Raw genomic sequence first — 202,638 nt, forward strand, 5'->3', positions numbered from 1 at the left:
CTCTCATAAGGTAAGTTTTCCATTCCTCAGATCATCCTAGTAGCCCTTCTCTGCAGCTGTTCCAGTTTGAATTTTTCTTTCTTAGACACGGAAGGCCAGAATTGCACACAGTATACCAGATGAGATCTCGACAGTGCCTTGTGTAATGGTAACAACACTTCCCTATCTCCACTGGAAATACCTCACCTGATGCATCCTAGGACCACAGATGCTGGAACAATTTGTATAGTGGGGATGCTGAGAGCCACTGAACCAAATTTAAACCCTGTATATGATGGAAACTACTTCAATGGAGAGGATGCAGCAGCACCTATGCCTACGGCTGCATTAACCTTTTTCACGATCGCATCTCATTGGCGGCTCATAGTCATCCTGCAAACAACCAATACACCCAAGTCTTTCTCCTCCTCTGTCACTTTCAGCTAAATCCCCAGCTTATAGCAAAAATTCTTGTTGTTAGTCCTAAGTGCATGACCTTGCACTTTGCACTATTTAATTTCATCCCATTTCTATTACTCCAGTTTTCAAGATCGTCCAGATCTTCTTGTGTGGTATTCCAGTCCTCCTCTCTAGCCTAATTCTCTCACTACAAGTGCCCCAAACCCCTAGTTTAAAGTCATGCTTCTTGACTGCCTTCTTTTTCATGACCTTCGATATTCAATTAAAGCAAAGTTACAAGGACTCAAAAACAATGCAAAATACACCGGAGCATGAAAAGCTTGTCATAACGTTTGCTTGGAGTCCTAGCAAAAATAACTGCATATACAAATGAGGAAGATGCTGTTAACATTGGAAATTCTAAATAGTAACACATATGCAGGAATTGCTTTGGCGAAACCCTTTGCACTCTTATTTCTTTTCATTTGCAAGAAGGTTGTTGTGGTTTTGCTTATTTTGTGTGTATCTAGGTCTATGTTGGGGTTTTCAAAAGCAGCATAAGGGAATCAGATACCTAAATCCCATTTAATTCAATGAGGTCTGAATACTTCATTCCTTAGGTGAATATCTAATTCCCTTATGCCCTTTACAAGTCCCAGCCCTAATGAACTATAGTAGAATATAAAACAATAACATTGTACAGTAGCAGTACTGCATATGATTACATTAATAATTCAAATATACAAAAGCAAACATAAGACGTGCCAACAAAAATAACAAATTACTTGTTTGGACAAGGTGAGCAGCAGTCTAGAGAGGGTTAAGGGATCCCTGCCTACCACACAGCTGGAGGCAACAAGAGAAAAAAACCTCTGGGGCTTGTAGCCAGCAACTAAAAGTTGCTTTATTTTATGTCTTTTGTGTTCAAACAATAAATGGTGCCCTGAGCCAAGGGCCTTAAAGGGAGTTGGGTGTGGTGTTCCCTTCCCTTCCCAGGCCAGTGATTCAGTCCCCTCTCCCAGCTTACACCTGGTTTTTGTTAAATACCTAGGCTCAGTTTTAACATTTCCTTAATAATTATTGATACTAAAACACGCGGTTTACTTTACTGGGCCATCACACATTACTCTGCAGTAGGTGCAAGTGTCTGCAGTGTTTTAAGCTTACTTGTGGCAGATGACAGGGATGCTGGAACAATTTTCAGAGCAGGGGTGCCGACAACCATAGAACTAAACTGGAAGTCCTGTATATAATGGAAACCACTTCAAGCCAGGGGGTGCAGCAGCACCCCCAGTGCCCCTAATTCCAGCACGTATGGTAGATCATCAGTTGATGCTAATGGATTTATCACTTTTCTAACCCATATAGATTGACACGTACAGAAATGCAAAAATCACCCCCTAAAAATTACTCTACCCCACTAATATCTGATGTGTACTGAAAGTGTTCCAGAATACTGTGATAGCGCTTCGGCAGTATCAAGAGAAGCAGGCATGTAAGATATACACAGAGAGGGGTTGGGCTTCCTGGTACACATAGATAAAATGCTCTGTGCATTGCCCAAGGAACACTTTATCAATTTCCAGACAGCTAGTAAAAGCTCCCTAATTCTTGCTGGTGATTTTTCCAGCCATGTGAACTGCAGGTTTTTATTACAGAAAATAAATACTCTTTCTTTTTTTTTAAATCATCCCTACTTCAACCAGATCTATCTGCAATTTTTAAAGCCCAACTAGAGAACAGGCAAACAGAGAAGTTGCTATTCTAGTTTGATGTGATTTTTTTTATGTTACGGGGCACTTTCAGACTAGGTCATGTAATACTGAACAATAATATCAATCATGCTTAGTTCAGTTCTAAGGAGCCTCCATGGCTGCGGGTTCAAAAAGTCTCCATGGATGAAATTCCCCGCTGTGCAGAGGTCCAGTATTATACAACCCATAAATTCTACTAACTCCCAATTTTGAGGCTTTAAGAGGTACACTGGCCTTTTATCTGGCCCTCTGCATGGGGGGTGGGGGTGGGGAGGGGAAGATTTCATTCCATGAGCTTTTTGCTGCCAGGAAGGCTAATGCTATGTCTTCAAGGAAAAATTTTAAAATAATCACCTCCTTTAGCTATCAGGGAACACTGTGTTCCATGTCACCTCTCAAAGCAGTGTCCCCGGCCTGCCCAGCCCAGCTGTCTATCTGTGCTCTTTACACTGTCATCAAAGGGATTTGAATTTAGCATGCTGCCAGTGTGCCCATGTCATCATTCTCTTGGCTGGAGTCATAGAGGAGCATTCTGCCAATCTGGGAAACAAGCTACAGTCAGACCTCTTAAACATACTGCATAGCTGCTGACAGTGTCCAACATATCCAAAGGAATGTGGTGCAGTGGACTGTGGGTAAAGAAGAGCTTATTTGCATAAACTCCACCCCTTCTAAATTAGCTCTGCAACTTTCAGAAGCTTACTGCCACTTAAAAGATTGAGGTTTTAATTGGCTTTTCAGGCAGGCTGACCTTGGCTGTCAAAGAGCCAGGATCTGTGTGCGGATGGCTGTGGATAACATTTAATGAATCAAAGCCCTTAGGAAGTGCCCTTTAAAGAAAGGCCTTTTTAATTAGAAAAGGCTTCTCTCCACGGTAATGCCCAACTTATGAAAACAAGGCAGATATGCTGGCACATGTGAGAGTTGACTTTATTATATTAATATCTGCCTACCTACCACAGGGTGTTATGTGGCATTAACAGCAAGATTCCATTTTGCAGCTACATTCTGTTCAGCAGCTGGGCAGAAAGAAGCAAACATAACAAACCGATCCCGTCTACCAAAGCAAAGCCTGGGACACGCAAACTTTACGCAGAAGTTGCTATTATTGTCCACTCTGAACATCACATTCCACTGGCACGTTTCAATTGACATTGGCTGCTCATTATTATCAAGTTTCATATCGCACTAAACACTTGCTACACTTGACAGGAAAGCACAAGCAAGATAAGACTTTCCAATGAGTAACTTTAATATCCATGGCAATGCCTGCCTTGGGCCTGTGTGCCCCTGCTATGCCACAAAGGCAATTTAACTCCAATCCTGCAAAGTGATGAATCCCTCCTGCAGCATTCTCAGCACCCTGTTTTCATTGACCTGCTCAGCACCTTACAGGACTGGGCCCTTTGTGAGTACTTGTAGTTGCTGCATTATGGCCCTTTGTGAACACAGGAGTAGCTATAGAGTGACATGCATGAGGAAATAACCTCTCTCTACAAACATACATCAATACTGTACACACCCGAAAGTGTAAATATCTTGATAGAAGGTTCAATCAATATTTTCCCAACATTTATACGACAGAACATAAGTGCCCGATAGCAAATTATTTAACATATTGTCCTTTCAGGACTTTCCTACAGATAAAGAAAGCATCTACCTTTCTGCACATTACCCCTGAAACATTATTCATGTTAGCAAAGGATCATTTGCATTTACAGCTTTAAGGCTAGAACTTAAGTGGTCATTTTTGACCTAATGAAGGCTGACATTGTCTAAAGCCATACCTAGAAGGAGTAGTAACAGCGTTTTGTTAGAATGAGTAAATACAAAGGAATGTTCGTCCTCAAAATACCCTAGGTACAAACAAAATCGGGCATTTATCAAGGAGAGACTGGAGCAGGATTACATTTTTGATGATCTCTCAGCCCCTCTCATAATAAATTGATGATTAATCTGATGATATATTTGCAGTGATCTTCAGGCCAGTGTTTAAGAAAGGGAAAAGAATCCCACCCTAACAAATACGCATCAATATCCATGCAATTACAAAGTGATAATTTAATTCAAGTGTCTTGAACATTGAAGGAAAAAAGAAAGATCTGATTATACAAATAATTGAGGTAATTAGTTTACCTGTAGAGATATTTCAGGTGTGATGCTTAAATGTATCACTTACTCTAACTATCATTGGTTTAAAAGATGAATTTAGGGGTCCTTCACTGTAACTTTCTGCTATGTATTTTGCTTGTGCTGCTGTTCTAGTGCAGTCCTGGAGTTCTGCTTCTCTGTCATTTGTTTGGTCAGACCCTGACCTCCTGGCTTTTCCTTCAGCAGCAACATTTTCATCCTTTGCTAAATCATTTGATGATAGTTTACGGTACTTCTCAAAGCCAAGCTGGGTTTTCCTCAGTTCTACAGTATTTTTATCATGTTTGGATACATCATTTGATGGGGGTAATTTTTGGTAGTTATCAATGTCATGCCAAGTATTCTCCTCTAATGTTGAATCACTTCGATGCATCATGAGATCACTTGGCAATGAAGCTTGATACTTCTCAAAGTCACACAAACTATTTTTCTTTCCTGAACTATTAGTTTCATGCTTCTCCAGTTTACTTGAGGAGGGTAACTGGTATTTCTCAGCTTTGCGATGTGGATTTTTCTTTTCTGTAGTACTAATTTCATGCTTCCTAAAATCATTTGATATTGGTGTTCGTTGCTTCTTCTCTACTGCAGTATTTTTTCCATGCGTCACCAATTTATTTGATGAGGCTAATTGGTACTTCTCAGAGCTATGATGTTTATTCTTCTCTTCCACAGTGTTAGTTTCATGCTTTCTAAAATCATCTGATTTTGGTATTTGTTGCTTCTTCTCTACTGTGGTATTTTTTCCATGCTTGACCAATTTATTTGATGAGGTTAACTGGCACTTCTCAGAACTATAATGTTTATTCTTCTCTTCCACAGTTTCAGTTTCATGCGTCACAAAATCATCCAACAATGGTGTTTGTTGTTGCTTCTCTACCGTAACATTATTGTCATGCTTCACCAATGAACTTGATGATGGTTTTTTATTCTTCTTAGTGTTACACAAGGTATCTCTCTCTACTGCAGCTTTCTTTCCATGCTTCTGTAGTGCATTTCTTGAGAGTAACTGGTACTCTTCAAAATTTTGATGGGTACTCTTCTCTTGAACAGTTTTGTTTTCATGCTTCCCTGTACTTCTTGATGATGGCTTTTGGTAATTCTTAAAGTTACTCTGGATATTTCTTGCCTCCGCAGCATTATTTTCATGTTTCATTGATTCACGGGATGAGAACAGTTGGTATTTCTCAGTATTACAACAGGTGTTTTCATCTTCTGTTGTATTATATTCATTTTCCACTAAATCTCTTGATGGCATTTGGTATTTGATGTTACACAAGGTATTTCTCAGTCCTGGAGTGTTAATTTTATTCTTTGATGAGAGTAATTGGCATGTCTCAAAACTAGAAGAATTCTCTTTTGCATTATTATCCTCATGCTTCATAAAATCACCCGATGTTGGTATTTGGCACATCTCAGAGTTACACAAGGTATTTCTCTCTGCTGCAATAGCTTTCTTCTCTACCATCGTATCATTTTCATGCTTCAAGCCATCATCTGATGACAGCATTTGGTACTCTTCATATTTATGTAAGCTATTTCTCTCACTTGCACTATTATTTTCATGTGTCACCATTTCATTTAAGGAAGGAAACTGGTTTTTCTCAAAGTTCTCATCTCTCATCTCATTTTTATAATTCAGAGTATCATTTGAAGTTGGCAGTTGGTTCTGCTCCAGATTACGCCAGGGTCTTGTTTTTACCACAGTATTATTTTCATGCTTCTCTGATTCATTTGGCAAGGGTAGTCGGTACTTTTCCCAGTTAATCAAGGGACTTATCTCTTCTGCAGTATTATTTTCACACTTCCCCAGTTCATTTGGTGAGAGTAACTGATTCTTCTCAAAAACATGAAGGATATTCTTCTCTTTGGCTGTATTATTTTCATGGTTTGTGACATCACTTGATGATGGTAGTGTCTGATAATTCTCACCGTTATACATAGCATTCTTTGCTATAATATCATCTTTATGCTTTGCTGACTCATTTGAAGAAGGTATTTGATACTTATCAGAATTATGACAAGCCTTCTTATCTTCTACACTATCAGTTTCATCTTTCACCAAATCTTTTGATGATGTGATCTGGGGCTTTTCAATAGCATGCCAGATTCTTTGTTCTGTAGCATTGCTTTTGTGCTTTGTTAAATAATTTGATGATCGACATGTCTCAGAATTAGGCCAGGGATTCTCTTCTGCAATGTCACTTTCATGCTTCATGAAATACTTTGATGGCATTTGATAAGTCTCCAGATGACACAAGGTACTCCTTTCCCTGGCAGTATTGTTTTCCTGACTTGCCATTTCATTTGATGAGGATAATTGGTCCTTTCCAAAATTCTCTTCTGGAATATAACACCTGTGCTTCACTAAATAACTTGACAATGAACTTTGGTCCTTTTCAGTATCAGAGCAGATATGCTTTTCTTCTACAATACCACCTTTTTCCTTCTTTGAATCATTTGATGAGTGTACTTGGTATGTCTGATTCATAGTCAGATTTGATACATTAGTGCTGAAATTATCAATGTTATTTTGTGGGCTGAGCATTTGATGTGCTTGTGATTCCTGGTTTATTTGTTCACTTTGCATTTGACAATCAGACAGCTTGTTTGGGTTTATCGCTGGCTCCTCGTCTTGCTTAGCTGTGACTTTGCAATCATTTTTTCTAGAACTAGGAAATATTTCCTGTTTATAGTGAAATTTCTCTCTTTTTACAGCTGCTTTTGAATGTTTGCCTTTAAAATATGATGCATTTTCTTGCCTTGGCATGAGTGGTGGCATTTTGTCAGGAACTGGTATTTTGACAGTTAACTGCAGGTCATCATTTGGAGGCACTACATTCTGCGATGCCTGAGCTACTGGGGAGCAAAACGATGGAATATTTTTCAATAGTTTCTCCTCCGGGAAACATTTTTGGCTTGCAAAGAGAGGATCCTTTTCTGACTCTGAGAACTCTATTTCTGTCTCCTTTGAACTGCACGCATTCACTGTTATTTTAGGAATCTCAACCTCTTTAATATCCTGGGGACTATGTGCACTGGATCCTTCAGCTACACCAGAAAAAGGCGAGTTAGTAGATGGATTGTCTTCACTAACATTTTGAGCAGCTTTATTATTTCCTAATGAAGATGTATCAAATCCAGCTACTATGCTATTCCCCATGTGAGATAGGCTGGGTTTAGATAAAGTAGGAATGCAGTCTGCAAGGGCTTTATTTTTACAGAAAGTAGAAGAGCTGTCTTGATTAGGAAGAAAATCAGGTCCTTGGTTTGTGGAATCTATTTTAGTCTCAGCACTATCCTTGTCGTCACTCATGACCTTGAGCATGACACATTGTACAGTTTGCATCTGTCCTTTGTACTCTCTGTCTTGTGCCCTATTTTCTGGCATTTCATTCTTACCAGGCTTAAGATCATGTTTGCTGTCAGAGTCACTCATCTCTCCCATTTGAGTGCCATGATCAAAAGGCTGATTACTATCAGTGTTGTTGGTCAACCAGCTCCAAGGATGGCTAATTTCAGTCACAACACTGAATCTAGGCATTGGAGCAGTCGTACACACTAAACACTGGGACTGAGGGCTATTTAGAACCGTGGCTGTCACAGTGTGAAGCACTGTGACCTTTGGTTTGTGAATAGCTATTCTATTTGGGACCTTTGTATTATTTTTCTCACCTTTGTGCAACAGCAATGTTTTCACCTCTGTGGCTGAACAAACAGAACTAGCTTGTTCAAACTTTTCCTTCAGTTTGGAGAGAACAGAATTCTTGCTGATTATTTTTGGCAAATTACTGCTTGGCTCTTTCTTTTTCCAGACAGAAACTTTCTCCTTAGTTTCTTTCTCCTCTGCAGCTAAAAATTTCTTCAGAATGTTTTTCACTGTATTTTTCCCACTCAGGCCATTCCACTTGACCCGCTCATTGGGCATTATCTGTTTGTTCTCTTCTGGTGCTTGACCACTTCCTTTTTTCTCCTTATTTTTGTCTGATTTGTTAACAGGGGCATTTAGACAGCCCCTGTTTGCCCACTGCTTTTCTTTAATGATTAGTTTGCCAACTTCTCGTGTCTTCTTTATGTAAGGTTCACGATTGTTGTTCATGAACTTGGACTGCAAAAGCTGGAATCTTGTGGGGCGCTTGCTGTTGTTTGTACTTTGGCAGTCAGGATTACAAATCACCTTGTTTCCTTTGCCTTCTGCCCATTTTGCCTTCTTCCTCGGCATCTGTGGATCGCAGGCCATGAGGTCTGTGATGTAAAGCAGCAGGCTGCTGAGGACAGCAAAAGCCCCTGGTTCTGTTGCCATCCTGTTTAGCTTCTTCTTCAGCACCATGGGATCTATCAGCAGCTTATCATCGCAAAACTTTGTACATTTAGTGCTGCATAAAACAAAATGAATGCTCTTTTGAAGTCATCAGTATTGCCTCTACTTCCTTACTCTGTATTACTTTTATTTTATTTATTAACAGATCCATTCTTTTATAACAGAAATCTTCTAAAACTTGTTTTACAACTTAAATCAAGACAAACTTAGTATTATACACAGATAGACAATTAGAAATTGGTCTGTGGAAGTCCCTACAGCTGTACTGACAAGACCCAAGACCAGTCACTTTCGTCTAATCTTATTCTTTTTAATTACATGTATAGTGCATTAAACAGAATACCTTAACCTACAGTTCTTAACTGGGTCATAGTTAGTTGCCTGTTAACAGCATGCAAAATATTTTAGAAGCCTTATGAAGCATCTTATGGGGTGTGTGTGTGTATGCAGGTTTTTAATAACAATCCTACATTGTGCAGCCTGCAATTTCTCCCGTGTTTTGTGACAATTGTTTTGTGACAATTGGACAGTAACTGGCAAATGTTCATGAGAATAAACAACACTAACAATGGTGAACAAAGCTCATCTGTGCCATTCCTGACTCTCTTTAAGTACTATTGTCCCCTGATATGCAAATGTTACCAAACATTTCCACTCCTGATAAACAAGAAAGAAGATGAGAACACACTCAGTATGGAAATACAGCTGTGCCTCTGGCTTAACATAAAAACAAAACCTGAAGGCTGAAAAGTGTAGATCAGCCACAGACTCAGGTTTCACTGTAGATACAATTTAAAAATTAGCAGGAACCTTTCCAGTTAACGAGGGGTCTAATCTAATCTGGGACATTTGGCACGTGGGAAATGCCCCCTTAAATCTATTTTCCAAAAGGATCACACCAATGACCAGTAGGACAGAACCAGAGATAGAGCACTTTATGTAATGACAGCCATGGCAATGTCGCTTGACTACTGCCCCCTTTCAGTATTTAGCCTGGAGCAGGAACTCTGGCATGCTGTCTCTACAGTTCAGTTTGGAGAATTAAGCCTTCAGAGAGTCGAGGACTTAAAAAAATGGTGCTGATTGGTTACTAAATAAAATACAGAACTTAGTGCAAAAGCTGCAGAGTGAAGTCAATAACATAAGACAGTGCTTTGGAAAAAACCGCAAGAAGTGTCAGCTTTCTAGCACCCATGAAAAAATGGATTACTTCACTGTGCAGTAAAATAGTGTTGTGAATGGAGTCCAGCCAACATGCCAGGCGAAGATTCGGAGTATTCATTTTTATGTCCTCTTCATTTATGAGCAGAAGTGGGACAACAAATTCTGTAAACTAAACCTGATGTACACGTATAAGGTGCATAAATAGAATGAAGAGAAGTTGCAAAACTGTTCACATTTTATGTAGTATCAATCTTCAAAACTGTATTCTTATAGGGCCAGATCCTGCCACTTTTACTGACAGCAGGTTTGTACACCATTGATTTCAATGGATGGGAAATTAAAACCAAACCTATGCTGTGATTTTAATGGGGCTACCTGCAGAGTAAAGGTACTGCTCATTGTCAAAAAGGGTGGCAAAATCTGGCTTTCAGGTGGCTACATTTCAAGTATACAGAAGAGAAGGCACTTAAAAATTACATACAACAGCATGGGTTCTATTTATAATGACCTTCTGGGTATTTTAAAAGACCAAAACAGATTTTGACAACTGGCTGATGTCTGTATAACAAACAACTAGACTCTGGGTTTCAACTGTGAATGACTACATTTCACCATAGCACAGGTGCCCTCCCCATACACAGTACATGGTAACACAGATTAAATACCCCTTCACGTAAGCAGTAACACACACAAGGACAGAAATATAATGAAGCCAGTTCTGATGTCATATTGAGAGTTCCATTTGTTACAACTGGTGTTTATTTCAGAAGGATGCCCTCACTGGCTATCATTGGATTGCAGTTCCCCCTCCTATTATGGAGAAGGGCATTTAAGGCAGGAGGAGATTAAGTAAAGTCACTCTTTTAAAAGGATATTTTTTTGGATTGCAATGGGCAGAGAAAGCCAAATGTTCAATGTATTTCAGTCAAGAGTTCTGATGGATTTATAATTTTGAAAACTCTTTTATCATGACATTTGAGCTGATTGTTACCAGTTTAATTTGAATTTTTTTTGTGAGAATTAAGAAAAAAAAGAAAAACTCAAGAAAAACTTGCTCTAGCTCTGCCCTATTTTTCTGTCTATCTGACCTCTGACTGCAAGCTTGCCAGGGTAGGGGCTGTTCCTTATTCTCTCTAAAAAGTGCCTACCATACTGTGGACATTCCCATAAACATACAATAAAGTATGGGCTAACCTGGCTTCCACTAGCATCAAAAGCAAAAACCCAATTGACTGCAATCGGAACAGAATCAGACCCTCTTGTTATTGGTTTGGAGTTCGTTAAAATAGCATTAATCAATCAGTTGAGGACTACGACACAATGATCATTAGGTGGTAAAAGAAACAGTAGTGAACTCTATTGAGGGTTTACCCAGAAGTCAAATCAATAGGATGTATTTTAGGGTGTTTTCATTAGGGTGCATTTTCAGAAATATTACACTGTTTTATAGGTACACAAAATAATGTTGTGTATGTCCTATGTCAGAATGTCTGGTCTATAGTCATCAGCTAGTAACAGAAGATGAACAAGAGATACTCTACCTATTCTGGTCATCTGAAGTTTTTCCAAGATGATCTCACCCACAAACGAGCATTACAATGCATTTGTGAAAAAGTCTGCTCTCTTGGATGACCATGTACCATGAAATATAAATCCTGGGTTCGCGATATGAAGTTATTTCTCTAAAATAAACACAGTTGTGTGGGGACATGGGGGAATGCTGATACTTTTGTCACAGCATTAAAACCCCCCAATACATTTCCTAAGGGAGCGTCTACTGCATGAAGTCCTGCAGGGAAATCTTGACCACATTGAATGGGAGTTTTGACCTTGATTCCAATGGGGGTCAAGATTTCATCCCTAATATTATCCCAACTACTGTCCTTCACACCTTGGACTATAACCACCTGTCATTACAGCTGAGAGGAACTGGGCAGAATGGTCCCTTAGGGCTGTTGTGCATAGTGGGAGGCTGTTAACACCATTTCATAAACAGTCAGAGAGTTCTCTGTTGAGAAGTGGAAGGCACTACCCCAGGCTATGAGCTAGGTCAGGGAATGAGGTAATAGCATTCTGGAACTGGAACCTGGAACTCCCCTCAGGAATGGAGGTCGTTCATAACTCTGAACAAAACGCCCTGGTTGTTCTTTCAAAAGTTTACAACTGAACATTGACTTAATACAGCTTTACTATGCTGAAGAAAAATGCTGCTTTCCCTTTATTTATTTTTGTAGTAGTTTATGTTTAACACAGTACTGTACTGTGTTGTGTGTGTGTGTCTGCTGCTGCCTGATTGCATACTTCCGGTTCCAAATGAGGTGTGTGGTTGACTGGTCAGTTCGTAACTCTGGTAGTTGTAACTCTGAGGTTCTACTGTACCTGGCTTCTCTTCCCTCCCCCCAAAAGCCATTTTTAAAAAGTATGCTGCCATCCGCCTTAGGAGATCTAGATAAGCTGTTTTCTGGATATTTTTATCCTAACTACATGATTTTAAATGTCAGAATGGGTTGATCACATATATGTCCAGGTGATCTAAGACCAGTTTCAAAAGATCTTGTTCGTTTGCTTATTTTAAATGAACTCCCTTCACCCCACCCACTCAGCAATAATATATTTTCAAGAGGCGAGCAGGCAATGTACTTATTTATGCGTAGTTGTTTGCAGTGGTGTTATAGCTATGTTGGTCCCAGGACATGAAAGACACAAGGTGGGTGAAGTAGTAGTTTTTATTGGACCAACTTGTGTTAGTGAGCTTTCGAGCTACACAGAGCTCTTCTTCAGGTCTGGGAAAGGTACTCAGAATGTTGCAGCTAAATACAAGGTGAAACAAACTGCTAAGCATAAGGAGTTAACACATTGCAAGAAACCATTCAAAATGAAGTGGGCAATTAACACCTCTGCAGTCATAGGACAAAGGTGAGTTAGTAGTTTACAGAGTGTCCTAATAAGATATATACTTCATGGGTCAGTATATTATTTATGCCTGTATCCGTAATTTTCACTCCATGCATCTGAAGAAGTGGGGTTTTTTTACCCACGAAAGCTTATGCCCAAATAAATCTGTTAGTCTTTAAGTTGCCACCACACTCCTTGTTGTTTTTGTGGATACAGACTAACACAGCTACCTCTCTGGTACAAGCCATACACTAGTATCTCTATTGTATCCATGATTTCTGGTGTCTATCAGAGTTATGAATTTAAGCTCCCAGGCTCACCTCTTGAAGGTATTGTGCCAGTTTCCTTTGGGGACGTAGACTGAGAGGTCACATATGGCGCTATTATTTTGGGACAAGCGTTTGCTCCTGGGTGATGTTTTTGTCTTTTATAATTTTTCTATATGAGTTCATTGGAGAGTGTAGTGATTGTCTTGTTTCACCCTTATAGTGATTGCTAGAGCATTTGATGCACTAGATGAGGTATACCACATGTTGCCATAGGTACTTGTAGTACCCATGGATCTTGAAAGGGGTCCTGTGAGGGATATTGAACACTGTAGCAGTGGAAATATGGCTGCAGGTTTTGCATCTGTTCTGGCAGGGTGTGGTGCTGCATTGAGTTGGTGTGTCCTGGTCTGTGGGGAGCTTGTTTCTGATGATGAGTTTGGCAAAGTTGGGCGTTGTTTGAAGGCCAGAAAAGAGGTTTGGTAAAGATTTTTCTCAAGATGTGGTCCCTATCAAGTTTGGGTTGTAATTGTTTGATGTTACCTCATATGGCTTCCAGCGTGGGGTGATAGGTGACAACTAGGGGTGTGTGGTCAGTGGACTTTTTTACTGTATTGAAGCAGGTTCTCTCGGGAGATTAGAATGACCCATTCCATGATGCAATCTAGTTCTCTGGTGGAGTGTCCTTATTTGGTGAAGGTGGTTTTACGTGTGTTAAAGTGTATATCGTGGACTTTCTCCTCAGAGCATATTCTGTGGTATTTGAGTGCCTGGCTGTGGATACCAGATTTCTTGGTGTGATTGGGGTGGTTGCTGGATCTGTGCTGGTAAGTGTGCTGATGTGAGGGTTTCTTGTATATAGTTGTCTGTAAGGTTTCTTGCAACATGAGTTAACTCCTTATGCTTAACTATCTGTTCCACCTTGTCGTTAGCTGTGACACACTGATTACCTTTCCCAGACCTGAAGAAGAGCTCTGTGTAAACTCGAAAGCTTTTCTCTTTCACCAACAGAAGCTGGTCCAGTAATAGATATTACCTCCCCCACCTTGTCTCTCTTACGTATTCACAGGCACTTCTGTGACACTCATCACTGTACTATGTGAGTGCCAAAAGCCTGATACACTAGCAGGCTGAAATGCAATCTAATCCCAGTGACTGGGTTAGCCCAGTAAAAGCCTTTGTAGCAGACACTGTCATGTCACAGACCTGAGGACAGTCAGACCCTATGCCTATGGGGCAGGGGAAATGTGTTCAGCACCTGAGCAGGAAGAGCTGCTGGAGGTAGGGCGGGGAGAGGGAGCTCATACAAATGCGTTTACTAACCCTCTGAACAACCCCTGGAGCCTGGCCCCTTCTCGCCTCTGTGCTGGGATTGGGGGGTTTCTGGAGCCCTAGGCCAGCAGTAGTGCCTATGGGGTCCTGCCGAGGGAGGGTAGTTTCCAGCAAACATACACTTTAGAGGCTTGGGGAGCTCTCCTTTTTACCATCAGTAGGTGGGTGGTGGGCGTTGCCCTTCTTAGTGCTCTTCAACCCACACTAAGCCCAGTCTCGTTGGCTGGCATGCACTGGGAGCACCATGGTTTGCCAGCGCTGCAAGGGAAGGCTTGTGTTAACAACAACAACAACAGTGTGTCCAGGGGTTGTTAACAACAACAACATCAGAACTTTTATGAAATATTCATGGTAGATTTCGTAAAAACCTTTTGTAAAAAGAAACAAAACAAACGCTTGGCCCTCAACTACTTGGGTTTCTGTTTAGGCATTATTGTTTCAATGTGTCTCAGAGAGGACTAGCTGAGCAGGGAGTGCAGAACAGGGGCAGTGCAGGTTTCCCCCATGCCACCTTGCTGACATGGCAGGACTGCAGGGGTACAAATGGTTTCATTGTCTCGAAGAGGCACTCAGCTTTTAAGAGGCCAAGTAATGCTGCATGAGACAGTGTGAAACTGTCATCTCAACTAAAGAAGGCAAGTAAACAAGTATTTCCCACTACACATTCCATTCTTCCCCCCACTACACAGTAGGCAGCCCCAGCCATTCTTGCCAGGGTCATCAAGCGAGGACTACAACACCTCCAGCCTGGGCAGCCAATCAAAACAAGCTGTTTCACTATGAGCCGCATGACGCGTCACCCCATTGACCCACATAAAGCTCCCACTGCCTGGCTAAAGGCGGCTATAGGTAGGGGAGAGAGAACACCTGGCAGGAGCTATGCTGCTTCTCATGCCCACTTGCCCCTCTTAGAAAGCGTTTCCTGCCTGCTCACACAGCAATGTTCAGACAGACAGGCCTGGCCATATGGTTTGTAACTGCTACATGTGGTTTAAGTTCTGATAAATTAGGATATTTGCATCCTATTTGCACTAGCCGGTTGTATTTTCTTTTCTCTACATTGGGTAATGTTAAGTTATTGTCTGGTCATGAGTACTCAGTGAGTTGGCTCTTGTTTCAGCACCTTTTTCTTGGTGTTAGCAAGTTTTAATACATTGAGTGAAGAGAGGGTTCAACAGTAACACTGGTTCAAAGTTTGTTGGGAAAGGTAGTTGGTGTTTGGTTACTGGGAAATGAAGGTTAGTCTGTACCACAAGATAAACCCACTTATAGAAGTTTCCAGGAGTTGACTATCAGCAGCTCTAACTTATTGTTAGTTGAATCTTGGCTTGAGTCAGACGGCCATGACAGGGGAGCAAAAAGGTTTTTTTGGTCTTTTAGTCTTGGGACCACACGTAGTATTTTGAGGTCACCCGGCTTTGCATGTAATTTGGTTCAAGGAATAGCCTACAGTAAGGGAAGGCAACAACTGTGTTCCTTTGCGGTAGTGATTACTCTTATTAATGCTGACATTTAAACTTTGTTACGTCTTTAATAAAGTGGTGGTCAATGGCCTATTTTCCCCTATAACTATGGAAACAATGCTTTGCTAGCATTTGCCAACTTTATAGCTTCTGTCGATCTGAACCATCTTTGCAAAATTAGATTCACTTTTCTGTCCGTGAAATTAAGTTTGGATCCTTCTCCATCATGAATGCAAGGTAAGATGAATAACGGGATAGCTGTGATACATTCTAGAAGAACAATATGGACAATTGTTAACTTTAAAAACACAGCAACCATATGTTTAGTTCAACCTTTCAAAGTCTAATGATGAGGCATGCAGTCTTTGTGGAATGATGATTTCTTTTCCGCTGGAGCTTTTTCCTGGGTAAAGGAAAAGTTAGATGTACAAAAGAAAATCGTACCTTATGAGAGCTACATTCTTCTCTCTTCTTAATTGCTGAATTTATTATGGGAAATGTTAGAGGCATCATAAACTAGAAAGAATGTTTTCAGAAAGTCTTGATGTTTTCTTATATAAAGTCATAAGTTACAAACAAATATCCTTCTTTGTTTAAACTTTAACATATGCTCAAAATGAGAAAGCAGCAGATAGCAAAGATGCAAAGAGAGAGCATGCTAAAACAAGAACTCAACATTGTTCTTTGTGTAGCCCACATTTTAAGAAAAAGATTGGTGTGTGGCCCATCTCCCGTACTAACCACAGCAACATGGATCACCTGCTCCCCTTTCTGTCATATAACATCCCAATGGCAATTGCTTATATGGAAAAGCAATAGGAAAGTATTTATGTATTTTTAGCTGCCTTTTTAAATGCAAGTCAGCAGGTGGAAATAGAGAGGCGAAAACAGGACCATGTGACCAGTCAGCTCTCTGCGGACCATTAGAATGTTCTCTGTGGACCACAGTTTAAGAATCTTTGTGCTAAAACATGGAATTAATCACATGGGGCTAGATTCTGCTCTCAATTACTCCAGAATTAATACTGGTATAATTCCACTAATGGAAGTTATTCCAGATTTATGCCAGTATTACAGATCAGAATATGATTCAGTAAGTTCTACTATTAGTTTTATTCACATCAGATACTAATTTTTAACCTGGCCATATAGTTAGTTGGTTTTCTGTTTTAAAAGCCGAAGTAACTGTTTTCTCTCCAGGCCTCTTTGTGAGAGAAATCTCAGTCACACGAAACACATTGTAGCCTGGCTGGTGACGTACTACAGCTCTTTAATGGCCTCAGACAAAAATTCTGATTCTGATACAGCAACATATAAGTACGATCTAAAAATGAAGAAATGATGCTTATGAAGAGCATGAGATTAATTTATTTACAAATATTTCAGCCAGTTGACTTGTTAAAAGAGTTTTGAAGAGTCTAGAGTGAAAAAAAAACATACTAATGCAGAAATGTTAAACGCAATGATGCTTTGCTGTACCTTGGAAGTGTTGCTAGTGTTGGCCTTTCCTTTCTGGAAGCTTCTCACATAACAATACATATACACCATAGTGCTGACAAAGGGTTAACATTTCATTAATGAATAATCTGTGACACAGTAGAGCTGCAAATATTACAGAGGCATTAGATGTGAGGCGGAGGACAGAGGGAGGTGGAAGAGTTGTTAAAAGTTTAAAATCTACAGGGAATGGAACATCCTCACAAAAGGATCATACTATTAGTTCAGAAGAAAAGCATTCGTTTTGAAAATTAATTATATATGTGTGCAAGAGACTACTGATGATAGCTTTTTAGGGGTGGCATTAGTAAGGTAGGCAGAATTTTGATAATAAGAGGGTTTTAGTTATTTATCTATTTTTTATTTAAAATAATCTCACTGACCTGGATTGTACTTTAAGAGCAAGTTTGATACTCAAAAATCCCTGTATCTATGAAAAACTGAACATTTACAGTGTCCAGTTACTCTTGAATGACTCAGCTAACTGCACTTATACACATTCCACATAGCCTTTTAGAACTAACCCTCACCAGCCTAGAACCGCGTTATTATAATTAGTCAGTTATCTACAGTGTTTGACAGAGTCTTTATAGAAAGAGAAAAATGGCAGAAACTGCTTTACTTTTCCTCTGTGGATCGTCGGTAAAGAGACTCGCCCAAGTATTCTAGCCTCTCCCTCTGTTCAAGATCCTGGTACAAGCCTTTGGGAACCTTGTTCAGGCCGTAAAGCAATCCATACAAGCAGCCGGCAATAGATCCAGTGGCTGCGCTCTCACCTGTAAAATTAAACACAACCGTGTGCAGTTCTGTTGTTGTGAAAAATGCACTCTCCTTTGCAGATATATCACTACACAGAGAAGGAAGCTTTAAGCCACTGCAGGAGAGATTTTTACTTATATGTGGTGTGCCAAAGAGACTCTCAGAATGGAAGCTCTAGGGAGTTCACCAACCAACTGGAATTTCAAGCCTCCACCTTTGCCAGCAGTAATGGGTCAGACTGCATAATGTACTCCTGGGGAAATTCTGCCCAAAAAGTTAAAAATTCTGCACATAATATTTTAAAATTCTGCATATTTTATTTGTTAAAATAATGCAAAATAATCAGGCTGGTTTCAATTATTTTGGTAATTTATTTAAACTACAATACAATGGATGGAGTTCGGGTGTAGGGAGCATTGGAGGAAATCCCCAAACCCCCTCTGTCTAATAGTAATGTAGCGAGTATTGACCCTTTACTTCTAGTTATTAGTCAACAAATATATGCAGCCATATGCTCAGTGTTACATCATAGGCAACGGAAGAGCAAGCAAGGGCTGGGTATTCAAACTCACAATTTATATTGGCTACTGACCATCTCCAAAAAGGTCAGTAGCAATCAGTTCATGGAGCACATTTTGCTAGGAAATTTTAAAAATTTAGACCAGTTCTACTCTCTAAAACACCATAAGCATTTATAAGGCCACACTGTCCTTTACAGTAAGGATCCTTTACACCACTCTGGCAATGTAAAGGAGCCTTAACATTTTTACACCTGTTTCACAGTCTTGGGGGAATTCACTAAGAACAATCGGAACAATTCATTAAGCAGGCAGGTTGCTACATTCTGCTCTGCCTGACGGGATAGAGCCTGCCCCATGCCTACCTCCTCAGAAACACGCCAAAGCCCTGCCCCTCCATGCCAAGCATGCTGCAATAGTGAGTGAAAGGGATAGAGTGTCTCTCTCTCTCTCATACACACTGCCCAGACTGCCCAGCCCCCCAGTGGTGATTTACATCTCTACCGGAAGCTCCGGGAGGCCAAACCAACCTGTCTGCACTGCCGGGGAGGGGCACGTGACTGCTCTTGTGCCTTCCCTTTGCTTCCCCATCAGAAATAATTTTTCTGCAGGGAAGCAAAGAAATTTGCGGGGGCCGTGAATTCTGTGCATGCGCAGTGGTGCAGAATTCCCTCAGGAGTAATAATGCTGCGTCTGAGAAGGAAGAGCTCTTCTCTTCATCTTCAGGGCTGGTCGGCAGACCGCTGCAAGAAAGTTTACAAAAGCAGGTAGGCCATGCTGCTCCCTGTTGCTTATGTGTTTCTTGCCTATTGGCAAAAAGAGTAAGAGCTTGTCTTCACTGCTGTGGTAGCACTAGCTATAATTCAAGTTTTGCCCCTACCCCAACTTCCATCCACATACACAAATCTCTAGATTAAGTTAAGTGGTGCTTTAAACTCCAGCTAGCTCGCCCCCTCCGGGGGCATGGGTTGAAGCTTCAGTGCTGCTGACCCTTGAGCTAATAATGCAGTGGGTATGCTGCAGCTTAAATGGCAACTACTCATCAGCTGTTAAATCAGTCACTCTGCTAATCAAACCATGCTGCGTGGCTCAGATGTTATTTCGCAGTGTAGCTGCTCTCACTGAGCTAGGCTAGCTCACGTGGAGTAACGCGTGTGTACTAACTCACACTAACAGCTGCAGTGAAGACCAGCCTTAACCATGAATTTAATATGTACTGACACATTCATTGTGATACCAAATGAACACTTGGGTTGGCCCCAATATTCCATTTCGTGCAGATGTCGTGGGGCAGAATCCCTGCCTTGCTTTGTGTGCTAAGTGGCACAAAGGGATTGGAAACCTGTCGCTCCCTTGCTATGGATACCCCCTCCACAGGGGAGTCTCCAGCAGGCAACAAGCTAACAGTACTGTCTCCTGCTGCTGTAGAGAGTGTACAAAAAAACCTAGTATTTTCTTCCCGTGCTCCCTCTGCTACCGCTACCTCTACCTCACTGATTACATTGGTTCACAAGCAAGGAAACCTGTGTGCCATTAGAATCATGCTGGGAGGGCAACAAGTCCATTTGCCAAATGGACAAAAGTCAATTCAGTAAGCAGCAATGCTGTCCGGCTGCTTAAAGGGCAGCACATTGCATCATTTTGATTAGAAGGGACTTTTCGTGGGGCATCTAGCTAATGCGCTGCCTCACAAATACAGGATCAGCAGATTTTATTTTACAATTATTATTAAATGGTGAAAGCAACAATCTTTACATTTAAAAGGTAATAGTTAATCCAATGAAAACAATATATTTGATATTGTTTCAGAGAAAGAGAATGTGGTTAACGCAAATAAAAAGCAATGATATCAGCTGCTCATCTGATCAAATAAGAGAGCCATTGGCTGGGGAGGAGCCAGGGGACAGAGAAAAGCCAGGTCCTCCAACCCCGAAGTCCCTGACTTACTGCTCTTTTCCTTTTGGGAGGAAGCTTCCGCAACAAAACATCCCCCTTCTCTTAAATGGCTCTCAGGGTGCAACAAACCATCGCGGTTAACCCAGTGCTAGAAAGGAAGAGTAGCTACAGAAGAAACCACTAGATTGCAAGATCTTTAGGGCAGGGAAAGTATCTTATTACTGTAATTAATCATTTAAAATCACATAATGGCTGCGTGTATGTATCCATGGTATCTTGTGTTGAGATCCCATTAACTCTCCCAAAGCTAAGTCGGGGTGGGTTGGGTCAGCAGCACAGACAGAGGGTCTCCATGGAATGCCTAGGTTGATTGTTGATGGCATCCTCCTGCTGGGTGAATCTGCAGTGTTGGTGATTCAGCATGAGGGTAGGGGGCAGGGCACAGTGATGTTGAAGGAGCTATCTTTGGCATGAGTTGCAACACAAAGATATTAACCACTTGTGTCCCTTAAAGAATACATGGTGTTTTTTATAAGAGTAAGGATGTTAAACCAGTGTCCCAGACAAACTACTGCTTAAGTAATTACATACTACCTGCCTGAAAACTCCCTGCAGTTTTAATTGCATTCAGTATTCTTTTTCCTCCCCCATCTTATGCCCTTGTGTTGTTTTCCTGTGTGTGGTTCTATAGCAGCCATCCCAGACAGAGGTTGCTGTATATAAGTGGTCGTAAAGTGAACCGTATACATGGATATCCTTAATTTACTTCACAAGCATGTTGTGAGGCTTAATTCACTAATGTTTGTAAAGCACTTTCCGAGTCCTGAATGGCAGGTGCTATTGACATAACAACAACACTGATCATGTGACATTGATAAGGAATCAATAATAGGCAATATGGCAGATTTGACTTAGTCGGGAGCTTTACTGCCGAGATGTCTTTTTCAACAGAAGTGAAATTTGTGACTTAAAGGTTGCATCTCATACAATAATGACCATTTTGCCATTTAAACTCTAGGGGATTCAAACACTCGATATTATAAAGGAACAACAGGATTACTCACCCCCATGGAACATTGCTCGGTTGCAAAGTTCTGTCCAGTCACCACCACATCCTAAAAGAGCATCATATGCAATCATGGGAGCATCATGGCCTCTTCTTCCACCCCGGCCTTCAGAACTCCACCTCCTGTAAGTCTAAAAGAATAGCTGTCGAGTTGGTCGCAAAGTGTTGCAAGTGCTCACCACTTTTCACATGCAGGGTGATATACTGTTAGACGCTTTTACCCTGAGATGGTTGGTAAGGATCTGCATTCAGGGGAAGCTCACTTCTATGTATTTGTGACATTTCGTATGGAGCAACGGAGGAGCGTCTCTGATCTTCCCATTTACAAATGCAACCACAATATTAATTTGAGTTGATATTTTTTCAAAGCCTCCTAACACTGACAAATTCTCTGGTTCCTCTGCTGAATAGTCCCCCCAGAAGCAGCCCTGACTCTCAGGGACAGACAGAGGCTTTAATGCCAACAGTCATGTAGGCCAGAAGGAAACAAAATACTTGTAACTACTCTGCAGGCTGGATCAGGAGCAAAGGTCTCTAGGATTCAAGTGAGCCAGGAATTTCAAGAAGCTCATCAAGTCAGAGTCTCATTTCACATCTTAAAAGTTCACACTCATAGAAATTAGAGGTGGAAAAGACTTATTAGGTTGTCTTGGTCTCCTCTCAGACAATGAGGAATTGTTTTCCATTCCCCCAACCACATATTCTCAAATGTTTTGTCCTGCCCAGTTTTAAATATGTCTTTACTGTGTCCTCTTCCACATTTGTTCAAATGTCTCCACTTCTAGATATTTTATTTCAAATCATTCTTTCTCACCTTGTCCTGCCAGGCTTCCCTTCCTCTCAAAGACTGCTCTAAACAACAATAGTGAAAATGATCTTCAAATACAAGAGGCAGAATACTTCCTCAGCAACAAAAACCCTGGGCATTGTGCACTGGCCCATCAAACAGGCCCTAAAATAGGTACATCCAGACTTTACCTTTTTTACCTGCCCCAATTTCCAAACCACACCCAAAGTGCATGTGTTATGCTTAAAGCAAAAACATTATTTTGATTAAAGATTGGCCTGCAAGCCTGTTTTTTAACCCCTTAACATATAAAATACAATATAGCAATTTGAGTTGTACCTCCTTCAACTAGGGCTGAATTTGGCCTTGAGCTTCTTGACACATGAGGCCTTTCCTTGCGTTTCAGTCTATTCCCTTTATGGTTTACTGAGGACTGTGTTGGAACTGCAAGCTGTCGTGTTAAGAGCCGTGTGTGTGTATTTGTCTGTCTGTCTCTAGTCCCATGTGCAGACTAGTGGGCTCTGTAGCAAAGTGTGGGAGCATTCAGCAGGGTCAGTGTGCAAACCGCCAGCTAGAGTAAGGTGAGATGAGCTGTATCTCTCTGCTTAGGGAGCAGCCAGTTTTGTTTCTCTCTGTTTTGGAGTTCTTGTGTGTTCTGAGAAATAAAGTAGTGTCACATTGCAGCCTTCCAGCAGGACTATTATACATTTTATCTAACTTCTCTGTTTGTATGCTATGAAAATAACTTTCAGTTAAGCTTTATATATTTATATACTGTGCACCCACACATATACCAAAGTGGGAGGGGTATCCAGCTAGACTGTAGCATCACTTTCTCCTTACTTTCATGTTTGCAAACAATAGGCAGTGCCTACCTGCTTCTGCTGTCATCTTACACAAGTAGACTGTAAGGCCTTAAAGAAAAGGAGTACTTGTGGCACCTTAGAGACTAACCAATTTATTTGAGCATGAGCTTTTGTGAGCTACAGCTCACTTCTTCGGATGCATACTGTGGAAATTGCAGAAGACATTATATACACAGACACAATGAAACAATACCTCCTCCCACCCCACTCTCCTGCTGGTAATGGCTTATCTAAAGTGATCATCAAGTTGGGCCATCTCCAGTTCTGCATCCCTTATTCATGTGAAGTAGCATTGATTTACACATAAAGTCCCATTGGGATTACTTGCATCAGTGCTATTCTGGATCAGGGCTGCAGACATATGTCTCAAGTATCCTTTACTTTGAGAGTTGTCACTCATTTTACTCCTGACGATGCCTCCAGATTTGGTGTTTCCAAGCTTTGTTGAAAATTGTTTATCTCAGAAATAAAGAATCTTGAAACTCAGGCTATAGAAAGTTATTGACACTCAAGGAATGAAACTCCAACATTTTAAGCTTCTTGTATGAACGCTTTTTCAGTCGCCCTCATTTTGGGTCTTTATCACACATTGCTTCCAACATTTGAGTCCATAGCTTGAGAGCGATGATTGAAGAATCAAGTCTTAAAATGCGAGTGAGCTGCAGTGTCTGTCTATCTGTGCAGTTTACTTAACACACAGTTGAAGAATCAAACTCATATTTACTGCAAGATGATTTGTTCTGATTGTGCCCACTGCCTGCTTCTTGTCCATAAAGTCAGGCAGAGTTAACTTATCTTTCATTGCCCCAAATTTCTGGGTATCTAGACGTGGCAGCCAATTTTATAGAAACTACTGTATATTCCTTGTTAATCTGAAGAGTATTTATTTTTACAAATGAAAATGGTCTTTTCAAATATATTCCAATATATAAAATCTGGCTATGTCTGCCTAATATTAAAAGCTTCTGCAGTTTTTGTTTCAGAGTAACAGCCATGTTAGTCTGTATTCGCAAAAAGAAAAGGAGTACTTGTGGCACCTTAGAGACTAACCAATTTATTTGAGCATAAGCTTTCGTGAGCTACAGCTCACTTCATCGGATGCATACTGTGGAAAGTGTAGAAGATCTTTTTATACACACAAAGCATGAAAAAATACCTCCCCCAACCCCATCCTCTTGCTGGTAATAGCTTATCTAAAGTGATCACTCTCCTTACAATGTGTATGATCGTCAAGTTGGGCCATTTCCAGTACTATTCCAGGTTTTCTCTCTCCCCTTCCCCCCCCGGATTTGTGCTGGAAATGACCCAACTTGATGATCATACACATTGTAAGGAGAGTGATCACTTTAGATAAGCTATTACCAGCAGGAGAGTGGGGTGGGGGGAGGTATTTTTTCATGCTTTGTGTGTATAAAAAGATCTTCTACACTTTCCACAGTATGCATCCGATGAAGTGAGCTGTAGCTCACGAAAGCTTATGCTCAAATAAATTGGTTAGTCTCTAAGGTGCCACAAGTACTCCTTTTCTTTTTGCAGTTTTTGTGTGCATGCTTAAATGGGGGCTTTGCATGGACTGGAGATGCACACATGATTTTAGAGACCTGTTTGAAAATTTAGCCCCAGACATTTCTCTTTATTGTTGCAATACAGAAGGAGTTCCACGCGCAACTGACAAACTGAAAGGAATGCAGGGAAAAGCTCCAAAGAGGATCAAAGTGCAGTTCTACTTTGAAAAGAGGCTGTGAAAGTGGCACAGTGGGGGTTCCATGTATTTCCCACTCAGGGAATGCAGATCCAATGTGCTCAGTTTACAAGTAAAAAGATGTAGTTTCCAACTGTCAGTCCTGCAGAAAGCCAAGGCGCTGCAAGTCAAGCAAGGGTCTTTCCTTCCTGTGCATCATCAATAACTAAAGCTCACCCTGCCAAAGTGGTCACACAGGTGTAAGTAGAATTTGGTCTTGTCAACTGTCTAAATGGCCATCTTGATTATCACTACAAAAGTTTTTTTTCCTGCTGATATAGCTCATAATTAATTAGCCTCTTACTCCACTTTTTCATGTTCTCTGTATGTCTATATATATCTTCTTACTCTGTGTTCCATTCTATGCATCCGATGAAGTGAGCTGTAGCCCACGAAAGCTTATGCTCAAATAAATTTGTTAGTCTCTAAGGTGCCATAAGTACTCCTGTCCTTGTAACTGGAATTTAGTCAACTATTCTGTTGATAATGAATGAGGAGGAACGTTATTCAGCTCAGCCTCCCATATAGTAGTTGTATTTACACTAGTAGGAGGAAAAACTAGTAAAAACTTATTGTCACTAAAGTGAGAAAATATGACTGAATACACACAGGGAACAGAGCTGTTAAGTGAGCAGGTGCCGTCTTATTATCTACTAATGAATCTACTATTCATTATCATCCATGGGTGCCCTTTATCATATTTCAGAGCATGGAAAAGTTTACAGAGCGCCCCATGTTAGTCACTTTTCAGAACAGAACTATGCTCCAAGGGACTGGAAGAACTGATATATGGCGAAAGTTGAAAAGAATTTCATATTTATTGCCAGGCTGCTAAGTAAATTGGAAACATGAGAACTATCTTCAAATACTGGAAAGTCATAAACACCAAGGAAGAAGAGGAATTTATTTAGCTTGGTTCAAGAAGCAATAACTAAAAGTAATGGGATTAAATTAAAAACAGTGTAGACTACAAAATAACGTACCCTGGGAAGTGATGAAACACCATCTCTTGAGTTACTTAAAACAAGACTGGACAAAACCAGTGTAGGAATCGACTCTGTATTGATCAGGGAATGGACTAGGATGGGGATTTTCAAAGAGCCTTGAGAGAGTTATGTGCCAAACTCCCATGGGAATTTCTATGAGAGCTGGTCACCCATTTCCTTTAGGGACCCTTGAAAATTCCAGGCTAGATCTCTGAGTAGGTCTTTTCCATCTTTAATAGCCATGATTCATTGCAATTTACTTCTCAATTTCACCCCTTCTCTATATGTTTAAACATCTGGCCAGTTTGCTTTCCTGCTTATTGTATTTCTCCCTGTAATGGTTTATACTGTCTTTAAAGAAAAGAGAAATCATGCTGGGGGATGGGAGAGCAGGGTCCAGGCTACTCTGTTCCCCTTTTGTCCTGATTCCTCTTTTCCTTAAAGTGCCAGTATATGCTGTTTCACTCCCATTCCATGACTATCGCTTAGAACCTTATTCCTGATTCAATTGTAACCATTTCTTGTACTAACTCACATATTAAGTAAAGATGGAATAATTTTTCCTGTTAGTAAATAAGCAAAAAACCTTTTCAGAAGAACCCCCATCCTATGGGGCAGAAAAGACATTTAACAACCATCTCAGATTATCTCTCTGGAAATGTGTCTATTAGTAATGAGATTTTCTGAGCTCTTCTTGAAGTTACATTTACAGATTTTTACCTTTTCTCTCTCCTCAGCATCATAATTATCAGGAAAGACGGGTTTATTCTGATTATCTTCAGTGATTTCTCTCTCCTCCAAATAAAACTGCCATTTGGCTTCAAAGTAAAACCAGTGCTCCTGATACTCTGAATGCAAAACAAACTAATGGTGTAATATTTCATCTTGACAAGACTTTCAGGTGCACTTAAATAGCTTTTAAAGAAAGAACAAAACAGGGTTTTCCCAGTAAAACTTTGTATTCTACAGGAATATAACTTTAACAATTCACACACTCAAGCAGGATCAAACTGCATGTTCTATTTGATTATATCAGTGGAACAGGTAACAGAAAGGCAGGAAAAATTAACTTGAAAAGAAAGAAAGAAAATTTAAAATGGTAAGAACTGTAGAATTATCTTAAAAACATCCAACAAACTAGAAATACAACATGATATGACATTGAGACAGTGCAACCTTCCTCTGAAACACTATAAAGAAAAAAGATAAATGTGAATTACACGGGAGAAAAATTAGTCTGTGCCTTTGTTTGCTGGTGTTCCTTTATAGCAAATCACGAATACCTAAAACGTTTATTTTTGTTTGCTTGAGTTTCTTTAAAATGAAATAATTGGGTGGGAGGTGGGAATGTGCTTTTTTACCTTAGAAATATGAGGACTGTCAAGGCTTACCTTCCCTGGTTTTGCTGGGGGACTCAGAGGTGTGGAATAGAGAGCTTTTCTCCCAATTGTTTGAATTAAACAGGTGTTGAAGATACCAAACAAAATACAAAATCTTTTACACAGCCTGAATATAAATCACTTTCCATCTCAATTATTCAGATTTTATATGTATGATTTCTCTAGTGTCATGAACCTACTAGTTCTTCAGTCATCCATAGAATCTTCCATGAAAAACTGGGTAAACAAAGACCAGAACTTGCACTACAAACAAAACAGGAGGAGAAAACCTTCAGCCCATCTTTATATATCACCTACTTTTTGCTCTGGTCAGTGAGAAAACACAGTGAGTCTTGAAAACTGCAAACACATGCTTAACTTTCTGCGTATGAGTAGCCCCATTATCTTCAATGGGACTACTGATGTCCTTGATTCAGCAAAGCACTTAAGTGTCTGCTTACCTTTTAAGCAAGTGCTTAAATCCAGTCCTATTAACTAAAACACTTAAACATGCAATTAAGTCTTATTGATATCAGTGGGCGTACTGTACTCATGTGTAAAGTCAAGCACATGCATATTTATTCGCAGGATTGCGACCGTGAGCGGAAAGGTGGAAAAAAGGGATAGGAGGCAAAGATGACTAGAATTAAGAATTCAAAAAGCAGGGAGATGGAGAAAGCCATGAAACAAGCCATTGGAAAGTTGGCACTTCAGTATAGGAGTATGACTGCAGGTGTGTTCAGCATCACTGCTGCTCCAAATTAAATACGAACCAAGTCTGACCTTCTGTTTTTTAATACCTTCCCTTTCAACCATGGTGACAATCAGGGTACAGACTTCCCAGGGGGAGACCAGAGGGTCGGAACCCAAACCAATAAGCAACTGAATCAAATGACTGTATATGATGTTATTGTATTATGAAAGTGTATCAAGTAAGATATCATATACAAACTGATGACATGCTGGTCATGAATATCCCTGTGTGATGTATGTACCAATGGTGTGTAAAGAGATAAGTACATGCTCTGGAAATATGTTCCTAAAATATGTTGTGGAGAGAGTTGATAAGCAAGCCTGCCTTAGACAAAGGAATGTGGCTTTACATGTCTGGATCAAGCTTTGTAAGCCAGAGGACAATGAAAGTACATTTACATGTAAGATAAACAAAGCCACCCAGCTAACTAGCGGAAAACAGCCTAGTGAGCACACTGGGAAACAGAGTCTGCACCCCTAGGAATTTTTCCTGGCTCTTGAGGTAAAGACATTGGACTTTGGGGAAATATAAAAGGAGCACAAAAAGACATTCTAGTTATCCATCACTTAGGGAACAAAGAGGACAGCACCCTAAGATTCTGTGAAAGTGGGGTCCTCTGACCTGGAGGGCTAGAGTTGCTGGTAACCTGATTTAAGTGAGAAAATTGGTTAGGCAAAGATAACCTGCTAAAATTAAGTTTTAATCACTAGAAAGCATGTTTTATTTTGTTTTGTTTGCAACCACACCTGCCTCCCTTTTCTCTTGCTTAGTATCACCTAAATCTCTGTTCTTTATTTATAAACGTATTCTTAATTTTACTATAAACCATCTCAGTGCTGTTATTTTGAAGTAGAGTGAGTGCTTGGTGAACTTAACAGGCTGGTGTGTGCACTGTCTCTTTGGAGGCAGCAAACTTAGTAATTTCTGTAAGCGTCCAGTGAGAGGGACTGGACGGTGCAGAGAGACGTCTTGGGGGGAAGTTGGGAACTGGGGTTCACTGATTGTTACCTGCAAGGCAAGGTTCAGACTGGCAGAGTCCTGAGGAGTTTGCTGGTGAGGAAGAGAGACTGGTGTGGCAGGGAGCTGACACACAATCTGATCTCCAGCAAAGCTCACTCTTGCTGAGGCAAGAGGGGTAACACAGTGGCTTCCGGCTCTAGGTTCCTTGAGGACAGTGTCACAAACACTCAGACCTGACAGAAAATTAGCAACTGTGCACACATAGTAGTCACTTTTCTAAATGAAGCAATTTGGTTGTTTCTTTTTCTTTTCTTTTTTTCCTCTTCCAAAAAGGCTAAGCAAGTGCTCCTCGTTAGGGATTAATATCCTGAAAACACTTCATTTTCATATATCAAAAAACAAAAGCTGTTTTTGTATACTCTGGTATTTTCTACACGCTGGTATCTCTCCCACCCCGCACTTCCCAGCAGAGGGGGTGAAAGTATAATGATAGTAGAGACTACAGCACTCCTGATGCTGCAGCAGTTGCCACAGATCGCTGGGGGGCAGGAGGGAATCCAACCCGCCCATAGAGTTCCCTTGCACCCACACCAGGACCCAGGGTTGCTGCAAAGGGCAGGATTTTGCCAAGGTGCAGGACCTGGAGGAGTCCAACACAGAGAGGGTCCTGCTGGCGTTTGCTGACACTGGTGGTGTCATGTCGAACATACCATGAGGTACTTTCATTCTGTTACAGGAAGCCCAAGCAGCAGTTGATTAGTATCTTAAAAGAAATTCTATGTTTGAAAAAGCAGAGTGAAAATGTCTACCTACCCCTTAAAAAACAGGAGAGTATTTTAAGAGAAAAATAGTCCTGGTTTAAATAAACCACCACACACAATTGATTTGATCATCATGTGATTTTAAAACTGGCCTAAAAACTCAAAAGACCTAGCAATTATCTCTTCTTTTCTGTTGCACTCATCAGCATAGTACCCTGGTGCTAAAAACATAAATGATTCTCCTCCCCTGCCCCCTTCGCAACACTGCTGTAAGGTAGGGAAGTATTATTATCCCCATTTTACAGATGGAAGACGTGAGGAACAAAGAAGTTTAGTGATTTTCCTAGTCCGATGGAAAATCTGTAGCAAAGCCAGAAATTAAACCCAGACCTCCCAGAGTCCTGGGCCTGAACCACAAAACCATCCTTCCTGTCTTTCGGCCCAATTTTTCAACCCTTACGGGTGTTGAGTACTTACTTGCATGCCCCGAGTAGTCATACTGAAGTCAATGGAGTACACATGAGAGTAAGTGTAACTTAGTGAGAGCAACAGACCTTTCGTGATTAAATGGGTCTCATTGTCTTGTGACTGAAACAAAAAAAGGCTTCTCAGAAATGGTTTTCTAAAAATGTAGGGCTCTGTTCAGCAGAAATTCTCTTCAGTGCATCTCAGCAGCCAAGGGACTCGCGCCTGAGGTGGGAGATTTTTTTCCCCTTCCAAAATAGCCCCAAGCTCCACAATGCCATTATTATACAAAGCATTCTTCAGGAGTCCCACATATCTTTACACATCTGTGGGTTCACCCTGGTGGAGTGACAAGACCCTTCTGTAAGGTCAGTCAAAGAGAGACCTCTATATACTAATCCTGCACCTGCTGCTGTTAGGTCTAGTCTATAAAAAAAACAACAACAACAACCTTAGAGCAGAAGAGGCTACAGTAAAAGAATTCAGTGTGTTCCAGAAAAGCTTCTTGTTTGTCCACAATTTTTTGAGCTGCAACTTTATCTCGCAAATAAATGTTAGTTCTTGGGCGCTCCAAGTAAAGATTTATATGTAGTCTAATCATTCCCCAGCGTTCCCCAGCCCCTGTAACCTTTTAGAACAGATGGAAAAAACATTTCATAGGTAACTCTTTTACATCAAAGTGACTTTGGAAGTGTATTAAGTTAAATCAAATTAAGGACCCTTTAATTCTGAGCAAAAGCATCTACATAGGAATTTAATTTGGTTTAACTAATCCACTTTAAATTCACTCATTGAGCTACTTACAATTAACTTTCCCAAGCGTCCTCCTGTAGACAAGCTCCTATAGACATTTGTTCACATTAGGACAACAATACTACAATACGGTGATCCTAGGCAAACAGGCACTAAAAAGCTGTTATGTATAAGATGCATTAACATTATTTATCTCAGGAGTCCTGTTTCACTCAGCTGTTTTGAACAATGAATACAACAGAACATATCCCAAATGTTTGCACGGAATAGCAACAGCCAGATTTGAACATGCAGACAAAGGATGAATTAACTGTTCTCTAAATATATGCATCTCCAACTGCGTTATGGCTTCCACTGGCAAAATGAGGAGTGTCTATTGAATTTCTAATGGAAAAAGTTGTACTGATCACTTGGGTCTCTTCTACTGTACCATTTGATGGAATGCAGCTGAAACAGCTTAAATCTCAGCATACATGCTTTGCAAATGATTTGCTGACCAACATTCTTCCTACCCTGTAATGACATCGGAAGACTCCCTACAAAATAAATCTGTGCAGTTTAGCATTATCATTATTGTTTTGTCTGTTTATATAGTGCCATTAGTGTGCTAGGCAACTTGCAAGCCATATGAAAACAAGGTCCCTACCCTGAACAGCTTGCAATCTAATGTGCAGACAATGTGGAAAGACAACATGTAAGTACAGGAGATGATGTGAACTAACAAAAGTGGCGCAACTGAGCAGTGAAGTTTAATGGGTGTCTTTATAGGTGATTGGTTTTTTAAAAAAATAGTTTTAGTTTAGGAGTGTTACCTGCCATGTGTCGAATGGTCTTTTTGCAATACTCTTCAGCCATTGGGACCACCTTCATCATTTCCCTTCCCCACTGCACAAGTGGTTTTCCTTGTATTGCATATGATACAAATAGAGATGTACAAAAGGACCCTAAAAAGCCTAGAATTAACATATAATATTAATAATTACTAACATGTGATCTAGATTTCTACTGTAATAGTAATAATAAAGACATCTTTAGCATAGCCTCAGTAAAATCATTACTAGCTGTGTCATATCTTTAGGATGGTTTAACAAATCCATCTGACCTATGTCTTTCTGTTTAACAGGCTGACACTTGGTCTGTCAGGACTCTTGGCTGAAGCATGTTGCTCACTGGATGACGACTTATTTGACATATCAGGGAGATTCTGGTGTCAATGGTACAACATGACAGCAAATAATGCAGACATCCAAAATAAATATCATGTGTTCATATGATACTTAAAAATCTTTTAACTCAAGTCACATGGAACAACTGACATGGAACAAGTAATTCAGTTATACTCGAAATCACTTTGTTTACAAAATCATTCAGCTTGCAGACTGATTACGATTTTAGATGTAATACTGTTTCTTGCTCATTTTACTCTGAGTAACTAAGTCATTTCTTCATAGACATTGTGCATGCTACCATGTTCTGTACTTCAGGTTTCTTCCTATTTTGTTTTGGGATCTAACTGCCCTCAATAGGAAGCTGTGCAAGTAGTCTATGGTGTATATCTGCAGGTTGCGGATCATGGAATTTCACTGTGTTCAAGATAATATTTTCTTTTAAGAGACACTCGCAATGTTGGCTGAGTGAGAAAATTACTTGCTTGTTTTCTTATATCTACTTGTGAAATTTTTGAGCTTTTTTTCAAACACAGCCAAAAATACTGAGTGCAAACTTTAAAATAAAGCTAAGAAACCAGCTCGGTAATTGTAGACACTAAAGCCCCAATGCAAAGCACTGGAACATGTGCTTAACTTCAAGCATATGAGTCAATGGTACTGCTCACATGTTTAAAGTTAAGCACTGGCCTAAGTGTCTTGCTGGATCAGGGCCTTATTCCTTATAGGAACATCCCCACCATTTTGGCCATTCAATCTTTTTAGCACCTAAAGGTGTCAGACTAAGCCATAATTCTGCTTCTCCCCACAGAATGCATTTTCCTGAGAGCATGGTCAAAGAGCAAAGGTGCAATAAGAAGCATGCCACTCACTGGTGCGGATTGTGTGTTTGTTAAAGACGTGGTCAACATGAAACATCCAAATAAAACAGTACAAAATGCAACTAGTTGCATTAAGTTAGGAATACAATCATAAAGCCCTCATATGTGATTTGATTTGATATTTTGTTGGCGGCACTAGATTTATTAAATATGAAACTGTGCTGTAGGGGAAAAGTTTGCTGATAGAGTAATGCTGGTCTTCAAGGAATTGTCAGGAGTGAAAATTGTCAGGAGTATTTTACGAAGTTACATCTCCAAATGAAACCATTACACCTGCTCCATGTCATAGTTCATTGTGTGTTTCTCTACTAATGTTTAAGTGGCACAGAAATATAAAAAGAACCTTCAGAACACAAACAAATGACATATTTGGATTTCTTCCTAAAACGTGGATTTGGAAACATCTTGATATCCAATTTGCTCTCTTCACATCTATAGCTAACATAATCTGATGGGGTAAGGCCCCATAACAGAAAAACAGTATCTTCTGAAGGATAAACTTACGTGTTCACAGCATCATCTGGATAAAAGTGAAATTGTTACACAGTAATTTGAGCAGGATAGTAACATGCAAATTCTTCAGTCATTACAAGTGATGTTTAAGGGGGTTTTCCACCCTACAGCTGGAGTTGCTATGTATTGAACAAATACCTCATGGATGGCATGGCTCAAGTCAGAACCTAGGGGTCTCCAGATACGGCAGTAGTTGAACCAAGTGAGCTAACAGGAGCTGTGCTAGTCTGTTCTAAATTGATTATTAGTCATACATATCACAGGCAAATAATTTTATTTCAGTGGATGTTACCTGTAGGGTGATTATGAGTCATTCGTCCACATTCAATGCTCACTTCAATAAGAGTTTCTAGCCTCTCAGGCTTCCAGTATTTCATCCCTAAACACATGGCTTTTGTAGCAGCTCCAAATCCAGAACCTACGTTAAAAAATGTTACAGGCTTTAAAAAGGAAATAATTAAAATGTAGAATGCCATTGGAATCTTCTAATCTCATGAAGACATTTAGATGCTTGGGTATAGGGAATCCCTCACCTCAATTAAATTGTGCTCTGCTCTCAAGATTTTAAAAAAATCCTTCTTGAAATATACAGATCTGCATTTTTTAGAATAGTTTGGCAAAACACAAGATGGAGCAGTGGGGGCAAAAAACTTAACTGGCTTCAAGACCGAGCTTGATAAGTTATGGAAGGGATGGTATGATGAGACTGCCTACAATGGTATGTAGTTGATCTGTGACTGTTAACAGCAAATATTTCCAATGGCTAGTGATGGGACACTAGATAGATTGGGCTCTGAGTTACTACAGAGAATTCTTTCGTAGGTGTCTGATTGGTGCATCTTCTCAGGGTCTAACTGGTGGTTCTAACCTGGTTCTAACCTCATCTGAAAGATTAATCTCATCACCAGACTTTCCGTCCCCCACTGCCTCTGGCTGGGCTGGCGCCCCAGGAAAGCCCAAGACCCTCCAGCCCTCAGCACTGGCCAGGAGGAGCCGAGCCCTGGTGCACAATGCATCCTAAAGGGCGTAGCCACTTCTTGCCCATGCTGTAGCCGGGAGACAGGAGGCAGCTGGGTTATATCGGTGGTCAGCAGCAGCCTGGAGGTGTTAGCTGCCTCTCAACACTGTGCGGGCAGGAAGAGACAAGCTACTTTCAGCCACAGGAGAGCAGGGAGGGAGGGAAGAGATGAGCTCTGCAAAGACGTGGGCCAGGTCATCCCTTCTCCCCACCTCCCCAGTGGCTGGAAGCAGCTCCCATCCTTTCCCTCCCACACAGTGCCAAAAGGCTGCCGCTGGCCACATTCTGGTGTGAACCCTAGCAGAAATCTGGAGAGGGGAGGCATGTGACCCTGCTTGCCCCATCCATGTGTTGCCTTGGGAAGATGCAGCGCCAGTTATCAGGAGAGGCGGGTCCATCCTGGGGGCCCAGCCAGGCATGGAGCATGGAGAGTGCCAGGCAGGAAGGGTTGGGTTGGTCAGTCACTCCTCTCATGTGAGAGAGGTGTACGGGAGTGTGTGTGTGTCACCTCTCCCTGTGTGAACCCTAAAGCCTTAGGGGTAAGAAGATAAATAAAAAGAATCCAACTACGCTGTATTTATTTTAACAGGGGCTCAGTCAACTTGATGTTAATTTGAACGTTTGTACTGCATAGTTGTGATTGATTGCCATTGAACTCGCTTGAATACAAGTAATTTTACCAGGTGTCCCATATTCAGCATAGGGAAATATGATCACCCTATCTATCTATCTCAACTGCAAGCTCAACAATTTGTCTTTTTCAATGGGATCATTAAAAATATCAAAAACTAGAGAAACAAAAATGGAAACATGGTGGAAAATATTCTTTAAAATAAACATGAAATTCAGTGACAAAAATCTGGACCCAGAAGCATACGGCCGAGAATAAAGTTTCTTTAAATAGATGTTAAGCAGGCCAGAGTTGATTTACAAAAGGACATAGTGCCCTACAAAAGGAATTTCTTGCATATCACTTGCCATTTTTGGACAAACCTAGCATTGTTACAGTACTAATATCTTATTTGTGGCGGGGAAAAATAATCTATTTCTAGATATTTAACTTTAAAATAAATGTGTTATTAACAATCAATATATAACAGATAGAAAATACTGTACCCTTTTCATTAAATGGTGTGTGCCAAGCTAGGAGATAGTTATCTGGTTTTAACTGTGAGCAACCTTCAATGGTAGCGGGGTCTGACCATTTCCCTGGAAGTTTGTCAATAATCTCAACATAGCGTTTTACCAAGTCACGATACAGGTCTTCTAAACACCAGTAATCTGTTCAGAATAAAGAATAAAGGACCATTATAAGTGGTAAAAGAAGAGGGGAATCATGCAACCCAATCATGCATTTTTCAAATATTACTATTTTTCATTTCTAATTTATGTGAAGATTTGTTAAACATAAATGAATACAAACCCGTTTATACAAACCATTAAAACAGTCCTGGAGAGGGTACATCTGCATCTCCGTACAAATTGCAATAAATAATATAAACAAGCAAAAGCAGAAAACACTAAAGAGACATATTTTCATTTAGTTAGTTAGTTATTATTTTAATTCCCTCCAGTGACTGTTGCTTCAGGGCCCATTTAGGACCTCATTGAACAAGGTACTTAAACATGTGCCTCACTTTAAGGCCGTGAGAAGTCCCTTTGACTTTAATGTGGCTATTCAAGTGCTTAAAATTATGTACATGCTTTAATACCTTGACAAACCAGAGCCTCTGAGTTTATATGTGGACACTAGTCCAGTTCAAGACTGAATTACCCTGTTTAAAAAATTGCCACTCACTAGTTTTCAATTCTACTGGTTCATGCGTAATTAAGCACAGGGGCAAATTAGTGGTTTTTAATATATTTTTATTAATTGTAAATTTTATATAATTATTGATCATTTATTTAGATTTGCAGACTTTTCAGTGCAGAGGTCCATGTCTTCCTATATTTCTTCAGTGTCCAACACAATGAACTCTTGATCCTCGGTGGGTGTTACCATGATATAAATTATGATGATGAGGATGGTTAATAATAATAGTAAATCTCTGTACTCTTTGTGATTTTCTTAGCAAATGCAGGGGGCGGCCCTAGACTAGCTGCCAGCAACTGGTGCCGTAGGTGAATCATGAAATCGGTGTCCCCCCACCCCCAAAGGCAGATCTAGGCTCAGGTTTTTGGTAAACTGGGAAACATTTTGCCCCTTTTTTCCTTTTAATGTTTTTTAAGCATTTTTTTTAAACATTGGCTTAATTATTCGGTTTGTCCGTCTGTCCAACCAATGTTTCTGAGATCAGATAAAATAGAGACACAAAATTTTCAGAATAGATTTGTACACAACAGCTAGATGATATTTCAATCCGATTTCAAATAGAAATGCATTAAAATGTTAATTATAATTTTTTATTACAAATCCAAAACCATCCATTATGCTATCCTGCTTTAACTGCCATTACCACCACATCCAATATAGAAAGAAATAAGAAAACTCTTCAATGAACTTTAACCTGTATTTACAAAACACTCCGAATAAAAAATGCTCTGGGCTCTTAAAACGTGACTTTTCTTGGTTTAAGTTTTGAAAATTCAGTCACTAGTTCTTTTAGATCCAATTTTCCAGCTATTTCATGCTCTATTGACATTGTGGCAAGTCCAACAAGTCTCTCTTGCACCGTTGTTGAACGCAGATATGTTTTTATCAATTTTAACTTGAGAAGCTACGTTCCCCACTAGCTATGGAAACTGGCAAAGTTAAAAGGATGTGTAGAGCTATAAAAATGTTTGGAAAATTGTCTGTGAGTTTATTTTCACAAACAAACTTCAGTACTTCTTCGGGACTGGAATGTGTCTTAAGTCGTCTTGTAAAAGCCTGAAGCTTACTACACAAATCTGTAGCATCAATGTCTTTTGAATTTTCATGAGTCAATGCCAACTCCAGTTTTATACAAAATTCTCTTATCTGTTTTGCTGTTTTCTTTTGCAAGCTGTGGATATCATACAGACAGCCAAATACTGACTGCTGCATCTGTTGAAATCTTTCGTCAACCGAGTAAATAGCAGTATCAAGGACTGTGAAGTAGAAATTCACTTTGAACCTTTGTTTTGGGTTCTGAATGGGTGTGTCTCGTCCTTCATATGAAAACTGCTGTTTCTTTTGCCGAATGCAAACTGGCTCTGGTTCAAATTCTGTTGGAAAGTCTATTTCTTCAGCAAGCTCAAGAGAATCTACCAGTGTTCTTTCGAACCCTTCATCACTTCTGAATTCCTCCAGAATATTTTTAGTTTGCTACAGTTTTTGAATAGCAGAATGTATGTTCAAGTTCTTTTCCTGAAGCTGCTTACTAGTGAGGTTAATCTCGAAAAGGATATTATACCACAAAATGAGTGAAGTCACAAATTTGAACTTGGAAAGGCCATTTGCAAGAGCTTCTGCATCTGTACGTGCCGTATTGCCGGATGATCCAGAAATTTCAATTAGGGCATCATAAATGTTTCCAAGTTCATAGCAGAGAGGCTTCAAAGCATCAATGCAACTCTCCCATCTTGTCTGACTACGTGGTTTCACAGATAGAGAATTCACATGGCAAGTCAGAATCTCCCAACGGCGTGTTGAGCCTGAGAAAAACACATAAACGTTGCACCAGGTCAAAGAAACTGCTTGCCTCCAAACAGCATCTAGCAGCATAATTGACAACCAAATTCAGAGAATGCACACTGCAAGGAACAAAAAAGGCCCTAGGATTGATTTCCATCATTCTCCTTTGCACACCTTTGTCTTTACCCTTCATATTACTCCCATTATCATAGCCTTGGCCATATAAATTTTCAACAGATAACGACATTTTTTCAAGCTCTTGTAGAATAGTTTCAGTCATAAATGCTTCAGTTGTCTCCTTCAGTGGTACGAAACCCAAAAAATGTTGCCTATGAGCACTTCAACATTATCTTCGTCAGCAGAATTTTCCATATCCACAAAACGAATGATCATCGTCATTTGTTCAATATGACTCACATCTGATGTACAGTCCAGTATTATTGAAAAGTATTTTGCAGAATGGGCAGCTTCTACAATTTTCTTTTTAATGGCATTTTCTAGGATTTGAATCAGTTCATTCTGCATATTTTTTCCTAAGTAATGAATCTGTGTTTCATGATCAGTTATTTTATGTAGGTGCTCCTTCATGACTGGATCAAACAAAGCTAGGTATTCAACAAATTTTAAAAAGTTTCCATTACCTGGAGTGTAATTTTTCATTTCTACTGCAGCCGTGGAATGCTAAATTTTGCCCACTGAAAATACTCACTAAACAATCAGACACTCTAATATTTGTTGCCAATATTCTTCTTTTTTCCTTGATCACACGTACATTTTCTTCATCGATAGTTTTTCCTTTTTTCAATCGTAATTCAAGTTCTTGCTTTGTTGGAGAAGATGTGAAGGAGTATAAGAATAATACAGTAACATAACTGATAACAGTTACTATTCTTCATGATTCCTCATTCCCCATTCACTTGCTCTATGTCATCAACATAGATGCTTGAATGAATACTGCCATTATAATGGAAAAGCCATTCAACTTCAGTATTGGTTTTGTGTCCATTTGATGCAAATCTTTCAGCTTTTAGAATCACACTACAAACTCTAGGCCCTATCCTGCCAACTGATTCACATGGGAGACCCTAACTTCAGTGTGGCTGTGTGGGAACAAAAGGCCACCAGCACTGAGAAGTTGACAGATCCTTCCATTGTAAGGTTTTCACAACACAGACCATGTCTGCTCTTGTGTTTATACAGTGCTTAGAGGAATGGGGCAGACTCCCAGTTGGAACCTCTGGATGCTACTAATAACAAAACACATACACAAAAGGTGAGGTGAAAGAAGAGGAAATAATGAAATGTTCTTGCAGCTGCAACAAAGGATCACTATGTGTGTTATTAACCAATACAGCTAATAGGATTTTTTTTCCCTGTTTTTACTTTTTTGGGATCAGGGGTCTTCCAAATCTCTGATAAAGTTTCCCCCTTCTATGTACATACAGCCTTATGCTCCTCAGTCTGCATCAAGGCCACCATCTTGGATGAGGAAGGCAGGAGCCTTCAGATGCTGACAATGCTGCTCCTTAAGCTTCAAATGAGAGAAAACGATCCATTTAGCAGCAGCTTCACAAAGTCACAGGTACAAGGAGTAGCTGAATAGGCCCAATAGACCTGATTCCACTTACTTGAGTTTTACTCCATTGATTTCAATGCTTTGACACAACTCTTAAATGAGAATCGGGTCCAATATCTTCTATTTGCTTTCAGCCCACCATGGTGTTATGGACTGCTCTAGTTCTGTTTTTCTTCAGGTCATAGGATAAAAGTTCATTCATTATGCTTGTGTTCTTCCCAGGCATGTGGCTATTGGCTGAAGAGTCTTCACTAAAATTCCCGTCTCCAATCTGCAGCTGTCTCAGTAGTCCAGTCACTCATTTTGTTATAGTTTCTCCAGGCAGTGTGTACAGCATTCAAAGTGCAGGATAAACACAGTCGGACATTGATCCTGGGCAAATGAGTTGGGTGGATGATATGAACCTCAATTAATCAATAAATTAAAGGAGGGTAATGTAATTAAAGCCAAGCAATATGGCTTTATAGGAAATAGATCCTGTCAAACTAACTCAGTATGTTTTTGGATGAGATTACAAGTTTGGTTGATAAAGGTAATAGTGGTAATGTCACATACTTAGACTTCTGTAAGGCATTTGACCTGGTACCACGCGACATTGTGGTTAAAAAACTAGAATGACAGACAATTAACATGGCACATATTAAATGGATTAAAAGCTGGCTAACTGATAGGTCTCAAAATGTAATTGTAAATGGGAAGTTGTCATTGAACGGGTGTTTCTAGTGGGGTCCCACAGGGATTGGTTCTTGGCCTACGCTTTTTAACATTTTTGTCAATGACCTAGAAGAAAACATAAAATCATCACTGATAAAGTTTGCAGATGACACAAAAATTGGGGGAGTGGTAAGTAAGGAAGAGGACAGCTCACTGATACAGAGCAATCTGGGTTGCTTCATAAGCTGGGTGTAGGCACACAATATGTATTTTAATAAAATTACATGTAGCTATATACATATAATAGACTGTAGGTCTGGAAGGGACCTCAGTAGGTCATCTGATCATCTCCTGCACTGAGACAGGACTAAGTATCATCTCTCTAAGCCATCCTAGACAGATATTTATCTAACCTGTTCTTAAAAACCTCCAGTGATGGAGATTCCACAAGCTCCCTAGGAAATTATCAGAAGGGTAGCTGTGTTTGCTGCTTTTACAGATTCAGACTAAGAGTCCTGTGGCACCTTATAGACTAACAGATGTATTGGAGCATAAGCTTTCGTGGGTGAATACCCACTTCATCGGATGCATGTGACGAAGTGAGTATTCACCCATGAAAGCTTATGCTCCAATACGTCTGTTAGACCATAAGGTGCCACAGGACTCTTTGCCGCTTTCCCTAGGAAATGTATTCCATTGCTTAATCACCCTGACAGGAAGTTTTTCCTAATGTCTAAACTAAATCTCCCATGCTGCAATTTGAGCCCATTGCCTCTTGTCCTGTCCTCAAGTGAACAAAGGAGAACAGTTTATCACCCTCCTCTTTATAACAACCTATTACTTACTTAAGGACTGTTATCATGTTGCCCCTAAGTCTATTCTTCTCCATGCTAAACAAATGCAATTTTTTCAATCTTTCCTCATCATCATGGTTTCTAGACCTTTAATAATTTTTGTTGCTCTATTTTCGACTTTCTCCAGTTTGTCCACATCTTTCCCAAAGTGTGGTGCCCAGAACCGGATATAGTACTACAGTCCAGTCCTTATCAGTGCTGAGCAGAGTGGAAGAAAGACTTCTGTTTTACTTCCAACATTCCTGCTAATACATCCCAGAATTATGTTTGCTTTTTTCGCAACAGTATTACATTGTTGATTCATATTTAATTTGTGAGCCACTATAACCCCTAGATCCTTTTCTGCAGTACTTCTTCCTAGGCAGTCATTTCTCATTTTGTACTTGTGCAATTAATTACTCCTTCTTAACTGTAGATCTTTGCATTTGTCCAAATTGAATTTTATCCTGTTTATTTCAGACCATTCCTCCAGTTTGTCAAGATCATTTTGAATTCTAATCCCTTCCTCCAAAGTGCTTGCAATCCCTCCCAACTTGGTATCATCCACAGACTTTATAAGTGTACTCTCCATGCCATTATCCAAATCATTTACAAAGATATTGAACAGAACCAGACCCAGGACAGGTCCCTGTGGGATCTCACTTCTCTTCCACTTTGATTGAAAACTACCAATAACTATTCTCTGAATAGGTTTTCCAACCAGTTGTTCACCCACCTTACAGTAGGTTCATCTAGGCTGTGTTTCTCTAGTTTTCTTATGAGAAGACCATGTGAGACAGTACCAAAAGCCTTACTAAAGTTGAGATATATCACATTTATTACTTCCCCCTATCCACAAGTCCCCCTATCCCCTGTCAAAGAAGGATACAAGGTTGGTTTGACATGATTTGTTCTTGACAAATCCATGTTGACTTTTCTTTTCACCTTACTATTTTCTAGGTGCTTACAAACTGATTGTTTGATTATTTACTCCATTATCTTTCGAGGTACTGAGGTTAAGCTGACTGGTGAATAATTCCTTGTGTTGTCCTTATTCCCCTTTTTATATATAGGTATTATATTTGTCCTGTCCAGTTCTTGGGTACTGATCCTGTCCTCCACGAGTTCACAAAGATAATCGCTGATGGCTCAGAGATCTCTTCAGCCAGTTCCTTAAGTATTCTACGATGTATTTAGTCAGGCCCTGCCAACCTGAAGACTAGTTCTTAAGTCCTTAAGTCCTAATTTGTCTAGTTCTTAAGTTGTTCTTTTCCTATTTTAGTCTCAGATCCTACCCCATTTACATTGAAGTTTGCTGTGTTAGTAATCCGACCACTGTTAACCTTTTTGGTGAAAACTGAAACAAAAAAGGCATTTAACATCTTGGTCGTTGCTGCATTTTCTATTGTTGTATTTCCCTTTGAGTAATAGGCCTACCGTCTCCTTGGTCTTCTTCTTGCTAATGTATTTGTAGATTTTTTTTTTTACCCTTTATGTCCCTAGCTAGTTTCATCTCATTTTGTGCCTTGACTGTTCTAACTGGCCATTTAGGAACAAAAAATGTAGGCCATACTTGCATGGGAAGCAGTGACTGAAAAAGATTTGGGGGTCACGATGGATAATCAGCTGAACATGAGCTCCCAGTGTGACGTTGTGGCCAAAAAGGTTAATACAATCCTTGGAAGCATAAGCAGGGGAATATTGAGTAGGAGTAGAGAGGTTAATTTTACCTCTGTATTTGGCACTCGTGCAACAAATGCTGGAATATTGCTTCCAGTTCTAGTGTTCACAATTCAAGAAGAATGTTGATTAAATTGGAGAGAGTTTGCAAAAGAGCCATCAGAATGGTTAAATGATTAGAAAGTATATTTTATAGTGATAGACTCAAGGAGCTCAATCTAAGTAGCTTAACAAAGAGACGGTTAAGGAGTGACTTAATTACAGTCTAGAAGTACCTACATGGGGAACAAATATTTGATAATGGGCTCTTCAGTCTAGCAGAGGAAGATATGACACCATCCAATGCTGGAAGTTAAAGCTAGACAAATTCAGACTGGAAATAAGGCATACATTTTTAACCGTGAGGGTGATTAACCCTTAGAACAATTTACCCAACATTGAGGTGGATTTTCCATCACTGCCAAATTTTAAACCAAGATTGGATGTTTTTCTAAAAGATCTGGTCTGGGAATTATTTTGGGGAAGTTATACTGTGTTTGTGGTGATTTGTTGTTGTTTTTTAGGAATAGCTGTGCTTCTGTTGTATTTTAATAATAAAATTTTCTATTACACTACAGCATAATGAACAGGATTACAAGCAGGACTTGTCAGGCCTAGCAGATATCATTTATACTTTTATAGAGCTTAAGAAGCAGGAAACGTGATGTGCATTTAATCATTGACCATATTCAGAAATATGTTAGACTGACATCTTGTCCTTATCTTTAGTGTATTAGCTATCCCTCAAACCATTGGTTAGCCAGTAGCCAAACATGAAGTATCCAACATTCTCTTCAACTGATCTATGGACACTAAATTTAGAACAGTTCAGCAGCAGGCAGATAAAACATGAAATATGAGCACAAGCGAAATTGCATTAACTTAGATGATACATACATGTATCTATACATGCTAATATTTAGTTATATGTTATTATATTATTATATATTACTACTTAATGTTAAGGGAAACAGACTAATTTTAAGAGAGGTATAAATATTTGCTTCAGTTTGAATAAAAAGATCTCGCTAAACACTGTTACTATGTGCTTAATGGTGAGTTTTTGATGACAAGGGCTTGCTAATCTTAAAAACTTTAGCTCAATGGGCAGAGAGTAGACATAAAAACCATTGCTTCCTATAGAAGAAAATTAATACCTTAAGAAAATGCAGAAGTACTTGTTCAAACTTGTGTGATTTTAGAGAAGGATGCATATAAATAGCAGTGACTGTTGTAATATATTTTAGGTGAAAATATAGTAATTTAAAATGGCTCTCTGTAGATCAAAGATACACATTTTTCTAACCAGGTTACTCCTTAATGAATTTAAGGTGGCCCAGTGACATCATGATGTACTGTATTAATGATTAGTCTATATGCATTTTTTTCTGCACAAGAGCATCATTCTTTTAAATAGGTTTATTCCCAGAGGGCAGTACTGTTCCCTGAAGCTTAGGGCACAGAAAATACTTATTTAACCAACTTTTCACTTTGATAGGTACCAAGTGCCCCACTGTATTAGTATTTAATTTTTATTAGCTTTAAACCTTAGAAAAAATATAGGGAGACACTCTAAACCTAAGAAATAAAACCTTGTTATTTTTTGTGGCTGTCAGAACATTACTTTCCCCTGGGAGACAAGTTGTGGGCTTATAGTTGTTATTCAGTAAAGCTGTGTCTTTAGACTCTGAATAGGTTCTCCCAAGCTCACTGCTCCCATATCATTTCGTGCCTATTTTAAGAAAGCTAGCAACTCCACAGCTTTGTTCCTTCCCAATCTAGGTTCGCTAGTCAGCCATTACTTACCTGTGATGACAGCCTCTGCTGTAGCCATGTGCATGAGGGTATTGTCACTCACTGGCCATTTGTCTCCAGACAGCACCAGGTTCTCAAGTCCTCCAATTTCCTTTAGTTCCTCTTGGATCTTTGCACCTAAAGCACTGTTTTCTCGGGTGAAATTTCGATAACCAAGAGCATCCCCTACCCCTGCCAGCAAGACAGCAGCCTTAAATTTCTCCATCACAAGGGACTTTGACACTTCTCACTTTCCTTTTGTCTAAAGCAGCCCCTGAGTCCGGATCTTTCTTTGTTCCTTTGCCTTCAGCTGAGCTCAACTGACACTTTATATTAGCCATTGTGTCACTGCACAGATCTCGCTGTATAAGGCAAGGCTTGCCTTTTCTGGCTTTGCAGGTGCCACCTCTTGTCCCAAATCCAATGAAGAGAAAATATTTCTTAATCCAAGTATATTTTACAGGGGGTTAGTTAATTGTAAAAACATGTGTGTACAACATGCAAGAAGTGAAATGCAAAGATCAAAATCATTCCTGCAATGCAGCATAAAGCAAGCCAGAAATACTTTGACTATCCACTTTAAGTAACTCTACACCCAGATAAACAAATGTGCGGTGGGGTGTTAATTTTTTTTAACGGCTTGTAAATGAACATGTTTTTCTTTGGTTCTGTAATATTTTAGAATTAGTTTCTCTTTGTGGAACTGATTAAGAAACAGAAGCACAGTCTGCTGTTACAAAAGGATGTACAGAGCCCCTCCCCAAATGCAATAGATTCAAGGTTGGCAAATTATGTAGAAAGAAAATAAAATTCAGTAGTGCTTTCACATTTCTAACTATATCCAATGGCAAAGTTTTATTATCTGGAGGCACAGTTGGGTTTGTTACTGAGTTTAGACAGGTGACCCAGAAAACACTGGCTCCAAATTAAGCTGCCTGATCCATTAAAAAAAAACAAAACACCACACACACACACTTTTTTGCTCTTCCCCTTTACAGTAGGAATGATTAACTAATTCATTGTGTCCTTGGATAAAATCGAGTAAAATAATAATTTATACCACACCGTGGACTGGGTCCTTGGATAAAAGCAAGCAAAATGACTTATACCACACCTACTAGTATTCTCCTCTCTAGAAAGGAATGTACTTTTCATACCAGCATGTCCACAGGCTGCATTTTAGATGTGACAGGAGATTAGCATCATATGTTTTGGAATGAATATTAAGTGATGATCATGGGGGCCTAGGAAAATTGTTTATCCAGAAAATGTCCAACTTGATGGATAATCTTATATTTTGATAAACTCTCTTGTACTCAGTGTTTGGTTCACTCTGTGGCTATATATATATGACCAGCTCTTCTGTGGCATAATTTGGGGAGGGAGACTCCAGCCTTCGTACCCAATACCTTGCACCTGAGCACAACTATCCCTGTCCACTCTGTCTACACTGCAATGAAAAAACACAACACTGAGTCCCATTCCACAGCATGACAGCAGTCAAGAGGTTTTTTTTTTAATATTAATATTAATAATAATAATAAATATGAAATGAAGGGGAAGGGGAGGCAGCAAACTGCAAAGGGTGAACAACATGAGATGGGGGCAGTGAACCGTAAGAGGGGGCTGGTGAGCAGGCTCTGTGTTGAGTGACTCCCTCCCACACGCCTTATCTGATTTTAAAAGCTTTGTGCAGGTCACTTTTAAGGGAGAGTCTTTTCCCACCATGGTGCTAGAGGTGAAACAAGTGGAAGCATGGATGGAGTATGGAATCACTCTTACATATTTACAGAGAAGGTGCAAGTAGCAGCTGGGGAAGGGATCCACACATCAGTGTCTTATTCCCCTCCTCTCAGGAGGCTCTTGTACTGTTCCTGAGACATCCACTGTTCTCACTCCTTCAATAGTCTTCCTATTTAAAAAAAAAAAGAGCATCTTGGTTTTCTCCTCACACCCTTCTCATTTCACTATGAGCAAGAAGGGCTCCCATGGCAAAGGGGCAGCACGTGCTACTGCATTATTCTAGTCAGATTTCTATACCAGACCCATCTCCCTAGTATTCTAGTGTTGCCTTAGCACCAGCTTTAATAGAGTGTCCACCCTAACTTTGATGCTACAGGCACTTGATTACATTTTTTACCTTGCTCCAAGACTGCTTCAGTGACAAAGAAAAACTACCTGGTTTACTTATTAAAACCATGGAGCTCCATATTCCTATTGTCATAAGTTACATAACTTCTTTAAAAAAGCAAGATGTCTGCCACCTCCCATTAGTGCACTTTCATATCAATTATTAAAAACCGTAGCATAACATGTCCACATGATTTAAGGCTAGATGTATGTGAGATCAATAAAAAGAGATAGGGGCCTAGAACTGCTCCCTAAGGAGTATAGGTGGTGCGCTGGAAAGAATGCCATTGGAAATCAAGATCTATGAGCGGGTAGAGAATTGAGGTGGAAGGAGTTGATGCTAGGAAGTTTATTTTGGAGTTTGCAGCCTGGACCTGAGACAGATGTTTGGTCAACTACATTGTACCTTAATGATTCCATCACTGCAGTTAAACAGCGCAAGAAGGATTTCTAAACTTTTTGAAATATGAGACTGCCCAGCTAAGCAAAATGGACAATTTTCTTTTAAGCTTAAATACTAAAAACCTCATTTTTGTTAGATCTTCGTAATCTGCTGAATGACTGAATAAGAATGCAAGGATCTAACAAATATGCTGAACTGTAAAACCACAAGATTTCCAAACGAGAAAAGAGACGAAAACCAAACACCAAACAATTTATTGTTTTTGATGCATTATATTGAAAGTCTATTTATTCTTTTTCCATTATCACAAAATTTACAGATGTACAGCTTACTTAGCAGCAAGACTCTCATGAGGTGCATTGCATGAGTGAATGCCTGCAGGCTTGTTCTCCTTAACATGACACATGATAAATCACATTGATTTAGAACTATCAAGTACAAACTCCATAATTAATTTAACATATTCTAACAAGTCAAACCAAACAAATTGGCACCAACTTTAAAAAAAATACACAGTGTGTCTAGGCACTAATATTGTACGCAGTGAACAACCGGATGACAGATTTTTGTATAATTTTTCTGTTATAAACAGGTCAGCTTAGATGTTATCAATATACCGGTTTACCTAAATGCCAAATCATAGCTAGTCCCCTTTGAATAAGTTTGAACAAAGGACAAAAGCAACCGGTAAAGTAAAGTAATTATGTGAAAGCAAGATATTTATATTTAATATGTCTCTGGCTTAACAGCCAAGAGGTATTGTTCTGTGCTATTATGTAAGAGGATCTAGGCTAAATTCCAGACACAGCCTCAGAGGTGCAGAAGACCAGTAGCAACAAGGAAGTGGGGTGCTCCACCTAAGCAATAATGAAGTGCCTGCTGGCCAGCTAATTTCACAAACTGCACTGTGGAACTCCTGTCCAGTCTTCCTTACATGGAATCTGTTTTCCAGAAAGAGCCCTAATAGAAGTAAGGCTTAAAAGTGGGTGGATAAAGGTGCATGTGTCCAGGGAAACTATAGATCCTCTGGAGCACTGAGCACCCCCTTCCTCTCAGAGTCAGAAGGGCAAAAGCAGACAAGCTCAACCTGGTTTCAAGACTCAGCTGAATGATAACCTCTATATTTTTAAAATGTTTTCCCTTAATACAAATGAATTTTATATAGTACATGAATTTAAAAAAAGAGGAAGGGGTGTCAATTAGATTGATTCTAGCAAGTGTTCAGCATGACCAAATGTTTCACAAGCTCTGCTGTAATGGAAGCTACCCAGCTGCCTATAATAGAACTATAGATTAACGCAATTCATGCTTAGTTTGTAATGTACATAACTATATTTCAGGTCAACATTGTTTGATAAAGGACTATGCTATTGCATTTGGTTGGATAAATATAGTTAAGGATATTGGAAAGTGTTAAACATTTCATATCTAATGGCTACAGACTATTCACCTATTTGGTTTTGTAAAAACAATGCAATCCTTTTTGCTTTTCTTGCTTTAGCTGCATTTGATTTCTGTAGAATAATTTAAATTATGCATACAAATGTATTTCTAAGCAGAGGCTTCAGAGGTTAGTTAAAGTAAAATAGTTTTATTTCTTAGTTACTATAAATATTATATACTAATTGCCCATACAGATAGGAGAAAGTTGTCTAAGGACAGAGATACTGACATCTAGTGGATAAACTATCAAGCAAGATGTGTTTACAAATGCTCAAGACGGGTAAAACTAGATTAAGAACAATAAAAAAAAATGCCAATGGTTTAGTTAGAACACTTCTGCTATGGAACTTATTACAGGACATTTCAGGATTCAGACAAATACAGATTCCCATCCCCACTTTTTACCAGCATGCACAATTTAAATTCATACAAGTGGAAGAAAGAATGGCGGTAATATTTCCCTTGTCAACATGATATTTATGGAGAGATGCTTTATTATTGGAGGTTGTCTTGACATATTAGAAGTCAAGTACTTATTAATAAGTCAAAATGTTAAGAGTTTTTTTTTTAAATATGATGAGTCCTGCAGATCTTCATGACTGATGAAGCAAAATGGTACAACAGGTTATGAAATGTTTACATTATTGATATAGAATATGATCTAAAGATCAATCAATCAATAAATTACATAGCTCAGAAGATTAGCTAATGCCTTTAAGGGTCTTGTGACAATTCAGCTCTGGCTAAAGGAAAGATCAATCACAGTTGTAAGTAACTAACAGCTCTTTGCTTTAACAAAAACTTTTACAATGATGACGACATACTCAGCAGGATGAGGTAGTGTTTACAAGAGCCCTGTATGTTAAAGTAATATGTTGAATACTTTCCAATGAAACCTCTCTATCATATGCACTTTTTGTGCTTATGGATAGGAAGACACTGTTGAGAAAGACAAGATTAATCCCTTGTGCTAAACCACAGCGGTCACCTGCGGAAAGGTACAGATCATGGGAAAACAGACATGATTGACCAGATTCAGACTTGGTATAAACAGATGCAACTCCACTGAAGTCAGTGATATTGCATGGACTTACACCATAAGAAGATGTTAGTCACCCTGTGGAGTAACTATGCTTCTTTGAGACCTGCATCCCGACGGGTGCTCCATTTCAGGTGCTCATGCTCCTCTTGAGCCCTGGAGCCGACATTTTCCATTATCAGGGTCCATTTGGCCTATGAATGTGTCTTATGTATCCTTGCACCTCGCACTGAGGCTATGTAGGGCTGTGTGAATGAACCTCCCTCAGTTCCTTCTCCATCCAAATGTTGCACAGAGAACAGTCTGAAGCAGAGGGGAAGGAGGGCAGGTAGTGGAGCACACAGAGCAACACACATTTCAGAGAACCACAGTTACTGCACAGGGTGAGTAACCTCTTCTTCTTCGAGTAGTGTCCCTATGGGTGCTGCGCTTCTTGTGGAGATACTACTTGGGAGTCACCTGGAGCAGGGAGCTTCAGAATTGAGTCCAGAACTGAAGACAGGACCACAGTACTAAGTGCTGCTCCTGAACTGGAGGCATGGAACAAGACTTCGTGTTGTATGTACTAAACGTATGTACTGAAGATACTGGAATGTTTTTGAGTTATGCCCTGGATGTTGTGATCTGGTAGAATGTGTGGTCACCTGGGGGGGGGAGGGAGGATTTGAGCACCAGCTGCACCATAACAAGTGACAATACACATGGAGATCCACCTCGACAATCTCTTGGCAGAAGTCATGGATCGCAATGGAAACAAACAAACAGTCTAGATGACTTCTGAAATTGATTGGTCCTGTCTAGATAGAAGGGCATTGTCATCCTAATCTCTAAGGTATGAAAAGAACTCTTCGGTTGAGACTTTTGTGGTTTTGGAAAAAGCCAGAAGATAACTGGACCGGTTAAGATGAAATTCTGATAGTACCTTAGGTAAGAACTTATGGTGTGGATGTAAAGAGACCTAGTCCTTGAATAACTCCATAAAGTGGGAAGGAGGATCTGCCATCAAGGCCCCAATTTCTCTGACCATACGGGCCAACATAATAGCTATTAAACAGGCAGTCCTCCCTGGATAAGTGAAGCAAAGAGCAGATTGTCCTTGGTTTGAATGGAGGTCTTGAGAGACATCTAAGTACAAAGTTGAAGTTCCCAGTTGGAGTGGGGTCCCTAACTTGGGGAAGAGTTTTCCCAAAACCTTAATAAATCTAAAGACACAGGGTGAGCAAATACAGAAAATCCTTCTACTGGAGGATGAAAAGCTGATATTGCAGCCAAATAAACCTTAAATCAAGCTAACTGATAAAGAAATCAAACTTAAGTCCAACAGGTAGTCCAGAATAGCTGAAAGCAACAAGGATTCAGACACGAGTTGGTGGCACCGACACCAATGGCTGACTCTATTCCACTTCTGCAGGTTAATAATTTGGGTTGACTGCTTTCTACTATTCAGTAACATTTATTGTAGTTCCACAGAACAGGTAGATTCTAATCACACGAACCATTAAGGAACCATGCCCTGAGATGGAGGATCCGTAAGTTGGGATGAAGTAAATGACCCTTGTCTGGGGAGAGGAGATGAGGAATGATAAGAAGTTTGGTTGCTGTGTGGATGTACAGCTGAAACAGGTAAGGATACCAAGTTTGTCTCGGCCTGGTCAGTACTATAAGCATAACGCTGACCGTATCATGTCTGATCCTGTTCATTAGTCTCCGTATTCAGTGTTGGAGGAAATGCATAGAATAGACTCTTCGTGCAAGATAGGAGAAAGGTGTCTCCCAGAGACTGATAGCTTAGACACCTTCTTGAGAAAAAACAGACAATACTTCTTGTTCCTGATGGCAGCGAAGAGGTCCACACCTGGTAGTTCCCAATTCTGGAATATACGGTGGAGCATTTGGAGAAACACCTGCTGTGGGCATTAGCTGTGGTGTACTGAACTCCAGGGAGGTAAACGGTTGAAATTTGGATCTGATGGGCTGTACAACAGTTCCACAGCTTTATTGCTTCAGTGCACAAGGAGTGGGATCTTGCTCTCCCCCTTGTTTGTTGACATAGAACAGGCAGGCCAAATTGTCTGTCATGATCTTAATGCATTTGCCCTGATGACGGGTAGGAAATGAAGACAAGCATTCCTGATTGCCCTGAGTTCCAACAGGTTGATGTGGAGACTGGTTTCCCTCTGCCCTGAGCTGTGATGGCAGTGAGGTGAGCTCCCCATTCCAGCAAAGACGTATCTGTTGTCACAATTATTGTTGGAGTTGGGTGAACAACAGGAGTGCCTACATCAACGTTGAGTTGATCTTTTCACCAGACTAGGAACTTCTTTACATGGAGAGGGACTGTGACCTGCTTGTCCAAACTGTGTCTGGTTTGTGAACAGATTGTTCTGAGCCAGCCCTGGGAGCAACAGTCATAGTCTTGCATGATTCGTCATGAAGGCGCACGCTGCCATATGACCCAGAAGCTGTAGACAGTTTCTTTCTGAGGATTAAAGTCTCCCTTCAATGGTCCTGATTAGATGGAATAAAGTTAAGAATCTTTCCATGGGAAGGTATGCTATGGCTGTCATTGAATTCAAATACATTGTATGAACTGTATTCTCTGTACAGGGATCAGTGCGGATTTTCTTACATTGAGCTGAAGACCCAATTCCTGGAAAAGAGAGAGTGATGTCTGAGCAGATGACAGCACTACTTGGTAAGACTGACCCTTGAGCAGCCAGTTGTTGAGGTATGGGAAAACTAAAATCGCTTCTTGACGAAGATAAACAGCCACTACCGCAAGGACCTTTGAGAACACCCGTAGGATCAAGGAAAGGCCAGAGGGAAGTATTCTGTATTGAAAATGTTCCTGGGCTATAGTAGAACGTAGATATTTTCTGTTAAAAGGGTGTGTCACTATATGGAAGTTGGTTTTCAGCCCTGGACCTACAAGACACCTCTCGGCTGCCTCTGATATACGGATTATATTAGAGTCAGAGTCTCCATCCTGAATTTATGAGACTTTACAAATTTGTTTAATATCCTAAGATCCAAAATCTGGTCTCCACCCTCCATCCTTCTTTGGCACAAGGAAATATCTCAAATAGAATCCCCTACCCCTGTGAGGAGCTGGGACTGGCTCTATTGCTCTTAATTGAAAGAGAATCTATTTCTTGCTTCAGTAAAGGCTTGAGAGAGAGAGGGAGGGATGGGTAAAAAATGGACAGGGTAGCCTGATGTTATGACCTTTATGACCCACTTGGCTGTAGTGATCCACCTCCAAGCATGCTGGAAAGGGAAAAGCAGTCTTCAAAAGGGGAGAGATGGGCAAAGGGTTACAAGCTGCTGAATCAGAGGTGTGGGAGGATTCAAACCCTTGACCAACTGGTCAAAATTGTTGTTTCAATGATGATTTGGAACTTTTGGAAGAAGGAGGAGCTGCTTTTTTCCTCTGGAACATATGCCTCTTCATGGGGGGTTTGGTGCATCCAGAGATCATAAAACGGCCATGGAGTCTGTCAATGTGTGAAGAGACTCATCTGTGGTTTCTGCAAACAGCTTTCAACCATCAAAGGGGAGGCATTCAACAGTGTTCTGAACCTCTCTCGGAAACCCTGAGAATTGGAGCCATGGCACCCTGCGCATAACTATTACCACACAGATGGAGCTGGCATTGGCGTATGTGGCATCCAAGAACGCTTGAGAAGTTTTAGCTAATAACTGACCCTTGGCAATAATGGCATGAAATTGTTTCCTCTTTTCCTGTGGAAAATCAATAAAAAGACTGTAGATGTATTCGTTTGTGAAATTATTATTTGGCCATGACCGCCTGATAGTTTGCGATCTGAAACTGCAGAGTTGAGGAAGAATAGGACTTCCATCCAAAGAGGTCTAAATGCTTTTGGCCCTTGTCATATGGGGTAGACAGAGTAGTGTTGCTTACCCAACTTATTCACCACATCCACCACCAGAGAATTAGGTGAATGATGCGAGAATAAAAATTCAGAATCCTTTTATCCACCTGTTTTCAAGTTAGTGGAATGTTACAAGATGTTTGCCAAACTGTCTTTGCTCGGTCCAGGAACGCCTCATTAATGAGTAGTGCAACTCTAGTGAGTGTTGCAGATTGCAAAAGGTCAAGCAATTTGTGTTGCAAATCCTTGACCTCTTTGAAGTCAAGGTATTTGAAGAGTACTGGCTACTCACTTTATAAGGTCCTGAAATTGCAGGAAATCATCAACCATCAATGATGGTGGAGGTATAACTGCCACATCTGGAGATGATAAAGAGAAAGGAGTGAGGGGTGGCTTCTTCATCTGCCCTAGACTTCTGTTCTTCAAACGTTTCCTTGTATTGGGGATCTGGTTGGGGAGTAGAGGACTGAACATCTCTAACCTTCCAATGTGTCAGAACTGGTTATCTGACAAGTTGCTATCAGTACTCAGCCCAGGGATCCCAGTATGGCCATTGGGAGGAACCAAATGGGAGAGAAAGTGGCATCCAGGGTTGGTCCCACCATCCTTGGTGTCAAGCCTGAGGATCTTCCCTATGGGAGTCAAATAACAGATTTCTCTGTGGATGTGCAAGAGAACCCTGGATGATACTGAAGGAAGTCTTCCTCCTCCTTGGGTATCCTCCAATGGGGGAGCACAAGTGGAAAAGGGTGGAGAGTCCAGCAGTACCAGAGAGCGATGGTAGTCCAGAGACTGGGCTCTTGATACCAAGAAGCATTTAGTACCCATGAGCAGTAGAGATTCTGGTCCATCAGCCATTGATAAGTCATTTGAGTATCTGAATTCCTGTGGTACCAAGCGAAGGATCGGTACCGCCATGGTAGTGTGCTTGGCAATTGAAGCAGATAGTACTATAGATTTTGAGCATACCAAAGTAGGTACCGGTGGTGTCACACACTTCGGTTGTGTGATATTGGGTTGTCCCAACTAGGGAGGTGCCAACGATAAAGCCATGCTCAGTGGTAATGGGCTGGAGAAGCGCTTATCCTTGTCCTCCTTGTCCCCTATAGTCAGTACCAGGGCTCTGTCAGAACTCTGGGACTATTTGGACTCACTGGTATTGGAGGAGTCTTTCACCTCTATGGTATGAAGCAGAGAGGTTGAGGCTTCTGATACCATGGACTTAGTGGTGGACCAAGATCTTTTGAGAGCAGTCTCCTTATGATGGGAGCCAGTGCTCCTCTTCTTGGGAGACTTCACTGTGGCCTCACAAGTCTTCCCCTTACTAGAGGAGATCTGTGCTGAGGTCAAAGGGGCACTGGATCTGTTCGGAGACAGATGTCCAAAGCAGGGATATCCTGACATGACTCTCTAAAGCAGGTCGAAGGGAGTGCTCCATCAGCAGCAGCCTCAACTTGATCTCCTGGTTCTTCCTTGCCCTGGATTTAAGGGCCAGGCAGAAGTCTCCTTCTAGTAGACATGCGACTCTCCCAAACGGTGGACTTAAGAGTGGTTGCCGCTGACTGGGAGATGTTTGAATCCTGTAGAGCTAAGTACACCATGCCAGGAGAGAAAGGCTTCCCAGAGGGAGGGAGAGGCACAAAGTTAATCCTCAAGCTACTTATCTACTAACAACTATTTAATGCTAACACTAAACTATAAACAAGAAGTTAGCCAAGGCACGCTCCAGGCAGACGCATTAGGGGTCTAGCTCAGGCCAAGGAGGAACTGAGAACGAACTGAGGGTGGATTGCCTGCACAACCCTATGTAGCCTTGGTGTGAGGTTTAAAGATATTTAGGATGCTTGTGTGGGCCAAATGAACACTGCTAATGGAAAATCTCTGATCAAGGGTTTAAGGCACATTCGCACCTGAAGTGGAGCACCCACAGGGACACTATTCAAAGAAGAACTATTATTTGTTTTACAGAATATTTAGAACAAGAAGCAAGAGGCTTCATAATGTAGAGAAAAAAAATAACCCCCCTGCCAAAGGTTTTTGAGAAGGGGAGTTAAGATATACTGTCCATAGTGTGGTTGTGTGTGTTTATTTTCCCCCTTCCTTTTTGGGGTTGAGATATCAGGAACTGCATGCACAGAATATTGCATTTAAATGGAACCTAGCTATTTTACGGTAAATTGAAGGCTACTAAAATCCTCAAATCCCACCAATTCATTATTTACAAAAAAGTAAATGGAAAATGTAAAGATGAAGAAAAACTGAATTATGTTTATCTATCAATTATGAATTATAAAAATGTGTCTTTGGTTGTTTTAGGGTCTATTTAAAAAAGACTAATCAATCAACAGTGTAAATAATCATATTCAAACCATTCTTGGAGTCAAAACAATGTAGAGCAGTCCTTGTGCAGCAATGCTATTGATAGCTAACATAACCACACACAGATCAGGTGAACACTGTGATGAAAAGTTGATCTTACAAGGGGAAAAAAACAGTCATGGTCTGTACATTTTTGAGAGCGTAAAAATATAAATCTAGAATCCTGGCACCAAGAAAAAAGTGTCAGTAAGTGTTTTGTTACAAGTTTATATTAGGGCAGATACTTACACAGAGCTGACTTGTATAAAAATACACCATACTACATAAGTTTTATTTAGGGATTTAATTTATATACCACAAATACTGCTTTTAATATAAGTACAATATAATACAGTTTTAATTATGTAACTGCTGGTGTTCATCTTGGATCATGAACTGAATGGCATGCCGTGCTGTCAAAACTTTAAAATGGCTTCTAGTTAAACTTCTCCAAAGTATAAAATCATGCAAAATCTACATCCTATATGATACAACCAGCACAATAATTGAAGCCAATATCCTATGAACAGCCTGGGCTATCTTGAGTTTCTTCTTGCTGTGTCCATGAGTCAGCCATCATTTTCTTTAGGCAGAAAGGCGCAATTTCAAGTTTTGTCAGTGGAATCTTGCCACGACTATTAAAACCAGTGACGGTGTGCAGTTATTGGAGAAAAGGTCTTCATTACCTGATAGAGTTCAGACTGCAAACTTAGTCCATTTGGAAGTGTCTGTGGTTAGGAGGTTTTACGCTTTACTCCTGTGACTACTGGTCGTGCATATTCCACAAAATCATCTATGAGAACAGGCCATGCTCCTAAAGAGAAGTCAAACAATGTAAAAAGTCATAAAACTTAAAATAAATCTATTTAGTTTTTAAACACAAGGGATATCAACTTCGCAGCATGACCTATATCTTAGTCATTGGACATAACAAGGTGTGGCATGGGCAATCTCTCACAAAGAAAACGTGCCTAACTAATAAAAGAAAACATTAAAGCATGTTCTCTCTGAGCTATACTTCATAGCGAAAACTACTTGCAAGTTGTATCATAATTCATATTATGAGATGTTTATAATAAACTTTAGTTGAAAGCAAGATTATGGTACTCCTATTAGAGACATTCATATAATGGGAACTATTCACATGCATAAAGATACTCAACATGTGTACGTGTTTGTAGATTTGGGACCACAGCATAACGTATGTTCGTGAGAATATCAAAATGCAGAAAGATATTTGTCCTTAATATTTTTTTACTAGAGGAGATAATGTTTAGTTTTTATTATTAGACATTTACATCGATGATGAACTAATGAATATTTTCATAAACTTAATTTTCACTTCCAGACTTCTATATGCTATTAAAAAGCTATTTTTGTGTAGATATTTTTCTAAGTTTAGTAGCCTTAGAATCATAGAATATCAGGGTTGGAAGGGACCTCAGGAGGTCATCTAGTCCAACCCCCTGCTCAAAGCAGGACTAATCCCCAATTTTTGCCCCAGATCCCTAAACAGCCCCCTCAAGGATTGAACTCACAACCCTGGGTTTAGCAGGCCAATGCTCAAACCACTGAGCTATCCCTCCCCCCCAGCTTAGGCTTAATTAAATTAGCTTAATTTAAAGCTAATAAACATTTTTGTATGAAAATACACAGTATTATTTTGGCTCCTGTAACATAACATGTTAGATAGCACGTACTGTACCAATGCAGTCCAGGACTGCTTACCTGCATCTGCATATTAAAGCAAGATCCTGTTCAGCCTACTTACAGGCAACATTCTCGGCAGCAAATATGATCTAGTATATTTGTAGCTCTGCTCCCGATAGTAGACATTTTAAACATTGGGTATAAATTGTGTTTTGGCGTTTATTCACAGCATTATTTCAATTTTGCTAAATCCAATTTTTAAAAATATTAAAATTCATATTAATTACCTTCTTCATCATAGTTTGACATATCATCTGCAATCATATTTCCAAAGTCTAACAGAAGATTCCAAGTATCTTTTGGGATTGATCTTTTATGGTGTTCCTATGTAATATGGAAACAAATTATATTGTTTAAGATACAAGTTATTTTCAAATTCTGCAGTTACTTTAAATTCAGATTTCACTAAAAAAAAAAACTTACATTGTTATATACTAACACTGAAAGCTTTCTAAGAAAACTACTAAATAAAATATTTCTAAAAAAGGTAACTGTATAGAGCACATTTAATAGTACTGATTTATTTCTCCTGATCCACTCACATCAATTAATTATTATTATTATTTTAAGAACAGTGACTGTTAGGATCAAGCACTCAGACAAGCAACCAGCCAAAGTCCAGATCCCTACTCCCCATTTGCAATTCTGGTTGCTTCAGCAGGGGATCAGACTGTATTTCCTAACTTCCTCCCCAATTTGGAAAGCTGCAAGATCAGCTCCACTTCTGCCCAGCAGGGGAAAAATAGTGTCACCAGATGGCATGAGGAATCAAAAAACTGGTGTGTGGGTGGGTGGGTACAGAGGATACAGGCTGAGACAGGCATAAGGTTGCTGGAGAGAGGCCAGGAGATTATGGATGAAAACAGTCAATGGCAAAGGGGAGAAACCCAGTCACCGGTGGGCAGCAGGCTAGATATACCACCAAAAAAAAAAAAAAAACTAGGGAGGTGCTATAATGGAACCAAAACAAACCTCTGGTGCTTCCATATGTATGTGAGTTCCTATTAGATCATAAGCATTTCAAAAAATACTACCCCTTTCTACTGCCTCACACAGATTTTAGTGGAGCAGCAGCAGCAGCAGAGAAATATCTATAACAAATATGTTTTAAAAACAAGAGTATTCTTCAGGTTTTGCACTGGGACTCACAGGTCAGAGCACCTCAAGATTTAAGCCAGCAGTCCCCAAATTTTTGAGGGCCATGCTGCCTCCGCCCCCGGAGCCGGGCATGGCTGGGGGAGCGGGGGGAGAGACGAAGCAGACATGGGTAAGGGGGCCAAGAGCGGGACCAAGGACCGAACTGCCGCTCAGCTCCTGGCCCCGCTTCTGGCCCCAGCCTCGGCCCCAGACGGGAATGGAGCCGTGGCCAGGGGCTAAGGCTGGGGTGGGAGCAGAGCCGCCGCCAGGCCCACAGCCAGGCGCAAAGCTGCACCGAGGCTGGAGATGGGGCCACGGTTGGGGGCAGGACTGGAACAGAGCTGGGGGCAGGGAGGGACTTGGTGGCGCTCCCTCCCTGCCCCTTCGGGGGCTGGCCTGGATCCGCCGCGTGCCCCCCACCCCCAAAAGACCCGCCGTGCCCCCCTAGGGGAGCAGGCCCTGTCCCAGGCACAGTAAAATTGCTCCCCCGGGTAAGCACCAGCATTGTATGTTGCTAGCGCCTATATACACATATGCACGGGAAAGGATTTTGGGAGGGGTTGAAGGTGTGAGTGTGGAGCGAAAGATTCCTTTGCAGGTTGCGAGAGGCCAAAGGGGGAGGAAGGGAGAAAGGAACGGGTTAACTCGACGATCCAGCTAGGTCTGAAAATAAGAAGCTGACTCCAGCTACCCAAGGCCAATGCACACAAGCAGACTCTCTAATGCCAAGAAAGACGGGATTCCAACCCCGACCAGCTGTGAGAAAAGATAAGTAAGCTGAACAAGACTGCAGGGGATTGCAAAAAACTAATGAGACCGTGAAGGCCAGCGAGGGGGAAAAACAACGGTTTTGCGTCCCTGAAGCCGAGGAAGGCTGAGGAAGCCACAGAAAGCCAGTTTGGACTGGTACAAAGAGCACGGGGCACAGAGGTCCCTTAACGAAATGCCCCTGGAAGAGCCCAGGACTTAAAAATCCTCTCAAGAGCCAAAGCAAGTCAGATCAACAGTGGATCCTGGACGGCCTGTGCACAGGACAGAATTCTCGTCCACCCTTCCCCCTCTTCTTCTTATGTTACACCCAGGCGTGGCCAGCCTTGGGTTGAGCGTGTGTGAATATGAAAGTGGGTTAGGGCATGGGCACTAACACTTTCTTCCTTCCTTTGAGTGACGGGGGGAGCCCCCGCGCTCACTGCTGTTATTTTATTAATAATGTGACAGATTTATGTTACCAATATGCCTGAGGCATCAGGTGATCAGGCTGAGGCCGCAGGATCATTAGGGGAGGAGATGAAGGAGCACACCAAGTGACTAAGTTTTAAAGTTTTATTAATAAAATAACAGCAGCTTTCCTGCGCTGTTGATCAGAGAACTTTGGTAGCAGTCGTCCCAGCCACGCATGCGCTGCTCCCTGCCTGCCACAAGGCTAGCCAGTGTGCACGGGCAATCCTTCCTCAGTTCCTTCTCTACTGCACAGTCAACAACTAGAACTCTGAAGTAGAGGGGAGGAGAGTGGGTCGTGGAGCACCCACAGAGAGACACATTATTGCACAAGGTGAGTAACCTTCTCTTCTTCAAGTAATGTCCCTATGTGTGCTCCACTGTAAGTGACTCCCGAACAGTGCCCACCACTGGAGGCTGGGACTTTGGAGTTGAGTCTGATATGGATGATAGTACTGTGGCACTGAATTTGTCATCTGCAGCCAAATCCCCCAGGATGGCACAGTATTCTGCAAAGGTATGTGCAGATGCCCAGGTAGCTGCTCTGCAGATTTCTGATATAGGGATACCCTTGGAGAACGCGATGGAGGAGACCAACCTTCTAGGATGCGTCTGTATTAAAGACAGGGGTATTACATTACACAATTGGTAACAGAGTCTAATACAATCTGAGACACACTTGGAGAGTCTGAGAGCTGAAATCACTGTACCTTTTGACCTATTTGCAATGCTAGATGAGCCTTTAGTGAACTGATAGAGTCCTGACGTCTTGAGAGTCAACAGGTAGTCTAGGATCACCGGAAGGGTGGATGTATTAGGGATGATACCTTTGGGCTGGAATCAGATTTGGAATCTCTTCCATTTTTGTAGATAGGTACAGCGAGTAGCTCCTTTCCTACTATGGAATAACACCTCCTGTACCTCCTCAGAGCAAGATGTCTCTATGTGAAAGACCCAGGCTTTGAGATGTAAAATCTGCAGGTCAGGATGGAAAATGCACCTCTCATTCTGCGACAGACAGTAAGGAGTGATTGGAAGAATCATCGGTGGACTTAGTGTCAGCTGTGACAGGTAAGGGTACCACATCTGTCTGGGCCAGGTGGGAGCAATCAGTATGATGTTCACTCTCTCTCTTTTCACTGTCAACAGGACTTTCAGTATTAGAGGGAATGGGGGAAAGGTGTAAAGAAGGCCCTTGTCCAATGGAGGGAGGAGGGCGTCTCCCATGGAGTGTTGTCCGATCTCCGGTCTGGAGCAGTACTGTGGTCATTTCTTGTTCTGGTAAGTAGTGAACAGCTCTAACATCAGTGTCCCCCATTGTTGAAATATGTTATGGAGTACCACCAAATCTATCTCCCCTTTGTGGTCATGTGGGAATTGGTGGCTGAGACTGTCCCCCATTGTGTTGTGAATTGCCAGTAAGTAGGCCGCTGATATTAAGATATTGTGGGAGATGCACCAGTTCCATACTTTTAGTGCTTCTACACACAGGGAATGAGACCTGGTACTTCCCTGATCGTTTATGTAATACATACAGGCCATATTGTCCGTCATGACTCTTGTGTGCGTATCTTTGACCGTGGGAGGAAGTGAGTGCACAAATTTCTGACCTCTCTGAGTTCTAGTAGGTTGAGGTGAAGACATCTCTCGGCTGGAAACTATTTGTCCTGTATTGTGCGACCACTGAGATGTGCACCCCATCCTCTGAGGGATGCATCGGTGGTCAGAAGCAGAGATGGGGAAGACCGAACAAATGGGATTCCTGTATAGACATTCACTGGGTCCTTCCACCACTCCAGGGATTGCTTGCCCCTGGTGGGCATCAGTAGCAGTTTCCTTATGTTGTCTGTTCAGCCTGTAAACCAAACCAAACCAAACCATTCTTGGAGGCATTTCATGCGTAGTCTGGCACGAGCGATAACCGATGTGCCCACAGCCATGTGTCCCAAGAGTTGGAGGCACTGTCTGGCTGAAATATGGGGACTGGACTGTACTGTCTCCATCAATGAGGAGAGACTAAGAAATCTGAAATGTGGGATGAGTGCCTTCGCCTGAATGGAGCTGAGGTCGGCTCCTATGAATTCTAGCCTCTGTTCTGGTGTTAATATCAATTTTTGTTCATTGATCTGTAGGCCCAGATTCTGAAACAGATCCAGTGTGGTCTGAGTGACTTGCTGGGCCTTTGCGAAGGACCATGCCCTTAAAAGGCAATCGTCCATGTCAGGATAAATCATGAAGTCGAGAGCATAAGTGGGCCGCCACCACCGAGAGGACTTTGGGAGAATACTCTGGGGGTCAAGGAGAGGCCAAAGGGGAGCTCTCTGTATTGGTAGTGGTCTTGGTCCAGCGCGAACCTGAGGTAATGTCTGTGGCTCGGTGTAACTGAGATGTGAAAATAAGCATCTTGGAGGTTGAGGGCTGAGAACTAGTCTTCTTTTTCTAACGCTGGAATGATTGTAGATAATATGACCATCTTGAACTTCTGAGCCCTGATCAACTTGTTGAGCACTCTCAGGTCCAATATAGGTCTTCAACCCCCTTTTTTCCTCCAGTATCAGGGAGTAATGAGAATAGAAGCCTCTGTCCCTTAGATGTGCGGGCACTGGCTCTATGGCTCATATGCTGAGAAGGTGGTTTATCTCCTAGGCAGCAGGCTCTTGTGATAGGGGTCCTTGAAGAGGGACTGGGAAAGGTATTTGGGATGGGGGAGAAATGGACGGAGTATCCATCTCGGATGATCTCCAACACGCATTTGTCAAAGGTTATCCATTCCCAGTGCTGTGGAACGGGGCGAGACTATCTCCGAACGGATGGGTGGGGTTTCCCAGTGTGAAATGAGAAGAGTGTTCTATAGGTACCTTGACCATCCCGTCAAAGCTATCTCTTTGAGGTGGAGGGCTAAGAGGAAGTTTGCTGAGATCCCGATGTCTTTCATCTGGAGAACCTGGGCTTGTTCCTCTGAGGTTCATACAATCTCTGTGTATATTGAGATGGAAACTAGGATGAGTATTGAGAGGAGTATTGTGAGCAACGCTTGAATGGTCACTGAGTGCTGTGCCTTCTTTTGTACCCAGGTGTATAGATACCGGGGATCGAAGAGGGGCCCTCGAATCTTTTAGTGTGTAGAGGGAGGAAACAGTCTTTTCAGCAAATAATTTCACCCCCTCAAAGGGGAGGTCCTTCACCATCATTTGGACCTCCTTGGGGAAGCCAAACAATGAAGCCAGGAGGCCCACCACATCACAATGGCATTTGAAATAGAACATGCTGCCGTGTCAGCTGCATCAAGTGCAGACTGGAGAGACCTTTTTGCCACCAGCTGGCCTTCATTAATCCAGGCTTTAAATTGGTCCTTGTGAGAATCGGGGAGTTGTTCAATAAGAGAACTAAGCTTGACATACTTCTGATAGTTGTGTTTAGCCCACAAGGCTTGATAGTTCGCCACTATGAATTGGAGGGTGGCCGAGGAGTAGGTCCAGGTGCTTCCAATCCCAGTCATAAGTGGCGGACTTAAAGTGGTGTTGGTGGCTTCAAGAGTAAACCTCATCCACAATGATTGAATTGGGAGGCAGGTGTGAGAACAGGAACTCCATGTCCTTTGCTGGCACATGTCTTCTCCTCCCTCTTATAAGTTGGTGGGATGGATGTGGGGGTCTGCCACATCACCCTGACGGGATCCAGTAGAGCCTTATTAATAGGGAGGGCCACTCTGGAGGAGGTGGAGAAATGCAGAATGTCCACCAGTTTGTAATTTGACTCAGACACCTCTTGTAAAAACATTTGGACCATCCTCTGTGCCAAGCCCAAGAACAGTTTAAAGTCATCCTCTATACATGGCGGAGGAGGCATCACCATCTCATCTGATGATGACGACAAGAAGTGGGCTGAAGAAATGACTTCCTCCTCAACTTTGGCCTCCGGTTCCTCTCTTGCCTGTTCAGGGAGTTCAGAGGTCCTCGAGGCAATGGCTGAAGGAGGGTACTTCCTTGGCTGTGGGTAGGCCACACTAGCAGTGATGGAGGCCTGTTGCCTTTGGGCCTGCCAGGGGTCCCAGTACGGCCATTGAGATGGGAAGGGGCTCGGTGATTGGTACCACAGTTGCCCAAACCAGGGAGGCTGCAGGTCAGAGGGGTGATATGCCCAGTGTCCATAATGAAACTGGGCTCCATATGGCGGGTGAGAAGAGTGAAGGAAGCTGGCTCACATTCTGATTCTGACAACCAAAAGAGCAGTGTGTGGCAGGAGGTCATCAGTGAGTCAAGGGCTCTGTGTGAATTTGGTACCGGGCCCCCATTACTGAGCAGAGGAGAGTCCAGTGTGTTGGACACTAAAAAATCTGTCATGCACCGGAAATCTGTCAGTGTGGAGGGCATTGGTACTGGCAGAGGCTGTTGGTGCCAAAGACGCTTGCACCTACAGTGTCGGAGATGCAGATCTGACAGCAGGGTCCGTCAGTGCCTGGTGTATCGCCGGCGGTACTGATGTTGATGACCGTACAGATGGAGCCTTCCCCGGGGCAGATATTCTACATTTCTCATGTACCCCCGGTATTGATGCTTCTTTCCCTGTGCCCATCGAGTCTTCAGGCATTCCAACTTGCCCTGTCGGTTCGGTAAAGCACATGCCCTGGATACCAGATTTCAATGGCTTCGGTGCTGTTAGTACTGATTATACTGATTGGGCTGAGGATTGTTTTTCGCTTCATTGGGGCTTGCTATGATTCGGACCTTTTCTTAGATGCCTTATGTGAGTGGCTCACAGGTGTCTCTCTGAGTTTACCTCCTTTCAGAGTGAAGGGCTGTGGCAAGGGCTCCCACCAGGACTCCGGAGGTTGAAGGGCTGACTCCACGAGTAGGAGTCTGAGCCTCAGTTTTCTCTCCTTCCTGGGTCTGGGCTTCAGTTGCTTACACAGGCCACACTTCTATTTCTCTCCCAGGTAGCGGATGCACTGCGAGTGTCTGTCAGTCACTGGGATAGATTCCTTGCAAAGGCTTCCTTTTTGAAGCCCGGAGAGCCAGGCATATCCCTATGGGGTAAGGGGGATCCCACCACAGGGAGTTGATGAAGTCCCTTTCTTTTCTTCTTTCTTTTTTTAAAGGCAACAGCCAAAATAAAATGTAAACAAAGCAAAGAAAGATAAAATGGGCTTCAAAAGAAGCTAAAATTAACAATTCTAAGAGAACTAACGATCTGCAAATGGACAGCTCTAGCTCAGTCTCTAGCCAGGGGCAGCTGAGAAGGAACTGAGGATGGATTGCCTGCCCATGGCTAGCCTTGTTCCCCACCAGCCAGTATGCATGCATGGGCAGGACTACCACCAAAGTTCTCCGATCAACAGCGCAGAGATGCAGATACATGTATAGTGGAGCACCCATACGGACAATACTCGAAGAAGAATCATATGTGCCTGAGGATAGACAGGATGAGGGCTCAATCTACAATTTAGGGTGTCAGATTGTATCTTCAGCCTTTACAAGTAGAGGGCACAAGGTCAAGTGGTTCCCAGACTAGGGAGGCCTGCTCCTTAAGGGCCAGGAGGCCTGTTCAATCAGCTCCCCCCATCCCTTTGCCATAATTAGCTACCTCCCAGAGTAAGGCGGCTGAACTAATTGGAGTCATTTGACAGACCGATAAATATCAGGATCTCATAAAAGGGCAGAGAGAACTCAGTTTGAAGGAAGAACTACAAGAAGCAAGTTGGTCTCCTGTGTAAGACCCTGAAGTAGATTCTGATAGGACTCCAGGGAAGAAGGGTCAGATCTATATCCCAGAGCATAGAAGAGGGAAAGGTGGCCCAAAGGAGCTGAGACTGAGAGTCATAAGAAACACCTTGGGAGTCAACACTCTATCCCAGAGCAAAGAGATGTAAAGGGAGCCCAGAAGTTGTTATGAAGAGGAGCTCTGAGCCACATGAATTCCTGGGAGACAGAAAACCTTAGTAAGGGAAAACTGAGCCAGAGTTTCCTTAGTAAGGGAAAACAGAGCCATCATGCTCAGCTAGCAGGGGGGGTGCTGCGAGGCAGGCATACCTCATGGGACTGCCTCTAGGTATCATTTCACTTTCCCCAGTGAGAGAAATTATAGAGAGGATTCATTTAGGGTCCATTAACAATGTTCCGGATCAGTTCTCATAAAGCAAAGATGCTGAAAAGGAAACTGCTGTCATTCACTGTACTCTCATCTTTTTTTTTTTGGTGTGCGCGTGCAGTGGGAACACAATCTTACAAGCTGTGGGGTTCACCTTACTATTGTGCATTAACACATACAGGAACAGAAAAATATACTTACCAACAAAAATTTATTCCAAAGATCTAAAAATTTAAACCTTCCCGATAAGACTAAATTCCAATATGCAATTGCCATTTCTAAATCTGCAAAAAACAAGACAAAAATCACATATTACAGTGCTTTATATACAGTTTTGATTTTACCCATACATCTCACTATACAAATTTATTGGCCAGTTTTTAAACCTCTTTTTATGATGAATGGTCTTAAGACCCAGTTAAAAAGCTGCCTGCATGTTGAGATGTAGAAGCCTAGGATATGTCTCCATGGTACACAGTGACAAAGATGTATTTGTTAAGTGTAGATCTGGAGTGCTCAACTGTTAAACAGGTCATACTACTGCGTGCGACTTTGCTCAGTTTCCTTTAACTTGTAACGAAAGCCTTTTCAAAAACTCACATTTTGAAGTACTGGTTCACTGTGAAGTTATATATAATCAAAGCAGCCTGGTTTGATTACCACTGAAGATAGCAATTCAATAGTAATAATGGCATATGGAACAATGTAGGCATAAAAGGAATCACAATTACATACAGAGAAGGATAAAAGACGGAACAAAACATTGAAGCTATCATTGAGCACGTTAATGTATCTTTTACCTATATAGCTAGCACTCAGTGATTATCAGTAATCCTGGCTAAACCCCAGTTTATAAAAAGTATTGATATAGTATCCATCTAGACATGCATAAAGCAATTCACATGAAGAAAATGGTTTCGACTTAACATTAATGTTTGGATTTAAATCCACAAAAATCAAGATATTCAGCTTGAAAGATGCTGGATGCCTTGTCTCCTTGCCCATTTTGTGTGTTAGACTGGCATTTCTTAGGGCTTTTAAGGAAAAAAAAAAAAAAAAAGCTTTCAGTCATCTGGAGCACAATATTTCCGCAGCAACCCTCATGACAGTATAGCTTTTCTACAAGTCACTTATAACAAGAAGGCCTATACCCAATATTAAAGACCTATGCCACAATTTATCAAAAGCAACTAATGATTTTGGGTGCCTCACTTTTGGAGTACTCAACTTGAGATACCTTCAAAGTTGGGTGTAAATGTTTTAAGGTATTTGGGTACCCAAAAAAGATGAGGTATCTAAAATAAAAGAACGCTTTTGAAAATCTGGGCTGTGGACTACAGTAGTTAGTTGCTTAAGTGAATCATGGCAAGAATAAAACAAATTTTAATATCATGGAAACTAGAGTTCAGAATTTAGCAAAGTAACCAAAGTGTTAAATGAGTGATAGTCCTTTGCTTAGTTCACTGGGGGTGGGGGGAATGACACATTCAGATGGAACCTGAACAGGGGATTTTTGGATCCCAAAGTAGTTCTGCTTGTTAAGTGAAGTGACATTTCACTAACTTTTATTAGTAGTAGTGCCCTCTTTTCAAATATCTACTGTGAGAGAGATTAGTTTTAATCATGAATTACAGCGTACTTGTCCAGGAGTCCTAGTCCATAAGGAATTATCCAGAAGTTCTGGCTGAAAACATAGGTTTATGATAGACATGTCACCTTGCCCACACCCCTCTATTCTACAGTATACTTAATCCTTTTCTTTTTGCGGATACAGACTAACACAGCTGCTACTCTGAAATATGCATCTGTGTGTATATTAATAGACAAACAACTGCATTAAAGTTGTGAAGTGAAGCTGTCAGGGTTCCCTCCCCACTCTGAACTCTAGGGTACAGATGTGAGGACCCTCATGAAAGACCACCTAAGCTTATCTCTACCAGCTTAGGTTAAAAACTTCCCCAAGGCACAAATTCTCCCTTGTCCTTGGAACAGTATCGCTGCCACCACCAAGTGAATTAGACAAAGATTTAGGAAAAGGACCACTTGGAGTTCCTGTTTCCCCAAAATATCCCCCCAAGCCCCTTCACCCCCTTTCCTGGGGAGACTTGAGAGTAAACAAGGTGAGCACAGACCAGGCCCGTGGGTTTTTAGGACACTAAAAACCCATCAAGTTCTTAAAAACAGAACTTTATTATAAAGAAAAAGTAAAAGAAGCACCTCTGTGAAATCAGGATGGAAGGTAATTTTACAGGGTAATCAGATTCAAAACACAGAGGATTCCCCTCTAGGCAAAACTTTAAAGTTACAAAAAAACCCCCACCAGGAATAAACCTCCCTCTTAGCCGCGGGAAAATTCACAAGCTAAAATAAAAGATAATCTAAAGCATTTCCTTCCTATTACTTAAAATTTGTAATCTTAGATGCTTAGTTCAGGTATGGCTTTAAGAGATGTATTTTCCCTGCCCTGGTTCCTTGCTGTCCCAGAGAGAACACAAAGAAACACAAAAGAAAAACCTTCCCCCACAAATCTGAAAGTATCTTCTCCTCTTATTGGTCCTTTTGGTCAGGTGCCAACCAAGTTATCTGAGCTTCTTAACCCTTTACAGGTAAAGGAGGGATTTTATACTACCGTTAGCTGTATGTTTATGACAGAAGCACTAAAAGGTCAGAAATTGACAGAGATAAAGGTGCCCGACCACCTTCATCTCTGTCCTCTTGACTGTATGCATAACAGTCAGATTATATCATCATACACTGTTTTCTGCAAAATTCCTGCCTTGTTCAGTGCAGTAGAAGACTAGTGCTCAGTGAATGAAACAGCTGGTTCAGTATTTTTTGCCATCCTTACTGTTATTATCCCCCATTTTCAAACCTGGAACTACTATATTTCCAGATAGAAAAATCTGTGGCAGAGCCCGTATTTCCTACATCTCAGTCCAGTGCTCTGATCACAAAGCTATTCTTCCTCTTCCAGCAGACTCCTCTCATTTGCTACACATCATGCTATGACAATCACTAAGGCTGAGGTGCTATAGACCCAAGGCCCAAAGAATCCTGCTTAGTTATCTGACATACACAATGAATGAGTACAGGGACCTGTGCGAGGAGGTGGCAGGGGAGAAAGTTTGTCATAAAAAACTATTGTCATACATTCATAAGAGGGGACTAAGTTAAGACTGAGCTGGTTCAGCCTATAACTCTGACTGGCTTTAGAGAAGAAAAAAAAAAAAGTCTTGCTAGGTAAGGTGCCTTCTTTTCCCAAGGCATTTTGTTTGCAACATAACGTATTGAATATCTTATGTTCTTTAGAGATTAAGGTAACATTTAATACAACAAAAGTTTTAAAGAAAAAGCATAAACTCTGATAGAGCATTTCCAACCTTCGCCGTGTGATGATCTGGCACTCATCTCCTCATTTTATGGACATGATGGTCCACAATCATGCAATACATGAACTTATTGTAAGAAAAATTATGAATGTGTTTGAAATGCACCAAGACAGACATTTATTTGGAAAGAGTTAACATATAATACAGTCAGAACAAAAATGACATTAGTACATGCAAGGGGATATTATACACAACTATTTTATTCCACTACTCATGTATACTTAATGTTGAATGAATAGACATGGAAACAGGAAGGAACTAATGTGAACAACATTATAGTTTCAGTGATTCATTATGAGTTGACTGGTTTTGGCAATGGTCACTCAGCTCATAATTATGAAATGTTATCCCATCCAACATAGAGAAATCAACCTTCCAACACCACCATATGACATTTTACATTGAAATGCACATTGTAGGAAAGCACTACTTTTATGAGACAAAAGTTTTAAAATATTAGATTAAATACACCTGTTATGAAGGAAGGGGTGCAAAGGAAGTTAAAAGGACGCGGGGTAGAAGTTCTCTGTGATTTTATTTATTATAGCATCTATATTTAAATAGAATGTCTCATTTATGAATATGTTTATTGTTAATTAAAGTGAACCTGATTATTTCAAGATTGTATTTAGTTTAATATGGTGAAAATAAAGCTTTGGGGAATGTTAAATGTTATTCTAACATTAATACTATACTTCGAGGGGAATTCTCTGTGTGTATGTGGCAAGCAATCTCTTGCAAAGTAGGCAACAAAAATATAGGACAGGCTTGATATAACAATGTACAATAAGCATACTTCTCATGCAGGAGGTGGAACTACACATTCATATTTCTAAATTCTCTTTTATGTAGTGATTTCTGAAACAGATAGCAAACAGAAAAATTCATAATGGGTAGTAAAGTTAGCATTAATGATTATCAGGGGTGTTGTATGTAAGACACAGGAGGCAGTTGTCCCACTCCACTAGGCACTGGTGTACTGTATCCAGTTCTGGGCACCACCCATTAGGAAAGATGTGGACAGATTAGAAAGAGTCCAGAGGAGAACAACAAAAATGATAAAAGATTTAGAAACCCTGACCAATCAGGAAAGGTTAAAAAAACTGGGCATATTTAGTCTTGAGAAAAGACGACTGAGAACTCATCACAGTCTTCAAATATGCTAAGGGTTGTTATAAAGAGAATGGTGATTAATTGTTCTCCATGTTCACTGAAGATAGGACAAGAAGTAGCTGGCTTAATCTCCAGCAAGGGAGTTTTAGGTTAGATATTAGGAAAATATAAAAAAGGGGTAGTTAAACTCTGGAATAGACTTCCAGGTGAGGTTGTATAATCCTCATCATTGGAAGTTTTTAACAACAGTAAGGATAAGCAACTGTCAAGGATGATCTAGGTTTACTTGGCCCTGCCACAGCGCAGGGGGCTGGACTTGATGACTTCTCAAGGTCCCTTCCAGACCTACATTTCTAAGATTCCTCAGCCCTAACACTGCAAAAATCAAGCTCTCCAAAAGTCATAACATTCCAAAAGTTAACTTTGTTCCTGCAGTGTTAACTGGCCACATTGCATATCCTATACATTTTATGCTATATAGTAATAATTACATTAAAATTACATTAAGAGAGAACATAGGACTAGAAAATATACTATGCATGGAGAGATCTAAAAAATCAAATTCATGGGGGAGAAACGTAAATCTTAGGACTTTCCTCACTTAAGTGTCCGATTTTTCAAACTTAATGTTGCATTAATGCTTTTTTTTTTTTTTGGCATTTAATCTACTCTTTCCCCCCCACACCTAAAAAAAAAAAGGGTAGAAGTGAGATATGAAGTTATTTGGGAATTTTACATTCTTCCAGCCTTATCAGAGCTTCTAAACTTGATGGACCTAGCTTTCAGTTTAACCGTGCCAGTAAACTAAAGGACTACTAGGCATCATCAGCATTTTTCTTTAATGCACTGCAAAACTCCTTAAAGAAAAACTCCACAGCAAATAAGCAAAATTGGTCATTTACATGCTCATAATTTTAAAACCACTGAAATAACAGCTTTTTTGAAGTCTCAGTGAAACCTACAAGACAAAAGAACTTTGCATTTTGTAGTTTCAGATATTTAAAAAAGTTTTTAGTATGCAAAAATTTTTCATTAGAAAATTTGGAAAAAAGTCTTTTCGTACTTGAATAACTCAAAATTGGCTGACCTGATTTTTCTCCTTTGGGCTGAGAATCGAAGCATGGAAAAAACTTCACATCAAAAAGGAATTTATTGGATAAAGTTATGAGCAACTGAAACATGGGGATAGGAATGGAATTTGGAGCTCAACTTCAGTGATAACACCTGCTACCCATACCTTCAATAATACACATACCATGCATACACTACCTGCTTATGAAGTTAGGCCTAACTCAATATCTCCCTATTTCCTCAAACATGTTTGGCTACTTAAAAAATCCATACCTCCTAATGGAATACAAAGTTGCCAAAAGCTGCAGGGGGAGGTCATACAACCACTACAATGAATTTGGAGTACTTAGAAGTTATGAGACTCCTTAGGCCATGGGTGTTTTGTGTCCTGCAAGAGCATTCCCTGTGTGGGCTTAGATTCAGTGTGTAGGTCTTGGGACTATTTACTTTAACATTGTACAGACATAAAAGCATCTTCATAAATAAGATGAAATCACTTTAGGAACCACTTTAGGAAAAGGATAGATAAAAACACAGAAAATATCCTAATGCCACTATACAAATCCATGGTACACCCACCCCTTCCCCGCCCCCACTCCAACCCCTTCCCCGAAGTCCCCACCCCAACTCTGCCTCCTCCCTGCCCCCAGGGGGTGCAGGAGGGGTGCGGTGGGGGCTCAGGGCAGGGGGTTGGGGTGCAGGGTGCAGGAGGGGTTCGGGGTGTGGGCTCTGGGGTGGCGCTGCCTTGCTGCTCGTCCAGGTACCTCCCCTGAAGCTCCCTTTGGCCGCGGTTCCCTATTCCCGGCCAATGGGAGAAGCGGGGGGCGGTGCCTGGAAGCCATGGCAATGCACGGAGCCCCCCCTGGCTGCAGGGACATTGTGCCGGCCGCTTCAGGGAGCAGCATGGGGCTCACGGGTCCACGGGGGGAAATCCTGCAGGCTGGATCCAGCCCACGGGCTGTAGTTTGCCCACCCCTGGCCTGGAGGTAGGCTGTGGGCAGGCTGCTTGGCAGGCCGCAGGCAATAGCCCTGAGGGCCGCATGCGAACCACATGCGGGCCGCGTGTTTGAGACCCCTGTTTTACACCATGTTATTTTATAAATGTCATTTTAAAATACTTAGAAAAAGGAAATTTAACCATTCTTCATGAAGCAGAAGTTAGTTTTAAGCATTAAACTTTATGATCTTTTTTATAGACAATTATGAGCATATATCAAGCACATATTAATCATGATCATTAACAGTCCATAGACTTCTGCCCGTTGGTGTCCACTTTCACCTTTCATTCTATACACATGTCCAAAAAGATTTTGATAAACATATAATAAAGACAATTTAATAAATATGCCATTATGTCAATTTATATGGGTTTTCAGATAGAGACATCATAAGTAAAAAAAGAAAAACAAGAGTTTGTGTTTTAAATTAAAATTTTCCTAAAAAATATCAATAAATGATCATCAGCCAAGAATAAGATATGTAATTACAAATGCATTTTAATTTCCTTATTGGTCAAAATGTCAAAGACTGCTAAACTAACCTTTCTGTTTTTCCCTGAGATCTTTTTCATTTGCCCATTCAATATAAACTCTGTCCAGATCTATCAGTCCTCCATCCAGCTGGTAACTCTTAATACACATCAGCATGTCCAAATGATCTACTTTTAAACGATTCCGTAGTTTGTTTTTCAGAGTGTTCATTAAGCTAAAGCCATGCTCATAGTCTGCACCCGATGCTAGGAATGTTCCTCCAATATCCATCAACTTTGCAAGATCCTGAAACTGTTCGTTCTGGTGAGTAAATGTCACCATATCCAGGAAACTTAAAACCAATTGGCTTTTGATTCTTTCAGCTACTGCAAACTTGAAGTCATTGTACTGACTGACTATAACAATCTGTTCAGCAAGAAAGTCTTTGTATTCTGAACATAGGGATTTGACAGATGATGCTTTAAGAAATCCAACTTCCATATATCGTTCCACATTCTTCCTGTTGAAAATTCTCCCGAAGCTCTGGCATCTCAACAATATACACAAACCATTCTGTTGTCCTCATCATATGAGAATATTTTACGAAGTTTAACAGGCATTACACTATGTGACTTCGGTGTAACTGTCTCTATAGTCTCATCCAGCCATCCAGATTTAAATGAAGTCGCTGTTCTTTTACGCTTTAGACCTCTCAACTGTGACATTTTGGGATTGATTTTTTACCAGATTGGTTCATATAAAATAAATATTCTTATTATATGGCTACTATTTCAATACGCTTAACAGCGTGACTCGACAAAAGGGCAAACAGGAGATCATTCATATCAGGATACCAGAAGTTTATGCATAGCTCCAATCTCGTCCATGCATCTGCGGCAAAAAACGAGGGAAAATGGAGATGTGTGGGTCCCGACGTGATCAACGTTCCATGTTCGAAATGCTGGCGGGGAGGGGTATGATTCACTGCCCTCCTTTCCCCCCCTTGCCAGGTAGTAGAATCTGGCTGTGTTGATAGATGGCGGGCGAACAATGTCAAAAGTCGCCCGTAAATGATATTTCGGCCTAGCTCTGATGTAGTATTTCATTTTTTGTGCGTGCAGTGTTTTGCCGTGTGCACACGTGCACAGCTTAGAGGGAACAGTGACCACTACATAAATCCATGGTACACCCAACAACTTGAATATTGTGTACAGTTCTGCTCATGTTATCTCAAAAAGATATATTAGAATTGGAAAAAGTACAGAGAACAGCAACAAAAATTATTAGGGCCATGGAACAGCTTTCATGTGAGGAGAGATTAAAAAGACTGGGACTGTTCATCTTAGAAAAGAGGCTAAGGGGGAATATGGTAGAGGTCTGTAAAATCATAAATGGTGTGGAAAAAGTGAATAAGGAAGTGTTATTTACCTCCCTCACATAACACATGAACCAGGGGTCACCCAATGAAATTAACAGGCGGCAGGTTTAAAAACAAACAAAAGGAAGTACTTCATCACAAAATACACAGTCAACTTGTGGAACTCATTGTCAGTGGATATTGTGAAGGCCAAAAGTTTAAGTGGATTCAAAAAAGAATTAGATAAGTTCATGAAGGATAGGTCCATCCAAGCCAACATGATCAGGGATGCAACCCATGCTCTGGGTGTCCCCAAACCTCTGACTACCAGAAGCTAGGCCTGGAAGACAGGGGATGGATCACTCAATAAACTGTCCTATTCTGTTCATTCCCTCTGAAGCCTCTAGCACCTGCCATTGTCAGAAGACACAACACTGGGCTAAACGGACCATTTGTCAGACCTAGTGTGGCCATTCTTATGTTCCTTAGGTTGCTTGTGCAGCCTTAATTCAGTCCCCTTCTGCTTATTATTCCTGGAGGAATTCTGCGCCACTGCACATGCGCAGAATTCATGTCCCCCGCAGATTTGTTTGCTTCCCTGCAGAAAAATCACTTTCTGACAGGGAAGCAAAAGGAAGCTGCAAGAGCAGTCACACATCACTCCCTAGCTGTGCAGGTACATCGTTTCAGGCACTCAGAGCAGCTGGCAGAGAGGTAAATCACCGCAGGGCTGTGGACACTCCTGCCAGTGGATCCTACGCTGAGCTGGGATCAGCTGCTAATCCTGGCTGGGCTGGAGGCAGAAGAGGATGGGACTTCCTCTTCCCTTGCAAGGAGTGGCTGGGGATGTGTCAGACCCACCCCCAGAAACCTCCCCCAGCTGCAGGAAGCTCAGCATCCTCCTCTGCTTCCTGCCCCCAACGCTCCTCAGCTGCAGGGGGAGGGGTCACTATATGGGGACCCCTGTGCATCTTGACCTCCCATACCCAGACACCCCTGCCAAGCCTCATCCTGTACACCCAGAACCACCCTAGCCCTCCATACCCAAACCCCACCCCATTGAACCTCAACGCCTGCATCTGGAGCCCCCTGCCCCCAGACCTCCTGCCTCTGGACTCCCACTCCTGCACCCAGATCACCACCCTCCAAGCTCCCTGCACTCAAACCCATACCCTGATGCCCCACCCCCTGGCACCACCCTGAGCCCCTACATCCAGACCCCCACGCCACTGACCCCCAATTAGCTGCGCCCAGACCCCCACCCCACCACGCTCCACTCCCCCAGCACCCAGACCCCTCTGCTGAGCCCCAACCACTTTCATCTGGAAGCCCCTGCAAAGTCCCATTGCCCCTGCACCTGGAACCTCCCCAACAAGCCTCTATGCATCTAGATCCCCCCACACCTAGACCCCCGCACTGAGCTGCCTTCAGCCAGATTGTCCCACACAGAACCCTCTCACCCCACACCTGGATCCTCCCACACCGAGCCCCTCCACACTTGGATCCTGCCTGGATAAGCCTGCCTGCCCCACTCCTGGTGCAGAGGAGCAAGGCCCCAGGGTGTCTGTGGGGCAGGCCCAGGCCTTGTGCTGTGTCAGGGTTGGGTGCAGCCTCACCACTGAGTCCATGTTCCCAGGGTGAGGGGTGGGGAGACTGCAGGGTGATCTCCCACCTTCGTGCAGTCAGTGACCTGTGCTCCCCACTGCCATGCTGGAGCTTCTGCATTTATATACTGACAAATAAAACTTGCAGAATTTTAAAATATTGGGCGCAGAATTTTTTTTTTGGGGGGGGGGGCGGGGGGGGAAGACACAGAATGCCCTCAAGAGTAGCTTGTGCAATATGATTCAATATTTATTACATGATCACATATTATTTTTACACCTACAAAATAAAGGGCAGCATGGGATTTCCTCAACCTTATCAGAAAATTCTAAAGATGTATTCCCGAGAAGCTACAACTTCATTAAGAAAATGACTATAGCATAGTCCTAGCTAGTTTGAGAAAGAAGCAGGGAAGAGGAGAGAATGTTAGCACCTTCATTCTGGACTGTCTTTTCCCTCTACTTCTGAACTTATTCTAGGACTATGAAAGAAAGAGAGTTACAATCATACCATGCAACAAATCCCCCTTCACAACACCCTCAACCTCAAAACAGTGGAGTCAGAGAGTGACTCCTATGCTAAGTGTCATACACGGAAGCATACTGCACCATTCAGTATCCTTACATGTAAAGGGTCTGGACACATAAGAGCCAGAGTACGTCTCCACAGCAAAAAAAAAAAAAAAAAAAAAATCCAACCCAAACCCTGCAACAGCAAGTCTCAGAGCCTGGATCAACTAACTTGGGTTCATGGTAGCAGGGGGCTAAAAATAACAGCGTAGACATTAGGTGGACCCAAGACCCTCCTCTCTCACCAGATTTCCGAGTCCAGGATCCAGCCTGAGGCCAAACTGCTATTTTTAGCCTCGCACGGTGAGCCTGAGTCAGTTGACCAGGGTCTGAGACTTGCTGCCATGTTTTTTGTTTTTTTTTCCCCCCTGTGTAAATGTACCTTAAGCTTGCAAAGTATTCAAACTGTTGGGTGTTAATTTTTTCTTCAAGGTACCCTGGATTGGTCTAATTTGGTCTTTTTCCTCTTGTTCCATGACTATAACTTCATGTGAGATGACATTTCTTTCTCCTACAGCTCAAATAAGAGCTTCACAGCATAGTCACATCTATTTTTTGCTTCAATTAGTCTTTCTGACAAACTGCAGTAAAATCTGGCTCATGTGCCTGTAAAGAAAAGGATTTTCTCAGAATAAGTCAACTGATTATGTGCAAGACGTGATGAGCTATTGAATCCCTCCTTCGCCCTTCCCCTTTTGATTAATCATAATACTTGACTTTAAACTACAAGCTTGCTCATGATGGATGTGGAAAAAAGAACCCTTTGCTCCATCTTCTAGGCAGAAATAAAACTCTGCATATTGCCAGGCAAGATTCACCACAAGTATGGTCCACCCCGGAAACCTGTCTGCCAGATTCTCAAAGACTAATAGAAAAATTTACCTAAACAAAAGACCAAAGAAGCAGAACCTGAGGCATTACTAGTATTAGTAAGCCATTCCCTAATTACTGTGTCAGAATCTAGCATCAAAGAACTGTGTCCTACACCAGTGCTTCCACAGATTGCCATGCTTTTCAGAATACCAGCAAGAACAATGTGAAATGGAAGAAAACAGACTAAGGCTATGTCTACAGTGCTTATCTTACAATGGCGCAGCTGTGCTGCTGCAGCCGGGCCATTGTAAGGTAAGCAGTGTAGCCACTCTTTGGTGCCCGGAGAGAGCTCTCCTTACGACAAAATAAAACCACCCAAATGGGTGCAGTAGCTTCGTCAGCCAGGAGAGCATTACTTTAAATGTAAGCTTCAGAAGCTACCGGAAGCCTGCATCCCAAGAAAGGGGAAAAAATTCATAGGCAGGAGTTGTTGACCAAGCTGGATGAGCAAGCATCTCAGAGAGGTGATTAAGAAAAAGCAGGAAGCATACAGGGAGTGGAAGATGGGAGGGATCAGCAAGGAAAGCTACCTTACTGAGGTCAGAACATGTAGGGATAAAGTGAGACAGGCTAAAAGTCAAGCAGAGTTGGACCTTGCAAAGGGAATTAAAACCAATAGTAAAAGGTTCTATAGCCATATAAATAAGAAAAAAACAAAGAAAGAAGAAGTGGGACCGCTAAACACTGAGGATGGAGTGGAGGTCAAGGATAATCTAGGCATGGCCCAATATCTAAACAAATACTTTGCCTCAGTCTTTAATAAGGCTAAAGAGGATCTTAGGGATAATAGTAGGATGACAAATGTGAATGAGGATATGGAGGTAGATGATACGTCTGAGGGAAGGGAGCAGAAGGAGACTCCGCTGGTTGCAAGGCATGAGATGCACTGTCCTGAGATGGGGGGTTCCACGACCACCACTCCCAAGAGAAGGAGGCGAGTGGTGGTGGTCGGGGACTCTCTCCTCCGGGGGACTGAGTCATCTATCTGCCGCCCTGACCGGGAAAACCGAGAAGTCTGCTGCTTGCCAGGGGCTAAGATTCGTGATGTGACGGAGAGACTGCCGAGGCTCATCAAGCCCTCGGATCGCTACCCCTTCCTGCTTCTCCACGTGGGCACCAATGATACTGCCAAGAATGACCTTGAGCGGATCACTGCGGACTACGTGGCTCTGGGAAGAAGGATAAAGGAGTTTGAGGCGCAAGTGGTGTTCTCGTCCATCCTCCCCGTGGAAGGAAAAGGACGGGGCAGGGACCGTCGGATCGTGGAAGTCAACGAATGGCTACGCAGGTGGTGTCGGAGAGAAGGCTTTGGATTCTTTGACCATGGGATGGTGTTCCATGAAGGAGGAGTGCTGGACAGAGACGGGCTCCATCTTACGAAGAGAGGGAAGAGCATCTTTGCCAGCAGGCTGGCTAACCTAGTGAGGAGGGCTTTAAACTAGGTTCACTGGGGGAAGGAGACCAAAGCCCTGAGGTAAGTGGGAAAGCGGGATACCGGGAGGAAACACAGGCAGGAACGTCTGTGAGGGGCGGGCTCCTGCCTCATACTGAGAAGGAGGGGCGATCAGCAGGTTCTCTCAAGTGCTTATATACAAATGCACAAAGCCCTGGAAACAAGCAGGGAGAACTGGAGGTCCTGGTGATGTCAAGGAATTATGACGTGATTGGAATAACAGAGACTTGGTGGGATAACTCACATGACTGGAGTACTGTCATGGATGGTTATAAACTGTTCAGGAAGGACAGGCAGGGCAGAAAAGGTGGTGGAGTAGCACTGTATGTAAGGGAGCAGTATGACTGCTCAGAGCTCCGGTACGAAACTGCAGAAAAACCCGAGTGTCTATGGATTAAGTTGAGAAGTGTGAGCAACAAGAGTGATGTAGTGTTGGGAGTCTGCTATAGACCACCGGACCAGGGGGATGAGGTGGATGAGGCTTTCTTCCGGCAACTCGCAGAAGCTACTAGATCGCACGCCCTGGTTCTCATGGGTGACTTTAATTTTCCTGATATTTGCTGGGAGAGCAATACAGCGGTGCATAGACAATCCAGGAAGTTTTTGGAAAGCGTAGGGGACAATTTCCTGGTGCAAGTGCTAGACGAGCCAACTGGGGGGGAGCTTTTCTTGACCTGCTGCTCACAAACAGGGAAGAATTAGTGGGGGAAGCAAAAGTGGACGGGAATCTGGGAGGCAGTGACCATGAGTTGGTTGAGTTCAGGATCCTGACGCAGGGAAGAAAGGTAAGCAGCAGGATACGGACCCTGGACTTCAGGAAAGCAGACTTCGACTCCCTCAGGGAGCGGATGGGTAGGATCCCCTGGGGGACTAACATGAAGGGGAAAGGAGTCCAGGAGAGCTGGCTGTATTTCAAGGAATCCCTGTTGAGGTTACAGGGACAAACTATCCCGATGAGTCGAAAGAATAGTAAATATGGCAGGCGACCAGCTTGGCTTAACGGTGAAATCCTAGCGGATCTTAAACATAAAAAAGAAGCTTACAAGAAGTGGAAGGTTTGACATATGACCAGGGAAGAGTATAAAAATATTGCTCGGGCATGTAGGAATGAAATCAGGAGGGCCAAATCGCACCTGGAATTGCAGCTAGCAAGAGATGTCAAGAGTAACAAGAAGGGTTTCTTCAGGTATGTTGACAACAAGAAGAAAGCCAAGGAAAGTGTGGGCCCCTTACTGAATGAGGGAGGCAACCTAGTGACAGAGGATGTGGAAAAAGCTAATGTGCTCAATGCTTTTTTTGCCTCTGTCTTCACTAACAAGGACAGCTCCCAGACTGCTGCGCTGGGCATCACAACATGGGGAGTAGATGGCCAGCCCTCTGTGGAGAAAGAGGTGGTTAGGGACTATTTAGAAAAGCTGGACGTGCACAAGTCCATGGGGCCGGACGAATTGCATCCGAGAGTGCTAAAGGAATTGGCGGATGTGATTGCAGAGCCATTGGCCATTATCTTTGAAAACTCGTGGCGAACGGGGGAAGTCCCAGATAACTGGAAAAAGGCTAATGTAGTGCCAATCTTTAAAAAGGGGAAGGAGGAGGATCCTGGGAAGTACAGGCCAGTCAGCCTCACCTCAGTCCCCGGAAAAATCATGGAGCAGGTCCTCAAGGAATCAATCCTGAAGCACTTACACGAGAAGAAAGTGATCAGGAACAGTCAGCATGGATTCACCAAGGGTAGGTCATGCCTGACTAATCTAATAGCCTTCTATGATGAGATTACTGATTCTGTGGATGAAGGGAAAGCAGTGGATGTATTGTTTCTTGACTTTAGCAAAGCTTTTGACACGGTCTCCCACAGTATTCTTGTCAGCAAGTTAAAGTAGTATGGGCTGGATGAATACACTATAAGGTGGGTAGAAAGTTGGCTAGATTGTCGGGCTCAACGGGTAGTGATCAATGGCTCCATGTCTAGTTGGCAGCCGGTGTCAAGTGGAGTGCCCCAGGGGTCGGTCCTGGGGCTGGTTTTGTTCAATATCTTCATAAATGATCTGGAGGATGGTGTGGATTGCACTCTCAGCAAATTTGCGGATGATACTAAACTGGGAGGAGTGGTAGATATGCTGGAGGGCAGGGATAGGATACAGAGGGACCTAGACAAATTGGAGGATTGGTCCAAAAGAAACCTGATGTGGTTCAATAAGGATAAGTGCAGGGTCCTGCACTTAGGACGGAAGAACCCAATGCACAGCTACAGACTAGGGACCGAATGGCTAGGCAGCAGTTCTGCGGAAAAGGACCTAGGGATTACAGTGGACGAGAAGGTGGATATGAGTCAGCAGTGTGCCCTTGTTGCCAAGAAGGCCAATGGCATTTTGGGATGTATAAGTAGGGGCATAGCGAGCAGATCGAGGGACGTGATCGTTCCCCTCTATTCAACATTGGTGAGGCCTCATCTGGAGTACTGTGTCCAGTTTTGGGCCCCACACTACAAGAAGGATGTGGATAAATTGGAGAGAGTCCAGCGAAGGGCAACAAAAATGATTAGGGGTCTGGAACACATGACTTATGAGGAGAGGCTGAGGGAACTGGGATTGTTTAGTCTGCAGAAGAGAAGAATGAGGGGGGATTTGATAGCTGCTTTCAACTACCTGAGAGGTGGTTCCAGAGAGGATGGTTCTAGACTATTCTCAGTGGTAGAAGAGGACAGGACAAGGAGTAATGGTCTCAAGTTGCAGTGGGGGAGGTTTAGGTTGGATATTAGGAAAAACTTTTTCACTAGGAGGGTGGTGAAACACTGGAATGCGTTACCTAGGGAGGTGGTAGAATCTCCTTCCTTGGAAGTTTTTAAGGTCAGGCTTGACAAAGCCTTGGCTGGGATGATTTGATTGGGGATTGGTCCTGCTTTGAGCAGGGGGTTGGACTAGATGACCTCCTGATGTCCCTTCCAACCCTAATATTCTATGATTCTATATTACCATATCTGAGGTAGAAGCGAAACTCATACAGCTTAATGGGACTAAATCGGGGGGCCCAGATAATCTTCATCCAAGAATATTAAAGGAATTGGCACCCGAAATTGCAAGCCCATTACCAAGAATTTTTAATGAATCTGTAAACTCAGGGGTTGTACCATATGATGGGAGAATTGCTAACACAGTTCCTATTTTTAAGAAAGGGAAAAAAAGTGATCTGGGTAACTACAGGCCTGTTAGTTTGACATCTGTAGTATGCAAGGTCTTGGAAAAAATTTTGAAGGAGAAAGTAGTTAAGGACATTGAGGTCCATGCTAAATGGGACAAAATACAACATGGTTTTACAAAAGGTAGATTGTGCCAAACCAACCTGATCTCCTTCTTTGAGAAAGTAACAGATTTTTTAGACAAAAGAAATGCAGTAGATCTAATTTACCTAGATTTCAGTAAGGCGTTTGATACCATGCCACATGGGGAATTATTAGTTAAGTTGGAAAAGATGAGGATCAATATGAAAATTGAAAGGTGGATAAGGAATTGGTTAACAGGGAGACTACAGCGGGTCCTACTGAAAGGTGAACTGTCAGGTTGGAGGGAGGTTACCAGTGGAGTTCCTCAGGGATCAGTTTTGGGGCCAATCTTTTTATTATTCACCTCAGCACAAAAAGTGGGAGTGTGCTAATAAAGTTAGCGGATGATACAAAGCTGGGAGGTATTGTCAATTTAGAGAGAGACCGGGATATCATACAGGAAGATTTGGCTGACCTTGTAAACTGGAGTAATAGTAATAGGATGAAATTTAATAGTGAGAAGTGTAAGGTCATGCATTTAGGGATTAATAACAAGAATTTTAGTTATAAGCTGGAGACGCATCAATTAGAAGTAACGCAGGAGGAGAAGGACCTTGGAGTATTGGTTGATCATAGGACGACTATGAGCCGCCAATGTGATATGACAGTGAAAAAAGCTAATGCGGTCTTGGGATGCATCAGGCGAGGTATTTCCAGTAGAGATAAGGAGGTTTTAGTACCGTTATACAAGGCACTGGTGAGACCTCACCTGGAATACTGTGTGCAGTCCTGGTCTCCCATGTTTAAGAAAGATGAATTCAAACTGGAACAGATACAGAGAAGGGCTACTAGGACAATCCGAGGAATGGAAAACTTGTCTTATGAAAGGAGACTCAAGGAGCTTGGCTTCGTTAGCCTAACTAAAAGAAGGTTGAGGGGAGATATGATTGCTCTCTATAAATATATCAGAGGGATAAATACTGGAGAGGGAGAGGAATTATTTAAGCTCAGTACCAATGTGGACAAGAACAAATGGATATAAACTGGTCATTGGGAAGTTTAGACTTGAAATTAGACGAAGGTTTCTAACCATCAGAGGAGTGAAGTTTTGGAATATCCTTCCAAGGGAAGCAGTGGGGGCAAAAGACCTATCTGGTTTTAAGATTAGACTTGATAAGTTTATGGAGGAGATGGTATGATGGGATAACATGATTTTGGCAATTAATTGATCCTTAAGTATTCATGGTAAATAGGCCCAATGGCCTGTGATGGGATGTTAGATGGGGTGGGATCTGAGTTACTACAGAAAATTCTTTCCTGGGTATCTGGCTGGTGAATCTTGCCCATATGCTTGGGGTTTAGCTGATCGCCATATTTGGGGTTGGGAAGGAATTTTCCTCCAGGGCAGATTGGAAGAGGCCGTGGAGGTTTTTTGCCTTCCTCTGTAGCATGGGGCGCGGGTCACTTGCTGGAGGATTCTCTGCTCCTTGAAGTCTTTAAACCACGATTTGAGGACTTCAATAGCTCAGACATAGGTGAGAGGTTTTTCACAGGAGTGGGTGGGTAAGATTCTGTGGCCTGCGTTGTGCGGGAGGTTGGACTAGATGATCATAATGGTCCCTTCTGACCTTAGTATCTATGAATCTCCCTCTGATGAAGCAATGTCCATACCAGTGCTTTTTGTCATTAAAACTTTTGTCATTCAGGGTGTGGTTTTTTCACACCCCCAAGTGACAAAAGTTTTAACGACAAAAGTGCAGTGTAGACATAACCAAAACTCACTCACATAAGAGAAATGAACAATCATGGAACTACCCACTTTCAGGACTAAATAAAGAATATATTGCTTCAATTTAGCTTTTCCCTCAATAATTTCTTCACCCACATACAGAACATACTCACCCTCTTCTCACAAACAACCTCTAAGCTAATTCTCCTATAGGTTTGTAAGGAAGATTGTTATTTCTATTTTTAAATACTTGGGAGGTGCACAGAGTACCTAGATAGAACAAGCATTTATCTTGTTATTCTGGCAAACATTGTAAAAGACAAAGATAGTACAAAACATATATGCTGTCACTTTTTCAATACTAGTAATTCAAAATCTTGGTCACTAATTGTAGAGAGATGACTCCCCCACACACCAATGTTGAAGTAATCTTTCGGAGAGCTGCAGACCCAAACAGTCTACTCAGAGATTACTACTATGGAAGGTAAAGATGCTGCTGCAATTAAAAAGAAGAGCATGTAATACCATCTACTTATGGAGGATGCAACCTCGTTGGAGTCCTCATCCAAAGATGATCTATCTCCTGATCAAGGATACTTCTGAAACAGAAACCTGAATGTCCTTCTCACAATCAAAGTTCTCTTGCTCATTCCTGGTAAAGTGGCAGAGTGAAGAAAGGACACCCCCTTGAACCAGGTGTATGGGTGAAGAGATTTTAGAAGAGCCACGAAGACCAATCTGATCACTGTTTCCTGGTGGGTAATGGAGGGACTTCTAGAGGAAATGATTGAAAGTTCCTCCACTCTTCTGAAACAAAAACTATCCATAGGAAAATAGTCCTGAGCACAGGCAAACTCTCAAACGTTACTGCTTAGAGCTCAAAAATAGGATCCATTAGGATGTTCAGGACAAGCTTCAGGTCCAAGGAAGAAAGAGGGGGCCAAGGCCTCATTCTGATCCTGGCTGCTGTCTCTATGATCCTGACCATCTTTGGGTATAAACTGACCAAGGAACAATTAAGCCTGTCCCTTTGAACAACTGTGTCATCTAAGAGCTAAGACTCAAACCTTTATTCAGACCGCCCTTGACAAGAGCCAGAAAGCATGAAGCACAGGTGAGATTAACCTCTCTAGTCCTATATCAAGCAAACCTTAAAGATACTCCAAGTTCCAGACTCAGTAACAAGATCATGAGGTGTAGATTAAACATAGGCAGAACTATGGTGAAACCCAAAGTCTGAAAAATCACTCTAAAAAAGGTCTTGCCAAGTCCTACGGGTAAACTAGACCTTGACAAAATAAATCCCACCTGAAAGGTATAGGAAGCATTCAAATGAAATTTAACAATTCTAAACACCACAGCTGCCAGGTCTAGGCTGGAGCCATTAAGATGGCTATGGCAACCCTTTACAGAAACCTGCCTACAGCTGAGAAAGGGCATCAGCTCTAAGGGCCAAAAAGTCCCTGGAGCTGATATAATAGTCCCTGATCTTTGCTCTCCCAGGCAATCACCAGGTCTACTTGAGGGTGCTCCATTTCTTGCAGACCTCCTAAAGAAGTTCCATTCTCGAGGGCAAATTTGATAGATTTGGTGTCAGGTCCCCAGTAATATGAATCAGTGAGAGGGAGATAATGATTTTTTTCCCCCCAGCTCACAGAATGCAGAACTCAGTCATTGTGCCTCTGCTCTGTCTTCCCTACAACTCAGTGGTCCAAAATATCACATTGACCCACATGTGGGAAAACCTTTACTGCCACTGGGAGAAGGCAGCGATGGGTCCCTCCCCTTTCCCCATGACTCCTTTACATAGAGAAACATTTATAGGTAAAGCCTCTCCAACACCTGCCCCAAGACAGAAGGCTCAAGACTTAACAAATATACTGAAATCTGAGCCTGAGAAAGTTGGCCTGTTCCCTTATAATCCCAGAAAGAACTTTAAGAGATTCAATTCCCAAAGTACTGACCCCAAAAGGAAATCTTAGGCTCTAGAAGAACGACCTGGGTGTTGTCTTTTATGGATCAGTTATACGTCTTATGAAGAGTATGTTATGTGGGTGAAGTAGATGCTAGTTCAGCCCCATTTTAGGCAGAGGACAACTTTAGTGTCTGCCTCTAAGAAAGACAGGAACACTGCACTGCTACACAGGTAGTAGTGTTTTCTTGAATTTGGGTGGCATAGTATACTTCTCCTTAGTGACCAGGAAAAAAAAAATAGCACCTGTTGTACCAAAAGGGAAATAAGCTCCCTTCATGTACAGTATCTTCACCTGTACCAAAACCTCTACAGTTTAATTAAACAGAAGTTATGGGATTGATGTAGAATTTTCTGAGTGAGGTTCTTTGGCTTGTGTTATGCAGGAGGTCAGACTAGATCATAATGGTCTCTTCTTGCGACGTCGGCTACAACAGTGCCATGAAAACACCTGTTCTCACTTTCAGGTGACATTGTAAACAAGAAGTGGGCAGCATTATGTCCTGCAAATGTAAACAAACTTGTTTGTCTGAGCGATTTGGCTGACCAAGAAGTAGAACTGAGTGGACTTGCAAGCTCTAAAATTTTACATTGTTTTATTTTTGAATGCAGTATTTTTGTACATAATTCTACATTTGTAAGTTCAACTTTCATGATAAAGAGATTGAATTACAGTACTTGTATTAGGTGAATTGAAAAATACAATTTTTTGTTTTACAGTGCAAATGCTTGTAATCAAAAATAAATATAAAGTGAGCACTATACACTTTGTATTCTGTGTTGTAATTGAAATCAATATATTTGAAAATGTAGAAGACATCCAAAATATTTAAATAAATGGTATTCTATTATTGTTTAACAGTGCGATTAATTGTAATTAATTTTTTTAATCGCTTGACAGCCCTATTTATAAGCATACTATCCACTCCATGATAGAAGTTATTAGTGGAAGTGTTGAAAAGTATCAGGACAGACCCTTGAGGGACCCCACTAGATATGCCCTCCCAGTTTAACACCAAACCATTGAAAACTACTCTGAGTATGGTCTTTCAACTGGGTACGCTCCCACCTTAGAGTAATTTAATCTAGAACATATTTCCCTAGTTCGCTTATCAGAATGTAATGTGAGACTGTGTCAATGCCTTACTAAAAATCAAGATATTTCACATTCACTGCTTCCCCCCATCCACTAGGCCAGTGACCCTGTGCAAGAAGGAAATTAGGTTGGTTAGGCATAATTTGTTCCTAACAAATCCATATTGGCTATTGATCATACCCTACTGTCCTCTACGTATAGTAAACAGCCAGTTTGTAAAATTTGTTTCAGTATCTTTCCAGGTATCAAAGTTAGGCTGACTAGTTTATAACTCCTCGGGTCTTCTTTATTCCTCTTTTTAAAGATAGGTACTGTATTTGCCCTTCTTCAGTCCTCCATGACCTCACCTGTCCTCCATGACTTCTTGAAGATAATTGCTAATGGTTCTGAAATTGCTTCAGCTAGTTTCTTAGGTACCCTATGATGAATTTCATCAGGCCCTGGGTTCTTGAATACAGCCAGTTTATCTAAATATTCCTTAATCTATTCTTTCACTCAATGTTAATTGTGTTAAATATCTGGTCACAATTAACCTTTTCAGTGAGGACAGAAGCAAAAATAGATGTTAAACATCTCAGCCTTCTTGATGTTATCCATTATTAGCTCACATTTCCCGGTAAGTAGTGGACCTACACTTTCCTTTGTCTTTCTCTTGCTCCTAATGTATTTATAGACCCTCTTCTTATTGCTTTTTATGTCCCTTGCTAGGTGTTACTCATTTTGTGCTTTAGCCTTTCTGATTTTGTCCCTACACATTTACGCTATTGTTTTGTATTCATCCATACAATTTGTCCATATTTCCATTTTTGTAGGATTACTTTTTGATTTGCAAGTCATTAAAGAGCTCCTGATAGGAAAAATAGTAAGAGATCATTATGGCTCTGTCTTTCCTTCTCATCAGGATAGTTTGCCGTTGTGCCTTTAAAACTGCCTCTGAGAAACTGCCAGCTCTACAGAACAGAGTAGCTGAGTCCCCACTACATTATAAGCTCTCGAGTCAGCAGCACTCAAGCTTCAACTCTGATGGGCCAACTATCTGAATTTAAAGAACCACTTAACTTGAACTCAAGACTTGTATGCATATAGGGGAATAAAATTAGGGGCAACACTCAAGCTACAACTTGAGCTAACACTGCAGCGAAGACAAGCTATAAGAATTTCCCCAAGGCATAACAGACTAACAGAAAAAGCAATTTGCAAGCTAGCCTGACTCTTGAAGATTACTGCTTGTCTGAAGCACTTGGCATCATGGAATTCACTGACTTTCATAAAGACATAAAAGTGTGCATTCTAATATACATGCTGATTCTGGACTTCTTCCCAATTAAACCAACAGTGGACCAAGTTCAGACCTGTTGAAAGTGGGTGTATCTCCACTAAAATCAAAAGAATTACACCTGCTTAAACCTGCCTGAATTGATCCTTTTCTTAAAAGTACGAAAAAGTTAATTTTCCAAAGGCTGAAAAACCTACCAGCTTTCAAAAAACCCAACACTACCCAATTCAAGTAATATCAACCACTACTAGAATTGTTAAAGCTCCCAAGACCTCAAGTTAGCAACAATATAGTCGTCAGTTTCTAGAGTCCTCTTTAGATTAATTTTCATTTCTGCTCTTCTAAGTTTTGTCACATAAGTATTTCAAGACATTCGGGTGTTCCTTACCTAAAATACCATTTTTCAGGATAGAGAGATACCATACACCTATGGGCTTATCCAGGGTCAGTAGCTAACTCCTTTCTCCTCAGACCAGATAAATTGGGGTATCAGAAAACTGCTCAATTCCTTTTTTCTTTTGTGCCACATACACAAGTATATCCATTGCTGTAATTCTGATTGTGGTGCCTTTCCTATTTCTTGGTACAGATTTAGGTAAACGTCTTCTGTAATATATATTAAATATATTGGTTCCTCTTTTGCATTTAAGCCAACTGAAACAGCAATATACTCTTTCTTTAGGTATTCCAAGAAGTCAGATATTATGCAAACTAAACTTATGTTTGATAAGTTTTGCTCTGTCTCAAAGCACTACGATTTGTAATAAATGGTGTGCAAGACTTCATGCATTTTAGAACATAAACCTTTAACTGTTGATCTCTAGCTCTAGTAAAAGTCACATAGCCAATGCTTTACTCTTTGTCAATTTTAAAGCGGACTGATTCAAGTTGCTTAGGAGCCCTCACGATATGATGTTGGCTGCAGGGCTTTGCCAAACACTTAAGCTGCATAATGGTATCTGGTCTGTATGACAGTAGCACATGGCATGAAAAAAAATATCTGGTATGAGGGACAATACCTAAAGGAAAATAAAGCTGATAAAACGCATCATAGTTGAATAAAACCTCCAAAGCCAGTGGGGAAGGCAAGAACCATACACTCAAAGTAAAACCAAGGAAAAAATGAACAAACCCCTCAGCCAAGATTCTCCGAAACAGTTTTTGCTCCTATTCTTGTCCATCTTCACTCTCCTCCCCCTCAAGCTATTTTTACTACGAAAAAATGTCTGTTAACATCCACGCCAATTTCAAAGTGATACACAATTAAAATGGCCGGAATAAGTGATTACTTTCTCCCAAATACTGTGCATATAGCAAAAGAGAATGATGACAATATTGTTAAATTGATGACAATACAATAAATGTTTTATTAGCCCTCATGTTATCTGTTTTTTTCCAAGCTGTTGTCTGTTCCATGGATAAATTCCTTTGGTATCTGTTGGACAAAGACTTATGAATTTATTTAATACCAAAGATTTGATACTTTTACATTTATCTACTTATAAACTTGGTAAACACCCTTGACTTCACAAAAGTCATAATGAAACAGCAGGTGAGAAAAGATATCTTTACAGTACTGCATCAGGCAGTGAGTAAAGAATACCAGTTGTTATTCTGACAGCAACAGCAAGGTATGGGTTGGGATGAACTCTCAAACAGAGTCTCGTTAAGAGAACAGTAAAAAAAACCTGATACTGTATGCGGATATCTACCTACTAATTTGGAGCTGATCCTACAATGTTTTATGCCAAATTGGATCAAAATAAAATGTGATACCAAAGCAGGCCTACTTTAGTGTCAGCCTACAATTTTCACCTTTGTGTAAAGTTTTTGTTCAGAATAGTGGGGTTTCCAAGGTTTTGCCTCCACTCTGGGATTAATAATGCAGCAAAAGTTTAGTTAGTGCTGAACAAAACAAGGAAGACAATGTGGTATTCACACCAGGGCAGCTTACAGTCTAAGTATCACCTTTAATACTAGTTATAGGCTTGCATTAATTTTTCTAAGGACCTTCTTGCCGTGTGCACTTCTACATTGAATTTATTTAAATTCATAGAGTAGATAGGATGTCAAACGTGATAGGAAACCTAGCTAACTTACCTCACCCAAGGCAGTATTAAAGAAAAGATTAAATGGGAGGGGGGGAAGGGGGGGAGGCAAAGAAATCATTAAGTGAACTTTACTATAGTTATCATTTGCAATTTGTGACTAGTATATTATTGAAAGCACATGAATCAAGCTTGTTGTTTTACCCTTCTCTTCTTGGTTTTTATACTCACCTAAACCTTTTTGTCCAGGGTTTTTAGCAAAGGTAAAGGTAAACTGATAAAAATCTTTGAACTTTATTGGATCCTTTAGCTCTTGTTCCAACCTTGGCAATAGAGCTTTTAGCTTGTCTGTGGTGTCACACCTGCCGCAGAAGAGATGACAATATTTGTATATAAACCAAACATAAACCATTTTAGAAAAGAAGCTTACAAATATTTATTATAAACACACAAATGAGTAATATTATTGTAAGATTCAACTACAAAGTATCACTTTGGTTTACTTTACTAAACATTTAAGAGCCCTAAGCAGAAACAAGGGGTAATATTATACACAAGCACTAAAAGTATACAGATTGAATAAGATTGAGCCATTTAGTTCAGGTACTTTTCCCCCCATAGATTTCAACAGCAGAATGGACCATCATCATCTAGTCTGACCTCCTGCATAACAGTGCAGAGATTCTCACCCAGCAATCCTTGTATCCAGCCCAGAGCTGCTGGTTGAGCTAAGAGTACAGCTTTTAGAAAGATGTCCCATCGTCGTTTTAAAGACTCCAAGTGAGGGAGAATCTCCCACATCCCTAGGTAAGTTGTTTCAATGGTTGATTACCCTGACTGTAAAAATTTTACACCTTATTTCTAGTCTGAACTTGTCTAGCTTCAACTTCCAGCCACTGGATCTCAAAATGCCCTTGTAGGGTGATGTAATGTATTGGAATAAGTAACAGCTTTCCCAACTGTGTTGCTGTGGCTATCGTAAGTTACAAGTTGTTGTTTATTGTATTTCTTGGCTGTTGTTAATATTTAAGACTACTTTTGTGAACATGTTTGTTTCTGCACGTGTGTGCATTAGTGTAAATTGATGGGTATGTGAATGTGTGCATGTGCGCACCCCTCAGACTGCAGATTAGAGCTGATCAGAAAACTTTCTTAATTGGTTGAGCTGATGGACTAATGAACATTCTTCTATCTTAAAGACACCACCAGAATCAAGTAAAATTTAAATATAACTAATTGCAATTCTATTGAACTGTAATGTACTGTTTCTTTATTACTTTTATTGCTGTTACCCTAAATTTGAGGTTTTTTAAATTTATGAAACCACCCGCTGTAGTCTACGTACACCATATGGGAATTTGTACTACATGTTAAGCTTGTGACCAATGTTAACTTTAGAAGACTTTTCAACCACTACACTGTATCATCCACACGGTCACGTTCTTCAATCAAAAACCAGGAAAAAGACAAGTCCTCCACCGTGACCTGAAGACTGACGGATTGGTACTGGCAGACCAAGGTGGAAGCAAATTTCAGAATTGAGACCCTTCTGCTTAAAGACAATAGTATTGAGGCATTGCCAGCTAAATTACCCAATTTGACCTCAACTGACTCAGTATCATATAGGAAGAATAAGGGTTTCTCAGGTAGCGAGAACACAAACCAAAAGACAGATTATTGGATGTAGCCAATACTATGAATTGAACCTGGAAACAAATGAAGAACAACAGAGGAGTTGGAAGCACATCTTGAATCAGAGAGGGGAAATAGACGGATAGGAGGGGAAGAGATCACCCCAGCTCCTACCTGCTCCCCATCCCAATCCTAGGCACTGCTCCAGCCGATCGGGGTCCTACCGTCACCTCCGTCTCCCCATGCGTGCACACAATTACTACCTCCCCACTGGTGGAGGTGTGCCCTGCCCCCAGCCATTGCGGGGGTGCTGGCCACAATCTGATTGCTTGGGAGCTGAGAGTCAATCAGCCAATAGGGAGGGAGCCACTGGAGCTGGATGGCACCGGGCAGAGTCAGGGGGGAAGCAGAGCTGAGCAAAGACAGAAACATAGATAATCCTCCACAACATTTCTATTGCAGGAACTGTTGTGATAATTCAGCCTACAAAACTGCCTTAATTGAGAACTCAATGTAAAAAGTACATAGGAGTTCAGAAGATGTCATAATAACTTATAACAACAATGGGAGAAGGTATGAAAGAGAGACAGAGAATTAGTCCAAACAAAAAGGCTACAGATATAACTCAAGGACTGTGTTAAGATCATGCTTGATAAACAAGAAAGTGTGGAACCAGAAATCAGTGAACCAAAATTGGTATGTCAAATTAGGTCCGACTGGTGGACAAAATGATGGGACAGGCTATATTGCCCATCACTCCTTTTCTGGGTCCGTAAAGAACGAGACTTTGGGGAGAAAAACAGGCAACTAGAGCAAGCCTCATTATCATGGCTGCCACCCCTACCATCTTCTGGGATCCTACGCTTTGTCATCCGATCTTGAGAATGTCCTGACCAGAGGTCAGAGAGAGGGACCCAAATGACATTGCCAGCTCAACCGGCTCCAGCTGAATTCCAAACATGACCTGGGATGAAATGGGATCAGACTAACAACAGCTCCAGCTCATCTCAACTAACCTCTTCTTTTTCCCCCAAAAGGATAGTTATTACCATCTTTGATACCTTCTAAGAGACTGTTAAACAACACGGGTTTTCCTTCTAATGCTTTCTCCAGCTAAAGGGAAAGGAAACAAGAGATATTGTAAAAATGAAAACCTTATTTAATACTTTAGATTTAAAATGCTTGAACCGTTTTTCCTTTTTTCTTTAATAAAAGTTTTAAAGGATTTTTAGTGGTGTATTTGCCATGGTACTAAGCAGGCTGTGGTCTCTGTATAACAAACCCCAACTCTTGTTTAACACTGTTTAATGTTGGACAGCGACTGGGTTATGTTAACACCTTTGGCCCACATATTCTATCTAAATTACACAACAGGACACTAGCTACCATTGCCTTTCATCTCTACGCCACCCTCTCCCCCGTGGTTTCACCTCCCCTTGGCAACAATATAGTTTTTAGAGAATTACCTTAAGAAATTTATTCCAGTTAAAATTGCCAGAAGGCAGACTGCTTCATTTTTTTTTGTTAGCTGAAGCTTCAAGAATAACTTTATTAGAGCACATTGCTGAAATCTATTTTGGAGGTGAAAGACATGGATAGTCATGGCAAAGATCACGTTATGGAGAAATGGTCACAACTGCCTTATGTAGTGCAGCTAAAATAACATCTTTGACTTCCAATACCCTCTGATAGTGAGCAATCAGGGATTCAAACACTTCTTTACATCAAAAACTTCTTGTCTGAAGGGTAGGTCAACTCCCTAAATAATGGAGACAGGTGCCATACTCTAGAAACTTTCTGGCAGTATCATTTTGTCTGGATTAAGCCTCAGTAAGCTTCTTTTCATCTATATCCCAATCTATGCCTACTGCTAGGAAAGCAAAGAGCCTGCAGAACCTGCGTTCAACAAGAAAGGTGTCAAACCACCTATGATCGGCATATCAATGGCACTGCAGTCCAGACCATGAGATTATTGGCCACTTACACACACAAAGCCTCACATACATGTTGAGCAGAATTCTGTCTAAAACAGCTCTCAGCGCAGAAGAGCAATACCATCAGGAAGAGGTGAAACCACTGAAGTCTGCTGGCAGGTTTAAAAAGAATCAGCATGAACACCTACTGCTGCCCCGTGTTAGATGATCAAGCAATTATCCTAACAGTCTCTAGCCAAAAGCAAGAATGAAAGGGATAAAATAAATCAGAGGACTTCATATAACATCAAAGTTTTTTCACTCCCTTTTTCCCCCACATCTATTACTTACCCAAAAAGGAAAACTTAGAAAGAGGTTGGAATTGATGAGATCACAAGCAACAGATGGTTTCTTGAGCAGGGGCCTAATAACCACTTGTGTTTTACAGAAGTTGGCACCTTATTAGTATCTTCCTGCAGTACAACAATCTCAAACCAACCTAAATTTTATTAGCAACAAGAGGTATGGGGTCAAGTCACAGGCCCAAGTTCTTCACGCACCTCTACAACAAACTCAATTAATGAAACTCAATGTGACCCTTCTGGGAGTGGATCAGTCAATATGAGAAGAATGTATTTGATACATCTTTTCCATGAAACAGGTGTATATGTGTGTGTGTGCGCGTGTGTATGGGCTGTCAAGCGTGCAATTAAAAAAATTAATTGCAATGAATCGTGCTGTTCAGCAATAAATGTTTTGTTTAAATGTTTTGGGATGTTTTCTACATTTTAAAATATATTGATTTCAATTACAATGCAGAATATAGTGTTCAGTGCTCCCTTTATATTTATTTTTTATTACAAATATTTGCACTGTAAAAAACAAAAGAAATAGTATTTTTCCGTTCACCCGATACAAGTACTGTAGTGCAATCTTATCAGAAAAGTTTAACTTATAAATGTAGAATTATATACAGAAAATAACTGCATTCAAAAATAATACAATGTAAAACTTTAGAGCCTAGAAGTCCACTCAGTCCTACTTCAGCCAATCACTCAGACAAACAAGTTTGGTTACACTTTGCAGGAGATAATGCTGCCTACTTCTTGTTTACATTGTCACCTGAAAGCGAGAACAGGTGTTCACATGGCACTGTTGTAGCCAGCGTCGCGAGACATTTCCATGCCAGATGAGCTAAAGATTCCTATGTTCCTTCATGCTTCAATCAACATTCAGTTCAGTCACAAATTTAATTAACGCATTATATTTTTAATGAGCATCATCATCATTGAAGCATGTCCTCTGGAATGGTGGCCGAAGCATGAAGGGGCATAAAAATGTTTAGAATATCTGGTACATAAATACCTTGCAATGCAGGTTACAAAAGTCCCATGCGAACGCCTGTTCTTATTTACGTCACCTGAAAGTGAGAAGCAGACAGCAGTATCTCCTATAAATGTAAACAAACTTGTTTGTCTTAGTGATTGGCTGAACAAAAAGTAGGACTGAATGGACTTGTAGGCTCTAAAGTTTTACATTGTTCTGTTTTTGAGTGCAGCTATGTAACAAAAATATCTACATTTGTAAGTTACACTTTCATGATAAAGAGATTGCACTACAGTACTTGTATGCGGTGAATTGAAAAATACTATTTCTTTTATCATTTTTACAGTGCAAATATTTGTAATCAAATATAAATAATATAAAGTGAGCACTGTACACTTTGTGTTCTGTGTTGTAATAGAAATCAATATATTTGAAAATGTAGAAAAAAATCCAAAATATTTAATAAATTTCAATTGGTATTCTATTATTTAACAGTGCAACTAATCACAATTATTTTTTTTGAGTTAATCACGTGAGTTAACTGCAATTAATCAACAGCCCTAATATATAATTCCTTTCAGTGATAAATGCAGGGCTCTACTCTGGGGGCTGGGATGAGGCTCCGAGGTATCCCCCCACCGGAGCCGAGTCGGGGAGAGCCGCGTGGGCAGCTGTGGGGAGCCCGCGCAAAGATGCGGACCCTCCACCTGCCCTCGGCCAGGCAGGGATCTTGGGGACACGGTTGCAGGCTATTCGCAGCCCCCTCGTTCCCCCGCACTGTGGGCAGGTCTGCTGTGGCTCCCCATGGCTCCCTGGCTGGGCTCCACACTGGCCTGGCTGGGGGGAGACTTGTGGAGCTGCCCAGGGGCTGCTAGGGCCCCCCGCCCAGGGCAGGTGGAGAGTCTGCCATGGCTCCCCACAGCTGCCCACCCTGCTCTTACCGTGGCTGGGCTGTAGCTCCAAGCCGCCTCCCTCCCCAGCTGGAGCTGGGTCGGAAGAGCCATGCTGGCAGCTGTGGGGAGCCGCGGCAGACCCTCCACCTGCCTTGGCTGATGGGCCTGAGCAACCCGATGCCCAGTGTCCCAGCCCCCCACCCAGGGCAGGCGGAGGGATCCAGGCTCCCCACAGCTGCCAGCGTGGTTCTCCCTGACCCGACTCCGGCCAGGGTGGGCAGCTCAGAGCCAGAGCCCAGCCACAATAAGAGCCAGGCGGACAGCTGTGAGGTGCCGCAGCGGACCCTCCACCTGTCCTGGGCTGGGGGCCCGAGCAGCCCCCGGCCCGTGTCCCTGTCCCCCCAGCCGAATGTCCCAGCCACTCTGCCTAGTGTCCCTGCCCCCCAGCCCCTCCGCCCAGGGCAGGTGGAGGGACCCAGGCTCCCCACAGCTGCCAGTGCGGCTTTCCCCAGTGCAGCTCTGGCTGGGGCATCTTGGAGGTGCAGCCTGGCCATGGTAAGAGCCGGGTAGGCAGCTGTGGGGAGCCGCGGTGGATCCTCCACCTGCCCTGGGCATGGGGCCCAAGCAGTCCCCCAAGCAGTGTCCCTGCCCCCAGGCCTCCTGCCCAGGGCAGGTGGAGGATCCGTGCTGCGGTTCCTCACAGCGGCCCGCCCGGCTCTTACCATCAGAGCCCTGCGTGGATACAAAATTTGTATCTGAATCTGTGCTATCTGCAGAAATGATCCACAGATATAAAGCGGATACCCATGGTTTTGCAGGGCTCTAACTATTTCCACTACTCTTGCCCTAACTTCAGCCCCAGATACCTCATCTCTCACAGGTTCTCAGAATACTAAAATGACCAGTACAGAGAACATCTAGGAAGATGGAGCTTATGTACTGCACAGTTAGCAAACAAACATTTAAAGACAGCTAAGGTTGCAGTAGGATAAACCCCACCCATATAAAACCTTAAAAGTAGGATGGCTAAAAATTAGTGATAAAAAAGAATCCAATTTTTTTTGTTTAAATTACATACAGATTTTTTTTAAAGTAAACCATTTAAAATAGATACCTTATGTTAAGGCCTAACCTTTTAACAAATGATTAAAATCATTTACATTAAATACAAAAATAATATTAAGCATTTTTGCTGCCATATTTTAAAGAAAGTCAGTCCACTGAAATGGTGGAAGTCACGGGCTAAGCCTCTGGAATCAGAGTTTGCTGAAGTGCTAAACTGGCTTTTGACAGCAGTAGCCTATTTGCAAGTGCAGAGAGAATATTTTCTCTATTTCAGTTTATTCAGCTAGTTCAGTTCAATGACAAGTTCATTTAAAGTTGAGAAACCAATTGGGAGTCGAAAAAGAAGGAAAGCTTGCTATCCTCTTCCAATTTATGAATAAAAGCTAGGTGTAAGAGGATGAGATCTACTAGCTCTAAAATTTTGAAGGACATGGTGGCCAGAAACAATCAGTTCAATTCATTAACTACAGATAATACTTCCCTTCTTTCATAAATCAGTATGTTTTAAATGCAAAACATGTCTAAGAAAAAAAACTTTGTATCTAGCACAGTGGTTTTCAAACTGTGGGTCGTAGAATGTAAGGCACTGAATTGTGGCGGCTCTGGTCAGCACCGCCGACCAGGCTGTTAAAAGTCCCATTGGCAGTGCTGCCGGCTAAGGCAGGCTACTTCCTACCTGTTCTGACACTGCAGTGTGCCCCAGAAGCAGACAGCAGTAGGTCCAGATCCTAGGTGGGAGGGGCCACAGGGCTCCGTGTGCTGACCCCACCCCGAGAACCAGTCAATGGGAGCCGGGGGGGGGGGGGGGGAGTGCCTGCAATGCCTTGTGTGCCTCCGCCTAGGAGCTGGACCTGCTGCTGGCTGCTTCCGGGGTGCAGAGCGATCCACAGTGCCAGGACAGGCAGGCAGCTTGCCTGCCTTAGCACCCCCGCTGCACCGCTGCCTGAGGTAATCCCGTGTCCCAATCCCTGGCCCTGAGCCCCCCCCAAACCTGGAGCTCAGTCCTGCACCCCAAATCCCTCATCCCCGGCCCCACCCCAGAGCCTGCACCCCCAGCCAGAGTCCTAAACCTGTCCTGCACCCTCACCCACTCCCACTCCCTGAACCCCTCATTCCCAGCCCCACCCTGCACTCCAACCCTCTGCCCCAGCTCTGAGCCCCTCTCATACCACAAACCCCTCATCCCCAGCTCCGCTGGGTCGCGGGCATCAACAATTTTCTTCAACTGGGTCGCCAGAAAAAAAAAAATTGAAAACCACTGATCTAGCACATTTAAGGTAGTTTTATTTAATTTTTTTAAAATCCTGTTTTTGTGCATTTTTAATTGAATTTGAATATCCATCCAAATAGAGGCTGAGACAAATCACAAGTAAAAAAATTAGTCATCTAGTAAATAAGAAATACATCATTCACCATTTTCCAATAGAATAAAAAAGTAAACATTAAGAATCTGAATAAATGCAAGTTAAGCTATACAACTGTTTAAATAAATGTGCACAGATATAGTTTATCTCCCTGGTTAGCAAAAAGCAGCACAAATTTAGTGAAAAGGCTCTATTTAGCTCCAAATTCACTTGTTTTAATGGTTAACAACAAATAAGAATAAACCTTTCTTTAAGGTTTATAACTGAAATAAAAATGCAAAACACAATTAAATTAGATTATTTAAACCAAGGTTCCTACTTGATGATTTAAATCGTTTTGATTTAAATCAATCCTTCCTGCTTAGAAAAATGGAAAAAACTCATACATTCTTTTCCACCTTTATATTGCTACAACAATTTCCCTAAGGCTTTCACTTCCACTTTCCAACTGACAGCCAAAAGCAATACAAACCCTCTACTTCATCAGATATGCACTCAACACAAAACCTTAACAGTGACCTTATATGTTTTTATATCAACAGATTAAAACATCTATCACACATTCTATGCATTTGGGAAATTATTTTGCCTCAGTCCTACTGAGGTCAATGTTAAGATTTTGCATTAAAGTGCCAGTTTGAAGCCTGGGCACATATTTTGGTGAACCTGAAAGTGTGATGGCTGCCATTTTGGCCAAAACCAGGCATTGAACAGATGACCTCCAGAACTAAAAGCATTCTTGTGTTAAAGAGCGAGGCTCTCAGAGCTGTCACTGACTTGCATCCACAGGTCAACATATACACTGACCAATGGGTGACACAAGCAAAGCGTGTAACAAATTACTGAAATGTGAAATGTATATTTCGGCAATTCACGCCATAGTTTACAAATCATAGTTTTCAAAGTACAAAATTGGTGGTAAAGTGGTCACATGAATCCTGGATTCTATAATTGGTTCTGGGAGGCGTGTGGTGTATAGCGATACAGATAGGATAACGAAAACTGGTTTAGTCACTCTGAAAGGCAGTGAATAAGACTCGGTTTTGTCATGTTGGAGACCTAGGTTCTATGCCTGTAATGACTTTGCATAAGCCCTACTAACTTGAAAGGGGAGAGGTAAGACGACGAGTGTTTAGTAGCTCTTCCCTTTCTCCCAGGCTGGGGTTCGTACTTTCAATCAATAATAAGGGGCTTTAAACAACAGTTAGCAGAGATGAGATTTCAATTCCTGAACTATTCATTTCCATGTAAGTGACTAGTATTACTGGGCATCCCTAAATCAAACAGACAGGAAGAGCAGGCTAATTAGAAAGGGCCACTACTGACATGACTATCTAAGTCAGTAATCATGGGAAAGGAAATCAAGAAAAAACACATGATGCTTCAGTGAAATTCTGGTAAAACTCAGATGTACACATTATACAAATGAGCTACAATCACATTCAGAAGTGTAGCTTCTTAAAACTCTTCACTTATTTTACTATTGTTAGCTTTGCAGAGGCAACACAGTCATGAAAGCATGAGCTGGAGTCTACTGTAGCTTATTTATCTTCAAAATTGTCAGCTAAATTTGAGTTGTAGAAATCTCATCCCACTGGAACACTCAGCTATTACAGTGACAGATGCTGCTGAAATGAAAACAGTTACAAGTAGTGCTGAGAGAAACTGCAGGAATTCAGCTCAATTTAAAATTCCAGGTTTAGTTAGACAAATCATCTTTTAAATTTGCAATTTGAGCAAATCAGCAATGTAAGCCACTGAATAAAAAATGAATATGGAACCACACAATACCACTTTTCACAAAATCATTTTTCAGACTGCATACGAAATTTACCTAATTGGAGTGGCAATATAGTATAGTGGAAATGTCATTGAACTGGGAGTCAAAAGACTGGATTCTATTCCCCGCCATGCCAATGACCTGCTATGTAATTTTCAGCAAGTCATTTCACCTCTGTTTCTGTTTACATTTTGCTTACGCTGTACGCTCTCTGGGGACAGGCATTGCCTTTTTATTATGTGTTTGTGCAGTGCCTAGCACAATAGTGCTCTGCTCCATGACTGGAGTTCCTAGGTGCTAGTGCTACCTTATACAAATAACTACAGCTGGAGTTCTTAAGTTTAATATCATGGAAATATTTATTTTAATCTAATTAGACCATTAGCAGATGTTTAGAATGTTGCTATTGCAGCATTTTAGCAAAAATACTAACTTCTGAGATCCATGGTCCATAAAGGTGGAATTAAGAGAGAACACTTCACAGAACTGGGTACAGCAACTATCATACAAATAAAAGGGAAAGACGTATGGTGAAGGAAAAAATAAGATGAAGCTGACATATAGAAGTATTTTCCTACTAGCTATAGTGAGTGAGTGAGGAAATGGCAAAGAAGCAGAAAAATTAGACTTAAGATGAGATGTGAAAAAAAGATGTTATTAAGATAAATACCCAGAACAAGTGAACAAAAATGAACAAACAAACTTAGAGGAAGGTGATAGGGAGGATGTAGACTGGAGAAGGGGAGACTGGAGAGCAAGTCAATTCAGTCTAAATTAAGGGTAGCACGGAGCAAATCCATGGAATGTTTTAAAAGCTTGACGTCTGATCCAGCTTTTCATTGACTTCAGTGGGAGTTGGCTCAGGCCCTAAAAAGTTTTGAACTACACAGAAAACTGATACACTCACCCCAACTCTGCCATGCCATCTACAAATTCCTTTTTACTGAATTCACATTGAGTGGCTGCCCTGAATTTCCATGCTATGACCAAGACGCTGATACTGGCAGGGTCCAGGCTTAAATCATCACAAAACTGCTGAATTCCATCAATACCAATTTTATTTTCATCCTGTGGGTCTGCAGTCAAAAATATAAAAAGTATTACAATGCATATTAAAAACTTCCCTTCAGACTAATGATCTGAACAGTTTTGATATGCTGCAGTGCAGAAGCTATTGTATGAGTACTTCTCAAATATATTCATTCTTAATTAGGACATCAATTTGAAATCTAGTCTAGTTCAAAAAGTGAGTTAAAAGGTATTATATCTTCCAAAGACCCCCTGCCAATTTTTGTGGGTTTTTTATTAGTTTTTTAAAAATAACAACTACCCCTTAGATATTTTTCCCTTCTCCCCATTGCTTTGTGAAAGACCCACAAAAACAACAGGTGGAACTGCCTAACTATAGGGAGGAAATACTGAAATTGATTATACTCAAACTGCTATAAAATGCACAAGAAGATAAGGCATATACAGGTTAGAACACTGCAACAGGTGAAGGAGAAACACCAAATTTGGCCTACAGATTCGTTATCCTGGTAGTGATGTATGAGAAGGGAAGAATTTATCTAAATGTTAGAGCCCAGGGTTAATTTAGGAGGCAGGGAGTGAGGGGTTGTTTTTTTGTTTTTTGTTTGTTTTTTTAATACTTGCAGAGTGACCAAATCAGTGAGACACGATGTTTATTTAGTGCCTAGCACAACAGGCCTCAACCTTGATGAGGCCATTCAGCAGCACTGTGACATACATAACTGTTTAATAAGAAGTGGTTACTACTTAGGATAGAACCACACACTGTAATTGCCAGTGTCGGTTTATGTCACTACCATAATTATAAACATTTAAATATGGAAAACTAAATCCAACAAAAAACCCCAAACAAACAACCCCCCCAAAAAAATCCTTCATGAAAATTATATTGGATTTTTAATTAGTCTGACCCTAAGAAATTATTAAAAAGCAGTTACTGTACTATACAGGCATGGCAGCCATTTTATTTTGCTATAGAATATCAATTAGACCAGGGGTTCTCAAACTGGGGGTCAGGAGTCCTCAGGGAGTCAGAAGGTTATTATATGGGGGGTTGCGAGCTGTCAACCTCCACCTCAAACCCTGCTTTGTATCCAGCATTTACCATGGTGCTAAATATACAAAAAAGTGTTTTTAATTTATAAGGGGGGGGGGGAGTTGCACTCAGAGGCTAGCTATGTGTAAAGGGTCACCAGTGCAAAAGTTTGAGGACCCCTGAATTAGACTATAATACAGGAGTCTCTTAAAAATGTACTATGGTTACAAACACATAAGTAGTATCCTCAAACTTACCCATCTATTTTTCATATATAATATGTACTACTCAAAATACATAACTGTTTTCCCCAAATTTAGATGCAACAAGTCCTATGTCTTTCTATAATTACAATAGCTTACTATATTGCAGCTACAATTAAAATGCAGCTTAAATATTCTTTTAAGTTTCATATTTTGGATAACTAACTGGTGAAGACTTCAACTGTTCCATTCTTTATTAGACCCTGATCTTGCAATCCGATCAGACTGCAAGATCAGGGCCTTAAAATGCAGCTTCATTTTAGCATCACCCAGAGGTTTCTGAATGACTAAAAATTAAAAGTAGCCAATAATTAAATATGGACTTGATGCAGCAAACAGTTGCTACTTGCTTATCTTTCTCCCGGGTGTAATTCCATTGAAATCGATGGAACTGAGCGTTGGAGGAAAGAGTAAAGCTATCTAGTGTGTTTTAAGGATCAGGCTCCAAGAGAATATCTTGATTTATTAAGTTTTAAAATTATTCTTAAAATATTTTAGTGAAACTGTGTCTCCAGTGAAGTCAATGATAAAACTCCCACTGGTTTCAAAGAAGACAAGATCCCACTCTTAGTGTTATTATTCACAATATCTGGACAACTGAGGGAATAATAAAAATGAACATGCATTGATTTGATTTGGATGTTACTAATTAAATAAGCAAAAAACACTTAAGAAAGGATAGTACAGTTGGACAATGAAAGATGTGTCATCTCACATTTCAAACATGATGGCATCTACACATTTTTCTTCAGGTTCTATAAGCAAACCCTTTCTAAGGGCTTAAAAAGGAAACCTGGCCAGGCAGCTAACGTACAAAGTTTAGATTCTGTTTAACAAAAGAAAAAGGTGTTTAAAAATACTAATATGAATAGAAACGCTTTCATGATGAATTTTTTCCTTATTAATTTATCTGAAAATTTGTTTAGATTTACATATGCCCTAACAGCATTTTCAGTCCTAACAACATTGCAATATTGTGCTGATGCATGAAAACAACAAAACTGACTAGACTATTTTCTTTCACCAAAGTGAAATGAAGTAGAAAAGTAAACAGCACAAATAATGAAAGCTAAATAAAATTCATAAAATTCCTTCAGTATTCAACTATAGGTAACCATTCAGGATTTTTTTATATATATTATATTTAACCTCAGCATCCTTTAAAATTGGCAAACAAAAGAAAAGGACTGATATAAATAAAAGCAAAATTAAACCAAGTACACACAAATGTTCCAGTTTTGCCGGAATCTCTGTGCTCCTACAACTCAATGCAACCTTATGTTTTTAAAATGAAATTTTGAAGTTCATCTGTCTGTAATATGGAACAAGACTTTATGGTGTTTAAAACCTTTCAAAATAATGTGTTTATTAATATGAAAGAGACTAATGTACATACAAAGTAATTCTGGCAAAAAGCATAACCATACAGTAGGTTTACAAAGGATTTAGACTAGACAAAAGTCTGGTCAAATATCCATTCAAAAGACTTTCTAGATGAAGATTTAGATTTTAAGCAACAGATAGTAATGATCAGAGCTGCTTCATTCTATTTATTAAACATTTACATGCATTAATATAAAATATTAACATTTCAAAAGGAGCTCTTACACTGGATCACGTCAATTCTTACACTTCCATGGCCATTTTTTCCCCTTTTATTTTTCCTCTTCTTTTAAACACTACCATAAAATAAAAAAGAAATGGAAAATAAAACACAACTCCACCTTTAATTCACTTCCTTGTGAGTATGTTTTTCCTAGCATATCTAAACAGCAGGTGGTCTGGCATATCATTTATGATGTAATATGCAAGCACAAAGGGTAAATTAAGGATGGAGTTTCAACCTTAATTCTGAGTTTCCTTGCTTGATAGTGTTATCAGACCCTTTCTTGCAGCTGAAAGTGTTCTTGTGGTTTAAAATAAAAGATTACCCCCTTTTATTTGAACTATACTTAAACATTTAATAGAGAAATTACAGCCATAATTTTACCATGCAAAGTAACATCACATACCAAAATTCCTTAACAAACGTCATGGACAAGAGATCAAATACAATGCATAATGTGCTTGTACAGAGCCATGGTCCAGTCCAAAAGTAACTGATTTTAGTCCATTTTTTCCTAACTTCATATGCAGTCCTTCCTATTGTTAAGGTGTTCTATAGTTTATAAAATAAAATTTTGGACTTCCATAGTGAACATTATAAGACATGCAAGAAGAAGAAGAAGAAGAAAAACCAGCCTTACATTCCAGAGAACCTCCTATTACAGCTACATACAGATAGACAATTAAAAGTAGGATATTGCATTAGCAGTCTTAAAAGATGTCATCAGTGGCAAAAATGTAAAGTAGAAACGTAATTCAAATGAAATAGTGAAAAAAAAAAAGTGATCCTTACCTTTGTACCTGTTATACAATTGTTCTAATTTCTTTCTGTCTACTGAATTTTTCATGGATTCTTTGTAGTACAAGTCTGGGTTCTGGAAGTAGTTGTCTGTTGCCACTTCTAGTTTCCACTCATTCTGCATTAAGCAATATATAGCAGTCCTTTCACCAGCCTGGGTAAATGCCATAAACTGGCGGACCTTGTCCTTCTGAGACGATTTAAGCTTATGCTTTGGGATGCAAAAGAAGCAGGAAAGCCAATGAAGCTAATCCAGAAGTTTGTTTCAGCATTCTACTACTAATGCCTATCTTTTAAAGGGGTTTAGTTTTCTCCGTGTGTGACAACTTTCACTTCAGAATTAAAGGAAGACAAAGCCTTGCTCTTCTGCAGTTAAAAAGGCAGCACTTCTGGAAACTGAAATGACAGCATCTGTATGTACATTTTAGTAGCAAATATTCTGGCAACAATAAATTCAAATTTGTGTTACTGCTCACGTACACACAATTGTTTTGTACGAAAACTGTTTGATCTCCAGATATTGCCCATTAAATTCAGAATTTATTTGGTTATAAACTCTAAAATACTATTGTTATGACAATTGGGTCTATTTGCTGAAAATAAGTCTACCATTAATGATAAAATACATTTCAAAGGTATGAATCATACAAAAATCAGAGATTCTGTAAATAAAGGCCTTGAGAAATATCTGACAAGTTTAACAGTTGACTGAAGAGTTTTCCTAATTAATTTCTAGTGCTAGTGAACAATAGTGTTTTCCAGTTAATTATTTAAGACAGTTAAAGTTACAAAGCACTTTTCAATTTTAACACTGGGAACTGTTCATTGTTGCTTTCAGAAAAAGTGAGCTCAAAAGAAAATAAAACTGGTAAAGAAGCCAAGCAAGAAATTTACTCATTATTATGAGTTTCCAAAAAGTTATTGTAAATCTAATCAAAAGCTTTAATATGTTCTGACAATAGAAGAGATGTTTATATTAACCAATGTAATTGGTTACTTTGTTATTCAGTAGAAAATAGGGCTTATACGAAACATGAAATGTTTTTCTCAATGGCAATGAGTTGCGGCAAACCATAGCTCTACATTCCCAGAGTATACTTCTGAAGAATACAGGAATGAGGGGAAAGAGGTTTGAAACAGAGTAAAAATCTGCTACCAATGTGTTTTACCCTTATTCTCTGCTGTACTTAAAGTAACTTTTTAAAAATCAAACTCTCTTTGGGTTTCAATACATCTGTTTTACTCATCATAGTTAGTACAAGTTATGTTTCTGGGTAGATAACTAAGTTATCTGGGTAAACACTTCATCATCCGCTCGCCCTAGTATTTAAGTCAACAGTGTAAAGTGACGCATTGACTCGCTGATCCCTGATTATTAGAACAAGCTGTTATGATGTATTCTACTGCACATCACTGTTTCATGTTCAATGTGACACTACAGTATAAACATTCATACATCTTCTAGTCCACCCTTATCTCTTTTACACACTCTACATATAGTCATATCATTAAAAAATTATTGCAGATGGTCATATAAGACAAGAAGTGCATCATATGCAGAAGATACAGACTTCATTCTTTCCTTCATAAAGTTCCTTCATAAAGTTATTTTCTAAATATTGAAAAACTACAGAAAAGGATACTCATAAAATGGGAACACCTTTATAGCCGCAGAAATAATTGCAATTGATTTTTCAAAGGAAATGTTAAATTATCTTTGTTGTTTCCCTACTGGAGATAATGTGTACATCTATTTATATTTTTAAAAATCCTAAATTTTCCTTGAAGTGGAAATATATCAAATCTTACTACAATAAAATCTTGTGTAGACATTTAAACAAGAGTCTTTCTAAGTTACAATTAATTTAGTGTTGGGTCACTTCACAATAGGAATCTGTGATACAACTATGACAACTAAAAGTTTTTAGAGACAAGGTGGGTGAGGTAGTATCTTTTATTAGACCAACTTCTGGTGGTGAAAGATACAAGCTTTCACCACTAGAAGTTGGTCCAATAAAAGATATTACCTCACCCACCTTGTCTCTAATATCCTGGGACAACATGGCTACAACACTGCAAACTAAAAGTTATGTCATATATATAAGGTCTACAAACTTCAAGTTACCTGTGTCTCTTTTCTGCTTCAAAAGGACAGAGGTGGAAAAAGATCATTCACTTTACCTCTCTGCCAATGCAGAATCGTTCTCCAAAATACAGTTTAAATTACATACGTGAACAGAGTCTTTATTTTTAAAAAAGATATATAGAAATCATTTTTTCTAGAATGTCTTCTTTCTAAATGATCGCAACATAGTATGTATATTTTGTAATAGGTCACAATGAGGTGACATGCTTTATGTACTCTGACTTGAAAACTACAATCTGCCTCATCACCACCACTTTAAAAATTGTTAAAATATATCACCTATTAAAAACAGATGTTGCAAGATGAGGCCTAATTTGGACTCTTTGTAAAATAGCTTTGATCACCTTTTTATTAATTGTAAATTCCTATTGCTTTTCTGGGCTTTCCAATTATGCACTTGCACAGCGGTGATGGCCTTGGAATGTTGCTCAGTGGGACATAAACCTGCTTTCTTTTGCATGCGCATACATATATTCCCCCTATACTCAATCAAATGTTTATTCCAATAACAATCTATACATGCATTTCCATTTTGCCAATCATAGTCACATCTAGGTGCCCAAATACAATTTAAGCGTTGGTATTATCCTGCTAGAACTGTTTCCAGTGCAGTGGATTTGTACTCGCTAGGCTCACTTTCTCTGGGGACTGTGGTGGGCTGGAAGAAAACTTGCCAGCTCAACTACGGCAGCCTTTCCTGAGGAGAGTGACAATACCCTTCTTTGACAGCAGTTTATGGAGTCACGGTTGTGATTTCACAGTTAGGGCTGAAAGAGGGTTTCCATATCATGGATGATTTTTCATTCTCGTCTAACTTTCTTTCCTAACAAAACAACAACACCGAGCAAGTCAGTGAGGAACGAGGGTGGCGGAACCACTCCAAGAGATTTGGGGGACGGAGGGAGTTCCCCTGGAGCTCCCTAAAGCACCTTCCCCACGCTCAGCACAGACACGTGCCGCACGAACGCAAAGACACCCCACAAGCCGACTTAAACCGCCCCCTCTAGCAGGGAGCTCCTCTTCCCAAGGCCCTGCGAACTCCAGGCCCCACCCCCAACAGACGGACACCGGGAGAGGGAGGGACTCGGCTCCAGCCACCTGCCCTGGAAGCCCAAAGCCCAAAGAAGGGCAAGTACGTGCCGCTGCTGCCAGGCTCAGCTCTCAAAATACCCACAGCCTCGCTCCTCCCCGCCCTCTGCGGGACCCTGCCGGCCGGGCGCCTCACGCCGCGGGCTCTGCCCCCAGCTCCGCTGGACCCTCACTACCCCCCCCGGCCCTGGCGGGGCCCCCGCGCTGCTCCGTCCCTCTCGCTCCGGCCCCCCGCCCGGTGACCTTCCCTCCGCCGACCCCGGCAGCAGGAAACACGGCTCCCGCGCTGGCAGGGGCGGCGGGCGCGGCGCCCCCTCCGGGCAGGGCCGAGGCGCTGGGATCGGGAGAAGCGGGGAGGGGCTGGGAGGTATTTTCCCACCTACCATCTTATCCCCGGCGCTTTGACCAACTTCACTGCCCAGCGCCGCCGCCGCCTCCTGCGCAGGCGCGCACCGGTTCTCCTTAGCCACCTATCGCTGAGCGGCGAGCGGGCCCTAGGCCCCGGCCGCCTCCCTGGGAGCAACAAGTCCCCGCCTCGTCGCCGCGCCACAGGCGCTGGAAGCTCAGCGCCCGACTGGAGGGGCACAGGGGACTACATCTCCCATGATGCACCGGGCCGACGAGCCGGAGACTGTTACCCACCATGGGCTGCGCTGGCGAGTCAGGACTACATCTCCCAGAGGGCACTGCGCGCGAAACGGGCGGCAGTTTGCTCGCAGGCCGAGCTAGGAACTACAAATCCCATGTGACATTGTGCTTAAAGGAGCCGCATCTGCACTCAGCAACCAGCGCTAAGGGAGGTAGCGACTTGGCAGCCAGTGGTGTCGTCATTTCTCACCAGGGGGGCCGTCGAGGCGGTTGGGTCGGGCGCCCAATAGGAGCAGGGATAACGGCACGCGGCGCCACCCGGGCTCCGGGCTGGCCTCGTCTGCGGCTCCTCCCGCTGCAGGTGAGCCGGGCGGATGGAGGCAACGACAGCCGGAGTCTAAAGCGGCCACCTCGCCCCAACCCGGACGCGAGAGCCCGCGGCACCCGGACTGGCCGCCGCCCTGAGGTAGGAGCGGGCCGGGCCGGTTACCCCTGCGCCGGGAGGGCGGGACGGGGGGGACCCGGACCCTACAGCTGCGAGCGGGTTCCGGGCGCCGGGCCGAGTCCCTCGCAATTGACAGTGAAAAGCGGGGCTGTAGGGCCGGGACCGCCCGCCCTGGAGAGACTCCGACACGCACAGCCCATCTCTTCCCCCCCCCCCCCCTCCCGGGTCCGCTCCGGAGAGACCGTGAGACACACACAGCTCCTTCTCCGCCCCAGAGACACAGCACAGATCCCCCCTCCTCCGGAGAGACTGTGAGATGCACAGCTCTTCCCCCTCCTCCGAGGTAAGTGCTGCCCGGCGGGAGGTCGCCCCCTCGCCCTGAGCGCCCTTCCAGAGCCAGCGCCTTGTACCCCCCTTACACCCCAGCCCTGAACCCCTTTCCAGAGCCAGCGCCCCGAACCCCCTCCTACACCCCCTGCCCCAGCCCTGACCCCCTTCTCAGAGCCACCACCCCGTACCCCATCCTGCACCCCCAACACTGTGTCCCAGCCCCCTCCCACACTGTGAACCCCTAGATCCCAGCCCATAGCTTGCACCCCCTCCCAAACCCCAAATCTCTGTCCCAGCTGGGTGAAAGTGAGGGTGCGGGAGAGCAAGTGATGATGGGCGTGGGCGGGGCTTTGGGGAAGGGGCAGGGTAGATCCTGGGTTGCTCTTACGTTCAAAAAGTGATCTTGGGCATAAAAAGGTTGGAAACCACTGCTTTAATGGAAAACTACAAACTTTTGCTCCTTTCCTTATCTCTAGAGGGATTGAAACTGTATAGAACATGGTAAAATCTCTTTCAGATACATCCAGAAGCAAAAGTTGTCCCCTTCACACATGTGCGGAAATAGATTTATGACAAAACCAGCCAAATCCTGGTCAAACACTGATTTAAAATCTGTTCCCAGTGAGACAGTTTGTTATGCTACCTATCCCCGTATGTCCCCCAGTCTCCTCCAAAATTAGTGAGACTTGATAGCTTTGTCTCTTTAGAAGTTCACATTCCTTAATGGGATGATTTCTGCTCCTCGTTCCCATATAGACAACTTGGACCATGACCTTGCAAACACTTATGCATGTGTTTAATTTTACTATTGTGAGTAGTCCCATTGACTAAACGTAGCCACTGTTGGAGACAGGATACTGGATTAGCTGGACTGTTTCCAGTATGGTTGTTCTTATCTTCTTGACTGAACTTCAACAGTTTCTTATTATAATTTTAGCTGTATTGGTATAGGATCTTCTCAGCACTTCTCTGTCCTACCCTAGTCTTTCATTACTTACATTCAAATAAAACTAGTAATTTTAAATTCCACACTATATGCTACAGTTCAGACATTATAGTTAATGAATTAAATATTCAAAATTAAGGTAAGGCTCCTTTTTTCATATGACTTAAAATATGGTGTCTCAGTATAATAAAATTTACAAATTCAGTTGGTAATATATATTTTTTTCATTTTTTTAAATAAAGCAAGGGAATGCCATACAAGGGACTATGGTTAATGTAACTTTAGTTTTGAGAATTTAAACTCAAATCATGAAAGGCAGAATAAAGTTTGAATGCTTATTCCATTCCCTTTGCTTATGCCTCAAAATATAGGATTTCTTCATATTTTTAAAGCTACTTTTCTGATGTTTTTCAAATTTTTGAGGGGAAGACTACCCTGCAGTGAATTGTAACATGAAATTTCAGAGTAGCTTCTTTTAGTAGTATGGACTGTTGAGAATTAGGCTTATAACTGGATGGTAAACTGAACCTTAACTATGGAGTAGCTACTATCATTCCACTCTATAAATTACTTATCAGTTAATACACTATTGTGGTTTTTAAAAAAAATCCCTGTCATTAACTCTTTGAAAAATCTTTTAACATATTTGGTTCATCCTATCTCCATGGTAGGTTGGCCTATGAATTGCAAATCCATTTAGTTGCCTGTGATGCCCCATTAATGTGTGTGGCTTGGTATTTTTGTTTGGTTTTGTTTTGGTGTGTTTTGGGTTTGAGGGGTTAGTGGAAGTATACTACAAAGATATATTAAGTAGAAAGGGAAAGGGCTAGTGAAGGTCTCATTAGAGCAGTGGTGTAAGTCCCTATTCAGGATAGCACTTAAGCACAGGCTTAACTTTTAGCCTGTGCACAAGTCCCCTTGACCTAATGCTTGCATGCTTTCCTGAAACAATGTTATAAAGAGAAGGCCGTGGACTAGTGGGCAAGGTCTTTTGGGGGAGAGGTGGCTGTGACGCTTCCTGGGATTGGAAGGCACCTCACTATCATCTGCCTTTAGCATGGGGAAGCCTTCTCTGTTCCTGCAATGGGTCAGCTCCCCAATTCCAGTGGCTATGGGCAACATAAGCACTCACCTCTAGTCCTAACAGGCCCCACTGTCAACTTTACTGCAGAGGCCCCATAAAGTGTGGGGCATGCCTCCCTAGGGAGGCATGGAGGACCATCTGGGGGGGCACAGCGGGACCCAGGCCAGCCAACATGGGGGCAGGGAGGGAGCGCCACCCAGCCCCTCCCCGCCACCAGTTCTGTTGTGGTCTGGGGCAGAAGTTGGGGGCAAGGCCGGGAATGGAGTTGCACCTGGCCACGGGCCCAGCTACCAGCCCCCACCACAGCCCGGCTGCGCCTCTGCTCCAGCCCCCGGCCGCAGCCCAGACCCACCCCCACTGCAGCCCCAGCCTTGGTCCCCTTCCCCCTGTCTCTGTCTCCCCCTGCCCCCCCATCATAGTCCCGCTCCTGGCCCTGGCTTGGGGGGTTACGGGGGGAAGGCACAGACAGGGGGAGGGGGGTGTGACCCTCAAAATTTTGGGGACCACTGTTTTACAGGTTAGTGATTGGCACACTTCAACCTTTGAGCCCCCACCCAAGCATCTCCTTAGAGTGTCCAGTCCCTGGTCCACTGAACGCGTTAGTATTCACAGATTTGTTGCTTCCAAAGTACCGGTACACCCCAGCTATCCAGTTCCACCTCAGATCACGTTTCTGCTTAAACACATTTAAGTGCTGTGTGTTATAATGAAATCAAGTATTAAGTTTATTTAACAAAGCACAGAGTCAAATAGTAGCAAATGGAAATACTGGAAACAAATGGTTACGTATAAAATCATAACACATATGCTAGAGCCTAGATTTCATAAACAAGGTACTTTCGTGTCTTGTAAAGTATTGCTCACTCAAAATCTTTATAGCTAGGATGGCTGTGACCCTTCTTTCATGACACAAACACTCTGTCTCCTAGGTGAAAGACCCACTGTGTCTCTTTCATTGTCAGATATACCAAAACAATCCTTCATCTTTACTCATAAACAGGGCATCCTGCTGCTGTTCCTGTAGGTTTCCTCTTTTGTAGATTTCACAGTCTCTTATTTAGCCCCTGGCTAAGTGTGCAAATAGGCATAGTCTGTGAGGCATACCTATCTCTCCATCTGGCCATTTGTGTATTGTATCTGTAACCTCCTGCCTGAAAGGGACATTTCCGAGGTTTGTCACCTCCTGGTGACCTGCCATAACTTCAAGGCTTTAGGAGCATAATTTTCAGAATAGATACATAACTTTAAATTTTATCTGTACATACATTTCACAATGATTGTGACGAGAATGGCCATACTGGGTCAGACCAATTGTCCATCTAGCCCAGTATCCTGTCTTCTGACAGTGACCAATGCCAGGTGCTTCAGAAGGAATGAGCAGAACAGATAATCATTAAAAGATCCAACCCTTGTTGTCCACTCCCAGGTTCTGGCAGTCAGAGGCTAGGGACACTCGGAGCACAGGGTTGCTTTTGGTAGAGACCTTACCTGTCACCCTTTGGTGAGCTATTATTAGGGTCCTACCAAATTCACGGCCATGAAAAACACATCACGGACCGTGAAATCTGGTCTCCCCTTGTGAAATCTGGTCTTCTGAGTGCTTTTACCCAAAACTATACAGATTTCACAGGGGAGACCAGTGTTTCTCAAATTGGGGGTCCTGACCCAAAAGGGAATTGCAGGGGGTCGTGGTATTACCACCTTACTTCTACACTGCTTTCAAAGCTGGATGGCTGGAGAGCAGCAGCAGTTGGCCAGGCGCCCAGCTCTGAAGGCAGTGCCCAGCCAGCAGAAGCGCAGAAGTAAGGGTAGAAATACCATACCGTGCCATCCTTACTTCTGCGCTGCTGCTGGCAGCGACTCGGCCTTCAGAGCTGGGCTCCTGGCCAGCAGCCTCCGCTCTCCGGCTGCCCAGCTCTGAAGGCAGCACCGCTGCCAGTAGCAGCACAGAAGTAAGGGTAGCACTACCACCACTCCCCCTACCATAACTCTGTGACACCCACCCCTACCCCTACTCCTTTTTGGTTCAGGACTCCTACAATTATAACACCATGAAATTTCAGATTAAAATAGCTGAAATCATGAAATTTACTATATTAAAATCCTATGACCGTGAAATTGACCAAAATGGACTGTGAATTTGGTAGGGTCCTAGCTATTATGAATATATCTGACCCAGGGGATCTCTGTAAAACCCTATGCACCTCCTGTGCCCTCTGCCAGTTGACCCCGAGAGGTCTCTGGGTCACTCCTTTCCAGTTCAGAGAAGAAAAAGAATTTTGGAAGCTTCCAAACTGAAAAGCAATAGACACTGGGAAACCGATCATTTTGCTTACATAGGTCTTTCTGCCTACTGGTGTCTCTAAGTTAAGGAGTTGGGGTTTTGTCCCCATCTTTTTCTTGACTTAAGCAAACCACCCTTTGTTTGCTGTTCTGCTCTTTATTCTTTGGACCAGATCTTAAGGGTTTATAGTGAGCAATTAAGGAATGGTTTCAGAGTAACAGCCGTGTTAGTCTGTATTCTCTTTTTGCAATTAAGGAATGTATGCAGTGTTAAATGCTTGGATCTCTTAACTGTTCAATTCCAGAGTAACATTTTAAATGTATTAGAGAGACAAGGTGGGGAAGTAATATCTTTTATTGGAACAACTTCTGTTGGTGAGAGATACAAACTTTCGAGTCACAGAGTTCTTCTTCTGACCTGAAGAAAAGCTCTGTGTGGCTCGAAAGCTTGTCTCTCACCAATAAAAGATATTACCTTCCCCACCGTGTGTCTCTAATATCCTTGGACTGACACAGCTACAACAACGTCATTTTAAATGTATAGCATTTATATATATATATATATAATTTTTTTAAGTATACATTTTGGAGAGGTGTTAGCTGGACTCCATTACTTTCATAGGTTATGGCTACACTAAAGAGCTTACAGTTGCACAGCTTAATTGCTCCAGCCCCTGCGAGTGGTGGTAGCTGTGTCAGTAGGACAAGCTCTCCCACTGACATAGTGCTGTCCACACCAGTGCTTAAGTTGGCGTAAGTGATGTCGATGAGGAGGGTGGCTCATTCACACCCCTGAGTTACATAATTTATGTTGAGTTAAGCTGTAGTGTAGCCTTAGCCATAGTAATTCTTTCCACTATTTTTTTGTTTTGTTTTTTAATTTTGGAATATAATACCCAGGTCGGTCCACCAATTTTAAGACCCTTCATTGGCTTCTTCTCTTCCTACTAATCAAATCAAGTTTCTCATCCTTGTTTTCAAAGTGCTTCACAGCTCAGGTCCTTCCTATATCTCCAGTCATCTCTATTCACTCACTCAAGACACATGTCTACCTATGCTCTTCATGTCCTCTTACTCTCAAACTCCTATTTGTGCCATATTCTGTGATGCTGCTACCTGGAGCCCCCAATCCCTCACTCACTATATTACGTCCACAAGTATTAATCTTTCAAGCTCCTTAAAAAAATCTGTCTTCCAAATGGTCTTTAAACTCTAGCCTTATTGGCAGTTTTTCTCTGGTTTAAAAACAGAATTTTAAAAAATGACAAACACAGATATTTTTCACTGTGTGTATATATTTTCACTGTGTGTGTGTGTATATCTATATCTATATCTATATATATCTATATATCTATATATATATATATATATATATATATATATAATATTTAGAATAATAAAGAAACATTCATTTCACGGGCTCTGAGCACGTTAATTATTTGAACAACAATTTTGGTTTTGTGATTTTTTTATTTTTTTTTTAAACCTCACACCTCTTCTGCTGCACACAAAGTCAGCATCAGATATTAGCACATCTATATTGTTGTGAGTGAAGGCATGCTTTAGGCCTGATTGAAGCCTGCTGTGATTTTTAAGACTCTGTTTTGATAACCTTTAACAGCTTAAGCTTAAGTAGAACTGTGCATGTGTAAAGACATTGCAGACTAATTATGTTTAGTATTGTGCTTGTGTAAGAAGAACACAGAGTAATAGTTTGTTTAAAAAAAAATGTAGCCACAAAGCTAGAAAAAATTGGTTTGCACTAACACAAAACCTGTGCTGACAGGACAAAAGAGTTAACATAAAAATAAAAAGAACAGGAGTACTTGTGGCACCTTGGAGACTAACAAATTTATTTGAGCATAAGCTTTCGTGAGCTATAGCTCATTTCATCAGATGCATTCGAGTGCATCCACTGAACGCATCCGATGAATTGAGCTGTAGCTCACAAAAGCTTATGCTCAAATTTGTTCATCTCTAAGGCACCACAAGTCCTCCTTTTCTTTTTGCGAATACAGACTAACACGACTGCTACTCTGAAACCTGTCATAAAAATAAACTAATACATAAACATACCTTCCCCGCCTTCCTTCCCCCAGAATATAAAGAAGTTAGTCTAAACAATGGAAAGCAGAAATTGTATATGCTCCTGTGTTGGGGGTGACTTTGTGGTGAAACTATCATAATGAGCTTCCCTCTTGTAAGTAAATAAGAATTTCTTACTACGTGTTTTGCCTAATAAAAATTTGTTAAACCAGTCTGCTGAGTAGTAAATCTCTCAGTCAAATGTATACATTGGCTTATATCTCAATCCCCCATCTTTCTTCTAGAGGCCAGTTGAAGCAAAGGTCCCTGTGGCATGACCTGAAAGTTGACAAATCTAAGCTATTTAGAACAGGGATAGGAGTGAATTCCAGAAGCTTAGGGCCCTTATGAAGAGCACTGTGCCAGCCCTCCCTCCTCTCTTATATCTAGTGACCTAGCATCCAGGGCTGTCCTTAGGATTTATGGCGCCCTACGCAGCATTAAACTGGTGACCCTGTGCTCCACTGAAAGCGGTCCCCAGCCGGCGCCACTGACCCCAGTGTGTCGAGGGGGCACAGCCATCACCCCCTCCCGCAGACCCACAGAACCTCTCCCCATTACTGACACACCCCGAGCTTTGTACGCAGCAGATGCTGTGGCAGTGGCTTATGGCAGGCCTCACACTGTCACATGAGGGCTGCATCTTGCCAGAGCCTGCAGCCCCTTGCCACTCCTGGCTCACCACGAGCATTTTAACAGGAAGTACCAAGCAGTAATAACAATAATACGTGTGTATGCGTGTGCACGCGTGAGAGTGTGTATGAGAGAGAGCCAGTGCATGTGAGAGAGCCAGAGAGAGAGCGTGTGTGTGTGTGTTGGGGGACTGTGTGAAAGAGTGTGTTTCAAACTCTGTGTGTGTGTGAGATAAATATAAAGGGAAGGGTAAACGTGTTTAAAATCCCTCCTGGCCAGAGGAAAAACCCTTTCACCTGTAAAGGGTTAAAAAGCTAGGATAACCTCGCTGGCACCTGACCAAAATGACCAATGAGGAGACAAGATATTTTCAAACCTGGAGGGGGGGAGAAACAAAGGCTCTCTCTGTTTGTGTGATGCTTTTGCCGGGAACAGAAAGGAATGGAGTCTTAGAACTTAGTAAGTAATCTAGCTAGATATGCGTTAGATTCTGTTTTGTTTAAGTGGCTGAGAAAATAAGCTGTGCTGAATGGAATGTAGATTCCTGTTTGTGTCTTTTTGTAACTTAAGGTTTTGCCTAGAGGGATTCTCTGTGTTTTGAATCTAATTACCCTGTAAGGTATTTATCATCCTGAGTTTACAGAGGTGATTCTTTTACTTTTTCTTCTATTAAAATTCTCCTTTGAAGAACCTGATTGCTTTTTCGTTCTTCTTAAGATCCAAGGGTTTGGGTCTGTGTTCACCTATGCAAATTGGTGAGGATTTTCATCAAGCCTTCCCCAGGAAAGGGGGTGTAGGGTTTGGGAGGACTTTGGGGGGGAAAGACGTTTCCAAGCGGGCTCTTTCCCTGTTATATATCTGTTAGACGCTTGGTGGTAGCAGCAATAAAGTCCAAGGGCAAAAGGTAAAATAGTTTGTACCTTGGGGAAGTTTTAACCTAAGCTGGTAAAGATAAGCTTAGGGAGTTTTCATGCAGGTCCCCACATCTGTACCCTAGAGTTCAGAGTGGGGAAGGAACCTTGACTGTGTGTGTGTGACTGTGTGTGACAATCTGTATTGGGGAACTGTAACTCATGAGAGACAGTGTGTGTGTGTGTGTGTGTGTGTGTGTGTGTGTGAGGGAAGTGTGAGAGACAGTTTGTGCACTGTCACTAAGTTCCCTCCTCTCCTCAACCCAGCTACTGCCCCCCGACTCACCTTTCACTTCTCCTGGCCTGGTCCCTGCCAGAGAGCAAGCGGCACAGGAAGGCAGGGTCCAGGGAGGGACTCTGCTCTGGGCGGTGGTGTGCTGGGCCGCCAGTGACCAGCTGCGCCACTCTGGGCTCCCCGGGGCTGGTGTAGCAGAGCCGGAGACTGGAGCCCTCCGCCGGCCAGCTGAGGACCAAGTGAGGGAGGTGGTAGGGGTGGGGGCGGGAAGAAGTCCACTGGCCCAGCATGGTGGAGGAGCCGGAGAAGAGAGGATTCCAGCCATGGTCAGTGAGGGGAATGGTGCCTCAAATTTTCGGGTGCCCTATGCAGCCGTGTGTGCTGCATATGCCTAAGGATGGCCCTGTTAGCATCATTAACATTAACTCTGCTCATTGTAATTGGCAGTGTATCATGAGTAGAGAGGTGGTGTCTCAGTTGGACTGATCAAGTTATTTGTACTTGTAATCTTTCTTGACTATGGTTATTGCACCAGAGTTCAAAATTGCAGCTAAATATTAAGGCAATTATTTACCTGTTCTACTGAAATTTGCTAAAATTTAAATTAAATTCTGCAATTCTAGAATGGCATGTTTAGATGGCAAATACGTCCTTTTATTTTTTTAAGGAAATCTAAGGCCTTTATTGGGTACCGTGTTTGCACATAATTTCTGAACTAATGCAGACTGTGCACATCCTTTGTCCATTATTTGAAATCCTACCATAGTTAGTGCTAAAGACACATAATTTTGACAATCTTTTTAAATGTTTATTTTGAATTATTTATTATCAGCACTAGGAGTTTGGTTTATAAGTGATATTGACTGACATTTTACAATGTTTTCCTCAAAAGGCACTGAAAAATGATGTTGAGAGATACTGGGATAGCTTATGGAAATTTGGTCCAAGTCTGTCTCAAGCTGGAAATGACAAAACGTCAGGAAAATATCATTGCTATCTGTCCTATGTGAAATGAGAATTTTGCAAGCATGATTTATATTGTAGTCTCTTTGAGGCAAAGAATTTGTTTTTCTGTGTCTTCTATAAAGCAGCTATTATATGTTGAGGTGCTATCCATAATTTGACAATGGCATATATTTTTTTTAAATGTAGGCTTGAAAACCACAGATGGTTCATGGATATTGTAAAAAGAGCAAACTTACATACTAGTGACTAAGTCCAACCCTTATCTTAACAAATAAGTTTAAAGAAACAGTCCGCATCTCATCCAAAAGAAGCATGAGTGACCAGTGTGGTACTGCTAAGCTTTACAGCTTGATGGATTTAAAGCAAGGTATTATGTTTTAGAGAACAGGTAGCCCAAGAAAATAAAAATGTTACTAAACCAGAAAGATTTGGTGGTTTTGACTATCTATTGATCAGGGAGAACTCACACTTTTCATTAGACTTCATTTGAGACTTTTTTTTTAAATTGGATTTGATACAGTGGCCCAATACTGAACCATGTTTGACAGCTAATGTGTATTATCTTTCAGCACAACATGTATATTCGAAATGCAAAGAGCATGTTATAGAAGGCTTTGTTCCTGGTTGTATACAGCAATACAATGAAGGCAATTGAATTTAATTCTCTATGGATATTGATTTCACTGCTTTGCTGCCAGTTATTGAACACTGCGGAGCATGAAGATGTAGTAAAGCATGCAATAAAGCTGCATCGTGGGAAAGGTGCTGCTGTCACACAGAGAAAACAATGGGTCTTAGAAAACTGCAGAAAGCTATCTGGGCTCCTTCGTCAAAAGAACGTGGTTCTCAACAAACTAAAAAATGCAATAAGATCAGTGGAAAAGGACGTGGGGCTGTCAGATGAAGAGAGACTTTTTCAGGTGCACACATTTGAAATTTTCCAGAAGGAGCTGAATGAAAGTGAAAATTCAGTCTTTCAAGCAATCCATGGACTCCAAAGAGCCCTTCAAGGTGACTACAAAGATGTTGTAAACATGAAAGAAAGTAGTAGACAGCGATTGGAGGCCTTGAGAGAAGCTGCAATAAAGGTAGTACTTCCCAATTTTACTAATGCATTATGGAGGGTAATATGGTGAAGGTTTCATAGGGATTTCTAATGATTAAAGAGGTTTAAATTCTTTGTTTTGTATGAAAAATATGGATCTATACCAAACTTTCAACACTTATTCCTAGTGTAAAGATGGAATTTTGAGCAAAGCTAGCAGTAAATCTGTTCTCCTCAGATAAGTTAGAAGTAATGTAGTAGTTACAGGGAGTTGAAAATATTCATTATTGAAATTTAGAGAAGGTTAATAATTTGTTATAAAAAACAGTCTAATGAGAACCCCTGTAACTCCCAACTCCAGCATTACTTTAGAAGGCAAAGGAATATGAGAGGTGAGACTATTCATATACTTTGGCAGTAATATAGCATTCTTTGTCATAACTGCACTTCTTTGTGTCAAGACAAGGCAACTGAGATTGCCTTCTTTATAAAATAATCACTTTAAAGCACAGAAGTGTGATAGTGAAGCATGAGTGTTTCACTGACTATTGTGGCTCACCTTGATCTGTTAAGGTCTACCAAAGGGAGCCCCAGTCCAACAGACCTGGCAAAATTTAGAGAGACAAGGTGGGTGAGGTAATATCTTTTATTGGACCAACTTCTGTTGGTGAGAGAGACAAGCTTTCGTGCTTATACAGAGCTCTTCTTCAGGTCTCGGAAACTTACTCAGATTGTGGAAAAATTTGTCGAAGCAGGGCTGCTCTCTGGGGAACCACAGCAGGTCTCTGTGACACTCTGTACCTCAAAGTAGCACTCTGGAACCCCATATTCATTACTGTGATACGATTAGGATATGTTTGGTTCAAATGCATGCCTGGCGAGGTATCATTTTAAAAGTCTTAATCTATTGAACATTAATAATCTGTTGGATTGTATGTACTATCAGTGTTTGTGGAATTATGAAGTATTGCAATATGTGCTATTGAAATATGTTGTGAGGTTGGGAGACTCTGACAATGAGACTTTCAGTAAGGACAAAGGAGCACCCATCACTGGCCAGAAGGATGTTGATGGCCCATTAAGAAAACAATCTACTATCCCAGAGGCTCCTTACAGAAGGCACGTACATGATGGAGACTGCTTGACCAATGGGAACTGACTGACCACAATGCCACAGCGAGGATCTTTCTAGCAGCTAGAAGAAGGTGTAAAAAGAGAGACAGTGACATCATCACTTGGCCTCTGCCCGCCCGCCCTCCCCTCCCCCCCCCCCCCGGCCCCCATCTCAACACCTGGAAAATCTTCTGGAAGGAAAAGACTTTTTGAACTGTGGAATTTGGTCCCAGTCTGGGTATTGAGGAACTGTCAGCTGCTTGTACCAGCTGTCAGGGTGAGACACTGCTTGATTCAAATCTTGCTTAGTCTCTTTAACTTAGAATTTAGACTGAGAGTTTATTTTTGTTTAAGTAACCAAGTTTGCTCTCTATGCCTGTTACTTATAATCACTTAAAATCTCTCTGTACTTAATACATCTGTTTTATAATTTACCTAAAACAGTGTGTTTTTGGTTGAAATGCTAGGGGAATCTCAGCTCAGGTTACAAAGACTGGTGCATGTCCACTTTCCTATGAGGAAGTGGCAAACTTATTAATGGGTTTGCATTGTTCAAGAGAACCTTGAGCAGTGCAAGATGGTGTATTTCTGGGGCGCAATGCTGGAGACCTGGGGGAATTGGCTAGAGCCTTTATTGATGGTTCATAAGTGGCAGGGAGATCATTTATGTAACTCAGTTGGGTGCGTCTCTGCCTGTGGATGGCGGTGTGAATGCAGAATCTGTCAGAGGGTTGTAGCTTGACATCAGCATCACTGTGTGAGAGGCAGCCAGCCCAGGTTGGTGAGTTTGGAGGGCTCAGCAGTCCTACAGGTCAGCTTATACCCCACTGACCCTGTCAGTCTCCCATCCAGAGAAAGTGCCATTATAGTGGAGTTACATGCCGTGCTTCCTTGGGCACATTCACTGTAATCCTCTTGTTTTCCTTGCCCCCTCTCCATCTAATCAGAAATGTTCTGATGTTTACAAGATAGTAGGGAAGGAAATGGAAGTGAGTTGTCGTGGAAGGCAGAGAAGAGGGGAAGAGTGTGAGGAGGACATGGCTTATGTGACTGGGCAATCCTTGCAGGGGATGTAAGTGCTGGAGACCTGGAGGCAGAACAGGGGCATAGATCAGGGTTTCTCAGCCCGTAGGTCAGAACCCAAAATTGAGTCACCAGAATGTTTCAAAGGGGTTCCTGTCCCACAGGGCTGGCTGGGCTCACCTCCTTGCTCCAGGCACTGCAACTTCTGGGGTCCCAGCACCATTCAGCTTTGGCCCAGCTGTCATGATGATGGGAGCCTGGGTAGGCCAAATTTGAATGAATGGCACTTCAACCACATAAGAACGGCCATACTGGGTCAGACCAAAGGTCCATCTAGTCCAGTATCCTATCTTCCAACAGTGGCCAATGCCAGGTGTCTCGGAGGGAATGAACAAAACAGGTAATCATCAAGTGATCCATTCTCTGTCGCTCATTCCCAGCTTCTGGCAAATAGAGGCTAGGGTGGGGGTGGGCAAACTTTTTCTGGCCTGAGGGCTACATCTGGGTATGGAAATTATATGGTGGGCCATGAATGCTCATGAAATTGGGGGCTGGAGTGCGGGACGGGGTCAGGGCTCCGGCTGGGGGTGCGGGCTCTGAGGTGGGGCCAGAAATGAGTTCAGGGTGCGGGAGGGGGCTCCAGGCTGGGGCAGGGGGGTTTGGAGGATGGGAGGAGGATCAGGATTGGGGTTGGGGGTCGGGGTGTGGGAGGGGGGCAGGAGTGCAGGCTCTGGGCAGCACTTACCTCAAGCAGCTCCCAGAAGCAGCGACATGTCCCTCTTCCAGCTGCTATGCAGAGGCAGGGCCAGGTGGCTCTGCACACTGCCCTGTTATCAGGGCACCGCCCCTGCAGCTCCCATTGGCCGCAGTTCCTGGCCATGGCACGCATGGAGCGGGGCAAGCCCCGGATCCTGCTCCCCGGCTAGAGCTCAAGGGCCAGGTTAAAACTTCTGAAGGGCTGCATGTGGCCCCCAGGCTGTAGTTTGCCCACCATTGATTGACCTAGCTTCCGTGAATTTATCTAATTCTCTTGTGAACTAGATACTCTTCCTCTCTTCTGCTCCCTTCCATGACAACTCACTCCCATTTTCTTCCCTCCTATCTTGTAAACATCAGAACATTTCTGATTATATTTTCTACAATAATGGTTGGAGAGGGGGCAAGGAAAACAACCCTGTGAGCCAGGTCACAACTCCACTCTCACAAATTTGGTCCAGTTGAGGGTGGCAGGGCCAAACCTGAGCAGTGCTGCAACCCTGGAGGTTGCAACACCCAGAGCAAAGAGCCAAGTCCAGTCAGCCCCATAGCACAGGAGCTGCAGGAGCCTCTACTGTGGGATGTGTCAGGCAGCACTCAATCCCCCCGGAGGGCAGAATCCGACCAAAACCACTCTAGGGCAGGACTGCAATCAGAGCGGGGCAGCCGTCCAGGGTGTGTGGTGGGGCTCGGTGGGGCCAAGGCTTGGAAAGGGAGCATCACCTCTGTGTTGGTGTCTGGAGTGGCTCACTGCTAAGAGTGCCAAACTCTGGTCTGACTGTCAGAAATCAGGGCACACACCCCAGACTGGTGGTATAGTCCTCCGGGATCACTATATTAGTTTTACTTTGGAGTCACATTTGGTTACTTCCAGCCCCAAAAGGCCAGTCACTTTCCCCAGGTCAGAATATTCTCTAGATCTCACCAAAGGCAATGCTGTAGCCCAGGGGTCGGAAGCCTTTTAGAAGTGGTGTGTGAGTCTTCATTTATTCACTTTAATTTAAGGTTTCGCATGCCAATACTACATTTTAACGTTTTTTAGAAAGTCTCTCTCTATAAGTCTGTATATTCTATAACTAAACTATTGTATGGAAACAAGGTTTTCAAAATGTTTAAGAAGCTTCCTTTAAAATTAAATTAAAATGCTGATCTTACACCGCTGGCACGCTAAGCCCACTGCTGGCCTGGGTTTCTGTTCAGCTAGGACGGCAGCGGGCTGAGCGGGGCCTGTGGCTGGGACCCTGGCTGGCAAGGGGCCGGCAGCAGGCTGAGCGGTGCCGGTGGCCAGGACCCCTGAGCAGCTCAGCTCGCTGCCGGTCTGGGGTTCCATCCGCCGGCTCCTGCCAGCCAGGGTCCCAGCTGCCAGCCCCGCTCAGCCTGCTGCCGGTCTGGGGTCCTGGCCCTGTCCACATAGAGTAGGTACCTACTTTCTCCCTGGTTCTGGCCCATTCTCTTCCTCTCTCTGCACTGAGCTGAGGGTGGGAGTGCACTGAGAACAGGACTGGGGGTGAAGGAGCAGGCTGGGGATTGGGGTGCAGGGTCTGGCCAGGAGCTAGAATGAGGGAGGGGGCTCAGGGTTGGGGCAGGAGGTTTGGGTGTAGAGTGCTTACCTGGGCAGCTCCCATTTGGTGCGAGGGGTGCAGATGGGAATGTGGGTGTGTGTGTGTGCAGGATCTCCCGTTTGATGATCAGGGTGGGGGTGGGGATGTGGATGTGGGGGTGCAAGAGTCAGGGCACAGGGTGGGGGTGGGGATGTGGATGTGGGGGTGCAAGAGTCAGGACGGGGGGCTGGGTATGTTTGGGGGGTGCCGGAGTCAGGGCTGGGTTTGGGGGGGGGTGCAGGGATCAGGGCACGGGGCTGGGGTGTGCGGGGTGCAGGGGTCAGGGCAGAGGGCTGGGGGTGTGTGTGTGTGTGCACGAGCTCCCGTTTGGTGCTCAGGGTGTGGATGTGTGGGGTGCAGGGGCCAGGGCACGGGGCTAGGGTGTGTGGGGGGTGCAGGGGTCAAGGCAGAGGGCTGGGGGTATGGGCTGGGGTCGTGGGGGTGCCCCCTGCCCTGAGCAGCTCAAGGCTGGGGGCTGGAGGGGATATGCCAATTCCACCCTTTTCCCCAATGTCCCCGGAGCAGAGAGCACGAGAGCGCTGCGGCTCTGCTTTTCCCTCTCCCCTCCATAGCAAGGGCCGTCAGCTGATCAGCTGCAGGGAGGAGGAGGGGCAAAAACCCAGCACGCTGGGGGAAGGGGAGGGAGAAGCTTGCCTTCCCTGCAAGGAGAGAGCGGTGGGAGGGGATGGGCAGGATTTTTAATTGCACGCTGCTGTCCCTGGCAGACAGCAGCGTGCCATTAAAAATTGGCTCGCGTGCCATAGGTTGCCAACCTCTGCTGTAGCCAATCCTTTAGTAAACTAAAACTAAAGACTTATTAGTTAGGAAAAAGCAATGAGTCATAGCAAGTTTAAAGCAAATAAAATACATTTCAAGTGAATTAGGGTTTTTAGGTTCAAAATAAAAGCAGTGATGTAGCAATCTGCCAGTCTCATATGGTCTTTTCACAAATTTTCTCAGGGTTTTTCCAAAGTGGATTTGTGGAACTCTGTCTTGTATGTAGAAAGCTACCTGACAGCATCCAAAAAGATCAAAGATGTCAGGACATTCCCAGCATCCAGTATTTATAGTAGAATATAGCCTGTCAAGTGTTTTTAGCACAGCATGTGTCCCTAGATTTCCCTTTGACTTCAAAGCATAGGTGTTGTGTGCTCAACAATGTTCCTCCTTGCTGAGCAACTTTAGACAAATGGATATAGATAAACGGGAACAATGTGATAGTAAAAAAAATTTAGCTTTCATGCAGTTTTACGCATCAAATGAATTCACAACTAATCACTAACACACATTATTGCTCCAGGATTAATTAAATATACAGACAACAATCACAGGTAAACTTAGCGTAAATGTAATTAATGGGGCACGTGCCATGTAAACACAGTGTGGCTTTCTTCTAGTCTAACAAGTGGATACAGTAACATTAGCAACCAATAGGTTCATAGACAAGTGGATACAATAACATTAGTATTTCTTCTGATCTAGGGTTATTCACTATAGGGCATGCTTAATAACAAATAAGCAACAGGATATTGCCAAAATTAACAGATCAAATTTTACAAGATTTTTACAGATGTTACGAGTGAGTTGCTTTGCACGTTACAATACCTCTTGACGTTCCTCTGAGGTTCACAGACAGGTGAACTGCCTATTGCCTTTAATCTAAGCTGGTTTGCCTGCATCACGACCTCCATCCCTGACTCACCTTAGCGGGCCACCCAGCCTGAGTGGGTTGCAGGGGGGCACAACCAAAAAACCTGGGGGTGGGGTGGGCACATGACCCTGTGTACCCCCCCCCCATCCCCTCACCTCACCTCTAGTAGGAGGTGCAAATATACTTGCTTGCCCTGGGCGCTAAAATGCCTAATTATGGCTCTGCCCCAGGGCCTCTCTCCCCAGACTATTTAATGGCTCGCAACAGGCAATAAACATTTATAAATAGGCCCTGAGCCCAAAAAGGTTGAGGACCACTGGCATAGATGATGCAAGAGACTGAGGTATCCAAGAAGGAGGTGCAAGGAGTGATGTGAACACAGGGTAGGATGCAAGCTGAGACACTCATGGAGAGTCTGTTCTCTGAACATGGGGAATGAGGGGTATGGAAAGTTTGGTAGAGAGTACCTTGAACACAGTGTTCTCCAGCCAAGCGCTTAGCATGTCTCTATGGAAGTGCAGGAGATGGCCTCTGCAGCATATAGCTTTCTGAAGCTGTGGCAATTGTTATGAAATTAACACGATTTTTGACAATTTCACTGCTGTACAAAACATTTTTAGGTGAAAAAATGCACATTCACATCAACCAAACCATTTCGTGAATTGTTCTAGTTTTAAAAAAGAATGAATTGAGAAAATCAAAATGTTTCTCTGACATTTTAAAAATGAAACTTTTTTTATTTTTTGATTCAAAATGACTTATCTAGAAATTGTCTCAAGTTTAATTACAAAAAACCCTAAAAAATGTTTAAAAAGGGAAAAAAAAAAAAGCTCAGTTAAAATGACACCTTTCATCTGATTCTAAAAGATTTTTTTTAAAGTTATTTGGAACTATCAGCAAGCTAAAACATCAGTTTTCCCTTTGGATCTAGTTCTAAAAAGCTGTGAAGCTAATCAGAATCTTAACATTTCACTCTCCTGCTGCTTGGCAGGGGTACTAGTAGCAAAAGAGGTACTGGAGAGATCTGTCTGCAGGCTTGGGAATAAATCACTGCATTATATTACATTTTAGTCACATTTTGAAGATTCTTTAGAACTATAAAATCTAGAAGCGTGGGGTTTTTTTGTTTTGTTTTTAAGAAAGCTTAGATTCTGCTGAAGTGGAGGGTGTTCCCCTTGTGTGTCATGTCAAGCTTCCTACTCACTTGGGACAAGTAGATTATTTTAAACCCTCCCTTTTCTCATATTTGTAAAATATTAGTATAGTGATTTAACAATCTTATATAAAGCAGAATAATGAGAGATGACTCTGGAAAATGGTTGTTGAAAAGAGAGCGAAGTTTACATGAGGTAGGTTTAAGGTTACTTGTTTGCACATTATTCCAGTTTTGTTCTAGTTTATTTGTATTAAATGTGTGAATTCCTTAGTTAATATTGATGTGTTCTAGGAAGCACTTTTTCACTTTCCCAGTGGGATGTTAGGTGCAAAAGCCAAACTTCTGGGTGTCTGTGGCCTACTGTCTTCACCTCTTATTCTTAGTAGGCTGAAGCATATAGCTTCTAGCTCCTGAGTGTCAGGTCAGTTTCATATTGTTAATTGAAAAAAAGTTTGTAATTCACAAAGGAGAGCCAAAAGAGAAGGCTGGGACAGGGTACAGTACCGGAGGCTTCTTATGTCTTCCATTCTTCTGCCTTTGACTCTTTCTTACAGCAGAAAACTATGGAGGACAGAAGTGACCGAAAGGTCCTTCTATCTTTCAGTAACTTCAGATTACCAGGCACCTACTAGCCAGATGCTGATACGAAAGACAAAGCTGCCAAGCAGGGTCCAGGGACATATACTAATAGTAATTCTACCACTCTCCCCTTTCCCTAACAGCAGAGGGTGGGTTCTCAGCAGGCGATTGCCCTTAAATCTTGCTGATGGGTCCCATCAGAGGTTGCGACGCCGTGGGTGCTCCGGGGCTTGAGCACCCATGGGGAAAAATTGGTGGGTGCTCTGCACCCACTGGCAGCTCCCTGCCTGCCCCCCCCCCGGCGCCCCAGCTCACCTCTGTCTCCGCTCCGCCTCTACCTCATCCCCTGAGTGCACCGTGGTTCCGCTTCTCCCCCTAGCTCCCAGCGCTTGCCTCTGCGAAAGCGCTGGGAGGGAGGGGGGAGGAGGGGGAATGCGGCATGCTCGGGGAAGAGGCAGGGCCGGGGCGGGTATTTGGGGAAGGAGTCCAATAGGGTCAGGGAGGGGGCGGGGACTTTGGGGAAGGGGTTGGAATGGGGGTGGCGTCGGGGCGGGAGGGGTTGAGCACCCACCGGTGCCAGGAAAAGTTGGCACCTATGGGTCCCATTCTTGTTACGCACACACTCTAGGGCACTCACCTTTACCCAGTTCCTAAGGCTCAAGGAGTACCCCGGTTGATTTAGGCACCCCTACCCTTTCTCAGTTCGTAGGGCTCCAGGCAAAAGGCACACACCCTTACCTAGTTCCTAGGGCTCAGGGCATACTCTTCTGTGGGCAGAGCCGTCCCTACCCATACGCAAAGTATGCAGCTGCGTAGGTCACCAGGAAATTTGGGGCACCAAATTTTCTGGTGCCCTGTGCAGCTGCATGCTACTCCAGCGCCTGCTATGCCTCTTCCCATGGCCCCTGCCCCGCGTTAGTACCACCTCTTCCCGCCCCTGAGGACTGCAGCAGGCCTGGGCCTGCGCTCATTGGTGGCAGGAAGTACAGCAACCCGGTCCCTGCCACGCTGCTGCTGAGTGCTGGGGGGCGGTTCCCCTCCTGCCCCCCAAGCCAGCCCCGCCCCCTCCCCCTGCGGAGGCCTGGGGCCAGTCCGTCTCTCCCCCCCGGAGGCCTTCTCCTTCTCCTCCCCCACGCGGGGGAGCTGTGTAGGGCCCCAGAATAGCTTGGGATGGCCCTGTCTGTGGGTTTGCAGGATCTTTTTACCAGTGAAAGAGCCTTACGCAGTAATAGCCTTATAATCTATTTATTAACAATTACCAAGCAAAGTACACATGCTAAGCATAAAGTGCTATGCTCGCCAATCCTGATCATGTAGGCAGACTTTCCCTGTTGGCCAGGCAAGGTCGGTCTCATCTCGGTTCTGGTTGCCGCATGTCAAAGCGGTTGTGCAAAGGGTTCTTAGCAGCTCTGATTTTAGGCTGCCTCTTGGTGGGGGGGGGGGGGGGGGTGAGTTCTTCTTCTTTTAGGTCTTGCCTCCTCCTTCCCTTTTCCTTTCTTTTTCCTTCCAAGCTGGTCTCTTTCTTCAACCTGTTTATGTAGGTTTTAGAGTAACAGCCGTGTTAGTCTGTATTCGCAAAAAGAAAAGGAGTACTTGTGGCACCTTAGAGACTAACCAATTTATTTGAGCATAAGCTTTCGTGAGCTACAGCTCACTTCATCGGATGCATACTGTGGAAACTGCAGAAGACATTATATACACAGAGACCATGAAACAATACCTCCTCCCACCCCACTCTCCTGCTGGTAATAGCTTATCTAAAGTGATCACTCTCCTTACAATGTGTATGATGATCAAGTTGGGCCATTTCCAGCACAAATTGAGTCCTGCTTAGCTATACCTTAACAAATCAGTTTACTAAGATATTACAAAAGAATTCTTTGACCAATCCTAACATATTACGAAATAATTCTTCACCCAATCATACCCCACCACTTCAGTTTATTTAAATCTTGTAAAATTAATTATCCAATAGACAGAAACAATCAAAGAACCAGACAGGAACCATACAGATAAACAATAGAGAAGTGGGGACCATAAAAGCAAAACAATAAAGAAGTAGAGATTTCACACCCACCACTGTTAAGTGATTCTTTGCCAGATTAGAATGCCATCAAACACAGTTTTCTTTAAACATTTTAAGAGATTCCTTGCTTATCTGAGGATGGTTGGTACTATTACGAGGGGTCCTTCTTAACAGTCCAATATTACATTGTTTTGATAATCCAGGAAGTATTTGGAGAGTGTTGGGGATAACTTCCTGGTACAAGTGCTGGAGCAACCGACTAGAGGCCGTGCTCTTCTTGACCTGCTGCTTACAAACAGGGAAGAATTGGTGGGGGAAGTAGAAGTGGGTGGCAACCTAGGCAGCAGTGACCATGAGATTTGTTGAGTTCAGGATCCTCACAAAAGGAAGAAAGGAGAGTAGCAAAATATGGACCCTGGACTTAAGAAAAGCAGACTTAGACTCCCTTAGGGAACTGATGGGCAGGAAGAATAGCAAATATGGCAGGCGACCAGCTTGGCTTAACAGTGAAATGTTCGGTGAGCTTAAACTCAAAAAGGAAGCTTACAAGAAGTGGAAATTAGCACAGATGACTAGGGAGGAGTATACAAATATTGCTAGAGCATGCACGGGTGTAATCAGGAAGGCCAAGGCACAACTGGAGTTGCAGCTAGCAAGGCATGTGAAGGGTAACGTGAAGGGTAACAAGAAGGGTTTCTACAGGCATGTTAGCAACAAGGAAAAGGTCAGGGAAAGTGTGGGACCCTTACTGAATGCGGGAGGCAACGTAGTGACAGATGTTGTGGAAAAAGCTGAAGTACTCAATACTTTTTTTGCCTCTGTCTTCACAGACAAGGTCAGCTCCCAGTGTGCTGCACTGGGCAACACAGGATGGGGAGGAGGTGAGCAGCCCTCAGTGGTGAAAGAACAGGTTAAGGGCTATTTAGAAAAGCTGGACGTGCACAACTCCATGGGTCCAGATCTAATGCATCCAAGGGTGCTGAGGGAGTTGGCACGTGGCTCTGCAATCACATCGGCCATTATCTTTGAAAATTCGTGGCGATTGGGGAAGGTCCTGGACAATTGGAAAAAGGCAAATATAGTGCCCATATTTTAAAAAAAGGGAAGAAAGAGAATCCAGGGAGCTACAGACTGGTCAGCCTCACTTCAGTCCCCGCCAAAATCATGGAGCAGGTCCTCAAGGAATCCATTTTGAAGCACTTGGAGGAGAGGAAGGTGATCAGGAACAGTCAACATGGATTCACCAAGGGCAAATCATGCCTGACTAACCTGATTGCCTTCTATGATGAGATGACTGGCTCTGTGGATATGGGGAAGCGGTGGATGAGATATATCTTGACTTTAGCAAAGCTTTTGATATGGTCTCCCACAGTATTCTTGCCAGCAAGTTAGGAAGTATGGATTGGATGAATGGACTATAAGGTGGATAGAAAGCTGGCTAGATTGTCAGGCTCAGTGGGTAGTGCTCAACGGCTCAATGTCTAGTTGGCAGCTGGTATCAAGCGGAATGCCCCAGGGGTCGGTCCTGGGGCCAGTTTTGTTCAACATCTTTATCAATGATCTGGATGATGGGATTAATTGCACCTTCAACAAGTTCGCAGATGACACTAAGCTTGGGGGAGAGGTAGATACGCTGGAGGGTAGGGATAGGGTCCAGAGTGATCTAGACAAATTGGAGGATTGGGCCAGAAGAAATCTGATGAGGTTCAACAAGGACAAGTGCAGAGTCCTGCATTTAGGAAGAAAGAATCCCATGCACCGCTACAGGCTGGGGACCAACTGGCTAAGCAGCAGTTCTGCAGAAAAGGACCTGGGAATTACAGTGTACGAGAAGCTGGATATGAGTCAGCAGTGTGCCCTCATTGCCAAGAAGGCCAGTGGTATATTGGGCTGTATTAGTAGGAGCATTGCCAGCAGATTAAGGGAAGTGATTATTCTTCTCTATTTGGCACTGGTGAGGCCACACCTGGAGTACTGTCCTGTTTTGGTCCCCCACTACAGAAGAGATGTGGACAAATTGGAGAGAGTCCAGCGGAGGGCAACAAAAATGATTAGGGGGCTGGGGAACATGACTTATGAGGAGAGGCTGAGGGAACTGGGCCTATTTAGTCTGCAGAAGAGGAGAGTGAGGGGGGATTTGATAGCAGCCTTCAACTACCTGAAGGGAGGTTCCAAAGAGGATGGAGCTCAGCTGTTCTCAGTGGTGGCAGATGACAGAACAAGGAGTAATGGTCTCAAGTTACAGTGGGGGAGGTCTAGGTTGGATATTTTGAAACACTATTTCACTAGGAGGGTGGTGAAGCACTGGAATGGGTTACCTAGGGTGGTGGTAGAATCTCCATCCTTTAGAGGTTTTTAAGGCCCAGCTTGACAAAGCCTTGGCTGGGATGATTTAGTGGGTGTTAGTCCTGCTTTGAGCAGGGCATTGGACTATATCTCCTGAGGTCTCTTCTAACCCTAATATTCTATGATTTTATCATTCTAATTTGGAAGGAATGTGAGGATGTGACTTTGTGCTTCTTGGCTTATGGCTGCTGCTCTCCTAATATGACTTCAGAAAAATGCCTCAGACCTTACATCCTCATTTTGCATATCTATCTCTAGGTGTTCAGTCCTCTGGCTAGTAGGTGGTGTAAATTTTTCAAGTGCAGATAATACTGGTGCAGATTCTGCCATTTTGTGGTCTGGTGTCTCATTCCAGCCAACGTGAGGCACAGTGCAGTGTGTGTACTGTCCTATGCTTTTGACTAGGTCTGTTCAGAGCAGCAGCTTTGAAGCAGCACTTGCTTTTCATGCAGGGTTGGCCTTACCATGAGGTGACCTGAGGCAGCTGCCTCAGGTACCAGGCTTTTCGGGGGCACCACTAAGATCCAGAGTGTAGAAAATTGTCTGCTGCTGGTGCATATATATTCTCTCTGCTCTAGATGCACAGAGATGGTGGAGTGCTATGCTGGAGGAAGGAGAAAAGGTGAGAGGGAATAACAGAGAGCTGCAGGGGGAGAGAGGAGGAGGAGCCTCTTATGTACTTCTCTAGCACCCCCAGGAGCCTGGATTGATTAACACCAGCTTCTCAGGGAGCTTCCTGTTTCCTGCTGCTTCCCTGAACCCACCTGAGGATAACAGGCAGTCAACTGAAGTAGTAGGAGCCAGTTAGGCCCTTAAGTCGCTGATATCTTCCCTCACTCAGGCCCTGCTACCAGCCTGCTTATTTGTCCCCTTCAACGGAATGAGAGCCGCTATAGCTGGCACAGAACAGCAGTCATGAGTGAAAGAAGAAAACATCCCTCTGGTGCAGCATTCAGAAAAAGAAAGAAAGCAAAGGAAGCTTTTCTATCTAAGCAGGAAGAAGCTCTCCTGAGATACATAGACACAGATGTTCATGGTGAGCCTTCCGGCCCCAGTGAGTGGTGAGGAAATGCCTGATCTTCCAGTTAGTCAGAGTGCAAGTGACCTGGCAGCTACTGCAGCATCCATATCTCCATCTCAAATGGATGTAACCACTTTTCTTCAGGAATGTGCATGTAGATCAGAGAAGAGTGTGGTGGAGGCACAAGAAACAGCTGCTGCTGAGTTTAGTTCCTTAAGTCTAGATGATCCAGGACTGTGGACCCACTTGAGCAGTAGCCTGGGGGACTTCCTTGTACTGCATGGACCACAGCAAGTGAAAAACTTCATGTTCCCCAAAGACAATGAAAATAGAAGTTTCCAACCACCACATTACTGGCATGAAATCCCCAATGGTGACAAAGTGGAGAGGCCATGGCTTATGTACTAAAAAACCCAGAATGCTGCCTACTGTTTTTGTTGCAAACTCTTCCAGTCTAATGTTCCAGCCACATTGGGTTCTACAGAACAAAGGATTGGAAAAATCTGGCTAGAAATCTGATATGCCATGAGAAGGCAGCAAATCGCCAGAGAGCATTCCATAGGTGGAAAGAGCTTGAGATGAGACTAAGGTTAAAGGCTACCATAGATGATCAGCATCAAGTGAAGATTGCATCAGAGTCTCTTTACTGGCAAAATGTTCTGAAAAGCCTCATTGCCATTGTGAGAATGCTTGCTACCCAAACCCTAGCACTGCGTGGCGCTTCAGATCAGCTGTGTGCGCCAAACAGTGGACACTTCCTTACAATTGTGGAGCTGATGGCTGAGTTTGATGCTGTACGCCAGGAGCATCTAAGAAGAGTCACTACCCAAGAAACGTACACACACCACTGCCTTGGAAAAACAATTCAAAATGAGCTCATACAGTTACTGGCAACAAAAGTCAAACAGAAGATTGTGGCAGATCTGAAGTCAGCAAGATATTACTTTATTCTGGACTGCACACCTCACATCAGCCATACGGAACAAATTACTTTAATGGTGCGTCTTGTAACAACAACAGAACCTAGTGAAAATGTCCCTGCAATGGTGACTGTCAGAGAGCATTTTCTAGAATTTATTGGCATTGATGATACAGGAGCTGGTATGACAAATGTGCTTCTTAAAAGCTGGAAGATACGGGAATTGCGATAGCTGACATGAGAGGTCAGGGCTACGATAATGGTGCCAACATGAGAGGAAAGAACAGAGGAGTGCAGACACGGATCCAAGAGTTTAACCATCGAGCTTTTTTTGTCCCATGCAGTTCTCATTCTTTGAACTTGGTGGTCAGTGATGCAGCATCAGCTTCCAGTGAGGCTGCTGAATTTTTTAATGTAATTCAAAGCATCTATGTATTTTTCTCTGCATCAGCTCATCGATGGCAAATTTTGAAGCAACATCCTCTGACACTGAAACCACTGAGTGCCACACAATGGGAAAGTCGAGTGGAGGCGATAAAGCCTATCAAACACCAAATTGGGAAGATAGATGATGCCATAGTTAGCATTATCTTCCATAATGGCAATGACAGGAACTGTTTGTGGAAGAACAGTGGCAAAGGGAAATAGAATCACCAGAAACATACATAACTTCAGATTTCTGTATAGCTTAGTATTGTGGCATGACATACTGTTTGAAATAAATGTTGTAAGCAAGAGAATCCAAGGTGTTGACCTTGATATATCTGGAGCAACGGAACAACTGGACAAAGCAAAGTCATACCTACAGTCTTACCGGTCAGAAGAGGGATTTCAAAACGTTCTGAAGAGTGCACAGAAGTTGGCAGAGGATCTTCACACTGAAGCTATTTTCCCACCCATTCAAGAATATAAGTGTCACCGAAGAAGGAGGCATTTTGATTACGAGGCACGGGATAATCCCATAAGAGACCCCAAACAACAATTCAAAGTTGAATTCTTTAACCAGGTACTAGATTGTGCCTTACAGTCGGAGAACATTTCATGCAGCTCAAGGAACACAGCAGTGTATTTGGGATGTTGTATGATATTCCAAAACTCCTCACTATACCTGAAGAAGACCTACACCAGCAGGGCACTAGAGACAGTGTTGACACATGATGACATGTGTGATATTGATGCGAGTGATTTAGGTGATGAACTGAAAGCCCTTTCAAGATACACTTCAGCAGGATCAACTCCAAAGGCTGTTCTGGAATATATGTGCACAAAGAAGATGACCACCCTCTTTCCAAATGCTTTTGTTGCTCTGCGCATACTTCTAACACTTCCTGTAACAGTTGCCAGTGGAGAACGCAGCTTCTCCAAGCTGAAGTTAATCAAAACACATCTACGCTCCACAATGACACAGGAGAGGCTTGTTGGCCTTGCAACCATCTCACTAGATCATGAGCTGGCCCAGACTGGGGACCTTCAGGAAGCAGTTCAAATCTTTGCAAGCAAGAAGGCACGGAAAGCACCACTTTGATTATTCAAACAGATAAAAATGCCAGTGTTTTAGTATGCAGACAAAAGTTACATTTGCTGTTCAGGCATTTGAAAGTTAAGTGTTACTTAATTTTTGAACAAGGCATTTTAAGTTGTTAGTTCTCCTTTATTGGGGTAGGTAGCAGAGCAGTGCCATGAGAGGAGTAGAACAGGAAGAAGGCAGAATTGAGACCTTTCAAAGTTTTGGCCCAAGCAAGTGGGCATGGGGGCGTCATTTGAGCTCCCCGCCTCAGGTGCCAAAATGTTGTGGGCCGGCCCTGTTTTCATGGACCCACCTGCCATTCCTTGCAGATGGCTCCCTCTACTCCATTGCAGGATTGGGGCATTTGCAAAGCTGTGGCAAGGGTGGAATAGTAAAGGACCCCCTGGGTAAATATTACAGAAGTTCTGCCTCCAACTGTCCTTCAAGTGATCAGAGATCTTTTTGTGTTACTGTTCAGATGTAGCTAATCTGTTTTCAGTTTATAGCCTTATTTACTTTACCACAGTTGATCTCTAACTTGTTTTTTCTACAGTTTGTCCTTGTGATGTCCACTCCATATGTTTATAGAAATATGCTTGAGTGTAAATATAATGTAACTGGAATATGCTTTATGCAAAAGGTGTCTTGTAAGGTATCATTACAAAGCTCATCATCTACTGAGTGTGTTCATCCTGTTCATATGAATGTATCATTTTTGTATCTGAAGCTAGAAATATAAAGTGTTACTCTGAACTCCGATTGTAACTATGCAAAGTGTGGGCCATTAATGGTGGCTTGGAATCTTGATGGCTCCCATCAAGAAGGATAATTGGTGGTAAATGGCTCTGTTTACTTGTAAGCCTCCACTGCATACGTGCAGGCCAGTCCTGGAGGAAAGGAGCGGGGGCTCGCACGACATGTGACCGTCACCTGGTGCTGGACTCCATCTTTAACCTGGTGCTTTTCCATTTATAAGGAGGGGAGGGAACCCAGAGAGAGACAAAGGATTCCCACCTTGTGATAAAGCTATAAAAGGGGGTGGAACAGAACAAAGGGGATTCGAGTCATGAGAAATCCCCTAGTTACCACCTGAGCTGGAGCTAATAAGAACTGTACCAGGAGAAAGGATTGGGCCCAGACTAGGAAGGAGTCCAGTCTGTGAAAGAAGCTTACTGGAACATCTCTGAGGGTGAGATTTTTATCTGTAATCAGTTTCTTAATGTATTAGGCTAAGACTTGCATGGTTTTGTTTTATTTTGTTTGGTAACTTACTTTGTTCTGTGTGTTATTACTTGGAACCACCTAAATCCTATTTTTTATATTTTAATAAAATCACTTTTGCTTATTATTGAACCCAGAGTTAGTGACTAATACCTGGGGGAGCCAACAGCTGTGCATAGCTCTCTATCACTGTTATAGAGGGCGGACAATTTATGAGTTTACCCTGTATAAGCTTTATACAGAGTAAAACAGATTTATCTGGGGTTTGGATCCCATTGGGAGCTGGGTGTCTGGGTGCTAGAGATAGGAACACTTGCTAAGCCATTCTCAGTTAAGTTTGCAGCTTTGGGGGACATGGTTCAGACTTGAGTCTGTGTTTGCAGCAGGCTAGCGTGTCTGGCTCAACAAGGCAGGGTTCTGAAGTCCAAAGCTGGCAGGGAAAAAGGGCTCAGCGGTAGTCTCAACACATCAGGTGACAGTCCCAAGGGGGGGTCTCTGTGGCCGAACCTGTCACAGTCCTGACCTAGGGGAGGAGCTGGCATGAATTGCTCCTCTTGTAAGGAAAAACTGCCAGGATTCTAAAGGCATCCTATATTTCTCTCACAGTCCAAGGAGAGTGTCTGTGCATCAGATCCAGAGCTGCTAGGAGACGTTTTTACCCTTCAAACAGTGCTTTCTAGCAGAGAGCTATAAAGGGCTGGGAAGCATGCAGCCTCCCAGAAAAGTAGGAAAGTACAAATATTCTTTACCAGGGGACTAGATAGAAGAGCTAAAGCTATTGACATTTGGCCTGGCCACATTTGCTGTTAATTTTCCCCCCAACACCACTTATTCTAGGAACATTGTCAAAGATCTGTCTGGCAAAGGGTAATTTTCATCGTGCCAGTGAGACTGTGGGTTCTGGCAATTCTAAACATGATAATAAACAAATCTGTACACCAAGGCCAGGGTTTTCGTCACAACCTGGAGTCTTTGACTGGAAAGAATTTTAAAGGGGTAATCTGAAGTGACAGGGTTGTTCTGAACAGATTGTTGTCACAACATTAACATCAGAGAAGCTATTCATGATTTGTCACTAAATGGGATGGACTTGTTCTCTGTGTAAAGGGGAGAACAATGTAATTTATAAAAGAAAACTGCTCATGTCTTGTGTTATATGCAATACAATTTTTTATGCTTGGTGTTGGTGTTAGATCCATTAAGGTCCAGATAGTGGCTGTTACTAGTGTTTTGGATCCAAATAAAAGCAGAAGCCTGACATCACATTCTATTTTCCGAATTCTTACATGCTCTCACTAAGTTAATGCATCTCAGTCTTCTAAAAATGTTTCTCTCTACCACCTTCATTCTCTTCCCTATCCCAAAGAAACTCATGGTCATGTTTTGTGCTCTGACTGAGAGAGTGGATTTAAAATCAACAATTCTTTTGGAAAAAATCAGATTTTTTTTTTTTTAATTTTATTTAAATTATAATAAATTCAGATTTCATTTTAAACAGGTTTATTTTTAAAAAGAAAACTTAATACAAAATATGTTAAGGCCAAAACTTATTAAAATTTCTTGAAACATTAAATTAAAAATAAATATGCTGGATCCATGAGCCTTTATCAAAAACATTGAGTTAAAGGCTGCTTTTCTATATGAAGAATCAGGGGGAAAACATCTAGCTTTTGAAGTCAAGCTTTATAAATCTGGAACAATAGGTCAGCCTAAGTAATTTTAGGAGACTCTCATTTTGAATAGACTTAGGCGAGTAGGAACTTAAGCTTCAGTCATTTTCACTTAGGCATATTTGAAATTTTTCCCAAGGCTGACTTGAAATATTAATTCACTGGCTATTGTTAATCCTGCTGTTTTAATAAATCATTTAGTTGTAAATGTGATGCATGTTGTGATAAGAGATTTATCCAAAACATTTAAAGTTGTTTTGTTTAATAAAAATAAATTGGATATACGGTTTTGTGTTTTTAATTAAATTCCAGTTACCATCCTAAGGCACCTTGACACAAATCATGAGAAAAAGTTAATTAGTTAATAAGCAATATATCATTCACCATTTTCTAACATACTAAAATGTACAGTTAGCTTAATATTTTCATATTCTTATTATGTAATTGCTTAAATAAAGCAGATATAGTTATAACGTACCCTCCTAGGTAGCAAAAAGATGCACTAGATTTGGTACAAAGACTCTAGTTGTAAATTAAGGTGTTTTAATGGTTATGTCAGCCATTGAGAATGCACCATTCTTTAGAAAAGAACAAGTACAAATAGAAAAGTTGATTAAAATCAATTATTTAAATCAAGGCTTTCCAGTTGGTGGTTTAAATCATGATTTAAATGGCCTTGATTTAAATCACTCCACCCTGTTGACAGAGCATCCTATGAATCTCTTGCTTCAGTAACTACTTAACACTTCTCTATTAAAGGTTGCAATCTTAGTAGTTGTAACCTTGACCAGTAGCCTATTTGAGCTGGTACATTGTCAATAGATAATATTGCACCTTCCATTGTTCTGCTATCCTTTCTGAACCTAGAAAAGGAGTACTTGTGGCACCTTAGAGACTAACCAATTTATTTGAGCATAAGCTTTCATGAGCTACAGCTCAAGTGAGCTGTAGCTCACGAAAGCTTATGCTCAAATAAATTGGAGCTGTAGCTCACGAAAGCTTATGCTCAAATAAATTGGAGCTGTAGCTCACGAAAGCTTATGCTCAAATAAATTGGTTAGTCTCTAAGGTGCCACAACTACTCCTTTTCTTTTTGCGAATACAGACTAACACGGCTGCTACTCTGAAACCTTTCTGCACCTGAAATTCCAAAGGAGGAGAAAGCTAAAATTTGATAGTGAAGCCATAACAGTATATTTGTAATGTACTGAATCACAAGATGTCAGCACTTTGTTCTTCCTTACAGCTGAAGTGCAGGGACCAAAACACTTCAGACTAAATGCATAAGACATTGAATTGGAAAGATGCACAAGAAATCAGGCATTTAATTGCCTTCTGACATCAGGGCACATAATACAGCAGTGTCTTTTTATACAGAGTGAGCAGGAACCTCAACCATTTTATGCAAGACAGCTACTTGATTGTTGATCTCTACTTTTTCCACGTGCTACAAATTGGATCTCTGGTTGGTATCTGGAGCTTTATTTACCAGAGGGATCTCTAGGTCACAGCCAAACCAAACACAGGCTTACCTTTTTGTTTCATCTTGTTCTCTATTTAGAATGCTTTTTCTCAGTGTAAACGCTTTTTCTGATTATCTACATCCCATTTGTAAGGGTTAGCGGATGCAACTTTGAAAAAGAGAAATGTTTTCTTACCTGCTAATTTCTGTTGTTTGAAAGCATGCTTATAAATCTCACCTTCCCTTTTCTGAGCTCACTTGACATGTTCATGTTTTTTCTGTTTATGGTTGCACAATTGTGGCCTTTTTTTTTTTTTTAAACCATTTCCTGATTTTATATAGAGGTTTATAAAACTTTGAGCATATTTTCCATTATATTTGTTTGCTTGGTAATAGCTAGTGAAGTCATACTTTTTAGTTCACTATGCTCTAACTTCCTTGCTAAAATATATATTTTTCAATTGTACTTGGCTTTGGAATTAAGAAACTCTCTCTAGAAGATATATTAGGGTGTCCCCTCTGTGATATTTCCTGGTCCTCAGCTTTCCATCTGCTTTTAAATGTTATAAAAGAACAGAGGAATCCACCTGTAAGATGAGCCTTCTCAAGTAATAAATAAAAGGTAGAAAAACAACTGTAAAGTCTCAATAGAATTATTTTCATAAAATTTGCTATGAAGTTCTAATTCTTGTAAAATGGTTTGTTTCAAAAATAGTATAAATAAATGTTAATAAGGTGGAATGTTGTCCTGTTCAAAGATCAAATAAAAACTTCATTCTTATTTGCTGTAAAATCCAACAGGAGGAAACGGAATATGTTGAACTTTTAGCAGCAGAAAAACATCAGGTTGAAGCCCTTAAGAACATGCAGCATCAAAATAAAAGCCTGTCCATGCTAGATGAAATTCTTGAAGATGTTAGGAAAGCAGCTGATAGGCTGGAAGAGGAAATAGAAGAACATGCCTTTGATGACAACAAATCAGTAAGTGACATTGTAGAAATCATTCTGCTTTTTAATTCATATACTTTCATTTTTAGATCGAACTAAGCATTGCATTGATGCTACTTTTATGTCAGATGTAATACATAGTGATGATGATCTAGTGACAACTTTTAAAATATTTGACCTTATTACATATCTTTCCTGTCCCTTGATTCCCACAGAAGAAATTGTTTATTTAGAGCTATTATGACTGCTTGCCAGGAAGCAGGTACTCTGTCATCTCCCATATCACTAGTGTGTTTTTTGTCTCTTTTGGTCTGGAAGTCTTAAATATGATTGCCACTTTTAACTATTATGTTGTGGAACAGACTTGCACATCGTGATGTTGACATAACCGTTCAGGGTCCTCTAGCCCAATGATATTTGGAGTCTCTAGGCTCTCAAAATACAGGCTCACCCTGTTAAAATTAGCCTCCATTTTTATTTCTGATTTTTTTTCTCCCTCCATTTTTGTTGAGAATATAATGGGAGAAGGAGAACCCTTGAAATTAGGTTTCACAGTCTGAAAAAAGGAATAGTGTGCAAGGTAAGGGCATGAAACACCTCTGTTGCATTTGCAGTGGCTTTTTTCCATGGACTTCATCTGCTTTCAGTCTCTTGGACTACTTGCAGTGGCTCTGTGGGTGTGGGAGACTCGGAGAAAGAAACAATCCCCAGGTTAACCTTGTGCGTGTGTTGGAGTAAGAAACACATCCATTTCTCCATGCCTTCCCCATCAGCCTTCCTTAGAGCCTCTCCAGTCAGTCCTGTTATCTGAACATAAGGTCGCAGCTTTTTGGCCTTGGCTTCTACTCTTGGAAGTTCTGGTGGGAAAGGTTTTTGTTGGCTTGCAGTACCTGGTGCAAGGTCTGCGCAGTTCATGAGTTGTGTTATGGGGGACAGGAAGTTGCCCTTTAGGAGGGAGCCAGGGCCTCTCTAGGCCCCTTTTGTGGTGGCCTCCTGCTGGGAAACAACTAGCTGTTATGTTTTTCTCTACTCTAGGCTGGCCCATCCTTGTAGATGGGGGTCATGGTTAGCAGTGACCAGGGAGTAGTTGGCAATAGCACTGTATTCTGTTACCCCTGCTAGTAGTGGTACAGCCTAATGGTGTCAGGCTGTGTGGAAGGAGGCCAGGTGTGTCTGCAGACCCCTTTCATGCTGCACTTCTTGCTAGTTGGCAAGAGGTTGAATGGCTCCTTTTTCTCCAATGTATTTCTTTTCTCTCTTCTTCCCTCTGCTCCTGCGTGGGGGAGAAGGAATAAAGTACCAGTCAGAGGCCTTCTCAGGTCCCCGCTTCAGTTTAGCAAGAAGCATTCAGTATTTTCTTGTAATTTTTCTTGAACCAAAACAAAACATGTAACTATACCAAACCTGGGCTACAAACCAGACTTTTGTAAGGAAAAGAGCACTATTAACAGAGAATCAGTAATCTAAACGTAAGTTTTCATCAAAAATATAACCAACTAGGATAACACAATAGGGATGGTATCCCTAGCCTCTGTTTGTCAGAAGCTGGGAATGGGCGACAGGGGATGGATTACTTGATGAATGTTCTGTTCATTCCCTCTGGAGCATCTGACATTGGTCACTGTTGGAAGACAGGATACTGGGCTGTATGGACCTGTGGTCTGACTCAGTACGGCCGTTGTTATGTTCTTGTAAAAAGGAAAGGAAAATAATTCTGTTAAGCCTCCTATGCAAGATAATAGCAATCGTACATAAAACAGGCAAATAGGACTTGTCATGTGCAATCCACATACAATAAATACTCCTTTTAGGAGACAGACTCCAGAAGTGTTCATATTGGCCCATTAGATGTTCAGAGTCCTCAACACTCACTGTTAATTAATAACACCTAGCGCTTATATAGCGCCTTTCATCTGTAAATCTCAAAGCGCTTTAGAAAGACCCATTTTACATACGGGGAAACTGAGGTACAGGGAGGTGAAGTGACTTGCCCAAGGTCACTCAGCAAATCAATGGCAGAGCCAGGAATAGAAGCCTGTCTCCTGAATTCCAGTCTGGTGTATTATACACTAGGCCATACTGCCTCCCTTACAACACTGACATCACTCTAGTGCCATCCATGCCTACCCCCATCAGTGTCTTTATTCCCTAAATTCCTAATTGTGTTAACTTTATAGTAACAAACCCTCAATATCTAATCAGTATGTGAACTTGTTTATACGTTTGTTATCAAAAGCAGATCGTGTAAAAATATCAGTCTGAGACTTGAATATCTACTTTTCTACTGAGAAATGCTTGCTTTCTGCCAGGTGAGAGGTGTCAACTTTGAAGCAGTTTTAAGGGTGGAAGAAGATGAAGCAGACTCCAAGAGAAATATTTCAAAAAGAGAAGTGGAAGATGACTTGGGTCTTAGCATGCTTATTGATTCCCAAAACAATCAGTATATACTTACCAAGCCCAGGGATTCAACCATCCCTCGTGCTGATCGCCATTTCATAAAGGTAAATTGTTAGACAATACTCTAAATAAATGTATATCTTGATCTAGTAGATGGAAAAGTTCTCAAATTCCACCTTTCTTCCCTTATCAAAAACTAAGTGTTGCACTTACCTTGATCTTCCTGAAGATAAGGAAAAGAATGTATTTTACATGTTCAGAACACTATTATCAGCCCTTAACTTTTAAAAAACAAATCTTTTAAACATTTTTAAAACAAATTTCTTCAGACAAGGCAAAAGCACTCGTCTTCTTTCACCCCTTTGAACTGTACGTACTAAGACTGTAGTTTTAAAATAAAAAAATTCTGCAATCTGATACAAGTTTTCCAGACTGGTGGTATCAGTTATTCTCATCATGTGAGTTTCTAGCAGAAGCACCAGTCAACATGTACCAGATGTTTTGGTGTAAAGGATTCTTGGTCTTGCCCTGTCTCTCCCAAACACACATTTCTTGTGTTTCCTCCCTCGTAGTGAGTCATTTCCCCTTCATCAGGACTGTGAACTATTGCCTAAAAGGGTCATAGAGCATCCTCTTGTTCCAGGACCCTCAATCTTCAGATCAGTTTGCAGTTCCAATGAATCTGTGGTGGTGGTGGTGGTGCAGAATCTTTTGCAAGAATTACGAAACTCTGTTCTGTCTATTCGCTTTCCGGTAGGAGACATGACACTTCCTTTGTTTTTTCTCTAGCTAAATTATTAGAAGAAAGAAATGGGCAAAGAAAAGTGCAAAGGTTATCTGATTTTGAGCTTGTAGTATGAAAGCCTGGGGCCGCCTCCTTTTTGGGATGTGAGAGGGGAGGTCTGGATAGAATTAGAGATGCAAACCTGTAGTTTATACTTTTTCACCAGATCAACACTTAATGTAACTACTGAGACATTTTTGGCCATGTTTTTGCCACATTTTTGGCCAGTTTTGAGATCAGTTATCTGAAGACTTTGCTGCATGCACCCCCGCCATTCTCTTCTGTAAGGGACTAATTCCAGACTGATGAATCCAGAAATTAGAATGTTTATATGTAAATGATGTTTCTGTATTTTGGATACACCAGTTTGGAAGGTCTCTCATTATTATTACAGATATTAATGCTTTGATATACGTGGATCATTAGCATTCTTGTTGTTCATTTTGAATTTTTTTGCTACAGTTGGTTTGTTTTTCATTTGAGAATATGAGCTACTTCTGGCTGATACTTTTTAATATTATGGATTTAGCTCTTCCTTTAATATTTCCTTGTATTTCTCTCTTATGGAAGCTTCATTTGGGAAGGTCAAGAGAGACATGGCAGGATTCAAAGTCCTCAGAGCCAAAACTTTTGGCATAATATCACTGTCTGATCTGTGTCAGATCTTTTTGTCTGACTTGTGTGCTGAGAGCAGCTTTCCAGAGCTGTGTGTCTAATATACAGAAACATCAATTACAGGTTAAAAAAATTACTTTTTTAATCCTCTCAGCTGCAAAAACAGGCAAGGTCTATTACATTTACAAAACACAACTCTGTTCCTCAATTTCTTAATCTGTAAGTGGCAGTAGTGATGCTTACCACATAAGAGTTTTGAGGTTCAGTTCATTCATATCTGTAACATTCTTTGAACTCTGCGGATGGAAGATATTGTCTAAATTTATTTTTACATTGCCACTAAACTTTAAGGGTTGGGAATAGCCCTTAATTTCACCACAACTTCCTCATGACTTTTATATTAATATATTAATCAATTTTATACACTAGGATATTGTGACCATAGGAATGTTATCTTTGCCATGTGGCTGGTTGTGCACAATGATAGGATTGCCAACCATGTTTGGGTACATCATCTGTGGAGTACTCTTGGGACCATCAGGATTAAACAGCATTAAGGTAAGAGAGTGAGACTTTTTTTTTTAATACCTGTCTTCATTTTTAGGGTTGCTTTTAATAATTTTTTAAAGATTTACAGTATTGCCAACTTCCATTGTTTGAAAATCATGAGACAGGCCCCAGAAAATCATAGGATTTTAAGGAGACTACATCTGGTGTTCTTTTTATTTGCCTTCTGATTTCAGATCCTTTAGCATTCATTCATGTTTTCAAGTTTTTCTCCACCCCCAGGAAGGGTAAAAACTTACTTTTTTTAAATGAAGGCAAGTGAGTTTTCTCTAGGCTAATTACAGTGAGAAATTGTTTTCCTGTGGAGTTGGAATAAAACCCTACTTTTCCATATTATAGTTGCTCCTACTCAGGGGCTCTGCTGTGATCTGTGCTGTGTTGTTGTAGCCATGTTGGTCCCAGGATATTAAAAAGACAGGGTGGGTGAGGTAATATATTTTATTGGACCAGCTTCTGTTGGTGAGAGAGACAAGCTTTTGAGCTTACAAAGAGCTCTTCAAGTCTTCTCCTATGATCTGTCATGTTTCTCATGAGTAAATAAATAAAATTCACTAACCTAAGAATTGTTTCACACTATCGCCTCTGATTTTTAGAAGGATGCGGCCTGTAGGAGGAAGGGAGAGGCAGGCCGGATTCTAGTCTGGGGAGGTACAGAACATCTCTCACTTCCCCATAATCAATGGTGTTCTTTATCCCGTTTTCTATCTACCTCTCTTGCTTTGAATCTTCTAACTGTTGAGAAGTATTAGGTGGTGATGCTGTTACTATGGGAAGAGAGGCATCTGCCTTCTCCACTTTGCTGTCACTGTGTCATTTTCTCCCTGCAATGAAAGGCAAAGAGGTGGCAGAATGATCACAGAGATACAACCACAGGGCTTCTGAATAGCAGAGAGAAGAGCACCAACTTGAGTCTATCGGAATGAATTATAGGTCGAGAAAATATTCAACACTGCAAAGCAATATAGTAGCTAGGCAGAGGCTCCCTCCCTTATGAAGACATCAGAGACGTGTCCCCTGAGGTGTGATTTAGGACTACCTTTGGCTTCGTGTACATTTAGCTCAGGAGATATCAATCCATGTTCAGTAAGTGCAACTAATAGGCATTTATTTACAAATTTACCAAGTTCGGCCCTTTTAGAATCTCTAATTTAAATTTAATTCTGTCAGAATTATTGCCAAAAACACAAGAGAAATAAACACTGTGAAATTCTTGTCTGTGTAAACAGGAGTTTAGGCCTGTCTCCCCTGCTATTAAATGAGAAATTAGTTGAGTAAAAATTGATTTATGGAATTGTAATCAAAAGATCTCAAAGTGCTTTACAAACACTGAAGAAGTATTTAATGCAAACCACCTGAGGATTGTTATGAATTCCTTCTGTAGACAAAATACATTGAACATTTTTAGAATTCAAATCTTTACAGCTGAAAATAAACTTATAGATGGTATTTTCAAAAGTACTTGGCATTGGCTTAACTCTGCTCCCACTGACTTCAGTGACCATTTACATTTTCAGAACACAATGTTTCCACTAAATAATGGCACTGGTCTCTTCACCTTTACATTAATTTTAATGCAATTAGTCATGCACTTGTCAGGTTCTTACAAAATTATATTAGTGCATTTATTTATAATCACTGTCAAATACTGAAGGATGATAATGTTATGGGTGGGATTTTCAGCAATGCTCAGCATTGGCTTCTGCAAACTTGAGTGCCTTGAAAACTTTCTTTGCTTTCTGCATAGCCACAGAATAAAATCTTAAAAAAAAAAAATGTATTTTGTAATCTGACTCAGCATAAGATTTGTCACTGGCTCTCTAGTTATCTCCATCTTGCTTCATCTGTCACAGGTAATCTGTAAACTGTGAGGACGAAGCAGGGGAGGGAGTTTAGGGACTATTGAAGCAATAGTGGAGAACAGAAGATTAGTTTGGTGGGACTTAAAACATCGATAAAATAATCTGTTGGAGGAACAATAAACTTCTCTTCAACTCAAATTTTCAACTTCCTTCATGCATTCCTAGAAGAATACAAACAAAAATGCCAAAACTCATTTCAGCCAATCTTAGCAAAAGTCTACTTGCAGAGTAAGCATGCAAAGCTTTAGTTTCCAAGAGAGATTTTTGCCCAATAAGTGAGGGATTGAAAATTGGAGAGAAGGTAAATTAATGAATATGTAATTACAAAAAAGTCTGTGTACTTACAGTAGACACATTCTTTAAAAATTTGGCTGTTTAGTGATAAAGATGTTTTAGAACAGATCAGGGGTTCGTTATAATTTTCATAGTGTGCACCACATAGAATCATAGAATATCAGGGTTGGAAGGGACCCCAGAAGGTCATCTAGTCCAACCCCCTGCTCGAAGCAGGACCAATTCCCAGTTAAATCATCCCAGCCAGGGCTTTGTCAAGCCTGACCTTAAAAACCTCTAAGGAAGGAGATTCTACCACCTCCCTAGGTAACGCATTCCAGTGTTTCACCACCCTCTTAGTGAAAAAGTTTTTCCTAATATCCAATCTAAACCTCCCCCATTGCAACTTGAGACCATTACTCCTCGTTCTGTCATCTGCTACCATTGAGAACAGTCTAGAGCCATCCTCTTTGGAACCCCCTTTCAGGTAGTTGAAAGCAGCTATCAAATCCCCCCTCATTCTTCTCTTCTGCAGACTAAACAATCCCAGCTCCCTCAGCCTCTCCTCATAAGTCATGTGCTCTAGACCCCTAATCATTTTTGTTGCCCTTCGCTGGACTCTCTCCAATTTATCCACATCCTTCTTGTAGTGTGGGGCCCAAAACTGGACACAGTACTCCAGATGAGGCCTCACCAGTGTCGAATAGAGAGGAACGATCACGTCCCTCGATCTGCTCGCTATGCCCCTACTTATACATCCCAAAATGCCATTGGCCTTCTTGGCAACAAGGGCACACTGCTGACTCATATCCAGCTTCTCGTCCACTGTCACCCCTAGGTCCTTTTCCGCAGAACTGCTGCCTAGCCATTCGGTCCCTAGTCTGTAGCGGTGCATTGGATTCTTCCATCCTAAGTGTAGGACCCTGCACTTATCCTTATTGAACCTCATCAGATTTCTTTTGGCCCAATCCTCCAATTTGTCTAGGTCCTTCTGTATCCTATCCCTGCCCTCCAGCGTATCTACCACTCCTCCCAGTTTAGTATCATCCGCAAATTTGCTGAGAGTGCAATCCACACCATCCTCCAGATCATTTATGAAGATATTGAACAGGACCGACCCTTGGGGTACTCCACTTGACACCGGCTGCCAACTAGACATGGAGCCATTGATCACTACCCGTTGAGCCCGACAATCTAGCCAGCTTTCTACCCACCTTATAGTGCATTCATCCAGCCCATACTTCCTTAACTTGCTGACAAGAATACTGTGGGAGACCGTGTCAAAAGCTTTGCTAAAGTCAAGAAACAATACATCCACTGCTTTCCCTTCATCCACAGAACCAGTAATCTCATCATAAAAGGCGATTAGATTAGTCAGGCATGACCTTCCCTTGGTGAATCCATGCTGACTGTTCCTGATCACTTTCCTCTCATGTAAGTGCTTCAGGATTGATTCTTTGAGGACCTGCTCCATGATTTTTCCAGGGACTGAGGTGAGGCTGACTGGCCTGTAGTTCCCAGGATCCTCCTTCTTCCCTTTTTTAAAGATTGGCACTACATTAGCCTTTTTCCAGTCATCCGGGACTTCCCCCGTTCGCCACGAGTTTTCAAAGATAATGGCCAAGGGCTCTGCAATCATAGCCGCCAATTCCTTCAGCACTCTCGGATGCAACTCGTCCGGCCCCATGGACTTGTGCACGTCCAGCTTTTCTAAATAGTCCCTAACCACCTCTATCTCCACAGAGGGCTGGCCATCTCTTCCCCATTTTCTGATGCCCAGCGCAGCAGTCTGGGAGCTGACCTTGTTAGTGAAAACAGAGGCAAAAAAAGCATTGAGCACATTAGCTTTTTCCACATCCTCTGTCACTAGGTTGCCTCCCTCATTCAGTAAGGGGCCCACACTTTCTTTGGCTTTCTTCTTGTTGTCAACATACCTGAAGAAACCCTTCTTGTTACTCTTGACATCTCTTGCTAGCTGCAGCTCCAGGTGCGATTTGGCCCTCCTGATATCTTTCCTACATGCACGAGCAATATTTTTATACTCTTCCCTGGTCATATGTCCAACCTTCCACTTCTTGTAAGCTTCTTTTTTATGTTTAAGATCTGCTAGGATTTCACCATTAAGCCAAGCTGGTCGCCTGCCATGTTTACTATTCTTTCGACTCATCGGGATGGTTTGTCCCTGTAACCTCAACAGGGATTCCTTGAAATACAGCCAGCTCTCCTGGACTCCTTTCCCCTTCATGTTAGTCCCCCAGGGGATCCTGGCCATCTGTTCCCTGAGGGAGTCGAAGTCTGCTTTCCTGAAGTCCAGGGTCCATATCCTGCTGCTTACCTTTCTTCCCTGCGTCAGGATCCTGAACTCAACCAACTCATGGTCACTGCCTCCCAGATTCCCATCCACTTTTGCTTCCCCCACTAATTCTACCCGGTTTGTGAGCAGCAGGTCAAGAAAAGCGCCCCCCCTAGTTGGCTCCCCTAGCACTTGCGCCAGGAAATTGTCCCCTACGCTTTCCAAAAACTTCCTGGATTGTCTATGCACCGCTGTATTGCTCTCCCAGCAGATATCAGGAAAATTAAAGTCACCCATGAGAATCAGGGCATGCGATCTAGTAGCTTCCGTGAGTTGCCGGAAGAAAGCCTCATCCACTTCATCCCCCTGGTCCGGTGGTCTATAGCAGACTCCCACCACTACATCACTCTTGTTGCACACACTTCTAAACTTAATCCAGAGACACTCAGGTTTTTCCACAGTTTCGTACCGGAGCTCTGAGCAGTCATACTGCTCCCTTACATACAGTGCTACTCCCCCACCTTTTCTGCTCTGCCTGTCCTTCCTGAACAGTTTATAACCATCCATGACTGTACTCCAGTCATGTGAGTTATCCCACCAAGTCTCTGTTATTCCAATCACGTCATAGTTCCTTGACATCACCAGGACCTCCAGTTCTCCCTGCTTGTTTCCAAGGCTTTGTGCATTTGTATATAAGCACTTGAGATAACCTGTTGATCGCCCCTCATTCCCAGTATGAGGCAGGAGCCCTCCCCTCGCAGACATTCCTGCCTGTGCTTCCTCCCGGTATCCCGCTTTCCCACTTACCTCAGGGCTTTGGTCTCCTTCCCCCGGTGAACCTAGTTTAAAGCCCTCCTCACTAGGTTAGCCAGCCTGCTGGCAAAGATGCTCTTCCCTCTCTTCGTAAGATGGAGCCCGTCTCTGCCCAGCACTCCTCCTTCATGGAACACCATCCCATGGTCAAAGAATCCAAAACCTTCTCTCTGACACCACCTGCGTAGCCATTCGTTGACTTCCACGATTCGACGGTCCCTACCCAGGCCTTTTCCTTCCACGGGGAGGATGGACGAGAACACCACTTGCGCCTCCAACTCCTTTATCCTTCTTCTCAGAGCCACGTAGTCCGCAGTGATCCACTCAAGGTCATTCTTGGCAGTATCATTGGTGCCCACGTGGAGAAGCAGGAAGGGGTAGCGATCCGAGGGCTTGATGAGTCTCGGCAGTCTCTCCGTCACATCGCGAATCTTAGCCCCTGGCAAGCAGCAGACTTCTCGGTTTTCCCGGTCAGGGCGGCAGATAGATGACTCAGTCCCCCGGAGGAGAGAGTCCCCGACCACCACCACCCGCCTTCTCCTCTGGGAGTGGTGGTCGTGGAACCCCCAACCTCAGGACATCGCATCTCATGCCTTCCAACCAGCGGAGTCTCCTTCTGCTTTCTCCCCCCAGACATATCATCTGGTCCACTCTCCGCAATGGTACCTGTGGAGAGAACATGAAAGCGGTTAGTTACCTGTGTCTGTGTTACTGGAACCCGGACATTCCGCTTACCTCTTCTGGAGGTCACATGTTGCCAAGCTTCTTCACTGGCCTCTTGGCTCCTCTGTGCAACCTGCTCTATATCTTTAGAGCTTTGTGCCCCTAGAAGCCTATCCTGAGTTTTGTCCAGAAAATCCTCAGTTTCTCGTATACAACGCAGGGTCGTTATCTGTTGCTCCAGACCTTCAATCTTCTCTTCCAATATGGAGACCAGCTTGCACTTTGTACAGACAAAGCCGCTTCTGTCCTGTGGAAGAAAGACAAACATGGCACATCCAGTGCAGGTCACAACAGCTGAACCCCCCCCTTCCATATCACCTACCTACTATGAGCTTCCTCAGAGACGTTTGCAAGATGTAAGCCTCACTGGGCTCACTCCAGGCGAACTCCCAGGCAAACTCCTGCTGTGAGCTGCTCTGCTGTCCCCGCTGCTCAGCTGGTTCGCTGCCGCTCAGCTGGTTCGCGAGGCTCTGGCTATTTTTAAACAGCCAGGCTTCCCTGATGCAAACACACAGACACCCTAATGCCCGCTCCCTGCAGGCTAGCAGCCAATCAGACACTCACTCAGGCATGTTAATGTTAATAGAGAGGTTGTCTTGCAGAACACCACCTCTGTGCGATTGCACAGGCCATCACCCTTTTGTTTCCAGTCACATAACATGCCAATATCACTTTTCAAAGTAACTGCTGTAGTTGCTGCAAGGAAGTATTTATGTATTTTTAGCTGTCTAATGTGAAATGTTCAGTCACTTGTGAAAAAAACGAATACCTACTTTTGCTCTTCATTTAATCTGTTCTATTATTCTCTCCCCTTGCTACACCTGTACATGCTTCTCTGCCACCTGGTCCCCTTGTCTTTGTCCTGCACCTGCTTCCCTGCTGGTTGGTTTCCTTCTCCTCTGGAAATGTTGCCCAGCTGCTTCAATTTTTTTTTTTTCCACTCCTTGGGACATTTGTCTCCTATTGGTGGCAGTTCCTGAAGGCAGCTCTTGTTCCCTTTTCACCACTCCTTATGTAGCAACAGCCCCTAAAAAGAGGCAGGTAGGCAGGTTCCTTCTTGTTTGTAAGTCATCTTTGTAAAAGAGAGCCTGGCCACCTTCAAAAATAGTTGTGAACAAAGAGAGCCAGCACCGTATGACTACCAGTAAGTGCTCCACAGACCACAATTGGGGTACTACCTGTCTAGAAATTTGTACACGTACCATCCTATGTCCCATAGCACTGTATAGCTAAAATAGTAATGTAGATGTGATTATATTCTTGTAAGCAGACTAGTACACTGAACATTTTATATTCTTATTTTGCAGTCTATTGTACAAGTGGAGACATTAGGAGAGTTTGGTGTGTTCTTCACTCTGTTTCTAGTTGGTCTGGAGTTTTCCCCTGAAAGGCTGAGAAAGGTATTTTTTTTATAAAACTTCTGAATTTCAGGATTTGATTGGTCGTGATGAAGTTATCAATTATATTTCAGCATTTAAAAGTCTGTCTACAATATATCTTAATGTAGTTTGACCATGATCTTCAAAGTAAGAGAAATATCTCTGGTTCTTTCCACAGATACTGAGAGTTAAGGAGGAGAAAGAATGCAAAAAATGTTATCCTAGTGCCTATTTTAATATCCCTCTTGATTTTCCCAGAACAGTTCATGATTTCTAGGAAATTAAGACACACACTTACTGCAGGGCAATCCAACTATATTATATTGTGATGTTGAATCCAGCTGTAGAGGTGTAGACATCACAATGTTGTGATGCAGGCATGTGTCCTGCAAGGCATAGTTAATGGATTAAACACCATATGATGGATTTACAACATAAAGTGTACTGGATGAAATGTGTTGTAAGAGCCTGTTGGCCCTTGATTAGACATGTACCATAGTATAACCTAATTTATATATTGAGACAGTCAGACTTCTGCAAAAAAGAGACAAATATGTTAAAGAAAAGTTGACTTGTTAATGTAGAGAGTCAGAAACTGCAGCCAGTTTTATGATGCAAGGTTAAGATACATTATTTTTAATTGAAAATATATTGTTGCAAAATAAATTATTAAAACTAGCACAATAATACAAATAACAGTAATAGTTTAAAAGACACATTTTGCATGGCTTACGTTTGTTTTAAATTGATGGTTAAAAGTCAGTGAGAGCTCATAAAAGGAGGTCTATTTTATTGATATGTGGACAATTATATGGGTATCTAAGTTTAATTATATTCACTAGACACTCATAAATTACAGCTCTTAAAGATGAAGACCTATTAAACCGTATACTAATCCATACCTTGCCATTGCTGGATTGAGTTGTACCTGCTACAATATATTTTCTAGTGTTTTGTCCTGTCTAGTTTTAAATAATTTTGGGGGATGGGGTTTTTCTTAAAAACTGTTCCATAGCATGGTAGTGCTCATATTTGGGAGGTTTTTTCTGATATGTAACTTTTTTTCCTTTTCTTTATTTTATCCCATTACTCCTAGTTATACTCCTTGCATCATGCTAAATAATTCCTCTGCCTATGTGGTGTTTGTATAGTTCAATTTGTCAACAATTACCATGTCAGGCCATCTAGCCCTTTAATTATTTTCATTTCTCTTCTCTGAACTCCCTCCAGTTTGTCTAATACATCTAATGAGGTACCCAACACTGGACATAGTCTCAGCAGAGCTGTGTAGTGGGGGGCTATTACTTCTATGGCATAGTTCTGCAGCCCAAAATCACATGGATCTATTTTACTACTCACTTGCATTGAAAACCAATGTAACATTCATCAGTGAGAGAATAACCCTCAGGTTATACAATACAAATCTAACTGTGTTATCCTCAAGGTGTGGAAGATATCTTTGCAAGGACCCTGTTACATGACACTTCTGATGATTGCTTTTGGCTTACTATGGGGACATTTACTACAAATTAGACCAACACAGAGTGTCTTCATTTCTACTTGTTTATCCTTATCCAGCACACCCTTAGTATCCAGATTCCTTGTAGGGAGTGCTCGAGGAGATAAAGAAGGTAGGTGCAATTTAGATATGGATTGTCCCAATGACAGCACTGATTAAAAATGTCTGTAATAAATTCTCAGAATGGTTGAGCATCATACTAATGACTTGAGGCAAAATAGAAAAAAGAACATTGCCATTACTATTTAATGTACTAACTTGATGGGGAGCCTGGAATATTATTTTGATAATACCAAGCATTGGTGCTTGCTTGTTTTTGTATGGTTTGCACAGGCCCACTTCCTCTAAAATATCAATAGAAATATCTGAATAGATAATAACATCATGTACTTATAAGGTGTCATGTTTTCTTTTATGACATCCCTCTCTAATGGAGTCCCACACTGATTTTTAACCCTTTCGGCCACAGGTGATTTTCATGTTTGTGCTAAATCGCCAGATTAAGACTGCTACTACCAATCTGCCATGAGGGCAGAAAGGCCTGACCCAATAACTTGCACCTTCTTTCTGCAGTCTGAGGCCTGCTAATTAGTCTATCCCCCAAATGCTTTTAGCTTCTGTAGCACATCCACGTACATGGAAAGTTAAGACAGCATTCTCAATGAATAGTTTTTGGTTAAATAAATATCTAAGAAAATTATGAATGGAAATTTCAGGGCTCTGAGTCTGAACGTTTTCCTTAAATTATGCACTTGTTCTGCATTTGCTAGTTTTTTCCTTTTAGAAGAAATGCACTCCCTTTCCTACACACTTCACTTTGTGTAATTCTACTCCATGTGACTGTAAAAATTCCAATGTGTGAATTCCATGCTTAATTATTTGCTCAGTTTACAGGTGAAAAGATTTTTGTTTTGTTTTGTTTTCAAACTATCAGCCCTACAAGTCAACCTGGATTCTATGAATCAAAATTTGTTGTTTACTTTTCATTTATCATTCCTAAGGCTACTTTAACGTCACAGAGGTCACGGAAGCAGTGACTTCCAGAGACCTCCATGACATTTTCTGCTTCAGCCCCTGGGTCTGTGGGACTGGAGCTGGCAGCCAGTGGGGCCCCGGCAGGTTTCCAGCGACAGATGACAGCCTCCTCAGGGTTCCAGCAACTGGGGACAGCCTTGTGGGGTGAGGTGGGGTGGAGGTGAGAACCCAGCAGCTCCTAGCCACCACAGTGGCAGGGGAAACAATGGAGCCACATCAGCAAAAGTCACAGATGACGGGTCACGGCTTCCGTGAATTTTTGTTCATGGCCCATGACCTGTCCATGTCTTTTACTAAAAATAACCATGATAAAATCTTAGCCTTAATCATGACCAGTAATAAAGGTTCTTCAAGTCAAATGATTACTCCTAGGGGAATTCTGCGCCACTGTGTGTCCACAGAATTCATGTCCCCCAAAGATTTTTTTTCTCCCCCGCAGAAAAATGTCTTTCTAACAGGGAAGCAAAGGGAAGCTGCAAGAGTGGTCATGTACCTCTCCCCAGCAGCATGGGCACGTCACTTCACTGCTGGCTGCTTCAGGTACTTGAAGTAAATCACCATAGCAGGGGGAGTGGCAGGGCTGGAGATGCCTTAGCCAGTAGCTCCTACCCTGTGCCTGTCTAGGCTGGGGTTAGGGGAGGATGGGACTTCCTCTTCCTTGCAAGGAGCGGCTGGGGCTGGGTCAGACCCACCCTCAGAAACCTCCCTGGGCTGCAGGAAGCTCTGCACACACACTCAGATTCCTGCCCCCCTAGTTCTTCCGCCATGGGGGAAGGGTCACTGTATGGGGAGTTGTACCCCCCGTCCATCCAACTCCTGTACATCCAGTCCCCCTACCAAGTGTCACCCCTCCACACCCCGAACCCCCATACCGAGCCCTTCACCTGAATCCCCCGTGCCAAGCCTCACTTCCTGTAGTCAGCGCCACCCTGCACCTTGGCCCCACACTGGGCCCCATTACCCTGCATCTGGACCACCTCCCTTCCCCCTGAGCTCCCCACACTCAAACCCCTATCCTGATGAACCGCATCCCCCTGCACCTGGACCACCCCAATGAGTCCCCCACACCTGGACCCCCCTCTGAACCCTACACACCCAGACCCCTCCTTCTGATCTGCAGCCAACTTCACCTGGAGCCCCTGAAGAGTCCTATTGCCCCTGCACCTGGAACCCTCAACAAGCCTCTGTGCATCCTGACCCCCTATACCTGGACCCCAAACTAAGCTGCTCACACCCAGACTGGCCCACACAGAACCCTCTCACCACACACTGGATCCCACCCACACTAAGCTCCTCCATACTTGTATCTGCCGGGCTGAGCCTGCCTGCCTGCACCTGGTGCAGCTTGCGCAGGGGGCAGGTCCAGGCCTTGCGCTGTGTCAAGGTCAGGTGCAGCCTCACTGCTGAGTCCATGTCCTGGGATGGTTGGGGGTGATCTCGCTCCTCCATGCAGCCAGTGGCCTGTGCTCCCCATTGCCATTTTGGAGCCTCCATATTTATTTATTGACAAATAAAATTTGCAGAATTTTAAAATATTGTATGCAGAAAATTTTAATTTTTTGGTGCAGAACCTCAGACAACTGTGCAACTTGTTGTTCTTTTTCGAGTGCTTGCACATGTCCATTCCAATGTAGGTGTGTACGTGCCCTGAGCACAGTTGCTGGAATTTTTTCCCCTATTAGTATCTGTCTGATCAGCTCAAGCGCCCTCTGGTGCTGTGCGCTCATAGCACTGGTCTAAAGGGCCCTGCTGACACCACTCCGCCCACTTCCTTCTTAGGAAGGAAGAAGTACCACAGGTCTTTGCTGACACTGAGGAAGTGACGGAGGCTCCTTGGCTGGTCATAGCCTCTTTATCGTCCTCCCCAGACAAGGCAGTGGTGGCAGCAGGGGTGTCCCCACCACAAGATGACCACAAGCATTCCAGGATTTGTTAAAGTGGGAAGCCTCAAACTTTGAATACAAGCACAGGTGGTCAAGGAGACAACACATAGTCTCTTACATATTTTGTCGGCAGCGGGCCCCTCTAGAGTGGCTCTACCACTTAATAAGGCCATTATGGACCCAGTCAGGGCACTGTGCCAAATCCCTCCCTCTATCCCTCCTACAGTGAACCATAGAGAACGTAAATATTTTGTACTAGCTAGAGGGTACAAGTTCCTTTCCTTGCATCCACCCTCAGGGTCCCTGGTTATGGCGACTGCCAACAAAAGGGATCAACAAGGTCAAGCAGGGTCCATGCTGAAGGTGAAAGACTCAAAGAAATTAGACCTTTTTGTTCACAAGGCCTACTCCCTGGACTTCTACAGCTCAGCATAGCAAGCCTTGCTAGGCTGCTGTAATTTTAATATATCGGAGTCAATGCTAAAATTTAAGGACTTGCTCCCCCGGGTGTCTAGACAAGAGTTCTCATCCTTAGTCAAAGAAGGGAAGACAGTGGCACTGACCTACCTTCAAGCAGCTTTGGATGCTGCTGATTCTGCAGCCAGATCAACGGCCACAGCTGTAACCGGGTACAGGAGCTTGTGGTTGCAGTCCTCAGGGTTTCTACATGAGGTGCAACAAATACTTCAAGACCTCCCCTTTGAAGGCTCATTACTCTTTTCAGAGCAAACGGATGCTAGACTAGTTACCCTTAAAGACTCTAAGGTGACCTTGAAATCTTTGATCTGTATACCTTGCCCTCAAAGCTAAAAAGTGAGAAAGAAGAAGGAAAAAGAAAGAACTTTCTCCCAGCAGGCAGCTGACCTACGAGGAAATGTCTACCTACTGCAGGCAGATCTGTGGTTCCAGGATAGGGCTTCTGAGTCATCTCAGGACCCATATGTAAATTTGTGGTAGAGAATCAAGGGATTGTCTGATGATGATATCCTGGCTGTATCCAGAAAGCACCAGAGGCCCCAACAGACTGGCTTCTGCTTTGCCCAGTCAGCAAGACAAGATCAACAGAGGAGGAAGAGCAGGAGGTTCAGATGAAGGGCTCCCTCCATCAGTCTCCTCAGCAGGACCAATACAGATTGACCCCAGACACTCGGGGACCTTGAAGCACTCATTTTGATGAGACGCTCAAGGTCAACATTACAATCCCCTCAACACAGGATCCAGCTTCCCTTTTGTTTTCCGACCGACTCTCGTGCTTCCTCGATGCCTGGACCCACATTACCTCGGATCATTAGGTTCTAAGAACAATTGAAGTGGGATACACCATCCAGTTTTTGTCTACCCCACCTTCTCACCCCCTTTCCCTGTCCATCTTCAGGGACTCTTCTCATGAGCAACTGTTGGAACAAGAAGTCCAAATCCTCCTTTCAGTCGGAGCCATGGAAGATTCTGTTCAACCGAAGAGGAAAGGTGTTCTAATCCTGAAAGCCAAGGGTGGTTTCAGACCAATCCTAGATCTGCGTGGTCTCAACCGCTATCTCAAGAACTTAGTTCCACATGTTCTCCTTGGCTTCCATCAGTCCTTCTCTGGATCCAAGCGAGTGGTATGCTGCTCTCGATCTCAAGGACACATACTTCCATGTATTGATTTTTCTGAGGCCACAGACGACTCCTAAGATTTGTCGTGAACCAAGTTCATTACCAGTTTGCAGTTCTTCCGTTCGGCCTGTCCATCACCCCTTGGGTCTTTACTAAATGTGTGGCAGTGGTGCCAGCTTTTCTCAGAAAAAAGGGAGTTCATGTACTCCCATATCTTGACAACTGGCTGGTTAGAGGCCGGTCCAGAGCTGAGGTGAATCTGACATCCGTCTCATCCAATCGACCTTCCAGCCACTAGGCCTTCTGGTAAATGACCAGAAATCCACTCTTATTCCTGTCCAAAGGATAGAGTTAATTGGTGCAGTTCTCGACTCCGTGCCGGCGAGGGCCCTTCTTCCGGATGATCTCTTTTGTTCAATTTACAGCCCTGATAAGATCCCTCCAGGCTTATCTGATCACGACTACATGAAAGAGTCTGAGTCTTCTGGGCCACATGGCTTCATGCACATATGTAGTGCAACACGTGAGGGTACATCTCATACCTCTCCAAGCCTGGTTGGCTGCAGTATGCTCTCCCTCATGTCATCACCTGGACTTGGTGCTCACTGTTCCCGCTCAGGTCCTCGATTCACTGACATGGTGGCTGAACCACTGTGTGGTATGTGCGAAGGTACCCTTTTTTTCTGCCTCAACTGTCAATGTCTCTAGCATCCGATGCATCAGACCTCAGCTGGGGAGCCCACCCCTCAGGACTCATGGCCTCTGGTCTCAAGAAGAGCTTTTCCTCCATATCAATGTCAGGGAGCTCCAGGCAGTCTGCCTAGCCTGTCAGGTGTTCCTACCCCACATTACAAACAAGATAATTTTGATTCTCACAGACAACATGATGGCCATGTTATACATCAACAGACAGGGCAGAGCGCACCCTTCCACCTTGTGTCAGGAAGCAATCCGGCTGTGGGAGCTCTGCATCGCACACTCAATCAGTTTAGAAGCGTCCTACCTTCCAGGAATGCAGAACCAGCTGGCAGACCTGCTGAGGTGATCTATCTTCTCTCAACATGAGTGGTCCCTCCAACTGGACATCACAAAGGACATCTTCCAAGCATGGGGAACTCCCCTTATAGATCTGTTTGCTACCCACAACAACAAGAAATGCCATCAGTTCTTTTCCCTGGGAGGCCACAGCCCAGGGTCTCTCACAGACATGTTCCTGTTGTTATGGATAAATCACTTGTTTTATGCATTCCCTCCTACCCCGCTCATTCAGAAGGTTCTGATGAAGATCAAGCGGGACTGAGCGCAAGTCATTCTCCTAGACCCAGCATGGCCCAGGCAACATTAGTTCACCCCGCTCGGAGGCCTTTCGGTGGAGACCCTGCTACTGCTTCCTCTCCACCCAGACCTGATCTTCCAAGACCATGGTTGCCTGCTCCATCTGAACCTAAGCTCTCTTCATCTGATGGCCTGGAAACTCTATGGCTGAATCCTGAGGAGCAAGCTTGCTCGGAGCAGGTCCATAGAGTCCTACTTGGCTGTAGAAAACCCTCCACTAGGGCCACCTACCTTGCAAAATGGAAGCTGTTCTCCAGCTGGTCCTCCCAACAGGGAATTCTACCTACGCAGTCCTCTCTGCAGCTCATTTTGGAGTACCTTCTGCTGCTGAAACCAGGCCTGTCCCTCTCTTCAGTTCAAGGTTCACCTAGCAGCCATTTCAGCCTTTCATCCCAAGGTCAACAACCAATCCATTTTTTTTTCACTCGAGATGGTTATCCATTTTCTCAAAGGCCTGGAGATGGCATGCCCCCAGGTTAGAAAACCCATTCCTCTCTGAGATCTAAACCTTGTCTTGTCGAAACTCCTGGGTCCACCATTTGAGCCACTAACAACCTGCTTGTTGTTGCACCTCTCCTGGAAAGTGGTTGTCTTAGTGGCCATCACTTTGGCCAGAAGAGTTTCAGAGATCTGTGCCCTTACATTGGAATCCCCATATACTATCTTCTTCAAGGATAAGGTTCAGCTGCGTCCACACTTGTCATTCCTCCCAAAGGTGGTTTTGCAATTCCCTTGCAGTCAAGTAATCTTCCTACCAGTATTCTACTCTAAATGTCATGTGAACAGAGAGGAACAGTGCCTACAGTCCTTGGATGTTAGATAGGCTCTGGCTTTCTACATACAAATGAACCAAACGATTCCACAGATCAACTCTGCTGTTCATAGCAATAGCAGAGAGAATAAAGGGTCTTTCCATTTCTGCCCAGAGAATTTCATCCTGGATTATTTCATGCATCCAGGCATCTCACCCCCAGATAATCTGACTGCTCATTCCACAAGATCACAGGCCGCCTCTGCTGCCTTCTTAGCACAAGTCCCTATTCAGGACATCTACAGAGCAGCAACATGGTCATCGGTGCACATGTTCTCAATGTACTGTGTTATCACCGAGCAGGCTAGAGACGATGCCAACTTCAGCCAGGCAGCCTTGCAGTCAGTCTGACTTAGAACTCCAAACCCACTTCCTGTACAACTGCTTGTCATAGAATATCAGGGTTCGAAGGGACCTCAGGAGGTCATCTAGTCCAACCCCTGCTCAAAGCAGGACCAATCCCCAATTTGTGGCCTAGATTCCTAAATGGCCCCCTCAAGGATTGAACTCCATAACCCTGGGTTTCGCAGGCCAATGCTCAAACCTCTGAGCTATCCCTCTTGTGAATTATCTACATTCGATTGGACATGTGAAAGCACTCGAAGAAGAAAAAACAGTTACTAACCTTTCTGTAACTGTTGTTCTTCAAGATATGTTGCACATGTCCATTCCAAAACCCACTCTCCTACCCTTCTGTCAGAGTCCGTCGATAAGAAGAAACTGAGGTGGAGCAGGGTCCTTTTACTGGCGCTATGAGTGTGTGGCACCAGAGGGTTCTGGAGCCAACCCAGCAGATACCAGTGGGGGGAAAAAATTCCAGCAACTGTGCTCAGGGCATGCACATGCCTACATTGGAATGGACATGTGCAACATATCTGGAAGAACAGCAGTTACAGAAAGGTTCGTAACTCTTATTTATCAATGGGTTTGTGTAGATGTAACTGATCGGAAATTAACAAACAATTCTGATACAGAAGAAGTAATAGAATGCAGGTCAATCTCTTAATTGTTTTGGCTCCAGTGCTAACAGGACTGAAAAGCAAACTTATTTTTATCTCTAAAGAAGCAGATATGATTCTGAATGCACATATGGAATAGATATGGAAAGTCAGAAGAGTTTTGCCTGAACACCTTTCAGAGGAGAAATGTACCTTGCATAATGGCTGCTTATTTTCCCAATGATTCCCAAAATTTTCCCCCATAAGCTTTTTGAGCACCTCCTTTCTTCTTCCCCACAAGTCTATTTTAATTAAGAAAGAAACTGCATATCTCCTTAATGGACATCAACTTAGATTTATTCACATCCCATTGCATGAAACTTAAAAGAAATATTTTATGCATGCTATGCCTATTCATCAGGCTTCTGTGTCTATCATTCTACAGCATCTTAGTTAGTTTACAGAATAGAAATGATATACCCAACAACTGATCAGCTGGCTTTAGCAAAATCTTATTTTTAATCCATGATAAAAGCTTCCTGTAAATGGCTTATAATTATTTCCGTAATTAGATTGCCGTAGTTGATTTAAAAAATATAACACTGTATTCTATATCTTCAGTCAGTGAAGAAGTCTCTAGATAGATGGTTACTACTAACATTGTTACAGATGACATTAAATGTTTTGTCTGCATCAAGCTATATTTTTATCAGCTTCTTTTTCTGACAAACAGGTGATATTGATTACAGTAGTGTACTACTTGGTATGCTGGTAATGCAGGATGTACAACTTGGTTTGTTTATAGCTGTTATGCCGACCCTTATTCAAGCAGGAGCCAGCACATACTCCAGGTAAAGAGGTTTTAAAAATGTATTTATTTTTGTACTTTATTTGTCTCTGAAGAGAGCCTCATTGTTTTGTGGCTTATAGAATTTGCCCACCCATAAGCTTAAGGATCTGTGTATGGCTATGACAAAACTATATTTAGAATTTTTAATGTCGGTTTGTTATGCTGTACAAAGCACACGGGATCTTTTTATAAGAGAGAAGGCAAATATGCCATATGTATTGAGAATACAACAGTTTTTAAACACACACACACACACACACACACACACACACACACACACACACACACACACACACACACACACACACACACACACACACACACACCAGTTAATGTTTATAGTTATCAATCTAGTGGCCAGCCAGATTGGTCGCAGAGGGGAGCAGGGCTCTGTCGGTCGCAATCTGATGCTCCTGGAGTGTGGCAAGACGAACCCAAAGTCCCATGACAAAGCACCCTGTTCTTATAGTCCTTTTTCTCTGTTGAAGTCTATAGATTTTGCTGTGTCAGTTTCTGACCGGTTACTCCTTGATTGGGGTTAACATTCCAAAACACCTCTGAGAGGGTCATCCTGTCCTGGTTTCGATTTAATCAATTGTCTTTAGGGGGCCAGCCTTCACCTCAGGGTTGTCAATTTGCCCTTTCTCAATCATGGATACGCATTGATGGTTCTTTGGCGTCAACAAATCTCGATAAGTGTCTTCACTCACCCTTTCTTGACCATCTGGTTAACAATGGCCTTCACACCGTATCTTTTCCTGATGCATGCATTCCTCATTCACACAGGTTTCAGAGTAGCAGCCGTGTTAGTCTGTATTAGCAAAAAGAAAAGGAGTACTTGTGGCACCTTAGAGACTAACCAATTTATTTGAGCATGAGCTTTCGTGACCTACGGTACCACAAGTACTCATTTTCTTTTTGCTCATTCACACAGTCTTTCACAGAACCCTTCAAAGGTAGCAGAATACATTGTAAACTAAGCCTTGCTAAATCTTATAACTAAAATGATTCACATTGGCTTCAAGCTCTCAACAATTCTCTAATCTATTTATCATAGACACAGTACAAAATCCGGTCTTTTTACTAACTAAAATTTATAACAGGTCCTAATTGTAATGCATATGGGAAACAGGATCCCAGTCTCAGACAGTCATTCCTTTCTGTTATTCAAAAAGAGTGGCTGGCAGAATGAAATCAAGGTTTACATCAATTCTTACAGTACAATTATAAAATCCTGTCCCTACAGGTTTCTCAAAACATGGTCATCCAATGCTATGTGCACCCTTATATTATTTATATGTATAATATTAAATCAGAACACCTCACCCCAATACTTCACGTAAAAACAAATGATGGGAAAAAGTTATTTGTGTCATGAAATTAAATGCCTTCCATACCATCTCATTATATCCCATAATCATCCTGTTGAAATATAAGCCTGAGTAAATTATTGAGCCATATGCTGTGCCCTGAAGGTCAGCCAATACAGGCTGTGTTGGACCATAACGGGAGTAGATTCTAGACTTTAGCAGGAATTACTGGGTGCGTTGCAGTTTTGATAATTAAGACCTGTATTGAGTTTCCTAAATATGAATTTAGGAAGCTAACTAGCAACCCTTTTTGAAAACCTTTGTCATTAGATTTTTTCACTTGAGGAAAACTGGTTTAAAGGCAAGAGAACAGGTAAAATAACATTTTTTTTTTCTTTCTTTTCTTTTCTAGCATTGTCATGGAAATACTGAGAATACTGATACTGATTGGCCAAATTCTCTTTTCTCTGGCTGCTGTTTTTCTTATATGTCTTGTTATAAAGACTTATCTCATAGGACCATATTATCGCAAGTTGCATGTGGAGAGTAAAGGGAATAAAGAAATCCTCGTTTTAGGAGTATCTGCTTTCATCTTTCTTATGTTAACGGTAATCTTTTAAAATAATAAAACATTTTTGCATATCTTTGATGTACAGATTAATATGACATCAATACCAAAAACGCTGACACATTTAACCTTTATTACATATTTCCACAGTTCTGTAATTGGTATTTTAAAACCAAGAATTAAAACCAAAACTCAAGTGCATGGAGATCAAAGCATCTAGCACATTTTAAGTTCTACTGCAATATAAGTGATAAGTAGTAATTGATTAGGAGTTAAGGGACAATAATTTTAATTTTATTTAACCTAAATAAAATCAGGTTGAACTTCAACAGATAATTTTAGAGTAAAACTGCTTGTGTAAATTATCATATTAGCTTGTATTGCAACTAAAGGTCTGTTAATCCTCATTGTGTGCCCCAATTTTCTAAAAGTCTAAAATCCTATTTTCCAATGCTGAAAACTGCTCTTGTTTGGGTTCTTTGCGGTGTTTTTATTTTTATTTTTTTAAATAAATTTGAAAAATAATTTGAGGAGGGGTTTTGAGTTACTGAAATAAAGTCAGCTTTTTTTCTGTTATGTTTGTTTTTAACATTATTGGCTGACCAAATTTAGTTTTTACTACAAATTATTTGTTTTTTTTTTTTTTTTTTTTGTGGGTGGGACTTTTTTTAACCATACTTTTTTCTTTAAAGGCTATAATGGATCCTTGAAGACACTGTAGTTTCTTAGGACACCTACACACATTAAATTTTAATAAGTTCTTGATAGATCTTAGAGGTATATTTCTCTTGTCTCAGTGTCCCCTCCATTAATTTAATGCTTCATGTTCTAGTCATTGAGTAGAGCAGACTGTTGGAGAACAGAAATAGTCATTGAGTAGAGCAGACTGTTGGAGAACAGAAAGTGGCTATCACCCATAATCTTTATGAACGGTGCGTTTGAAGTAGTACTGATATGGATTTGCGGAATCTGTTCATGCTCTTTGAATTTCTGCTGGTGTTACCATGCTTTAGATTGTTGTTTCAGTTCTCCAAGTTTATTCTTGAGAACTAATAGTGTAAGACAGAAGCAGAGTATGAAACTGACCTTAAAAGTGAGAGGAGCTTTTGGACGTGCTGTTTGTATTAATTTAGAAAATATAGTGAACTTTTTAAAGCAAAATGTTGGCACTAAGACATTTTATAGGGAGCAGAAGCAGGATCAAGATGGAGTAATGAAAACAATTAAGTTCAGCAAAATGTGCATAGAAGCTTTCAGATACATCCTAAGAAAATCTTGTCATTAGGACTTTGTCTACACTTGCGGCGTGGTGTGGGATACATGTAGCTATGTGCCACAGTGAAAGGTAAGGCAGGTTGTGTCCACGTTTGTAAGTGTGGTGTGTATCTACATGTGGCAGTGAAGGGCTCAGGTAGCTCTCTACTGCCAGAGTCTTCCCTGCTGTGTGGAAAGGTTCCAGCAGGGCGGAGGCAGTGGGACACTACATTGCCAAATATAGCAGTGTAGACGTGGGAGGCGCTGCTTAGCCATGTAGAGAGCCATGTAGGGTACTCTACTCAATTTGCCTAACCATGCCTCACCATCTACACTGCTAGCTGGGCATGCATTGTCTGTATTGTACACACCACCCTAAGCGTAGACATACCTTGGGAAAGGACTTAGGTATGCATGGCACTTTTTGCTAAGGGAGAACATCTTTTAATCTTTATAATTTAGGTCATGGAAGAGGTTAACAGGAGAACCATTTCACAATTCTCAGACTTCTGTGTAATTTAGAAAAATGTCATTGCTGTAGAAGTGCTTGAGATTCCAATCCTTTTCTAAACAAGCACAGCAGATTGTTAGGTCATATAAGTAAGAAAAGAATTTATTCGTAGTTTCTTGTAGATTTCCATTAACAAGCAGACATAATTTCTGTGAGGCACTCTTAATGGAAAGGCAATAGAGAAACTTAAAACAAAGTGTGCAGTGGTGACTTTAGAAATCTGCTTAATCACACAAACATACATTGATGTCTATAATAAGGGGTCATATTTTATTTGAAATGGACCTCCATTAGAAACATTAACAGAAATTGTGCCTATCTGAAGTGTTAGTAAAAGAGGAGTAGCACTACGTATACACAAGGATGTGTATTAGTGGATTTAAGCCATAAAAGAAAGTGGAGTCCTTTTTCAGCACTTAAAGTGGAGAAAGCAAATGTATACTATTGCTTTGAGTACTTTTGAATGAAAACTGTTAGTTTTATTTCAAATATTTTATTAATGTATCAAAAAAAGTCATTACAGAAATATCAGATGTATCATATTGACAGGTCAGGTTTGAGGCTGGAGGGAGATGACAGGTGTACCTCAAAATTCAGGTCTGTTCTGAAAAATGGCTGTGAAAATGGCATTGTGTGAATATCTGTCTTTATTGTTTTCTTAATTATCTCCCCACTAAATGTACTCAAGTTAGGGCAAAAAACATCCTTTTACTTGTAACTTACAGCCTCACAATCTCAGTCTGGATTCTGAAAGTCAATCTGGAATCTTTCTACCATGCATATTATCACCACTAATAAAGGCCCAACAGATCAAATTTGGCCTTGGTGTAAGACCTCTGTCCAGATGTTGTTCATCCTTCCAGTAATGGTGTCTGTTTTCCTAATCTCACATAAATATCTGCATTGCAGTTACCTTCAAATGTCATCACACTCCCCAGATAGCAGAACGCATCTACCCATCCGATTTCTTTTCCATCCATGTACACTTTTGCATCTGTTGTCCAGTGTCCTACCTTTATAATCTTGGTTTTCTCTGCATTTACTTTCAATCCAATTTTTGCTGCTTGCTATATAAAAGACCTCTCAGAAAGAATCAGACTATCACAGCTCATGCCCATCAGGGACTCTTGTGGACAGATATTGAAAACATATGAAGAGCAAGCCAAATTATGGAAAGAATATTTCCTTTCTATATTACTGTCCAGAGCTGACGATCATGCACAGGTTCAAGAGAAATGCCAATGCTAAATTAAAAACGAAAGAGGGCCCAATAACACCCGATGAAATTAAGCAGCCATCAAAGGCCTCAAACAAGGGAAAGCTTCTGGGTTTGACTGAATTCAAACAGAAGTAGCACAGGTGGGAGGTGAAATTCTGATTGAGCAGCTAACAAAACTTTAACGAAATATGAGTGAAAGAACCAGTGCCACAAGACTGGAAAGATGGTATCATTGTGGCATTGCCAACAAAGAGTGATCTTACTCAATGCACAAATGGGGGAGATACTGTATTGCTATCAATCCTGGGCAAAGTATTGGCTACTGTTAGGCCGAGTAGAATGTAGAAGGCAGTGGATGAAATATTACAACAACAGGCAGGGGTCCATGTGGGTAGATCATATTGTGAACAAATATTCACTCTTTGCCAGATCATCGAAAAAAGCTACCTCTTGGCAGAAACCCATCTTAATCAACTTCACTGACTTTAAGAAAGTGATTGATAGCATCCACAGAGACCCCATGGAATATTGCTAGAAGCTACAGGATACCAGGCAAGCTGATTAAAATAATGAGTTTTTATGATGGAAGTAGATGCACAGTAAGATTGGTTACAGGCTTGGGTAAGTGGTTCAGTATTGTGGCTGGTGTTAGACAAGGGTGTGTGTTATCATCAACACTCTTCGCATTAGCACTACACTGGATAATGATGGAGGCAACAAAAAGCACTGCAGAGGGTACAAAATGAGTTAACGGATACAAGTTACACAACCTTAACTTTGCCAGTGACATTACTTTACCAAATAAGATGTGGAACAGAATGATTACCCTTACATCAGAGGTAGAACGGGAAGTAGCATCAGTTGGATTGGAAATTGGATTAAAAATATTAGCATTGTCAAATCTTATCAACCCCTTTTTGCTGTAGGACTTCTTGAATTACTGTGTTTGGGAACTTTCTCAATTCTTTAATTAAAGAGATTAAGAAAGAGCTTTCATGTCATATATATTACTTAAATAAGTATGCTGTAGATTTAATTGAAGAAACTCATTACCTTATTGGTACATATTTGGGATACAGGAGAACTGGTAGGCACAGCTGAACAAAGAAGAATACAAGGTTTCTGGCTAGGAATCTAATGGTGGTATTTAAATCCTCATTCTTGCATTTTCTTTTCTCTCTTTCCTTTAACCCCTGTCCTGGCCATTCATATTGGGACATTGATTTGTGTCATATTTGACAGTTGCATGTTTTTGTCTGAAGGCATGAGTGAAATGAGTGCTTTAGTAGAAACACTTTCAGTAGGGTAGTTTTGCTCAAATGAAGAATCCTGGTTTATTACGGTTTTATAAGGTTGTTTCGTGACATTACAATTGTCAATGTTTGAAAACTTTTCCAGGGGCAAGTCCCAAATAAACTGGGAGTCTGGAAGCTGCTGGGCCTTCATCTGCCATAGAGTTGTATAGATATTCTGGTGAATTTTAGTTTTTTAGAATAGAATAGATTATCATCAGGAGTTCAAAACTTAAACTTTGTTTTGTGATATGTATTTTTTCCAGTAATACTGAAAACCTTAAAAGGTTTGGGCTCACTGTAGCAATCCTTGATGGTGGGAGGTTGGCATTGCAGAAAACACATTGCAAATGCCACAGTTGTGACTGCAAGCAAAACAGAACAGTCCCATTCCTCCCTCACCATTCCACTGCAGCCTCAGATGTGGGAGGGATAGTTTGGGCCAGCAGGAAGAAAAGCTCCCCCTTCTCCACCCCAATTTGGGATTAATATAGGATCAGGTTTTTTGGACCTTGTTATGGGCATAATACTGGTTGCCTTTTTGAGGCTGGGGGGAAAAATTCCCTCCAATTGGCCTACGCAGTGTGTGTTTTTGTCACTTTTTCCTCTCAGGAGCCCAGGGATCTTGTGTGTAGATTAGGTGGCAAAATTAATTTTTGTTGCGGTTTGGCAGGCGTTCAGTTCAGGTTATCATTCAGTGGGGATCTAATTTCCTGATGAACTGGAATTGGAAGTGGATTAGGAGAAGGCATCTCCTAGAGAAGGTGGGAAATGGGGATGGGGCTCCTAATGACTGATAAAGCAAGGAGACAGTGCCCTCTTTCCTACTGCTTAGCTCTCTGATGGAGGAAGCGGGGGTGATGGAGTCCCAGCAGCATTGCTGGGATCAGATTAATGGGGTGGGGGCACAAACAGTGACTCTCCACCAGGTGCTATGGGTTACAAAGGAAGGATGACCTGGACTGGATTAGTTATTACCAGATAGATACCAGATGCATTACTTAATAAAGTTGTGGTCTGGTTAAATCCCATTTGTCTTGTATTTTTTCCTGCAGTATTAGCTACTGGTATGTGTGATACTAATACTGTAGGTTTTCCCCAAGTGGAATAGTAGTAAATATTTTGTGTGGCTGGGGGTTTTATAATACTGCTTTCATTCTGGTGCAGTGGTTCTCAAACTTTCCAGACTACTGTACCCCTTTCAGGAGTTTGATTTGTCTTGCTTACCCCAAGTTTCACCTCACTTAAAAACTACTTGCTTACAAAATCAGACATAAAAATACAAAGTGTCGCAGTATACTATTACTGAAAAATAACTTACTTTCTCATTTTTACCATACAATTATAAAATAAATAAATTGGAATACAAATTTTGTACTTACATTTCAGTATGTAGTATATAGAGCAGTATAAACAAGTTTGAGTAGCAGCTGTGTTAGTCTGTATGCGCAAAAAGAACAGGAGTACTTGTGGCAACTTAGAGACTAACAAATTTATTAGAGCATAAGCTTTTGTGGGCTACAGCCCACTTCATCGGATGCATAGAATGGAACATATAGTAAGAAATATATATACATACAGATAAGTTGGAAGTTGCCATACAAACTGTGAGAGGCTAATTAGTTAAGGTGAGCTATTATCAGCAGGAGAAAAAAAACTTTTGTAGTGATAATCAAGATGGCCCATTTAGACAGTTCACAGGAAGGTGTGAGGATACTTTACTACAAACTACAAAAGTTTTTTTGTAAAACTAGACCAATATCTAGATGCGTTAATGTCCCCCCGGGAAGACCTCTGAGTACCCTCTGAGATATGTGTACCCCTGGTTGAGAACCACTGGTCTGGAGAGTGGACAAAAGAAAGACAAAGCCACCATTTTCAGTGACACGTGTTTTATGCTCTGTTTTAACTTCTGCAGCAAGTGGATAGATTGAGGCTTTTATGTTGGAGGGGAAAATCAGGGTATTGTTTGGTGTATATAAGTTCTAGTTGGTTATTGTGTTTATGCATTGTTGACTTGTGGATGGTATGTCTCTCATTTTATTTTAAGTTGTTACCTTGCTGAACAGTGATTTCTCATGACACCACAGTAGCGTGAAAATCCAGTTGAGGAGATTGTAAATTCTTTCTTAAACACTGAATTAACCATCCCAAATGCAAATAATTAAAATGTAAACATTAATTATTTTGACACATAGCTCTTTTTTAATAACTTGACACATGAGCATGTGTTATATCTTAGTAGCAAAAGCATATTTCAGTTGTGTGCTGAAAATGCTGTTTTTAAAGTATGATTATTCCCTACAGTGCTGTTTCTTTTATAAATAATTAAAAAAAAAATTCTGTAAAATTTCTTTGACTCATATATTCCATCACATCCACCATCATGTGTTGGGTTTTTTTGTTTGTTTTTCTCTGTCAAAGTGGTTTGAAGCTTTAAAACTTCTTTCATAATTTTAAATTCCTGATAAGAGCAGTCCATATTTTGAAAATAAAATTTAATTTAATTCTTAACATATGGGGTATCCAGATGTAATATGGCAGCCTACATGGGCTATAATTTTCTTTTCTTAGTTTGATTACTGATAAATAACTATATTATGTGATAGACCAATCCATATGATTCAATGTTTTGGAATTGCTTCAAAACTGTGGACAAATGGAGTTGTTTAATCAGCAGTCAATTCATTAATACTGACAAATACCCAGGTCTGGTTTTTTTTGTTTTTATTTGTTGATTCCAGTTCATAGTAAATAAGACTTTCTAGGCAGTGCATATCTCGGGGATTAATGCTTTCCTCCTTTGATTGTAGTTTCTTGGGTTTAGGCCTCTTACTTTATACTGCAACACCATCCAAGGCATAAATGTACTGTGTAACATGTTATTGCTTAATCTAAATTAGGATGGAAATTGTCAGTTTAATGCGTTCCGTCAATATTTATGACTTGTCTTTCAGTAAGATGTCTGCCTGCAGCAGCAGGATTTTAAATACCAGTTATATTTATATATATTATTTTTGAATACTTGTATATGTGATAAAAAGTGCTACTCACTATTTGAACACTCAGAGCATTGTCTTCATTTTGCATGGTGCAATTTCCTTGATTTTGTAAGCTTAAATTGGACTCTTGACAACCATTTTCTTTCCTTTTTAATGCCATGGATCATAAACAGACAAGCAGCAACAGAAGAGCAATGTGTAACATCTTTCAAGTATGATAGGCTCCACTTCAGCAGAGCACTTGTGTATGTGCTTAAATTCATCCCTATTCAGCAAAGCACTTAAGCATGTTCTTAAATCCCATTAACAGAATTTAAGCACATGCTCAAATCCTTTGTTAAATCAAGACCATAATCTTGTCCCAGATTATAAATTCAGAGTATTTATCCTTGTTTAACAATTGGCAGGAAATTTGCTGGTTTAAATTAGTTAAATTAGGTGAAATCCTATCTCTGTTGATATCAATGGGAGTCAGTGGGACTAGATGTTATTCCTGGAACATGATACAAGAAGTCTTAAAGTGTAGGATAGAAAATTTACAATTATGTTTCTAGAGGGTGTCTAGTTTATTAATAATCTAGATTACCACAGTAAATACATTACTGTAGAATAATATATTGAAATCTTGTAAATTCCTTTCATTGTTGAAATTGTATTGAGATGCAATAAGTAATACGTTAAATCCCAAAGCAGTATTTTTGTAGTCTATATCTGTAAACTATCATAATAATTGATGACAGCCAGAGAATAGGAATAAACTTTCCATTCTTCTTTAACAGATCACAGAGCTATTGGATGTTTCAATGGAATTGGGATGCTTCTTAGCTGGAGCACTGATCTCTTCTCAGGGTCACATGGTTACTGAAGAGATTATGTCCTGTATTGAACCAATACGTGACTTTCTTGCCATCATTTTCTTTGCATCTATAGGTAACTTTTTAAAAAAGTTCATTAAAAGTGTCAGACTGCAAGTGGGGGGGAGGGGTTTACGGGATTTTTATTTTGTAAAAATATTAAGAAATGTATTCACTAACTACATTAACTTACTAATGTTTTATTTTTAAATACAGTATTGAAATATTTTATGGATGTGTAAATTAAATCTGTAATAACTCTGGCCTCTTATTGGCATTTTTAAATGCCAATTCTTGAGTAATTGTTAAATCTCTCAATTAAATTGGAGCTGTTTTACACACGGAGGGGGAGGGTGAATTTGGCAGGCTAGTGTAAACCTGTTGGGTATGTACAAGTGACTGGGTTGGAATATTCATAGCTAATAGTTCTCGGCTGAACTGTTAAACCACCAAGGGACATTTCAAGACACAGACAGCCTCAAGCCGTTCCACATCCTCCTTGGTATGCCTAAGCTTGGGTGTCTCCCCACACTTCCCTTGTTGCCCCCCTCAATGGCCATATTGGGATCTTTGGGCTGCCTATCATCAGCAGCTCTCCAAGGCATCTAGCTTCCGGATTGAGCACCAGAATCTGCGCTCTTCTGTTTCTTCCACCCCTCCATCTCAGTCCCCACCACAGGAGGAGTTGTTGGAAGAACAAGAAAAAAGAGCTAATGAGGCAACCCCTTAAACAAATATTTATTTGTCGTCCTCTGATGAGGCATTTGTCTCACCCCCACACCCGCACAGATGATTTCAGACAATTTCAGGACCTGATGAACTGTCACTGACACTCTCCACATTCCCTTGGAAGAAGTCCAAGAGTTCCAACATAGATTATTGGATTTTCTTCATACTCCCTCTCTACTCAAGTAGCCTTACCCATAAATGAGGCTTTTCTAGAGCCCACAAAAACAATTGGCAAATCCCTGCCACAGTGCCACCAACTTGTAAGAGGGCAGATACAAAAATACTACATTCCTGCTCGAGAATGGCATTTTTCTTCACGCATCCAGCCCCCAACTCTTTGGCTATAGATGCTGTGAATGAATGCAACAGACATTATTAAAAAGGACTCTCCCTACCCCATGATAAAGATCTAAAGCATTTGGACCACTTTGATTGCAAGAGCTACTCATCTGCCTCTGTGCAGTTCAGAATTGCTAATTATCAGGTGCTCCTTGCTAAATACAACGACATTAAGTATAGCAAGTTTAACTCCTTTATTGAACATCCCCCTCCGAGGATAGTTTAAGGCCATCTTCACTGAAGACCAGCTCCTAGCAATAACTTCTTTACAAGTTTCCCTCAAAGCAGCTGATACGGCAGCTCACTCCATCTCCGCAGGTGTTGTCATGTGGTGAGCCTCATGGCTGCAGTCTTCAGGAATCTCAAGGGAGTAATATAGTGGAAAGCTTTCCCTTTGGTGGTCTCAGCGAGTCCACAGATGAGTCCTTACACTCTCTGAAGGAATCAACGGCTACCCTTTGTTCACTGGAGTTCTGTACACCTGCAAGCAAGAGAAGATTCGATAGGTCACAATGGGCTCAATTTTCTACTTATCACGGACCCTGAGAACTTCCTAGAAAGAAACTTACACTGCAGAAAAGAAAAGCGTTGACTACTTTGACAGCAACAACTCAGCCGTCCTTGTCAGCCAACCATACATTTTGATACCTTTGTTTGGGGTTTACGAACAGTCCCACTTTTTGCATCTGACATTGCATCATCCTACTGTGATCTGCCCACCTTTTGGCGATCATCTTTCTCATTTTCTCACCTCATGGGAGTAGATTACTTCCAATAGATAGGTTTTGGAGGCTCTAACATGAGGCTGCTCCATCCATTTCAAGTCCATATCCTCTTCCCATCCCCTTCCTTGTCCCTTTCAGGAACCCATCTCATAAACCTCTGTGGAGACAAGAGGTTTTGTCCCTTCTGCATATAGGAACGGTGGAACTAGATCCCACCCAGCACAAAAGGAAAGTGTTCTATTCCAAATATTTTCTGGTTCCCAAAAAGAAAGGCAGTTGGAGACTGGTCTAGATCTCAGGATGCTAAATGCCTCCATCAAGGAGAAGAAGGTTAGGATGGTGATACTTGAAGCTATTATACCATTTCTAAATCCGGGGTGACTGGTTCGCAACCCTCGATATACAAGACACGTACTTTCATATTGCAATACATCATTCTCATAAGATGTTTCTATGTTGTGTCGTAAGTCAGAGGAGCACTTCAAATGTCAAGTGCTCCTCTTCAGGCTTCCTACTGCCCTCAGGATATTTACAAAGGTTATGGTGGTAGGTGCCACCAAATTTCAGTAATGGGGAGTAGTTGTCTTCCCCTAGCTTGATGATTTGGCTACACTGAAGTTCAAGTCACTATCAAGAAAGCTGTGACTCTGTTCAACATGCTAGGGCTTCATTTTAATACTGAGAAGTCCTCCCTCTCACCAGTTCAGCAAATAGAATTCTTAAGGACCATTCTGGTTGCTACAAATCCAGACCTTACCTACCAAAGGTCAGATTTACTATATTAACAAATTTGGTTATGCAAGTACAGAGGAGTCCTCAGATAACTGCCAGGACTTCTCTGCAGCTCCTCAGCCACATGGCAGCATGTACCTTCCCCACATCACATGCCAGGTTACAACTCTGCTGCTTCCAGGCCTGTCCGACAGACAAAGATTGAACAAATTACTCTCCATTCCTCCTCATCCATTCCTCATCATGTACTAGTGTCCCTTGACAGGTGGAAGAATTCCAGCAAAGTCCCCTTCACCCATCCACCCCCCACCATCACTATTGTTTCTGATGCTTCCCTTCTAGGATGGGGGGCTCATCTTCAAGAGCACACTATTCAGGGCACGTGAACCTCCCAGGAATCTTTTAACCTTCTGGCACTCAGGGCCATCAGAGTTGCCTGTCAACACTTCCTTTGTATGATCTAAGGACAATCTGTCAGAATGTCAGACAATAGGACCAGTATATATTACATACATTCTCTTAGGGAAGCGAGATCCTTTTCCCTTTCTGCAGAAGCAATAAAGCTATGGAACTGCTGTGTAGTCCATCACATCCTTATTGCAACTGTTTGCGTACCTGGCCTCCAGAATGCCATAGCCAATGATCTAAGCAGGCGCTTCTGTCCAGATCATGAGTGGGAACTCAATAACACCATAATAAAACAGATATATCTTTCTTGGGCTTTCCCAGAAATAGATCTTTTTGCCACCACCACCAAGAGACCGTTTTGCTCAAGGGGAGGTCTAGGTTGTCATTCCTTGGGAGATGCCTTTCACATCTCCTGGTCAAAGAACTTGCTCTATGCTGTCTTCCAACACCTCTCATCCTCAGAGTCCTACACAGGATTAAACAGGACAAAGCCAAAGTTACTGTGATTGTGCTGACTTGGCTGAGGCAGGCATGGTTTCCATACCTAATTTGTCTCTCATCTCACCCTGCTATCAATCTTCTGTTAATGCCCGATCTTCTCACTCAGGACTTGGGATGAAGAATATTTCCCAACCTGAACATTCTATGAATCAAACCTTGGTGGCTGGTTGCTTCTTGGGAATAGAATTATCCTATTCTATAGAGGTTCAACAGGTACCGTTGAATACCAGAAAAGAATCAACTAGAAAAACTTACCTGCAGAAATGAAGAGATTTTTACCACTGGGGTATGCAACAACAATTCTCTTCCACCAGCTCTCCCCTCTTGGAGATTATAGAGAACCTTTTCATTTTAAAGAACACAGACCTTTCTCTGAGTTCTGTTAATGTTCACCTAACAGCCATCAGTGGGTTTCATTCTCCTGTGGAAGTGTGTTTGGTGTTAGCTCATCTTGCAACTTCAAAGTTCCTCAGAGGGTTATTTAATATATTTCCGCAGGTCAGGAAGCCCACCACCGCGTGGGATTTGAATTTGATCTTCAACACTCAGTTGAAACCTCCCTTTGAGTCACTGGCCACTTGCTTGCTTTTCTAGTTATGCATGAAAACAACTTTCCTGGTGGCTATCCCCCTGCTCGCATAGTTGGTGAGCAAGAGGATTGATGGCTGATCCTTCCTACAGATTTCAGAGTAACAGCCATGTTAGTCTGTATTCGCAAAAAGGAGTACTTGTGGCACCTTAGAGACTAAACAATTTATTTGAGCATAAGCTTTCGTGAGCTACAGCTCACTTCATCGGATGCATACTGTGGAAAGTGTAGAAGATCTTTTTATATACACACAAAGCATGAAAAAATACCTTCTCCCACCCCACTCCCCTGCTGGTAATAGCTTATCTAAAGTGATCACTCTCCTTACAATGTGTATGATAATCAAGTTGGGCCATTTCCAGCACAAATCCAGGGTTTAAGAAGAACGTCTGGGGGCGGGGGGGGGGGGGGGGGTAGAAAAAAACAAGGGGAAATTAGGTTACCTTGCATAATGACTTAGCCACTCCCAGTCTCTATTCAAGCCTAAGTTAATTGTATCAAATTTGCAAATGAATTCCAATTCAACAGTTTCTCACTGGAGTCTGGATTTGAAGTTTTTTTGTTGTAATATAGCAACTTTCATGTCTGTAATCGCGTGACCAGAGAGATTGAAGTGTTCTCCGACTGGTTTATGAATGTTATAATAACAAATAACAGAACGCCACTAGCCGTCACCTTCAGCCCCCAACTAAAACCCCTCTTCACCTTTTATTAGCCTTTTATTTGGACAAGGCTAGATCCTTTCGTGCCTCTCCTAGATTATTTATCTCTTTCACAAACAGAGTTAAAGGGATACCTGTGTTCACCCAAAGATATTCCAAATGGGTTTCTAGTTGAATTCTCTCCTGCTGCAAGGCTGCTAATGTCCAGCAACCTCCATAGCCCATTCTACCAGATCTCAGTCCACTTCTGTACCCCTACTTAAAAAAAAATGACCTATTGTAAAAATTAACAAAGCTGCCACATGGGCCTCCATCCACACTTTCTCAAAGTACTATACCTTAGTGCATGTATCTCAGGCAGATGCTGCCGTTGGAATTGCTGCCTTCCAGATAGTCTTAGACCCTGCTCCAAAACACCCACCTCCATTTGAGGAGTACTGCTCATGAGGCACCTGAAGTGGAGCACATGTAAGGACATAACTCAAAAAAGGAAAGGTTACTTACCTTGTACAGTACCTGGAGTTCTTCAAGATGTTTGTTCATATGGATGCTCCATTACCTGCACTCCTTCCGCACCCCACCCCCGCTTCAGAATCTTTTTTACATGGGATAGAGAAGGAACCAAGTGCTGTTTGTCCATCACAACCCTATATACCCTTGTACTCCTGCGGGAATTCTGTGCCAAAAAATTAAAAATTCTGTGCACAGTATTTTCAAATTCTGTATATTTTGTCAAAATAACACAATATAATCACACCAGTTTCAATTATTTTTGGTCATTAATTTCAAAATACCTGTCAGAAAGTATGTCTGTAACAATACAGACGACAAAAAAGATTCAGGAAATATTTTTTGACAGATTACTTACTAGGCATATTAATACAGAACTCTGAGTAATAATTAATTTAAACTATAATACAGAACCATATTTCCCGCACCCCTCAGAAGCAGTGCAAAGGCTCGGGCGAGTCTGGGGTAATGGAGGAGCTGAGGGAGAGGGAAGTAAATTATTGGGAAAGAGCTTGGGTGTGAACTTGGAGGGTTGTTGGGTATGTGTGGGGGAAAAATTATGGAACAGGTTTTTTTGGGGGGTGGGGAGGGATTGTTAGGGAGCTTCCCCCATGCAGACCCTGGCTGATCCCAGCCTCTCCCATTCAGTCAAGCACATCTGTCCCTGTCCACATGTGTTCTTGCACCCCTATGTGTCGCAACACCTCCTGTCCACATGTCCCTCAGCCCCCACTCACACACCCATTTCCCCCATCCCTGTGTGTCCCTGTAGCGCTTCCTCCTATCCCTATATGTCTGTGTCCCCACCCAGCCACCCCCCTGTCCCTATGTGGCGCTGCACCCTTTTCCCCCCATCACCATGTGGCCCTGTGCCTCCACTCCCATTCAGCTCCTGCCCCAGTCTGTCCTCCCCCACTAGCCCTTATGAGCCCCTATCTGACCCCCTCCACCACCCCACGCTGTCTGTCTCCCCATAGCCCCTGTCTCCTGACCTGGTCTGACAGGCGCTGTGAAGAAGGCAGGTTCTTTCTCTTTCCTAGCTGTCCAGGAGCTGCTGCTGTGTTCTATCACCACAACGCCTTCTGGTGGGTAAAAGGCGGAAATGCAGCAACATTTCGGCAGAAGCTTTTTTTTTTCTGCACAAAAAAATAAAAAGATGTGCAGCTCATTCATTATGCACGTGTGCAGTAGCACAGAATTCCCCCAGGAGTAACCCTTGGTACAAAGCATGAGGATAGCTAGGGTGTGTGCATGGACCAAACAGGCATTTCTATCACCTACCAAAAATCTCTGATCAAAGGGGCATGGGGCACATGCACACCTAAAGTGGAACAATCATAGGGACAAACGTTTGAAGAACTCCAGTTACTTTACAAGTTAAAAAATCTTTCCTAATCTTGTAGCTTCCCCGCAGAACAACCAACTAAACAAAAGCAAAAGAAATCACAATTATCTTGTAACATAACTATGTTGTTCCAGTGATTTCCACAGATGTATTTAAGAGAAACTATTACAAAGAAAACCAATCAGGAATTCATCATCCTTTGTATGTTTAGAAATGTACATGTAAATGTTCTTGTGTTATATTCACTATTACTGGAAAATGATATGGTAAAGCAATAATATTTCTAACCCATTCTCGGTTTCTCTTACAGGGCTTCATGTTTTCCCCACCTTTGTAATATATGAACTCACAGTCTTACTATTTCTTACATTATCAGTGGTAATAATGAAGGTATTTTTTTCTTTATCTTTTGATAACATAGGTATTTTAAGTGCTGCATGCCATATAATACATGTAATATTTAAAAAGAAGTGCTTAAGTATAGAATTGTCATGTTGGCAAAGATTTCTTCTGAATACAGTGTGTGTCTGTGAAATATAGTAAATGTTTTTATGTAATAATAATAATAAATTAATACCTAGTGCTTTTCATAAGTAGATCTCAAAGCACTTCACAGTATTTGATGTATTTATCTTTGCAACACCCCTGTGAACTAGGGAAATATATAAAGTGTTATTACTGAAGAATGTGTTTAATATCAGTTTTTGCTATATATTCTGTAATTTTTACTTAGTATTATATTTTGATGTGAGACTCCCAGTATTTAATGGGACTTTTTAACATTAAAGGGGGCCGTTAAATTTAGATTGACATCCATGAGTCTAGATTTTGCAGGATGTATACCAGCATTATCAAATGTTTTCACTAAACCAAATTCTGTACTACTTGTAGACTGTATAAAGGACAGCTGCTAATGAACAGTCTGATTTAAGTGTTTAAATGCACAGTAACTGTTGGTTCAGAAGACCATTGTGCTGTTCAATACACGATAATAGAATACTTGGTGTAACTGTTGTTGTATTGATTACAGAGAGCATGCTGTTTTATCTACCATACGTCTAAAAACAAACTTTGTTTTTTAAAGTTTGTTTTGGCAGTGCTTGTCCTTTCTCTGATTCTTCCAAAGAGCAGCCAGTATATCAAATGGATTGTCTCAGCAGGGCTGGCTCAAGTCAGTGAGTTTTCTTTTGTTCTGGGAAGTAGAGCACGCAGAGCAGGGATCATTTCTCGAGAGGTGAGCTCCTTAGAGAGATCCACTTCATTTTCAGAAACTGAATAGTTGATTGGGTTTTGTATACTATATTGTATCTGAAACATAGTCTAAATTGGTAATCTTTTGCTATCATCTTGCACATGCTAACTAAATGAAATAGGCATGCATAAATCAGAAGATATTTGATGCATGCAAGTCTTTCATAAATATAACTTCACTAAATAATTTATGCATCATTCATATAATTTCATATTGGGCTTCCATATTTTTAAAATGCGGCTTTCCCTTTTGGGTAACTTGTTTTTAATTTAGCACAGTCTTTAATTCTATAAAGAATTAACAGCTATAAAGTTTTGTACTTGATGGAGAATTTCTGATGACACCCAAATTATTAAAGCTAAGATTGAAGACCCTTTAAAATATCGTAGATCTATATGTAACTGATAGTTATTGAAAAGGACTAATGAAATAACAGTGGCCTACAGCTACAGAGTGTGGGGACAGGAGACATACTAGTTTCCCAAACACATCTGTCAGCATAGCTTAATCTTGACTTCCAAAACCTGTTGACTTAAATTCTTTTAAGCAAAAATGGCCAGCTTTTCCATAAGTTATGAAAACATGCACTACAGTGAGACCATCAGACTTATTTTCATTTTCAAGCTATTACAACCTTGTTCTCTAGAGGGAAAGCTTGTTGTATGAATTGCAATGAACTGTGGCTGCAAACATAGAATCATAGAATATCAGGGTTGGAAGGGACCTCAGGAGGTCATCTAGTCCAATCCCCTGATCAAAGCAGGACCAATCCCCAACTAGATCATCCCAGCCAGGGCTTTGTCAAGCCTGACCTTAAAAACTTGTAAGGAAGGAGATTCCACCACCTCCCTAGGTAACGCATTCCAGTGTTTCACCACCCTCCTGGTGAAAAAGTTTTTACTAATATCCAACCTAAATCTCCCCCACTGCAACTTGAGACTATTACTCCTCGTTCTGTCATCTGCTACCACTGAGAACAGTCTAGATCCATCCTCTTTGGAACCCCCTTTCAGGTAGTTGAAAGCAGCTATCAAATCCCCTCTCATTCTTCTCTTCCGCAGACTAAACAATCCCAGTTCCCTCAGCCGCTCCTCATAAGTCTTGTGTTCCAGTCCCCTAATCATTTTTGTTGCCCTCCGCTGGACGTTTTCCAATTTTTCCACATCCTTCTTGTAGCGTGGGGCCCAAAACTGGACACAGTATTCCAGATGAGACTCACCGATGTCGAATAGAGGGGAACGATCACATCCCTCAATCTGCTGGCAATGCCCCTACTTATACATCCCAAAATGCCATTGGCCTTCTTGGCAACAAGGGCACACTGTTGACTCATATCCACCTTCTCGTCCACTGTAACCCCTAGGTTCTTTTCTGCAGAACTGCTGCCTAGCCATTCGGTCCCTAGTCTGTAGCAGTGCATGGGATTCTTCAGTCCTAAGTGCAGGACTCTGCACTTGTCCTTGTTGAATCTCATCAGATGTCTTTTGGCCCAATCCTCTAATTTGTCTAGGTCCCTCTGTATCCTATCCCTACTCTCCAGCGTATCTACCTCTCCTCCCAGTTTAGTGTCATCTGCAAACTTGCTGAGGGTGCAATCCACACCATCCTCCAGATCATTTATGAACATATTGAACAAAACCAGCCCGAGGACCGACCCTTGGGGCACTCCACTTGATACCGGCTGCCAGCTAGACATGGAGCCATTGATCACTACCCGTTGAGCCCGACAATCTAGCCAACTTTCTATCCACCTTCATTGTCCATTCATCCAGCCCATACTTCTTTAACTTGCTGGCAAGAATACTCTGGGAGACAGTGTCAAAAGCTTTGCTAAAGTCAAGGAATAACACGTCCACTGCTTTCACCTCATCCACAGAGCCAGTTATCTCGTCATAGAAGGCAATTAGATTAGTCAGGCATGATTTGCCCTTGGTGAATCCATGCTGACTCTTCCTGATCACTTTCCTCTCCTCTAAGTGCTTCAGAATTGATTCCTTGAGGACCTGCTCCATGATTTTTCCAGGGACTGAGGTGAGGCTGACTGGCCTGTTGTTCCTTTTTCCAGTCGTCTGGGACTTCCCCCAATCACCATGAGTTTTCAAAGATAATGGACAATGGCTCTGCAATCACATCTGCCAACTCCTTTAGCACTCTCAGATTCAGCGCATCCAGCCCCATGGACTTGTGCTCGTCCAGCTTTTCTAAATAGTCGCGAACCACTTCTTTCTCCACAGAGGGCTGGTCACTTCCTCCCCATGCTGTGCTGCCCTGTACAGTTGTCTGGGAGCTAACCTTGTTCGTGAAGACAGAGGCAAAAAAAGCATTGATTACATTAGCTTTTTCCACATCCTCTGTCACTAGGTTGCCTCCCTCATTCAGTAAGGGGCCCACACCTTCCTTGACTTTCTTCTTGTTGCTAACATACCTGAAGAAACCCTTCTTGTTACTCTTGACATCTCTTGCTAGCTGCAACTCCAGGTGTATTTGGCCTTCCTGATTTCACTCCTGCATGCCCGAGCAATATTTTTATACTCTTCCCTGGTCATTTGTCCAGTCTTCCACTTCTTGTAAGCTTCTTTTTTGTGTTTAAGATCAGCAAGGATTTCACTGTTAAGCCAAGCTTACCATATTTACTATTCTTTCTACACATAGGGATGGTTTGTCCCCGTAACCTCAATAAGGATTCTTTAAAATACAGCCAGCTCTCCTGGACTCCTTTCCCCCTCATGTTATTCTCCCAGGGGATCCTGCCCATCAGTTCCCTGAGGGAGTCAAAGTCTGCTTTTCTGAAGTCCAGGGTCTGTATTCTGCTGCTCTCCTTTCTTCTGTGTCAGGATCCTGAACTCCACCATCTCATGGTCACTGCCTCCCAGGTTCCCATCCACTTTTACTTCCCCTACTAATTCTTCCCGGTTTGTGAGCAGCAGGTCAAGAGCTCTGCCCCTAGTTGGTTCCTCCAGCACTTGCACCAGGAAATTGTCCCCTAAACTTTCCAAAAACTTCCTGGATTCTCTGTGCACCGCTGTATTGCTCTCACAGCAGATATCAGGGTGATTGAAGTCTCCCATGAGAACCAGGGCCTGCGATCTAGTAACTTCCGTGAGTTGCCAGAAGAAAGCCTCGTCCCCCTGGTCCGGTGGTCTATAGCAGACTCCCACCATGACATCACCCTTGTTGCTCACACTTCTAAACTTATAATAAAATTTGTCAATAAAAATTGAGCCCACAGTCTCAGCACAAAAAACAATATAAATAAATCTACTACTTGAGCTAAAGAACTCCTTTATTCTGTGATAGCAGGAGGCTGTATAGTTGTTGGGGCCAGTTACATATAAGGGAGACATAAAAACGTAGTGTATTATATAGGCATTCTTACTAATGGCAGTATGCTCCCCTCCATAACATGAAGAGTTATAAAAACTGCACTTTTGTAAAATAGCTGCAGCCTGTGCAAACAGAGATCACAATTGTGTGTGCATCCGATGAAGTGAGCTGTAGCTCACGAAAGCTTATGCTCAAATAAATTTGTTCATCTCTCAGGTGGCACAAGTACTCCTTTTCTGTGAGAATGGTTTTCCAACCAGTTATGCACCCACCTTTAGAGTAGCTCCATCTAGGCTATATTTCCCGTAGTTTGTTTATGAGACGGTCATGCACGATCAAAAGCCTTACTTAAGTCAAGGTCTAGCACTTAAATTTCCAAAAATAAACTATCTGTTTTTAAAGACGTAAACAGCTTTTTTCTGATTTTTTGAATTAAAAGTAACTATTTTAAACTCTTCAGGATGTACAGTCATATAGTTATGCCTTTAGAATGGATGTAAGCACTTAGGGTATGGATTATGGCTTGATTTTTATCTGTAAAATGGCTAGCACATTTTGGTGTTAATTAACACCAAATATAGTTTGTGGTGTGTTTGTTTTGTTTTAAATGTAGTTGATACTTGGCTTGTGGTCTTGTCCAATATTGCATCCTGTGGGTTGCAGTTTTAAAATTGTCCTGTAAAATATACCAATAATTATTTGCATTTCACTGCTTAATTTGTGAATACATTTGCATGTGCAATTGCAGGCACAGAGTTGGAGGCCAGTCTGTGAGGCCTCTATTAAAAGTGGTCCAGAAATTCCCTTATTGGCATATCTCATTAACCTTCCCAACCCTTCCTTAGTTTATTGCATAACTATGAATATGAATGGTAGAGAAGTAATGGCATTCTGGTCTCTAATTTTCAGGTATACCTCCTTATTTTGAGTGTAACTACTCTAAGTCTTTTGCTTGCCCCAGCATTGTGGAGAGCTGCAATTATGAAATGTGTACCAAGACCAGAGAGACGATCAAGTACCTGACAAGACTGTATGGAAATAATAAATTTCTTTGGAAAGAATCTCCTCATTGCTCATTGTGTTTCTATGCAGCTAGAAAACAGGAGGTTTTGATATTCCTCTAAACATGCACTTGGTTCTGAGCCTTATACTGATTTTAAGAAACAAAACAGTACATAAAAAAGGTTGGCATGTTAATGATTGCACAGCTTTTACAGAAAACTTTGTCACATATTAGAATCTGCCAGAATAACTTTTGATTTTGATCCAATCAGTTACACAGAGTAGAAATTATTTTTTTAAATATTGCATCATGCAGTCGCCTTGAATATTTTGCCTGGATGTGCCTTTTTATTACATTGATTTTCATCATCTACTGTTCATTCATAACAAAATTTTGTTTAAAAAAAATAAAGAGGGGGAAGAACAAAGAAAATTCAAGTTATTTTATCATGCCCATGGTACCTTCTTAAAACAACTCTTGAGAAAGTTAATTGTAACATTCAAGAGTTAATATGCTGGTCCAACATCAGCCACAAAACATATATATCCAGTAGTGTGTAAACTCTAGCCCTTTAAGGGAGAGATGAGGTTTAACAACTCTAGCTTTCAGCTATTTTAAGCATTAAAATATATATCCCCAAATGATGCAGCCAATATTGTATGATATTGTACTTTTGATTTTTGTTATACCTCTTAAAGCAGATATTATGTATTTGCTTAGGGTTGTAACTTTAATTCATTTTAATTTGTTCTCATATTTATTGACTACATTTGTGACTAAAAGTTAACTGTGATCAGATGGTGTCCTGACTTTTAAACTGTTTTTAAGACTGACACCAATTATCAACATCTCCCGCTACTGATTATTGTTATACTAATTGTTTACACTTTTTTAATTGTGACCAAAATAAAATGGTACAAAAAGAAACCCTAATTATTTCAGAATTGAAAATAGATGTGAAAACATTTCAGTGACTCTCTAAAGTGCTTTAGGATGGATGTAGTTAACTTATTCTACATTAAAAATGATTTTGTGTAAATTATGTTTCACAAAAGAGGGACAATTTGGATGTGTTGAGAACATGCATAACTCAAAACTTCAAATTTATACTGAATAAAATGCAAGCTTTTTAAAGTGATATTAAAAACATTTTATATTAATATTTGTGATATATGTATGTGCTTCTGTTTTAACAAATTCTTAAAATTTAGTCTGTGTAGTAGAGTAAACCTTGTGAAAGCCGCTCTTTAAATGTCATAGTATGAGCTAACAGAATGTAGTTTACTCTGACAAACTATGAAGATTTAGCTTGTGATTTTTTTGTTTAAAAAAAGTTTTTGTTAAAATAGAAAGATATATAATTTGTCAACATTTTAGATCCAGTATTATTACACTGCCATATGAAATACCATTTTTGTGAGTCAAAAATAGAAAAATGCACATTAAATATGCATTGTAGAATTTCTTAACTTGCTAATGAAATCTAAAAAAATCTACCAACTGAAGCACTGTTCAATTAATAAACATACCATCTTTAACAGAAAATAACTTTGAAGGCTCTTTATTTTAATTTTTTCATTAATTTCAGCTATAGTTTTCAGTTGCAAATCAGCATTTGACATTCAAATTACAAAAGTAATGGAAATAGAGTGGCAGCGTTACCGTACATTTGTTTAAAATAATTTACCGTTCTTTGAGTGTTTTGTCTATAAGTATTCCACTTCTGATGTGCCTGTGCTTGAAATTGGAATTTTAGCTAGTGGTGTCCATTGGGCCTCACCTGCACTATCCCACCAACCTGAGGGCATAAAAGGTTGAACAAGGCCAATGATCATCAGTTCCTTTACACCTGTGGCTGCGAGATGTAACAGAGAGCAGTGCCCATCTGTTGTACTTGTGCTTCTTCAAGAGAAATTGTATAGTTATCTTTAGTTTGGGTTAATTAGTGTGGGGAAATTTATGTAAGCTTTATTCGTGTGGATCTTATTTTTTTTCTTTGCCGGGTACTGGGTCTTCAGTCTCATGGCTGATCAAAAATCCCTCATTTTTTAAATACGGTTTATGTGAGGCGGCTGTTCCTTTCAATAATGGACACTCAATGTTTATTTTATCTTGGTGAGCACCATATCACCAAGAAATGTGCTTTGTCATTTTGTTTTTAAAACAGACTTGCTTAAAGGTTTTTCTTTTAAATAAGTCTGAGGCTTTCCTGAGACCAGGATAGGCAGGATTCATCTGACTCAAAGCAGTTCTCTACAAAAAATGCCCTGGCAGCTATTGCCACTGACTCAAGTTTTAGGGATCCTGCTTCTTTACTGAAGCATTCCTCTGCTGCTCCTGCTGTCATTCCTTCCTGAGAGGTCTGACAAAATTCCCTCAATTCTTTTTGTACTGAGTGGGCTACTTTAATTCCACTGAGTACTACTGTTTTTGGAAGGGGTGAGGAATAGAGGGTATGGGTGGGTGTAGTGAGAAGTATGCAGGGGCGCTTGCCCCCAGAGTGGCTTTTCCCTATTATCACACAAGTCCCTGTCCCCACCATTTGCAAGAGCCCAGAGGGAAGCAATTCACTCTGCAACAGCACTTTCTGGAGCTAGGTGGGGGGAGGGGAAAGAGGGAGTACAAGAGAGGTGTTCTTGGGTAACATGGGTGGGGTTACTTGGAAGGGGATAAGCTAAATGGGTGGGGGGAAGGAGGGGCAAGGGGAACAGGAGAGGAGAGGGTAAGAGGGACAGGTATGGAATGAAGCTAAGTTGGAGAGCAGTGATGGTGGGGAGGATGGAGCAAACAGCTGATCAGCACAGGGCAGAGAAAATCCAATCAAAACTGGAAAGTTCTCAATGTCTGAAATCTCTGCTTTGGCTGCTTCTGCTCTTCCCATTGAAGGTTCCGGCTGGCTTCTCCCTGAAGTTGTCTCCAAGCCCACCGGGACGGGGGGGAAGCATCACCTTCATCCTAGTGTCCCCAGCGTGGCCATCCTGTGGAATTGGATATCCTATCAAGTAACAATTTCAGCCTTCATCTACCAGGGTTACAAAATACTTTAGCAGACTGCTAAACCACTAATGGTCAATAAAGCACCCCCTCACCCTGACAGTGTTCAACCAGTGGGGATTTACAAAAATCCACATTTTCCACACCTCAGCTCTAGATAGGATAGCTGTGATGTTTTGGGGATAACCCAGACCAGTAAAGGGTTCTGTCACCCCCTGCCCTGTAACCTTGGGTGGCCTTAATGCTATGCTGTTATGGTTCAGAATCCTGACACCAGTAGCCAGCCCACAAGCGTAAAGGTCTCATGCTGGCTTCTGCCAGCCTGGTCACTCCTTGCAGTCTTTCCAAATCCGTCTACCCTGACTTCTTAACTACCAGACACTTGGACTTTTCCCCTCTGGTTCATCATCCCCAAAGGTGTGAAACTGCCCCCAGTTACCAGTTCACTTTGGCACATACACTCCATACAGTTTGCACAACAGAGACCACTTGGGGTAAAAATAAACAAAAGGTTTATTTAATAGTATGACACAGACAGACCAGCCAACCTGGGTATGACCCATACCTTAACAAGAGGCGCTGAAATGTAATCAAGGCAATCTACTTATATGAGAATTTCAAAGAGATGTACTAGACCAGCAATCATTAACCCATTTATTTGTAGTAACAGAAATCAAGGGTAGATGCAAAGTGTAGCTGTCTATATTTACCTGTATCTTGTTAGAAGTTTAACAATGTAACCAGATTAGCTTGTAGATGCTAATTCCCTTTCATGTCTTAATTGCCTTGTATTATGCATCCAGATGGTTCAGTTAACCTCAAGATCAAAGATGTAAGATACTGCAGGAAATTAATAATATTAACATTGTCTTCAGCTTAACTATTTATGCTATAATGAAATGCTGGCTAATTGCCTTGTGTGAATGAATGCAACTAGTTTACCTGTGCATGCATTGAAAATAGAAGATTAGCTTCAAAGCAACAGTTCACAGACAACATACACTGCCTATTCTTCCTTGGGGGAAGGTCCTGCTGTGACAAGAGGCTTGTCAGCTTGCTAGAGAGCTATAAAGGAAAGCCTTGGGCCTGATCCTGCCATCTCTAGTCTAAACTTTGAACAGGGAAAATAACAGTTGTAAGATGAAGATCTTCCATATAATGATTTGGTATAACCTGGAAAATGCATGGAAAGCCTTGAACAGACTCTGCACCTAGACTGCCCATTGGACTATAACCCTTTAAATTGTTTCCAGAAAGACTTCTACAAATCAGCAGCCTCACCATCTCTGCTATGAAACTCACCTAAGAACTTTACACACATTTGTGTGTATATTGATTTTTAACCATTTGGAACTCTTTTCTTTTTCCTATTAAACCTTTAGTTTTTGTTAGTAAAGAATTGGCATCAGTGTGATTACTGGGTAAGATCCGAGACTCATATTGACCTGGTGATAAGTGTCCAGTCCTTTGGGATTGGTGAACCTCACGTATGGTGAATCAGGTTTTCAGTAACCCCTCACTATATTAGATTTGGCTGTCTAGATGGGAGTCAAGGGCTGGAATACTTAGAGGGAACTGTATTTGGCTTCTTGTTTACTGGTGTGGTATTACAGAATCTGTTTTGTTACTGGCTTGGTGAATCTAATAATAGAATAAACCACCAGTTCTGAGAATTGTCTACCCTATTCTTTGCAGTCTGCCCTGAGTGTGGCATTCTCAGTGTGGCCCATCCAGGCACCTGCTCACAAACAGAAAAATCACTGATTCAAAGATGAAATAGCAAGGGAAGCAAACACATACAGTTTACATGGAAAATAAACATAAAGATGCAACTTTAGGCTATACACTTATACATTAGATACATTCCCTTTTCTAATACAAGTTACCTATTGCCTTTGAACAGTTTGGCAGCGTACCCCTCTGCCATAGAGGGGATATTGCATTCACAAACAGTCCCCTGCCTTTGAGACTGTCCCTCACTTTTGGAAGAACTTTCATTTCAAAACCTTCCCTTTTAACAGGGTTTGCAGTTTATTTTCCTTTCTCTCAGACTATAGTAATTCATGGTTATTCAGAGCAAGTGGGAAATTCCCTCAACTTGATAGGAAGAGTCTCAGTGTCTTCTCATTAACTGTAATGGTACATTATTTGTCTTTTCATGGATTGTTAGTTGCGTCTGGTTTTCTGTAAACACCTGGCCTGGGAGGAGTCCCTCCCTGCTGTGAGGTATATTTTAAATTGTAGTACAAGTAATGAGCATCTTATTCTATATACATAAATACATATAGATTCACAACAGTCTCTATACATACTGTGACAGGGTCAGGCCAGATGCCTTCACCCGCCCACTGCTAAAGGATCCCCCCAGCTTAAGAGGGGGGTCCACAGGACCTGGACACCAAATAAATACAGTGGACAACTAATGAAATAAGAGGGACAGGAGTGTGGTCAAAGGGTCAAACGAAGGGAACCGGACGGGGACACTGAGCAGAGAACCCCGGACAGCGCCCACTGCTCCTCAAAGGCATCAAGGGTGTCAGTGGACGCCACCTAGAGGAACTCTGCCCAGATACGTACACGGACAGAGGATTGGAAATAGGCCCCACAATCACAGGAGACTCCATCGGCCAACCTCCTCACTCTGGTTTTATAGATGGCCATTTTATCTAGGGCCAGGAGGAGGTTGACCAGGAGATCCTGTGACTTTGTGGGGCCACGGATAGGGAGTGCATAAATAAGAAGGTGGGGGAAAAGTGTAACTAAAAGCATAAAATAATATTTGTGAGGAGCGGGAATAGGGGCTGCAGCCTGGCACACTCTAAGTATATGTGTGCCAGGGTTTCCCTCATGCCGCAAAAGGGGCAGGTGTCTGGGATAGGGATGAACCGTGCCAAGTACACGCCCGTGCTCACGGCTCCATGAAGGAGCCGCCAACTGATATCCCCGGCAGGCCTCAGGACCAAGCTGGAGTATAGACTGGCCCACCGGGGCTTCTCACCCTCCAGAGGTGGCAGGAGGTCCCGCCATTTTGTATCGGGGCAGGACGTGAGGGTGAGGACATGAAGGGAGTGGAGCACGAGCGTGTATAGATGTTTCCTTGGCACGGTCTGGAAGCAGACCGGCTGCAGCTCGTGCAGCCAGCTCGTGGTGAAGGGGCAGTGGAGTCAGTTGGGTCCACGGAGCAGGGGCCCGATGAAAACATCTGACGCGCCTGGGGTGGAGGGTGGGCAGGGCGTGCCCTCGTGCAGGACCCGTTCGAGGTAAACGCAGGCAGCAAAGCGGCTCTCACCTCCTGAAGTATGCGCTGGGGAGTACAAGGTCTGGAGAGCCCCATACGCTGAGCGAGCATCAGGGGATCCAGCCAGTCTCCCCAGTCGTAGTCCAGGGTGACTTCTGCCAGGACCAACCTACAGGAGATTGTTAGAAGGCAGATATATTAGCCCCAGGTTAAGCAGTTCCCTGTTCCCTGGGTAAGGTAATAGGTAGTTCCAGAACAATGAGGAACTTGCTGGAACCAATTAAGGCAGACAGGCTAATTAGGGCACCTGGACCCAATTAAGAAGTTGCTAGAATCTACTAAGACAGGCAGGCTAATCAGGGCACCTGGTTTAAAAAGGACCTCACTTCAGTCAGTGAGGGGCACGCAAGGAGCTGAGAGTGAGAGGGCATGCTGCTGGAGGACTGAGGAGTACAAATGCTATCTGGCATCAGGAGGAAGGTCCTGTGGTGAGGATACAGAAGGTATTGGGAGGAGGCCATGGGGAAGTAGCTCAGGGAGTTGTAGCTATCACACAAGTGTTACATGAAACACTGTGGACAGCTGTGATCCACAGGGCCCTGGGCTGGAACCCTGAGTAGAGGGCGGGCCCAGGTTCCCCCATCCCCCCAATTCCCTATTAGACACAGGAGGAGTTGACCTGGACTGTGGATCCCACCAGAGGGGAAGGTCCCTGGCCTGATCCCTGACCCACTAGGTCAACCAGCATTGACTGCGGGGATTGTTGTCCTCCCTTTTCCCCATGCTGGCCAGTGATTAGGTTAGCTGAGTGAATGGCAGGTTTGAGCCACTAGCAAAAGTGGCCAAACTGAGGGCTACCGTGAATCTCTGAGGTGAGCAAATCCACCAATAAGCACAGGACCCCGCAAGGAAGAGGAGGAACTTTGTCACAACTGGTGTTAGGGGTGGGATTTGGAGTACACAGCACGGCGGAAGAAGGAGGGTGCTATTATATATTAAAAAAAAAGGGTAGGGGGAAGAGGGTTTATTTTTTTCCACCACAATGGATGATGTAGTGTGGGCACTGATACAAGCCATGGCTGCCCAGCAGGAGGCTTCCCCTGTCCAGGCAGCTGCCCAACAGGAGGCAGTGCGTCTGCAGCAAGAGACCAATCACCTGTTGATGGACCAGACTGCTCAAAACCATGCTATGCTGTGGGAACTGGTAAACCAGATAAAGGCCCTTACAGAACTGAACCGCTGCCATGATGGGACGCATATAATACAGGCCAGCAATTGGCTGCAGAAAATGATGCGGGAGGATGATGTAGAGACGTACCTCCTGGCCTTTGAGAGGACAGCCCTGTGGGAGGCTTGGCCCCAAGAACAGTGGTCTGGCATCCTCACCCCATTCCTGTGTGGGGAGGCCCAGAAGGCCTACAATGACCCGTCTGAAGAGGCTGCGGCAGACTAACCCGAGCTGATATCAGAGATCCTGGCCAGATCTGGGGTAACGACTGCAGTGCGGACCCAACAATATCATGAGTGGAGGTACCTTGAAAACAAAACCCCGCGGTCCCAATTATATGACCTCATCCATCTCACATGAAAATGGTTACGAACTGAGTCCCAGAGTCCAGAAGAGATACTAGAGGTTCTGGTCATCGACTGATACATGAGGGAACTACTGCCAGACCTTCGTGCCTGGGTAAGCCAGAACGAACCCTCCACCTATGACGAGGTTGTCGCGCTGGTAGAGAAGCGAAGGACAACAAGGGAACTGACCCAACCACTGAAGGAAGAGGCACCCCAGATTAAACTAGCAGCACCAAGCCCCAGAGCTTAGGCAAATGGGCCTCTTGGAGGGCCCAGGTGGAAAAAGAGAGAGGCTGAAGGACCATTGGAGGCCACAAAGAGTCAGAGCACTGAGGGGGAAAGAGGATAGTGTCATTAGACTGCCCAAACTGAGAGACTGGGGAATGCCTAGGGCCCCATACAGATGTTACACCTGCCGGGAGTGGGGACACATAGCTGCACAGTGTCCCAAAGCCGAGGAGCCTATGCAGAGTAACCTGGGGAACTGGGCAGACCCATGCTCCCTAATTCACCTGGTGGGGGTCACATTAACTCCGCATATGTACACCAGACCAGTAAAACTAAATGGGGCAGAAACCATGGCACTGGTTGATTGGGGGAGTGCTATCACGCTTATTTCAGGGAAGCTTGTGAAGCGTAGTCAGCTGTTGCAGGCAAAGTACACAGAGGTGACATGTGTCCATGGGACAGTTAGTTATTACCCCACCATCCCGATAAAAACTGAAATCCAGGGGAACATTACTGAAGTAGTAGCAGGTGTAGTCCCTAAACTCCCATACCCAGTGCTTATAGGGAGGGACTTTCTAGGGTTTGGAGACTTACTCCCGGTAGGGGGATTGGAGAAAGGAGGAAACCCTGGAGTTAGTGAGACATCCACAATACTGTCAACCCCCAATCTTCTCTGAAATATCCCCAGATTTGTTCTCCACTCCCAGGCAGGGTAGAAAGACAAAAAGGGAAAGAAGGGCAGCTAAGGCCTTGGGAACCCAAATACTGACCCAAAGCCAGAGGGTTGCTCTCATAGATAGGCAGACCTGAGCAGCTGAAAAGGAGGCAGCCCAGGAGGGAGAAGCACCTGAGTCTGACCTGCACCCTAATGTCTCTGAAACAGTAGAGGTGACCGAGACTTGCCCCCTAGATCTCGGGCAGATTAGCCCAGGGAGGGAAAATTTTGGATGGGACCAGGCTGAAGACCCAAGGTACGACAACATTAGGAAGGAGGTGACCAAAATAGCTGGGGTCGCCATGGAAGGGAAAACCCGGGGACCAGGACCCTACTTCATAATGAAGAAGGATCTCTTCTACCGGGTTGCACCAGTACAGGGGCAGAAGGTACAGCAGATCCTAGTACCTCAAAAACACCAGAATGCTGTATTAAGTCTGGCCCATAGTCATCTTTTTGGGGGGCATCTGGGGGTAGAGAAGACCCTGGCATGGGTCCTACGACAGTTCTTCTGGCCTGGAGTACATGAAGAAGTGCGGAAGTACTGTGCGTCCTGCCCAGAGTGTCAGCTGCACAGTCCCTGTCCCCACCTGAGGGCACCTTTAGTACCTCTTCCCATCATAGAGGTCCCCTTCGAGCGAATAGCCATGGAGCTAGTGGGATCCCTGGAGAAGATGGCTAGGGGCGACTAATATATACTTGTTGTTTTGGACTTTTGGGACACCCTACAACCTTACCTTATGTTTGCCATCCGGGAGGTACCTCAGGCCTCAACTGGGTTTTCCCCCTTTGAGTTATTATATGGGCGCCACCCTCGTGGCATACTAGATATTGCCAAAGAGATCTGGGAAGAGGAACCCAATGAGGGGAGAAATATAACTGAACATATGTTGTAGATGCGAGACCGGATAGCCCGGGTCACCCCTATTGTACGGGAACATTTGGAAACGGCGCAGGAGGCCCAGCAAACCCATTACAATCACCAGGAAAATGTCCGACAATTCCAACCAGGGGATCGGGTAATGGTATTGGTACCTACGGCAGAAAGCAAGCTTTTGGCTCAATGGCAGGGGCCCTATGAGGTGGTTGAAACTGTGCGGGAAGTAACCTACAAGGTGCGGCAGCCTGGACGCCGGAAACAAGAACAGCTTTATCACATTAACCTCTTAAAACCTTGGCATCCATGAGTGGCATGTGTAGTGGCCCAAGAGGCCCCGAACCAGGGAAATAACCTGCACGAGCAGATCAGGATATCCCCGATCTGACACTGAACCAGAAAAAGGCGGTTTCGGAGATGATCAGCCAGTACCAAGACGTGTTTTCAACTAAACCAGGCCAGACCACAAAAATATATCACCACATTATCACAGACCCTGGGGCGAAGGTTACTTTAAGGCCCTTCTGGGTCCCAGTGGCAAAAAGGGAGGAGATCAAGGCAGAGGTAAAAAAGATGTTGGCACTGGGAGTCATTGAAGAGTCCCATAGTCAATGGTCGAGCCCGATTGTGTTGGTGCCCAAACCCAATGGCATCACTAGGTTTTGTAATGACTTTCGCTGGCTGAATGAGATATCCAAATTTGATGCAAACCCCATACCCCGTATTGATAAGTCAGTTGACTGCCTGGGCAATGCCCGATTTTTGACCACCCTTGATTTAACAAGAGGATATTGGCAGATTCCCCTTGTCAAAGAGGCGAAAGAAAAGATGGCATACTCTACACCCGAGGGTCTGTTTCAATATACTGTTCTTCCTTTTGGACTGCATGGGGCACCTGCCACCTTCCAGCGTCTTATGGACAAGCTCCTGCAGCCCCATACCAGTTATGCAGCTGCGAACCTGGATGATGTGATTATTCACACCCCTGACTGGGAGACCCACTTGGAAAAGGTGGAAGGGGTACTGGACATGCTAAGACGGGCCGGCCTCACAGCCAACCCAGCCAAGTGTGCTATAGGGCTAGCTGAGGCTAAATACCTTGGCTACATTGTAGGAAGGGGCATGGTCAAGCCCCAACTAAACAAACTGGAGGCTATCCAAAATTGGCCCCAGACTAACTGGAAAAAGCAAGTCCGGGCATTCCTGGGTGTGGTGGGGTACTACTGGCGATTTATTCCCCATTTCGCCACCAGAGCGAGTCCCCTGACGGACCTGATAAAAGCCCAAAGTGCAGAGTGGACAGATGCCGGAGAAAAAGCATTCATAGATCTACAGACAGCCTTCTGCAGTAACCCTGTGCTTGTAGCCCCAGACTTCAACAAAGAGTTCATTTTACAGACAGATGCTTCTGAAGTAGGATTGGGAGCTGTCCTATCACAGATGGTTGGAGACAAAGAACACCCGATCCTCTACCTCAGCAGGAAACTCCTCCCGAGAGAGCAGAAGTATGCAGTGGTTGAGAGTGCCTTGCTGTGAAATGGGCCATGGAAACACTACGTTATTACCTGCTGGGACAATGGTTTACCCTTGTGACCGACCATGCACCCCTCCAGTGGATGCAGCGAAATAAAGAGAAGAACCCAAGGGTGACCAGATGGTTCCTGTCCCTACAACCTTTTCAATTCACCATGCAACACTGGGCTGGAAGCCACCATGGCAATGCAGACGGCTCATCACGGGTACACTGCCTGACATCCCAAGTTGCCGAACCCCATGGTGTTGAGGGGGGAGGAATATATGACAGGGTCAGCCCAGATGGCTACAGGAGAGTGATAGAAGGCAGATATATTAGCCCCAAGTTAATCAGGTCCCTTTTCCCTGGGTAAGGTAATAGGGGCAGTTCCAGAACAATGAGGAACTTGCTGGAACCAATTAAGGCAGACAGGCTAATTAGGACACCTGGAGCCAATTAAGAAGCTGTTAGAATCAATTAAGACAGGCAGGCTAATCAGGGCACCTTCTTTTTAAAAGGGCCTCACTTCAGTCAGTGAGGGGTGCGCAAGGAGCTGAGAGGGTATGTTGCTGGAGGACTGAGGAGTACAAACGCTACCTGGCATCAGGAGGAAGGTCCTGTGGTGAGGATACAGAAGGTGTTGGGAGGAGGCCATGGGGAAGTAGCCCAGGGAGTTGTAGCTATCACACAGGCGTTACATGAAACACTGTGGACAGCTGTGATCCACAGGGGACCCTGGGCTAAAATCTGGAGTAGAGGGCGGGCCTGGGTTCCCCCCATCCTCCCAACTCCCTATTAGATACAGGAGGAGTTGACCTGGACTGTGGGTCCCACCAGAGGTGAAGGTCCCTGGCCTGATCCCCAACCCACTAGATGGACCAGCAGAGACTGCAGGGATTGTTGTCCTTCGTTTTCCCCATGCTGGCCAGTGATTAGGTTAGCTGAGTGAACGGCAGGTAAGCAAATCCACCAATAAGCGCAGGACACACCAAGGCAGAAGAGGAACTTTGTCACAATATTTTATAATGACCATCAAGTTCAGAACATTACAATCTTTCATTAAAGCCTTTACTCAACATATTTTATACACAGTAACATTGCATACAACTAGTTGATTCAATTGCTTACTCTTTGGGGATCAGGCCCTCTGTTCTCTGCTTGGGGTGCTGGATTCTGATTGTCACCGTAGCATTACCCATTAATGAGCCTTATTATACTGGAATCTATAAAGTTTCTCCAGCAGACTCCCTCATTATGCCTTGTATGGCTAAGAGAACAGAGTGCAAATACCAGGTCTCATCAGAGGATCATGAACATTTTTACTCTCCCAACTCCCAAGATCCTTGATGCTCACTGCAGTGAATGAAAAGACTTAAGAGGGGCATTCAAAGTCTACCCCAAGGATAAAGACTTGAAAAAGCTGGACATATTTGGTAGAAAGATTTATTTTAACTTCAGGGCTACAAATTTGTAGAGCCAACCATCAAGCACTGTTGGCTAGGTATGATTTCTTCAACTGGCATGCACTATCCAACTTCCTGGATAGAATACCAGAGGAATCCAAGGAGGAGTTCCAGGAAATGTCCATATAGGTCATCTGGTGGTAAGAACATCCTTCCAAGTAGCCTTTGATGTGACAGATTCAGCAGCCAGAGTGATGGCAATTGCAGTCACTAAGTGCCACTCCTCTTGGTTGCAATTTTCCTGTATGCCTATGGAAGTCCAACAAACAATAAAAATAAAATAAAAAATAAATAAAAAACTCTACTTTTTGAGAAAACTAACCCCTTTTCTGGGAAGACAGACAAAGCCCTGCATTCCCTCAAGGATTCTAGGGCTACCTTTGGGCATCTACATTCCATCTTCAAAGAGGAAACAATGCCATTCTCAATTCCAACAGAAGCAGACATTCTATCCCACAAGACAGCCTGAATAAGCTAAAAGGTGGGATGAGTCTCAAAGGAGTCCACCACCAGCTCCTCCTCCTGCATTGGCTTTGTCCAAACAACCGTCCACCCTGAAGCAGTCCATTTGATTCTTTGGTCAAGGTCAGCATATCAATCTATCCAGATCTACCTTGTCCTCCTCCTCCCTTTTGGAACAGTTGTTCCTCAGTGCTTGGAGCCTTGTTACAATACACCAGTGGATTCTAAACACCACTGGATTATACTCTGCACTGTCTCTGAATTCCTTCCTTCCACCCACCCCTTCTTTGTCCCTTTTTCAAAGGCCAATCTCACAAGGCTGTTCTCAAGCAACAAATACAGCGTCTTCTCAAGTTGAGAGCCATAGATGAGGTGCCTCTGCAACACTGGGGAAAGGGGTTTTACTCTCATCGTTTCTTCATGCCAAAGTCCAAAGGAGATCTGAGGCCTATCCTACCTAGATCTACAAAACAAACAAATACATTAAAACATATAAAGTTTTGTATAGTTTCCCTAGCTTCTGTTATTCCTTCCCTGGATCACAATGATGGGTATGTTTCCCTTAAGTTGAAAGATGCTTATTTTCATGTGACTATCTACCTAGGCCACAAAAGATTCCCTAGTTTCACGGATGCAAATGCTCATTATCAGTGTATAGTCCTCCCCTTTGGCCCATCATCAGCCGCCAGGGTCTTCACAAAATGCATGACAATAGTGGTTGCTGACCTCAGAAGGATTGATTTGAGGCTGCTCCAAGCACCAGACAGAGGACATCATCAGACAAATCCAGTGCCTTAGGCCTGATAATCAACAAGGGCAAGTCAATCCTGTAACCTGTTCAGCTGATCGAGTTTACTGGAATTGTCCTCAGTTCAAATACAGTAGCAACTTATTTGCCCCAGTCCAGGTTGGAAGAGATTCTGGACTTATGCATGCCCTGCAGGCCCATCCCTCTGATGAAAGTAAGAAACTGCCTAAGACTCCTAGAACATATGGCGATTTGCACGCATGTACTCAGCGTGCCATCCTCTACCTCTTGTGCATGTATGGGTGGTTGAAGTCTGTGTACCATTCATCAAGACACTTGCTGGACATGCTGATTCATGTACCTGCAAGATTTCTTTCTTCCTTGAAGTGGTGGAGTTGCTTGCTTGCCTCCCTCAGGAAGCAGATTGCTCTGTGGTAGTTCAAAATATTTTACTGAACATGTTAGGGGAAATCAACCTAGTTAGCATATGTGACTCCATTTTGGGTTTCCTCTCGGCCATTAACTAGAAGCGAGCACATCACGTACCAAGGAAGGATCCTTCAAGGTGGACAGCGGGACAGTTTCAAGATAAGGGAAACAAAGGAGAGAGGAACCAGCTGACATGCCTGAAATAGTTGCCACTTCAGCTTTTTTGCATGGGGAAGGTGGCTGCAGGGGATTGGTAATAGGTAAGGAGAAGGCCTGTTTATTGGTTTAGGCCCCCTGAGGTACACAGGCAGGATGTTTTGCCAACAGTATATAATCTTTGTGTAACCTGTAATCGGGGTCCCGTTCTGCTTAACAGAGCGGTACCACACTCGAGCGTAATAAACCTACAAACTTTGAGATACTCTGCAGTTTGTCTTTATTTGGTTGCCTCAGCCTAGAAACTAACTGTACGTGTCCTAACTGGAATAATTTGTAACAAACAGCAGAAAACCTTCTACAGGATACATTACTTTATTAAATGAACGTGTTTCTCCATCTAGTCTTAGCAATGAGGCATCCTTTCCTTGCAGACTCAACTCCATGATATCCTGGAATATTTGTTGTCCCTGAACAAACAAGGTCTCTCAGTTAGTTCCCTGAGGGTTCACTTGGCTGCAGTTTCAGTTTTCCACCCTCTGATAGGGGGTAGATTGGTGTTTTCTAATCCCATGACTATTAGATTTTTAAAGGGTATAGATAGACTATCCACCTTTCACCTCAGCCAAAAAATGTACTTACAATCTCTCTTCCTCAAGACACGTAATCATGAGGATGAAGAGAGACACCATATTTTAGATGAGTAGAGCCCTGACCTTCATCTTAGGTAGGAGTAAGCCATTCTGTGCATTTATTCAGCTGTTTGTCTCCTTTGAGAACAGAATGAATGAGCATGTGTTGCACATGTCCATTCCACAATCCACTTTCCTTATCTGCTTCTATGTTTAGTTCATTCTGGATTCCAGTGCAAAAGAACTGAAGGGGGGCCAGAGTGCCTCCACCTTCTGCAGACACCAGGTGCATGCATTGCCCTGACAGCTACTGCTATGGGGAAAATCTCCAGCTTTGAAACACTGGATGTGAACACACCTAACATGGAATAGACGTGTGCAACACATCTTGAAGAACCACAGAAAAGGTAAATAACCATTTTTCCACACATCCTCCCCGAATAGTGATACCACTATCCCTGGACACGATTTCACAGGACAATGGGAAGTCTGTGCATCCAGATCCAGCATCCCCGCAACTCAATACCTAGATGCTGTCTTGTTGACTGATTTGGAAGAGATATGTTCCAGAGGGCTGCAGTACATCTTAATACAAAGTAGAAAGGATTTGGCAAGATCTACTTATGCTACCAAATGGAAAAGCTTTTCAGTCTGGTTGTCTTAACATAACCTGTTTCCAACTCATACTGCAATTTTTTTATATCCTCAACTACATATTATCACTTAAGAATTTGGGTCTCTCTATTAGCGTACTCCAGGTTCACCTAGCAGCCATGTCAGCACATCACACACCTATTCAAAACTACAATATTTTTTCTCATCCAACAATAGTCAAATTTCTCACCAGTATAAGAGCCTTATCCCCCCTAGGATACGAATGCTGTCCTCCAGGGATTAATGGCTCCTCTCTTTGAACCCTTAACTACTAATTCTTTACTGCAACTCTCTTTGAAGACAGTATTCTTAGTAGTAATCACCTCAATCCACAGAATAAAGGAGTTGCAAGCCCTCATGATTAGACCACTGTATAAAACTTTTCATACAGACGAGGTCACATCCTAAATTTCTCCCAAAAGTAGTTTAGGATTTTCACCTAAATCAAATGATATACTTACCATTTTTTCCCCCAAAGCCACATTCTTCCTGAAGGGGAACCAAGATGTCCTTACAGCGCTATACTTTTATTTAGATAGAACAAAGACATTTGCTGAAAGATCAAAGCATCAGGCTTTCCAAAGATTGTCCAAATGTGTTTCAGAGCTGCACCACCTTTCACCAACTGGTCCAAAAGGTGTTACTTTACTCAGCGTTGCAATGACTAACTCATTTAGGAGCCTAAATCTTATTTTCAAGAGGGATTTAGGCATATAGGAGCCAAAATCCTATTAACTGTCAATGAGTTTTAGGCTCCAAAATGTCAAAAGCACTTTTGCAAATTATATTTAGGCTCCTAAATCAGTTAGACATTGTAACTCTAAGGTCAGCAATGTCTAATTTCCTTTAAAAATCTTAGCCTTATTTCCTAACTTGGATCAGTTAATGGAAGGTTTGCCAACTCCTTCACATAGCTGCTCTAATTTCCAAAGCAGTTGTGAAAAGTATATCCTTTCCCGAGACATCTCCCCAAAGAATCAGCTACATCTTCCATTTTCCTCGCAAACATTTCTTGGGGCTAGAGGGTAATTGAGAGATATTTGGATCAGGAACACACACCCTATAATAGCCCAGATCTCTCTCTCAACTATTTACCTTGTAGATTCCTGGACTGTTCTTGACTCAATCAGCTATCTTAGCTAACTTCTCTAAGAACTAGGGAAAATAGCATGGGCGGCGGGTATAATAGACCAGGGAAGGCCTTGCTTTCTCTGGAGCTGCCGCTGGATACCTGGGCCGTGGTGGCCCCAGCCCTTCCCTGAGATCCTCACTGCCGCCTCCGATTCCACACCACCTCCCATCCCCGCTGGTCGCTGCGTCCCTCCTCCTCCGGATGGGGGAGTGAGGAGGAATGCGGAGGGCCAGTGGACTGAGCAGGCTTGGCCGGGTGCTGGGGCCAGTGGCTCGGCGGGCAGGGTCGTCGGGGGCGGGAGGAACTGGTGGTAGGTGGCACTGCCTGGCTCTGGCAAGTGGGCCGATGGCTCAGCCCGGCAGGCACTCGGGGGCTGGCAGCTTGGCTCAGCCCAGCCCAGTGCTGAGGCCGGTGGCTCGGCCCAGTGCTGAGGCTGGCGGCTTGGCCCAGAGCTGGTGGAGGTCAGCAGCTTGGGCCAGCCTGGTGCTGGGGGAGGCCAGTGGCTCGGTGCGGCTCGGGTTGGGGGAGGGAAGAGACGTCAGGGCGGAGGGACCAGTAGCTTGGCCTGGCGCTCGGGGGGGTGTTGGGTTCGGGGGTGCCAGCGGCTCTGCCCAGTGTGGCTGGGGTAGGCGGGCCAGGGCTCCTCCTGTTGCGAGGGCCCCTCAGAGTCAGGGCTTTTCCTTTTACAGAGTGAGAGGATAGTTTCGGGGCTCCAGCATGTGGGGCGGAGGGCAGGGCTGGCAGGCTTGCTTCCACAAAGCGGGGTTGTCAAGGTTCCTTCCCCACTCTGAACTCTAGGGTACAGATGTGGGACCTGCATGAAAACCTCCTAAGCTTACTTCTACCAGCTTAGGTTAAAACTTCCCCAAGGTACAAACTATTTTACCCTTGGACTTCCACTGCCACCACCAAACTTTATCTGGGTTCCTGAAAAAACGTAGTTTGGAAACGTCTTTCCCCCCCAAAATCCTCTCAACCCTTGCACCCCACTTCCTGGGGAAGGTTTGGTAAAAATCCTCACCAATTTGCATAGGTGACCACAGACCCAAACCCTTGGATCTTAGAACAATGAAAAAGCATTCAGTTTTCTTACAAGAAGACTTTTAATAGAAGTAAAAAAGAATCATCTCTGTAAAATCAGGATGGTAAATACCTTACAGGGTAATCAGATTCAAAAC

The 202,638-nt window shown here is 42.3% G+C and overlaps 3 protein-coding genes across 7 annotated transcripts; 1 reads left to right on the plus strand and 2 right to left on the minus strand.

Moving 5' to 3' along the window:
• Positions 1-4,067: 4,067 nt before the first annotated feature.
• On the minus strand, positions 4,068-44,983 carry ADPRHL1 (ADP-ribosylhydrolase like 1). 2 transcript variants are annotated; one of them, XM_074963998.1, is made up of 8 exons: positions 44,671-44,983; positions 35,604-35,768; positions 33,762-33,887; positions 31,722-31,862; positions 26,558-26,685; positions 21,456-21,588; positions 17,841-17,994; positions 4,068-8,656 (listed from the first exon to the last, which is right to left on the minus strand). In XM_074963998.1, exons 1-8 carry the CDS (start codon positions 44,882-44,884, stop codon positions 4,282-4,284), a joined length of 5,436 nt encoding a protein of 1,811 aa, XP_074820099.1. In that variant the 5' UTR covers positions 44,885-44,983; the 3' UTR covers positions 4,068-4,281. The 2 variants fall into 2 exon arrangements, with proteins under 2 accessions (XP_074820099.1, XP_074820109.1); XM_074964008.1 differs by lacking the exon at positions 4,068-8,656 and having other exon boundaries at positions 16,423-17,994; positions 44,671-44,975.
• Positions 44,984-47,460: 2,477 nt separating this feature from the next.
• On the minus strand, positions 47,461-108,890 carry DCUN1D2 (defective in cullin neddylation 1 domain containing 2). 2 transcript variants are annotated; one of them, XM_074964104.1, is made up of 7 exons: positions 108,679-108,890; positions 105,055-105,271; positions 101,236-101,404; positions 90,587-90,717; positions 66,278-66,360; positions 57,862-57,958; positions 47,461-56,738 (listed from the first exon to the last, which is right to left on the minus strand). In XM_074964104.1, exons 1-7 carry the CDS (start codon positions 108,679-108,681, stop codon positions 56,659-56,661), a joined length of 780 nt encoding a protein of 259 aa, XP_074820205.1. In that variant the 5' UTR covers positions 108,682-108,890; the 3' UTR covers positions 47,461-56,658. The 2 variants fall into 2 exon arrangements, with proteins under 2 accessions (XP_074820205.1, XP_074820216.1); XM_074964115.1 differs by lacking the exons at positions 90,587-90,717; positions 101,236-101,404; positions 105,055-105,271; positions 108,679-108,890 and adding an exon at positions 73,190-73,859.
• Positions 108,891-108,903: 13 nt separating this feature from the next.
• On the plus strand, positions 108,904-186,165 carry TMCO3 (transmembrane and coiled-coil domains 3). Of its 3 annotated transcripts, none has more exons than XM_074964073.1 (13): positions 109,074-109,349; positions 119,371-119,889; positions 140,699-140,878; positions 143,155-143,346; positions 145,071-145,199; positions 152,477-152,569; positions 153,993-154,179; positions 162,399-162,516; positions 164,238-164,433; positions 172,451-172,601; positions 179,376-179,455; positions 180,150-180,299; positions 184,551-186,165. In XM_074964073.1, the coding sequence occupies exons 2-13, from the start codon at positions 119,443-119,445 to the stop codon at positions 184,662-184,664; spliced, it is 2,037 nt and encodes a 678-aa protein (XP_074820174.1). In that variant the 5' UTR covers positions 109,074-109,349; positions 119,371-119,442; the 3' UTR covers positions 184,665-186,165. The 3 variants fall into 3 exon arrangements, with proteins under 3 accessions (XP_074820191.1, XP_074820174.1, XP_074820181.1); XM_074964080.1 differs by lacking the exon at positions 109,074-109,349 and adding an exon at positions 109,589-109,671; XM_074964090.1 differs by lacking the exons at positions 179,376-179,455; positions 180,150-180,299 and having other exon boundaries at positions 108,904-109,349.
• Positions 186,166-202,638: the final 16,473 nt, after the last annotated feature.

The sequence above is a fragment of the Natator depressus genome, chromosome 1 (genome assembly GCF_965152275.1).
Source record: "Natator depressus isolate rNatDep1 chromosome 1, rNatDep2.hap1, whole genome shotgun sequence".
Lineage (NCBI taxonomy): Eukaryota > Metazoa > Chordata > Testudines > Cheloniidae > Natator > Natator depressus.

What these genes read in the sequence shown, in the direction of transcription:
- ADPRHL1 (XM_074963998.1), bottom strand. Translation starts at nt 44,884, where the DNA reads ATGGAGAAATTTAAGGCTGCTGTCTTGCTGGCAGGGGTAGGGGATGCT. An exon ending in GACTCATAATCACCCTACAG is followed by an intron (nt 31,863 to 33,761) that starts GTAACATCCACT and finishes TGTTAATTCTAG; the next exon opens with GCTTTTTAGGGTCCTTTTGT. An exon ending in GACCATTCGACACATGGCAG is followed by an intron (nt 26,686 to 31,721) that starts GTAACACTCCTA and finishes TTTTGCATTCAG; the next exon opens with AGTATCAGGAGCACTGGTTT.
- DCUN1D2 (XM_074964104.1), bottom strand. An exon ending in GATGGCATGGCAGAGTTGGG is followed by an intron (nt 90,718 to 101,235) that starts GTGAGTGTATCA and finishes CTTCTGCGGCAG; the next exon opens with GTGTGACACCACAGACAAGC. An exon ending in GTCAAACTATGATGAAGAAG is followed by an intron (nt 56,739 to 57,861) that starts GTAATTAATATG and finishes ACTTCTCTTTAG; the next exon opens with GAGCATGGCCTGTTCTCATA.
- TMCO3 (XM_074964073.1), top strand. Translation starts at nt 119,443, where the DNA reads ATGAAGGCAATTGAATTTAATTCTCTATGGATATTGATTTCACTGCTT. An exon ending in TGAGAGAAGCTGCAATAAAG is followed by an intron (nt 119,890 to 140,698) that starts GTAGTACTTCCC and finishes AAAATCCAACAG; the next exon opens with GAGGAAACGGAATATGTTGA. An exon ending in TGCTCGAGGAGATAAAGAAG is followed by an intron (nt 154,180 to 162,398) that starts GTAGGTGCAATT and finishes TCTGACAAACAG; the next exon opens with GTGATATTGATTACAGTAGT.